At 44.6% G+C, this 288,358-nt stretch overlaps 4 protein-coding genes across 7 annotated transcripts; 2 read left to right on the top strand and 2 right to left on the bottom strand.

Moving 5' to 3' along the window:
• Positions 1–100,347: 100,347 nt before the first annotated feature.
• Positions 100,348–105,126, bottom strand: SLC25A5 (solute carrier family 25 member 5). Of its 2 annotated transcripts, none has more exons than XM_073599320.1 (4): positions 104,919–105,126; positions 101,288–101,774; positions 101,068–101,208; positions 100,348–100,857 (listed from the first exon to the last, which is right to left on the bottom strand). In XM_073599320.1, the coding sequence occupies exons 1-4, from the start codon at positions 105,027–105,029 to the stop codon at positions 100,700–100,702; spliced, it is 897 nt and encodes a 298-aa protein (XP_073455421.1). In that variant the 5' UTR covers positions 105,030–105,126; the 3' UTR covers positions 100,348–100,699. The 2 variants fall into 2 exon arrangements, with proteins under 2 accessions (XP_073455421.1, XP_073455420.1); XM_073599319.1 differs by lacking the exon at positions 104,919–105,126 and adding an exon at positions 104,215–104,394.
• On the top strand, positions 104,389–123,548 carry LOC141108085 (uncharacterized). The gene is made up of 3 exons (XM_073599318.1): positions 104,389–104,491; positions 118,165–118,280; positions 118,462–123,548. Exon 3 carries the CDS (start codon positions 118,476–118,478, stop codon positions 120,915–120,917), a length of 2,442 nt encoding a protein of 813 aa, XP_073455419.1. The 5' UTR covers positions 104,389–104,491; positions 118,165–118,280; positions 118,462–118,475; the 3' UTR covers positions 120,918–123,548.
• A 23,030-nt stretch (positions 123,549–146,578) lies between these two features.
• Positions 146,579–250,244, bottom strand: SLC25A43 (solute carrier family 25 member 43). Of its 2 annotated transcripts, XM_073599315.1 has the most exons (7): positions 250,086–250,244; positions 223,749–224,041; positions 215,768–216,009; positions 202,165–202,337; positions 192,668–192,754; positions 176,700–176,834; positions 146,579–158,973 (listed from the first exon to the last, which is right to left on the bottom strand). In XM_073599315.1, the coding sequence occupies exons 2-7, from the start codon at positions 224,018–224,020 to the stop codon at positions 158,767–158,769; spliced, it is 1,116 nt and encodes a 371-aa protein (XP_073455416.1). In that variant the 5' UTR covers positions 224,021–224,041; positions 250,086–250,244; the 3' UTR covers positions 146,579–158,766. The 2 variants fall into 2 exon arrangements, with proteins under 2 accessions (XP_073455416.1, XP_073455417.1); XM_073599316.1 differs by lacking the exon at positions 192,668–192,754 and having other exon boundaries at positions 250,086–250,243.
• Positions 250,245–259,448: 9,204 nt separating this feature from the next.
• Positions 259,449–286,169, top strand: PGRMC1 (progesterone receptor membrane component 1). Of its 2 annotated transcripts, none has more exons than XM_073599313.1 (4): positions 259,449–259,601; positions 259,837–260,171; positions 280,279–280,434; positions 285,621–286,169. In XM_073599313.1, exons 2-4 carry the CDS (start codon positions 259,901–259,903, stop codon positions 285,713–285,715), a joined length of 522 nt encoding a protein of 173 aa, XP_073455414.1. In that variant the 5' UTR covers positions 259,449–259,601; positions 259,837–259,900; the 3' UTR covers positions 285,716–286,169. The 2 variants fall into 2 exon arrangements, with proteins under 2 accessions (XP_073455414.1, XP_073455415.1); XM_073599314.1 differs by having other exon boundaries at positions 259,469–259,618.
• Positions 286,170–288,358: the final 2,189 nt, after the last annotated feature.

The following is a 288,358-nucleotide window of genomic DNA, read 5'->3' as shown; positions in this document are numbered from 1 at the left end:
GCTTCAAACGCTACCAAAAAACTGTTAGCGTTCACAGGGATCAGGCTTGACTCTGTGAATGCTGCAGTTATGTGTTTTTTGTTTTGTAAGTGACAGTGATCGATTGATACTGCACTTGGGTGGAGGGGCTAAATGCAGGTGCTAGCAGGTATTTGGGCTGATCCCACTAACGCTGCATTTTTGGGAACCCTAAACTACTGGGGATGCTAGTATAGATCTAATCAGATCAAAGATATTGATCCGTTCAGACACTATACTACTAAGGGAGGTGTATGGTGCGTGTGTGGGAGTTAGCACTACTGGCACTAATCTGACACTGCCTGGGGCGACGCGGACCCTAACTGAAGCTAAAACCTAACTGATGTCGCCTGCCGCGTGATCAGGGGGTTAAACCATTATTAGGTAATATACGTCGGGTGCCCTGACACTATAAAAAACAAACTAACTAACCAGCATCACCCGTAACATTAATACAGTGATCACTGGTGACAGGGGTGAAAGGGTTAACTAGGGGGTTATCAGGGGGTTAAACCTTTATTCAGCAATATATGGCGGGTACCGTGACACTATAAAAACCTAACGGTGACAGTCATTAACTGGCTAACTAATGTCACCCGTGACACTAAATACAGCGATCAGAAAAGAGATCTGTATACTATATTAGTGACACTAGTGACAGGGGGTGAAAGGCTTAACTGGGGGGTGATCAAGGGGTTAAACCTTTATTAGGGGAGTTTAGGGACCTATCTGGGGCTACTACTAAGTAACCTAACATTGATTATTGTCACAAATTACACCAGTACAGTGATCAAAGAAAAATATGAACACTGCACTGGGTGACACTGTGACAGGGAGTGAAGGGGTTAACTGGGGGGGCGAAAAGGAGGAGATCGGGGTGTGACAAGTGTACCTATGTGTACTGGGTTTTAGTTTTAGTGTTGGTGCAACTTACTTTGAGATGTCCTCTCTGTTTCTAGAACAGAAAAGTGTTCCACGAGGGCAGATGACATCACTTCCCCTGCCTGTATTTACACTTACAGGCAGGGGAAGGATTTCATTCACCAGAACCGATCACCAGGTCCAGGCCAGAAATCATTGGCCTGGGCCTGGAGACGAATCCGATCGTTGCGGCCGCCGTATAGCTACGACGCTTCGCCCAGCCGAGCCAACCTGCCCCAATATAACTGCAGTGGCTTGTCTGGAACTGGTTAAAGTCTATGGGACCCGAAGTTGTAAAAACAAAAGTGCCCATTTTGAAGGCTTACATGCAATTTATTAAAGGAAAAGGAAAGGGGAAGAAATTGCGCTCGGTGTTCTATTTAAAAGGTGAAGAAAAATGTAAAAAGACGTGAAGTGAGTCCTGCAGCTGAAACACAATAACCCCAATACAAGGGCACACGAACTAAACAATATATAAAACAGTGTAGCGCTGGACTAATGAGGATACGCATATAATAATATATGCGAAAGAGCCGAGACCCATATGTTTGTGAGTAAATGTGAAAAAAACATATACAACCTAATCTGATACAATTAAGTATCTATATGCGTGTATTGTGACACTAAAAATTAAATCAAGTGCACCTATATATATCTAAAACGAAAATTAATATGCAAATACAAATATAATGAACTTAAAATAAATCATGTAAATCAAACGTGACAATAAAAATTGGAATTACATCAACATGTGGTAAGGAACTTTGTTCACTTATATATTATTAGTTGGTCCTTTGTGCTTGGTGATCACAATGGAAGTAAAAAATTAAGGTGAATAATTAAAATAAAAGTCCCAATAAATAATGAGCAAAAAGTCCCAAATCGTGATAACACTCCAACACAGATTCTGGTTCAATATTCCACCGCAGCTGTTGCCCACCACCAAAGGAAGAATTGGAGACTTACCGGACAGCCTGCGACCACCCTTATTCAGGGGGGTCAAAACAGGCTCTGTAGGGATGTAGAAATCCAGATGGTGTCCTCGTCCATGCTTTTCAGATGTTCTCCAGGTGTTCCTATGGCAAGCCAAGGGGGGCTTCCAGACAGGGTGTAGCAAGGATTTGCCCACCGGATGCAATAGGGATTGAATCAAAAAGGTCCCAAAAAGAAAAAGAGAGAACTCCGATAGTGTAGGACAATCTGACTAATTTATTTAAAAAAGCATAGAAACAAATAAAACTTCTGACAGGGAGAAATGAAACAAAAAAACTCCACCGCCGTTTAAAATCCAATCGCGCATGCGCGATGCGTGCTCGCGTTGTGACCCTACAGCCGTTTCGTCACAACTGACGTCATCAGGGGTACGTGGCCACGCTCGCGCATGCACTTTAAATACACAAGCGCCGTAGTGCCATAACTCTTTCATTGGCTGAGGGGGAACGGGGGCGGATAGTGATACTTTATTGTTAGTCATTCCAACCCAATGAAAACCACCCATACACCCTTCCTTGATATAAACATGGGAAAATATGTATATAGAACAAAGCCATGCACCGTACACCGCCATCTAGTGGCTAAAAAAGGAAAGTGCAAGACACACTCCAGATTACTTTTAGTGTGTAGAAACATAAACCAGCTTCCACAGCAAGTGTGTATTGCACACTGCCATCTGGTGGCGGAATGGAGATAATTCACCAATAAAAGAGCACATAGTAAAGTGCATACAATTAGGGTGCAAAGAAACCAAAATAGATGTGGGTGGACTTAAGCTCCCCATCAGCCATATGTCCAATAAAAGATATATAGACATATTTCCAATATACTATAAACATCATAATGTGTGTATCAAAAAATGGACACTTAATAGTCCAAATATGTCTAAAATCGCAAGGTGGGTAAATGTATATTGATAAAAATACAAATAAAAATGCATGTCAGTAAAAAAGAAGAAGAAGGAGGGGATCATCTGTATGAAGTTTTAATTACTGTTAATCTAAAGAGGGGAGAATCATCAGCAAAGAAATTTCTTTCAACTATTATTGATGTAACAGTTGATATCCCACTCTATGTTCAACCCATTCGGGGCATGGGAGTTCAATCTGTAGATCCAGTTAGTTTCGGATCTAGAGATTGTTCTTTTTCCATTGCTACCCCACCAATGGGGAACATACTTCTCAATGCCGATGAACACAGTTCCCTTAGGGTTCCTATCGTGTACTGCATCATAGTGCCTAGAGACACTGTGTTTATCGAAGCCCTGTTTGATGTTGGTGATATGTTCCGCCAACCTCACATTCAGTTTCCTAATGGTACGGCCAACATACTCCAACCCACATGGACACCTCAGTAGATATACTACGCATTTGGTTGTACATGTGATAAGCGATTTGATGGAGTGTGTGGCACCAGTACCACTGGAGGTGAATTCTGTTATTCTCCTATCTCGTAATGTGTTGATGCTGCAAACATTACATCTCCTACAGGGGGAGAATCCTTTTAAGTCCCCAAAAAAAGTAGCGCGTTTGGGTGAGACAGGGATATTTGGTGCCAACAGATGTCTAAAGCTGGTGGCCCCCCTAAATAAAATTTGCGTTTTTTCAGACAAAAGGGGTCCCAAGATTCGGTCGTTTTTAATAACGGACCAATGTTTTCTAATGATTCTTTTGATGGCCCAATGTTGGCTTGAATAGGTTGTGATGAAGGCTAGCCCAAAATCCTCCCTATCTTGTACTTGGGGAGGTTTGTCACGCAGTAATTCATCACGCTCCCTGTTCCCTATCTCCACAATTAGAGAATCCAACACAGCAGCATCATAACCTTTAATCACAAACCTCGATTTCAAATCCAAGGCCTCCCTATGGAACTCATTGGCATCAGAACAATTACGTCTCAAACGCAGAAACTGGCCCTTAGGCACAGCGGATAGCCAAGACTTGTGATGACAGGAATCAAGTGGTATAAAACTATTCCTGTCAGTTGTTTTAAAGTGAGTTGAGGTGGTGATGACACCATTAACCACAGTGATGGTTAAATCCAAAAAGTGGATTTGAGTAGCACTGGCCTCATGGGTGAGTGATATGCCCCTATCGTTGTTGTTGAGTACAGACAGAAAGGTGGTTACAGAATTGATGTCACCATCCCAAATGAACAGAACATCATCAATGAATCTCCTCCACATGACCAACTGGGGAGGACTGTCCTTTAATACCACATCCTCCTCCCACTTGGCCATGAAGAGGTTGGCCATACTGGGAGCAAATTTAGCTCCCATGGCCACTCCCTTTGTTTGTAAATAGTGTGCGCCACCATACCAGAAATGGTTATGTTCCATCGAGAAGTCCAGTAGCTCCATCACAAAATTACATTGCGTGATGGAGATACTGGATTCTCGATAGAGGAAATGGCGCACAGCCTCGTGTCCTAGACTGTGGGATATAGAGGTGTAAAGTGATGCGACATCAGCTGTCACCAGCATATATGTAGCTTTCCACTCCACTTCTCTCAGTATATTGAGGACATGTTTAGTGTCCCTAAGATATGAGGGAGTGCCCACCACCAGTGGTTGTAGGAAGAAATCAATGTACTTTCCGACATGCGAGGTTACCGAATCAATACCACTGATGATGGGCCTCCCTGGTGGATTGGTCAAGGTCTTATGAATTTTCAGTAATATGTACATTACCGGTAGCCGAGGGGCTAAAGGGACCAAATATTCCCTCTCCTTTTTATCAAGGATCCCTAAGTCATAACCTTTCTCAATCAAAACCCTGAGTTCCCGCTTAAAACCAGAGGTTGGATCGGAAGGTAGAGAAGAATACGTATTCGTGTCCGAAAGGATTCTCAAAATTTCGTTGTTATAAGAGTCATGATCCATGATGACTATTGCTCCGCCTTTATCGGCGGGGCGTATCACAATATCCTTTCTATTCATCAAGGCCTCCAAACCAACTTTGATATTATGCTGCGTTTGTACTGATCTAACATTTAAGTTAGCCAGATCATTCAGCACCAAATCCCGAAAAACGGTAACATTCGGTGCTCCAGTGCCGGGAGGGTTAAAAAGTGATGCATTTCTTAGTCCTGAGTGTGTAACCACAGAAGCTTCTCTACTTAGCTGTCTAGCAGGGTTACTTAAAACATACCTTTTTATGTTTAGTTTCCGTGTGTATTTCTGCACATCAATGAATGTTTGGAATTTATTAAGATTCCGTGGTGGTACGAACTTCAGACCCTTACCAAGGGTCGAAAGTTCTTCCTTGGAGATTTCCTTGGTGCTTAGATTTATGATACCACTTATATCCTTCTCCTTTTTGGGGTGAAGCTTCCTCCCCCCTCTGCACCCTCTCTTGCATCTCCGTTTCTTTTGTTCCTTCCCCTCCCGGCCCACTGAAAATCCCGATGAGGACGGTTATCCCCAGTGTGTCGGTTGTGGGAGGAATCTAAGGGATTATAGTCCTTATTGGAATCAAATGCCTTATTGCATCCGGTGGGCAAATCCTTGCTACACCCTGTCTGGTAGCCCCCCTTGGCTTGCCATAGGAACACCTGGAGAACATCTGAAAAGCATGGGCGAGGACACCATCTGGATTTCTACATCCCTACAGAGCCTGTTTTGACCCCCCTGAATAAGGGTGGTCGCAGGCTGTCCGGTAAGCCTCCAATTCTTTCTTTGGTGGTGGGCAACAGCTGCGGTGGAATATTGAACCGGAATCTGTGTTGGAGTGTTATCACGATTTGGGACTTTTTGCTCATTATTTATTGGGACTTTTATTTTAATTATTCACCTTAATTTTTCACTTCCATTGTGATCACCAAGCACAAAGGACCAACTAATAATATATAAGTGAACAAAGTTCCTTACCACATGTTGATGTAATTCCAATTTTTATTGTCACGTTTGATTTACATGATTTATTTTAAGTTCATTATATTTGTATTTGCATATTAATTTTCGTTTTAGATATATATAGGTGCACTTGATTTAATTTTTAGTGTCACAATACACGCATATAGATACTTAATTGTATCAGATTAGGTTGTATATGTTTTTTTCACATTTACTCACAAACATATGGGTCTCGGCTCTTTCGCATATATTATTATATGCGTATCCTCATTAGTCCAGCGCTACACTGTTTTATATACATGCAATTTATTGGCTATAAAATCAGTATGGGTGCCCAGGTACTGTCCTGGGCCTGGAGACGAATCCGATTGTTGCGGCCGCCGTATAGCTACGACGCTTCGCCCAGCCGAGCCAACCTGCCCCAATATAACTGCAGTGGCTTGTCTGGAACTGGTTAAAGTCTATGGGACCCGAAGTTGTAAAAACAAAAGTGCCCATTTTGAAGGCTTACATGCAATTTATTGGCTATAAAATCAGTATGAGTGCTCAGGTACTGCCCTAGGGGACATGTATCAATGCATTTTTTTTAAAAAAGATCGTTTTTAAAGGAGCAGTGATTTTAATGATAGTTAGAGTGAAACAATAAAAATGTAACTTTAAATGTAGTGCCTGGGGGTCCCCTTAGTCTGCCTGTAAAGTGGCGCATGTGTACCGTGTATAGAACCTGCTGCAGCAAAACTGACATTTATAAAGAAAAACAAATGGCATTTAAATAGATTTTCCCTGCAAGCTTTCTTTATTTTGTAAACAATGGCTTGGAGAGCCAGTCTGTATGATGAGGCCACAATTTAGTACACTTGGAACAAGATTAGAGATTTTTTGTAAAAATTCTGATGTCTCTTCGGCAGACTTTGGATGGTAATAAAACATTTTTGTACCACAGTGAGCCAGCCTTATGTGAAGAAGCCAAATTATAGTACACTCAGGCCAAGATTAACAATTTTTTAAAATCTGGTGTCTCTTTCGCAGATTTTGGAGAGAAGTAACAGGTGCGGAAAAATTGGGCTTTGGCTGTTGGTGGTGCCTTCACACAGTAACCCTATAGAGGTACACTTGAAAAAAAATCTGTTTATTTTTCTTAAAAAAATATACAACAACAACAAGAATTGGCCTTTCTATAAAAAACTGAAATGATATGCAACCCTATGGAGGTACTCTTAATAAAAGCAAGAATTGGCCTTGCTGTAAAAAAATGTTAATTATATGCACCTGTCAAACAGGTGTGAAAAATTGGTCCTTGTTAATTGTGTTAATTGTGCCCATGAAACCTATATCAAAAAATTACGTCAATATAAAATCAACACCCACAAAGCTAGGTAGTCTAGACAGTCTTGCAGTGATTCCAGATCCCAAAAACATTTCTTCAGCGACATTAGCGTTAGGGGCTTGATAGCTGCTGCTAATCCAGGACTGATTCATTTTGACAAATGTCAGCCGGTTAAGGGAGTCTGTGGACAGACACTCTCTTTTATCTGTCACAAAACCTCTGGCAGTACTGAATGCCTGTTCAGAAAGCCACTGAAAGCAGGGCAGCCCAGCAGCTCAATTGCATACTGGGCAAGTTCTGGCCAGTGGTCTATTCTCATGACCCAGTAACCCAGTGGATCGTCTACTGGAAAGCTCTCCATATCTGTTTTTGCCCCTAGATAATCTTCCACCAAAAGATGCGGACGCTGTTGATGGGATGTGGAAGCTGACAGCCCTGGGCGCCAAGAACTAAAAGATTTTTTAAATGCATCACTTAGATGGCCACCTTCTCTACTACTCTTCCTTTGACCAACAGAAGCCTCAAAGCTACCTTTTCCATGAAACTGTAACCTACCAGAGTCTGGTAACAAGTTACATAAACTTGTCTTCAAGGTGTCCTCAAGATATTTCATCCTGTGCTCCTTCTGTGAGGGCAGGATAAGTCCCAAGACTTTCCCCTTGTAACGGTGGTAAAGGAGGGTTGTCAACCAATAATGATCTTTCTCCATGATGCCATGAATTCTGTAACTGGCCGGAGCCACGTGACGTCACTTCCACGCATGCCATCAGTCACGGCACTTGCAAGTGAAGAAACGGCACAGAGGGCCATTTCTTCACAACGTATACGCCGATGACATTGTCGGTGCAGAGTACAGCAAATATTTCCTATACGGCGCACGTTTAGGAGATATGTCTACTACCTATAGGTAGGCCTTATTCTAGGCTTACCTATAGGTAAAAGTCACAATCAGAGGTTTACAACCACTTAAGGAGGAAAGGAAGTCTTCCTCTTCTTCCCACTGCTCTGCCTTGAGTGCCCTGTCCATAATGCCACACAGAGTATGCTCCAGCAGGAACACAAGAGGGATAGTGTTACTAACGCATGCATTGTCACGGCTCACCATTCTTGTTACCTCCTCAAATGGTGACAGTACAGTGTATGCATCCTTTATCAGCAACCATTGGCATGGGGAAAAAAAGCCGAGCTCCCCTGAGCCTGTCCTTGTGCCATACTCACACAGTTACTCATTGATGGCCCTCTGCTGTATGTGCAATCGCTGCAGCATTGCCAAAGTTGAGTTCCACCTGGTGGGCATGTCACAAATCATGCAGTTTACTGGCAGGTGGAAGTCTGCTGAATTTCAGCCAACTGAACACTGGCTGTGTATGACCGCCTGAGATGGCTACAGACTCTTCTGGCCTGCCTTAGAAGATCTTGCAAACCTGGGTACCTGTTTAAGAAATGCTGCACCACCAAATTGAGGACATGTGCCAGGCATGGCACATGTGTCATCTTTCCCTGTCGAAGGGCGGACAGAAGGTTAGTGCCATTATCGCACACCACCATTCCTAATTCAAGCTTCCGTGGCATGAACCACCTCTGGGCCTGTCCCTGCAGAGCTGAAAGAATCTCTGCTCCAGTGTGGCTCTTGTCCCCTAGACAGACCAGCTGAAGCGCTGCATGGCATCTTTTAGACTGACTCGTTGTATAGCCCCTTGAACGCTTAGGAAGTACCGGGGGGTTCATAGGACAATTCAGTAGAGGAGGGCATGGAGGAAGAGGAGGGGGTGGAGCTGACAGATCTTGTATCACCACCAGCTGTAGATAGTGGTGGCAAAATAAGCTCCAGCTCTGTGCCCTGTCCTGCATCCTTCCTAGTTGCAAACAAAGTTACCCAGTGTGCTGTGAATGAAATATGTTGTCCCTGATCATGTTTGCTGGACCACATGTCAGCAGTAAGGTGGACCTTGCGGCTGACTGCCTTGCCCAACGATGCCAAAACATTCCCTTCCACATGATGGTAAAGAGCTGGAATGCCCTTACATGCAAAGAAATAGTGACTGGGAACCTGCCATTGTGGTACAGCACATTCTGCTAATTCAGGGGAGGGGGCAGAATCCACCAGATGAAAAGGCAGGAGTTGTGAAGCCAACAATTTGAACAAGCTGGATTTTGGATGCTGGGCATGTGGGTAGCAGGGAGTGTATTTTTTTTTTTTTTGGTGCAGCAGCTGGGGTAGAGACATTTGCCTGCTATACTCTACAGCTGGAGGTGTGCTGCTGGCAAAGACCTGTGACATCCTTTGCTATACCATCATCCCTGTCAGTGGAGGCTGCTGAGAGGTCATGAGATATAGCGGGGGGTAGACATGAAAGGTAAGGAGTTAGGAGGAGAAGAATTGTGTCCCTTTTGCGTTGCTTTCAGGTGCTCTTGCCAACAGGGTGGGAGGTTAAATGCCTTTGCAAGCATGTGGTACCCAAATGGCTGATGTTTTTGCTATGCTTGATCTGCTTGCAGCAGAGATTGCAAATTGCAACAGTGCAAACAGCTGCACATGTGCTAAAAAAGGCCCACACAGCTGAACTGTGGGAAGTTGGCCTGGAGATAACAGGGCCACAATATGATGGAATAGGGTGGCTGCCCTCTACTGTTCCATGCCTCTAGAGGACAACCTGCCTCCTTGGGGTTGTGCCTTCCCCCCAATTCGCATCAGTGACCTCATCATCATCCCCTCTATCCTCCTCATCACTGGAGCCAACTTTGGCAATACGCTGCGGCTGGGGGAACATGACTGTCAATTTATTGTTTATCAGTGTTCTCCTCTCTCTGTAGGCTCTATTACTCCTTTCCTCAACCTCGGAACCAACATCAGAATCAAGTAATGCCTGTGCATCGTCAAGAGGTAAGTGGCTAACACTGTGTTCAAATAATTTAGCTGACTCCTCCATGCATGATGCTGGAGCTATGGCAGGAGTAGCTGTGGACCAGGAGTCAGAATAAGCCGCTCTGGCAGCTGCGGTGGACTGCGCACTAGTCCCAGCTTGGGTCATAGAGGATGGGGAGGATGAGGATGGTTTAGTAACCCAGTGCACCACCTCCTCTGCATGCTGTGACTGGATAGCATGGGCAACATCACTAAACAGAGAAAAACGTGCCTAGCCTGAGGAAGGACCACGTCCACCTTTGCCTGTGGACACAAACGCTGCGTGCTGTGACTGGATAGCATGGGCAACATCACTAAACAGAGAAAAACGTGCCTAGCCTGAGGAAGGACCACGTCCACCTTTGCCTGTGGACACAAACGCTGCTGGCCCCCTCATAGTGGCATGGGATTGTCTGCTTCTCCTTGTTGGCCTCCCAGACATGATGGGGGGGGCTTATTACCCAAGTTTATTAGATACTGTGAAATGTGTAATTGGATGCACTTTATTTAATGAAAAGTAGTGTTTGGTGAACTTTAAATTGAGGACTGCTGCTGACAGAAAAAACTCAGCAACCAAAAAAAAAAGGGGCGGTATACAGCACTAAATGGTATGTAATGCTGTGTTAAACACTGGACTACACTAACACTACACTATACTGACACACTACACACTATACTCAGACTACACTGACACTCTACACTCAGAGTCACAATAACACACTAACTCGCTAGTAGCAAACTGAGCCCTGCTCCATCTATCTCCACTCCAACAACACACTGCAAAAGGTTACTGTGGGAAGGAACCTTTTATAATGTGGGGTGGGACTATGAGCACTGAGCCATGATTGGGCAAAGTCATCATGACTTTGCTCATTTATGGCTCTGACTATGCTCTGTGCCCTGATTGGGTTAAGCATTGCAGAGGTCAGGTGCATTGCTTCATCAAATTAGGGCCCTAGAATGCACTGTGCAGCGTTTGGTGTAAAGCGTCCCGCAAATTCGGGTGTTCATAGAACGGGCGCACAGGCCATGTTCGGGCTGAACTTTTGCTCAGCTCAAACTGTTCACCTAGCTCTAATTTTAACCTAGCAAAAATTGACCCCCAGATTTCCAGCATGTTCCCCGACCAGCTGACCTCTCCTGACCTATCACAAGTTCCCCCTCGAAGTTGATGCAATGGGGGACCTGAAACTTTCCACCGCCAAGATCCCATAAGAAAAGGGAGCCTTAAAACAGGCACACCCCTTCTTCTCCCCATTCCTGTACTCACGCTGTCCACTAATGTGATGTCAATAGGTTCGTAATATGAGAACTCCAAATTGTCAGGAACCATGAATCAGATGGAGACAGAAAATGCAGTAAAAATCACACCTTTTAATATAATGGTAAAATGGTACAAATAGTAAACGTAGTCAAAACATAGCCAGGGTTTGGTAACCAAAGCGGCTAGTCAGAACAAGCCAGTAAATCAGGAAGCCAGAGATCAGCGTCGGAAGCAGCAAATAGGATCAGGAACCAGAAGGGACGTCAGCCAAGCAAGTCTTCAACAGGAACACAGCAGAGAGTAACCAGATATGTATGACCAAGGCAAAGGAACAGAAGGACTGAACCCGACAGTTTAAATAGCCAGAAGGGACTGGCTGACGAGCAGGAAATGATCACTAGGTGAGCCACTGTGGAACGATGAGTGCTGGCAATTAACTGACAGCTGAGCAACCTGAGCACTGAGAAGGGAGGGCTGTGCCCAGCCCTGACACAAATGACTTGTTGTCATGAGGGCCACGTACCTGATGTGAGACCGAAGTAGTGGGGAGGCCTCCCTTGCACCTCGGGTTCTTAAAGCCTCTGGAGATGGAGACAGAGCCTTGGTGGGGACACCGAGTGGCAGGGGTGCCAAGGGTGCGGAGCACCGTGCAAGCCTTAGTCCGGAATCCGAACCGAGGTCAAGTCCAGTTGGGCAACGAAGCATAAAAGGGCTGATCAGAAGAAGAATGGTTGAGATCCAAGCCGGGGTCAGTTCCAGTCTGGCAGCTGAGTACAGAAAGGGCAAAGAAGTAGAATGGTTAAGGTACAAATCCGAGGTCAAAGGCAAGCAGCAATCAAGAGTAGTCAAACATGTTTTCAGGTCACAATAGGTTCAGACAGATCACACACTAGCACAGGAACAAGGGGGGACTGAAGATAATCCAGCAATTTGGCAGTGTCTGGGCTGGGCTTATATGGGGAGGTTTGAGGTCATTTCCTGTGCGCCTCCTGGGGATTTTCCCGCCTTTTTCCATTAGATTGATGTCACTTCCTGTGCGCCTCTTGGGTATTTTCCCACCTTTTTCCATCAAGTTGAGGTCTCTTCCTGTGCGCGTCCTGGGCATTTTCCTGTCCTTTTCCATCAAGTCTTCTGCGCAGATGCTAGTTTGCGCTCTGAGGCGTATTTGGTGCATGCTCAGTTGGCACGGATTTCCTCTTGCGGCAATGCGCCATTGGTGCATGCGTAGTAAGCCCTGGACTCTTACAGAGCCCCCCCGGATGGGCGGCCCGCAGACGCTCGTCCGGGGTAAAGCTCGTTGAAAGAATTGCCAGAGAAGATCTGGAGCATGGATATGCGACTCAGGTTCCCAAAAATTCTCTTCAGGGCCGTAACCCCTCCACTGTACCAGAAATTGGCATCCCTGGCCCCATCTATGGCAGTCCAGGATGGCCTCCACCTCATACTCCTCAATCCCTTTAATTATAGAGGGAGGCGGAGGATGGGCCCTACGCTCCCCAAAGGGGTTCGGAGCCACAGGCTTCAGGAGGGAGGCATGGAAGACAGGGTGGATCTGATAAGTTGAGGGCAGTTTGTAGACAACAGGGTTGAATCAAGACAGGACAGAGAAGGGCCCAATAAACTTAGGGCCCAATTTCTTGGAGGGACAGGCCAACTTTAAATGCCTGGTAGACAGCCAAACTTTGTCTCCCCGTTGAAGAACCAGGTCCCCCCTCCGCCTTCGATCTTAAATGGTCTTGTAATCCAGCTGTGCCTTGGCCATGGTATCCTTTAGGAGCTCTAAGTTGTTGTGTACAAACTCCACTCTGTTCCAGACAGCCGGGACCAAAGCGGAAGCGGGTAGGGCAGGAGAAAAAGAAGGGTGGTACCCCAGGTTGGCGTAGAGCGGTGATTGCTTAGTAGTAGAATGTATTGCGTTGTTGTACGCAAATTCTGCGCAAGAAAGTAGGGACGCCCAATTGTCTTGGACAAAGGTAGAGAAGCAACAAAGGTACTGTTCAAGAGTTTGGTTCATGCGTTCCGTTTGTCCATTGGTCTGAGGGTAGTAAGCCGAAGAGAAGTGGTTCTCGATGTCTAGAGCAAGACAGAGGTCTTTCCAGAATTTAGAGATTAATTGGACCCCACGATCTGATACAATATTGCTGGGGACCACATGGAGGCATATGATCTCCTTAATAAAAGCATGAGCTGTTTCTGGGGCAGAAGGAGTGCCAATCATATGAATGAAATGAGCCATTTTTATAAGGCGGTCCACAACAACAAATATGGATGTAAACCCATCAGAGGTGGTAGCTCCACTATGTAATCCATACTGATCTGTTCCCAGGGTCTGGAGGGAACAGGCAGGGGGCGTAGGAGACCCCATGATTTATTCTTTTCCGTTTTGCTGTGATTGCATACCGGGCAGGAATTGACGTAAGCGTGGCAGTCTGCCTTGAGGGTAGGCCACCAAAAGGTTTGCAAAAGCAGATGGGTGGTTTTGGTCACCCCGAAATGCCCTGCTAACTTGTTGTCATGGCAGAGTTTGAGCACAGGAACTCTCAGTTGAAGGGGCACAAACACAGCATGGTCGTGGAAGAAAAGTCTGTCCTTTTCTTGCAGATGTTCTCCTGAGAGCAATTGGTCTAGAGAGGAGGCCAGTTTTATCCTGGACAAGAGGTCATCCGTAAGTAAGAAATTATAGGCTGGGAGTTATCTGATGTGGGATACATGCGGGATAGAGCATCAGGTTTACAAATCTTGGATCCCGGACGGTACGTGATATGCATTTGAAATCAGGTGAAGAAGAGAGCCCGTCTGGCTTGTCTAGGTCTGAGACGTTTAGCTGTACGGAGGTATTCCAAATTCCTATGATCAGTGTAGACAAGTATAGGGTGCGAGGCTCCTTCCAATAGATATCGCCATTCTTACAGTGCCAGTTTAATAGCAAGGAGTTCCCGGTCCTCTACAGCATAGGTCCTTTCGGCTGGGGACAACTTCCCGGAAAAGAAGGTAACAGGATTCAAGATAACTGTGGTTTCGTGGTGCTGAGAAAGGACTGCCCCAACTGAAATCTCTGAAGTATTGACCTCCAAAACGTAAGGCAGGGCTGGGTCATGATGACGAAGGACCAGGGCAGAGGTGAATTGCTTCTTGAGTTTGTCGAAAGCTGTTTGTGCTGAGGGGGACCACAGAAAACTACAGTTTTGCTCGGTGAGTTGTGTGATAGGTGAAATTATTGAGGAGAAGCCTTTAACGAATCTTCTATAAAAATTGGCGAGCCCCACGAACCTCTGGGTGCTCTTACGGTCCGAAGGTATTGGCCATTCAAGAACTGCATTAACCTTCCATGGAGGGGGGGGGTCCATGGAGATGCCAGAAGTCGAAATAATGAGGCCAAGGAATTGTATGGTATCTTACTCAAACTCACATTTTTCAAGCTTGACGTTTTCAAGCTTGGCGTAGAGTTTATGGGCTCGGACGCAAAAAAGGACTTTTCGCATGTGGATGTGATGTGTCTCGAGGGAAGGTGAAAAAAATAAGGATGTCATCTAAGTACACTATCATAAAGAGGTTAAGAAAATCCCGAAAGATGTTGTTCACCAAGTGTTGGAAAGTTGCTGGGGAGTTACACATCCCAAATGGCATGACCAAATACTCAAAATGGCCAAATCAAGTACAAAAGGCTGTTTTCCATTCATCGCCCTCTCTTATCTGTATTAAATTGTAGGCCCCCCGTAGGTCCAATTTTGAGAAGACCTTGAGCTGTGCGGAACCTCTGAATGAGCTCAGGGACTAGAGGCAACGAGTATCAATTCTTGATTGAGATACTGTTTAATCCTCTGTAGTCGATACATGAGGGGCTCGGACAGGCCCAAGTAAAACTGATGGCGCAAGGCAGCATTGTTCCATGCAGTGTCTGCAGCCCACTTGCGGAATTCCGTTACGTAGTCCTCAACAGGGGGTTTCCCCTGTTGTAGAGAGGTCAACACTGTTTCAGCCGTGGTGGTTCGTTGTGGGTCATCATAGAGGATTGCCATGGCATCGAAGAAAGAAGACAATGAGTGCAGTATAGGACTCTCCCTTTCCAATAGCTGATGGGCCCATGCTTGAGGTTCTTCTGTAAGGCTACTACGAACCCAACCTGTGTACCCTCTGAAGAGAAGGTCCTAGGCTGTAAGGTAAAGTATAGCCGACAGGCGTTCCTGAAAGCCCAGGACTTGTGGCAAACCCCTGAAAAGCGTTCCGGCATAGGAACCCGTGGTTCAGGAGCTGGAGTAGAGATGGGCTGCTCCATAGCCATAACAGGTGGTTCCGCAGGGCTCAAACCTGAGGGATCGGCCATTGCAGTCAGCCGACTTTCCAGTTGAAAGTACCCCTCTTGTATGGACATCAGGGCCTGAGACACAGAGGCCACTTGTTGGCACAGGGCCTCGAAGGCGGAAGCACTCCCCTCAGTCTCAGACATGGCTGGATTATTCTGTCACGAGGGCCACATACCTGATGTGAGACCGAAGTAGTAGGGAGGCCTCCCTTGCACCTCGGGTCCTTAAAGCCTCTGGAGATGGAGACAGAGACTTGGTGGGGACACTGAGTGGCAGGGGTGCCGAGGTGTGCAGAGCACCGTGCAAGCCTTAGTCCGGGATTTGAGCCGAGGTCAAGTCTAGTTGGGCAACGAAGCATAAAAGGGTTAATCAGAAGAAGAATCCAGGGTCGGCTCCAATCTGGCAGCTGAGTACAAAAGGGTCAAAGAAGTAGAATGGTTAAGGTACAAATTCGAGGTCAAAGGCAAGCAGCAATCAAGAGTAATCAAACAGGTTTCCAGGTCACAACAGGTTCAGACAGATCACACACTAGTACAGGAACAAGGGGGGACTGAAGATAATCCAGCAATTTGGCAGTGTCTGGGCTGGGTTTATATAGGGAAGTTTGAGGTCACTTCCTGTGCGCCTCCTGGGTATTTTCCTGCCTTTTTCCATCAGGTTCAGGTCACTTCCTGTGCGCGTCCTGGGCATTTTCCTGCCCTTTTCCATCAAGTCTTCTGCGCAGGTGCAGGTTGGCGACCTGAGGTGTCTTTGGCACATGCTCAGTTGGCATGGATTTCCTCTTGCGGCAACGCGCCATTGGTGCATACGTAGTAAGCCCTGGACTCTTACACTTGTGTTGAGATATTGTATAAACAAATAAAGCCTTCTGTGCCTCCCTATACCATGAAGAGGACATCAATATAGCAACCATACCAAACCACATCTCTTCCACATGGGTTGGAATGGAAGAACAAGACAAGCTCCCCCCACCAACCCATGTAGAGGTTTTCAAGCAAAGGGGGAAAATCTAGCCCCCATAGACCCCCACAACACTGTAAATAAAAGAACATTTACCTGTCCAGGGATCCAGCGTTGTCCTCATCTGGGCCAGTTCTTTGCTATGTTTTCTAAGGGAAGCTGGCTGTGACTCCTTGCAGCTTCACAGCTATCTTTTCACTGTGCATGCATGAACAATGCTGCGCTTTGTGAATGGTCCTGCAGCCTTCTGGGATTTGTCCCAGAAGACTGCGGGCAAAGGGGCCAAACTAGGTGATCCATGCGATAGTGGGAGCGTGTATCAAAACTAGGTACCCACTCCCTCAAAAAAATGTGGTGGGGAGGCATAAAATGGAACTTCCCCTTTAGGGTGAGGTTCCACTTTAAGTTCCAACCTGGCAGAGTCTGTTCTGTTCCTGGGGTTGAGATCTGGATTCTGTTTGGTTAAAGTAGTTCTTTGCTGGGGGGCATGGCCTGCAGCGGAGTCAGATGGAAGCATAATTCTGGAGCTCCGGTAACCTTGTGGACACAGTGGCACAAAACGACACTAAAAGACTCCAATTTCCTGGCGATCTGACCCGGGCACCCCAGAGGACCAGGACCCACAAACGAAAAGGAGCATCTAAGCCACAATGGCTGACGGATTTTTTCACCTAACCGCGGCATCGAGGTAGGCAAAATGGCGCCGGATCCTCATCCACCCCGGCCTCTAAGCACCAGAATAAAACACACACCAAGGCCACATCGTCCCAGCATACTGAGTCTCCTGGCAGCCACTAATCCTTCCCTTCTTCCTCACCATCAGGGAACCCAGCCAAGGCTAAATTTAGGCTGGATGGAGCTGGATGCAGCCTAGCGATGAGCCCTGTTACAGACTCAGGGGATGACACAAGGGAACTCCCTGAATCAATCACCTCATTTCCCACTATGAATCAACCTGTAATGGATACAGTCCTCAAGGATATGCTAGTGTCACTGAGAAGCACATTACAAACAGACATAATGAACTGTATGCATAGATTCAGCAGGGAAATAAAAGCAGTGGAGTCCAAGGTGGAGCACATTGAAGGCAAGATGGGGGAATTTGCATCCACCATAAATGACCTGGTGAATGCTAATGAAGAACAAGAAGGAGAATCAGCATGAATAAAAAAACAAAATAGTGGATATTGAAGATCCAGAAGGAACAATTTAAAAATAAGGGGGATCCCTGAATCTGTCCAACAATCAGACCTACGGTCCTATGCGACCACTTTGTTCACACCCCTCTTACCTGACCTTTCTGACATGGAAGTTTCCATTGACAGAATACACCGCCTGTCAAAACCATTTTACCTTCCCGAAAAAGTCCCTAGAGACATGATTCTATGCCTCCACTTCTATCACGTTAAAGAACAACTAACGCTGATGATGCGCAAACAGGATCTCATCTCATGTCAATACCAAAATCTGCAATTTTATGCGGATCTTTATTAACATACTCTGCAAAAGAGGAAAAACTTGAACACAATCATTAACGTCCTCAGAAACCATAACATACCTTACAGATGGAGCTACCCTACCAAAATCACCATCACAAAAAATGACCAATCATATGTTGTGGACTCTCTGGAAAAAGGCATCTCCTTACTGACGGAATGGAAAATCCTCCCTGACCCCAGTAATGACAACAACGCCAACGCCTATAGGCATGTGCCTACTACTGAATGGAAAACAGTTAAGAAATGCCAAATCACACAAATAACTCCAACTACTAAACAGGAGTTAATATGTGTCCCTTACGAGGTGACCCAGAACAACCGTTAGGCTTGAACTCACCCCTCAATTCACTTGAGCAGCAGATAGCTGCACACGGGTATAACCCACTGATCCCACTTGGAGAAGTATCTCCCTATGGGACCTGTTATGGTTAACAAAAAGTTGAAAGGTTACCTAATGTTTTATGTTTTATATTTTTGGACTTTTTTTCTTTCTTCTTCTTATTTCTGCAATTACACAGACAAGTGTCAAACTTTACGTACCTGTTATGAAAGATTTTACAAAGCACGAAACCCTGGAGGAGCCGAGATCTGGAGGAAAGAGTGCCCATCAGACGTAGGTTCAGATTCACAGCGACCACAAGAGGGAGCCCTTGATATAAATATGTTTGTAATACACCTACTACTACAACACCTACAACTCTTACCACCATGGGTATCAATTTTTTGTCTATAAACACTAAGGGACTCAATCACCCTGTAAAAAGGAAATCCATGTGGAGAGAGGCCCTGTCCAATAGAAGCAATATCCTGTGTGCTCAGGAAACACACTTCTGCAATGTATCTCCTCCATCCTGTACACACAGGCGTTTTCCCTATACTTTTACCGCCAATGCAGATTCTAAAACTAGAGGAGTGCTAACTGCGATACGAGACACTGTGGCATTTGTCCTGCATACGGAAATCAAAGATCCTCAGGGCAGCTACCTGATCCTAGTATGTGATATTAACTTGGTTACGTACACAATTGTGAATGTATACACCCTGAATACGCACTGTGACAGACCTAGCCAGAACAGAGGCTGTTGGAGAGGACTGTATGCAAGCCTGTTGCCTTTTGATTATGGGCCCTGGATTTTCAATGGAACAATACTCTTTGTGAGGTGAATGAGAAATCCAGGCTGAACTGTACTAATCGGACTCAGTCGTGTATATATGTATATATTGTATGGGGACTCCTTACTGTAGATTTGTGCCCCTGAAGAGGGAGGGGGGATTCCTCCAGCAGCCCCCTGCTAAGACTGATTCATTCTGTTGGGACACATCCTGTGAGGAGATGCTGGTGTCATCAATTACAACTACCTGTGTTTATGTTAATTGAATGAGCTGATGACATTGTCCTCTATACAATGTAGGAGACAGGACGACTCCTATTGGAGCTGCTATTGTGTTGATATAACTGTGTGAAGCTCGGTGACCACAAGTCTGGGCAAAAGGTCATGTCTCAGTCACCTAGGCTGTATAAAGGATTAGATAATTAGCTCATGTTAATTAAGTTACAGTTGTATTGTTAGAGGAGGTTCCAACGGCATATAAAGTCTTGTAACTTTGATTCTAAATAAAGTGAGTTCTTGGTAGCAACAAGCAAGTGTCGCCTTGTTTTGTACTCAGAGAGGTTGGGATATCTGTATACAGACTGGGAGGAAGTGGTATATGACGGAAGCACTCAAGCGGAGTGTGGGACGTTCCGTGACACGCACCAAATTTGCTTCTTTCACAAACTTATGAAAAAAATAGGTGCTCACAGAAAGGGCCTTTTGGTGCTCTGTGGGGACTTTAATAGCCCACCAGACCCAACCATCGACACTAGAATGAATAATTCACCAAAGGTAGACCACGATGTTGCCACCATCCCTTATACAGAATTGTAAAGTAGGGGTCCCCCACAGTAGGGTTGGGATTTTAAAGGCAACTAGGTATAAATAGAAAAGGCAATAGATATAAAAAATAGACATATTTTATTGATGTATCAAGCTTAAAAGGGTTAGTGCATATGACTATTGCAACTAACTCATAAATAACAATAACATATATTAAAGTATTGATGTACAAACAGATATAGTCTCCTCTTTGTAGAGATGAGAGCCCGACGCGTTTCAGGAGCTTGTCCCTTCCTCAGGGGCTTGTCATATGTGGAGACGGGTGCACATCTATAAGAGAATGCATCCATAAGAGTTGAAACATATGAGGACAGGAGATAAGAGGAGCATCAATGAGGCGGGAAAGGCAAGTTAACCACAAAGAACCCAAAAAAAAAAAAAAAGGAAAGGGGGGGTTAAAAAACAACATAAACAGTAAAGAGATAAATCAAAATGGTAACCTGATACAAGAACTAGACGAATTTGCTGATAAATATTCGATGGGATAAAATGGACAGGAAGCAAGTCCAGCAAGGAAAATCGAGGTAATCCACTGTCATAAGGCAGTATAAAGCAGCACTTAGTTGATGTGTGTTTTATGCGGCCACAGCTGTGCGATGTAGCACTAAGCAGTGCCTTACCATAAGGGTTTCAAATTGGCATGTGGTATACCTGACTGATCAACAAAGCAGCAAAAGATTGTATAATTGACAGACTTGCTTTCAAGCAAAAAACGATTCATCTTAAATGGACAAGTATATTTGATCTGAATGTCAGAATGTATATTAAATTAATCAATTATGTGTAGATTATACGTTTCCAATCAAAGGAAAAATAATCAGTAAAGATTTAATATCTTTTCTAAAATTATACTTATGAAGCAGAAAATCTTTATATGAGAGTAAATTATTCCTTGAATATATTATAAATAAAAAGACCTTTAAGGTGTTTAAAACACCCAACCATCGACACTAGGTCGAAAGCAAGACGTTCAACTCCACAAGAAGCCCTTCACAAAGTGGATCTGTACGATGTGTAGTGGTGCTTTCATTCAGGAGAAAACGATTTCACGTTCTTCTCCGCTCTGCATCGTGTATACACCGGAATTGACTTGTTTCTGGTAGATCAACAGACTCTGGCTAGAGCTGTTTCTTCATCCATCACCAACATCACGTGGTATGACAATGCGTCAATAACCTTTTCTTTAGCCGACGCTACAACTGCCAATTTAATCCCATTGTGGCGGGCCAATCCATACCGTATGCAACAACCAGAACCCAAACAAATTATTGAAGATCACCTAAAAGAATTCTTCTCCATTAACGATTCATCTGTGCAAGACCAATTTGTTTTGTGGAACGCTCATAAAGCATATATAAGGGGAATTTTCATAAAACTGGGGGCCATGGCAAAGAGGCAGCGGCAAATACGATTGCGGGAACTTACAGATTACATTTTTAAATTAGAATCCAAAAATAAACAACAATCCTCTCCCTCATTATCCAACAGGCTAACTCAATTGAGATACGATCTTAGACTTCTCCTACTGGAGGCATTTGAGAGAACCACCAAAAAACTGAAAATGACCCATTATGCCCATGGAAATAGAGCAGGGAAACTGTAGGCGCAAAAGCTCAAAGGCCATAGGTATAAGACTAAAATTCCCTACATCCTACAACCCCTGAACAAAAACAAATTGCATCACCCACAGGATATAGCGGATGTCTTTAGCCATTACTATGGCACCCTCTATAACCTAAAAGACGATGTAGAAACGTGTCAATCCAATACTGAATTCATTAATAACTTCTTACAGCAAATATCCCTAACAACATTGTCCCCAGAACAAATAGAGTCATTGAACTTGCCATTTACTGTGGCAGAAATCCGTAAAACAATAGAAGCCCTCCCTACAAATAAATCTCCAGGCCCAGATGGCTTTATAGGGGAATATTATCAGACATATAAACTTATCACCCTACCTAGAAAAACTATCCAATGCTGCTGCGGCCTCTTCTTCCTTTCCCCCAGAAATGCTTAATACTCTAATAGTAACTCTACCCAAGCCAGGGAAAGAACCAAACACCCCTGCAAATTTTAGACCCATTTTGCTTCTAAATTCCGATCTAAAATTGTACACTAAACTCACAGCCAACCGCCTAATAGACATTCTACCCCTTTTGATATATTCTAGACCAGACTGAGTTTACCAGGAGGCTGACAAACATACATTTAGCCAGGGCCCAGCGAAGGCCTTCTCTGTTGTTAGCTTTGGACGCAGAGAAGGCCTTTGATCGTGTCCATTGGGGATACCTGGCCCTGGTCCTAGAGAGGTTTGGATTCTCTGGACCCATTCTTATGGCAATAATGGCCCTTTACTCGAAACCCTCTGCTCAGGTGTACACGTCAGAAGTGCTATCCAAACCATTCAACATTACGAATGGAACCCGCCAAGGTTGCCCTCTCTCCCCTTTAATTTTTAATTTATTAATGGAACCTCTGGTTAATTATATCAGATCCCACCAGAACATCAAAGGATTCCCAATACAAAAATCGCTCATACTATCAGCCTCTTTGCTGATGATATTATTCGAATGCTTACAGACACTGAGACATCCCTGGCTTCGGTACACGCAGCATTACAAATGTTTCAATAAAGTTTCCTATTATAAAGTGAACAAAAGCAAGTCATACATATTGGGACTGGGAATAACCACACAGCTAAGACAAAGACTCAGTTCACGGTTTCCATACAAATGGAGTGATGAAGGTATAAAATATCTGGGTATCACCCTAACAGCATCAACAGAAGCTCTAGTCACAGCTAATTACATACCATTTCTCAATTCCCTAAGCTCAAAACTTCATGACATAGCCAAGATGTAACTTTTGTGGTCAGGCCGCTTAGCAGCATTCAAGATGGTGATACTATCTCATTAATATATCTATTCAGAACACTTCCCATACCAATCCTTAACTCTTTTTTTTCCAGAGTTAAGTCCATGGTAAACTGATTTCTTTGGAAAGGGAAGAAGGCGAGATGGGCATTTAGGAAATCAATAACATCAAGGAAGGTGGGAGGAGTGAGACATGTACTGATTAAGGACTACTATGTTGCCTCGATTCTTGTGCAATTGAGCACATGGTTCCCTAATTCACCTAGGCCAAGATGGCAAGAAATAAAGGAATCTCAAATCTCAAACAATACCCTTTATGACCTTCTAATGCCAAGCAAAATTAATTCAAACACTACCCTGTCACCCCCGATGAAAGCATCACTCCAGGCATGGGTACGTAAACGGGTGGCCCCGCCCCCTCTGACGCCCCGGAAAGCCATAGGGATGTCCCAGTGCGTCAGAGGGGGCGGGGTCACCCAGGAATGTCACGGTGTGGCCCCACCCTCAGTTATAAAGGAACTGTCAAAGCAAAGACGCGTCATACGGCGGGTGCCTCCCATGGAGGCGGGTCGGTCACGTTTTTTTTTTCTTTTTCGGTCCATCGGCAGAGCAAGAGAAGAAGAAGACTTTGTGGGACATTTTAATTTTTTAATTTTTTAATAAAGGACTTGTCCCAAGCCGTGTCTTGTCATTTTTACCATTTTGACACTTTTTTTGTGAAATGGTAGAGTACATTTGTACCAGGGGGGCAGGATCTGAGGGTCCCCTTGTTAAAGGGGGCTTCCAGATTCCGATAAGCCCCTCACCCGCAGACCCCAAAAACCACCGGGCAAGGGTTGTGGGGATGAGGCCCTTGTCCCCATCAACATGGGGACAAGGTGTTTTAGGGGGCTACCCCAAAGCAACCTCCCCATGTTGAGGGCATGTGGCCTGGTACGATTCAGGAGGGGGGGCGCTCTCTTGACGCCCCTCTTTTCCTGCGGCCTGCCAGGTTGCGTGCTCAGAAAAGGGTCTGGTATGGATTTTTTGGGGGGAACCCCCACGCCACTTTAAAATTTTGGCGCGGGGTTCCCCTTAAAATTCATACCAGTTCAGGTCTGGTATGGATTTTGAGGGGGACCCCCACGCCATTTTTTTTTACATTTTGGCGCGGGGTTCCCCTTAATATCCATACCAGACCTGAAGGGCCTGGTATGGAATTTGGGGGGACCTCCATGCAATTTTTTTTTTTTACTTTTGGTTCGGGGTTACCCTTAATATTCATACCAGACCCAAAGGGACTGGTAATGGACTGGGGGGGGATCCCATGATGTTTTTTTCAATGACTTCTTTTATCTGCCGGGATCGACAATTCATTATAGCCGCGAGTAGTTTTAAATGACTTTTTTTCCTTTAGAAATATCATTTTGGGACAATTCTAAACACGGGAAACATGCGCCACTTTACAAGCATACTAAAGACATCCCCAGTTACGAAATTTAAAGGAATATTTCACTTTTATTGTTTCACTTTAAGCATTATTAAAATCAATGCTCCCGAAAAAAACGGCCATTTTTAAAACGTTTTTTGCATTGATACATGTCCCCTGGGGCAGGACCCAGGTCCCCAAAACACTTTTTATGACAATGCCAAGCATATAAACCTTTAAAATTAGCACTTTTGAATTCTCCCATAGACTTTTAAAGGGTGTTCCGCGGTTTTCGAATTTGCCGCGAACACCCCAAATTGTTCGTTATTCGGCAAACAGGCGAACACCCGATGTTCGAGTCGAACGTACGTTTGATTCGAACATCTGGCTCATCCATAGTTATTATTAACCATGTAGGGAGTGTACTGGTTTTATTCAGTCAGCCAGCTTATGGACTGTGCAAAGGTCAAAAGAACTATTTGTCTTAGATGGTTATATTATTTCTTACAGCTTAATGTGCCAGTAGAGAAAAGTGTATTTTTGCATTCTAAACGATCCTTTTGCAAAAATGTGAAGCAACGCAATAACCTATTTCATTGTCCTATACAAAGACATTCACTGTACATAGGCTATTCATGCCAAATGCAGGCCTTTCAGTTAGAATGCAGCGCTGGTCAATTGCATGTGTTCGAAAGCAAACAGCATTTGGCAAGAGAAGGCTGCATTTTACCTGCTTTCCTTCAGTCCAAAGATACCTCAATAGGACCCACTGCATCCAAAAATTAAACACAAAAGTGGAAAAACACAGCCTCTGAACTGTCATCTACAGTGCCTTGAAAATGTATTCACACCCCTTGAGTGAGGGTAGTGGGGGTGGGGATGAATTAGGTGTATTTTGTCAATTGATATGGTTTTGGGTGAGTTGCTCCAGGCATGGGATGGATCACTCACCCATGTGATAGTTGTCTAGGCTAGGTATAGTTGGTTTGTTTGGGTAGTAGCTATGGCTGAACATACATTGGATGCCAGAATGAGGTGGGATGGATCAATGTATGTTTTTGGGTGGTTAGGTGGGTATACTAGTGTATCGATGGGGGGATATATCGTTTAGGTTATGTGGCGATATGGCTATATTAGTGTTATATATAACAGGAGTAGGGATGAGCTTCGTGTTCGAATCGAACCCATGTTCGACTCGAACATCAGCTGTTCGATCGTTCGTCGAATTGCGAACGATATGGGCCGTTCGCGCCAAATTCGTGTGGCGCGTCATGGCCCATAATTCACTACGGCATCGCAGTGCATTGCTGGCTGATGATTGGCCAAGCATGCACTATGACCCGCATGCTTGGCCAATCACAGCGCCGCCTGAACAGAGAGCCGTAATTGGCCAAAGCCAAGGAGGCTTTGGCCAATTATGGCTCAGGGGATTTAGTACACGCCCCACACTATATAAGGCCGCCTGCACGGCGGCCCTGTGTAGTGTGTGTTCCGGCGTTCATTGAGAGAGAGAGAGACAGACAGTGACATTTGATTTGAGTTAGATAGATTAGGCAGAACAGTCAGTCAGTTAGCTGCACTTACAGTGTATTGTGTATATATATGCATCCCAGGTGTTGCATATATATATATACACTGTATTCAGTTTAGCTAGATCCGTTCTTGTTATCTTCCTACTGACAGGCAGGCTTGTCTTGTTACAGTATTTACAGTTACCTGAAGAAAATTACTGGTGTTCCTTTGATCCTATTAGTACCACAGTTAGGCAGCTAGACTATTTACAGTTAGTACAGTGCGTCCTGCTCACAGTGTTCAGCTAGATCCGTTCCTGTTATCTTCTTACTGACAGGCAGGCTTGTCTTGTTACAGTATATACAGCTACCTGAAGAAAATTACTGGTGTTCTTTTGATCCTATTAGTACCACAGTCAGGCAGCTAGACTATTTACAGTTAGTGCAGTGCGTCCTGCTCACAGTGTTCAGCTAAACCTACCAGTTAGTGTGGTGCGTCCACCTCACAGTGTTCAGCTAGATCCGTTCCTGTTATCTTCTTACTGACAGGCAGGCTTGTCTTGTTACAGTATATACAGCTACCTGAAGAAAATTACTGGTGTTCTTTTGATCCTATTAGTACCACAGTCAGGCAGCTAGACTATTTACAGTTAGTGCAGTGCGTCCTGCTCACAGTGTTCAGCTAAACCTACAAGTTAGTGGGGTGCGTCCTGCTCACAGTGTTCAGCTAAACCTACAAGTTAGTGTGGTGCGTCCTGCTCACAGTGTTCAGCTAAACCTACAAGTTAGTGGGGTGCGTCCTGCTCACAGTGTTCAGCTAAACCTACAAGTTAGTGTGGTGCATCCACCTCACAGTGTTCAGCTAAACCTACAAGTTAGTGCAGTGTGTCCTGCTCACAGTGTTCAGCTAGATCCGTTCCTGTTATCTTCCTACTGACAGGCAGGCTTGTCTTGTTACAGTATATACAGCTACCTGAAGAAAATTACTGGTGTTCTTTTGATCCTATTAGTACCACAGTCAGGCAGCTAGACTATTTACAGTTAGTGCAGTGCGTCCTGCTCACAGTGTTCAGCTAAACCTACAAGTTAGTGGGGTGCGTCCTGCTCACAGTGTTCAGCTAAACCTACAAGTTAGTGTGGTGCGTCCACCTCACAGTGTTCAGCTAAACCTACAAGTTAGTGCAGTGCGTCCTGCTCACAGTGTTCAGCTAGATCCGTTCCTGTTATCTTCTTACTGACAGGCAGGCTTGTCTTGTTACAGTATATACAGCTACCTGAAGAAAATTAATGGTGTTCTTTTGATCCTATTAGTACCACAGTCAGGCAGCTAGACTATTTACAGTTAGTGCAGTGCGTCCTGTTCACAGTGTTCAGCTAAACCTACAAGTTAGTGGGGTGCGTCCTGCTCACAGTGTTCAGCTAAACCTACAAGTTAGTGGGGTGCGTCCTGCTCACAGTGTTCAGCTAAACCTACAAGTTAGTGTGGTGCGTCCACCTCACAGTGTTCAGCTAAACCTACAAGTTAGTGTGGTGCGTCCACCTCACAGTGTTCAGCTAAACCTACAAGTTAGTGGGGTGCGTCCTGCTCACAGTGTTCAGCTAAACCTACAAGTTAGTGGGGTGTGTCCACCTCACAGTGTTCAGCTAAAGCTACCTGTAGAAGGTTGGTGGTGTTCTCATACTACAGGCAGGCAGTTGATTTTGCTAGCTGCAGTATCAGTACACATATATATATATATATATATATATATATATATATACATATCCCAGCTTAGTGCAGCTACAGGCCATTAGTATGTCTGGAAGGCCAAGAAGGAGAGGCAGACAGTCACAAGCCAATAAGAGAGGGCAAGCAGGCTCTGTGTCTAGTGCTGGTCATGGAGACGGTGCATCCTCATCAGCATGTGGCCGTGGGACACGCTTGGGCTTTTTTTCGGCAGCTGGCCGTGTTGAGCCACAACATGCGGAAGACTTGGTCGAGTGGATGACCAAGCCGTCCTCATCCTCCTCATCCTCTCTCACCCATGCCCAGGGTACTTTGTCTGGCAAAGCAGCGGCCTCTTCCCTCGGCTCAATGTCATCAGTGACTCCTTCCCTAGCCCCACCATGTCCTCCTGAGGAGTCCCTCGAACTGTTTGACCACAGTGTTGGGCACATGCTCCAGGAGGATGCCCAGCGTTTGGAAGGCTCTGATGATGATACTGAGCTCGATGAAGGTAGTAACATGAGCGCAGACAGAGGGGGTGCCCAAGAAGGACAGCAATCTGGCAGTCATGCTCCCCCTGCTGCAGCATACTGCCAGGTTTGCTCCAGTGATGAGGAGGGAGGGGATGATGAGGTCACTGACTCAACGTGGGTGCCTGATAGGAGAGAGGAGGAGGAGGCGGCACATCACCAACGAGGCAGGATGCCCTCCAGGGGCCAGCCTAAGGGCAGCACATTGACTGCATCACACCCCAAAGCTCCACATGTGCAAGGCGCTGCAGTCTCTGCGCGTTATTCAAAAAGTTCTTTGGTGTGGGCCTTTTTTGAGATGAGTGCATCAGATCGCACCGCTGCTATTTGCAACATATGTCTCAAGCGTATCTCGCGTGGCCAAAACATCTCCCGCTTGGGTACCACATGTTGACCTGCCATGCAGTTCGTTGGCAAGCGTATCTAAAAGACCCACACCAAAGAACAAAGAGGACCTCTCCTTGCTCCTCATCAGCTGAGATCTCCAACCCCACTATACCTTCAGTCCTCTCTGAGACCTGCACTGAGAGGAATGAAGGTGTAGAATTAGGTGTGTCACAGCCAAGTACTTGTGGGCAATCTGCTTTTGGTACACCGACGTCAGATTGTACCAGGCAAATTTCCCTGCCCCAGCTGCTGCACCGCCGAAAGAAGTTTGCTCCCAGCCATCCACATGCGCAGCGGTTGAATGCTAGCTTGGCAAAATTGCTAGCACTTCAACTGCTGCCTTTTCAGTTGGTAGACTCTGCCACCTTCCGTGAGTTTGTGGAATGTGCGGTTCCTCAGTGGCAGGTACCTAAACGCCACTTTTTCTCATGGAAGGCGATTCCGGCTCTCTACCGGCATGTGGAAGGCAATGTCCATGCCTCTCTGGACAGGGCGGTCAGCGGTAAGGTGCATATTACCGCTGACTCATGGTCCAGCAGGCATGGACAGGGACGTTACTTAAGTTTCATGGCGCATTGGGTGACTCTGCTGGCAGCTGGGAAGGATGCAGGACAAGGTGCAGTAGTGTTGGAGGTTGTTCCGCCACCACGCCTCCAAAATGCTAATGATTGTGACACACCTCTCTCCTCCACCCCCTCCTCTTCTTCTTCCTCCATGGCCTCTTCCTGTGCTTTGTCCTCGGAACCAGCGGTGCTCCGTAGCCATTCAAGGGGCTACGCAAGTACGCAGGCCAAAAGATGCCATGCGGTGCTTGAGCTGGTGTGCTTGGGGGACAGGAGCCACACTGGGGCAGAGGTTCTGTCAGCTCTGCAGGGGCAGGTTCAGAGGTGGTTGACGCCACGCCAACTTAAGGCAGGAATGGTGGTTTGCGACAATGGCACCAACCTCCTCTCTACCCTCCGACAGGGACAAATGACCCATGTGCCCTGTTTGGCTCACGTCCTTAACTTGGTGGTGCAGCGGTTCTTGGGCAGGTACCCAGGCTTACAGGATGTCCTGAGGCAGGCCAGGAAAGTCTGTGTGCATTTCCGCCGGTCATATAATGCCAGTGCTCGGCTGATGGACCTCCAAAAGGAGTTTAACCTGCCCAAGAACCGCCTAATCTGTGACATGCCCACCAGGTGGAACTCAACGTTGGCCATGCTGCAGCGGCTGCACACGCAGCAGAGGGCCATCAATGAGTACCTGTGCGACTATGGCACCAGGACAGGGTCAGGGGAGCTTGTTTTTTTTTCCCCACGCCAGTGGGCCATGATCAGGGATGCATGCACTGTCCTGTCACCATTTGAGGAGGCCACGAGGATGGTGAGCAGTGACAGTGCATGCATCAGTGACACTGTCCCCCTTGTCCACCTGTTGGAGCACACGCTGCGTGGAATAATGGACAGGGCACTTGAGGCAGAACAGAGGCAGGAAGAGGAGGACTTCCTTAGCTCTCAAGGCCCCCTTTATCCAGACAGTGTTTCTGCCTGCCCGCCGATCACACAGGAAGAGGACGAGGAGGAGGAGGAGGAAGATTGTGTCAGTATGGAGGTGGAGCCTGGCACTCAGTATCAGCAGCAGTCTTTAAGGGATCAGTCCCAAGAAACACATGGACTTGTACGTGGCTGGGAGGAGGTGGCTGCGGACCATGTCGTCCTTAGTGACCCAGAGGACTCCGGACCGAATGCCTCAGCAAACCTACGCTGCATGGCCTCCCTGATCCTGCAAAGCCTGCGTAAGGATCCTCGTATTCGTGGTATCAAGGAGAAGGACCAATACTGGCTGGCAACCCTCCTTGATCCACGTTACAAGGGTAAGGTTGCGGACCTTATCTTGCCATCGCAGAGGGAGCAGAGGATGAAACATCTTCGGGAGGCCTTGCAGAAAGGTCTGTGCAACGCGTTCCCAGAGACTGGGAGGTTACAAACTCCTGTTTCTGGACAACGTGTTGCTGAGGCTTCGGTCAGTCAAAGAAGGAGCGGTGGAGAAGGTGGCCGTCTGACCGATGCGTTCAGACAATTTTTTGGTCCGCAGCCCCAAGGTATGATCGGTTCCAGCAACCATCGCCAGCGTCTGTTTTACATGGTGCAGGAATACCTAGGGGCAAGATCAGACTTGAACACCTTTCCCACCGAAAATCCTCTGGGTTACTGGGTCTTGAGGATGGATCACTGGCAAGAGCTTGCACAGTATGCAATTGAGCTACTGGCCTGTCCTGCATCCAGCGTTCTTTCGGAACGCACATTCAGTGCTGCTGGAGGCTTTGTAACCGATCACAGGGTGCATCTGTCCACCGACTCGGTCGATCGACTGACCTTCATAAAAATGAATCAGTCTTGGATCACCACCAGCTACCAAGCACCTGATGCTGATGTAACCGAATAATTTTTTTTAAAATCTCAGATCCCTTCAAAGACTGCCTATGCTGATGCTGAGTGACTATCCCTGTGTAATTATCCTCTTCCTCCTCAATCATAACGCTGATAGCTTGAAAGAACATTTTTGGTTCTGGGCGCCACCACCAATGCCTAAGGCACAATTTTTCAGCCCCTGTTTAACAGGGGCGTGTGATTACAATTTTTGATGCAATACTTTGCAGCAGGGCTCGTTCCTGCGTTCCAACTAGAGTGTCTGTGAGGGGTTGCAGTGTTGTGGCACCAGCACCAGTGCCTAAGGCCCAATTTTTCTGCCCCTGTTTAACAGGGGCGTGTAATTACAATTTTTGATGCAATACTTTGCAGCAGGGCTCGTTCCTGCGTTCCAACTAGAGTGTCTGTGAGGGGTTGCAGTGTTGTAGCACCAGCACCAATGCCTAAGGCCCAATTTTTCTGCCCCTGTTTAACAGGGGCGTGTAATTACAATTTTTGATGCAATACTTTGCAGCAGGGCTCGTTCCTGCGTTCCAACTAGAGTGTCTGTGAGGGGTTGCAGTGTTGTAGCACCAGCACCAGTGCCTAAGGCCCAATTTTTCTGCCCCTGTTTAACAGGGGCGTGTAATTACAATTTTTGATGCAATACTTTGCAGCAGGGCTCGTTCCTGCGTTCCAACTAGAGTGTCTGTGAGGGGTTGCAGTGTTGTGGCACCAGCACCACCACCACCACCAAAGGCTCAATTTTTCTGCCCCTGTTCAACAGGGGCATGTAATTACAATTCTTGATCTAATATTTCACAGCAGGGCCCATTTCTGCACCCACCAAGAGCGAGTGAGGACTTACAGTGTTGTGGCACCAGCACCACCACCACCACCACCACCAAAGGCCCAGTTTTTCTGCCCCTGTTCAACAGGGGCATGTAATTACAATTCTTGATCTAATATTTCACAGCAGGGCCCTGTGAGGGCTTACGTTGTTGTTGCCACAACAACACCTAAGGGCCAAATTTATGCTGAGTATATAGGGCAGGCCCCTACTTTCAAACATCTAACTTACAAATGACTCCTACTTGCAAACGGAAGGAGACAACAGGAAGTGAGATGAAATCTACCCCTAGGAAGGGAAATTCTCTCCTGTAAGAGTTAATATGGGAAAAACATTTCTCCTTTCCACTGATGCTTTCCAATCCTTGTGCCACAAAAAAACCCAAATTTTCAAAAAACATTTGTCATTGGGACAAAAAGTGAGGTGAAATCTTCTAAAGAGGAAGAAAGACAGCAAAACAAATGTCACAGGGGTGATAACCCTTCCCTATGTTTTCCAAAAAGCTTAAAAAAGATTTTTTGGCTGGAGCTAAACACGTTAAAAATGTACCCGTTCAAAATGACAAACAGATTCTACTTAACAACAAACCTACAGTCCCTGTCTTGTTTGCACCGCCTGTATACTGCTGTTCAGAGTATATAGAGCCTTGTGGCCCCACACCTTTCCTTATTTTAATTTGGGTGCGGGGTTCCCCTTAATATCCATACAAGACCCAAAGGGCCTGGTAATGGACTGGGGGGTACCCATGCCGTTTGTCTCACTGATTTTCATCCATATTGCCAGGACCCGACATTATATTAAACCCGCAAGCAGTTTTAAATGAGAATTTTTCCTTTAAAAATGACATTTGGTGCAGGGACTGTTCTAAACACGGGAAACACGCGCCACTTTACAGGCATACTATAGACACCCCCCAGGTACGATATTTAAAGGAATATTTCACTTTTTTTTTTTTTACTTTAACCACTTGAGCCCCGGACCATTATGCTGCCTAAGGACCAGAGGTCTTTTTCCAATTTGGCACTGCGTCGCTTTAACTGCTAATTGCGCGGTCATGCAATGCTGTACCCAAACGAAATTTGCGTCCTTTTCTTCCCACAAATAGAGCTTTCTTTTGATGGTATTTGATCACCTCTGCGGTTTTTATTTTTTGCGCTATAAACGGAAAAAGACCGAAAATTTTGAAAAAAAATGATATTTTCTACTTTTTGTTATAAAAAAAATCCAATAAACTAAATTTTAGTCATACATTTAGGCCAAAATGTATTCGGCCACATGTCTTTGGTAAAAAAAATGTCAATAAGCGTATATTTATTGGTTTGCGCAAAAGTTATAGCGTCTACAAACCAGGGTACATTTTCTGGAATTTACACAGCTTTTAGTTTATGACTGCCTATGTCATTTCTTGAGGTGCTAAAATGGCAGGGCAGTACAAAACCCCCCCAAATGACCCCATTTTGGAAAGTAGACACCCCAAGGAAATTGCTGAGAGGCATGTTGAACCCATTGAATATTTATTTTTTTTGTCCCAAGTGATTGAAAAATGACAAAAAAAAAAAAAAATATTTACAAAAAGTCGTCACTAAATGATATATTGCTCACACAGGCCATGGGCCTATGTGGAATTGCACCCCAAAATACATTTAGCTGCTTCTCCTGAGTATGGGGATACCACATGTGTGGGACTTTTTGGGAGCCTAGCCGCGTACGGGGCCCCGAAAACCAATCACCGCCTTCAGGATTTCTAAGGGTGTAAATTTTTGCTTTCACTCTTCACTGCCTATCACAGTTTCGGAGGCCATGGAATGCCCAGGTGGCACAAAACCCCCCAAAATGACCCCATTTTGGAAAGTAGACACCCCAAGCTATTTGCTGAGAGGCATATTGAGTCCATGGAATATTTTATATTTTGACACAAGTTGCGGGAAAGTGACACTTTTTTTTTTTTTTTTTTTTTTTTTCATAAAGTTGTCACTAAATGATATATTGCTCACACAGGCCATGGGCATATGTGGAATTGCACCCCAAAATACATTTAGCTGCTTCTCCTGAGTATGGGGATACCACATGTGTGGGACTTTTTGGGAGCCTAGCTGCGTACTGGACCCCGAAAACCAATCACTGCCTTCAGGATTTCTAAGGGTGAAAATTTTTGATTTCACTCTTTACTGCCTATCACAGTTTCGGAGGCCATGGAATACCCAGGTGGCACAAAACCCCCCCAAATGACCCCATTTTGGAAAGTAGACACCCCAAGCTATTTGCTGAAAGGCATGGTGAGTATTTTGCAGCTCTCATTTGTTTTTGAAAATGAAGAAAGACAAGAAAAAACATTTTTTTTTTTCTTTTTTCAATTTTCAAAACTTTGTGACAAAAAGTGAGGTCTGCAAAATACTCACTATACCTCTCAGCAAATAGCTTGGGGTGTCTACTTTCCAAAATGGGGTCATTTGGGGGGGTTTTGTGCCACCTGGGCATTCCATGGCCTCCGAAACTGTGATAGGCAGTGAAGAGTGAAATCAAAAATTCACGCCCTTAGAAAGCCTGAAGGCGGTGCTTGGTTTTCGGGGTCCCGTACGCGGCTAGGCTCCCAAAAAGTCTCACACATGTGGTATCCCTGTACTCAGGAGAAGCAGCAGAATGTATTTTGGGGTGTAATTTCACATATTTCCATGGCATGTTTGAGCAATATATCATTTAGTGACAACTTTGTGCAAAAAAAAAAAAAAAAAAATTTGTCTCTTTCCCGCAACTTGTGTCGCAATATAAAATATTCCATGGACTCGACATGCCTCTCAGCAAATAGCTTGGGGTGTCTACTTTCCAAAATGGGGTCATTTGGGGGGGTTTTGAACTGTCCTGGCATTTTATGCACAACATTTAGAAGCTTATGTCACACATCACCCACTCTTCTAACCACTTGAAGACAAAGCCCTTTCTGACACTTATTGTTTACATGAAAAAGTTTTTTTTTTTTGCAAAAAAATTACTTTGAACCCCCAAACATTATATATTTTTTTAAAGCAAATGCCCTACAGATTAAAATGGTGGGTGTTTCATTTTTTTTTTTCACACAGTAATTGCGCAGCGATTTTTCAAACGCATTTTTTGGGGAAAAAACACACTTTTTTTAATTTTAATGCACTAAAACACGCTATATTGCCCAAATGTTTGATGAAATAAAAAAGATGATCTTAGGCCGAGTACATGGATACCAAACATGACATGTTTTAAAATTGCGCACAAACGTGCAGTGGCAACAAAATAAATACATGTTTAAAAGCCTTCAAAAGCCTTTACAGGTTACCACTTTAGATTTACAGAGGAGGTCTACTGGAAAAATTACTGCACTCGATCTGGCCTTCGCGGTGATACCTCACATGCATGGTGCAATTGCTGTTTATGTTTGACGACAGACCGCCGCTTGCGTTCGCCTTAGCGCGAGAGCAGGGGGCGACAGGGGTGTTTTTTTTTTTTTTTTCTTTATTATTTTTTTGCTTTTTTAATCTTACTTTTAAACTGTTCCTTTCATATTTTTTTTTTTAATCATTTTTATTGTTATCTCGGGGAATGTAAATATCCCCTATGATAGCAATAGGTAGTGACAGGTACTCTTTTTTGAAAAAATTGTGGTCTATTAGACCCTAGATCTCTCCTCTGCCCTCAAAGCATCTGACCACACCAAGATCGGTGTGATAAAATGCTTCCCCAATTTCCCAATGGCGCTATTTACATCCGGCGAAATCTAAGTCATGAAATACTCGTAGCTTCCGGTTTCTTAGGCCATAGAGATGTTTGGAGCCACTCTGGTCTCTGATCAGCTCTATGGTCAGCTGGCTGAATCACCGGCTGCATTCTCAGGTTCCCTGTTGAGACAGGAGAGCCAGAGAAAAACACGGAAGACGGTGGGGGGGGGGGGATTCCCTCCCACGGCTTGTAAAAGCAGTCTAGAGGCTAATTAGCCGCTAGGATTGCTTTTACATGAAAGCCGACCGCTGGCTGAAAAGAATGATACCAAGATGATACCTAAACCTGCAGGCATCATTCTGGTATAACCACTCAAAGTCGTGAATGGCGTACCTGAAGACAAAAAAATGGTTAACAATGGTTAACAATAAAGCACAGTAAAGTGTAAATAATTACACACCTGAAAAACAAACATGATAAAACATAATAACAATAACAATAACAATAAAACATTGCAGAATAGAATACAGTAAAAAAGAGCAGAACAATAGAGAGAGAGAATAGAGAGAGAGAGAACAATAAAACAACAACTATTTTTTTTTATTTCATATTTTTTTTTTTTTTTACACTTTTTTTGTAACTAACTTTTATAACGGTAACCGGTTCCAGGTTCGGGTCTCTCAAAATGCGATGGCATCTTGGGAGACCCTGTGAAAGTGTGCCTAGTCTGTGCAATGCTGTACCCTACGCTAATACTCAACTAGTGAATGGTAGCGTTCAAAACATTCACCAATGCAAGACCAGGATTGTCAGGACAGGAGGGACAATAATAGCGGGTGTCACGCCTATATCCGCGCTCTTACTGCAGACACAACATCTTTTTTGGGGGTTCGTTGGGTAGGGGTACTCGGGAGGACATAAAAATGCCTCTCATGCAGCTGACTGCATTTGGTTGGGGATGTGAATGGGGGAAGTACGGGCGCTGCAGAAGCGGTGGGTTCCCAATTAGGATTGGCGAATGCAGCAGGAAGGGCACTATGGGCACGATGGGCCTGTGTTTGTCTTTTTGGTGGCAGCGGGACACTACTTGTGCTTGCCACCTCACCAGCTTCAACTGCACTTATGGGACTCGCCACGTCACCACGTCACCACGTGTTACTGCAGTGCTGGTTTGACTACGACCGGGGTGTACTAGGCCGCTGGCGCTTGCCAGTTCACCAAAACGCTACCAAAAAACGTTAGCGATCGCAGGGATCAGGCCTGACTCTGCGAACGCTGCAGTTATGCGTTTAGTGTTTTGTAAGTGACAGTGATCGATCGATAATGCACTTGGGTGGGCTGGGCCGGGCCGGGCGGAGGGGCAAAACGCAGGTGCTAGCAGGTATCTGGGCTGATCCCGCTAACACTGCGTTTTTGGGAACCCTAAACTGCTGGTGACGCTAGTATAGATCTGATCGGATCAGATATTGATGCGATCAGATACTATACCACTAAGGGAGGTGTACGGTGCGTGCGTGGGTGTTAGCGGTACTGGCGCTAATCTGACGCTGCCTGGGGCTGGTGCTTGCCAGTTCACCAAAACGCTACAAAAAAAACTGTTAGCGATCGCAGGGATCAGGCCTGACTCTGCGAACGCTGCAGTTATGCGTTTAGTGTTTTGTGACAGTGATCGATCGATACTGCACTTGGGTGGGCTGGGCGGAGGCACAAAACGCAGGTGCTAGCAGGTATCTGGGCTGATCCCGCTAACACTGCGTTTTTGGGAACCCTAAACTGCTGGGGACGCTAGTATAGATCTGATCGGATCAGATATTGATCCGATCAGATACTATACCACTAAGGGAGGCGTATGCTGCATGCGTGGGTGTTAGCGGTACTGGCGCTAATCTGACGCTGCCTGGGGCGACGCATATCACCGCCGGGCGATCAGGGGGCTAAACCTTTATTCGGTAATAAACGGCGGGTGCCCTGACACTATAAAAAATAAACGAACTAACCAGCGTCATCCGTAACGGTTATACGGTGATCAGTGGTGAAAGGGTTAACTAGGGGGCAATCAAGGGGTTAAAACATTTATTCGGTAGTATATGGGGGTCCCTGACGCTATAAAACGCTGACGGCGAACCTAAATATTTACCTCACTAACTAGCGTCACCAGCGACACTAATACAGCGATCAGAAAAATGATCGCTTAGTGACACTGGTGACAGGGGGTGATCAAGGGGTTAAAACTTTATTAGGGGGGGTTAGGGGGGTACCCTAGACCTAAAGGGGGGTAATACTCACTGTCCCAACACTGTAACTGTCACAAACTGACACTATGCAGTAATCAGAAAAAAAAAAAAAACTGCTGGTGTCAGTTTGTGACGGGGGGGGGGGGTGATTGGGGGGGGATCGGGGGGCGATCGGGGGGGGGATCGGGGTGTTTTGTGTGCCTGGCATGTTCTACTGTGTGTGTGTGTGTTGGTGCACTCACATAGATGTCTTCTCTCCTCGGGCCGGAACGGAAAATACCGACCCGAGGGGAGATGACATCACTTCCTTTGCTGCTGTTTAGCATACAGCAGCAAAGGAGTGTTCTCATTGGCCGGCGGCGATCGCGAGGGGGGGGCCACGAACGGATGGTCTCCCCCTCATCACCGATCACCGCTGGACAAAAGACGACCGCCTCGGGCACCGGGGGGGGGGTCCGATCGGACCCCCCACCCGCGGAAGGCAAATCACGTACCCTGTACGTGATTTTGCCTGTCCGTGCCACTTTGCCGACGTACATCGGCGTGAGGCGGTCGTCAAGTGGTTAACCATCATTAAAATCACTGCTCCCGAAAAAACGGCCGTTTTTAAAAGTTTTTTTTGCATTGATACATGTCCCCTGGGGAAGGACCCGGGTCCCCAAATCCTTTTTAGGACAATACCATGCAAATTAGCCTTTAAAATGAGCACTTTTGATTTCGAACGTTCGAGTCCCATAGACGTCAATAGGGTTCTAACGTTCGTGCGAATTTTCGGTCCGTTCGCAGGTTCTGGTGCGAACCGAACCGGGGGGTGTTCGGCTCATCCCTAAACAGGAGTGTGGCTGGGTGATCTGTTTAGGTTTTGTGTGTCCCTGGTGCTATGGATGTCAGGTTAGTCACCTATGTGTGTCTGTCTGGGTGTTGGATATACGTGTGCTGTGGCTGCATGGGTCGGGTCATCCGCGCTAGCTGTACGCTGTTCACTTAGAATATCACGGCAGATATGGGTCGGGACGGGTCCTTTATGTCTTAGTATTTCAGACATGTGAGTTGTATCCGCCTAGGGTGCGATCCAGTGTCTGTCAGATGTGGTCCTCAGTTCTGACACTATGTACTATATGGTCAAATGTCGGCTTGATCTCCTTTCACACCAGAAACTATACATAGCCAAAATTTAAAGAATTTGGTGAGCACACTTTTTCTATTGTAATACTGGCTTTGTTTTTGTAATTGTAAATGATGAATTGATTCATATATTGATGTGATTATAATGATGTTCTTTTTTAAATTTAATGATAATATAGATGCATATAGAAGCAGAGATACAGCGCTTCGAAACGCGTTGGACTACTCTATGCACATGAACTCATCAATGCTTTTGCTGCAAACAAGTAGTATTGGCTTATATTAGCTGATATTTACACATCTATATGCTTGTATGATATATTTTTTAATGTTTTGCACAATAAAATAACTTTTAAACATAATCTGTTATCTGTGCTCACCCCAATCTCACACCCTATAAAGTCCTATCTGCCCTTTGGGAGGGAGTGGCATCTCTCATCTATTCCCATCTCTAATTGTTTGAAAACCATTCATCATTTTCCTTCCACCTACAATGCAACGTGAGACAAAACACTATTATACATTGTGATGTTCTGGCAAAAATAAGTTGCATATTACCAATGCACGGTTACATGGGTTACACATGTTGCTGCAATTAGCACACTTTCCATGCAGCCTAGCACTACCATGAGTTGCAGGGTGCTGCTGAAAATGTTGTATGCGCACTTTTGGCCCATCGTAGTGCATTAGGCAGCCCATTGAAATGAATAGGTTGCTATATACAACGTACATTAATGCTGTTGAGGACCCCTAAGGTTGGTCATCCTGCATCACCAAGAGCCCATGCTGTGGTTATTTCTTCTTCAGTGGGCTTGAAAAGTAACTGAAATAATCATTTTCTTTTCAGCCATCTGCATATGATCACACAACACCTGCAAATGAAGTCAGTAATGGAAGATTTTGATTTTACTGACCTGGGGAGCAAATTACCCCCTGCTCCTTACTTTCCTGCAGTGGACAACATCACACTAGCAACTTTGCATCTGAGATTTGATGCAGCTACAAATTTCTCTAATTTTCTCTGGCAATTTGTATCTAGCTACAGAGTTGCTACTTAACTTAATTTAACTGGCGACAATGCTTATTACTAATTACCATGATCATCAGCAGCTGCATTGAACCTTAGTAGTTATTTAGGCCTGGTTTACACCTATGCATTTTTTTGCATGTTTTCAGTTTTGCAGAAACACACTACAGTCCATTTAACATGGTTTCCTATGGGTGTAGTTCACATCTGTGCATTTTATGGAAAGGGCCAGGAACTTTTTTCAGTTTTTTTGGTTCCATAGACTTTAAGGCTCCATTCACACTAACATGTTTTTTGATGCATTTTGCAGAAATGCATGGGAATTTTTTAACATGGGTTCCTATGGAACATGTTCACATCAATGCATTTTTGTACCTCTGCGTTTTTGGAAAGGGTCAGGGACTTTTTTTCATGCAAAATGCAGCATTTTGCATGTAATAGAATTTAATGGACCAGCATCAAAAACGCAAGTACAGCGATTTTACAGCGTTTTTACAGCATTTTTGACGCGTTTTGCGTTTTTGGCGTTTTTTTTTTTTTTTGACTGTATACAGTCTAAAAAAAGAACTGTAAAAAAAAAAAAAAAAAAACACAAAACGCCGCAAAAACGCTGTAAAAACACTGCTCAAAAATATGGCAAGCACCACAAAAAACACTGCAGAAACGCTCAAAAGCAACATGCATAGGTGTGAATCGAGCCTAAGTAGGATATACAGGGTATTTTAACTAGGAGTCAGACATGAAGCTACATGAGGGTGGAGGGGGATATAAGCCTTGTATATTAACTGGTTCCCGACCAGCTGCCGCAGTTTTACTGCGGCAGAATGGCACGGGTGGCCGAAACAACATTACCTTACGTTGGTTCGCTTTTTGACCACTAGGAGGCACACGTTCATGCCCGCGACTCGCCGATGCGAGTGCCCAGCGGGTGCGATGACCGCCAGGCACCCGCGAACCCTTGTGATAGAGCGAGAACCGAGATCTGTGTGTCTGTAAACACACAGATCTCGGTTCTCTCAGGGGAGAGGAGATAGATCATGTGTTCCTACTAAGTATGAACACACCATCTCTCTCTCCTCCTAGTCAGTCCCATCCCCCCCCCACTGTTAGAACACACCTAGGGAACACAGTTAACCCCTTGATCGCCCCCTAGTGTTAACCCCTTCTCTGCCAGTGACATTTATACAGTAATCAGTGCATTTTTATAGCACTGATTGCTGTATAATTGTCAGTGGTTTCAAAAATGTGTCAAAAGTGTTCGATCTGTCCGCCGCAATATCGCAGTCCCGATAAAAATCACTGATCACCACCATTACTAGTAAAAAAAAAAATAATATTAAAAATTGCATAAATCTATCCCCTATTTTGTAGACACTATAACTTTTGCTCAAACCAATCAGTATACACTTATTGCGATTTTTTTTACCAATAATGTGTAGAAGAATACAGATCAGCCTAAACTGAGGAAAACTTTTTTTTATTTTGGGATATTTATTATAGCAAAAAGTAAAAGATATTGTGTTTTTTTTCAAAATTGTCACTCTTCTTTTGTTTATAGTGCAAAAAATAAAAAACGCAGAGGTGATCAAATACCACCAAAAGAAAGCTCTATTTATGAGGGAAAAAAGGACATAAATTTTGTTTGGGTAGAACGTCGCATGACCGCACAATTGTCAGTTAAAGCGACGCAGTGCCATATCGCAAGAAATGGCCTGGTCAGGAAGGGGACAAATCCTTCTAGGGCTGAAGTGGTTAAATGTTATTGTAATGCCCTATATTACCTCCAGTTTATCAGCCTCCAGCTTCTCTAGGTTCAGCTGCAGATCTTCCCTGCACAGAGCCCTTAAAGTGATTGTAAACGTTTTATTCTTTTAAACAACAAACATGTCATACTTACTTGCTCTGTGCAGTGGTTTTGCACAGAGCAGCCCCGATCCTTCTCTTTTGGGGTCTTGAATTGTTATCCTGGGAATCCTTTAAGCGTATGAAATCCTTAACAATAAAGTTCTCTTTATTGCTCCCATGTAGTCTGGGAAATACGCAATTGAAAGCATTTAGTCATATCTGTTTGACTAGTACAAAAAAAGCTGGTAGGTCTTGTTGGAAATTCAGAGCTGTCTCTTGTCCTGACCACACTTCCTGTGTTATCTCAAAGAGTCTGTTTAGCCCTCCAAGTTGTTGTCTTGGGCTACAGAAGTCACCTTTATGTTGTAGAGATGTGAGAATAGGAGTGGTTGAGTAGTTTAACAAAAGAAAGTGGGCAGGGCTGACACCACTTAGTACACAAAAACCTGTGTGATACCAGACCACAGTTAATTAAATGCTGATAGCATTTCTGGAAGATCAACTGGTATTTTTCTGTACTTGCAGCCAGAGTATTTAAAAAGACAGAACACATGGAAACGTGGGTGTGTTGCAGAGATGTATTTTTTTCTATTTTGCCATGACATATGCTTTAGGCTGGTTTCACACCTATGCGAATTGGATGTGGTGAAATCCGCATCCAATTTGCATGGTAGGAGATTGTGACCGGCTCTCTATGGAGCCGGGTTCACATATCTAAGCTGTGGCTCCGGTGAAAATTTGCACAGGAGCCCTGTGCGTCTTTTGGTCTGTTTCAGGTCTGAATTCAGCCCAAATTTCGGGCTGAAATTGGACCTGAAACAACGCACCGGACCCATGCTGTGAGCTGCATGCGGCAATAGTGTGAAACCTGCCTCAAGCATCAAACCTTGTCATAAAATGGGGAGAGAGATCTAAGCCTTATGTAAGAGCCAAGACTGATTTTGTATCAACAGCTATAAAATTGCTTTTCTTAGTGTTTTCGTTGCTAGGAGTAAATTGTAGTCAATAAAAGGACCAAATGATTTGTAGCCCACTCACAGAATCACTGGCTTCGGCCTGATTCACACTTGTGCAGGTGCATTTTGCATTTTTTCAATACACATCTTTAAACCATTGAAGTCTATGGAACCAAAAAACAGAAAAAATCCCTGGCCCTTTCCATAAAATGCACAGATGTGAACTACACCCATAGGAAACCATGTTAAATGGACTGTAGTGTGTTTCTGCAAAACTGAAAAAATGCATAGGTGTGAACCAGGCCTTATGGCTGTGTGTGTATATATGTATCATCATCATCCCCTGATGAAGTCACATGACCGTGATGTCACACGTAGGGACGGGATAGGCATCCAAGACTGATATATTCAAACGAGCTCGCCGCTCGTAGGAGATACGTTTTCTGTGTGTTTTTTCTTGTAAGTGAAGTGAGTACCCTCACCATTGTTTTAATAAAAACCAACCTCTGATTGAAATACTACACTATCTGGCCCCTTCTTTCCTTTAATCCCCCTCCTGCTCCACTGAGAGACAAAGACCCACTAACAGCTCCATCCAGCCCAGGAATCCAAGTGGGAGGCAGTTATGCCGCGTACACACGGTCGGACTTTTCGTCTACAAAAGTCCGACAGCCTGTCCGACAGACTTCCGGCGGACTTTCGGCGGACTTGCAGCAGACTTTCTAACGAACGGACTTGCCTACACACGACCACACAAAAGTCCGACGGATTCGTACGTGATGACGTACACCGGACTAAAATAAGGAAGTTCATAGCCAGTAGCCAATAGCTGCCCTAGCATGGGTTTTTGTCCGTCGGACTAGCACACAGACGAGCGGATTTCGGGTCCGTCGTAGTTACGATGTAAAGATTTGAAGCATGTTTCAAATCTAAAGTCCGTCGGATTTGAGGCTGAAAAAGTCTGCTGAAAGTCTGGAGAAGCCCACACACGAACGGATTACCAGCCAGCTTTAGTCCGTCGGCGTCCGTTGGACTTTTGTAGACGAAAAGTCCGACCGTGTGTACGCGGCATTAGGAGTACAAGGGAGAAGCAGCCATTACCAGCAACTTTATGTGGTTACCTCTTTACCACAAGGTAAGAGGCCACTTCACACCACTGTGTGTCCTGTGCATGAAGAGGAGATCACCCCCATGCTATCAGCACCTTATTGCACTTTTTTGCACATTTTCTGATTAGCCACATTAAAAGGATTTAAATCGCATTGGACTACATTCCCAGTCCCATTATATATTTTGCACATATTTGCCTTTGTTTGAATTTTCACAAGTTCTACAGTGGACTTATTTTGGTTATATGTTTATTATACACTGCATTTGCGGTTTTTGCACATATTTTTTGCATGTTGCACATTTACTTTATTAATTGCTGTTTTTTGCACAATTTTTTTGCCTACTTGCACGATGCATTGAGGTGTTTAGTGATTGTATATTGATTTTTTGGTTATATGTTTATTATACACTGCATTTGCGATTTTTGCACATACTGATCGCATGTTGCACATTTAATTTATTAATTGCTGTTTTTTGCACAATGTTTTTTGCCTACTTGCATGGTCCATTGAGGTTTTTAGTGATTGTATATTGATTTTAGTGTTTCCAGTAAGATACTTATCACATCTGGCCTTAAGTCTTTATTGAATGATTTTCTTGCACTTTGCACTTTGCTATTACCACCATTATTAATTATAATTAGAAGTGCTCTATATTGATTGTACTTATTCTTATATTGTTTCTGTTTTTTTATATATTTATATCATTTTACGTGTTCATTTACCTTTGTACTACTACCTCTAGCAGCATATGTTTTTTTTTTTTTTTTTTTATTTAAGAACAGCGCAGCACCAATTTTTACATACCTTATTTCTATTGCTGTATGGGCCGAGCTTGACCTATATTCGGTGCTTGCAGCAGTTCAACGTTCATTGCCCTTCGTTTACATGGTAGCGCAGGAATAACTATACATTTCAGAATGTATATATATAATTTCACTGTTTTACAGTGCAGTATAAACCCCTTATAGTAGTGATTATCTGCTGTTTTTGTACTAGGAAAGGCTATTTTTTTGTTTTTTTAAACCCATTATGACAGTTGATACAAAAAGTGTGATGCTGCTTCTACCAGATATCTAATGCCCTGTACACACGAGCAGACATTTCGACCGGACTGGTTCAACAGACCGAGTCCGGCAGACAATTAGACCATGTGTGGGCTTCATCGGACCTGCAGTGGACTTTTTTGGTCGAAAATCTGACGGACTTTAGATTTGGAACATGTTTCAAATCTTTACGTCGGAACTCTGCCGGACCCAGTTCCTATCGAAAAGTCCGCTTGTCTGTATGCTAGTCTGATGGACAGAAACCGACGCTAGGGCAGCTATTGGCTACTGGCTATCAACTTCCTTATTTTAGTCCGGTCGTACGTCATCACTTACGAATCCGTCGGACTTTGGTGTGATCGTGTGTAGGCAAGTCCATTCGTTGGGAAAGTCCGTTGGAAGTCCACCAAAAGTCCGTCGGATAGTCCGTCGGACCAGTCCGGTCGAAAAGTCCGCTAGTGTGTACGTGGCATAAGGCTACTTTCACACTGAGGCATTTTACAGGAGCTACAGCGCTAAAAATAGAGCCTGTATAGCGCCTGTAAAGTGCCTCTCCTGTGTGTCCAATGTGAAAGCCCGAGGGCTTTCACACTGGAACGGTGCACTTGCAGGACATTAAAAAAAAGTCCTGCAAGTCGCATCTTTGCAGCACTATAGGAGCGGTGTATTCACCGCTCCTAAAGCGCCCCTTCCCATTGAAAACAATGGGGCAGCACTGCAAACCCGCCGGCAAAGCACCACTGCAGCGGCACTTTGCGGGCAGTTTTAACCCATTTTCGGCCACTATCGGGGGTAAAAGCACCCCACTAGAGGCTGAATAGCGCCGCTAAAACGACGGTAAAGCGGCGCTAAATATAGTGCCGCTTTACCACCGACACCCACAACGCCCCAGTCTGAAAGTAGTCTTAGTGATAGCAGGAGCAGGTAGCTTATATCTAGCTACCTGCCTATGACAAGGGAGTCTGTCATACGTAATATTATATTACAGTCCTACCTGAAAATCTGCCAAACAGTCTATTAGTTGTTCTTTTGAAATTTTTAATTTAAATAAAAATTTTGATCTCCAAATCTGATGATATGTACCAGATTTAACCTGTAACAGTCTAATATATATGTATATATGTATATATATATATATATATATATAAAATATATATATATATATATATATATATATATATATATATATATATATATATATATATATTTTTTTTTTTTGTTATTCTCAGAGTGGATTAGATATTTTGTTCCCCAAACATATAGCTTGTTATTTATATATTTACCACTGTATATAGATATTTAAGAATAAATTGTTTACATAACAACTAAATTATACACCACACTTTTTTTGAGGTTTTTATCCGATTAATTGATTAATCTAAACAATAATCAGCCAACTAATTGATTATGAAAATAATCACTGGTTGCAGCCCTAGAAATCATATTATTGATATTATATAGCGCTAACAGCTTGTGCAGCGCTTTACAACAGACAGTACAGTCACAATACAATTCAATACAGGAGGAAGAGCTTACAATGTAGGATCTTTGCCTATGTATTTGGTCATGTGACCAGCAACCGCAAAATCCCAGCGCAATGTTTTCTTTACACTTTACATAGATTTTTGCTTCTTTTCTCTAAACGAAATGTACATTTTATTTAGTAGTGCTGTTGGCACTACAAGTTTGTGAGCCACCTAATGCCGTTTACAGAAGAGTTATCCCTAAGGCTTTGTAATCTCTCTGATGTCCACAAGAGGTCAGGCATCACACACTTGGGTGTCTTGTAGTGAGGTGGAAGGCACAGGAGGTGGGGAGACACCATTTCCTCACTACAGATCTGACCATAAATGGAAATGCAGCGTGAGACACTGGGGAGGGTGACCTGCTGTCATGTGATCAGTACAGTACAGAGCTTCCTAGTGACATTCACTACATTAAGGTCATTTCCACCATTCACGTAGTGTCAGGAATCAGGATCTTAGTGTATCGGCTGCATTACTGCCTACATGATTTTATTTATTTCTAAATAATTCACCTTGTATATAGCACTTTGTAAATCTTTATCAGATACTATGATATTGTTAACTTGCTGATTGCAGCTAATGTGCACAGCTAGTCTTGGATTCTACAACTAGCTTGTTGGTGTTTCTTTTCACTGAAAATATTTACGTTTGCATTTATTTTTCTACATTTAAAAAGTAGTCATATATTTTTTTTTATTTAAACACGTTGTAAAAATAATAGTATTAAGAAGTTTTTTTTAACCAGTTATGACTCTTTAGAAAAAGGGTTGAGGCCTTTTCCCCGCGTTTTCCACAAGTACATCAGACCGTTGAAATGAATGCGCAAACACATCGCACAGAGACGCAAATATGTGAAGCTAGCCTAAAGCTGACCATACACTATCCAAAAAATAGGCCGAAATTCAGTCATTTAGACAGTTCGTCCATTTTTCGGGCAGTTAATGGGCACAAAATCGATAATCGTTGGGACGTTTTTGAGACGAAAAAAGGAAGGACAAGTTTGGAAATTTGATTCATTTATGTCCACTAAACGATTTATCAGTCATTACATGATGGCACTATCGTTTACTCTCACGGCCGAATGGGTTCAGCCGATTTTTCGTATGGTGTATGACCAGCATTAGACCAGCTTGTATGATAGAACTCAGTGTTTTCCTGTGCTGACTAATATCAGTGTTGGCAGGGAGCCATGCAATGTGCATTTCACTGCTTACTTTTTTTTTTTTTTTTACTTCACTGCAGATAGTGTAAACAGGCCCTTACAACCTGAGTAGAAAAATCTGTCTCCTGCCTGTAGCTGTAGGGTGGAATTCTTGATCCCTGTAAGTGATCTGTTTGCAGAGATTCAACATGCCCCCTGCGAAATCAGCAGCAGGGCAGAAAAAAAGCTTTGCTGATCTTAGAGCCATAGGTCTGATTTGGTAGGTGGTGTGTTGGACCTCTGCAATTAGATTGCTGCTTTCCCACAGAGAGCAAGGGCCCCACTCTGCAGTAGTCTGGCAGGGGCAGGCTTTTTACACAGGCAGGAGCCTCCCCCCCACCCCAAAGCACCTTGTCCCCATGTTGATGGGGACAAGGGCTTCTTCCCGACAACCATGGCAGGTGGTTGTGTGGGTCTGCTGGCAGGGGGCTTATCAGAATCTGGAAGCCCACTTTAAGAAAGGGGCCCCCCTGATCCTGACCCCCCATGTGAATAAGTATGGGGTATATTGTACCCCTACCCATTCACCAAAAAAAAAGCAGTGTAGTATTACAAAAAACAAGAGACAGTTTTTGACAAGTTCTTTATTAAAATGAAGAATGTCTCCCAGTCATAGCTTCCGCTGTTCTGTCAGCTTCGGCGTGTGACAGCTCTTATATAGCTATGGGGTGTGGCCATGTGGTGACGTTACCCGGAGACCCCACCACTTGTGACGTCATGGACCCATCATGCCTGTGATGTCACAAGGGGGCGGGGTCTCAGGGTGATGTCATCACATGGCCCCGCCCCATTGCTATAAAAGAACTGTCAGACACTGGAGCTGACAGAACTATGGGAGTCAGTGCCAGAGGAGGAGCATTTTTTTTTATTTTGAGTGGGTTGGCAATGGAGGAAGAGAAAATCAACGGAGGAAGCGGAGAGAGAAGGCATCGGCGGAGGAAACAGAGAAAGAAGATACCGTAATTGACGTTGGACAGTCTTAATTTTTAATAAAGGACTTGTCAAAAACCATCTCTTGTATTTTGTAACACTACACTGTTTTTTTTTTGGTAATGTACTCCATACTCATTCACATAAGGGAGGGGGGGCAGAATCCGGGGGCACCCTTTCTTAAAGGGGGCTTCCAGATCCCCATAAGCCCCTTGCTCGCAGACCCCCACAACCACCCGCTAGGGTTGTCGGAAAGAGGCTCTTGTCCCCATCAACATGGGGACAACGTGCTTTGGAGAGCCCCCCCGCCCCAAAGCACCCCTCTAAGTGTCTGGTATGGATTGTGGGGGGGCCTCAGGCCATTTTTTTTTTAATTTCGGCATGGGGTTTACCCTCAAACTCCATACCAGCCTGAAGGGTCTGGTATGGTCTTGGGGGGGTACCCCACACCATTTTTTTTTATATGTAGGTGTGGGGTTCCCTCTCAAGATCCATACCAGACTCAAAGGGCCTGGCATGGATTTGGGGGGGGACCCCATGCCGTTTTTTAGGGGATTTTACATTGCTAACATTGCATACACTTGATCTCAGAGCACAAGTCGCATGCCACAAGTCGGATCAGGTAAGATGATGATCCAACTTGGACGCCACTTCCATTCAAATCAATTAGCTGAAATCATGCCCAAGTCGGAGCAAAGTAGTGCAGGAACCTTCTTCAAAGTTGGACCAACACAAGTCAGACCAGTTAAGATGACTCTCATAGGGAACCATAGATTTTGACATGTCATGCTGTCAGAAACCATGAATCAGACTGAGACAGAAGTACAGTTAAATCACACTTGTTTCATAATAATAAAAAAAAGGTAAACAGAGTAAACGTAGTCAAAACATAGCCAGAGTTCAGGAATCGGAACGGATAGTCAGACAAGCCAAAATGTCAGGGAGCCAGAGATGAGCGTAGTAGAACAGCAAGCAGGGTCTGGAGCCAGAAGGAATGTCAGCCAAGCAAGTCTTTAACAGGAACACAGGAGAGCGTTTCTAGAGATGTGACCAAGGCGAAGGCAGAGATCATCTGGGCTGGACGGCTTAAGTAGGCAGGACTGACGAGCAGGATATCATCAACAGGTGAGTCACTGTTGAGAGGTAGGAGCTGGCAATTAGCCGACAGCTGAGTGGCCAGCTTAGAGAAGCCCTGACACATGCGACTTGTGCTCTTGAAGTCAGAGCGAATGTCAGATCAGTGTGAACCGGCCCTGAAGTAAAAGTACAGCCAAAGCTCGTTTGGATTTACTTCTTCTTTGGATCACAGAAGTGCAGTTCGTTCTGCACTCCTATGACCTGGTTTCAGCAGACAGTGGGCTGAAGCCTGCTGTCGGCTGATATCACAGAGTCGATCCAAGCTCAGGCAAGATTGCGACAATAAAGTCGCGATCCGCCCACATGCCTGGACCAGCACCCGGTTCAGCTTCTCAGCGAGCCGCTGAGAGCCTGATCTGATCGCTCCCGCCCCCTCTAGTGAGCGCGAGGAGGGGGGGCAGGGCAGAGAGCCGATGACTGACAGTCACTAGCTCTCTGCTCAGAGATGAGCGGTCATTGATCACTCGGTTCTCAGCCTTAGAGCCAGCGGGGGGAAAGATGCAGTATCGGACCGATGCTGCATCCACCTAGGTAAGTATGATTTTCTATAAAAGAAACCCAACTTCTCCTTTAAAGTGGTTGTAAAGATGAAAGGTTTTTAATTCTCTGCATTAGGGTAAAAAACCTTTTAATAGTAGCACGTAAACCCCACCCCCCCCCCCAATACTCACCTGAGGCTGATCTTGATCCATCACTGTGCACGTCTGCAGCAGCTCTTCTTTCCTCTCCCCACTCTCACAGGCTTGGTTGAGAGCAGCGGGAGCCATTGGCCCCTATTGCTGTCTGTCAAAACTTGTGAGAAGAGAGCGGGGGTGGGGCCAAGCTGGGTTGTGTGTCTGAATAGATGCTAACAGCCCAGCGCAAGATTGAGCACACATGAGTGCCCCCACTGGAAGTGGCTTCCTATGGGGGGCACTCTGCAGGGGGAGGAGCGAGAAGTGCCAGCGGGGGACCTGAGAAGAGGAGGATCGGGGCTGCTCTGTGCAAAACCATTACAAAGAGCAGGTAGATATAACATGTTTATTATTTTAATAATAATTTTTTTTTAAAAAGCTTTACGATCAGTTTCAGAATTACTGCTAAATCATTTTATTCCATGGTTTATGATAACAAGATACTATAGAAACTCTGTGGATTATTTTTTACTACACCATCACAAATAGGCAAAATCTTTAGTGTAAAGAGGAAGTTAAATCCTAAAATCAGCAGTGTTTGCAATCACTGTTTCTTTCACATTGCTCCATTTTCATGTTTCTTTTTCATTTAAAACTAAACAGGCAAATCGAGAAACACACAGACAAAATAGATATATGGGAGCTGTATTACCTGCCAATAGGATTAGTATTTCTGTGAATCCATTTCTGAGATTTACACAGCTATGCCATAACCCTGTTTAGTTGGGAAGAAGACCTGAATATTTTCTTCTGCAGTTAGGTAACAAAGCGTATCTATGGTCAAAATATAAAATCATATATTCATTTCCACATTGTATTTCAATTATTTCTAGCCTACTCCTATTAATCTGAATGATCTAGACATTTCCAAAACTTGCTTTGTGATGGTCCCCACTAGGGATGAGCTGAATCCCCCATCCCATCCCCCCCAGTTCGATTTGCAGCAGAACATGCAAACAGGCAAAAAATTTGTTTGAACACACGAACACCGTTAAAGTCTATGGGACACGAACGTAAAAAATCAAAAGTGCTAATTTTAAAGGCTTTTATGCAAGTTATTGCCATAAAAAAGTGTTTGGGGACCCGGGTCCTGCCCCAGGGGACATGTATCAATGCAAAAAAAAAGTTTTAAAAACGGCCGTTGTTTCGGGAGCAGTGATTTTAATAATTCTTAAAGTGAAAGAATAAAAATGAAATATTCCTTTAAATATCGTGCCGGGAAGGGGGGGAGGGGTCCTTAGTATGTCTGTAAAGTAGCGCATCTTTCCCATGTTTATATGACATTTCTAAAGGAAAAAATGTCACTTAAAACTGCTTGCTGCTGTAATGTATTGTCGGATCCCAGCAATATAGATAAAAATAACAAAAATACCCCCAAAAAATGGTGTGGATGTCCACCCCAAAATCCATACCAGGCACTTCAGGTCTGGTATAGATATTAAGGGGAACCCCGCACCCAAATGTTAAAAAACTGGCGTGGGGGTCCCCCAGGCGTTATATACTCTGAACAGCAGTATATACTATACGGCGCAGGAACGGGCCCTGCTGTGAAATATTATATCAAGAATTGTATTTACATGCCCCTGTTAAAGCGGAGGTCCACCCACCGCTACAAAAATGAAAAGCCAGCAGCTGCACATACTGCAGCTGCTGACTTTTAATAATCGGACACTTACTTGTCCTTGAGTCCAGCAATGTCGGCACCACAGCTGATGTTTCCATCAGCTGTGGGGTGCATGCCACCTTCATTGTGAGTAAAGGAACCCAGCAGTGAAGCTTTACGTCTTCACGCTTGGAACCCTACTGTGCATGCGCGAGGCTCTGCTCCTCTCTCCTACTGGCCGGAGAAGGAGGAGGGAGGAGGAGGGAGCCCGGGCGGTGACGTCAATATCCGCGTCTGAGGCTCCCAGAAGTGGGAACAGGATACCTGTGAAAGACAGGTATCCTGCCCCCCCCAAAAGGTGTCAAATGTGGCGGAGGGGGAAGGAGTACAACGAGCGGAAGTTCCACTTTTGGGTGGAACTCCTCTTTAAACAGGGGTAGAAAAATTGGGCCTTGGGTGGTGGTGGTGCTACAACACTGTAACCCCTCACAGATACTCTGGTTGGGCTCAGGCATGGGCCCTGATGTGAAACATGACTGCCAATTTCTTGTCCTTCTTGGGCACCCCCTCTCTCTAGGCTCACATTACTCCCTTCCTCAACCTGGGAACCAACATCGGAGCCTTTAAATCGCTGCGCTCCTCCAGCAGCATATAACTGACACTCTGGTCGAATAATTTTGGGGACTCCTCCGTGCATGATGGTGGGGCTACGAAAGGAGTGACTGTGGACAAGGAGCTGGTGGAATAGTCCGCTTTGGCAGCTGCGTTGAAAGGAAAACTACTCTGAGCCTGGGTGACAGAGGATGAGGAGGATGAGGATGAGGACGGCTTTGTTATCCACTCCACCAACTCTTCTGCATGTTCTGGCTCAATAACACAGCCAGCAGTAGCAAAAAGTAGCAAAAAGTGACAAGCGTGCCCCACGGCCACCTGCAGAGGATGCACCATGTCCATGACCACCACTGTTGACTGTATACATAGAGGCTGCTTACGCTCTTTTAGTGGCCTGTGAGCGTCTGCCACTACACTGTATTAGATACTGTGTACACTGCCTGAAGTGTATTAGAAAGTGTACAATGGCTGCACTGTATTGTATACTGTGTACACCACCAGAAGTGTAGTAGAAACTGTACACACTGTATTAGATACTGTGTACACCGCCTGCACTGTATTAGCAACTGTACACCACGGAATGCACTGTAGATATAGACTACACTGAATGCAGAGTATATATATATATATATATATATATATATATATATATATATATATATATATAAAAATACACCGCCTAAAGTGTGTTAGAAACAGTACACCACGGAATGCGCTGTAGATATAGGAGGCTACACTGGATGCAGAGTAGATTAATATATATATATATATATATATTAGACTGTATATATATATAATAATACACTGCCTGCGCTGACTGAATATAAAGTAAACACTGAACATATAATTTATGCTAAATGCAGAGTATATGTATATAGAGAGATATATATATATATATATATATATATATATATATATATATATATATATATATATACTAGATATAGTATATGTATATACATATATACTAGACTGACATATATATATATATATATATATATATATATATATATATATATACAGGGGCGTTGCTAGAAGGCAAAAAGACCAGGGGCTTCAGCCCGAAGTCCAAGGCCGGCACGGGGGGGGGGCCTCTAGTGGTGCTGGGTTTTTTTGGTTGGGCGGAGGGGTTGTGTGGTTGTGTAGCGGGGGGTACGCTGACTTGCTGGTTGCTGCCTGGCTTACCAGTGCCCATCAATGCTGACCACTAAACCACCTACCTACCTGACATACACTGACCTACCTGACACATACACTGACCTACCTGACATACACACACTGACCTACCTACCTGACATACACTGACCTACATACACTTACCTACCTGACCCACACTGACCTACCTGACCCACATACACTGACCTATCTGACATGCACTGACCTACATACACTGACCTACCTGACCCACACTGACCGGGTTAGACACAGGCAGGGGTGGTGAGGGGGGTTAGACACAGGCAGGGGTGGTGAGGGGGGGTTAGACACAGGCATGGGTGGTGAGGGGGGGTTAGAAACAGGCAGGGGGGGTGAGGGGGGTGAGGGGGGTGAGGGGGGTTAGACACAGGCAGGGGTAGAGAAGGAGGGTTAGACATACACAGGCAGGGGTGGTGAGGGGGGGTTAGACACAGGCAGGGGTGGTGAGGGGTGGTGAGGGGGGGTTAGATACAAGCAGGGGTGGTGAGGGGGGTTAGACACAGGCAGGGGTAGAGGAGGAGGGTTAGACATACACAGGCTGGGGTGGTGAGGGGGGTAGACACAGGCAGGGGTGGTGAGGGGTGGTTAGACACAGGCAGGGGTGGTGAGGGGTGGTGAGGGGGGGTTAGACACAGGCTGGGGTGGTGAGGGGGGGTTAGACACAGGCAGGGGTAGAGGAGGAGGGTTAGACATACACAGGCAGGGGTGGTGAGGGGGTGTAGACACAGGCAGGGGTGGTGAGGGGGGGTAGACACAGGCAGGGGTGGTGAGGGGGGGTAGACACAGGCAGGGGTGGTGAGGGGGGGTAGACACAGGCAGGGGTGGTGAGGGCGTGTAGACACAGGCAGGGGTGGTGAGGGGGTGTAGACACAGGCAGGGGTGGTGAGGGGGGGTAGACACAGGCAGGGGTGGTGAGGGGGGGTAGACACAGGCAGGGGTGGTGAGGGGCAGTTAGACACAGGCAGGGGTGGTGAGGGGCAGTTAGACACAGGCAGGGGTGGTGAGGGGGGGTTAGACACAGGCAGGGCTGGTGAGGGGGGGGGTTAGACACAGGCAGGGGTGGTAGAGAGGGGGTTAGACACAGGCAGAGGTGGTGGAGATGAGATCAATGGCGCTGACACTTACTTTCTCTCATTGTCAGCCGCGCCTCCAGCGATCCCTCTTTCATCAGGGGGTCTCGGTGCACAGCAGGAAGCTCCTCCCCTTCACGCTGTTAGCTGTCAGCTGACTTTCTCTTGTCGTCCCGACATGTCAGCAGCAGTAGGGGGGAGCCGTGGAAAGGATAGGCGGCGGTCCGCTGTGCGGGTATAGCAGCGAGTGCTCTGCCATCACCTCTAAAAGCAGCGGCGCTGCCCAGGCCACCCCCACAGTGGAACAAGATGTGGAGCGATCGGCGGGAGTTCCGCCACCATCTTCTTAAGCATCAATGTGCCGCCCCTCAGAACCTGCCGCCCAGGACCCATGGTCCCACCAGGTCCCATGGTAGGGCCGGCCCTGCCCATGAGCACTAGCGCGGAGGAGGAGGAAGTGCAATCCTCCTCCGCTTTCAATGCTGGGAAGTGTGGGCACAGTGGGCAGTGACGTCACTGGTTGCTAGCCGCTAGGCGGCTATAGCAACCAGTGACTAAGAGTAGAGTCAGGCGGGGGTGGAGGCGGAGCTGGAGCCGGAGCCAGCGCAGTCCGCCCCTGTCCCCGGCATTCTAGGACCGGGACAAGAGACTCGGGGCTATTAGCCCCAGGCTCGGGGCTGTAGCCCCAATAGCCACCCCCTGACGTTTACTTCCTGGAATTCTGTGACAGGTATTTACCATGCCCTGTGGCAGAGCCTGCCTTCTGTACTATAGAGGTGCTGAGAGGAGGAGTTTCAGGAGGCTGAGTCAGTAAAGGAATCACAGCTTGCAAGCAGCAAGTTACCATGGGATATGTAGTCCTTCGAATTTGAACAGTAGAGGAGAAGCTGAAAACATTCAGGGAATTCAGGAAGTTGTGGAAAGAGATGGCAAGCAGACAGGCAGCAATTACAACATGGAAGAAGATTTTTTTTACCCAGTTTCCACCCACTCACAGTCTATTTACTACGGATAGCCAGCACGGCAGGCTGGATCATGTACATGTAGGTCACCAGCTGATGGGTGTTCAGTGCGCCCCTCCTGACTGCTGTGTCTACTTGATACAGTGGACTGCGGCTCCCGGTGGGGTATCACATGATTGCTATGTGATCACATGATCACAATGTAAACACTACTGTTATGAATTGGTTTCATTCATAACAGCAGTGCTTAGTATTGTGATGCTGTAATTGGCCCACAGTTATCACATGGTACCTGGGCCAATAACAGCACCCTGTACCATGTGATAGCTGTAGGCCAATCATAACACACAATAGTAATCACAGCTGTTATGAATGTAACCTAGTTAGTAGTACGGTACTGGTGACACTCTGATGTGACTCATGTATTTATGGACTTGAATCTCAATGCGACTCTGCTTTCGTTTTCTTTCACTTTATAAATTGACTAATATTTTCACTAGCGCTGCATCTATTTTGCATACTTTAGTTACAGAGATGTTACCACGCACAATCATTATTTTTTAACTGCTTATAAAGTTTAAGCTGGAGTTTGGCTTCAGTTTGTTAGTGTATTTAAATCTGCTAGTATATCTAACAATCCCCTCCCTCCAGACTGACATTACTGCTGTCCAAAGGTGCCCCATATACTCCTTCATCCACAGTGGGGGCTAATGGCTGCCGGTGCTCAATTTTCTTGGGGGGGGGATGACTACCCCCCCAGCCAACCAACCACCCCCCATCCCCAGCAGTGACTCGATCGCCACTTAGCTCGCCCGCCAGACCCACCACCAGCCCTGCACTTACCCCATCCAGGTCACGGCTTTGGCGGCTTCCCCCCTGCGTCTCCTCCAGAGTACTGGCGGTCATATCTCCTCCTGGCCAATCAGGACTTAAGACTCACGGCAATTCAGGTTTTAGGACTCACGGCCAATAAGGTCTCAGGACCCGCAGAACAAGGGACACATCCTAATGACTATAGGCTCCATTGACGCCTAGGCGGTTTAAATTGCGGGCGGAATCGCTGCGATTCTGCCTGTGATTCCAAATGTTGGCAAAACGCAGGACTCAATTGTGGCAAAATAGCAAAGTGTAAAGCTTGTCACTCAAAAAGGAGAAGGAGCTTCTTTTGGACAACAGCGTCACACGTTGAGATTTGCTGTGATTGCAGTGCGATTTATCGTGCAATAGTCACGCCATGGGGTGCCATTAAGAAGTAAATCGCCTAGGTGGGAATGGAGCCTTAGTAATGACTCTTGTGCTGATAATATTTTTTTATTTTCTGACTAAATTTAGGTTTTAAATTGGCCAACCAACATTCTTCTTCCATATTTGTTACCTAAAACTCCATATATCCTGTTATGTCAGAAGTGTGTGAGTACTTTACACTGAATTTACTACCGGCTCCCTTTTAGCTAGTGAAGCTGTATTAGAAGGTTACTAATCATCTGGCATTCAGAAAATAGCACATAATCTGTCTCTGACTGGATTATCTGCACCATGAGTTGTGCACCAAATACAGATCTGCTGCATATTCATTTGTATTCATTGTGATTTTATCCAGCAGTCAGTAGGCTGATGGTTATAGGTATTTGGGATCCTCCCCAGTGTTGCCAACCGTCAGTATTTTTACTGGCAGCCAGTAAAAAACAGGCAATTTTCTCCTGCCAGTAAATGCCAGTAAAAAGAAAAGGTTGCCAGTAAAAAATATGGCTGTGACGCTCGGCCCGGAGCCAGCTGAGACCATACAAGTGTCTGCTTCAGTGTGTTCAGGCAGCTCTGGTGGAGGCGGTGCCTGAGCATGTCCTGTGATGTCATGGTGCAAGGGAGCCAAGCAGAGCGGCCAGAGCCTTGTGTGTGGGTCTGTGGGATGGGAGCAAGGCAGGCCAGGAACAGGACCATCAGTGCTGTTTGGACTGGAGGGACCACCTGGCTTGAAGTGAGACTGTCCCTGTGACTCTGGAGGGGACGTGTTGTGTCGGTAATCTGTACTGCTGCACACTGCTGTCAGTACCACCGTGAGATTCAGTTCCATGTGTGTGGCCGCCCCTAAGCTACTTACTATATCGAAAATAAAATAAGAAATATTTTTTTCCCTTATTATCTACCTTAAATCACATTGCTAATTACATATTGTACTTGTTTGTAGCCTAAATAGTGAAATTTGTACTTAAAACTGTAATTTTGTAACTTTTGGAAATGCCAGTAAAAACGGCTGTGCCAGTAAATTTTGGGTGTAGTGTCAGTAAATTTCAATCTGTTAGGTTGGCAACACTGATCCTCCCTAAAATCAGTGTTGTTGGAATACTTCGTGTAACGTGCAAAATAAAATAGCAAAAATACTTAAATCTTTGAATTTCACAAGGCCTAATTTTGAAAGGTATACTTCTGTTAAATATGAAAAAGTTCTATTTAATAAATCACATGGAAAAACAATGATAATACTCTATCTCTAAAATAACTCTTTAGGCCTGGTTCACACCTATGCAGGTTGCAGTTTGCATATTTCAGGTACATTTTGTGTTTTTCAGTACACGTTTTTGATCCATTGAAGTCTATTGAACCAAAAACCAAAAAAAATTCCCTGGCCCTTTCAATAAACTGCATAGATGTGAACGTGACACATAGGAAACCATGTTAAATGGCCTGTAGTGTGTTTCTGCAAAACTGAAAACGCACTAAAAAATGCATAGGTGTGAACCAGGCCTTATGGTGCCCTGGGAACCCACTTAGGCTCGATTCACACCTATGCATGTTGCTTTTGAGCGTTTTTGGAGTTTTTTTTGTCATGCTTGCCACGTTTTTGAGCAGCGTTTTTGTAGCGTTTTTACAGCGTTTTTGCGGCGTTTTTGCTACGTTTTGCGTTTTTTTTTTTTTTACAGTTTAAAACATCAAAAACGCTGCAAAAACGCTGCAAAAACGCTGCAAAAACGGTGCACTTGCAATTTTGATGCTGGTCTATTGAATTCTATTACATGCAAAACGCTGCATTTTGCATGAAAAAAAGTCCCTGACCCTTTCCAAAAATGCAGAGGTACAAAAAGGCATTGATGTGAACATGTTCCATAGGAACCCATGTTAAAAAATTCCCATGCATTTCTGCAAAATGCAAAATGCATCAAAAAACGCGCTAGTGTGAATGGAGCCTTAAAGCTGAAGTATGGCAAAAAATGATTTTTGTCCATTTGCACAATAAAAATAAGTTAGCGCTAATGATTTCTCCCCATTTCTGGCTGCTACAGCATTTGTTGCATATTATACTTTAAATCAGGCAGCAGTCTCCTGTCGATGCTGAACCTCCGACAATGAGACTTCTAGTTCCGGCTGCAGTACACTGATCACTGTTGGTCACAGAGGTGGCCCATCCATTAAGGGCGCACGGGCACAGCCCCCCCCCATCCATCGCCGCTTCCCCTATCCATGCGCCCGACCCCTTTCAGGACACCGGTGCATGGATTCCAATGCGGAGGGGCTATTTTTTTGAAGTGCCGATTAGAGCCAGAGGCTCTAATAGGCTTCAATATAGGGTGGGCTCAGGTCGCAGAGAGTGCGCTCCGAGCCCACCCGGGTGTGTTACAACAGCGAATCAATATTCGCTGTTGTAACACTGATCCTCATCCCGGCCAATCAGGAAGCAAGTTTTGACACCGGTCACCTGATTGGCTGAAAGGACAGGCGATCCTATTGGATGCCTAGGAGGAGGAGGGGAGGAGCTGGAAATCGCCATGGAGGAGAGGACTCGGAGCCAAGCTGCTGCACCACACTGCCTGCCACCCGCCACGATGGGGTAAGTGCCGGGCCGACTGGCAAACAGCGGGGGAGTGGGATGGGTGGTTGTTTGCTGCCCTCCCCCCAAAAAAAATAAAACCACCATCCGCCACTGGTTGGTCGCTCACTCCTTACCTCCATTGTTCATAAAAGTTTTGCATTCTTTTCAGCAAATACAAGGAATTCTGTATTGGAGGAGGAGAGACCAGAAGAGCCATCTGCAACTTCCTCCAATCACAGAGTGTTTTCCATTTATTTAAATGATTGCAAGGTTTTTTCATGAATGTAGGGGGGGAGGGGGGCACATGGGAAACCCACAGTGAACAGTGTACTACAGCTGCAACTACAGGTTTTGGTGTGACAAATGCTGCAGCAACTATGGGGAACACTTTGTTAGAATTAACGTATTTTTATTGTTCAAATGGCCAAAAAAATGTTTTTGGCCATACATCCGCTTTAATCTGTATATAAATACCAAGCTTTTAGAAAGTTGGCTTTGTGTTAGTTGCCTAACTAGCATATTTGACATCTCGGGTGGATTGCTTTTTAACACTATTCTTCCTTATGCATCAAAAGTAACCCTAAGAATGCTTAGCAAAAATGGAGATAGCAAGACACTTTATTTGAATTTCCTATATATAATCATGCCAGTAAAGAAAAGTATTAAAATTTAAACATTCATTATCAGCACACTATGTAGTGGTTTGATATTGACAGGCCTGAAGGTAATTCATTTATGGTAATATGATCCTCCAGACAGCAGTGACTAGATAATATTTAGGCAAAAAAAATGGTAATTCTAACAAAACATTAGTTAGCAATGGGTGATCAGATACAACACACAGGAAACAAACAGTTAAACAGTTTGGTGCAACAAACAGGCAATTGTTGTAATACATGGGCAACAAATCAGCAATCTTTTAAACAATAATTCAGCAAGTGGGCAATTGTGACTATATGAGGAATGTGACAATTTGTGTAATATGTGGGCAATATTTACAATATGAAGACAGTGATGGCCAATTGTGAAAATATCTGAGCAACAAATAGAAAATTTGGACAAAACATTGATTAGGAATAAGCAATTGTGATAATGGGGTTGATTTACTAAAACTGGAGCATGCAAAATCTGGTGCAGCTCCGCACTGAAACTAGCTTTTATTACCATGCACAGCTGCATCAGATTCTGAGTACACCAGTTTTAGTAAATCTTCCCCACTGTGACAGTACTTGGAACCCAGGCAGTGGGGAAATCGCCATATGGTTAGTGAAATATTCCTTACATTGGTGGCTAAGAAAGTAATAAAGAGAAAAACATGTGGGAGAGACGCATGCGCTGCACACCCCAAAACAATAATGGTAAAAAATGGACAGTTTCCCCGGTGGGGCTTTAGACAGCAATATCTTGAAATCCAGAATAATAAAAAAAAAAAAATGTGTAACCAGTAAGTGCTTTTATTGAACCATGAACAATAGTAATGTTATAATTCAATTGGCATTACAACATAGAGCGCTGGCCAAGTAGTACAATACATATTCCACAATATAAAGTCGACACATCTTTACACAAAATTATATACAGTCATACATTTCCGGGCTGTTGACGGTATAAATCCCCGACGCGTTTCGACCTGTGTACGGTCATCATCAGGGGGATAGTTGGTTCTATAAAATACATTGAATATCTTCAAAATTTAAGAACATGTCATCATAAATCTCATTGTAAGGTTAAAAATGGTAGTATATTTACCGCTGAAAAGTAGAGGGAATAATCCTTTGGCCAGTAAAAGCCGTAAATGGATCTGGGGGGCCCCCATATTCGCCCTCGTCTCCCCAGAGCGCATGAGTCCAGCCCAAGGGGCTTGCAAGGAGCCACATAGACGCCCTCCAGGGGAAGGAGAAGTCAGCACCTGCGACAAATACCCAATAAGTCAAAATGATTCTCAGCACATTGGCAAGAGTATGAAGTGTATGGGCTAACTGCAATCCTAGTGATCAATATATATTGATCTGGTGTCCTACGGTTTCATGATTGTAATTAATTATATAGAAGGTGGCAAAACCATAAAAGAAATGGTTGTATAGTTATAGGGTTGTTTGAGTGGTGTGGTGTGTAAACACAGGTGAGTGGGAAGTGATATGTGGTACTAGGAATGTGAAAAACCCTTTGAGTGATAAAGTAAAATTGGATGGATGGCCAGCACAATGCTGACTACCGTGCCATGTCCAGGTGAATGAAATAATGTGTAGTGTCAGCCAACACATGGTGGGATAAAAGTGAAAAACAGGTCAAAAGGATTTTTTTTTTTTATTATTCTGGATTTCAAGATATTGCTGTCTAAAGCCCCACCGGGGAAACTGTCCATTTTTTACCATGGTGGCTAAGAAAGAATAATGCATTTTACATTGGTGCTCAGTGGAAGGGAAAATCCCCCTTACATTAATGGTTAATGGGAAAAATGCTGTATTGCTGCATTAACTGTCTGTTGCCTAATTGGCCTAAATGTCCTTAAATTAACCAGATTTTATATTTCCCATTCCCACTTGTATTTTCACAAAGACTTTAAGTATATTTTACAATATAATCATTATGGTGCTCTACAGTTTCCCGTACATTTTGCAGCAGTTTCTGTTTTTTGGGGGTATAATCCATGAGCGCTAGCTAATGACAGCTCTAACAACTTTACTCTTAAAACAGTACTTTCTCCACCAACATCTGAAAAGTAAAATGATGCTTGACCTAGTCAAAGCACAAGATTACCTACAAAAATGAAATACTGTATGCTTCCTCCTGGCTCTTTCTACCATTTGAGTCCCCATTTACATTTGGAGTATTTTTAAGTCGTTTCCTAGACTTGACTACGCCTGACTATGCTCAACATGCAAACTCATATTCTTTCTATTTGTCTCTGTTCATACTCGTACACTCAACCTGCCCTACGTTATTTGCCCTACGTTTAAATAAAAGTCTTTTTTTATAGTGTATTCAGGCATTTTTGCTCCCATAGACTTCAGTGGGTGCTCTTGAAAATGCACAACACATACGTTTGCGCCTATTTTTGTGCCTGAAAAATGACTCTCCTCAAGAATTGCTGTCCTCCCCTACCCAGCCCAGGAAACAAACGCCTGAAACACTGGAACAAAGCCTGTAAAACACTTCACTAGGAGTATGCTCTGCCTGCGCTCTGCTCAGGTGTAAATGCATGTTTTGAGCCAAAAGTATTCACTTTCTGACACAGGGACTGTTGCACGATGCCTGGCAATTCAACTACTGGGTTTCCATACAGACGCTAGCACTAAAGACCTTGTGTTGATTAAATTGTGTCTCCCTCATCAACCTATAGGGAGACAGGAATCAATTACAGCCTACGGAGCTGTGGGTACATGCACCAAGGTAAAAAGGAGGTCTCCAGTGCTTGTGTTTTAATGGAAACCCAATAGCTGAGCCTCCGTTCCCAGTCAATGCCTTGTATGGGGAAACGCGTCGTCTGGAGCACCTAGCCTTGACGTCACCACGTAGCAGCCAGCTGGCTAGAGCCGCGGCTGTTTTTAAATTTTTTACTCCTTATCGTCTTATTAGATGTAAGTGTTGCTATATTTTTCAATAAATATTTTGGAAATACTACACCATGAAGCAGTTTTCGTTCATCCTCTGTCAATGAGATGACTTGGGAATACCTGTGAAGGGATGTCTTGTCTCCATGGGGTCTCTCTCTAGTTGGATAACCCGCTGCACCAGAAAATGTTCTTTTTTCCCTTGAGAGGAATCCGAGGAGGAGAGTGTCTTTGCTGGCAGGCTTATGTTTCTGCGTGTTTGATCTCTATCATCTGAGATCCACAGTATCTGGTAAGCGGCGCTGATTTATTACCTCTAACACCAGAGTTTGGGATGAATACTTTGTTTCACGATGTTTCACTTTGGCATTTTTGGAATTTTTTATGGACTTTGTTTCCTATTTTCATATGAACTCACCTTGTCACTCAGACTGTATATTATTTATTGATTGTTGCTAATTTATTTATTTTTTCAGTGTGTTATCAATTCTATGCACCCTTGCCCCTAGGGCTTTATTTAATATTTAATAATTATTCACCATTGCATGCACGCTTCTTTCTTTTTATATATACCTGTGTAGCTCAGGCTATGTAAGCAGCAGCTCCTTTCATTGTATATTTTTGTCGGTTAGCGCATATATTTTTTTATATACAGTAGCTGCTAGCTGGTGTGCTGCAGCTTCTTTGTTGGAGGGTATTTTTGACTTTTAAATTTGATAGAGATGACCATAAGGAAGCATATTTATCACTCTAATTCATCAAACCTGCCATATTAATAAAATAGAAATAGTTGATGGAGCAATTAATGTGAAAGTGAACTCAAAAAGGGTAAGATTTGCTTTGTTATGGGGCAAATTTGGAATGTTTGTTCCTAAGCAATACCCTGAAATGTGTACCCTTTGTCCTGAATTCCTCCAAAAAATGCAGTGCACCCACTGGTATGTGTCCACAGCTTCCTAGCTGTATACTGTATCTGCAGTGTCAGATCTAAGGAACTACTGCATCTCACTCCAGATCTCTACTAGCAGTCAGATTTGGTGATATCACTAGCGTGCTGCTCATTGTTCTCCTTACAGGAAACTCTGACATGAGGAGGAAAACCCTGATTCCCACCAAGGGCATAGAACAGCATTTGCCCTCTGCCTGCCTTTTTGGGCACAGCTTCTAGAGTTTAGTTCTTCTTTAGGATGAAGCAGAGAATCATCATTACTATCATGACAGTGTTTAAAGCACAATGTCACTCTCTCAATTAACAAAATTGACTATTTTTAATCCTTATGCTGCGAGCATTAGTGAATAGATAGGAAAGTACAGTGCCTTGAAAAAGTATTCATACCCCTTGAAATTTCCCACATTTTGTCATGTTAAAACCAAAAACGTAAATGTATTTTATTCCAAATGATTTACAAATAAATATGTGAAAAGTGTGGCGTGCATTTGTATTCAACCCCCCAGAGTCAATAATTTGTAGAACCACCTTTCGCTGAAATTACAGCTGCAATCTTTTTGGGGATGTCTCTACCAGCATTGCACATCTAGAGAGTGACATTTTGCCCATTCTTCTTTGCAAAATAGCTCAAGCTCTGTCAGATTTATTTTTTTATCCAAAAAACAGTTTTTATTTTAGATTGAGTACATACAGTCCAAAGATCGACAATAGTCCTTAGTCACCATATATACATTCCAATAACCATTAGGATCATTGCATATTTATTGCAGCCACCATCATCATAGAACACACAGCTTAAATCCGCAGCCCATCTCACCATGCATCAGGAGTGTAAGTAACCTTGCCTCCTTCCCGTATTCCATCTGCTATATATCAAAGTGTCTGCATTATACCACATTCAATCCCAGAAGTCTGTCCATGATCAGATGCTCCAGGGCAAGCCCCGGTGTCTCCAACCACTAGCCCCATAGCTTCTCAAATTTTCTGGTGCACCCCCTATGCTGGTAAATAACTTTTTCCATTCTCATTGTATTTCCTACTGCAGTAATCCGTTCTTTGACCGTGGGAGGGATTCAGACTTCCAATATAGCATTATCAGAAAGAGGGTCCTTGTAAGGGCTTCTCTGATGTAATGTTCCCAGTCAAGCTCATCTAAATGGTTCAACAGACAGTGCTTGGGGTCTAGCGGGACAAACACCCGGAACACTGTGTTCAGGGTATCAATCACGCCCCTCCAGTACAGGTGTATTTTGGGGCAGTGCCACAGCATATGTATTAGGTCCCCATGATCCCGCTTGCATCTAGTGCATGTTGATGTGGGTAGCAGTGCTATGTTATGCAACCTATGAGGTGTATAATAGACTCTTAGGAGAGTGTAGTTGTGTCAATTGTTGAGTCACATTCAAGGAGCAGATGGTAAGCTCTGTCAGATTGGATGGAGAGCATCTGTGAACAGTAATTGTCTTGCCACAGATTCTCAATTGGATTTAGGTCTGGACTTTGACTGGGCCATTCTAACACATGAATATGCTTTGATCTAAACCATTCCATTGTAGCTCTGGCTGTATGTTTAAGGTCGTTGTCCTCCTGGAAGGTGAACCTCCACCCCAGTCTCAAGTCTTTTGCAGATTCTAACAGGTTTTCTTCTAAGATTGCTCTGTATTTGGCTCCATCCATCTTCCCATCAAATCTGACCAGCTTCCCTGTCCCTGCTGAAGAAAAGCATCGCCATAACATGATGCTGCCATCACCATGTTTCATGGTGGGAATTGTGTGTTCAGGGTGATGGGCAGTGTTAGCTTTACACCACACATAGCGTTTTGCTTTTAGGCCAAAAAGTTCAATTGTGGTCCCATCTGAGCACCTAGCACATTATGTTTAGCTTACCTTAAAACGAGCGCTGAGATGTCAGTGCTGCAGACTCTCTCATCTTCACCCGTCTTGCTTCTGGGTTCGCAGACTCTGACTCTGTGACTGGCCGGAGCCGCGATGACGTCACTCCCGCGTGCGGGAGACGCTGGTCACGGCACAGGGCTCTGAAGGAACGGCAAACGTGACTGTTCCTTCAGAGTGCATGCGCCAGTGATGTCACTGGCTTCATTTACAGTAAATATCTCCTAAACATGGTATGTTTAGGAGATATTTACACTACCAATAGGTAAGCCTTATTATAGGCTTACCTATAGGTAAAAGCAAATGATGGAAGTTTACTTCCACTTTAAATGGTGTTTTTGTTTTTGTAGTGCTCAGATGCAGTGTAGTTCCTTTAATCCAAAAGTAGATCCTGTCTGATACTCTCCTGTATAGCAGCCATGAGGGTATCCCTTTTCTACAGATTTCTGATTTTGGCAGGAATAAAGATTATAAGTGAACCATAGGCAAGACTATTTTCCCATGAGATTTTATCTAAATCTGAACAGACACAGTAACATTGATGGTTTCATGAAACAAAAAGGTATGATCAAATCAACCTCTCACACAAATCCTTGTGTACTGACTATTATTGTGCAGCATGTAAATATTGTACTATGAATAATGTGTGGAATAAACCTAATAGTGGCCATTAAACTGGTCATTGCCTTTTAGGGCATGTACAATATTTGCCTTCTGTGACAATACAGTGAATGATTAAAGGGTGGATTTCCTGATGTGCCAAGTTCTAGTGAAGCTGCAGCATGTTGTAATGATTGCTCATCTAATTGGTCTAAAGTCCTATGATGTATGTGCAGCACAGAGGCACAAGCTGACACAGAATGGTAATGCTTGGAAAAAGCTCGCCTGGCAGTCCAAGGGTTAGTACGGAGTGTGAATGGAACAACGTGTTTCAACTTTGTCTGCCAGTTCTGTGTGACCTTGTTAAATTGTCGTCAGTTCCAACTAGTATCTAAATCGTAGTCGTATCTAAATCGGAGGCGCAACCTGTAAATCTCTATAGCTATTGCTTGCATGTTTAAGCCTTATGGCCCCCCACATCTTCAAAAATGATGATATTACACCTTTTCATATATCTTCCCCCTGACAACCCAGAGGGGTCTCTGTACCGTACCTTTACCAATTAGCAGGTGAAGTAAATGGGTTGATTTACTAAAGCCAAAAAGGCTATGCACTTTGCAAGTTGCACTCTGCAAGTACAGTTGCTCCAGAGCTTAGTAAATGAGGTAAAGCTTTACTTTGCAAAGAATACCCAATCACGTGCAAGGAAAAAAACATAATTTTTGCTTGCGTGTGATTGGATGATGTAAGTCAGCAAAGCTTCTACTCATTTACTAAGGTCTGGAGCAACTGCTCTTTCGGTGACCATCTGCACTTTGCAAAGTGCACAGTCTATTTGCCTTTAGTAAATCAACCCCAAAGTGTTAAAGGAGAAGTACAGCCAAAGCTTGTTTGGCTGTACTTCTATGGATCACAGGAATGTAGTTTGTTCTGCACTCCTGTGAGACGTTTTCAGCAGAGAGTGGGTCTGCTGACATCACTGAGTCGGTTCAGGCTCTGCATCATCACGACCATTGAGTCAGGATCCGCCAGGTCCCTGGACTGACACCTGAGCTGTCCGCTTCCACCCCCTCCACAGCTGAGCGCTCCAGTGAGTGGGGGGGGGGGGGGGGGACAGAGCAGAGAGCTGCTGACTAATAGTCAGCAGCTCTCTGCTCGGGGAGCTGTGAGAACCAAGTGATCGGTGGTGTTCAATCGCTCGGTTCTCAGTGTTAGAGGTGCCAGGGGACAGATGCAGCATTGGGCAGATGCTGCATCCACCTAGGTAAGTATGAATCTGCAAAAGAAGCAAAAACCCATACTTCTCTTTTAAGGTGTTTCAACCATTGCAAGGTCCTCAATTGTGTGCAGTTAGTAACTGTTGTGTATGCTTACTTTCACTTTAGAACTATACTTGATTACTGTGATGGATTATGGGAGCCTGGGAAAGACCTTGGAACTTTAAATTGCACAAACTGGCTAGTTATACAATGTTTTCAGTGCAGTTGTTAAAAAACAGTGTCCCTTTTTGAAGCCACCCGAGAAAAATGTGTTTAAAAACAAATAAAACATTCTGTTTTCTGCTACTCAGTTATAAAGAGAGATCGATAAGGTTAATGTTCCCCAATCTGCAGTGAGTAAACCTTTATTATTACAATTTTTTAGGCCTAGTTCAAAGATTGCACGCTATAATCTCAACCACCCAGAGGTTTCATTCATTTTCAGGCCTTCTAACCTTTCCTGGCAGCCCTTGGTGTATAAATCCTTTTTTTTTTTAAGTACTGGTATTGATTTTCCATTATTGCTGCGCTGGTGCTGTGTAGATGTGAAGAGGAAAGACTAAAGTTAAATCGTCAGGAAAATGAAATCTTACAGGCATAGTCTGCCTTAAAAAAAAAAAAAATCCCTTATTAAGTAATAGGAAAATGTGCATTTATTATTTTTTTCGATTCGGAGCCCGCAAAGCACTGCAACCACAAACAGTAGATAGCAGGTGCAATGCTCTGGCTCTTGCAGAATATTCCTCTAGTCACAGATCTATAACTGAGTACAGACCTTCAGTTATGAATCAATTGGCTATGAGTTCAGTGATGCCACCAAACTGTAAGGGGGGGAGACTTTTTCTACCACTGTTCTCTCACAGCTTCTCCCTGCCAAAAGCCTTTGATTGGAGTGAAAAGAGAAGCAATAGACTGATGAGTTTGTAGGCAGGTAGAGTTTAGCGCTGCCCCAGCTGAGAAGGCTAGTGTTAATTATGTCCCCAGGTTTTTCTTGGTGGGTTTTCCTGTGTCCTGTATGGTATAAAAAGGGACAAGTACCCAGACCAAGGGGAGGACTCACACACACTGAGGGAGAGATGTGACGACTGGCATTCCACCCTGAAGATACCATCCTTGGCCTCTGCCAAGAATGGACTCTTTCCTTTGGAGGTATGCTGGGGCAGCCACACTGCACTACCACATAGGAATAAGTAGGGGACATCTACTAAGCTGCTCAAGGAAAAAAAAAAATTAAGAAAAAGGCTTTTCTTTTTTTTTTTCTTTATATGTAATGTTGGTAATATATTCAGGTAATAAGTGCAATGACATTATAGCCAACAGAGTTTACAGGTTTTTTTTGTTTTTTATATTTTAAAGTTCAACTTCTGTTTGTCAAAAAGACTCAAAAACGACTAAAACAAAAACATTTCAGGTGACTAAAATACAACCAAAACTAAAATGGCATTTTATTACTTTGCGGAGAACTCAGCGTCACCCTCTGCAGTATGAGACTCCTTTAAGTTATTCGCTCGCTCAACGTTAACTACAAGTATCAATAAAATGAAGGCAGACTCCGCCATTGCCCTTGATAAGACGATGGCGGATCTGTCCTCCTCTGAGAGAGACTTTGCCACCACCCTGACTCCCGCAAAGGTTAACATGCTTAAACTACAAACTAGAGTATTCACCCAACTCCAATTTCAAAAAGCAAGACAAAAACTATTCTTCTCTAAACCAAAAATGTTTGAAAAAGGGGAGAAAATGGGCAATTTATTGGCGTACTTGGTACACAGTGAAGATAGGCCCCCCGGTGGTTATCACATTGCATGGCCCCGGAGGACAACCAATTACAGACCCACCTATGGTAACTTCCATGTTTAGAGACTTCTTTGCTGACTTTTTTCAAAACGACAGCTCCCACTGAGATGGAATTCATGTCCCTCTTTCTTGAGGAGATCACTTTCCCGCAGCTGACAAAAGAACAAATAGACCTCCTGGAGGCACCCCTCACCACGGACGGAATCACGACAGTCATAGCTAGTTTTGCCAGGTCTAAATCCCCGGGATCAGACAGACTCCCAATTGAGTTCTATTCCCAATATAGCGAAATACTCACCCCTAAACTACTAGCTTTATAAAATCATCTCTTTGAGGTCCTGTGTATTACCCCCATCCATGACAGAGGCAACAATATTCCTCATCCCTAAACCAGGAAAAGACGTGGGATATCCAGAATCTTACCGCCCCATATCTCTGTTACAGGTTGACATCAAAATACTGGCCAGTTCTATCCATCAGGCTCAATCAGTCCATCTTATCACTAATGCTACGTACACACGACCGGACTTTACGGCATACTTGGTTCGGCGGACTTTACGACGGCCTTTCCGAATGAATGGACTTGCCTACACACGATCAACCAAAGTCCGACGGATTCGTACGTGATGACATACGACCGGACTAAAACAAGGAAGTTCATAGCCAGTAGCCAATAGCTGCCCTAGCATCGGTTTTGTCCGTTGGAATAGCATACAGACGAGCGGACTTTTCGACCAGACTCGAGTCCGTCGAAAAGATTTGAAACATGTTTCATTTCTAGGTCCGTCGAACTTTTGGGGGGAAAAGTCCGCTGGAGCCCACACACGATCAAATTGTCCGACGGACTCCGGTCCGCCAAACCAAGTATGCCATAAAGTCCGGTCGTGTGTACGTGGCATAATACACACTGATCAAGCAGGCTTCATGCCTGGTCGCAATACCTCATTTAATCTCAGGAAACTATACATAAATATACAAGCCACACATGAGGAGGTTGGGTCACAAGTCGTAGTGACACAGCAAAATGGCATTTTATTTGAAAGACTAAAATATGACTAAAACTAAAATGACATTTTAGTCAAAAGACTAAAACTAAATCAAAATTTGACATCAAAATTTGACCAACGAGGAGGGGAACATGACGGACGTGATGACCACCCCATCACATTACAACCTGCCCACAAGTCCATCTCTCTGTCACTCCGCTGTCTCCTCCTATTAGCATGTACCTTGTTAGGACCTGAGTGCTGTAGCCACGTCTAGCAGGGCAGGACAATAATCTTTTTTCTGCTGTTGCTCTTTCAGAGGTCCCTTCCCTGCCCCACAGCCTTTTTGAAAAGAGAAGCAACAGACAAATGAGTGCATATTTCTGGCACACTGCTCTCTCTTCCTATTAGCATGCTCCTTGTTAGCACGTGAGTTAAATTTTCCACATTTTATCATGTTACAACCAAAAACAATGTATTTCATTGGGATTTTATGTGATAGACCAACACAAAGTGGCACATAATTGTGAAGTGTAGGGAAAATGATAAATGGCTTTGAATTTTTTTTTACAAATAAAATATTTGAAAAGTGTGGTGTGCATTTGTATTCAGCCCCCCGAGTCAATACTTTGTAGAACCACCTTTTGCTGCAATTACAGTTTCAAGTCTTTTTGGGGATGTCTCTACCAGCTTTGCACATCTAGAGAGTGAATTTTTTGCCTATTCTTCTTTGTAAAATAGCTCAAGCTCTGTCCGATTGGATGGAGAGCGTCTGTGAACAGCAATTTTCAAGTCTTGCCACAGATTCTCAATTGGATTTAGGTCTGGACTTTGACTGGGCCATTCAAACACATGAATATGCTTTGATCTAAACCATTCCATTGTAGCTCTGGCTGTATGTTTAGGGTCTTTGTTTTGCTGGAAGATAAACCTCCGCCCCAGTCTCAAGTCTTTTGCAGACTCTTAAGCCGGGTACACACGATCAGATTATTGGACAAATTTTCTTCCGTTTTTTGTTGCATGCTAGTCTCATATCGAAAGTGAAGAGGTTGCTCACCATACGAAAATTCTTGTATGACAGAATTCAACTTCAAAAGTGATGTAATGTGTTGAATTGTTTGGTATGTTATTTAGTTTCTAAGCATGCGTAGTCTTGCTCTTACGATTTTTTTTTCGGACGAAAGCTGTACTAATTAAACAAAAATCGGATGTTGTGTTCACATCCGACAAAAATTTTAGAGCCTACACATCCAGTTTCTGTCGTCCGAAAATTTGGAATCAGCTGTCGAAAGCACCATACTAACGATCCGAAAATCGGCAGATCATTCATCGGATGAAATTTTACTTCCAATTTTCTGATTGTGTGTATGGGCCTTAACAAGTTTTCTTCTAAGATTGCCCGGTATTTGGCTCCATCCATCTTCCCATCAACTCTGACCAGCTTCCTTGCTGAAGAAAAGCATCCCCACAACATGATGCTGCCACCACCAATATTCACTGTGGAGATGGTGATGTGCAGTGTTAGTTTCCCCCCACCCTTCTTCCACATGTTTGCTGTGTCCCCCACATGGCTTCTCACAAATTGCAAACTCGACTTCTTATGGCTTTCTTTTAACAATGGCTTTCTTCTTGCCACTCTTTCATAAAGGCCAGATTTGTGGAGTACACGATTATTATATTCTCCCACCTGAGCTATGGATCTCTGTAGCTCCTCCAGAGTTACCATGGGCCTCTAGGCTGCTTCTGTGATTAATGCTCTACTTCCCCGTCTGTCAGTTTAGGTGGACGGCCATGTCTTCGTAAGTTTTCAGTTGTGCCATACTCTTTCAATTCTCCGACGATGGATTGAACAGTGCTCCATGAGATGTTCAAAGCTTGGGATATTTTTTTATAATCTAACCCTGCTTTAACCGCTTACAGACCGGAGCACACAGATGTACGTCGGCAGAATGGCACAGGCAGGCAAATGGGCGTACAGGTACGTCCCTTTAAATTTGCCGCCTTTCGGGCGGGAGCGAACCCGCGGGTCCCGGGAACTCGCTGTTCTCCGGCGGCCCGTGATTGCGGTGTGGAGAGGTAGAACGGGGAAGTGCCTATGTAAACAAGGCATTTCCCCATTCTGCCTTGTGTAATGACAGAAATCTACTGCTCCCTGTGATCGGGAGCAGTAATTGCTGTCATGTCTGAGGTAGCCCCTCCCCCCACAGTTAGAATCACTCCCTAGGACACCCTTAACCCCTTCATCGCCCCCTAGTGGTTAACCCCTTCCCTGCCAGTGTCATTTACATAGTAATCAGTGTATTTTTATAGCACTGATCGCTGTATAAATGACAAAGGTCCCAAAATAGTGTCCGATGGGTCTGTCATAACATCCCAGTCACGATAAAAATTGCAGATCGCTGCCATTACTAATAAAAAAAAAATTATAATAAAAATGCCATAAAACTAACCCCTATTTTGTAGACGCTATAACTTTTGCGCAAACCAATCAATATACGCTTATTGTGATTTTTTTTACCAAAAATATGTAGAAGAATACATATTGACCTAAACTGAGGAAAAAATTAGTTTTTTTATATATTTTTGGGGGATATTTATTATAACAAAAAGTAAAAAATATTGCTTTTTTTTTTCAAAATTGTCGCTCCTTTTTTGTTTATAGCGCAAAAAATAAAAACCCCAGAGGTGATCAAATACCACCAAAAGAAAGCTCTATTTGTGGGGAAAAAAGAACATCAATTTTATTTGGGTACAACGTTGCACAACTGCGCAATTGTCAATTAAAACGACGCAGTACCGAATCGAAAAAAATGGCCCGGTCATTCAGCAGCCAAATCTTCCGGGGCTGAAGTGGTTAAACTTCTCCACAACGTTATCCCTGACCTGTCCAGTGTGTTCCTTGGCCTTCATGATGCTGTTTGTCCACTAAGGTTCTCTAACAAACCTCTGAGGGCTTCACAGAACAGTTGTAATTATACTGAGATTAAATTACACACAGGTGTACTCTATTTACTAATTAGGTGCCTTCTGAAGGCAATTGGTTCCACTAGATTTTAGTTAGGGGTATCAGAGTAAAGGGGGCTGAATACAAATGAACACCACACTTTTCAGATATTTATTTGTAAAAAGAAATGAAAACCATTTATCATTTTCCTTCCACTTCACAATTATGTGCCACTTTGTGTTTGTCTATCACATAAAATCCCAATAAAATAAATTTGCGTTTTTGGTTGTAACATGACAAAATGTGGAAAATGTCAAGGGGTATAAATACTTTTTCAAGGCACTGTATGAGCTCATCCTTACTCCTTTGTAATGGATCTAATCAACTTTTTTCAGGGGGGCATCATTTTAAGGTCATGTATTGCAATTTGCAATACAAAAAGATGTAGACAGTGGTGTTGTGGCACAGGCACTGCTGTTACCTGTGGTTCTTCAGGGATAGGCCCAGGACAGGCACTGGCAGCCAGACAGTGTATTCTCTGTCTTCTCGGCCACTGCACGCCACGCACCTGTGACCTGTGGGAGGAGCCGGCGCCGCGCCGGCTGGATCGGCATAGGCACAACATACACAGGCAGAGGCAGCAGCCAATCACGGAACAGCCGAGTCACGGTGATGTTAAGCAGAGGCCCGAGCGGCAGAGCCAATCCGATGCTCGGGCCGGGGGTGAGGAGGGAGGGACGGATGTGTAGTTGGAAAAGACTGAGAGCAGCCCCAGCCCCCAGGACAGCAGCAGACTTTGCAAAAAAAAAGGAGGCGGCTGCGGCGGCCATTGCAACACAGGGGGCAAGTGTCTTCATTCTGACTTTAACACTCTTACGATTCCGGGGGGGGGGGGGGGCAATTGACCCCCCTTGCCCTATGGTGCGGACGCCCATGTCAATCACATTGATAGTAAACATCAGAAATTCAACCCATGTTAGTCAGCCTATGTGGGAATGCTTCCAGCTTTCATAATCAAGTTAAAATAACTTTAAAAGGCTTTATTTTGTTTGTTTTTATTTACACGTGAAATGGTTAAAGGCAGGCTAAATGTAATAATTTCATGAACAGAAACTCTAGTATCAGTGCACAAAGGTTGCAGTACTTCTGAGGTAGCCTACAGAGTTGTGATTGCTGATGTGTCAATAAAGCTGTGTCCTTGGAAGCAGGAGTTGCGTTTATAGGTAACCACATTCCTGCAAGAATGCTCTACCAATGTATTCGCAGAAAATTCCAAGGCAGACTTCCCCCACCTGGCTGCTAGTCAGCTGATGAATGCAAATGGCCATATGATGATAGCGTGCCAACATTTAACCTTAACACAGTGTACATACATGGATTTCTTTGTGTTACTTTTATGCAACATACTGTAGTGTAGACACCTCTTCTGAGTCCTTGCAAATTTTATGGCCAGCACAATAACTATTATCCTAGACACTGAAAAAATAACAGAGATAGTGTTTAATTGGCCTGCTACACATACAGTCAGGTCCATAAATATTGGGACATCAACACAATTCTAATCTTTTTTGCTCTATACACCACCACAATGGCTTTGAAATTAAACAAACAAGATGTGCTTTAACTGCAGACTTTTAGCTTTAATTTGAGGGTATTTACATCCAAATCAGGTGAACGGTGTTCATCCATTGTGGTGGTGTATAGAGCCAAAAAGATTAGAATTGTGTTCATGTCCCAATATTTACGGACCTGACTGTATATGCACTCTGAACGACTGTGCTATAGAGCTTCTAATGACTGTAGTGCTGTGCAAACATACTCAGACCAACTCAGTCTTGTCTCAATAGTCATAATGTCTTACATAAATATACAATGTATTGTTACTGCACTACTAATACCCTTTCTCCTCAGCTGCTTGCATTCAATGGGAATCACCACACTATAAACACAAACAATGTAAAAAAATGTGCAGCATTTAATATGTCCCCCAAACTGCTGGGGGGGGTGGGGGGGCATATTAAGTACTGCACAATTTTTTATATTGTAGGTATTTGTATTACTGACTTCTTTATCAAGTAAACCTATGCAAACATAGGAGAATGTTTAAAGTGTATGTAAGCTCTAACAATAAATGTATCTTATTTGTTTCCTTATGGTTTGTAAAAAAAAAATATAATTGAAAGCATTTTGTTATATCTGACAAGTGCAAAAGTAGCTGTCCATCCAGCCAGAAATCTTGTGAGCTAATAACTTCCTGTACTCTCTTCCTCTGGACTGTTATCAGTTAGCATTGTTCCCAGCTGTCTCCGTTGACTACAAAAGACCTATAAATTATGGAGAGGGGGAGGTGTTATACAGTCCTAACACATTCCCTTCCTATGGTAACAGTGCTGCACCTCTTGTATTCAGTACGGTTGTCACCCTAGAGCAGGAAGTGTGTTCCCAGCAGACTCACCAGATGAAAATAAAGAAGAAAAAAAAAACAGCCGCCATATCCAAGGAAAGATAACCTGCAATACATTACATTTTTTTGTTCTTGGGTTTAGATACACTTTAATGTCCATGCAGATAGTGTCCTAGGTGGGATTAAAATCCAGCATCCAGAGCTGCAAGGCAGCACACCACATGGCCAACTTCCTGCCCACTTTTCCCCTTAAAGCTAATTTTGAAGTGTCCATAAACCCAAAATCTAATTGTCATTATGTGTGGCATCATGTCCAACTGTGTACAATTTCCTTAAAGCGGATCTAAACTGTATCTGAACACCACAAAACAAAATCACTATTTAATACATTTTTAGTATTCAAAGCAAACTCCCCCATCCATCCATGTCTCCATGCTTTCTTTTGCTAAGAATTCACTTTGAAAAACACTCCCTAGGATATCTAGCCATGGCCATCTTGAGTAAGGGCAGATGATTCATGTAGCATTTACTTCCTGAAATCCATCTCCTCTTAGCTCAGGCATGCAGGCAGGAGGGTGTGCTTAGCCAAGAAAGCCCCTCCTCTCCTCCTGAAGACTCCTGGGATGTATTACATAATTTGCATGGGCATAAAAACCAGGAAGTAACTGAAGAAATGCACAAAAAAAGTTTAAAACAAGTAATATAATATACCTTCCTATCTATTTACGAATGCTAGCAGCATAAGGATTAAAAATAGCCAATGTTGATTAAGAGAGTGAGGTTCCACTTTAAGCAAAGCATTTTTTGTGAATCTTGCATGGTTCCTCACCTGAGATCCTGCCAGTAAAAGCACTTCCTGTTTCAGACTGATAGGGCTAAGCAATTATCAGTAGTGGTGGTAGCCTGTGTCACGTGTTTTTCTTTAGTTGGCTGTTGGACTTACTGTGCTGAAAAAAAACCCCAGCTCAACAGCAAACTGAGGGAGTGCACATAGCAGGCAGATAATGCTTCTGTTAATTGAGGGGCAGTGGCTCTGTCAGCTTAAGGTAGGCCCTCATATTACATAATAATAAGATTGCATGGTCAGATCACAATGTGCATGGTGATCCTAAAGCCGGGTACACATGGGTCGAATGTTGGGAGACAACGGGCGGTTAAAAAAAAAATGTCCAACATTTGTATCAGTCTGTCTGACAGAAGCAGGCCATTTGGCCAGCTTCTGTAGGACGAGCATGCTGGAAAACTACCATCCAATCGACTCCCGATCAGCGCTTTCAGCCAATGGCAGAGAGGGCTGATCAGAGTGTTCTGGCGGGGAGGCCGTCCCACTGTCAGAATACAACAGCTTAACGGGAGAGATCGCTGAACTAACCTTGCAGTACAGTACAGTGTAGACCTGGCTTAAGGGAGGATTTACTGTACTTGGATTTCCTCTTACTTTCTACTGTGTTAAAAAAAAAACAACAAAAAAACTGACAGGAATTATTCCCTTTTAAAGAGAGAGCAAACAATTTTGCCATCATGTAATGACTGAAATTTGATCGATAAATCATTCAACTGACATAAATGAATACATTTTTCGTTCATTTTGTCACATAAGCCCAGTGCAAACTGTTTGGGTGAGAAACACATTAACCTTTCAATTTACCATCCATTCGGCCAAAGTTTTCCAAAGTTTTCCTTCGGTTTTTCGGTTCAAAATCGTCACAACTAGACTCGTGTCCATTAACTAGACAATAAACAAATGAACTGTCCAAATGACAGATTTTTGAACAATTTTTTGTCTAGTGTATGGCCACCATTACTTTAAAGATGGGGGCTGCAGCTTGGAAAAGAGTTGCAAGGTTGAACAGTGCTATGCAATATTAGGAAGTTCATCTATTTACAACAGTTACATAATAACACTGTGAGAGTTTCATGGATCCATTGCTGCTCCTGTGTATTGCATCAGGCACACACATTGCATCACGAGTTAATATGCATTATGTTAAGGCAGCCTATTTATTTTGAATGAGCTACCAATGCCTAAGGACAGACAGAAAAACTTACATTCAGCATTTGTTTGAAAATACAGTGCCTTGAAAAAGTATTCATACCCCTTGAAATTTTAATTTTGTCATGTTACAACCAAAAATGTAAAAGTGGCACATAATTGTGAAATGGAAGGAAAATGATAAATGTTTCTCAATTTTTTTTTACAAATAAATATCTGAAAAATGTGGCGTGCATTTGTATTTAGCCCCCTTTACTCTAATACACCTGTAGCAGTACCCCTGCAGGGGCTGCGGAGAAATATGGTCTGTCTGTCACCCTGCCCAGCCCTGCATTCACTCTCAGGCACTCCGAGACACAAAGCAGTCAGTGAACTTTTTTTTTGTTTTATTGAGGGGTATAACTTGGATGGGGATGGGAGATGTGGGATGCCCAGCATGAATAAACAGCAATCGGTTTTTGGGACAACTATGTACATTCCCTGTACATACTCCTTCCGCTTCCTACTGCACAAACTTGCTTGAAGCTCATCACTCCTCACTCCACCAGCACATCACTTGCTGCAGACTGTTACTTCTAGTCACCTCCAGCACATCACTTGGTTCCCCAGAGAGAGCCAGCACTATTTGTTGGTTAGGCCTGACACTGACTCAGCCAGGCCTCAGCAAATGCCCTTTGCGGGCTGGGACCGCGGGCCCCACAGGTGTAGCAGAAAAGTCCTTGTGCTAGCCACCCTAACTATGGCTACTGATGCCAGTTAGCCCTCTTGGGGCCCTGCCAGTCCTCCTGGCTGCAGCTGCCTCTTTCCAATACCCCTTCCACCACAGTCCACACTTCTGGTTCTGCACCCATCTCAGACTGTAAGCGCCCAGTCTTCTCATGCAAGCCTCCCCAGTCCTCCTGACTGTGCCTCACTCACCAGCCCTCCTGGCTTCGACCAGTTGTCCTCCCTGGAGTCTCTTAGCAGTGCTCTCTCCCACTGTCCTTTCCTTGCGCTCTCTTGTGCCTCCGATCCAGGACCTCTTCATGTGTCCCTGAAGGTGGTCCCGACTGCACCCGAGCCCAGGCCAAAGGTCACCCCCTCAGACTGGGGAGCTACCTCAAAGGCCCTGACAGCCTCCACACGCTCTCACTCCAGCTCTTCAACCTGACAACTCCTCCCCAGCTGAGCTGACCCTGGGTATTTTAAGAGGCCTGCTCCCTGCCAATCCAGGTTGGGGATTGGTCAGAGCTCCCTAAAACACCCCGGGCAGCTCCACCTCTCTTTCCAGATCTTTCTAGCAAACTCTGGATGCTGCCTGTGAGTTGACAGCTGCTACACTGAGCCACTCCAAGCCCAGATCAGATCAAAACAAACAGGCCTGGCTGCCAGCCAGGCCTGCCTAAATGTACCTGTCCTCCAAAAATCCCAACTCTAGCACCTACCTACCTAGAGGGTGCTACACACCTAACTAAAATTTAGTGGAACCTTCAGAAGTCACCTAATTAGTAAATAGAGTCCACCTGTGTGTAATTTCATGGCAGTATAAATACAGCTGTTCTGTGAAGCCCTCAGAGGTTTGTTAGAGAACCTTAGTGAAAACAGCATCATGAAAGCCAAGGAACACACCAGACAGGTCAGCGATAAAGTTGTGGAGAATTTTAAAGCAGGGTTAGGTTATAAAAAAAATATCCAAGTATTGAACATCTCAATGCACTGTTCAACCCATCATCCGAAAATGGAAAGAGTATGGCACAACTGCAAACCTACCAAGACATGGCTGTCCACCTAAACTGACAGGCCGGGCAAGGAGAGCATTAATCAGAGAAGCAGCTAAGAGGCTCATGGTAAGTCTGGAGGAGCTGCAAAGATCCACAGCTCAGGTGGGAGAATCTGTCCACAGGACAACTATTAGTTGTGCGCTTCACAAATCTGGATTTTATGGAAGAGTGGCAAGAAGAAAGTCATTGTTGAAAGAAAGCTATAAGAAGTCCCATTTGCAGTTTGCAAGAAGCCAAGTGGGGGACACAGCAAATATGTGAAAGAAGGCTCTCTGGTCAGATGAGACCAAAATTGAACTTTTTGGCCTAAAAGCAAAATGCTATGTGTGGCGGAAAACGAACACTGCACATCACAGGGGATGTGGGAGGATGGTCAGAGTTGATGGGAAGATGGATGGAGCCAAATACAGGGCAATCTTAAAAGAATACCTGTTATGCCGTGTACACACGGTCGGACTTTTTGACGGTCTTTCCGACGGACTTTCGACGTGGTTACGACGGACTTTCGAACGAACGGACTTGCCTACACACGATCACACCAAAGTCCGACGGATTTGTACGTGATGACGCACGACCGGACTAAAATAAGGAAGGTGATAGCCAGTAGCCAATAGCTGCCCTAGCGTCGGTGTTTGTCCGTCGGACTAGCATGCAGACGAGCAGATTTTTCGACCGGACTCGAGTCCGTCGTAAAGATTTGAAGCATGTTCCAAATCTAAAGTCCATCAGATTTTCGACCGAAAAAGTCCGCCGTAGGTCCGATGAAGCCCACACATGGTCTAATTGTTCGCCGGACTCGGTCCGTTGGACCAGTCCGGTCGAAAAGTCTGCTCGTGTGTACGCGGCTTTAGAGTCTGCAAAAGACTTGAGGCGGGTGGAGGTTCACCACCCAGCAGGACAACGATGGAATGGTTTAGATCAATGCATATTCATGTGTTAGAATGGTCCAGTTAAAGTGTCAAAGTTCAGGCCTAAATCCAATTGAGAATCTGTGGCAAGACTTGAAAATTGCTGTTTATAGATGCTCTCCATCCAATCTGACAGAGCTTGAGCTATTTTGCAAAAAAGAATGGGCAAAAATGTCACTCTCTAGATGTGCAAAGATGGTAGAGACATACCCAAAAAGATTTGCAGCAGTAATTGCAGCAAAAGGTGGTTCTACAAAGTATTGACTCGGGGGGGGGGGGGCTAAATACAAATGCATGCCACACTTTTCAGATACTTATTTGTAAAACTTTTGGAAAACCATTTATCATTTTCCTTCCACTTCACAATTTAGTGCCACTTTGTGTTGGTCTATGACATAGAATCCCAATAAAATACATTTACGTTTTTGGTTGTAACATGAAAAAATATGGCAAATTTCAAGGGGTATGAATACTTTTTAAAAAAAGATTAGGACATCAGTATCTATTAGAACTTGGACGCCTATCAGGAGACATCGAGGACATCAGGAGACATCGAGGAACATCGAGAATCTGTCCCACCGAGACAGGGTACGTGCAGACGGCGGGCGGGGGGGCACACTGGCAGCTTTTGATATGGCACAGTGGGAGTATTTGATGGGGCAAAGTGGGAGCATTTGATGGGGCACAGTGGCAGCATTTGATGGCACAGTGGGAGCATTTGATATGGCACAGTGGCAGCATTTAATGGCACAGTGGGAGCATTTGATATGGCACCGTGGCTGCGTTTGAATGGCACAGTGACTGCGTTTGATGGGCACAGTGGCTGCGTTTGATGGCACAGTGGCGGCAATTGATGGGCACAGTGGCTGCATTTGATGGCACAGTGGCTGCGTTTGATGGTACAGTGGCTGCGTTTGATGGCACAGTGGTGGCAATTGATGTGCACAGTGGCGGCAATAGATAGGCACAGTGGCTGCGTTTGATGGCACAGTGGCTGTGTTTAATGGTACAATGGCGGCAATTGATGGGCACAGTGGCTGCGTTTGATGGCACAGTGGCAGCAATTGATGGGCACAGTGGCTGCATTTGATGGCACAGTGGCTGTGTTTGATGGTACAGTGGCGGCAATTGATAGGCACAGTGGCTGCGTTTCATGGTACAGTGGCTGCGTTTGATGGTACAGTGGCGGCAATTGATTGGCACAGTGTCTGCGATTGATGGTACAGTGAGGCTGCAATTGATGGGGTTTTTTTTCAGAATTTTTCAGTTTGTTTGCTCCCCCCGAAAAATTTTGAGCACCAGCGGCCACTGATCTGAGGCGCGCACCCAATGCAGAGGTGCACTGAGATGGACACACCGTTCTCAGTGCAACTTAGCTACCTCCTGCCACTGTAGTTGTCACACAGACATTGCAGAAGCTGGGTGGGAGGCACCCTAATGGGGATTCACAGACACTGGTTCCCTATCAGATCCACTTCCCTTGCGATTGACAGTAGGCAGATTCATAGCCAATAGACAGCCTGTCATTGGCTATAGAGTCCTCCCACTTCCTGCTGTCAATCACAAGGAAAGAGCAGACCTGATGAGAACTAGTGTTTCAGCTTAGCCATCAGGCTCCACCCACTGTCAGAGTCACCAGTTGCTAGGAGGCTGTTGGCTGTGAAACCAACAGTGTCCTTAACAACCAGGGACAAGTAGGGAGGGGAGGAGATAGCAGAGGCAAATATGCTGTCTGCTACACAGCATACAGAGACAGGAACTCTGCCTGTTTCTGTACTCCAACTTAGAGTTGGTCCTAATTACCTCCAGTTTCATTATTCACAACTAGCAGTAATTATTTTTCAATTTGGTGCAGTAATAGTACTACTATTAAGATTAAGATCTAACTAAATCCACTGAATGTGTCAGTAAAGCTACCAAAACAGGCAGCAGGGATTTTTAAAACTTGCACAGACCACATTAGGGCTATACTGCCAGAAAAGTGTTGCTGGGACTTTATTGAATTCCCCCCCAATATCTCTTAAGACACTTGATTCACACTATTACATTGTTATGGCTGCTTTGGTGCACTACTGTGAAATAAAAATGCTGCGTGCAAATTAAAGTGGTTCTAAACCTAAACCATTTTTTACCTTAAAGGGGTTGTAAAGTCTCAAGGTTTTTCACCTTAATGCATAGAATGCATTAAGGTGAAAAACCTTCTGTGCTACAGCGCTGACCCCAGAGCCCCCCCCCCCCCTTTTTCTAACCTGAACCGATCCGTTCCAGCGCTATGCGCAAGTTCAGCGACTACAGCTGCTGTCTCTGTTCTCATTGGATAGATTGATAGCAGCAGGAGCCATTGGCTCCTGCTGCTGTCAATCAAATCCAGTGACATGGGAGCGGGGAGGGTGGGGGCGAGTCCTGCTGTCTGTGTCAATGGACGCAGCAGCAGGACTTGGGAGCGCGCCCCTGGGGGACCCGATAAAGAGGAGGGGCCAGGAGTGCCTCCAGGGCACCCCAGAAGAGGAGGATTGGGGCTGTTCTGTGCAAAATAAAATGTTTGTTATTTAACCACTTCAGCCCCAGAAGGATGACCCCTTCCTGACCAAGCCCTTTTTTGCCATACGGCACTGCGTCGCTTTAACTGACAGTTGCGCGGTCGTGTGACGTCCTTTTTTCCCCACAAATAGAGCTTTCTTTTGGTGGTATTTAATCACCTCTGCGGTTTTTATTTTTTTGCGCTATAAACAAAAAAAGAGCGACAATTTTGAAAAAAAAGCAATATTTTTTTACTTTTTGCTATAATAAATATCTCCCAAAAAATATAAAAAAACAAATTTCTTCCTCAGTTTATGCCAATATATATTCTTCTACATATTTCTGGTAAAAAAAAATTGCAATAAGCGTATATTGATTGGTTTGCGCAAAAGTTATCACGTCTACAAAAAAGGGGATAGATTTATGGCATTTTATTATTCATTTTTTTATTAGTAATGGCGGCGATCTGCGATTTTTATCGTGACTGCGATATTGCAGTGGACAGTTCGGACAATTTTGACACTCTTTTGGGACCATTGGCCTTTATACAGCGATCAGTGCTAAACAAAAGCACTGATTACTGTTTAAATGTCACTGGCAGGGAGGGGGTTAAACACTAGGGGCGATCAAGGGGTTAAGTGTGTTCCCTCAGTGTGTTCTAACTGTAGGGGCGATGGGCTCACTAGAACATGACAGAGATCACTGCTCCTGATCACTGGAAGCAGTAGATCCCTTGTTTACATAGGCATCTCCCTCTTCTGCCTCTCCGTGCCACAATTGCGGGCCACCAGCGGACATCAAGTCTACGGGACTCGCGAGCACGCTCCTGCGGCGTGTGGCAGACGTGCGCACGTGGTGGACGTGCACGCGTGCTGCCGGCAGCGGGCGTGGGCCCGCTAGCCACCAATGACAGGGTGGCGTATATCGGCATGAGCCAGTCGGCAAGTGGATAAAAAAAACAAAAAACGAACCTTTATAATCACTTTAATGCATTCTCTGCATTAAGGTAAAGAACGCCCCCCTAACTGTCCTAGCTCCCCTGCCTGCCTGACTTAGAGAGTCCTCTATTGAACCAGCACTGTGCCTGGATGCAGCTCTTCTCTGCCCTCTTCCTGCTCTTACAGGCTACATTGAGATTAGTGGGAGCTACAGGTTCCTGCTGCTGCCAATCAAATCCTGTGAAGAGGGGGCGTTGTTTGCTCCCCCCCCCCAAAAAAAAAGAACTGCTTGGAAGAAAGGAGGAACGGACAGCACATCATTGCACAGAGTAGGTAAAAAAAAATTCCAGCTTTTGCTACCACTTTCATGCATTAACCCTCCACAAATATGTGAATCCAAATTCTACTGATAGCCTATGACCATTGATTTAGAACAAAACAGCTATGAGTGTACATTTTTCTTACAAAGTAAAACCTAACACATCTTTTTCTTATGTATTATTATGTGTGTACGGGTGAAGATATATTCTGATCTTTAAAAAAAAAAGTCTTACTGGTTTATTTAACCCAGATTGTGTCTTCCAGTGTCCTCAAAGCCTCTTTGAAGGGCAAGTGGCATCTACATACATATCTGGTTTAAACCTGCGTCTGGCTGGAGAGTGCTTGTTGAACAGGTCTCTACAATCCAGACTCAGCAAGAGAACAGCAATAAGCACCGACACACAACCCAACAGACTTCCATCCCTTGTATCAGGGACTGTCAGTGCCAGTGCTCAGTCTGACCTTACTGGTAAAAAAAAAACTGAAAGTCACACCTAGTTTGTCTTTCACTTGTCATCTAAAATCGTGGTCACACCCTTAAAGTGATTCATGCAAATACTCCTGAATTGCAAGGCAATGAACAGGGCAGTGCTTAGATATGTGTGGGATTAATATTCTGCCTACAGCTTACTACTCATTTTTTTTAGCTAAACACTCCCACATTATGACATTTTCCAAAGTGTATAATCGCAGTTTGTGACAGTGTGTTGGTTTGCTGCAGTAATGAATACATCCTTCAATGGAAACATTGATAAAAGCCGGAAGAGGGATCAGTGGACGTCATTGCCTATAGCAACCCGTCAGAATTCTGGTATTTTCCAGGCTAGAAAAATCAAGAGCAATCATCTGAACTATATACTCCATGAAATACGAGTGGACAAACAATCTCGTGGCCACATTTCACTCTGCTATTCTGCAGAACTCAATAGATATAAAGAGACTCTATCACTGTGTCCATTTAGGCTCCAGTCACACTTCACAATTTGGAATTGTGCACAAAGTCGCTGCCATTCCAAATTGCGTGCCGATCATTTTCACAACACACTACATGCATTTGTGTGCCATTATCCCTTAATAGCACCCCAAACGCGATGTGATTTTGCTACGATTGTCACACAAAAGGATCGCACGGCAATCACGCAAACTACGCCTTTAAAATTCGCGTGAAGCTTGTCGTCCAAAAAGGTGCAGGAGATTCTTTTCAGCCGACAAATGCACATAAGACATTCAAGTGAATGGGCTAGCCCTATGCGACAAGCATAGTTGTGTGCAAATCGCTGAAACGAAATCACGAGCAGTGACGCTTGATCCCACTATGCAAAAGTGTGAATGCAGCCTTAAGGCAGAGAGACGGGTTCTCTTGAAAGAGCAACTGCCCCACCCTTCAGATGCTCACCTTCATCACTTGGATGACCAGAATGATGGGCATGGCAGCAAAGGTGTCATCATGTGTTGTTCTTGAGGCTGGGTTCACACTTATGCGAATTGGATACGTCTTACAATGCATCCAATTCGCATAACATTTTAAAATCTATTAGTTTGAATGCATCTGGTTCACATATGTGCGTTGCATTCGGAACTCCGCATTGCCCAAAAAAAGTGTGCATTTCCTAGGCAGTGCGGTGCCCATATTCTTCTATGGGAACGCATCTGATTCGCAGATGCATTCTGTTGTGAACAGGCATTCTCTCCCCCTCCTCACTACACCCCCCCCCCTGCACAGCTGATCCGCAGATAGAATGGAGAGGCACCACTGAACAGCTGTTTTTTTCTCTTCGCAGAGAAAACAGAGCTGGAATTCGCACCAGACTGGTGTGAATCCAGCCTTAAAGAGAACCAGAATGGACAAAGCGACAGTCTCTAAGGTAATTGTGAAATACCACATCTAACCTCATTTAAAGAAGATGTAAATTCAAATAGAATGGCATTTAATTTGCTAAAGCACCATGTGTACAGTTAAATATTTTTTTTAATAACATTTTTTTTTGTTAATCTTTTGTTCCATATCTTTTGCCCTAAATATATGCATGCACTCCAGTGCTGGTTGCATGACAATTCTCAGAGTGGAGTTCCTGGCAGCAACATCAGTGGACCATGAGTGGGTAACCAAAATGGCTGAAGCCCCCTATCGGCTGATGTCACAGAGCCGGCCCAGGCTGGGGCAAGATGACGCCAATGAAGCCCCGGGATCCGCCCACATGGCTGGAGCAGGGAGAGGAGGGGTGGGGCACAGAGCAGACAGCAGTGACTGACAGCCAAGCAATCAGTGGTGTTTGATTGCTTAATTCTTGCAGCTGGCAGGGGACCGATTGCTGCATCCACCTAGGAAAGTATGATTCTGAAGGAAAAAAAAAAACCTCACTATTCTCTTTTATTTATTTTTTTCCTTTTTTTCCGTACATACTTCTCTTTTAAGTTAAACTTTTGAGTAGTGATCACTATAAGTGAGAACTGCATGTCAAAACAATCAGTAGATCTGGATACAGGCAGATGAAATCCTGAAAATCTTGTCCTCTCCTTTACGCCTGTCTGTAGGTCTTTAGATTGCTGGAAGGCATCACTGACCAGTATGAGAGGTGGAAGGTAGAGTTAAAGTTGACTACAGGGAGAAAAAAAATAAAAATAAAGTCCAGATCACCATGTAAATATACAGTGGGGATGGAAAGTATTCAGACCCCCTTAAATTTGTCACTCTTTGTTATATTGCAGCCATTTGCTTAAATCATTTAAGTTCATTTTTTTCCTCATTAATGTACACACAGCACCCCATATTGACAGAAAAACACACAATTGTTGACATTTTTGCAGATTTATTAAAAAAGAAAAGCTGACATATCACATGGTCCTAAGTATTCAGACCCTTTGCTGTGACACTCATATATTTAACTCAGGTGCTGTCCATTTCTTGTGATCATCCTTGAGATGGTTCTACACCTTCATTTGAGTCCAGCTGTGTTTGATTATACTGATTGGACTTGATTAGGAAAGCCACACACCTGTCTATATAAGACCTTACAGCTCACAGTGCATGTCAGAGCAAATGAGAATCATGAGGTCAAAGGAACTGCCTGAAGAGCTCAGAGACAGAATTGTGGCAAGGAACAGATCTGGCCAAGGTTACAAAAACATTTCTGCTGCACTTAAGGTTCCTAAGAGCACAGTGGCCTCCATAATCCTTAAATGGAAGATGTTTAGGATGACCAGAACCCTTCTTAGAGCTGGCCATTCGGCCAAACTGAGCTATCAGGGGAGAAGAGCCTTGGTGAGAGAGGTAAAGAAGAACCCAAAGATCACTGTGGCTGAGCTCCAGAGATGCAGTCGGGAGATAGGAGAAAGTTGTAGAAAGTCAACCATCACTGCAGCCCTCCAACAGTCGGGGCTTTATGGCAGGGTGGCCCGACGGAAGCCCCTCCACAGTGCAAGACACATGAAAGCCCGCATGGAGTTTGGTAAAAAAAACACCTGAAGGACTCCAAGCTGGTGAGAAATAAGATTCTCTGGTCTGATGAGACCAAGATAGAACTTTTTGGCCTTAATTCTAAGCGGTATGTGTGGAGAAAACCAGGCACTGCTCATCACCTGTCCAATACAGTCCCAACAGTGAAACATGGTGGTGGCAACATCATGCTGTGGTTGTGTTTTTCAGCTGCAGGGAGAGGACGACTGGTTGCAATATAGGGAAAGATGAATGCGGCCAAGTACAGGGATATCCTGGACGAAAACCTTCTCCAGAGTGCTCAGGACCTCAGACTGGGCCGAAGGTTTACCTTCCAACAAGACAATGACCCTAAGCACACAGCTAAAATAACGAAGGAGTGGCTTCACAACAACTCCGTGACTGTTCTTGAATGGCCCAGTCAGAACCCTGACTTAAACCCACTTGAGCATCCCTGGAGAGACCTAAAAATGGCTGTCCACCAACGTTTACCATCCAACCTGACAGAACTGGAGAGGATCTGCAAGGAGGAATGGCAGAGGATCCCCAAATCCAGGTGTGAAAAACTTGTTGCATGTTTCCCAAAAAGACTAATGGCTGTATTAGATCAAAAGGGTGCTTCTACTAAATACTGAGCAAAGGGTCTAAATACTTAGGACCATGTGATATTTCAGTTTTTCTTTTTTAATAAATTTGCAAAAATGTCAACAATTCTGTGTTTTTCTGTCAATATGGGGTGCTGTGTGTACATTAATGAGGAAAAAAATGAACTTAAATTATTTTAGCAAATGGCTGCAATATAACAAAGAGTGAAAAATTTAAGGGGGTCTGAATACTTTCCGTCCCCACTGTAGGTATATCTCTCTGTGCCTATTGATCATCTTAATATGTTTTTTAGTGAAGGACCTCTACATATGGCTTTTTTTCTCATATGCTCAGTTTGAATTGCAAAGGTTTATTTTCAGCAGTGTGTGGTCAAATCCTATCCCTATTTAAAAAAAAAAAAACTATAGGATCTCTGCTTACACAAATCATAACTAATAAAAGAAACCTGAGATAAATATATTTAAAGGAGTGATTTCTGGACGTTTAGCCTTGGTGCATGAGGCTCCAGCATTTAGCTGCAGGTCCTGCCCTGCCCCTACTGCTGGCAGGCCTGCACAATTCTATGAGAGGCTGACAGCTGCTGCGGCTTATGGTGCCCTGACTGCTACTAATGTGACTGCATTGCAGGCATTTGACTGTGAGTGCATACAGCCCTAAACATTAGTAGCACTTAGTGCACTGTCCAGCCCCATCATGCATTCAGCTGCAGCAGCTGTCAGGCTCTAATAGCTTTACAAGCTGCCAGCAGTAGGGGCAGGACAGTGCACTTGTGCCTTCCACCTGCACCTAAATGCCGGAGCCTCATGCACTAGAACTAAATGTCCAGTGTACACAAAGCCTAAAACAAACACAACTGATTATTCTGTCATCTAGTAATATCACCAGGGATGATTTTTAGCAATAAAGCACAGCTATGCTTACCTTTAATGAACCAAACTGCCAGGACATTATTAATGCAGGACACAGAGGTAGTTCCTAATATCTTCCATAGTGACGCAAACTGAGGTCACTTTATTAAGCAAATAGTGAATCCAGCCAGAAATCAGTGCTTTGGTTCATGCTGTCCTGCCAGTATGGCCACACTCTGCATGATAGACCAACAATCTGTTCTAAAGAAAAAATGAGAAGACTTTAAAGAAATGCAGCCCTTTACTAATCCTTGTAGTACATTGCTGCAAGGTTTGGTCTATTTGGATTGAGTCTTTTTGGCAATCGTCCTTTGTCTCCTGCCCTTTAACCAGTTCATTATCAATGCGCACACATGCTTCCTTATTCCATATACCCCTAACTTCTGCACCAGGATTTTATTAGGTATTGACAGCAGCAGGAGCCAATGGCTACCTCTGTGAGCAGAGAGAGAAAGCAGCTGCAAATGGGTACAGTGCTGGATCAAGAAACAACTCAGGTAAGTATAGTGGTGGGGTGAGGGGGCAATACAAACACTGGGGCATTTGTTATCTTAATGCATCCCCTGTATTAAGATAACAATGTCCAGGCTTTAGAGACACTTTAATAAACAGTATGTTGGTGCTTATTTTTTGAGGCTGAGATTCAGGGCTGTTGGTAAAATCAGGATACTGTCACACACAGGGGCTCAGCCAGGACCGTTAAAAATAATATAACAAATTGAAAGAAAACTGTACTAATAGAATATGCTATTTTTTTTTTTTATAGAATCTTGTCACTGATCCAGTGGCTTTAAAACTTTATAAGACACAAGCTTATAACAAGTGTGCAGATCAGGAGACTTTGCAATTTGCAGCCTTGTTCCAAGTTGATGACTAAAAAGTACTGAAGCCAAGCAACTTGTATTTTTAGATGTTCCCCTACATGTATTATAGAAGGCACCCTCATATTTTTCTTGACACATATTTCTATTGCAGCCACTCAGCAGGTTGGCCAAGTCAAGTTTAAAGTGTTACTAAACCCACAACAGTAAAATCAGTCTGTATATGCAATAAAGCATGCTTATTATACTCACTGTGGAACCTAAAGGGTTAATCCTGCACATGATGTAACAAGGCTGCTTGATCCTGTATGCACAGATCCTCCTCTTCTTCCACTGACTCCAGAACATGTCTGGATAAGACAGAGCCTTTGGAGTCAGGCTGCACATGCTCAGTTTGGTGTGTATTGCTAGAGTTTTTTTTTCTTTCTTTGGAGAGTGCATATGATCAGCACAGGGCCAATCAGGACTGCCCAGACAGAGGGTCAGGAGTCTTGGATCCTGATAGGACAGCTCAATGCAGTATGAAAACTACTCCTGCAAGCTTTACCAGGAACTGATAGAAGTCACAAGGCTGCTATATACTGCTGATGAGAAAAGGTATTTAGCAGTTTATATTTATTAAAATGATTGCATTTCCATGTTCTGTGTACTGTGGGAGACCAGATATAGTGAATGCAGGGTCCTGGGTTTAGTAACACTTTAAGGGCTTGTTCACACCATATCTACTGAGCTGCATAGGCACAGGGGCACATAGAGAATTATTGTTTTCTATGTGCCCTATTCACACCACAATGCTGCTATGAGGTGTGGTACAGTGCACAGTATAAAATGCCACGTCTGCATTTCTATGCTGTGGAATTCATTGCACTGCACCAAGACATGTTGCAGTGCATAGACTTGAATTAAAGTGTTACTAATCCCAGGACCCTGCATTCACTATATCGGGTCTCCCACAGCAAACAGAACATGGAAATGCAATTATTTTAGTAAATATAAACTGTTAAATACCTTTTTTCATCAGCAGTTAGAGCAATCTGGTGACTTCTATCAATGTCTGGTTAAAGCTTGTAGGTGTTTTCTGCCCTGATTGTCCTATGAGGCTGCAGGACCCCTAACCCTCTGTCTGGACAGTGCTGATTGGCCCTGTGCTGATAACTTGAACTGTCCCCAGAAAAAAAAACTCTCTAGCAATACACACCAAACTGAGCATGTGCATCTTTCCCCCAAGGCTCTGTTCTATCAGCAGATAAAATTGGGAACAGTGGAAGAAGTGGAGGATCAAAGAAGACAGGATCAAACAGCCTTTTTACAGAGTGCAGAGGATTAACCCCTTAGGTTCCACAGTGAGTATAACAAGTATGCTTTACTGCATATACAGACTGATTTTAATGTTGTGACTTTACTAACACTAAGGGGGAGATTTACTAAAACTGGAGCACTCAGAATCTGATGCAGATGTGGATGGTAGCCAATCAGCTTCTAACTTCCGCTTGTTCCATTAAGCTTTGACAATAAAATCTGGAAGCTGATTGGTTTCTATACAGAGCTGCACCAGATTTGGAACCTCCAGTTTTAGTAAATCAACACTTAAGTGTAATTTTGTAACAATGCAAACAGAGAAAAATGAACAGGGCACCAACATATACCAGGACACAACATATACCAGTGCACATGCATTTTATCTGGTACGTACAAGCCCTTAAAGTGGTCGTAAACCCTTTACAACCACTTTTTGCTACAGGTAAGCCTATAATAAGGCTTACCTGTAGCTACCCTGGATATCTCCTAAACCATGCAGTTTAGAAGATATCCCCTGTATCTGCATGTGCCGCCGTCATCGGCACATGCGCATTGAAGCAATGCCAGTATGTGCCGTTGCTTCAGTTAGACTGTGCCGTTACCGGCGGCTCCCGTGCGCGGGAGTGACGCCATCGCGGCTCCAACCAATCACAGCACCGGAGCCCGTGATACCCGGAAGAAACTGGGAGCGATGTCGCCGGCCGGAGCGGTGAACGAGGACCACTGCGGGGGCTTCGATCTCAGGTAAGTAGTACATAATGAGCTAGTATGTTTATGCCTTGCAGGTTTTTTTTTTTTTTTTTTGTTAGTTTTAGTTTTGGGTTTACAACCACTTTAATGAAAGGTATTCATGCATGATTCAAGTTCACCTTTTATTTATTTTATTTTGTGCCAATGTTCGGGTCCTGTCACACCATGCTGCACATAAATGCATGTACAGTAATGTGTCAGTTGCATGGATCTTTATCCGTGTTGCATTGCATTTATATATTCTAATGCAGATATATAGTGTGATCAAGCCCTGAGCGCTGTGGAAGCAGCTCTTGTACAAGCCATGATTTATACTTGTGTATGCGTCTTATCTATCCATGCTGTATTTTGCTTGTAAATATACAGTAATTGCGTAAAGATATACGCCTCTTCTCGCTTGGGAAGCTGTGTGTACACATGAAAAAAAATACATAAAACTGGCTGCATCATCATGGATTTGTTTCCTGCTGTTGTATCAGGTCAGAACTTCCATGCATCAGACATTTCCACTTGCTTTACTTTGGCACATGGAGAGTTAAGACGATACGTCTTACTTCCTGGGCAGTTACCTTCTCAGCCAATAAGAAGCAGATGTGATCTACATCACTGACAGGCAGCCTGCTAGAGGTCATTCCTCATTGTGTGCAAGGTGTAGGCCTCACAACGCTTCCACAATCGCAGACGTCAGCAAGTTTCAATTTACTGCTCTGCTGTAATAGATGTCCTACAAGCTGCATCCTACCTCCCTTTCATATATTGGAAATGAAAGATTTCAGACATTTTTGTTAAGGCTTGAAAACTTATACAGCAACTTTTAACCTTCAGTTCTCATCTCAACAGGAAAACAGCTATGTTTTGGGCAAATATCCCCATTTGGTTAATGCTCAATTCCAACAAAAACGATTTTTTATTGGTGTTGGATAGAATGATAGGGTTATAAGTGCTATCAGGTTTTTATTGATTATAAGCACGATCAGGTTTTTATTCATTTCAAGAAGTGAAGGTGCAATTTAAAACATGGGTGTTGTTCTAAACTTTTCCCATTCTAAAAAAAAAAAAAAAAAAAAAAAAAAAAAAAGTGACATCAGATTTTAGATTTCTGTATCTGTTTCTGATTCCACTTACTTCCTGTTTCGGTGACCACATAGGAAGTTTGGTTGGAGTTTTCATGAATTCTAGTGACAGTTGAATATAAGCTGCTGGCTACTGTTAATAACTGCAATCTACACATTGGTGCTTGTACTACTAAACCAAACCATGAGAATAGTCATGATGCTTAGCAGGCTGACGACCAGGCAGTTTCTGAAGCTTATTAAAAACCGTGCTGTGTACCGTTAGTCATTGACTAATGCATAAAGTTTGGAGTTTAAAGTGGTCTTGGCTAACGTAAAGTGGTTGTAAAGGCAGAAGGTTTTACCTTCATACATTCTATGCATGAAGGTAGAAAACCTGCATGCATCACCCCCACCCCTTATTCTTACATGCACCGGATCTAGGTGTGCACAAGAGCTGAGGCTCTCTCACTTCTCATTAACTTAGAGAGAGCAGCCAGTGACGAGAGAGCAGAGGACGGGGCCAGGCCCTGCTCGTGTGTCTATGGACACACAGAGTGGAGCTCGGGAGCAAGCATGCTATGGGGTCACTCATAGGGGCTGGCGTGGGACCCGATATGAAGGGGATTGGGGGCAGCTCTGTGCAAAACCATTGCATAGATCAGGTAAGTATAACAGGTTTGTTATTTTAAAGAACACACACACACACACAAGTTTAGTATCACTTTAACCACATGCCGACCAGTGTTGCCAACCACCAGTATTTTTACTGGCAGCCAATGAAAAATTGACTCTTTTCTCCTGCCAGTAAAAGGATAAGGTTGCCAGTAAAAACTATGGCTGTGACGCTCGGCTCGGAACTGTGCATGTGCAGTTCTGGTCCGGACCCAGCAAAGACCATCTGAGTGCCTGCTAGTGTGTTCAGTTGTCGGGTTTGGCAGAGGCGCTGCCTGAGCATGTCATGAGATGTCATGGTACAAGGGACAGGAGCAGGGCAAGCCTGGAGCCGGACTGCCAGTGCTGTTTGGACTGGAGTGGACTGAAGGGACCACTTGGCGTTGAGAGAGACTGTCACTGTGACTCAGGAGGGGAGGTGTCATGTCAGTGAGATATCATCTGTGCTGCTGCACACTGCTGTCATTGTCACTATGAGCATCAATTTCATGTGTGCCGCCCATTCTAATTTCTTGCCCTCCTGAGTCCTGTCCGAGTTACTTAATCAAAAATAAAATACAATATATACTTTTTGCCTGAATATCTATCTTAACTCACATTGATAATTGCATATTGTATTTGTAGCCGAAATACTGAATTTTGCACTAAAAAGTGTAATTTTGTAACGTGTGGAAATGCCAGTAAAAACTTGGCTGTGCCAGTAAATTTTGGGTGTCGTGTCAGCAAATTTAAATCTGATGCCGACCACGCTATAGCAAAATGACAGCTACAGCAAGGTCGGCCAGTTCTGGGAGGGCATCATATTATGTCCTCCTATGATTGCGCTTGCTACGGCATGCTCTGTGATCGGGGGAAAGAGCCAATCAGCGGCCCTCGTGATCAACTGTGTCAAATCGCAGCTGATCACAATGTAAACACACTTGCTGGTTGTCGGCACTCCTTTCCTCATGCTACCACAGCGTGAGGAGAGGAGAGCTGCTAACCGGCTAGTGTGAAAGGAGACATCTGCACTGATAAACAGTGCAGTCAATCTGTGCCCATCAGTGAAGCCTTATCAGCGCACATTACCTGAAAAATTTTTCTTTCAAAATTTACGTCTTTTTTAGTTTGTTTAGCAAAAAAATAAAAATCAGTGGTGATTAACCACTTCAGCCCTGGGAGGTTTTACCCCCTTCACGACCAGGCCATTTTTTGCAATACAGCACTGCATTACTTTTAATGACAATTGCGCAGTCATGTGGCATTGTACCCAAATAATATGTATGTCCTTTTTTTCCCCACAAATATAGCTTTTTTTTTTTTTTTACTAGTAATGGCGGTGATCAGCAACTTATAGCGGCGGACACTAGTGACATTAATAGTGATCAGTGCTAAAAAATATGCACGGTCATTGTATTAATAACACTGGCAGGGAAGGGGTTAACATCAGGGGCAGTTAAATATGTCCCATGGGGCTGTTTTCTAACTGTGTGGGGGCTGGTTGTACTGTATGAAAACAGAGATCCGTGTTCCTGCTTAGCAAAAAAAAAAATCTTTGTGTTCTCCTGTCACAGAACAGCGACCTGCCTCGTTTACATAGGCAGATCGCCTCGGAAATGTTCAGCAGGTCCACTGGACCTGCCGATTGGCTCCCGCTGTGACCAATCACAGCGGGAGCGGGTTGCCAGCGGTGCGCCCCAGACCCGGAAGAAAAAAAATTGCGTATAGGTACATGATTTCACGGTAAAGAGCCGCCCTGCTGCAGTATGTGGGTGGTCCTTAAATGGTTAAATACCACCAACAGAAAGCTCTATTTGTGTGAAAAAATGTAATTTGGGTACAGTCCTGCATGATTGTGCAATTGTCATCCAAAGTGCCTGGGCAGGAAGGGGGTAAAAGTTGCCCTCTGGGATAATAGTAACTCTGCTCTAACTGGATTAAAAAAAAAAAACTAAAATCTATTTTTACTTACCAAGAGCCATAGTCATGTGACAAATCATCACTTTTTCTAGAGGTCCTTCTTCATGTCCAGCAATGGATCCTCTCCAGGATGCAGAAGAGGACTGCCATAGGAGTGTGTAATCAGCAGATTTTCAGATCTGGATTAGCAGGCCCCAGCACACAGAAATGGCAAGGGCCCTGAACATAGGTGAATTTATCTTGCTTTACCAGGCAAGAAAAACAAACAGCCTACCAGGATGAGATCAGGGTCAGAAGGGATGTTCAGCGTTCTTTCATATTTGCCCAGAGTAAGTTGGGTCAATAGATGCAAGCTTATGGGATGACAAAAGGCAACTTCAATAACCTGTTTTACCTAAGCTCAACACTTTCTAGTACATAACTTTCAAATTGTTCAGAATATGCCATAGCAAAATTTTCACTTTAGAAAAAAAATTGACATACTTAAAAAAAAATAAAAAAGCAAAGCTCAGAAACTGCCTTTTTTTCCCCAGCTCATGTAAACGGTATAATGTTGACTCATTTCTGAAAGGGTTAACCAATCCACACAGGCCATCCACGTTTAGTCAGCAGTTCAGCTTGCTACAGGGCAAAAGATGTCATAGAAAATGAAGCTTCCAGTGTCAGACTTTTCTTTAAATCATTTTGTAGTATGGAATGGGTTAGAACCTCTTCCAGATTTATATTGCTGCCTGGATCTCCTTTTGGGCATGACAGTATAACATTTTCTTACATTGTTCTCTTTATATTGTTTTGCGGTTGTAAAAATGAATGATCTTTGATTAGTGGTCAACACTTGAGTTTTTCTAACCAGTTTCTCAAATCATAAGTGCAACAGTTCCATACTTTGACTGACATGCATGTCTGTAAGGGGAGGAGGGGGGAGTGTTAATAGCCTCACATGCTTGGCAATTATCACTGGCTCAGCTTTACTGCCTGACATGAGGGCCATGCACGGAATGCTTGTTAGAAATCAGAGATGGACAGACTGCTTGTTATCACCATCATAGGACATGAATAACATCCTGGAAGTGGATTTGACCCTTGAGATAACTTACATAATGTTTATCTGCACACTGGATAACTGCAATGTGTAATAGACTGCTGGCATACAACTGGGTGAAAAAAGTGTCAGAAACAACTTGTATATTCCAGGATTTGCACCTAGAGCCTATCCCCCCCACCCCCAATCTGTATTTTACAGCCCTTTACTATCACTTAAATGCAGCATCTGATTTGTCCTAATGTAATGGGGAAGAAGTGGTTTGCACCTTAAATTAAGGTGAATACAGTGTTTATATATTGTAAGAACATTATTGTTCTTCTGAGTTTTGCAGCAAAATGACTATCCATTACTATTAAAGCTTGCATACCATTTCTCAGCAAACTGCTCTAAAAGTAGCTGCCACTGTCCTTTTAACATTTTGAATACCACCAACTCTCAAACTGGTATGTACTGCTATAAGAAGCTATTTAATGACAACCTTTGCATGAAATAGCCTGTTTCACTCCCAGCAGCAATAAGGTAGGACAAATGGCTCCAGAAAGCAGTCCATACTTGTAAAATTTGCCATCAGAGGCCCAATGTATCATCAATTAACCCTTTCATGACTAAGCCTATTTTTGAAATTTGGTGTTTACAAGTTAAAATCCATATTTTTTGCTAGAAAATTACTTAGAACCCCCAAACATTATATATATTTTTTAGCAGAGAATCTAGGGAATAAAATGGCGATTGTTGCAATATTTTTTATCACACGGTATTTGTGCAGCTGTGTTTTAAACGCAAATTTTTGGAAAAGTGACACTTTCATGAATTTTAAAAAATCCAAACAGTAAAGTTACCCCAATTTTTTTGTATAATGTGAAAGATGATGTTACGCCGAGTAAATAGATACTAAACATGTCACCCTTTATAATTGCACGCACTCGTGGAATGGCGACAAACTACGGTACCTATGAATTTCCATAGGCGACGCTTTAAAAATTTTTTACGGTTACCAGGTTTGCGTTACAGAGGTCTAGGGCTAGAATTATTGCTCTCACTCTGACGATCGCGGCGATACCTCACATGTGTGGTTTGAACACCGTTTACATATGCGGACGCGACTTCCGTATGCGTTTTCTTCGCTGCGCGAGCTTGCGGGGACAGGGGCACTTTAAAAATTTTTTTTTTTTTTAATTTATTTTTGTACTTTATAAATTGTGTTTAAAAGAAATTTTTTTTTTTTTACTTTTATTGCTGTCACAAGCAATGTAAACATCCCTTGTGACAGTAATAGGTGGTGACAGGTACTCTTTATGGAGGGATGGGGTCTAAAAGACCCCCCATCCCTCCTTTACACTTCAAAGTATTCAGATCGCCGAAAACGGCAATTCTGAATACTGTGTACTTTTTTAAATTCGGCGCCATTGGCAGCCGAGTAAACGGGAAGTGACGTCATGACGTCGCTTCCACGTTTACATTGAGAAGGCTGGAACGAAGCCGCTCACAGCTTCGTTCCAGCCCGCCCCCAGAGGCAGCCGAATGGACACTGGGCCTCCCGATCGAACGGGAGGCCCGGTAACAGCGGCGGGAGGATGTCCCCTCCCGCTCCTCCAGTATAACAGCCGAGCGGCTTTTAGCCGCATTGGTTGTTATACACGGGTAGCCGATCGCCCGCTGTAAACAACGGTACCGGGATAATGCCTGCAGCTGCGGGCATCATCCCGGTATAACCCCGGAAAGCCGAGTACGCATATGTGCGTACGGTCGGCGGGAAGGGGTTAAAAGAGGACCTAAAGGAAAACCCTGGTCAAATCAATATATTTGAGTGGTTATAAGTTTGGCTTATAAAGATTTGATTCCATCTCTTAAAAATTGTTGCCACAAGGACAATTACGCCCATGGGTACAGCACCTTGGCCTACTGACAAACTGGCTCCCAATAGCAGAGCACTGAGACCCCTTTCACACTGGAGGCATTTTTTCAGGCTCTACAGCACTAAAAATAGTGCTTGAAAAAAGCCTCAGCGGCAAACCAAGTGTGAAAACCAGAGTGCTTTCACACTGAGGGGCTGCGCTAGCAGGGTGTCACAAAAAGTCCTGCCAGCAGTTTCTTTGGAGTGGTGAATACACCATTCCTGCCCATTTAAAAAAGAGGCAGCACCACCATACCACCCAGCATTTCACAGGTAGCTTTAATCCTTTTCTTTTTGGCTGCTAGCTGGGGGGGGTGTAAAACCACAACACTAAAAATAGCACCACTTTACCGCTGACGCATGGGGCAGCTCACTGTGAAAGGGGTCTTAATATAACATTCTGCCATCCCCCTGTCAGAACCTAACAGCTCAGTGCGGGAGATCACTGTACTATCAGATCATTTGTACAGCAGCTCTGACAAGACAGTTTTTTCCCCCCATTCAACTCACTGTGTTGAACAGAAACTAACTAAATAGTGTGTACCAGGCTTCAGACATTACACAAGTGAGGCATTTATCTGCATAAACACTGCTGGCTTCTAGGAGAGTTAACATCCAAACTTATGAATGGAAAAGGAGTTAGGGTTTATATTTTAGGCAGAATCCTTCCGACTGTAGGCACCAGGACAGGTTATGAAGGATTTTGTCTACAACTTAGGCTGGTGCAAAGTGTAGCGTCAGAAACACGCCAATTCCTGCTGTGGTTCTGAGGGGATGCTTACTGTGTTCACTGTCTGCACAGCCTTCTATTACTTGCTGTGATCACTGCTGGACACAAAGTACATTCAACAGCAATCTCTGAAGGTAACTGCTGACTTTACAGAGAACTGCAGCTGCTGGTAACCAGTCAGTGACTAGGGCTAACGGCTGCACATAACCACAGCAGGAATCAGAAAATTTCTGCCACTACAATTCACCAGTGTAAATGTAGCAGGTTCTAGTCTTTCCCACTTATTACAAAAATTTACATTTTGGCTGGCATCTATTCTCCAGCAACACCTTTTATCTAACCACATCCATTAAGAATTTCGATACTGACAGCATGCTTTTTCCCTATGGAACTCAAACCGTGTGGAAGCTAAACACTTACTGTTTCAAACTTAGAATCTGTGGCAAGATATTTAAAAAAAAAAAAAAAAAAAAAAAAAAAAAAGTAGGAAACCGGCCTTACCAAAGCATGCGATTCCCAAGGTGGTCATTCTAACCCTTCACTACTTAACGACTCAACATACCTGGTTCCCAAATACTGCTTATTATAAGACTGCAACCACAGATCAATTATAAAAAGGTTACTGCAAAGGCAGTTCTAAATTGTAGTCTTCTATATAGCTATATACCCCATACATCTGAGCAGGCATAGTAAAATACCAAAGCTGCAGAAGACTTCATTTTAGCACCAATCCACCTTTTGCCAACATCCCTAGTTGCAGCACTTATAGGGCAAGTTGTTTCCACCCCCCACCTCTAAACTGCTCATGTTCATCTCAGTTCCCAACTGCTCTAAAATTTACCCCAGCTGTACAAGTTTGAAAAGTCAGCCAAGTCTTGATAACAAATGTAGGCAAGCATCATGCAGTGGGGGCATTTTATCACCATGGCTAACCACCCTTTTAAAAACACACCTGCAAAGAACAGAACTCAGTTTGCATGCTCTGCTATTCGCAGCCAAAAAATAAAAAAACCACACAAAACAGATAGATCCATATTTTTTATTTCCTCCAACCTAGGTTATTTAAAAACATGACTGAAATAAAAAATAAAGGAACGTTGAATTGAGTCCCATCAGGTAAGCCCACCTATCAGATGTGCACTACAAATGCAGGCCCCACTGATAGTAAGTGGGTATAAGGGAATGATTTATGTTAATGTGGAAAGCTGGTGAAATGGAATAAACTTGTTTCCCCAAATATCAACCAGTAAAATTACCAGTTACATTTTATAAATAAAAGGTGTGCTTGACAAAAACAAAAAAGAGAAAGTCCAGAACATTCAGGGTATGTTACATAATACAGCATGCCAGGTCACAGACATCTGAACAAGGATAAACTTAGATGACTTTCTTGAGCTCATCGTACAAGACCAAGACAAAAGCACCACCCATTCCTCTGAGCACGTTGGACCAGGCACCCTTGAAGAAAGCCCTGCCACCCTCATCTCTTGCTATCTTCTTCCAGCAGTCAATTGTGCCACTGTACATGATCTCAGCTGCAAAAGAAAAAAAAAAAATTTGTTTAATCCAACAGGCAACAACTTTGCAAGGTACCAGACTAGCTATGTTTACTGAGCTTGTAAACCATGCAAGTTCCTTGCACCAGTGATGCATTGCTCAGAATGTTAGTTGGTTACTACATTGCAGGTCTACTATTCCACAGGATGACCATTATAGATGCTTTTTAGAAGCGAGTCATAGCTTACCTCCTTTTCTTCCAGACTGCATCATCATACGACGACGGACTGTGTCAAATGGGTAAGAGGCAAAGCCCGCAACTGCTGTTACTGTCTGAGCAATCATCCAGCTGATAAATATGTGTGTGTTCTTGGGATCTGGAAGCATACCTGTAAAAATATATGGTTATGTTACAAGCTCACATTTTTATACACACTTAGCAAAACAGTAATTTACAAGTTCACCCACCTTTAGCTGTGTCATAGATTCCAAAATAAGCAGCTCTGTAAATGATGATTCCCTGGACAGACACATTAAAACCTTGGTAGAGACCTTTAAGCCCATCGGATTTGAAAATCTTAGCAAGGCAATCACCAAGACCGTTGAATTCTCTGCCAGCGCCAGACTTTCCAACATCAGCAGCTAGACGGGTTCGAGCAAAGTCAAGTGGGTACACAAAGCACAATGAAGTGGCTCCAGCAGCTCCACCAGATGCCAGGTTTCCAGCAAAGTAACGCCAGAACTGGGTCCTCTTGTCAACATTATCAAGGAAGATCTTCTTGTACTTGTCTTTGAAGGCAAAGTTGAGGGCCTGGGTTGGGAAATACCTGATCACATTGGCAAGGTTACCACGCCAAAAAGACAAGAAACCTTGTTCTTTGGGGATACGGACAACACAGTCTATGATTCCTTTGTATTGCTTGTCAGCTGTGATTTGTTTGCTTGCATGTTGGACCTGGAAAAGATAAGGACACAAGTCAGTGACATACTCGGACTATAAGAAAAGCTCACATCCTAGACATACCCAAGAACTTTAAAGGGAAAAAAGTGACTAGCACCCCCAAAACACCTTCCCTGCACACGTGCTGCAAAAACACTGCATTAGGTAGCCCATACAAATAAAAGGGCTGCCTTAAAGTGGTTGTAAAGACTGTTTTACTTTCACGCATTTAGGTAAAAAACCCTTCTGTATGCAGGAGCCTACAACCCCCCCCAAACAATACTTACCTGAGCCCTATCTGAATCCAGTAATGTGCACAAGAGCAGCATCTCTCCCCCACTGGCTGAGACAGCAACAGGAGCCACTGGCTCCAACTACTGTCAATCACAGCCAATGAGCCAATAGAGGGCAGGGCCAAGCCACACTTTAAATAGACAGAGCAGCGGCTGCTTGCTGTGGGGGCACTCGAGAAGAGGATTGCAGCTGCTCTGTGCAAAAATCACTGCTCAGAATAGATAAGTAGGGCACAAAAACTGCCTTTAATATCACTTTATCCCAATGTAATGACAGACCAGGCTGTGCAAAGTGATGTCACAAATTTAACCTTCCTAGTGCTCAATCCAGATGTGGTCTCCTTGGTGCTCCCCAGCTGCTAATCATTCTTCTCCATCAGGCCTGAGCATGCATTCTACAATCTCTATTCAATCTCAGGCCCAATACAAGCTCTGCATAGGATTGTATGGAGAATGCAATGTGAATTAGAATCTGACCAGCAGCTGTACAGCACTAGAATCTCCCGGGACAGTCAAGAATGAACAAGACTTGAATGGCTAAAGTTGCATTAAACTGCCTGCCATTTGAAGGACTTGTTTACACTTTCAGAGGACAGTAAACAAGGCATTGAACAAATGAAAAACTTCTATTGTGGGATTTTTGAGGCAATGAAAAAAAGTTTAGAAAAAATGCATTATACAAGCAATAGAAAAAGCTCCATGGAAAATCCAAACATGCGACATGACTTTTTTTAAAACATTGTATATTGAAAATAGTAAAAGGTGATACTTAAGGAATAAAGTATCACCTTATACTATTAAATTTTCAATGTTTTAAAAAAGTCATATGTCACGTGTTTCAAATTTCTATTGAGCTTTTTTCTGTTTGTATAAAATAAATTTTTTCTAAAAAAATTTTTCATTGCCTCAAAAATCACACAAGAGGTTTTTCATTTGTTCAGATTACAAGTGATGATGGCAATTTCATGCCAAATCGCATGAGTCTTCCTTTGGATTGTAAACAAGGCATTTAGCCATATTTTTACAATTCCGCTTAAGCCACAAACACAGCTGGAAAGGGTTGTACAAACGCTGCAGTACTCTGCAGCCACTTCAATTATCTTATATTCAGTGGGCAGGAATGGGACCCAATAAATCAGCGGGACTGATCTGTACAATGCATAAGGTTGAGGCCTTTCCAGGGGATAAAACAGGCAGTGAGGAAGATCTTACTTCACCACCGCCTCTGAAAAAAAAAACTCTGCAGAGGGGGCAGCCAATGCTGCTGCTGAGGAAACTTATATGGGTTGTAAACCCTCATGTATCCTATGCATTAAGGTGAAAACACCTGGCAGTCACCAGCCCCCTATTTCACTTACCTGAGCCCCTTCTGCCCCTCTCCACGGGGTCCCGGCTCTTGATTGGATAGATTTATAGTACAGCTATTGGCTCCCGCTGCTACCAATCTATCCAATGACCTGAGATATTTGGAGCTGCTGGAACAATCGGGTTCAGGTAAGAAAAAGGTCTCGGAGGCAGCTGAAGCAGGTTTTTCACCTTAATGCATTAAGTTGAAAAACAGACTTTACAACTCATTAAGGCTCTTGCCTGTCCAGGAATCCAGCATCCCAGGTGTTTTCCATCAGCTCTCGGGTGCTGCCATTGCTTGTAAGTGAAACCTGCAGTGAAGCCTTGCCAAATAAGTGGGGGAGGAGGCAGATGAGCTTCCCCTTCTGGGTGGAGCTCCACTTTAAGTTGGGTATACACATCACAATGTGGCTGGTTCAGCAACTCAGCCCCATTTCCATCCATGTGCAATCATGTCCTAACAAAGCTGGTCATTAGATCAGCTCCTGCTGGAAAACCAACATTCGATCAGCCGCTGCTGAAGCGTTGTATTAGGATTGGGTGGATTTCTGCATCCATATCACTTGTGTAAGGGGAGCGCTTTCATTAAACAAAAAAAAAAATATACCCAGCTTTAGCCCAGGCTCATGTGTGCTGCATTGTTAGGTACGCTCTCATTGCTCTCCATTTTCATGAAATCACAGAGTCCTGCTTGCCGCATCTTTGATGCCCTTAATGAAAACAGCGGATCTAATAGAGGTCAATGGGAGCAAACCTAAATTGTGCCCAAACTGCAGCACCCAGGTGAAGGCTGCCCTGTACCACCATCTGCCCACCATGGTTATATGTGGACCCCAATCCAGAACAATGAAGGCGGCCATCATCTGAGGAGTGTCGCACACTCCCGCCCCCCGGGGAAGAAAGGCGGCAGCGATGACACAATAGAGGCGGTGGAAGGACACGAGTTTCCGGGTCAGGGCCCCGCCCAGCGCCCCATTCATTGTACCGGCAGAGGACACGTGGTGCAAGGAGGGGGCGGAGCGGCGGGTAGAATCCCGGGAAATCATTAAACCACCGGCCGGCCATCGGGAAGGACCCGGGATCTCCGCACAGGTATCCGATCACATGCCGCCTACACACAAAGGTGTCAGGACCGGGCGGTACAATCACATGTATAATCCCATCCAATCCCCTATGGGGCCTGCGATCCGGATGGGGACAGGGCCGTCTCCTTGCTGCGACCTTGGCCGGGATGAGGTGGAATCGGCCGATATCACGCTTTACAATAAATTATAGAATTAGAGATAAGCATGTGACTCCCCACCCCCCCAATGTGGGGCGGTGATCGGGACAAGGACACTGCGGATTACCGGGGCCTGCACCGGATTACACTGCAATCAATGGCCTCCCGCATTACACCCCTCCCCCCCCCCCCCTCCTTCACCGGCTCAATGATCGAACCGGCAATAACTCTAGTAGTCAGGCCCGGCCGGTAAGAAATGAATGTCCCCCCCACTTCCCCCCCCCCGCATTTACTTACTTGAAGCAAAAGCTTGACTCGTTCAATGGGCGCTACAGCGGTCTTGGATATAGCAGCGGCCACACCGCCGGCCAAGAAGTCCTTGGCGAAGGAGATTGCTGCGTCGGTCATGATGGCGGCCGGTGTTCTAGGAGAGTGGCTCTTACTGCAGCACTGAGCTTCCGCGGGCTGGGAAGTATGCCGCTGAAATGGCCGGTTTTATAGTGTGCAGGCGGTGGGGAGGGCGGGGCGAACTCTCTGATTGGCCGGGCCGGGGGGATGGAATGTGAGACTTGGAGCGGAATTTCTCATTTTGTGTTGCGCGCGCATACCGAGGAGGTAAGAAGGGGGAGGGGAAGGGTGAGGAAGGTTAGCGGTGACGTGGGGGGAAGGAGGGAGGGAGTTGCTAGGCGACGGAAGTCCGGAGAATCTCCAACCGGCGCCCTTCATATACGGTGACTGTGTGGGGTCAGTGTGGTCCGGGTGGGCCCCCCTGTATAATACACCCCCTACCTTTACTGTAGAGGAGTGTGATATGATAGAGTCCTCTCTGACCTGTACACCTCCCTCCATAATATGTAGGCCTCATTCACATATCACCATTGTCTGCATGGAATCCTGCCTATCATCTATTCTCAACTCCGCTTCTCAAGTACCCCCAACAGGTCATGTTTTCAGGGGCTGGTAATTACTAAGGCAATGAACTCATCAAATCACCTGTGCAAAATCATAGTGAGCCAGAAAACATGCCCTGTTGGGGGTACTTGAGGACGGGAGTTGTAAAACATTCATATGAATTACTCCTGTTTGGAGGGGTACAATTCTTCCATGCAAAGGAAGGTCTACACACCTATGTGCGTGTGCATTTCAGGCATGTTTCCGTACATGCATGCGGCCCCCCCCATCTGCTGTCCGGGCCCCCATGTGTGCCCCTCTCCCCAATGTTGGCCTTCCCTCCTCTCCTGCCAGCAGCTGTTGCGGGCACACGGGATGTTTCAAGATGGAGAGTGGGGAAGGGGCCAGTGAATGTGTGATTTACTGGCCCCTTCCTTTCTTGAATGAACACAATGGGGTTGATTTACTAAAGGCCAATAGACTGTGCACCTTGGAAAGTGCAATTGCACTCTGCAAGTGCAGTTTCTCCAGAACTTAGTAAATGAGGTAAAGCTTCACTTTGCAAAGAATACCCAATCACATGCAAGGAGATTTAAAAAAACAGCATTTTTTGCTTGCACATGATTGGTTGATGAAAGTCAGCAGAGCTTCTGCTCATTTACTAAACTCTGGAGCAACTGCTCTTGCCATGTGCAACTACAATTTCCAAAGTGCACAGTCTTTTTGCCTTTAGTAAATCAACCCCAGTGAGTCATTGTACTAATCTCTACTGTGTCCATCCATCACTGAGGCATAATAAACAGTTTACCATGCTTCCATTTGTGAATGAGCAGGAAGCCGTGGAACGCTTCCTATTAACTCATCTGTGCAACTGGGGATTGGATGGGGCCCCATGATTCCTAACAGCGGCCCTGCGTACATGCATAAAATCTGTAAATCTGTATGGCGCTGGCACACCGGTATCCAATGTTTTTTCAGTCACATGAAGCTCTCATTGATGACCATACACAGAATGATGCCCATCTAAATGCAGTGTGTTTTCTGTCCATAAGAATGAGCCCACAGGTCTGATCTGCTATTTGAACAGAATTCTGAAGGTCCAGCCCATATTCTGCCATGGCAGTCCAAACTGTCCACCTTAGAAGTCAGTGGGCCAAGCTGTCCGCCGTAGAAGTCAGTGGGCCAAGCTGTCCACTGTTTGCCGTAGAAGTCAGTGGGCCAAGCTGTTTGCCGTAGAAGTCAGTGGGCCAAGCTGTCCACTGTAGAAGTTTGGTGGGCCAAGCTGTCCGCCATAGAAGCGAACGTGCATTTGCTAAGCAGATAAACCATTGACCTTTCTTGTGGTTCTTGCAGGCCCAACCACTGCCGCCAGGACCTTTTTCCTCCCGCTGAGCAGCAAAGCAAGGGCCAGTATGTACATACTTCTCATCACTTACAGTACTGGATGTGTAATGGGTGTGCTATAAGCACCTTCTATCAAGCAGCTCATTTACTTGACCAGCACTTAAAGTGTCACTAAGTCAAATTAAAAAAAATATATATATATATATCATGTTCTATACATTATTCGGATCACATCTTAGTGTCTGCTAATAGTAGTGTTGACCAGCACATACCCAAATAGAAAATAGCTCATTAGCGTTGGAGACCGCACTGGACTGACTCAAACAGTCACTAGTTGTGGGTGATGAAAAAGGGTGAGACAGTTGACTTTACTTCCAATGATTTATGCCCAACTTGGAAGTAGGGGATGGGTGGCCCTTTGTGGGGCCTATTCTGCTACCTCTGGGTATGGCCTTATGGTGGTATCCATTTGTTGACTTGGAAGAGTAGGTAGAAAGGAGCACCTGGGGTCCAGTAAATGCAAGATGGAAGTGACTTTGAAAGCGTTTATTAGAAATTGCAACAAGTATGACAGGCCAATGCGTTTCGGGGAACAAAGACTCCCTCTTCTTCAGGTTTTTTGCTGCATGTTTATACATGTGGAAGAATCTCAAACAGATGTGACTGTCGCTCAAATTTCAGAGTGTTGGCTGTGCTTGCTGAGGCAGCGTTGAGTCTTTTCCAGATAGAAAATGTAAAACTTAGATTATGAGGGTGGCTATGTTTGGTCTACAATGGGTCACACTGTGGGAATGTAGCCACTCTACTCTGCACACTCCCAAAATGGACTACAATAATATGTTCTGTAGCCACTTAAAGCAGTAATAAAGTCTGAAGAAAAAAACTTTCTCCTGCAAGTTAAGGATATTATGTGCTAGTATGCATCACACATTATGAAAGACTTACCTTAAAACGAAGCCCTCCAGTGGTGCGTCATCATTGCTGACAGGGCTTCCATCTTCACCTGGTCTTTTTACCAGGTTTGTGGACTATGGCCATTTGAATGGCTGAGCCAAGATGACGTCACTCTGATGCACGTGCACAGGAGCCACAATTGTGGCACAGCATACTTGGTATGCCATCCCTTCAGAGCGCAGTGCTGCACCAGTGACGTCATCAGCTGCAGAAATAGTGAACATTTCCTAAACGGTGCACGTTTATGAGATATTCCTTGTACCTACAGGTAAGCTTTATTATAGGCTTACCTGTAGGTACAAGTCACCAGGCAGTGTTGATGTAGCACCCTGATGTTTAGTCAAGGTTGCTAGTAAATTTACAGTATCTCACAAAAGTGAGTACATCCCCCACATTTTTGTAAATATTTTATTATATCTTTTCATGTGACAACACTGAAGAAATTACACTTTACTACAATGTAAAGTAGTGAGTGTACAGCTTGTATAACAGTGTAAATTTTCTATCCCCTCAAAATAACGCAACACACAGCCATTAATGACTAAACCACTGGCAACAAAAGTGAGTATACCCCTAAGTGAAAATGTCCAAATTGGGCCCTATTAGCCATTTTCCCTCCCCGGTGTCATGTGACTTGTTAGTGTTACAAGGTCTCAGGTGTGAATGGGAAGCAGGTGTGTTAAATTTGGTGTTATCGCTCTCACTTTCTCATACTGATCACTGGAAGTTCAACATGGCTCCTCATGGCAAAGAACTCTCTGAGGATCTGAAAAAAATAATTGTTGCTCTACATAAAGCTGGCCTAGGCTATAAGAAGATTGCCAAGACCCTCAAACTGAGCTGCAGTACGGTGGCCAAGACCATAGAACGGTTTAATAGGATAGTTTACACTCAGAACAGGCCTCGCCATGGTCGACCAAAGAAGATGAGTGCATGTGCTCAGTGTCACATCCAGAGGTTGTCTTCGGGAAATAGGCATATGAGTGCTGCCAGCATTGCTGCAGAGGTTGAAGGGGTGTAGGGTCAGCCTGTCAGTGATCAGACCATATGCCGTACACTTCATCAAATTGGTCTGCATGGCTGTCATCCCAGAAGGAAGCCTCTTCTAAAGATGATGCACAAGAAAGCCTGCAAATAGTTTGCTGAAGACAAGCCGACTAAGGACATGGATTACTGGAACCATGTCCTGTGGTCTGATGAGACCAAGATGAACTTAATTTGGTTCAGATGGTGTCAAGCGTGTGTGGTGGCAACTAGGTGAGAGTACAAAAACAAGTGCGTCTTGCCTACAGTCAAGCATGGTGATGGGAGTGTCATGGTCTGGGGCTGCATGAGTGCTGCTGGTACTGGGGAGATACAGTTAATTGAGGGAACCATGAATTCCAACATGTACTGTGACATACTGAAGAAGAGCATGACCCCCTCCCTTCGGAGACTGGGCTGCAGGGCAGTATTCCAACATGATAGTGACCCCAAACACACCTCCAAGACGACCACTGCCTTGCTAAAGTAGCTGAGGGTAAAGGTGATGAACTGGCCAAGCGTGTCTTCAGACCTAAACCCTATTGAGCATCTGTGGGGCATCCTAAAATGGAAGGTGGAGGAGCACAAGGTCTCTAACATCCCCCAGAGCCGTGATGTCATCATGGAGGAGTGGAAGAGGACTCCAGTGGCAACCTGTGAAGCTCTGGTGAACTCCATGCCCAAGAGAGTTAAGGCAGTGCTGGAAAATAATAGTGGCCACACAAAATATTGACACTTTGGGCCCATTTTGGACATTTTCACTTAGGGGTGTATTCACTTTTGTTGCCAGCGGTTTAGACATTAATGGCTGTGTGTTGAGTTATTTTGAGGGGACAGCAAATTTACACTGTTATTCAAGCTGTACACCCACTACTTTACATTTTAGAAAAGTGTCATTTCTTCAGTGTTGTAAAAATGAAAATATATAATACAATATTTACAAAAATGTGAGGGTTGTACTCACGTTTGTGAGATACTGTATTTGCTAAATGATAGTTGCCTTGGCCAAATGATAGGAGGTCAATTGGTTTTACCCTAATTCTGGAATTGCTGCACTTCTCTCTTCTGTCACTAGATGGCCGGGTATCTGATGGCATTAGATAAGACAAAGGCATTGCAAGGACAGATTAGGAATGAATGGGGTGTCTCGGCCAATGGGCAAGGATATTCTTGGGTCCCTTGGCCTGCTAGGAGAGCCTGTTTATTTGGGTGGAGTCAGGTGATTGGAGTTCTGTGCCACCTGGACGCTGTCTGGGTGGACGTGTGTCGTGTTGCCCCGCGCTGCTAGGCCAGAGACCTGAGGCCTATCCCGGGGACATCTGGCTGCTAGGCTGTCTGAGGGCCTATCCAGAAGCAAGAGAGCAGTGCAGGGTTGGGATTGCAGCTTGCAGTCCAACCAGAATTAACGCTTCTGCCGGCCGGGGAACTTGTCATGCTCGGAGGTAGAAGGGAAGCTTTTGCCACTAAGTGACTACCTTGTTACCGGGGGACCACTGTGAGTAGCTGAAGCAAGTACCAGAGCAGTATTCTTACCAACCGGGGACAGGGAAGAATTGGGAAACCTCAGCAGATGTAAGGCCAGGGACCCAGCCAGCAGAGGTGACGCTTGCAGAGCATTATTGTGTGCCAAGCCAGGAACCGAGCAGGCCAGTGGGGTGACGCTTGAGGAGTATCTGTGAGTGCCAAGCTAGGGACCCAGCAGGGACGCGGGAGTGACGCTTGAGGAAGATACTGAGTAGGAAGATTGGAAGAGCTCAAGGGATCCAGTGGCAGTGAATCAGCAAGTCTAAGTGATAGACCTTGGAGCTCAGCTGAGTGAAGCTCTACCATAGGAGATTGTAGAAGAAGTGAAGGAGTTCATTACAACCTTTGTTAGAAACTGTTTCAAGATTGTTGCCATAAGAGACAGCAGTCCTACTCATGCAGATGTGGTGTCTAGTTGGATGCCTTTCCCTGCGTGGCTGTATGCCTATAGAAGTCTTGGAGTCTACCAATTAACATTGCATTAACTTAAGGGTGTCCTGGCCCCAACCCTCCCTCCCACAGTTCTGTTTAAGAGACAATAAATCTCTTTTCATTCAAGAAGGCGCCCATTTATCCACCTTGCATTAAACCCACCATGCCTTGTAACCCACTCTACACAGAAGGATGTCGGCTGTCCTTAACTCTGGAGGTCACCATTAGGCCTCAGGGGCCCCGGGACTTGGCTACATTTACTACTGCTTAAGTGGCTACTTTGTGCTGCGCTAGGAAAGAATTAAAAAAATCCATATATGCAGCAACCTGTGCATAAGGCTGAGGCTAGGAATGTTTGTAAGTCAGGTAAATGAGGATCAATTCATCATCCATGAGTGAAGGACATATATTGTGTTATGTAATCAAACGTGATCGGTGCATGTCCCCCTCCTCTATAACTAGTTTACTATAGAGGCACTAATGATGACTAGTGATGCTCACAGTAAGGTTATGTTCACATCTAGGCATTGCTATTTTATAAGCATTTTTCCGGCATTTTTGGGGCATTTTTGCAGAGTTTTGCAGCGTTTTTGCACAGGTTTTTTCAAGGTTAAAATGTCATCAATGTAAAAGCAGTAAAACGCCTGTAATCTGCCAAAAAAGAAGCTCCTGTACTTTTTTGAGCAACAGGCATTTTGCTTTGGGCGTCAGAACGCTCAGATGTGAACAGGGGCCATTGAAATTAATGGAATTTGTTTTGTTGGGCGTTTTTAGAGCTGAGGCTTACAGCAGAAAAATGCCCAAAAACGCTTGGTGTGAACGGAGCTTAAGTGAATAATGAATAGTTTGTCACAATAGTGACACCGGAATGTTTTAGCTTAAGGTACACATCCTGGTAATAAAACTTTGTAAACCAGCTAGAGGACCAACATGCAGATTCCTAGTGGTGCCTGCACATACCTTTTAGATGTCCTCTGGTGTGCCTCAGGAGCTCTAAATCCTAGGGTGCTCTCATATACAAACACTCTCCTGAAGCTTGCTATTAACCCATAACTATGATGAGCATTTTACTGGCCAACAAAAAGACAGGGAGCCAGGTATGAACTACTTGCAAGTGTCAGCATTTGAATATAGCAGCACCCTGCAATTTTGAGCTCCCAAGATGTTGTAGGAGATATGTGTATCATAGAAAGAAGGTGGGGGAAAACACTGCGCTAACTAAAATAGAGAAATGAGCAGCTACATATCGTGTGACAAAAACAATACAGAAAATAGTGAAAAAATGTAGCGCATGGTGAACATACATAAATATCGTATGATACTATAAAACAATGAAGTCCATATAACAACAAGTCCTCCAACCAAATGTGATAAACTACATGCCATATATACTCGAGTATAAGTCGAGATTTTGAGCCCTTTTTCCCTGCCGTCTGCCTACATGATCAGTGTGTCATGCAGGCAGACGGCGCCCAGCGTGTGCTACATACCATTCGGCAGCCTCTAACTGTTCAAAAGCCGTGCCTCCTCCTCGTCTGTGATAGGCAGAAAACTCCATTTCCCAGCAGCCTATCATGGACATTCTCTCATCCTCGTCCATGGTATAAGGATGAGAGAATGTCCGTGATAGGCTGACCGCTGACTGCTGGGAAATGGAGTTTTCTGCCTATCACGGACGAGGAGGAAGCGCGGCTTTTGAACAGTGAATGGCCGCCGAATAGTAATAGCACACGCTGATCGGTGGATGCAGAGCAGCACATGGAGGCATGCACAGGACACCGGTAGTATGCACACATATACACATACTCAGGACACATACACAGGACACATACACAGGACACATGCACACATACACAGGACACATGCACACATGCACACATACACAGGACACATGCACATATACACAGGACACATGCACAGGACACAGGGAGGTATACAGCTGCAGATGGGCATTGTTGACCCTCTTTTTCCACTTACAGTAGCTGCTGCATTTCTCACCCTTGTCTTATACTCGGGTCAATACGTTTTTCCCATTTTTTTGTGGTAAATTAGGGCCTCGACTTATACTCGGGTATATACGGTATGAGACATAAAATCTGAATGTCAAAGGCAAAAACGATAAGTGATGTGATGTCCCACTGTGTGTGAACACGGATAGCCCAACTCCGAGTGATGGGTTTCCTAGTGTTGACAATGGATATGTCGATCCATACGTAAGAATGACATCAGATGAAAGCAGCATCAATAGATAAGTAGTGAGTGCATGCTCTTACCGGATCAGGTGGACTCCACTGTCAGCGACATGGAGTCTTGAAGGCAGTGTGCCACACTGGGCAGGTATGGGGAAATCCAGGCAGTTGAAACCACTGAGGCAAACTCCAGGGGTCATACAGATTGACCGTCACTCCTGGAACTCACGACTGAAGTTTTGAAGGTGAGATATACCCGGTGTGACAAGGGCGGGGCACTCGCTCCCATCAGGATAGTATGTGGAGAAAAAAAATTATGCTTCCACATAGTGCAGATAAAAGAGGTATTTTTATTTCTCACAGTACAAAATCACAGTAAAAACAAGGGCAACATGAAAAATGGTTTAACAGCCCGGCGCGTTTCGACCTAAGGGTCTTCTACTGGGGCATAAATAACCTCCTCCACGTTGCCTATATTTATAAATAAAATAACCAATACAAGACCAATCAGAAAGGAAAGAAAATTACTTCATCCCATTGGAAAAGAACAGTCATCTAACTGTCAGATAAACAATGCAGTCAGATAGACCAATGGTGTACAACAATAGAAAGACAAGCAGGCCATGCAGCCAACCAGCAGACTAACCGGATGATCCAGTCTCCGTGGCTGCAGGTCCGCGTGTCAAACAAAGGGAAGTGACGTCACGGCTGAAAGACCGCCAGATGCAGATCCCGGATCCCGTGACAAGTAAGGGAAGCCCCACGTGACCACAGGGGAGAAAGCGTGATCAAACGAGAGCAGTCACTGTGGCCGCGCAGATCCCAAATCACGTGACAGGTGAGGGAGGCTCCACGTGACCATAGGGGAGAAAAATCTGCCGATCCAACGGAAACAATCACCATGATCACGCAGCGCATCCTGTCACATGCCAATATTTCACAAACATGACACGAATGATGGGTCATTGAGGGAAACATGTATGTGTGACAATCAAAGTGATCCCCCAAGAAAGAAAAATCACAATAAATGAAAACATCAAAATAAAAAAGGAAAGAAAACCATTCCCTAATCTAGGGACACACGCCAGGTGGGGGAATAGTAAAAGTCCACCAACTGAAATTAGCCCTAGAATAAGGAATAAAATGTTAAGATTAGTAAGTCACAAGACATATAATATGCACAAAATCTGGGCTACAACGAGAAATGGGTAATAGCCCAAATAATTAATGTGTGTAACCGCATATCTCTAGTGAACCCCTATGTGTATCATAGATGTCACGGCTACCATTGCTTTCTTCATTTTAAAGTGGCAGGCACGGTTGCAGTTGTAGAGTTGACTTTCTTGCAATGTCTTCACTTCGTAACCAATCACTGATCTGGACCAAGCATGCTGTTGGTGAATTCTGATAAATTTGAACATACTTGTTCCAGGCCAGTGGCTTTACTAGGTTGTAAAGCCAAGATCAAGATTTTTAAAACCCTTTTTTCTTCTATAAAAATAAATGATTTGGAATTGAGGGCCCATTCAAATGTATGCACTGTGGCAACGCACTATGGCTTTGCAACTATGGCAGCACACCTGCTATATGTGTCCTAAAGTGCATTGAGGTGTCACACTCATTGTGAATGGCACCCTAACAAATTGCACAGGAAAGCACAACGCACTACAGCACACATACCATGTGTTGTGGTGTGCTGCGTTGCCAGTAAAGGTTATGTACAGTACGTTTGTGGTGGGTTGGCAGCCCATTCATAATGAATGGGTCACCATAATGCATTTATTGCACTGCAACACAATAACTAATTGTGAATAGACCCCTAAACTTACCATGGCCATGTAGCTACTTTGAGTCTTGCTTTTCCTTTAGGTGGCTCCCAATTCCTGGTTTAATGCTGAGCATCATTCAGCCTCTTCTGTGAGCCAAGACAGTCATGGACACACCTCCCCTAGCATACCTCCGAGCTTTTTGAGATGGGAATGAGGGACACCTATCAGCAAAAGCATGCAGGCATAGGACACACTCTATGCCACGCCCCCTTAAAGGAGAATTGTACAAAAAAAAAAAACAAGATTGATTAAACCCACAAGTGCTTTTTTACCACTATTATTCCTTTATATTGGCTTTTGGAATTTACAAATGCAGCAATTTAGAAATCAGATGAAAGGTTTAGTGCTGGAAAACACTTTTTGATAGATAAAAAGTGCATTTTAACCACTTCCTGCCCGGCCCATAGCAGATGATGGCCGGGCGGTGGTTTCGTTATCCTGACTGGGCATCATATGACGTCCAGCAGGATAACATGCCTCCGCGTGCGCGCAGGGGCACGCATCGCGACGATCGATGGAGTGATGTGTCAGTCTGGTGTGTCAATCAGTCACTCCGGCGGAGGCTCTTTACCACGTGATCAGCTGTGTCCAATCACGGCTGGTCACGATGTCAATAGGAAGAGCCGTTGATTGGCTTTTCCTCACTCGCGTCTGACAGACGCGAGTAGAGGAGAGCTGATCGGCGGCTCTCCTGACAGGGGGGGGTCTGCGCTGATTGTTTATCAGCGCAGCCCCCTCTCAGATGACCACACTGGACCACCAGGGATCGCCACTAGGACCACCAGGGAAGGGGGCAACATGTGGATGGCCAGGTATGTACCCCATGGCCATCCACATGTGCCCAATGTGCCTAGTCAGTGCCTAATCTGTGCTAATCAGTGCCCACAAATGGACACTGATTGGCACCATTATATTGCAGTGATGCCCAGCAATGCCACCCTTAGGGGCATCAGTGCCACCAATCAGTGTCATCATTGTCACCCATCAGTGTCCATCGGTGCCACCTGTCAGTGCCCATCCATGCCCATCAGTGCCCATCCCTGCCACTCATCAGTGCCACCCATAAGTACCCATCAATGCCACCTATGAGTGCCCATCAGTACCGCCTATGAGTGCCCATCAGTGCCGCATACCAGTGACACCTATCAGTGCCTATCAGTGCCCATCATCAGTGTCCATCAGTGCCATCTCATTGGTGCCACCTCATTGGTTCCCGTCAGTGTAGCCATATCAGTGCCCGTCACTGAGGAAGAAAACGTACTTATTTACAAAAATTTTTAACAGAAACAAAGAAAAACTTAGTTTTTTTTTCAAAATTTTCGGTCTTTTTTTATTTGTTGCGCAAAAAAAAACCACAGAGGTGATCAAATACCACCAAAAGAAAGCTCTATTTGTGGGAACAAAATGATAAAAAAAATAGTTTGATTACAGTGTAGCATGACCGTGCAATTGCCATTCAGATTGCGACAGCGCTGAAAGCTGAAAATTGGCCTGGGCGGGAAGGTGTCTAAGTGCCTGGTATTGAAGTGGTTAAAAACATCTATATAGATCAGACCAAAATGAGGGACAAATGAGGAGGAATGAGGGACATTGCTCCAAATTAGGGACAGTCCCTCGAAATCAGGGACAGTTGGGAGCTATGCCTCTAGTCCTCCAGACCACAGATGTAATCATTTTACCAGGGTTCACTGTGGCTTTTCCTGCTTATGGTAAAGATATGAAAAAATACCCTACCCCCCACCAAACATGATCACCCAAACACTTCTGAGTGACACTGAGCCGGTTAAAAGTGCAGGCTCAGCCTCAGTGACTAGAGTTTTCCACCGAGTGCTGTGCCTGTCACACAGGCAGGCACAGTGGTCAGCAGTGCTGTGACACGGAACCTTCACATTTACCATGATCTACATACTGAAGAGGCTTGGCTGCAGTGCCTGCCTGTGTGACAGGTGCAGCAACAGGGCAGGGAGTTCAGTAATGCTCAGCTTGTGGTTTACCAGCTTCAGCATTACTGAGCTGGACTGAAGTTAGAGTGTCCACTATGAATACTTCGGTCTCTGTGCCTCCCACACCCTGCCTCCATAAGTACTGCCTGGGGAAGTCACCTCAGTTCACCTCATTGGTGGCACAGACCTACTTGGAGCCAAAGATGAGTAAGTGATCTTTTTGTGAGAAGGGAAGTTGTCAGTTAGTGGTCTGTCTGTGTGCCTTAATAATCCAGTGTGTGTTGAAGTCTGTGTGCTGTGACTGAGTATGCTGCCTACGTGTGGTCTGTGTTTGCTTTCTCACCATGTCCGTTGTCTAAGGCCTCATATTATAAAGAACCTTATGGCAATACAATGTATATGTATGTTGTATTGCCAAAAAATCGTGGAGAACCCGTATTTTTTCCATTTGCTGAGGGGCATTGATAGACCATTGTAAGCTAAATGGGCTTATTAGTGTGATGCACCTCAATGCACCAAAGCGTTTGTGTGGCATTGCACTGTGTTGTGTTGTAAATGGGCGCCAAGATTGTGTTTGTGTGTAAACCAACAGCAAACATAGTTTACAAGCTGCCTTTAGCACTTTGATGCTTAACCTGTGTCTGGAGGGATGTATGCATTTGGTATTCATTACAAAGTAATTTCTAATAATTACGACAGTCATTTTTTCAGCAGTCCTATTTAACATATCCATTGCATCTGTAGCATGTTTGCAGTCTTTGACCACGTATGTCTGCAGTCTCTGACAACCTACTGTAGCATTACATCTACCAAATATTATCTGTGCCCCTTGGTAATGTCAGGGGCAATAGCAGAGGTCACCAATATCTAGCAAGTTGGAAACCACTGTTCTAGAACATATGGCCGAAAAGTGAACAAGTATAGATGCAAATTCTTTCTTGTATTAAATAAAACAAGAGAAGGACTCCTATTAGCACTACTATGACAAGGGTTCAAAGTACCAAGTTTGATTTCTATTAATGAGTGTGTTCTGCTTTCCTAATAAGAATCTCTCACCTGATGTCCTTCTTTGTTGTCACTGTCTGTTACATAGACACTAAGTTGGATGACAAACCCCCTAATTGGTATGGCAATTGACAGTAAAACCTTCAATTGTTTTCTGTAGGAAGTCAATATTATATTTGTCAAGATATTTGGCTCAATGTTATTTTTGTTGGGAACACCTTTGTAAAATAATGCATTAACCTGTTACTATGCTTCATAGAAAACATGAATACAGAGACTTAATGGTGATAAACTGTAATGTGATTCCACAAATAATGCTTATTATGTGATACTACAACGGCAAGCAAATCATGGTTTAACCTTTCTTAGCCTTTGTAACCATCCATTCTCATTTGTCTGTCTTTTGCAGCTTTCACTCAAAATATCACATGTGTATTACCCAAGTGTATTGCTGACATTGAGAATAACCCTTGCCATCAGTGAGGATAACCCTAGCATTTAGTGAGGATCATCCTTTATGAACAGGTAATAATTCATCCCATTCCATGTTCAAGATTGTCACTTTTTTATGCCTGGTCTGTTTGGCCCTTTAAACAAATTAGTGAGGCTTTTTAAAAAAAAAAATTTCTTATTGTTTGTTGCCAATCTAGTCAAATAGGGAATAAAACGAGAAGAAATTAACATTTTTTGGTAATTTTTCTTGTAGGATCCAACACTAACATGCCATCCTGCTTTGTACGGGGATGCCAGTCTGGCAGCAAGAAAAAAGAGCAGGAACATACACTGCATTCATTTCCTCGAGACCAGGAAATGATCAGTCGTTGGCTATTTCGTATAGGTCATGAAGGAGATTCAGTGTATAGTCTTTCTGGAGTGATTTTGGCTAACAGAACCGGAGCTTATAGAATATGCTCTAAACATTTCACTCGCGATTCATATGAGCTGAGAGGATCAAGCTATTTTTTGAAAAAGGATGCCCTTCCCTCTCTGTTTTTGGATGCAGAAAGTGAATCAGAGCACACTTATGCAAAGAAAAGAAGACTAGAGGAGGATAGCCCAGAAATCGCCTCTACTTCCCAAACAACACCACCTTCTGCAGCTGCAGTGGCCAATGCTGTTTCAATACCCTCTGAACAGTTACAAGAACCTTGTACAGGGCCTGATCTATTTCTTCCATTAAGCTATGAGTATGTAAACTGCATTGAACTAATTGGGGTGCAAGCAGTAGAAGAAATCAAAACCTGGTCCACACCTGATGTGGACAGTTCAGCCTCATTTCCCCGCAAAAATGAAAAAGCAGAAAAACCACATAAAGCAAAATTAACTCGCAGCATACATACTTCCACTGAATATTTCCCTGGACAAACTCACAAGCACACACAGTTTGATAAAAGAATGGGCATGAAAGATAAAAATCTTCAAGTCGTCAGGAGACCCCCACATCGGTCCATTGGCATTCAATGCAATCTTGTAAGCTTACCTAGGTTATCAGAAGGCCCATCTTTTCACCAGCCTAACAACATTGATATGAATGAAACTGAAACAAGTTCTATGGGGCAGTTTTTTTTAAATCCTATTAAAAAAAGAGATTTTCCAGTTCCCTCTGACTATGAGCAGGAAGAAACTGAAAAGTCACAATCTGAATCTGATGAGATGTGTAGTCCAAAAAGAATTGTCGTTGATGAGAGCTACCAGCCAACTGCCAGAGAAGAGGAACAGGTCTTTCATGACATGCAGGGAAACAAGGAACTGTACATTGATCCTGATGATCTGGACAGCTCCTTCATTCTTTTAGCAAATGAATCTCTTCCCACCAATTTTTTAACTGAAAGGAAGCTGATTGTCTTTGAATCATGTTTAGACAAACTATTGAAGTGCTGCAGATGTCAAGCTGATCGATTCTGCCAGGGTAATATAACCGATATAATAAAATACCGCGTTGGATCAGCCATGTCTGTTACTGCCTATTGCTCTAACAGGCATCATTTTCAGCTGTGGCGGAGTCAGCCCATGATTGGACGCAAACCTGTTGGCAATCTGCTAATATCCGCAGGAATAGTTTGTAGTGGATCTAATTTTGTAAACTTTGAAAGATTTTTCAGTTTACTAAATATTTTTGGAATAAGCAAGTCAAGTCATTACAAAAATCAAGACTTATTTGTTTTCCCTACAATTAACCACCACTGGCAGCTAAATCAGAGGGATACCTTGGCTTCCTTAGGTCAGCAACCAGTAGCCATTGTTGGTGATGGACAGTTTGATTTACCTTGTCATTCTGTAAATTATTGCATGTACAGTATTATGGATGTCAACTCAAAAAAAATAATCGATTTCCAGATAGAACAAGTCGAGCCCAGTAGTAGTGCTGTTGCATTAGAGCACAAGGCTTTTAAGATTGCGCTTGATCGATTACTTAATGAAGGCATCAGTATCCAAATAGTATTTACAGATCGACACACATCAATCAGGAGATTATTGCAGGACCACTACAGTTTCCTCATACACCAATTTGACATATGGCATGTGGCCAAATCGATCGGGAATAAAATTGCTGCAGCAAGTCGGAAGGCTAGGTGTGCTCAATTGTCAAAATGGGTTACAGCAACTAAAAAGCACTTGCGGTGGGCAGCAAGTGCATGTGGACATAACCCTGCTTTGCTTGTGGAGCAGTGGTCCTCCATTGTTTATCACATTGCAAACCAACACTGTTGGCAAATGGGTGATTTATACAAGGAATGTCACCATGCAGGGATCATGGAGGAGGAAGACCGAGGGACAGATTGGCTAAAAGTAGGATCAACAGCACATGGAGTTTTCAAAGACATTGTTTTGAACAAAAAGCTAATTAAAGATCTTAAGCAACTTTCCTTTTGCCACACTGGTGAAATAGAGGTGTTCCACAACACCACAATGAAGTACCGGTCAAAACACAAACATTACTGCATGGGTGGGATGGTGGCACGCACTCAGCTAGCCGCACTTGACCACAATCACAATATTAACCGAGTCCAGGCAAAGGTCAAAGCAAAAGATGGCACACCACATCACCGTACCAGTCAGGAAACAAAATCTTGGATGGCAGAGAAACTTGATAAGCCCTCTAGTCAGGGTTTTTTGAAAACCATACTCTTGGATGTCTTGGCATTGGCTGCAAGAAACTGATCTGATCTAAATCTTAATATGTAGAAGTTCCAGGAGGACCTAACCACTTATCCACGAGGAGGGATATTGGGACTACTTGCTTCTTAATATTGAAGCCTAGTAATTACATGCACCTACAATATGCCCACCTTTTTGTAGGCAATTTGTCAAGTTTCTCTTTACCATATTTTGCTTTCCTTTTTTTTCCTTGCATTTGTGAATACTGCTTTCCTTACCATATATTCCCACTGTTCCTTAACTCAGGAAAGACTTAGAAATATGTGAACCTTTTGCAGTTTCATTATTGATAACTGTTCTTAACTGTGAAACATGTTTGAACTAATGTTGGATAAGTGGTTATGTTACCTGACCCATGTACTGTACATCATCGTTCTTGTGTTACTACCTTTTATATTCCTAAGTACAATATAATATAGCAATGCAACATTATGTGTTTCTAAAGCTCAACTCCAGGCAGATTTAAAAGAGGAACATTAATGTGCTCTGCAATCATTACTACTCTGATAAATTAGTTTGATTTGGTATCAGCCCCATCCAGTCCACTGTATAGCCTGTTCAGAAGATCTTAAAGAAGGGGAGGGAGAAGGAACACAAGTCAAGTCAATCAGGTGTGCTGTTGTTCAATACACATGCTCATCATTGTACTGCTTCTCTCTAGTAATAGGTGGGGGTTTGGTGGAGACCTGTAAGTTAAAGTGGAACTTTCATTCACCCAATCAACATTGATTATTTTTAAAGCTCATGCTGCTAGCATTAGTAAATAGATAGGAAAGTATATCATATTTACTAGTTTTCATTTTTTTCACATTTTTTCAGTTATTTCCCCGGTTTCTTGCTTAGGTAAATGATGTCATACATCCCAGGAGTCTTCAGGAGGGGAGGAGAGGAGGAATGGTTTTCTCAGCAAAGCACACTCTCCTGCACGCATGCTTGAGCTAAGGGCAGATGTATCCCAGGAAGTAAATTCTACATGAATCATTTGCCCTTACTCAAGATGGCCAGAAATGCTAGGGGATGTTTATCAAAGTAATTTCTCAACAAAATCAAGCATGGAGACAGGGATGAATGGGAATTTGCTTGCAATATTAAACATGAATTACATAGTGTTTTAGGTTTGTGGTGCTCAGGTGCAGATCCCCTTCCCTGCTACAAAGGTCTGTGCTGTGTAAATCTCAGGACTAGAAAGACAGAGATACAAATCCTTGGCAAGTAAAACAGCTCTCGTATGTGTATTTAGCTGTTTGCTTGGAGTTCAGCTTTAATGGCTCGTCCACACCATGCCTGATGATCTGCGTTGATCAACAATTATTTTCTATGTGCCCTATTTCCATAATTCTGCATGTGATACAAATTTAGTGCAACACTTGTAAACACATGCTTATATTTAAATGAATTATCATTTTGGGGTTTATTTACTAAAGCTAGAGAGGGCAAAATTAGTCACAATTCTGCATAGAAACCAATCAGCTTCCAGGTTTTATTGCTAAAGCTTAATTGAACAAGCTGATTGGTTTCTATGCGGAAATGTGACTAATTTTGCCCTCTTTAGCTTTGTGACATTTTAATAAGGAAACAGCGTGACGCTTTGTAACAGTGCATCACACTGCCTCTTAACAATGCACACAAGTGCACATGCATTATACAGAGCATATAATAAGATTGTATATTTTCTTTATTACAAAAGATCTTCATTAAATCTCCTTTTTTTTTTTTAGCACATTACTAAAACATTTTTATAAAAGGTTTCTTGTCTTGCAATGTAAAATATGTATATTAATTTATCTCTCAAACAATACTGAGTATTTTTTGTATTTTAATATTAAAAAACAACAGTTTCCCTTTCTGGCAAAACAATGCTCATGTACAATGTTTCCAAAATCAGAGATTCAAACTACATTATGTATTAACTAAAGCCACTTGTAAAAAAAAAAAAAAAACACAGCAGCATACATATACCCAAAGCCAGATATTGAATGAAAATTATAAACTGAATAGTGCTGCAGGAACTGAATAGTTCCTTTAAAGAGCCCAAAACAAATAATATACAATGTGAATTATATAACGATCAGTACAAACATTTCATAAAATAAAGTTACAGCAAAGAGTCCATAATAAATGTGCAATTTAACACTAAAGGAAAATGTGATAGTGTAAAGTTCATATTAAACATCCATAAATATTTATTAGAACAGAGATGTTTGCTTTCTGGGTATAGCAAGCCAAGTGTAGGAAACCACTGATGTCAATTTCTTCCACCACTTTAGGTAACACTCCTCTTACTAGGTATTAACCACTCAAGGGCCAGGCCATATTTCTCAAACTTGTGGTTTACAAATCTAAAATCAGTTTTTTTTGCTAGAAAATTACTTAGAACCCCCAAACATTATATGTTTTTTTCAGACACCCTAGAGAATAAAATGGCAGTCGTTGCAATACTTTATGTCACACTGTATTTGCGCAGCGGTCTTACAAGCGCAATTTTTTTTGAATAAAAAAATAAGAAAACAGTAAAGTTAGCCCAATTTTGTTCTATATTTTGAAAGATAATGTTACGCCGAGTAAATTGATATCCAACATATCATGCTTTAAAATTGCGCCCGCTCGTGGAATGGCGCCAAACTTTGACCCTTAAAAATCTCCATAGGCGACGGTTAAAAATTTCTACAGGTTACCAGTTTGGAGTCACAGTGGGGGGGCTCCTCTCCCGCGCCCCGTAAAAGTGATCTTGCAGCGAATCCGCCGCAGAGACCACATTTATCTGAAAGTGAACCACGCGCCGTTTAAAAAGATATCTGCTGTCATAACCCCAGTATTTAACGTCAAGCAGCCGATGTATAACAACGGCGGGTGGTCCATAAGTGGTTAAAGTGGATGTAAACCCGATTCATGAAATTTGAGCTGGGCACATATATCTGCAGTGTTTTCTTTTCTCTCTTCAAAGCGCTATGTCCCGTAGCTGTCTCTGGCTCCGTTCTCCTGTTTTCAGCCTGATAACTCCAAACAAGTTCTCCATCTCACATGATAAAAGCAGCCAGAGTTTTATGTTGGGGAGGATGTTATAAATAGATTAACAGAGCCCTGAACTATTCAATGAACAGATCTGAAAGACTCTACCTATGAGGAGAGGGGGTGTGTGCCTTTCCTCCAATCAGCTGTCTTGGCTGTATGCCCAGGCTACACTGCAGTGCTGAACAGGAAGAGAAAATCTCCCAACAGGATCTGAACTTTCTAAACAGTATATGAAGCTGAAGACTGCAGATATACATGTAAAATATGTAGGGAGATTTGTTTCATCCCTGTGTATCATCTGAGGCTGTTCACTTCACTAGGTATATGTGAGGGTTTACATCCACTTTAAGACCTCTAAGGGCTTGTTCACACATGTGTTGATTATGAAGAATGAAGCAATGCTCATTAACGCTCCTATGGCATTTAGGATGTGTTTATGATGGGTTTTCATTATGTTTATGAAGCGATGAAAACGCTTCAAGAACACTTGATAAATGGCCATGGAAGCATTGCTTTTCTATTGGGAAGTGCTTAAAGGGGAAGTGATGTAGAGGAAATGACCTAATTTGATATGTTAATTTAGGATATTTTACAATAATTATATAAAATGGAAAACAGCTGCCTTGTAATCACTATTTCTTTCCTGCTCCCTGGAGGGCATTTTTTCCCAGTCTAAGGCAGCCCAATGACAGTGCGAATTTCTTTCCTGCAATTCTGCATCAGATCTTCAGTTATTAGCCTCACAGCATCCAATCATAAATGGCACTATTGAAGGAAAGAAAAGCTCCACATGTAATACTGCAACAAATCATGAATTAAATAACCGCATATTCTCACAAAGAGAAACCATGAACAGACATCAATGAATATGTTCCAGTCCCCTGATGATGTAAAAATGTATCAGTGGAGCTATCGATGTGACATCATCGTGCAAACCAGACGAGCAGAACAATTTTATTCATTGATGTCTGTTCACTGTTTCTCTTTGTGAGTATATACAGTTATGCCATAAAACTATTTCTTAATCATACATCACATTACACAAGATATTGGTCTTGGACACTGGCAAAGCTGGGTGTGGGGTAAAAGATCTGGAAACAGCTAGGTCCATACCATCCATACTTGGCTGACAGGGAGGACTGCAAGCTGTTGCGGTAAATCAGGGCTTTAGCCCTATCTGGGAGCTTAATGTGTTGCAGCCCTTGCCCCTTAAGAGATCCTAACAGAGCCCCTGTAGCGACAGCAGTCTGCTCATCCCTTTTTTTAAAGACTTTGTGTATTACGATTTATGTGCAAGATAATACAAAAGAGACAGTACAGAAAATGCCAGGAATAACGTAGAGCAATCACAAATAGCATCAGGCAGGTAAACGGTAAGTTAACCATAGAGGATATAATGATGTTAAAGAATTAAAAAAAAAAAAAAGAATACAGCAAACATGTAGGAACCAGGATACATGAAGAGATACATTAGCAAGGCATTGCAGTCAGCTAGAGGCATCTTGAAAGTGTCTGTAATGCAAATTCTATCAGAATAAAAGAAGTGCATAATTTAACATTAGTTATTGCATTGGACAATGAGGAAGAGGGCACAGTAGAAGGGTAGGGGAAGTAAGGAGAGAGAAATTAAGCTGTTGTGTGGTAGTAAGAGAGAGGGGAGAGGGGATAGGAAGTCGTACTCGTCGTCCCATGTGCTGGCCTCCCAACATAGTTACATAGTTAGAGGCAGGGGCGTCGTTAATATTGATTGGACCCTAGGCAAACATTTTGGACCCCTCCCCCCTGCTCTGAGACATACAGTAATTAGCAGCTAGACTCAAAATTAGTTTACTTCAGGCAGCGATAGCAATTGGTTGCCAGAGGTTACAGCATATCATTACCACTCACTGACTGGTTACTAGAGGTTACAGCACATCATTACCGCTCAATAAATAGTTACTAGAGATTACAGCACATAATTTCTGCTTACTGATTGGTTGCTAGAGGTTACCGCACATCCTTACCACTCACTTATTGGTTTCTAGAGGTTACTGCACATCATTTTCACTCACTGATTGGTTGCTAGAGATTTCAGAACATCGTTACTGCTCACTAATTGGTTTCTAGAGACCACTACAAATCATTATTGCTCACTGATTGCTAGCGGTTACTGTACATCATTACCTCTGCATCAAATTGTAGGTGTGGCCAAACTGCACTAACATTGAGGGGTGCCCTATGTACAGAGAGCAGAGTTGAGGGGCACACTACATAAAGAGTGCATAGTTAAAAGGTGCACTACATACAGAGTGCAGGGTTAAGGGATGCACTATGTACAGTGCAGGGTTCAGGGGTATGCTATGTACAGAGTGAAGGGTTGAGGGTGCACTACATGCAGAGTGCAAGGTTGAAGGGTGCGCTACATGCAAGGTGGAGGGTTGCGCTACATGCAGAGTGCAAGGTTGAGGGGTGCACTATGTGCAGGGGTGCGCTAGGTGCAGAGTGCAGGGGTGCGCAATTCCAGTACACATTTTTCCTCCTGTCACAAATCATACTCAAAGCATGTCCATGCAGCCTGCAGGTTTCTTAAACAGTTTCCCCTGTGCAGATGTGTCTAATCTGCTTTCAATGTTTATGTGCAAAATGACTAATTTTTTTATTCTTGTTTGACTCCACAGTTTCCTTCCAACCCACAGGAATGGCAGACTGTGGCCTCCCACTTTGCCCAGCAGTGGGACTTTCCTAACTGTGGAGGGGCAATTGATGGGAAACACGTCCCACCCCCCAACTCCAGGTTATACTATTATAATTACAAGGGGTTCAATAGTATTGTGATGTTGGAAGTGGTGTCGGCTACTTACGAGTTCCTGTATGTGGACATAGGGAAGAATGGCCGGATGTCGGATGGTGGAGTCATCGCCCAGACCGAGTTCTACAGGCATCTCCAGAATGGCAGCTTGGGCTTGCCACCTCCAGAAGACAATGCGGAAGGACTCCCATTCGTCTTCGTTGCGGATGAAGCGTTTGTGCTGGGGGACCATCTTATGCGGCCATTCCCTATGAGAATTTGGGGAATCATGAAAATGGCGTGATTGTGTAAAATTAGAAAGCACTGTTGGGTGTTATTTACTAAAGGAAAATACACTTTGCACTACAAGTGCACTTGAGACTGGACTGAAAATCCACTAGTGCAAAGTGGATTTGCCTTTAGTAAATAACCCATATTGTAACCACTGAAACCAACAACTTTACTACAAAAAATGTTTTGGAGCATTGAAAGAAGAAGCCACACATTGTTGATTATCAATCTTTTTAATCAAAGCACAATCACATGTGCGTTTAGAAAAGGGTTTTTGAACAAACCAAAATGTTTGTTGTATAACATTTTTTTAGGTCACATTAAGTAGAAATTGCCTCTTAAGGTAAAACAGGCATGTTTAAACCCATAAAACAATACACAACTCTGGAACTTACAAAGTTCAGCTTTTATAAAGTGAAGCTAATATCAGACATGAGTATGTACAAACTGTGTTTGATATTGCGTTCAGCAGATGGGGGTGATGTCACCCCTGTAAAAGCCAAATTTAGAAGATGCACACAAATTGCCTAATGTCAACATGTGCTAGCTGCCATCATGGGGGATCAATGGACGTGTTTTGTGGGTGCAACCCCTTCCTCTCAGCTACTTTATTATTGAGTGTACCCACAAAACGCGTACATTGATCTCCCGTGATGGCAGATAGCACATGTTGACACACTGTGTGCATCTTCTAAATTTGGCTTTTAACAAACGTAAAAAAAATTTGTAACAAAAAACAGAAGAAATTTAGGGATTTCTGGGTGTTTTAGATTCTCCCTAAAACATCAGTGATGTTCTTCATTTTGTTTTGAACATCATTGATGTTTTGCTTTATGTTTTCTAAATCTAGATTACACCCCATTATCTCCCCAATGAGGATCTGGGCACTTTCACTGGTGAAATGACATTCCTCTTCCACAACATCCCGATCACCTACAAAAATAACAAAAAAACACACCATGTATTATAAATATGCAGGCATCTATCTCTTACCTGAAGCTGTGGTCTCAGACACTCACCTGTTGTGGTGACTATTTCTACAACGTCTCCCTCCTCCTCCTCTGGTTGGGTTTGGGGGATTTCCCCTTCTTTCTGAGGTGGGGGGTCCCTGGTCTCCTCTGATGAGTGGTGTCCTCTGAGTCTTTTCTTCCCTATGTGAACAAAAATAGGTATACTTTGCACACAGATATTTGATTGTAGAAATAGGAATATGAAACATTGCTTGGAAGTGGGGTACAATTGTCTGTTTTGGCAGAGTTCCAAGCTGAATTTTTTGGTCCTTTGTAAAGCTTGAATACTTACCTGTTTTGTGCAAGCTTCACAGATGGAGACACCCCTATAGTATTCACTGGAGCACCTGTGTGCACCCTAATAAAAAGGGTGTTCTTTTGTCCCACACTAGTGCTCCTGCGTCCAGATGTGTAAACAGCTGCTGAGTGTCCTCTCCTTACACAGAATCTAGTTAGCATTTCATTCTAGTTACAAACCCATCTAGACAACAGACTTTTATTAATAGAAGTAGGCCAGAAAAACCGTATGGAACTGCATCTGCCATAAACATCGTATTTTAGTGACCGAACGAACAATGTTTCCTACAAACGATTAATGTGCCCATGAACATGAAAGTTGCCATTTTAAAATGTACAACAGTAAAGAAAAGCACATGGAGCAGCACGAATGTCATAAAAAGAAAGAATAGGAACACAGGACGACTACTTACTTTTTTGCAGCACTCTCCTGATCCTTTTATACTGATCGTGCTCCCTTAATTTGAGGTCCGACCACCGTTTCCTCAGTTGATCCTTGGAGCGCCGTACCCCAAAATTCCTGTGCAGACTCTTTACAACTTTAGTCATGATCTTGGCCTTCTCACATTTGGGTTGGGGTAAGGGCCATACTTCCCGTCATAGTTGGCACTCTTCAATATGTCCACCATCTCAACAAAGGACATATTTGATGCCCTAAATCTTCTCCTCCGGGATCCAGACGTTTCTGGCTCCGGGCTTTCCTCCTCCTCCTTGTTGCTGATATTATCATGCACCTGTTGTCTCTCCTCCATGTGCTCTCCCCCACTGCGCCGAAAGAGAAGGGGTGGGGAATAGACTAGAAAGAACGTCAGGGGTGGGCGGAGTTTCGTGCATGCGCAGTGTATATAAAGCGTAACACGCGTGCGTCGTACGTACGATCTGTGAGCGGAGGAAGGCGTATCGGAAGCGCCGATCGTGATAACAAAGGTACAAGTTTAACTTGGGCCTATATTGCTTATAGATTAAGGCCTATATTGGGTCAAGATTAGGAGGGTTTCGCCTGACATTCGGGTTTGTCTTATGTTGTGTCTTGCAGAGAAAATGGATCTAGTCAATGATCATGACTTTATGCCAATATTCATTGATATGTTCAGGGAGCTGCCCTGTCTGTGGCAGGTAAACCACCCACATTATAATCATAAAACAAAAAGGAAGGCAGCGCTGGATCAATTGGTGGAATTTGTGAAGCCGGTGATCCCCACAGCAGACATCCCCTATTTGAAGGCCCTAATTGGTGGCCTGAGGAGCACTTATCTAAGGGAGCGCAAGAAGGTCCGGGATTTCCAGAGATCAGCAGCTGCAGCAGATGACATTTATGTCCCCAGGCTGTGGTACTATGACAGACTGCTTTTTCTAGCAGACCAGAGAGAACCCAGGCTAGCACTCTGCAGTCTTCCTTCCACACTTCCTTCCCCCCCAGCTGAGGCTTCAGACGCCCAACCTGGGCCTTCCAGGCAGCAACATGTGGAGGAGCCCAGCTTGAGCCAGGTATAGCATTCTTCTAAATATTTCTGGTTGTCAAATTAATGATGTTAAATATATGTTACTTTTGATAACTAATTTCTGATTTCACAAAGTGTTTTACATATTAATAGACAGTAGTGGCCACAAATGATTGGGACAAGAAAAAATGCTGGGCTCAGAATGATAGTCTTTTCTATTTATTAACATTCAATTTGCAACAGTCATGAGATGAAAATTGTGTGTGATTGATGAACCAAAAACTAAAACGATTTCCCTTTTTCATACACAGGAAAGTCTCAGCCAGGAGGTGGCAGGGGGTAAGTGGCAGCCAGGAGGTGGTCGGGCCCAGTAGCCTGCCCGAATCCCAGGTCCCTCCCCTTCACCTTCCACAAAAAAGTGGCAGGAAGAGGAGTAACGTGAAGGAGGCAGCAACTGGCCTATTTATCAAGGCTACTGTGGCCCACAGAAACCCCCACAGTGTTCAAGAGGACTTTGCCTATATTACAGCCTGCAAAATGCTGCAAATGGAGGAGGGCCAATGCCTAATATGTGAGTATCTCATCTTCCAAGCCCTAAATAAGAGGTTGAGGGGCCATCTCACAAGCCAAAGCCACGTTTGTGAGTTGAACTATGGTCCTCCTCCAGGTACTCCTCCTCCACCTCCTGCCACACCTCCAACACCAGAGCCACAGCCTGGAAGGAAGTGTCTAAGGAAGACCAGAGAGTGATGGCCCTGGGTTCACCCTGGTTTGGAGAGAAACACTTCCCGTTTATCTCTACAATTGCACCCAGGAGAGCGGAAACTGGAAGTATGAGAGGAATGAACCTCTCCACAGGAGACACCACTGGAGAGGACAACACACAGCAAGGTAAGTAACCGGGGGAGGGGGGTTTCATGGTGACACATGCTGCTGCAATTGGTGGTGACACATGCTGCTGCAATTTGGTGACACATGCTGCTGCAATTTGGTGGTGACACGTGCTGCTGCAATTTGGTGACACGTGCTGCTGCAGTTTGGTGGTGACACATGCTGCTGCAATTTGGTGGTGACACATGCTGCTGCAATTTGGTGGTGTCACATGCTGCTGCAATTTGGTGGTGACACATGCTGCTGCAACTGGTGGTGACACATGCTGCTGCAATTTGGTGACACATGCTGCTGCAATTTGGTGGTGACACAGGCTGCTGAATTTGGTGGTGACACATGCTGCTGCAATTGGTGGTGACACATGCTCCTGCAATTTGGTGGGGACACGTGCTGCTGCAGTTGGTGGTGACACGTGCTGCTGCATTTGGTGGTGACACAGGCTGCTGCATTTGGTGGTGACACAGGCTGCTGCATTTGGTGGGACACAGGCTGCATTTTATGTGACACAGGCTGCATATAAGGAGGGACTCTGCTGGGGACACCTTATAGCATCTGGTGGCAGGCAACGTGGCTAGTGACACGCTCAGGGCTCCCACTGATTCTGCATTATGGTGAGTTGAATGATTTAATTTTATATTACAATGTAATAATAGAAATAATGCGCTTCCATCATCCTGACACCATAACAACCATAGTGCCGGGATGATTGAAGCGCTAACACCAGGTGTTTGGAGTATCTTTATCTGCTGATTGTTAAACTTTCTAGAATACACATATTTCTATTGTTGTGTAGGATCTGGGCCTACTCTCCCTCCACCCCTCTCTCCATCCCTCGTTTATCTCAGACACTAACCACACCACCTTAGAGCCACGCCCACGATTTCGCTGAAACCACGCACATTTTCACAAAGTGGGAGGGGTCAAAAAGGAAGGGCAGGGTCTGGTGCCCCCCCATCCTAAAACTTCACTAGCCGCCACTGGGGGGAGACAGTAAACATGTGGTAGAAGGTGCTCTGGTCAGACAAGACCAAAACTTTTTGGCCTAAAAGCAAAATATTATGTGTGGTGGAAAACTAACACTGCACATTACCCTGAACACACCATCCCCACCATGTAATATGGTGGTGGCAGCATCATGTTGTGGGGATGATTTTCTTCAGCAGGGACAGGGAAGCTGGTCAGAGTTGATGGGAAGATGGATGGAGCCAAATACAGCGCAATCTTAAAAGAAAACCTGTTAGACTCTGCAAAAGACATGAGACTGGTGCGGATGTTCACCTTCCAGCAGGACAACGACCCTAAACATACAGCCAGAGCTACAATGGAATGGTTTACATCAGGGGTCTCCAAACCCCGGCCCATGGGCCACATCCGGCCCGCTTGTGTGTTTAAACCGGCCCGCCAGCTGCTGGCAGGTCCTGCAATACAAAGCAGCACACTCGCCCATGCTGCACGACGTGCTTATGATTGGCTGCTGGGACTGCCGATGTCCCAGCAACCAGTGATGTCATTGGCGCGGCACCTCCCCTCTTCCCGCCAGCTGTTTGTATTAATGATCCTTTCCCGTGTGAAGCAGCGGGCGGGAGTCGGGAGCTGAAGACGACTCGTACGGAGACAAGAGGTGTGTGTTGCTGATGGGTGGGGGGAGGGTCATTAACACTGTAAAATTGAAGAGATTTTGATTGAGCTCCAGAGGTTGAAGGGGACATATATGGGGTCGCTGCTGATGTGGTCTCTGATGGGGACACCGCTGATTGGGACATGGATGGGGTCACTGCTGATGTGGACACTGATGGGGACATGGATGGGGAAACCACTGATGGGGACACCAATAAAGGGGACACTGATGATGGGGACATGGATGGGGTCACTGCTGGTGGGGATATGGATGGGGACACTGCTGATTGGGACACCAGTGATGGGGACACCGCTGATGGGGACACTGATGATGGGGACATGGATGGGGACACTGCTGATGTGGACACTGCTAATGGGGACACTGATGATGAGGAGTCTCTGATGGTGGACACTGATGATGAGGAGTCTCTGATGAGGGACAGACATGTGGAAGGCTGATGAGGATACAGGTGCGTAAAAGGCTCTGATGGGGACATGGATGGGGTCACTGATGGGGACATGGATGGGGTCACTGCTGATGGGGACACCACTGATGGAGACATGGATGGGGTCACTGGTGATGTGGACACTGATGGGGACATGGATGGGGAAACCGCTGATGGGGACACCAATAAAGGGGACACTGATGATGGGGACATGGATGGGGTCACTGCTGGTGGGGATATGGATGGGGACACTGCTGATTGGGACACCAGTGATGGGGACACCGCTGATGGGGACATGGATGGGGACACTGCTGATGTGGACACTGCTAATGGGGACACTGATGATGAGGAGTCTCTAATGGAGGACACTGATGATGAGGAGTCTCTGATGAGGGACAGACATGTGGAAGGCTCTGATGAGGATACAGGTGCGTGAAAGGCTCTGATGGGGACATGGATGGGGTCACTGATGGGGACATGGATGGGGTCACTGCTGATGGGGACACCACTGATGGAGACATGGATGGGGTCACTGGTGATGTGGACACTGATGGGGACATGGATGGGGAAACCGCTGATGGGGACAACAATAAGGGGGACACTGATGATGGGGACATGGATGGGGTCACTGCTGGTGGGGATATGGATGGGGACACTGCTGATTGGGACACCAGTGATGGGGACACCGCTGATGGGGACACCGCTGATGGGGACATGGATGGGGACACTGCTGATGTGGACACTGCTAATGGGGACACTGATGATGAGAAGTCTCTGATGGAGGACACTGATGATGAGGAGTCTCTGATGAGGGACAGACATGTGGAAGGCTCTGATGAGGATACAGGTGCGTGAAAGGCTCTGATGGGGACATGGATGGGGTCACTGATGGGGACATGGATGGGGTCACTGCTGATAGGGAACACCACTGATGGGGACATGCATGCGGTCACTGCTGATGGGGACATGGATGGGGACACTGCTGATGGGGACAAGACTGATAGGGACACCACTGATGGGGACACTGCTGATGGGAAGACTGATGGGGACACCGCTGATGGAAACATGGATGGGGTCACTACTGATGGGGACACTGATTGGGGCACCGCTCATGGAGACATGGATGGGGTCACTGTTGATAGGGACAACGCTGATGGGGACAAGACTGATGGGCACACTGCTGATGGGGACATGGATGGGGTCACTGCTAATGGGGACACTGATGATGAGGAGTCTCTGATGGAGGACACTGATGATGTGGAGTCTCTGATGAGGGACAGACGTGTGGAAGGCTCTGATGAGGATACAGGTGCATGAAAGGCTCTGATGGGGACATGGATGGGGTCACTGATGGGGACATTGATGGGGTCACTGCTGATGGGGACACCACTGATGGAGACATGGATGGGGTCACTGCTGATGTGGACACTGATGGGGACATGCATGCGGTCACTGCTGATGGGGACACTGCTGATGGGGACAAGACTGATAGGGACACCACTGATGGGGACACTGCTGATGGGAAGACTGATGGGGACACCGCTGATGGAAACATGGATGGGGTCACTACTGATGGGGACACTGATGGGGACACCGCTGATGGAGACATGGATGGGGTCACTGCTGATGGGGACACCGCTGATGGGGACAAGACTGATGGGCACACTGCTGATGGGGACATGGATGGGGTCACTGCTGATGGGACACCATTGATGGGGACACTGATGATGGGGACACCGATGATGGGGACACCAATGAAGGGGACACCAATGAAGGGGATATGGATGGGACACTGCTGATTGGGACACCAGTGATGGGGATGCCGCTGATGGGGACACTGCTAAAGGGGACATGGATGGGGTCACTGCTGATGGGGTCACTGATGACGGGGACACCGCTGATGGGGACATGGATGGGGTCACTGCTGATGTGGACACTGCTAATGGGGACACTGATGATGAGGAGTCTCTGATGAGGGACACAGACGTGTGGAAGGCTTTGATGAGGATACAGGTGCGTGAAAGGCTCTGATGGGGACACAGGTGTGTGGAAGGGTCTGATGGGGACACAGGCACGTGGAAGGCTCTGATGAGGACACAGGCGTGTGGAAGGCTCTGATGGGGACACAGATGTGTGGAAGGCTCTGATGGGGACACAGACGTGTGGAAGGCTCTGATGGGGACACAGGCATGTGGAAGGCTCTGATGAGGACACAGGCAGGCACGTGGAAGGCTCTGCCGAGGACACAGGCAGGCACGTGGAAGGCTCTGATGAGGACACAGGTGCGTGGAAGGCTCTGATGGGGACATGGATGTGTGAAAGGCTCAGATGGGGACACAGACGCGTGGAAGGCTCTGATGTGGACACAGATGTGTGGAAAGCTCTGATGGGGACATAGACATGTGGAAGGCTCTGATGGGGACACGATGTACAAGGAGACTCTGATGGAGGGCACAGATGTACAGAAAGGCTCGGATGGGGACACAATGTGCAAGGATACTCTGATGGGGGACACCGATGTTTGGAAAGGCTCTGACGGGGACAAACATGCGGAAAAGCTCTGATTGGGACACGGACGTTCAGAAAGGCTCCGATGTGGACACAGGCGTGCAAGGAGTCTCTGGGGCACAGATGTGCAAGGAGACTCTGTTGGGGATAAAGATGTGTGGAAAGCTCTAATGGGGACACAGATGTGCAGAAAGACTCTGATGGGGACACAGATGTGATGGAGACTCTATTGGAGATGCAGTTGTATGGGATGACTCTGATGGGGAAACAGATGTGAGGGGAAATCTGAAATACAGATATAAAGGGGGATCTTGAGGACCACACAGACATAAGGGCGGACTATGATGAGGACTTGATGTAAGCGTAAACTCTCAAATCTTTTCCTTGCTCAGATATCTCCTTCCGTTATGGAAGGAAAAAAGAAAAGTGGACAGTGAGTGCCGCCTGTTTAATGAACAATGGAAAATAAAGTACTTTTTTGTACCAGCAGACGATAAAGCCCCGAGTCTCATATGCAACAAAACTGTTGCCGTTTTGAAGGAGTGCAATTTGCATCGGCACTATGAGACAAAACATGAACAAAGTTATTCCAAATTCACAGGAACACAGCGTTTGGAAAAATTTAAATCGCTGCAATGCAATTTGCTTTCCCAAAAAGCTCTATTTACGCAAAAGAAAAGTGAAAATGAAGCTTTAACTCGGGCCAGTTATAAAGTAGCTTATGCCTTGGCTAAAAGAGGAAAACCATTCGCTAACGGAGATCTTATCAAGGAGCGTATGATGGAAGCAGTGGAAGAGTTATGCCCAGAAAAAGCAAATTTGTTCAAAACTATAAGTCTTGCTTCAAATACTGTTGCTTGTAGAATTGATGATATAGGAAGCAATATAGGTAATCAAATTGCAGAAAAAGCAAAAAGTGTTCTGGTGTATTCTCTCGCACTTGATGAGTCAACTGATGTGTTTTAGTATTCATTCGTGGTGTTGGCAGCGAATTTGATGTCACACAAGAGTTAGCATCAGTGCATAGCATGCACAGCACAGTAACTGGAGAAGACATCTTCAAAGAATTGCAAAAAACTGTGACGGAATATAACCTAGAGTGGAATAAACTGCAATGCATGACAACTGATGGAGGGAAAAATATGTCTGGGGCGAAGAAAGGTTTAATTGGACAAATAACAAAAACTTGCGAGGTTGGTGGATTCTCAAAGCCCATGTTCCTGCATTGCATTATCCATCAGCAGCATTATGTGGAAAATATCTGGATATGTCTTGTGTTCTGAAACCTGTTGTTTCAGTAGTAAATTTTATTCGATCTCATGGGCTTAATCATCGCCAGTTTCGTGATTTTCTGAAAGAAATCGACTGAAAGTACGTTGACTTGACTTACTATACAGCAGTTCGATGGCTTAGTTGTGGAACAGTTCTATCACGCTTCTTTCAGCTCAGAGAAGAAATAAATTCATTTCTAACAGAAAAGGATCGACCCAACCAACTTTTGTCAAACACTGACTGGCTTTGGAAATTGGCATTTTTTGCAGATTTGACAGACCATATGAATCAACTGAATCTGAAATTGCAAGGTGAAACCAATTTGATTTGTGACCTATTTGTGCATGTCAAGTCATTCAGGGCAAAACTCATGCTTTTTGAAGGACAGGTGAAAGTCCATAATTTGGTTCATTTCCCATGTTGTGATAAATTTCATCAAGAAAGTAAAACAGAATTTCCTTCTTCATTTGCAACTGAAATCATTCAGGGCTTGCAAAAACAATTTCAGGAGCGATTCTCTGATCTTGATGGTAGAGCAGATGATATAAAACTGTTTCAAAATCCATTTGACTGCAATGTTGAAACACTCCCAAGTCAGTTTCAATTGGATATTATTGACTTACAATCAGATGACATGTTGAAAGACAAATTTAAAGAAGGAGATTTGATCCAATTTGAATAAATCTTTGGAGCCTGAGCAGTTTCAAAATTTAAAGCAATTTGCTCATTGACTTGTGTCAGTTTTTGGTACAACATACCTGTGTGAACAAACATTTTCAAAAATGAAGTATGTCAAGTCCAAATATTGAGCAAATTTATCAGATGATCATTTGAAGTACATTCTAATAATTGGCTCCTCAAGCTTGAAACCTCAGTACAGTGACATTTTAAAATTAAAAAATCAGCTCCATCATTCACATTACATTTGTAAAAATGTTTTTTGTTTTGTGAACATGAAGCACATAATTCTTTGCATTATGTTTTGCTGTTTACACAAAATTGCCAGATCTGTGTTGAAAGTTGCAGACTGATTTTATTTTTCTTCATATTCATATTAAAGGTCCAAGTTTATTTTAAATGTCTTTGCGTTGTTTTACTAAAATTTTTTCTCTTTAGTTCTCAGTCATATCATGCCGATTACAAAAATGATCCATGTAAAATATATACATTTATTTAAATGTTATTCATTCATTTTATACATAACTGAATTTTTTTTCGGCCCCGAATACTTGTAAAATCTACAATGTGTCCCTCGTGTTGAAAAGTTTGGAGACCCCTGGTTTAGATCAAAGCATATTCATGTGTTAGGCTCCATTCACACTAATGCGTTTTTTGGTGCATTTTGCAGAAATGCATGGGAATTTTTTAACATGGGTTCCTATGGAACATGTTCACATCAATGCATTTTTGTGCCTCTGCGTTTTTGGAAAGGGTCAGGGACTTTTTTTCATGCAAAATGCAGCGTTTTGCATGTAATAGAATTCAATGGACCAGCATCAAAAACGCAAGTACAGCGTTTTTACAGTGTTTTTGGTGCGTTATGTTTTTTTTTTTTTTTTTACACTGTATAAAAAAAAAGAAAAAAACGCAAAACGTGGCAAAAATGCTGTAAAAATGCTGCTCAAAAACGCGGCAAGCACCGCAAAAAACACTGCAGAAACGCTCAAAAGCAACATGCATAGGTGTGAATCGAGCCTTAGAATGGCCCAGTCAAAGTCCAGACCTAAATCCAATTGAGCATCTGTGGCAAGACTTGAAAACTGCTGTTCACAAATGCTCTCCATCCAATAATGATAGAGCTTGAGCTATTTTGCAAAAGAAGAATGAGCAGAAATGTCACTCTCTAGATGGGCAAAGCTGGTGGAGACATACCCAAAAAGACTTGCAGCTGTAATTGCAGTGAAAGGTGGTTCTACAAAGTATTGACTCGGGGGGGTTGAATATAAATGCATGCCACACTTTTTAGATATTTATTTGTAAAAATTTTGAAAGAACATATATTGATATCAATATCATTTTCATTCCACTTTACAATTATGTGCCACTTTGTGTTGGTCTATCACATAAAATAAATATGTTTTTGGTTGTAACATGACAAAATGTGGAAGGGCACTGTATTCTGTGCGCTGAATTGATATGGAGATGGAAGAGTGGCCTAGGGGGACAACCATGGCTCCCGATAGAGTCCAGAAAGAGAGAAAATGTGTGCCACCCCACTATTGTCAGCTGTGAAATGTTTAAATGATAGGATGACTCCTAATTCTATAAATTGTCCCACATGTATATGACTGTAATGCCTAAGTTATATGGGCAAGTTAAATTACTGAGAGATTTAAGTTGCTGGCAGTCACCTCATAAAAATTACAGCTACACAGGAGATTTTTTTGTAAGTAAAGCTTAAGCTTTTAGTTAAGGGGTAAAATCACCTTTTCATAAAAACATCCATAAATATGTCCAAATATTCTGGTCACCCTCCGGACCCCAAGCACTATACATTTCTGGGACACCTTACTGAAATAAGAAGCCTCAGATGTGCTTTTCATTGATCACAAATAGCAATTTATAGCGCTCAACTGAATATCATTGGCGCATTTGTACACTTATGCAAGATTGATGGTTACAGAAAATTCAAAAGTGTAGCGCTATAAGCTCCGTAAAAATATATGATAAATAAATATGTCAAAACAATATAAGGAATTAATAACCTCAGAAAAAATACTCAGTATGAGCCTTAGTGTACCAAGTGAGCAAATGTGACAGTGACTGATGAACAAAGCAGTAATACTTATATGCATTCAACACTTCAAATAATAAGTGAAAAACATCAAAAATTATATATAATAGTCCATATCAAAATATGTGAAATATTTGTGAAAAAAACCAAAAAAAGTCTATGGTAATAGTGCATAGGCGATGATGGACGAATGTCTCCCAAACGTGCAGGGGGATTATTAGACCCAATCTGGCAGGTAAGTGGACCGTGGAGAGACCAAAAGTGCACGGAAAATTGAGATCAGTGTCAGGACCATCACCAGATATTGTGGAGGCTTACCAGAGTTAGTGGCCTAAAATGGCATACGCCATACAGGTCAAAAAAGCTTAATGACCAACAGGTCTGGATAGTTTATCTGGTCAGATGTCATCACCACATGATAAGAAGCAATAGCAGCACGGCTGCGTGACGGAAACCCCGCCCAGTCTTTATTCCGTGGAATAAAGACTGGGCGGGGTTTCCGTCACGCAGCTGTGCTGCTATTCCTTCTTACCACTTCACAGGTTAAACAGCCATGTTGGTGGATTCCGATGCACTACTTATTTAACCACTTGCCGACCGCCTCACGACGATATACGTCGGCAGAATGGCACGGGCAGGCAGAATCACGTACCTGTACGCGATCTGCCTCCCGCGGCGGGGGGTCCAATCGGACCCCCCCGGTGCCTGAGGCGGTCGGCATTTGTCCCCCAGCGATCGGAGGTGAGGGGGAGGCCATCCATTCGTGGCCCCCCTCCCGATCGCTCCCAGCCAATGGGATCATTCCTCTGCTGCTGTATGGTAAACAGCAGCAGAGGAAGTGATGTCATCTCTCCTCGGCTCCGTATTTTCCGTTTCGGCGCCGAGGAGAGAAGACATCCGAGTGATGGTAAAACACACACACACAGTAGAACATGCCAGGCACACATTACACCCCCCTTTACCTCCCGATCACCCCCCCCCCCACACTGACACCAAGCAGTTTTTTTTCCCCGATTACTGCATTGGTGTCAGTTTGTGACAGTTAGTGTGGTAGGGCAGTTAGTGTTAGCCCCCTTTAGGTCTAGGGTACCCCCCTAATAAAGTTTTAACCCCTTGATCACCCCCCGTCGCCAGTGTCACTAAGCGATCTTTTTTCTGATCGCTGTATTAGTGTCACTGGTGACGTTAGTTAGGAAAGTAAATATTTAGGTTCGCCGTCAGCGTTTTATAGCGTCAGGGACCCCCATATACTACCTAGTACAGGTTTTAACCCCTTGATTGCCCCCTAGTTAACCCTTTCACCACTGATCACTGTATAACTGTTACGGGTGACGCTGGTTAGTTCGTTTATTTTTTTTTCCTTGTCAAAAGAAGTTTATTGAGTATACAATGTTATAAAGATACATAAAGTAAGTTTACAAGGATCTATAAAGTAAGCTCATTGTTTTACAGTAGGGTTTATATAGGTAAATATCATGAAATTTCAAATATTAAACATTGGGTTCACGTAAACCTAAATTAAAGATATATATCATTTCCTTAGTTACTTTTGTAGGTATTTAAATGATTTATACCTACTATACATATTGTTTACAAGTAGAGTGTATATAGGTCAAATAAATTCTGATAATGAGCTTTAATCATAAGGTGGAGAAAAGGAAAGAGAAAGAAGAAAAAAGGTTGAAAGGTAGAGGTATGGTCCACAAGGTTGTCCTGCTCGTCAGTTTATTATTCTTTTTAGTTCTCTTTGAAGCCTTAGAATGGGTGTCTCTGTAAGTCATTTAATCTGTTACCATGGCAACAGGACAGAGTCATTGAAGTTTGACAGGAACTGTTGTTTTATCCAAGGATGCCAAAGTTTTTCAAATTTTGGAATTTGATTTTGATCGATGGCTACCATCTTAGCATGGGACATTGTATTATTCATTCTGTGAATTGTTTCTGCTAGTACCAATGTAGGAGATTTCCATGCCTTGGCCACTGTTTGTTTTGCAGCCGTTATTAGTTGGATCATAAGTTTGAATTGAGAGAGTGTTAACCATTCCGGTTTTAGATTAAGTAAAGTTAAATATGGATCTGGTTGTATTATTTTTTTAAATATTTTAGATGCAATCACGAAGACTTCCTTCCAGAATGTTTGGATTACTGGGCACGTCCACCATATGTGTAAATATGTGCCTATTTCTGGGCATCCTCGAAAACAAAGAGCTGAGGTATTAGGTGAATATTTTGCCACTCTAGCGGGTACAAGGTACCAGCGAGTTAGGACTTTATAATTTGTCTCCAGTGCTAAGATGTTGGGTGAAGATGACTTAGATGTGAGCCATATGTTAGACCAGTCCGTGTCTTCTAAAGTTCGTCCCAGTTCCTCCTCCCACCTCTAATTCGTTTATTTTTTATAGTGTCAGGGCACCCGCCGTTTATTACCGAATAATGGTTTAGCCCCCTGATCGCCCGGCGGTGATATGCGTCGCCCCAGGCAGCGTCAGGTTAGTGCCAGTACCTCTAAAACCCACACACGCAGCATACGCCTCCCTTAGTGGTACAGTATCTGAACGGATCAATATCTGATCCGATCAGATCTATACTAGCGTCCCCAGCAGTTTAGGGTTCCCAAGAACGCAGTGTTAGCGGGATCAGCCCAGATACCTGCTAGCACCTGCGTTTTGCCCCTCTGCCCGGCCCAGCCCACCCAAGTGCAGTATCGATTGATCACTGTCACTTACAAAACACTAAACGCATAACTGCAGCGTTCGCAGACCCACGGCCTGATCCCTGCGATCGCTAACAGTTTTTTTGGTAGCATTTTGGTGAACTGGCAAGCACCAGCCCCAAGCAGCGTCAGGTTAGCGCCAGTACCGCTAACACCCACGCACGCACCGTAGACCTCCCTTAGTGGTATAGTATCTGAACGGATCAATATCTGATCCGATCAGATCTATACTAGCGTCCCCAGAAGTTTAGGGTTCCCAAGAACGCAGTGTTAGCGGGATCAGCCCAGATACCTGCTAGCACCTGCGTTTTGCCCCTCTGCCCGGCCCAGCCCAGCCCACCCAAGTGCAGTATCGATCGATCACTGTCACTTACTAAACGCATAACTGCAGCGTTCGCAGAGTCAGGCCTGATCCCTGCGATCGCTAACAGTTTTTTTGGTAGCGTTTTGGTGAACAGGCAAGCACCAGCGGTCTAGTACACCCCGGTCGTAGTCAAACCAGCACTGCAGTAACACTTGGTGACGTGGCGAGTCCCATAAGTGCAGTTCAAGCTGGTGAAGTGGCAAGCACAAGTAGTGTCCCGCTGCCACCAAGAAGAAGACAAACAGGCCCGTCATGCCCATAATGCCCTTCCTGCTGCATTCGCCAATCCTAATGGGAACCCACCACTTCTGCAGCACCCCTACTTCCCCCATTCACATCCCCAACCAAATGCAGTCGGCTGCATGAGAGGCATTTTCTTTATGTCCTCCCGAGTACCCCTACTCAACGAACCCCCCCAAAAAAGATGTCATGTCTGCAGCAAGCGCGGATATAGACGTGATACCTGCTATTATTGTCCCTCCTGTCCTGACAATCCTGGTCTTTGCATTGGTGAATGTTTTGAACGCTACCATACACTAGTTGAGTATTAGCGTAGGGTACAGCATTGCACAGACTAGGCACACTTTCACAGGGTCTCCCAAGATGCCATCGCATTTTGAGAGACCCGAACCTGGAACCGGTTACAGTTATAAAAGTAAGTTACAAAAAAAAGTGTAAAAAAACAAACAAAAAAAAAAAAATTAGTTGTCGTTACATTGTTCTCTCTCTATTGTTCTGCTCTTTTTTACTGTATTCTATTCTGCAATGTTTTATTGTTATTATGTTTTATCATGTTTGCTTTTCAGGTATGCAATTTTTTATACTTTACCGTTTACTGTGTTTTATTGTTAACCATTTTTTTGTCTTCAGGTACGCCATTCACGACTTTGAGTGGTTATACCAGAATGATGCCTGCAGGTTTAGGTTTAGGGAAATTGGGAAGGGTGGGAAAACATTTTATCACACCGATCTTGGTGTGGTCAGATGCTTTGAGGGCAGAGGAGAGATCTAGGGTCTAATAGACCCCAATTTTTTTTAAAAAAGAGTACCTGTCACTACCTATTGCTATCATAGGGGATATTTACATTCCCTGAGATAACAATAAAATTGATTAAAAAAAAAAAAAAAAAAGTTAAAGGAACAGTTTAAAAATAAGATAAAAAAAGCAAAAAAATAGTAAAGAAAAAAAAAAAAAAAAAAAGGGCTTTGTCTTCAAGTGGTTAGAAGAGTGGGTGATGTGTGACATAAGCTTCTAAATGTTGTGCATAAAATGCCAGGACAGTTAAACCCCCCCCAAATGACCCCATTTTGGAAAGTAGACACCCCAAGCTATTTGCTGAGAGGCATGTCGAGTCTATGGAATATTTTATATTTTATATTGTTACACAAGTTGCGGGAAAAAGACAAATTTTTGTTTTGTTTTTTTTGCACAAAGTTGTCACTAAATGATATATTGCTCAAACATGCTATAGGAATATGTGAAATTACACCCCAAAATACATTCTGTTGCTTCTCCTGAGTACGGGGATACCACATGTGTGAGACTTTTTGGGAGCCTAGCCGCATACGGGACCCCGAAAACCAAGCACCGCCTTCAGGCTTTCTAAGAGCGTAAATTTTTTATTTCACTTTTCACTGCCTATCACAGTTTTGGAGGCCATGGAATGCCCAGGTGGCACAAACCCCCCCCCCCAAATGACCCTATTTTGGAAAGTAGACACCCCAAGCTATTTGCTGAGAGGTATAGTGAGTATTTTGCAGACCTCACTTTTTGTCACAAAGTTTTGAAAATTGAAAAAAGAAAAAAAAAAAGTTTTTTCTTGTCTTTCTTCATTTTCAAAAACAAATGAGTGCTGCAAAATACTCACCATGCCTCTCAGCAAATATCTTGGGGTGTCTACTTTCCAAAATGTGGTCATTTGGGGGGGGGGGGGGGGGGGGGGTTGTGCCATCTGGGCATTTTATGGCCTTTAAAACTGTGATAGGTAGTGAGGAGTTTTTTTCAATTTTCAAAACTTTGTGACAAAAAGTGAGGTCTGCAAAATACTCACTATACCTCTCAGCAAATAGCTTGGGGTGTCTACTTTCCAAAATAGGGTCATTTGGGGGGGTTTTGTGCCACCTGGGCATTCCATGGCCTCCAAAACTGGGATAGGCAGTGAAGAGTGAAATCAAAAATTTACGCCGCCCTTAAAAATCCTGAAGGCGGTGCTTGGTTTTCGGGGCCCCGTACGCGGCTAGGCTCCCAAAAAGTCCCACACATGTGGTATCCCCGTACTCAGGAGAAGCAGCTGAATGTATTTTGGGGTGCAATTCCACATATGCCCATGGTCTGTGTGAGCAATATATCATTTAGTGACAGCTTTTTGTAATTTTTTTTTTTTTTGTCATTATTCAATCACTTGGGACAAAAAAAATTAATATTCAATGGGCTCAACATGCCTCTCAGCAATTTCCTTGGGGTGTCTACTTTCAAAAATGGGGTCATTTGGGGTTTTGTACTGCCCTGCCATCTTAGCACCTCAAGAAATGACATAGGCAGTCATAAACTAAAAGCTGTGTAAATTCCAGAAAATGTACCCTAGTTTGTAGACGCTATAACTTTTGCTCAAACCAATAAATATACGCTTATTGACATTTTTTTTACCAAAGACATGTGGCCAAATACATTTTGGCCTAAATGTATGACTAAAATGGAGTTTATTGGATTTTTTTATAACAAAAATGTCGAAAATATCATTTTTTTTCAAAATTTTCGGTCTTTTTCCGTTTATAGCGCAAAAAATAAAAACCGCAGAGGTGATCAAATACCATCAAAAGAAAGCTCTATTTGTGGGAAGAAAAGGATGCAAATTTCGTTTGGGTAGAGCATTGCATGACCGCGCAATTAGCAGTTAAAGTGACGCAGTGCCAAATTGTAAAAAGTGCTCTGGTCAGGAAGGGGGTAAATCCTTCCGGGGCTGAAGTGGTTAAAGTGGTTGTAAACCCTTACATATACCCAGTGAAGCGATTGGCCTCAGGTGATACACAGAGATTAAACAAATCCTCCTACATAAGTTGTACTTGTTTTATCTGCAGTCTTCTCTTCTCTATATCCCTTCAAAGTCTAGCAATTATAAAGCTTGTCTAAACTGTCAGAAAAAAGGGGTGGAGAGCTGAAATCACACTCTGCAGAGATCAGTGAGGAGAGCTTTGAGAGCTGATTGGAGGTCCCTCCCCCCCCTTCACACAGGAACAGAGCTGAGGCTGTCAATCAGCTGGAGATCCGTCCCCTGTCACCTTTTTTCTCTTGGTGTCAGGAAAACCCGTCAGAAGTGATTCATGATGATAGCAAAGGGAACAAAAGCAGCAGACACTTTGTACTTGTCTCCATTAAGAACACTCACTATAGAGGGATATACTTTGTTCATATTTAATTGCTTGAGTATACAACCAGTTTAAAGTGGGGTTCCACCCAAAAAAACAAACATACCTGAAAAATTAAAAAAACAAAAACAAAAAAACATTTGGATATTTTTTTTTTTTTTTTACTTACCTCTAAATGCCTGTTGCTAGGTGGTCCCTCGTAGTCCGCCTCTTCCTTTGCCTGGGCTGGTGACATCACTTCCGCCTCGGCACAGGAAGGGCTCCGCTCTGTTCCCTCCCTCCTGTCAATCATCTGGGACCCATTACAGGTCCCAGGTGATTGAGCGGCCAATCACGGTGCGCGGCGCCGCTCGCGCATGCACAGTGGGTGCCAGGCTGTGAAGCCACAGCCCAGCGCCCACAGTTGAAATGCCGGCGCCGATGAGCGGAGGGGGGGGACGAGCGGGGCTTCAATCCCCCGCATCGCTGGACCCAGGGACGGGTAAGTGTCCAATTAAAAGTCAGCAGCTGCAGTATTTGTATTTTAATTTTTTTTTTTTTTAATGGACCCCCTGGGTGGAACCCCACTTTAATGCCTGGCTGCCCGCTTTGTGATGGCACAGGACTAGTGTTCTGTCAAAAATGTTGAGGAACGTTCCTCTATGCTGTGTCAAGCGTGCCAGCTTTACCACTAAAGTTTCTACAGTGTTGTCTCTGAACTGCAGCGGAATTCCAGTGATGTAGCAGATGCTATGACCAGGAACCCAGAGAGCTGTGTTATAATGGTAAAAGCTTTGTTTGTTGGTGAATTGAGACACTACTGGTTCCCAGATAGATGTTTTGTAAAGTTAAACCTTGGATTGCGAGCATAATTTGTTCCAGAAACATGCTTGTATTCCAAAGCCCTTGTATATCAAAGCGAATTTCCCCATAAGAAATAATGGAAACTCATATGATTCATTGCACAACCATTTATTCATAGGTCCTTTAGTTTATAGTCCATATAAAAAGATTATAGCAATGTGACCAGGTTGTGTAACCATAAAATGTCCATCCACAAATGGAAGACTCCACCAAGGGGATTAGAAGTAAAATCCAGTAGGAGCTACAGAGTATAAAGAGAAGAGAGACGCCTCTAAGTGTAGCAAGATGTTGCTGAAGGTTGTACCTTCATTAAATGTAACCATATTGCTACACTTAGAGGCGCCTCTCTTCTCTTTTATACCCAGTTGTGACATGACGCTACTTGTATATCAAGTCAAAATTTATTAAAAAATGTTGCTAGTCTTGCAAAACGCTCTCAAACCAAGGTTTTACTGTATTCATTTATCCAAGGAGAGTCTCTTTTCTTAAAATACATGTAAAACATGTATTGCAATCTGTCTGTACAGTTCCATTCTCTATGGCAGATAACATTTTTCAATCTATAGCAAAAAAAATTATTAGCTGTATGAAAATGGGTGTGCATGGAGAAAAAAAAAAAAAAAAAAAAAACACCAGCTGGCTCTGTGCCATTGACTTCAATGCATGTTGTATGCAGTTTTACATATATTTTAAAAATACTTAAAAATTTTAATGAACAATGTGGTAGAATAACATTGAATTATGATAATCCTGTACAGACATTGCACACAGTTTGGAAACAGATGCCATTGCTTCCTTTCTCAACCGCAAAGTAATAAACATAATCCCAGCTCAGCAAGATACTCTGCCGTTAGGACACATTGAGATCTCAAATGCTATGCAGTTACTGACACAAGGAGAAAAAGGCAGAACATTGGATTAGGACAATAAAAGGTCTGACAAAACTTGTTATGAAAGCGAGCATTTTTTAAATCCATGCCATTCCCCTTCCATCCTTGTTTGGCAACCCCCCCCCATACACAGGTCAGTGCAGCTCAATCCAGTATTGTTTTGTGAGCCCAGGCTGAGGTGATAAAATAGGTTGAAATGGTTAAGAAGGCTAAATAAAAGAATACATAGAGATCCGTTTTTTACAAAGTGGATGTAAACCCTCACATATACCCCTCCACATAGCCAGAGGAACTTGCAGAGCTGTGCTGTGAATAGACAAGCGCTCTGCTTATCTATCTCTAAGGCTACTTTCACGCAAAAAAAAAGTGCCTGAAAAGCTCACAAAAACCTATTTCCATTAAAATCAATGAATGCTTTCACACTGGGGCAAGGCGGTGAAAAAACGCCCCTCTCCACTGAAATGAATGGAAAGCTCTTCAAAAGTGCCTGAAAAGCTCTTCAAAAGTGTTTTACTGGTAGTTTAGAAGCGCCTCAGTGTGAAAGGGGCCTTACTTACCTCCCCGACACAAATTTCCAGCTGCTTTTATCTCCTGTGTCGGAGAGCTTGTCAGAAATGATCATGCTGATAACAGAAGAATGGAGCAGCAGAAAGACACAAGACTTAGGACTTTGGAGGGCGATAAGTAAATACTGCAGATATACAGTGGGGACGGAAGGTATTCAGACCCCCTTAAATTTTTCACTCTTTGTTATATTGCAGCCATTTGCTAAATCATTTACATTCATTTTTTTTCCTCATTAATGTACACACAGCACCCCATATTAACAGAAAAACACAGAATTGTTGACATTTTTGCAGATTTATTAAAAAAGAAAAACTGAAATATTACATGGTCCTAAGTATTCAGACCCTTTGCTGTGACACTCATATTTAACTCAGGTGCTGTCCATTTCTTCTGATCATCCTTGAGATGGTTCTACACCTTCATTTGAGTCCAACTGTGTTTGATTATACTGATTGGACTTGATTAGGAAAGCCGCACACCTGTCTATATAAGACCTTACAGCTCACAGTGCATGTCAGAGCAAATGAGAATCATGAGGTCAAAGGAACTGCCTGAAGAGCTCAGAGACAGAATTGTGGCAAGGCACAGATCTGGCCAAGGTTACGAAAATTTTTTTGCTGCACTTAAGGTTCCTAAGAGCACAGTGGACTACATAATCCTTAAATGGAAGATGTTTAGGATGACCAGAACCCTTTCTAGAGCTGGCTGTCCAGCCAAGCTGAGCTATCGGGGGAGACGAACCTTGGTGAGAGAGGTAAAGAAGAACCCAAAGATCACTGTGGTTGGGCTCCAGAGATGCAGTCGGGAGATGGGAGAAAGTTGTAGAAAGTCAGCCATCACTGCAGCCCTCCACCAGTCGGGGCTTTATGGCAGAGTGGCCCGACGGAAGCCTCTCCTCAGTGCAAGACACATGAAAGCCTGCATGGAGTTTGCTAAAAAAACACCCGAAGGACTCCAAGATGGTGAGAAATAAGATTCTCTGGTCTGATGAGAACCAAGATAGAACTTTTTGGCCTTAATTCTAAGCGGTATGTGTGGAGAAAACCAGGCACTGCTCATCACCTGTCCAATACAGACCCAACAGTGAAGCATGGTGGTGGCAGCATCATGCTGTGGAGGTGTTTTTCAGCTGCAGGGACAGGATGACTGGTTGCAATCAAGGGAAAGATGAATGCAGCCAAGTACAGGGATATCCTGGACGAAAACCTTCTCCAGAGTGCTCAGGACCTCAGACTGGGCCGAAGGTTTACCTTCCAACAAGACAATGACCCTAAGCACACAGCTAAAATAACGAAGGAGTGGCTTCATAACAACTCCGTGACTGTTCTTGAATGGCCCAGCCAGAGCCCTGACTTAAACCCAATTGAGCATCTGTGGAGAGACCTAAAAATGGATGTCCACCAACATTTACCATCCAACCTGACAGAACTGGAGAGGATCTGCAAGGAGGAATGGCAGAGGATCCCCAAATCCAGGTGTGAAGATCAAAAGGGTGCTTCTACTAAATACTGAGCAAAGGGTCTGAATACTTAGGACCATGTGATATTTCAGTTTTTCTTTTTTAATAAATCTGCAAAAATTTAAGGGGGTCTGAATACGTTCCGTCCCCACTGTATGTGTCCAGATAAAATTTCAGAAATCGGGTTTACATCCACTTTAAGTTGACCTATAAAGGGTATCACTTAAACTCCAAACTATATGCATTGCTTGCGCTGAATGATGATAGTCATAATATGGCACTCAGATACAGCCAACAGAGCTATTCATTGGCCAATAAAACACATGCATTCTTATTTAGGTGACTAAATAGAGCAAAGTAATAGTTCACAAAACTGAGTATGTTTCAAGCATTCAATCGATAGGACAAAAAAAATACAAAACAGAAATTTCCCTTCAACCATGTTTAAATTTAAATAGCAGCCAAGAAGTGCAATACACAGGTAATGTGGAAGTGAAATCTGTTTGTTAAAAAATGCTGACAGGCAGACTTTTTAATGACAGAGAAAAAAAAATGTATATGTCTCTTCTCTCAGAGATACTTCAACATGCCCGTTGGTATTTTTTATATAAGTGTGAACAGATTTGAGCATGCGCAGCTCAATGTACAGTTTTGGCACTATTCTGTGGCGAAACAAAGTAACTCCCATGTGCGGGAATTACATCATCCCGGCCTGGTAAATCAAAATGAACGAAGACTCTAAACCCAGAAGAAGACCAGGTGAACACAGGAGCACTGGCCATGGAGGGGAGCACAGGCATTGTAGTGCTAGAAGACATTTTTCTGGATAAGTGTGCCATAATGTGCAAACTAATATGCTGAGCATACTTGCACACTATGGCAAAAGATTCCAAAGGGAATGGGTGGGGCAAAGTTTCTTCTTGTGGTTTAGTTTTGCTTTAAAAACACACAAAAATAAGATTTTTTTTTTTTTTTTTTTAATCCCGCCAAAGAATTTTGAATTATGTGCAGCCACGCTTGTAATCCCTTCCAGACAGTACTGACACACTCTTAGACCCCTTTCACACTGGGGCGCTTAGCAGGCGCTACAGCGCTAAAAATAGCATCTGCAAAGCGCCCTGAAAGTGCCGCTGCTTTGTCTCCAATGTGAAAGCCCCGAGGGCTTTCACAATGGAGTGGTGCGCTAGCAGGACGGGAAAAAAAGTCCTGCTAGCAGCATCTTTGAAGCGGTGAAGGAGCGGTGTGTATACCGCTCCTTCACATTGAAATCAATGGGGCACCGCGGCTATACTGCTGGCAAAGCGCCTCTGCAGAGGTTTTTAACCCTTTCTCGGCCACTAGCGGGGGGTAAACCCCCCCCCACTAGCGGCCAAATAATGCCGCTAAAGCGGCACTAAAGATAGCGATGCTTTACCAACGTGCCTCCTGCCCCAGTGTGAAAGGGGCCTAAAACTCCATTGTAGCTCAAAACTTGGTCAAGGACACACCCCCAGCCTGTTCACTGGACAATGCATTAGTAGCACATTGAAGAGGTCATCCCTTTGCTCAGTCTTTCCGTCATCTTGCTCATTGTCCGTGCATGTGATCACATCAAGTGTTATTCAAGTAATTACATTGCACTTAAAAATACATGCAATATTTTTGTTCTAAATAATGTACAACAGCCTTATGTGTCATTTCTTTAGATTTTTCCAGAGCTCTACTCTAAAGTGAACACATTTGGCTGACTGGTGAACTTTTGAAAAACCTTAGAAAATAACTTGGTATCTCGAAAAGGACAACACAGCAATAAATTAACATACCACTTACCCACAGTAGTCCTGGGACTACCAAAGGATTTTCCTTTCAAACTATATGTAAACCCCCCATAGAAATGAAATGCAAACATGTGTGTATATTTTTTTATATATACACACACACACACACACACACATATATATATATATACACACACACACACACACACACACACATACAATAAATACCTTTTTTCCATTTTTATAAGTGACTGTGGGGGGGGGGGGGGGTGTCAGCACAAGTCTGATCATTGGAGCAGAGCAGGCCGAGTTCCCAGCATAGCCAGAGAACTGACCACACTGTGCTCTCATGCCTAGTGTGGTCAGTTTTTGATAGGGAAACGGGGACTGGCAGGAACACCAGGAATTTCACACAAAGTAAGCAATACAAAGAGAACAGAATTGTTTTTCATACAAGTACATGGTACAGCAAGCACATATCAGCAATATGAACTGTTGGGTTTACATATTCTTTAATTATAAAAGTATAACACTTCCTATTTTTGGCAATGGGTTTACAAGGTGCACAGTATTGCATTCTACCAATTCTGGATTAGAATGTCATTTTATACATCTTCCGAAGCTTTAGCAGCACTACCCATTTCAAATCCCACACTAGCATTGCAGAAAAAAATCTGTAGTGATGTCATTAGTAAACTGATAGACTTCATGGATAAAATATTAATTAGGTCACAAAATGAGTTTACTCTCTCCTTTTATACAGTTGTCTTTTATTGGTATTTTCCTAAGTCATAAGAAGTCTCTGAGCAGCAAATGTGCAGTAAGTGCTACTGCAAAAAATGATTGAGAGATTGTTTAGAGATCAGAATTATGAGAGGAGTCTTGTGGGAGTATACTTAGGTTCACGAGAAAATCTCATAAATAACTGAGTTAAGCTGGCCATACACTCATCAAAATGTGTCCAGTCAAGCAGGGACCAGCCGAATACTTTCAGCCAAGTACTCGCCGATACCGAGCACCGATACCTTTGCGGTGGGATTTGAGCCCATACAAAATAAACGGGCTCAAATTACACTGCAAAGAATCACATGCGATTTGAACAGAAATGTGGTGCGATTCCTGTCAGAATCACATGCGGTTTCCCGTACTGTTCCCGTGTGAACCCAGGGTGAAATTACTATGACAAGCCTAGGTTCACACAGGAGCGGTGGGGGTACGGAATGGGATTCGGACAAGAATCACCCCACATTTCTGTTCAAATCGCATGCGATTCTTTGCAGTGCGATTTGAGCCTATTCATTTTGTATGGTCTTAGAATGCACCGCAAAGGTAACAGTTTCAGGTATTGGAGCATTGGCCCAACCCTACCTTTTAGCCTTACTTTGTAGTCCTAGCCTCACTTTTTTACATGGTACATATATAGTGGTGTTCTGGTGGTATATATGGTGTTCTTGTTTCTTTTGGTGTACAAACCCTAAAAATAAAAAATACATTATTAACCACTTCAGCACCGGGCCATAGACATATGACATCCACAGATGGGATCTCCCATCCTGGGTGGACGTCATATGATGGCCTGGGATTCCCGGCCGTCTAGGGGGCGCGCGCGCGCCCGCCGCGTTGCTCGGGACCCAGTGTGTGTGCCCGGCAGCCGCGATGTCCACCGGGCACCCGCGATTGCCCGTTAACTGGGGCCTGTCAGTTGTGAGGAAAGCGATCTGTGTTCCCAGTACAGCGGAACACTGATCGGTCTCCGTCCCCGCCCCCTACAGTTAGAATCATTCCCTAGGAAACATACTTAACCCCTTGTGTCCCCCTAGTGGTTAACCCCTTCACTGCCTGTCACATTTACACAGTAATCAATGCAATTTTATAGCATTGATCGCTGTATAAATGTGAATGGTCCCAAAAATGTGTCAAAAGTGTCCGACATAATGTCGCAGTCACGAAAAAAAAAAAATTGCGATCGCCGCCATTACTAGTAAAAAAAAATAAATAATTTTTTTAAAAAAATGCCATAAATCTATCCCGTATTTTGTAGACGCTATAACTTTTGCGCTAACCAATCAATATACGCTTATTGCGATTTGTTTAACCAAAAATATGTAGAAGAATACGTATCGGCCGAAACTGAGGAAAAAATTTGTGTTTTTTTTTTTTAAATTGGGGTATTTACTATAGCAAAAAGTAAAAAATATTGTGTTTTTTTCAAAATTGTCACTCTTCTTTTGTTTATAGCGCAAAAAAAAAAAAAAAAAAAACGCAGAGGTGATCAAATACCACCAAAAGAAAGCTCTATTTGTGGGGAAAAAAGGACGTCAATTTTTTTTGGGTACAATGTCGCACGACCGCGCAATTGTCATTTAAAGTGCGACAGCGCTGAAAACTAAAAATTGGCCTGGGAAGGAAGGGGGTGAAAATGCCCGGTATTGTACCGGTTAACGTTGAAAAGGCTGAACAACTACTAGCAACAGTATATTTTACCATATTACATTTTTACAATAAACATTACATTTTGAAAAATAAAAAGAACATTTAATATAGAATATTGGTTAACTAATTTGTGCAAATGTTCTAGCAGCCTTTCACCTATTTAATAGGTTATGTACCATACAGGGGAATTTAAAACAAAGAATTGTGCTTAACCATCTCTGATTTAGGCCCAGTCTTTAGCGGTGTGTGACCACCCTTGATTTTAGCCCCAGTAACCTGCTCAGCCTCAGTCAGTACTTTAATACACAGTAGTAAAATAAATCTCTAGTATGTACAGGCGGTCCCCGGGTTACAAACAAGATCGGGACTGTAGGTTTGTTCTTAAGTTGAATCTGTAAGTCAGAACAGGTACATTTTTTAAGTGCAGCTCCAGCCAAAAAAAAGCTTTTTGGATAGCATAGGGAAGGGTTAACACCCCTGTAATGTTTGTTTTGCTGTCTGTGCCCCCGTACAGAAGATTTCCCCTCACTTTCTGTCCCTATGACAATTGGATTTTGAAAATTTTGGGTTGTTGTGGAAACAAGGATTGGTGATAAAGAATCAGTGGAGATATCTTTTTCCCATAATAACTCATACAGGAGAGAATTTCCCTTTCTGGGGGTAGATTTCCTCTCACTTCCTGTTGTCGCCCTGCGTTTGTAAGTAGGAGTCGTTTGTAAGTCTGTTTGTAACTAGGGGACCACCTGTAGTTATTTTGCAATTGAAGTGATGGTTTGCACTAATAAAAAGCTGCATTAAAAATCTGGGGCTCTCCGATATGTAAATACTGACTTTGGGATGCAGAGTCAGGAACTGTCCCATCCCCCCGCCACACATTTAGGGGACACCTTTTCAGCACCTCCAAGAACTGGCACACTCATAGCCAAAGATAGTAACAACTGCATTTTGGGGTGCTCAAGACGACACTGCAAGGTATGTGAAGGAACCAGAGGATGTTGCAGATGATCGCCATTGCGATCCAGCCAGAGGGGAGTGGGTACCTGTCAAAATCAGGTACCCGCTCCCCTCTCCCCCCCAAAACACTGCCAAATGTAAAGGAGGAAGGGGTGAAGTTCCACTATATATTTTTTTTTCCATTTGAATTTTGTTTCACTGCAAAAAATTGACCAAACATGATCAGGACTTTAATATGACAACAGATGCTGTAACAACAAATACACAGCAACTATGACTGTGTACACAACTCAGTGTTTCAAGGTTCACACACTGTGCATATCCATACGTACCTTAAGGCTGCATTCACACCTGAGCGTTTCAAAATTGCATGTTTTTACCACGATTTTGCTGTGATTTTTACTGCGATGTTGTACAGGTCACCTATGTAAAAAGCAGAAAAACGCCTGTAATCTGCCCCAAAGAAGCTCATGTTCTTTTTTGAGCTTAAGGCATTTTTCAGGCGTTTCGCTTCAGGTGACAAAATGCTCAGATAAGAACAGGTGCCATTGAAATGAATAGGATTTTGCTTGTTGGGCATTTTTCAGGTGTTTTACAAGCTGTGAATGCAGCCTTAACAGTTACAAATAGGCAGCACAGTTCTACCCTCTGGTATGGGCATGAACAGCAAATGATGGTTCTACACCGGCTGGTCTCAGTCGCAGAGAGACCTGTTCCACCGCTAAAAACACAGATGTATTTTATCATGTAGCCAACATAGCAGAACGTTCCTGCAACAATATGAGATTTTCAAACATGTTGAAAAATTTCCATGACCCCAAGAGCTCTGGTGCTAATTTTTATAAATACATGTGGTTTGCTGTGTTCCCTTTTCTATAAAGAAATGATTTATCATTGGCCACACATATTAAAGTAGTATTTAACCCCAAACCAAAAATGTAATATATTGCAGCTTACCAATCATTAGATGTGGGGACTGCATTTGTTTTATTTTTTAATCTTCTCCCCCTTAATTTTCACCTGATCTGGCTAGTAACACACCTCCTGTATTAGAGTGCCTCCACTCAGGGTGAAGGAGAACAGGGGGCACCTTTGGACAGCAGTATTGTTATTCTGGAAGGAGGGGAGTGTTTGATGTACTAGCAGATTTAAATTCACTAACAAATTGAAGGCAAACTTCAGCTACTGTATAAGAAGTTACAGCAAACTTTTTTTCCCTTTGGAATAAAGGTTTTACATAAATAAATAAATGCTGATCGATCATTGTAGGCATCCCTGTTAAATGGTGGTGTTAAATGGTTTTACCCGTTGGTAAATGGTTTGTCTCAACCCTGTAACTGCTACATTAGCAGGAGAGCTTGTTCTGTTGAAAAAAAAAAAAAACAACAGACTTACTAGCTAGATCCTCAAATGAAAAAAAAGGAAAGAAAGCCTAAAAGAGAAAACTAATGTAGCCATCACATCTAAGAATTGGTAAACTGCAATATAGTAAAATGTTTGATTTTGGGTCTAATGCGAATTTAACCACTTGCCGCCCTCCATATAGCAGAATGACGGCGGCAAAAGTGGTTTCAATAACCTGACTGGGCGTCATATGACATCTGCAGGATATTGAGCCGCTGCGCGCACCTGGGGGCGCGCATCGCGGCGATCGTTGTTGCGGTGTGTCAGTCTGACACCCCGCAACACCAATATAGGTAAAGAGTCTCTGACGGAGACTCTTTACCACGTGATCAGCCGTGTCCAATCACGGCTGATCACGATGTAAATAGGAAGAGCCGGTGACCGGCTTTTCCTCACTCGCGTCTGACAGACGCGAGTAGAGGAGAGCCGACAGTGGGGGTCTGTGCTGATTGTTTATCAGCACAGCCCCCCCTTGGATCACACCCAGGACCACCAGGGAAGCCGCCCAGGACCACCAGGGAAGCAATTCACACTGGACCACCGGGTATGCCCCCTAGACCCCCAGGGAAATACTAATCACTGCCCAGGCAGCTGCCAATCAGTGCCCACTCACAATGCCTACCACTGCCAGTGCCACCAGGGATGCCTATCAGTGCCCAGCAGTGCCACCCATAAGAACCCATCTTTGCAGCCTTTCAGTGCCCATCAGTGTCGCCTATCAGTGCCCACCAGTGCCACCCATGAGTGCCCATTAGTGCCGCCTATCAATGCCCATCAGTGCTGCATATCAGTGCCACCCATCAGTGCCGCCTACCAGTGCCCATCAGTGCCCATCGTCAGTGCCCCCTCATTGGTGCCACCTCATTGGTGCCCCCTTATCAGTGACTGTTAGTGCTGACTTATCAGTGCCCATCAGTGAAAGAGAAAACTTACTTATTTACAAAATTTTTTTAACAGAAACAAAAAACTTATTTTTTTCAAAATTTTCAGACTTTTTTTATTTGTTTCGCAAAAAATAAAAACCGCAGAGGTGATCAAATACCACCAAAAGAAAGCTCTATTTGTGGGAACAAAATGATAAAAATGTAGTTTGGGTACAGTGTAGCATGACCACGCAATTGTCATTCAAACTGCGACAGCACTGAAAGCTGAAAATTGGTCTGGGCAGGTAGGTGTATAAGTGTCCTGTATTGAAGTGGTTAAGCATATATTACACAAAGTGTTGAAAAATCATTGTCAGCAACAAAGAACACGTTATTGCTCATACATTACCCACATTGGTATGTCTTTAACCGATACACTACTGACACCTCTCAAATAAAACAGTAATGTTTGAAATCACCAAATTCAAACCACCCCTGGGATAATTAAAGTAGAATATAAAAGTTTGGAATTGATCGATCACTTGAGATAATGGCAGTTCAAAGTACTGACATGAGGTTCACCACAATACAGATATGTCACACTTGAGCTAATAGTTACCATACACAGTACAATCTGACCATACAATCAACTTTGGAGTTACCTTATGATTTAATACGAGCACCTACCTAATCTAACCAAATTGTATCCACTCAGGCAGGTCCTTGAACTACAGTTTTCATAGATATAAATCAGATTGTAATGTGTGTGGTGACCTTAAAATGGTTGTAAAGGCAGACTTTTTTTTTTTACCTTAATGCATTCTATGCATTAAGATAAAAAACCTTCTGTGTGCAGCAGCCGCCCCTAATACTTACCTGAGCCCATCTACCTGGTACTCTCCCTCCTCACTGGCTAAGAATGACAGCAGCGGGAGCCAATGGCAAAGTCAGTGAGCCAAAGAGAAGAGGGGGCTGCGGCTCCAGTGCGCCATAGCAAGCTGCTTGCTGTGGGGGCACTCAGCTGGGGGTGTGCCAGGAGAGCCAAAGAGGGACCCCAGAAGAGGAGGATTGGGGCTGTTCTAGGTAAGTATACTATATTTGTTATTTTTAACAACATAAAAAAATATAGCCTTTAGTATCACTTTAAGGGCTTTCAGCAGGAGGCTGCACCCCTAAGCCCCATACACACCTTCTGAAAATCGTACGAAAAATGCCACATTCAAATCGATCGTACGATAATCGGATCGTTAGTATAGAGCTTTCGAGAGCCGATCAGGACAGTTTATCCGATATTATTCTATCGGACATGCACGGAAATGTTATCGTACGATGCCAGATCGTACAATTTTCATTTAAGCAGTACAGCTGTCGTTTGAAAATGCAATACAAATGCATTACAACACATGACATCACTTCTGAATTTTTATTCTGTCGTACGGGAATTTACGTGACTTTAGTAAACGCATCAGATTCGACATGAGATTAGCATGCAAAAAAAAAACAGGCGATCATTTGTCCGATAATCGGATCATGTGTACGGGGCAGTACTCTGAATATAGCGGTATATAATATTGCAGAGTTACTAGTATTAGTATAATTCTTTAGTTCCTCTGACTGGATCAGCCATTCACTCAATGCCCCCCAGGTAAAAACAGCAGCATATATGTATACAAAACTGTAGTAAGAAACTAGTAAAGCAGGAAAAGGATCTTCAGTTAAGTGTCTCCTAGAATCAGATGACATCAAATACTTAGATTGAGGTTTTCATATTGGTGGAGGTGTTCTTTGAACACGTGGCAAAGCAAAAACCATGATTAAATCACAATTAGTCAGTCATAGACCAGTCTACTAGCTGCTGCTCCAAAAAATAAATACTATAATCTCCCAGTACACCTATATGTAAGGTATACAAGTACAAATTTAACATTACAGTATTCTCCTGTCCTCCGAGTTTAGCTTTTTAAAGAAGGGTTTCTGTTTTCAATGTTCTTTTGCCGGAGAAACTTGCGCAGTTCTTGCAGTTCCCAGGGCCCCAGACTCTGATCCACTCCCGGCATCAGCTGGTTGCTGAGTGGGGATACAAGGTAACCATTTTGGTACAGGAAGTACCGTTTGCAACATTCAAAAGTGCTGAACATTAAACCGTAATAAGGAAAAATCTGAAAAACAAAAAAAGAAAAAAAACATTAGTGGATCATAATTTGGTCTGTACTGAAAGTTTGTTTCATCATCAATATTTGTGATTGCAATTACAATATGTCCAAAAGGTAAAGATCCAGGAAAACTATACAGAATGGGCTAGGAGAACCTTTCCATGGCATGCATATATAAAGTTGGAATCACAACCAACATTAAAATCATTTAAGTTCATTTTATTTTTCCTCATTAATGTACACACAGCACCCCATATAGACAGAAAAATGCTGAGGAAGAAGGAAATATGTGCTATGTTTTTATGCAGCTTTTAATTCAATTTATATCCCATGTTCATATACAGTGGGGATGGAAAGTATTCAGGCCCCCTTAAATTTTGCAAATTTTGTTATATTGCAGCCATTTGCTAAAATCAAAAGTGAATTTTATTTTTCCTCATTAATGTACACACAGCACCCCATATTGACAGAAAAACACAGAATCGTTGACATTTTTGCAGATTTATCAAAAAAGAAAAACTGAAATATCACATGGTCCTAAGTATTCAGACCCTTTGCTCAGTATTTAGTAGAAGCACCCTTTTGATCTAATGCAGCCATGAGTCTTTTTAGGAAAGATGCAACAAGTTTTTCACACCTGGATTTGGGGATCCTCTGCCATTCCTCTTTGCAGATCCTCTCCAGTTCTGTCAGGTTAGATGGTAAACGTTGGTGGACAGCCACTTTTAGGTCTCTCTAGAGATGTTCAATTGGGTTTAAGTCAGGGCTCTGGCTGGGCCATTCAAGAACAGTCATGGAGTTGTTGTGAAGCCACTCCTTCCTTATTTTAGCTGTGTGCTTAGGGTCATTGTATTGTTGGAAGGTAAACCTTCGGCCCAGTCTGAGGTCCTGAGCACTCTGGAGAAGGTTTTCGTCCAGGATATCCCTGTACTTGGCCGCATTCATCTTTCCCTCGATTGCAACCAGTCGTCCTGTCCCTGCAGCTGAAAAACACCCCCACAGCATGATGCTGCCACCACCATGCTTCACTGTTGGGACTGTATTGGACAGGGGATGAGCAGTGCCTGTTTTTCTCCACACATACCGCTTAGAATTAAGGGCAAAAAGTTCTATCTTGGGCTCATGAGACCAGAGAATATTATTTCGCACCATCTTGGAATCCTTCAGGTGTTTTTTATCAAACTCCATGCGGGCTTTCATGTGTCTTGCACTGAGGAGAGGCTTCCGTTGGGCCACTCTGCCATAAAGCCCCGACTGGTGGAGGGCTACAGTGATGGTTGACTTTCTACAACTTTCTCCCATCTCCCGACTGCATCTCTGGAGCTCAGCCACAGTGATCTTATGGTTCTTCTTTACCTCTCTCACCAAGGCTCTTCTCCCCCGATAGCTCAGTTTTGCCGGATGGCCAACTCTAGGAAGGGTACTGGTCATCCCAAACGTCTTCCATTTAAGGATTATGGAGGCCACTGTGCTCTTAGGAACCTTAAGTGCAGCATAAATTTGTTTGTAACCTTGGCCAGATCTGTGCCTTGCCACAATTCTGTCTCTGAGCTCTTCAGGCAGTTCCTTTGACCTCATGATTCTCATTTGCTCTGACATGCACTGTGAGCTGTAAGGTCTTATACAGACAGGTGTGTGGCTTTCCTAATCAAGTCCAATCAGTATAATCAAACACAGCTGGACACAAATGAAGGTGTAGAACCATCTCAAGGATGATCAGAAGAAATGGACAAATATATGAGTGTCACAGCAAAGGGTCTGAATACTTAGGACCAAGTGATATTTCAGTTTTTCTTTTTTAATAAATCTGCAAAAAATGTCAACAATTCTGTGTTTTTCTGTCAATATGGGGTGCTGTGTGTATATTAATGAGGTAAAAAAATGAACTTAAATGATTTTAGCAAATGGCTGCAATATAACAAAGAGTGAAAAATTTAAGGGGGTCTGAATACTTTCTGTCCCCACTGTATATTTAAATGCTTTGTTAGCATAAAGGCTGGTACACTCGTAAAGTTCTTTGTCATTCGACCCAGTGGAAGAGATCGCCATACTAACACATTCAACAATTTTCCTTTAGATTTACCAAAGCCATAAAGTATGAGGTCAAACGCTTTCAAATTGTATGCAGACAGGACCTTGCACTAGATATTTGAAGGTAAATCTAAAGGAAACTGCATAAGAACATTGTATAATGTTTGACCAGCTTAAAGTGATTATAAAAGGAAAATGTTTATAACATGTTATATTGACCTGCTCTGTGCAGTGGTTTTGCACTGAGAAGCTCCGACCCTCTTCTTCTCAGGTTTCCTGCTGGTGCTCTGGGCCCCTCCCCCTTGCCAAGTGCCCCCATAGCAAGCCACCTTCTGTGGGGGCACTCATGGGTGCTTGCTCCCGAGCTGGCTCTCCGTGTCCATAAGACACAGAGAGCACGGCTCTGCCCCACCCACCCTCAGCTGAAGCCAATGGCTCCTGCTGCTGCATCTCAGCCAGTCAGGAGGGAGAGACCCGTGAGAGCCTCGGGTCTCCTGCAAATCGTTGGATTGAGATCAGGCTTAAGTATTGTTGGGGCTGAGGGGGAGCTGCACACCAAAGGTTTTTTTTTTACCTTCAGCCTTAACCACTTTAAGGCGTACAGTCTCTTGAGAGTGTGATTATTCATGAAGGCAGAGTGCCGGTCTTACAAGTTCACAGTGGTGGCTGGTGAAGTTTTAGGATGGGGGAGGGAGCGCCAGACCTCGCCCCTCCTTTTTGACCCCTCCCACTTCTCATAAGCCCCATCTCTTATATAATCCACCTACTCTGTCCTCTGGAATCTAGATGAATACGCCCACAGTATCAGGAGTATTTAGCGAAAGAAAAGATCAATGCAGTGAAAAATTAAGAAATGTCTACATTGCTTTAAACAGCTTTAGAATACCATGATCTAACATCATATGTGACAGAATCAAAGACTGCAAATAAAAATGTCACTATAAAACAGTGGTTCTCAACCTTTCTAGTGCCGTGACCCCTTGAAAAATTTCCCAAGTTGTGGGGACCCCTAACAGAAAAATTATTTTTGTAGCATGGGTTGTCAGCACCCAAGGCAAGCCAAGTAATTTGCGCCCCTAACCCACAGACATTAAGCGCTCCATGAGTCCCTTCCACCCAGAGTATTAAAACCACTCATGGTACATTTTAGGATGTACCACTCTTTCTCTTTGTTCTCCTTTCTTTCCCTTTTATCTCTCTCTCTATCCAAATTTCTTTTTTTTCCCCCATCCCTCTCTCTAGCCGTCTTTCTCTCCCTTTTTCTTTGTTCCTCCCCCTCTTTTCCTCTCCCTTCCATGTATTCTCTACTTTTATTCCTTCTCTTACTCCTTGGTGGTGGGATGAGTGGCAGTGCTGGCGGGGAGTTGGGATCAGAGGCAGTGCTGGCGGGGAGTTGGGATGAGTGGCAGTGCTGGGGGAAGTTCTGCCAACTTAGGTGCTCTTGATCAAGGTCATCTGCTGATCTGAGAACTGTAGTGGGGACTTTTAATGGCAACTCTAATCACAGGTAGTGTTACTCACTGTGTCTCCAACTTTGTGGTGTCTCGTATAGGGTGGCCACGTGTCCCAGATTGCCCGGGATTGTCCCTTATTTGAGTTTTTTGTCCCGTGTACCTTCATTCCGGGACAATACAGTGTCCCGGAATAAAAAAAAAAAACACACCGCCGGCTTGCACCAGTCCGACTGCCACCCTTATCATTTTACAGTACAGTATACTTCCTTAAACACACACAGATATGCACAGCTAACTGGTTGCTAGGCTAGGGCCGCCCGCCCCGCGTCTAGCAACCAGTGACGTCAGCTGGTACCGTCAGTCACGTGGGAGAGTCAGTGCAGTGGGCACCCGCACGGCGCACTCTAGACTCTACACGCTACGGCTGAGCAGCGCGCCTCTGAGAGAGAGAGAGCAGCCGCCAGCCTGCCAGCAGAGCCAGTCCAGTCCACGCTTACTAGCCTGCCCAGTGCCCAGTGCCCAGCCCCAGTCAGTGGTGGTGCCTGCCAGTCCCGGACCCGGAGCCGCCGCCCAGCCGACTACAGCAGCCGCACATTGCCAGCGGCCAGCCAGCAGTGCAACCCGGGCCGACTCCGAGCTGCCCGCCTGCCCGTGACTGAGTCCTGACTGAGCCGCCTCCTCGTCTGAGTCCTCCCTCCGGCTCCCTCCCGCCCACGAGGTCCGCCCGCCAGAGTACGTCCTGAAAGGTTAATGTAACTTCCACAATCAGTGGGCAATGCATGCACACAGTACACTCCCTCTCTCAAATCTGCTGCTGTCCCCAGAGACCCCCACCACCCCCCTCAGTTCTGCTGCTGTCCCCAGACCCCCACCCCCCTCAGTTCTGCTGCTGTGTCCCCCACACAGCCACACTCCCTCTCAGTTCTGCTGCTGTCCCCCACCCCCATCAGTTCTGCTGCTGTCCCCCCCACTCCCCCTCAGTTCTGCTGCTCTCCCCCTCCATCTTTCCTCCATGTCCCCCTCCATTCTGCTGCTGTCCCCCTCCGTTCTTCCTCCGTGTCCCCTTCCGTTCTGCTGCTGTCCCCCTCTGTTCTTTCTCCGTGTCCCCCTCCGTTCTTCCTCCGTGTCCCCCTCCGTTCTTCCTCCGTGTCCCCCTCCGTTCTTTCTCCGTGTCCCCCTCTGTTCTTTCTCCGTGTCCCCCTCTGTTCTTCCTCCGTGTCCCCCTCCGTTCTTCCTCCGTGTCCCCCTCCGTTCTTCCTCCGTGTCCCCCTCCGTTCTTCCTCCGTGTCCCCCTCCGTTCTTCCTCCGTGTCCCCCTCCGTTCTTCCTCCGTGTCCCCCTCCGTTCTTCCTCCGTGTCCCCCTCCGTTCTTCCTCCGTGTCCCCCTCCGTTCTTCCTCCGTGTCCCCCTCCGTTCTTCCTCCGTGTCCCCCTCCGTTCTTCCTCCGTGTCCCCCTCCGTTCTTCCTCCGTGTCCCCCTCCGTTCTTCCTCCGTGTCCCCCTCCGTTCTTCCTCCGTGTCCCAAAAACCATCCTTTTTGGGTGGCGCGGGGGGGGGGGGGGGTTGTCCCTGAATGGCAGTTTGGAAATGTGTCACCCTAGTCTCGTAGCAGTGACACCTATGCCAAAATCAGGAGATAGGGTCTCCTCCAGCCCCTCCCACTTCACATTCCTCACCAGTCAGCTGACCTCTAGTCTCTGCCCCCCAGTCATGCCGTGAACTGAATGAGCAGATGCAAAGAGGCTAAGTGGGCAGCTGCGGGCTCCAGCAACAGCCCTGCTGGGCGGCCACAAAAAGGCTGGGAGAGTGGTGCTGGCTTCAGGAACAGCCCAGGATTTAGTGACCCCTGGCAAATCATCATTTGACCCCCGAGGTAGTCCCTACCCCCAGGTTGAGAACCACTGCTATAAAAACATATCATTTTTGGGTGGTACATATAGTAGAGGGGTGCGGAGTGTATGGCGGTGGGTGGTACATGTAGGAGAGGAGTGCGGTGTGTATGACGCGGGTGGTACATGTAGGAGAGGAGTGCAGAGTGTATTGCGGTGGGTAGTATGTGTAGGAGAGGAGTGCGGAGTGTCCAGCAATGGGTAGTACGTGTAGGAGAGGGGTGCAGAGTGTATGGAGGTGGGTAGTACGTGTAGGAGAGAGGTGCGGAGTGTATGGAGGTGGGTAGTATGTGCAGGAGTGGAGTGCATTACCACCTTCTGAGCCACTGTTATACCACCTTGGTGGATCACTTTTCAGAGGGAGCATGGGAGGGAGTACAGCAGGTCTGGAAAAGCTCTAAAAGAAAAAAAAAAAAATCAAGCTCACGCCTTACCTAAATCGACAGGGGGTCTACATAGGGCAGTGTACAGGAGGTCAGCAGGGCACATTATATAGGACACAAGATAAAAGGCAACTGCTGAACAGTGTAGAAGTAAATTATGCATTCCATTGGAATGTAGCTGAGCAGCTGTGCCTGTGTTGGAGGAGAGAACAGATATAGGTTGGGAAGTTGGAGCACTGGGATTAGCAGAGAGACAGGATGGTTTGATAAGAGGGGGAGTACAGGAGCGAAGGACTGCAGGGAATGGGAGACTAACCCAGTAAAATCAGTGGGACTGAGAAGAGAGGAAGATCGGAGCAGCTTTGCAGAGACAGATGGGAGATATATGAGAGGGAGAGCGAGTGGAGAAGAATCTGGAGGAATGGGGGGGGGAGACTCCGCACTGTCAGCTCTGGGCCCATCCGCTGCATCAGTGATCCGCTCCCCGCCAGACACAGGGTCCTGGTGTCTCTAGACTCCACAACACTGGAAGTGACGCCGCTGTGCCGAAAAAGCACTGCCCAGTTATCCTCTGGTCCCGGCCAATAAAAATAAAGGACAAGATCCAGAGACAAATGACAGTAGAGTGGGAGTGTTTGCGGGCGCATGGCTTGCGCCCCCAACACGGGCAAATCAGCTTCCCAGCTTGCAATCAGCTGATTGCAAGCTGGGAAGCTTCCCATAGACCGCTTGGACACTCTTAGGCTTGGTTCACACCTAAACCGACCGCGGATCGCACAGCAACGATGTCCATCCCTGTTCTCTGTTTCAGGGATAATTTAGGGCAGAATCTTTGCCTGAATTTGGCCCTGAAATGGAGGCAAAGAATGTGCAGTGCACTCCGCAACTGCTCTGAGACATGTGAACCGGCTCCATAGAGAGCAGGTCACATTTTCCTGCTATGCGAATTGGATGCGAGGATGCAGCACCTGCGCACCCCCTATGGACAGGCTGCCACTGCAAGTTCAACTGAATGGGGAGTGGAAGGGCAGGGAGCAGAAAGCATGAGGCTGGCAGTGAATGGGAAAGGGTTTGCAATCAGTCTGATAGCTAGTGTCCCATGTACAGGAAAGTCAGACATAAGATCTGCGTGCAGGCACCCACAGCTCAACTTGATATCTTTAAAATCATAAGTATGAGTACTGTACTTTTATTGTTGTGTAAATGAGGCCTTATTTAAAGTGATTGTTATTAAAAAAAACAAAAAAACAAAAAAAACAAACCTTTACAAACATGTCATAGTTACCTGCTCTTTGCAAGGGTTTTGCACAGAGCGGCCCCGATCCTCCTTTTCTGCGGTCCCCGGGAGCGCTCCTGGCCCCTCTTTACCGAGTGCCCCCACAGAGAGCCACATTCCATAGGGGCACTCGTGTGGGTGCTCCCCCCGAGTCCTGCTGCTTTGTCCATCGACACAGACAGCAGGACTCGGCCCAGCCCCCCGTGTCACTGGATTTGATTGACAGCAGTGGGAACCAATGGCTCCTGCTGCTATCAATCTGTCCAATGAGGACAGAGACAGCGGCTGGAGCTGCTGGGCTCATTCTCGTCGATGGAACGATCGGTTCAGGTAAGAAAAATAGGATAGGAGTACATCATGGGACACAGAGTTAGGCTAATATTCATTACCTGCTGGGTTATACTTCATCTCTTGGTGAATGGATACTGGTAGACCAAAGGTCTTTAGACAGGAAGTGATCCCCTATATAACCTCTCCCATACAGGAAGTCACTTCAGTTTTGTAGCAAGCACCGAATCTTCAAAAAGAGGGGAGGAACTTGTGTCCCATGATGTACTCAAAGAAAAGGATTTTACAGGTAAGTATGATGAAAAAAATCCTATTTTCTTTTTCATACATTATAGGACACAGAGTTAGGCTTGTATTTATTACCTGCTGGGATGTCCCAGAGCAATAGCCTTGAGGGGAGGGGGTCACCCTGCCAAACAATAGCCATCAGACCTTATACGGCAGCCCACAGTACACTGCGGCCGAAAGCCGAATCCTCGGCTGCACGAATATCCACTTGATAAAATTTTGTGAATGTATGCACAGAAGACCAGGTAGCAGCCTTACAAATCTGAGCCACATATACCTGATGGCGAAAAGCCTAGGAGGTTCCTACACCCCTGGTAGAATGAGCTCTCACCCTAAAGGGAGGAGCTTTATGTTTCAGTCCATAGGCCTGAATGACCAACTGACGGCCCCAATTGGCAATAGAAGCTTTGGCAGCTGTCTGCCCTTTCTTGGGTCCTTTTGGTAAAACAAAAAAAGGAGTCTGATCTTCGGATGTCCGCAGATCTAGACAAATAAACCTGGACTGCCCGGACAACGTCCATAGAATGCAGTCTCTCTTCCGCCGAACTAGGTTGAGAGAAAAAAGGAAGACAAAATAATGTCCTGATTTAAGTGAAAGGCTGACACCACTTTTGGCAAAAGGATGGAACAGATCGTAACACGACCCTGTCGTGGTGAAGGATCAAGTATGGTTCCCTGCTCGAAAGGGCCACCAACTCCGACACCCTTCTAGCCGAGGTGATGACCATCAGGAAGGCTAGCTTGCGTGACAGCAAGTCTAATGGAATTGGCTTGATATACTGAAATGGTTGTTTCTGTAACACAGACAGCATCAAGTTCAAGTCCCAAGGACACATAGGTGACTTAATGGGAGGAAGCAAGTTGCCCCCTGCATATAGGTTCAGACCAGTGAATGGGAGGCTAAAGGCCTTTGGAAGAATACTGATAGGGTCGAAACTTGACCTCTGATTGTACTCAAAGCCAATTTGATTTCCAAAGCTGGACTGTAGAAAAGAGAATTCTCCCAATTACGTATTACCGAGGATGCCATTTGGCGTCACACCAAGCAATATAAGTCTTCCAAACCTTATGACAGATCTTCCTAGTGACAGCTTTTCTAGCATTCACTAGTCACGAGATGCCACTGTCCTTTAACACCCTTGCTTCAATAGCCATGCCGTCAAATTTAAAGACTGTAAATTGGGGTGGACTATAGGACCTTGAGACAGTAGATCGGGGTGACGTGAAAGCGTCCATGGCCTGTCTATTGTCATTCTCACAATCTGGTGGCACCAGGGCCTTCTGGGCCAGGCTGGTGCCACCAGAATGACTGGAACCCCCTCTCTCCGAATCCTGTGCAACAAATCGGCACATGTCCCTTTGCCCAGGCTAGTATGTGGTTCACCTCCTACAGAGCTGAACGACTCCTGGTACCGCCTTGGTGGTTTATATAGGCCACTACAGTGGCATTGTTGGACTGCACCCCGATAGGCTCCATCGTCCAGGACCGTAGGGCCAGTCGTACTGCCCGTAATTCCAGGACGTTGATGGGCAGGAACCGTTCTGTCCTTGACCACTTCCCCTGAGCTGCGAGCCCTTCTAGGGTCGCTCCCAGCCTGAGACACTGACATCTGTAGTCAGTACTCTCCAAGTTATCGGGAGGAAGGATCTTCCCTTTTGCAGGTTCTGATCGTTCAAATACCGCACTGTGCATGTTATGCTCTGTTCTAGAGCCTGTAGTGAGTGATCTCTGAGCAGGAGGTCGCCCAGATACCCGAGCACCAAGATCCCTTGAGCCCTTAAAAGACCCAGTACTGGTGCTAGGAACTTTGTGAACACCAGGGAGCTGTAGCAAGCCGAAGGGTAGAGCCACAAACTGAAATTCTGCAAATTGCAGGAACCTCTGATGAGGCTGAACGATAGGTACGTGTGAATGCGCGTCCTTTATATTGATGGAGGCTAGAAAGTCTCCTATCTGGAGCAAGGCTACTACTGAGCGGACAGACTCCATCTGAAAAGGACTGGATCAGTAGATACTGGTTCAGGGATCTTAGGTCCAAAATGGGCCTTGTGTCCCAGTTTGGTTTTTGAACCGTAAATAGGTTCGAGTAAAACCCAGTGCCTTTTTTGTGATACAGGAACCTCTACAATCACTCCTCGTTGCACTAAATGATGTAGTGCCTGAAGCATTAAGTCTCTTTTTGGAGGATCAGAGGGAATGCTGGATCTTACAAACTCCCCGCAACTTCAGCTTGTAACCACGGGATATAGTTGAGGTGACCCACTCATCCCGAATTATTGTTCTCCAAATGTCCGCAAAGTGCAGCAGCCTTCCCCCCACCCGATAGAGTGGGGGCGTCCCCTCAAAAGGAGGGCTTGGTGCTGTGTTTAGAAGAATTTTGGACCCAGGGCTTTTTCTGGACCTGGCCTTGCGGCTTGCCCCTGGCCCTAGTGCCCTGTTGGTGGCAGAACTGCCTTGACGCTGAGACATTTGAGGAAGCAGTCCCTGAGGTTTTAAACAAGGGACGCCTCGAGCTTTTTTTTTTTTTTTTTTTTTTTTTCACAGGAAGTAGAGAACTCCTCCCTCTGGAAATCTTTTGGATATATTTGTCCAAATGACCACCAAATAAATGTTCTCCATGAAAGAGGAAACCTGCCAATAACTTTTTACAAGGAAGCTTGGCTGACCAGCTCTTAAGCCACAAAAGTCTGCAGAAATGTACAGACAAGAGAGCCAAACGAGAAACCTGCTGTATTGAATCCTTTAACGCGTCAACAGCAAAACAGTGCTCGAGGAATATCTGCCTTATTTTCAGGCAGATCATCCTCCTGGTTAGGCCTGTCAGGCCGTCTGATCTGATCCTTTATGAACTGGCAGATACCAATTACTGCAACAGCTGGCTGAATAGCTGAACTAGCCAAAGAAAAGGAAGCCTTTAATAGTAACTTCAATTTCTTGTCAACAGGGTCTTTCAAGCCCTGTGCGTTATCTACTGGACAAGTTAAGTTCTTGTTTAAGGAAGAGACTGCTGCATCTACGGCTGGCAAACTTTTCATCCATGGTATATAAAAGGGAAAACCTCTTAGGGGGAACAAAAATCCTGTCAGGACGTTCCCAATCAGCATACACTGCCTATTCCAACTTTTCATCCATGGTATATAAAAGGGAAAACCTCTTAGGGGGAACAAAAATCCTGTCAGGACGTTCCCAATCAGCATACACCGCCTATTCCAATAGAGGGTGTAAGGGGAAAGCCTGTGTGGCCTGATGAGGCCTCAGGGATCCCAAAGAGGACCAGGGAGGCTCTGTAACCTCTGCAAGAAGCAACTTAAACGCAGAACGAACCATTTCGGTAAGAGTCAGGATCAAAAGCCTCTGTGATTGAGAGGCAGACACCAACTGGATATCTTCTTGTCCAGATTGCTCGGAAGCAGACTCATCCCCCAGGCCATCCACAGAATCCTGAGCTTTAAGCTCTTCCCCATCCTCAACCTATTCCTGCTCCAGACTAGGAGGCTCCGGGGAGGGGGATCTGTCACGCTTCTTGCCACCCTGCGGGATGGAGGCAATCATGCCAGCAATCTTGTGCTCTAACCCAGCTAGGGCTGAGAACAGTTCATCCTTAGTGATAAAGGGTGAAGCAGCAGCATTGACTGTAGGCACAATCCCAGATAGGCACAGCAGCTTAGATTGCCCAGAAGCCACTGGTCCTTCAGGGGGATACAACTAGGTGCATCAGGAACTACTGATGACATAGGTGTGCCCTTCCCTGTAGTGTTAGTCCCGCTCCTCTTTTACGAAGACATTTACTAGCCACAAAAAGGGAGTACCTGGGTGTAGTATTAACACACCTCAGAAGAGAGACCCTTTAAATTGGGCTTACCAAGCCCCTATGCAACAATCCTGCTAAGCACCTTTAGCCTGCCAAGCAACACCTGGTGAATCACGTGACCCGAGTAAGGAGAAATGAACCGCTGCAAATGCTTGGTTCAGAGCCTGCTCTGTCTCCCACAGCTGCCTTCTGGAAGCCCCGCATGCTTGGCATATACAGCTTAAATAAGCTGGCTGTGCGCTAGAACGTTCTGTGTGTGTGCACGCCGGTGCGTGGTCCCGGGGAACAGGCGTGACTGTATCTGCATATGACGCAAATCTTTGTGTGCCCAGATAAAGGCTATATATATGTGGTGAAGCCGCATGCTCCATGGCCGCCAAACAAACTGTTGAGCCCAGCGGTGCTCTTGCGAACACATGTGCGCCATGGCAAAATGGCGCACCATTGTGCGCCATCATACAGGTAAAAAAGAGCCAGACAGAAGCAAAAAAGGTACACTTTGCAAACACCCACAGCTAGCCAAAACTCCCCCGTATGGTCACTGCACACAGGCGTCCAGCCTCTAGCTAGCTTGACTGATTGTTACAATCACTGGGACACCCCACAATAATTAACCATCTCAATACAGTGTACTTACACCCCCTTCCTACCCAGACCAATTTTCAGCTTTCAGCGCTCTCACAGTATGAATGACAATTACTTAGTCATGCAACACTGTACCCATATGAAACTTGCGTCCTTTTTTTCACACAAATAGAGCTTGATTTTGGTGGTATTTAAGCACTAGTGGGTTTTTTATTTTTTGTGCTATAAATAAAAAAAAGACCGTAAATTTTGTGGAAAAAAAGACTCTTTGTTTCTGTCATAAAATTCTGCTAATTAGTAATTTTTCTTCATAAATTTTGGCCAAAATTTATACTGCTACATATCTTTGGCAAAGATAACCCAAATTAGTGTATATTATTTGGTCTTTGTGAAAGTTATAGAGTCTACAAACCATGGTGCCAATCACTGAAAATTGATCACATCTGATCAGGCCTTCAGTACATCAGGTGAATCTCATTTCTTGAGACACTAACAAGTCAGGAAAGTACAAATACCCCCCAAAAGACCCCTTTTTAGAAAGTAGACATTCCAAGGTATTAAGTAGCATGGTGATTTTTTTTTAAAGTTGTAATTTTTTCCCACAATTCTTTGCAAAATGAAATTTTTTTTCTTTTTTACAAAATTGTCAAATTATCGGGTTATTTCTCACACACAGCATAAGCATACCCCAAATTACATCCCAAAATACGTTCTGCTACTCTTCCCGAGTATGGCGATACCATGTGTGAGACTTTTACGCAGCCTGGTCACATACAAAGGACCAACATTGAAGTAGCACCTTCAGGCGTTCTACGAGCATAAATGACACATCTCATTTCTCAACCACCTATTACACTTTTGAAGGCCCTGGAGCACCAGGACAATGGAATTGCCCACAAAATGACCCCATTTTGGAAAGCAAACACCCCAACGTATAATCTATGAGACATAGTGAGTCTTTTGAACGGTTCATTTTTTTCCAGAAGTTTTTGGAAAATGTGGAAAAAAAAAAAAATGAAAACACTTTTTTTTTTTCACAAAGTTGTCAATTTATAAGATATTTCTAACACATAGCATGTACATAGCAAAAATTACACCCCAAAATACATTCTGCTACTCTTCCCGAGTATGGTGATACCACGTGTGAGACTTTTACACAGCCTGGCCACATACAGAGGCTCAACATTGAAGTAGTACCTTCAGGCGTTCTAGGAGCATAAATTACACATCTCATTTCATTCCTACCTATCACACTTTTGAAGGACCTGGAGCACCAGGACAATGGCATTACCCACAAAATGACCCCATTTTGGAAAGCATACACCCCAACGTATATTTTATGAGGCATGGGCTGCAAATAGGTACTCGGGTACTCTGATGAGCTGCAGACTCTGATAGTACTCTGATGGGCTGATGACTGGTATTCAGGTACTCTGAAGGGCTGTGACAGGTACTCAGGTACTCTGATGGCCTGGCGACAGGTACTCGGGTACTCTGATGGCCTGGCGACAGGTACTCGGGTACTCTGAAGGGCTGTGACAGGTACTCGGGTACACGGATGGCCTAGTGACAGGTACTCGGGTACTCGGATGGGCTGATGACTGGAATTCGGGTACTCTGAAGGGCTGTGACAGGTACTCGGGTACTCTGATGGACTACGACAGGTACTCTGATGGACTGCGACAGGTACTCGGGTACTCTGATGGACTACGACAGGTACTCTGATGGACTGCGACAGGTACTCGGGTACTCTGATGGACTGTGATAGGTACTCGGGTACTCTGATGAACTGACAGGTACTCATATGAACTGTGACAGGTACTCATATGGACTGTGACAGGTACTTTGATGGGTGGTGACAGGTCCTCTTTATTGGGGGTGGGCAATCAGTGTGATTGGTGTACACTGTAAGCGGTAACGAGATGTTACCGCAATCTCTCACACACGATCGGTGTGCGAGGAGGAGAACCCGGTAACATCTCGTTACCGCGGTTTGTTGACATTTAGTGATTGGCTGTGAAAGGATCACAGCCGATCAGGTGGTAAACAGCCGCCAGCCAATGGCCGTTTACCAGCGTCAGTGACGAGCAGTGTTCCTAGGAAAACGCCGCCACTGACATGATCGCGCGCATACGGCGTGCAAAGTGGGGCGGTACCACCTGTGATTCGCCGTGACTCCATCACGGCCGATCACGTGGTAAACAGCCATGCCCAATGGCTGTTCACCCCCCTCGGTGGCGAGCGCCGTCTCCGTGACACACCGCCACAGAAGGAACAGGGATGCATGCACACTATCGAGCACATTCCCTGTTTAAATAGAGGGCCGTCATAGGATGCCCTCCCAGAATGAGAGCCGTGCCGCCTAGCCATTATATGATGGCTGGGGGGGCGGCAATCAGTTAAAGGGGTTTCACTTACCCATCTAGGCACAGGGCAGCTTAGAAACTAAGAGCCCAATCTTCACCCTTCATGGCGGGTTCCTGTCACTTGAGGACCTTCAAGGACTGGGTACCCTTTTCATGTTATGGTTCCACTCCCTTGGACCTGTACAGCACCCTACAGGAATGCCTTAGCGCTGTGGTGTCCAGGATTCCACTTCACTGGGTCCAGCGCACGGAGGCCGCATTATAGGCAAAACCTCGCAGGATCTTGAGTCTTCTTTGCAAAGCTTGGGTTTATCTAAGCATATAGAGCCTGGGGCAAATGGATCCGGTCAATCCCTTGATTCATTTAAGAACCGTTTGTGGGACTAGAGACCTGGAGCTCAGAGAGCTCAAACAACCCTGCCATCCACCTTGCAGACACTGGTAAAAAAAACTGAAGTACTTCCTGTATGTGAGGGGTTATATAGGGGATCACTTCCTGTCTAAAGATCTTTGGTCTACCAGTGTCCATTCACCTGGAGATGAAGTATAACCCAGCAGGTAATGAATATTAGCCTAACTCTGTGTCCCATGATGCAGGGCTGTGTCTTGGCCTAGGCTGGCACTTTGCCGGGCTGTGGTTGGGCGGGGGGGGGGCGGTACCGGCTCAGCTCACTTCGGCTATGGTCGGGCGGGAGCCACCACCAGTAATCATAAGGAGGCTTACCAGATGTTGTTGACTTGGAGAGGCTTATGCCACCCAAGTTAAAAAGACTTATAACCAGCTGGCTGGGAAGATGCACCTGCTTGAACAGCCACGCAGACTTGATGCAGACGTTCTTGAACAGCAGCTCATAGGAAATACTCCAATAGGGAGCTCCAAACCAATATTCACAAACCATGCAAAGATAAATGAAATACTCACATAGCGTGATACCATATGTATAAAAAATGTATTATGTAAAAAAGGGATAAACTCACATGGTAACGATCATCAAAGGCATATATAGGAACAAGAGCGGTATGTAAGTAGGTCCACCCAATGCGTTTCTGCTAATAATCCGTCATCTGGAATGACGGCTTATTATGATTACTGGTGGTGGTTTACCTATTTTTCCAACTTCCTTCCAAGTGATGTCTGTCAAACATGTCTCTGGATTTGTGGGATTATCCTTTCTAATCTTTGGACTTCATTTTCATATTTGCTGACATCCTTTTGGACTTTTGTATGTTTTGACCATTTGTGTTCTTCAGTGTGATACACTTTTATATTTTATATGATTTTTATTTAATTATTTTATTTCAATATTTTTTACGTATGTGTTCACTTTTTGTGGTTTAAAATATTTGAGTCACTCGTGTACTTGTGTATTGACATTCGGTCACCGCTCAGCTCACTTCGGCTGTGCTCGGGCGGGCGGTCTTGACTCACGTCGGCTTGGCTGGGCTCAGCGGAGGGGACGGTCACAGTGATGTATCATGTAAGTAATGATGAGCGGTAAATGTAGTAGAAGAAGAATGCCGACCATGTCCGCAGCCTTGCAGTCCCTGACCATGTCCGCAACCCTTGACCACGTCCACAGCCCCTGACCACGTCCACAGCCCCTGACCACGTCCACAGCCCCTGACCACGTCCACAGCCCCTGACCACGTCCACAGCCCCTGACCGTCTCCTGTATCATGTCCGCAGTCTCTGACCGTCTCCTGTATCATGTCCGCAGTCTCTGACCGTCTCCTGTATCATGTCCGCAGTCTCTGACCGTCTCCTGTATCATGTCCGCAGTCTCTGACCGTCTCCTGTATCATGTCCGCAGTCTCTGACCGTCTCCTGTATCATGTTCGCAGTCTCTGACCAGCTCCTATAGTATGTCTGCAGTCTCTGACCAAATCCTGAGGTGGAGCTCTAACAGGAAGAGGTAAAGCATTAATGGGAAGAGGTGGAGTTTACAGATGAAGGGGTGGGTCTTAAATAGGAAGGGGTGTGACAAAATCAGATGGGGGCGCCCAATTTTAGTCTTTCCTAGGGCAGCACAAAACCAAAATACACCACTGCCATTTTGTATGAAAAAGAAAAGGGGGGCTCTGGGGGCTGCTGCATCACTGAAGGTTTTTTCAAAAACGTTGACTTTACAACTCCTTTAAGGTGCCCATAGATTTCAGTGGGCGGTCAGACAACACACATTCAAATCACTTTCAAACTTGGCCCAAAACACAACATGGTTACCTGTACAGCTCTTTAAAAAGAAAAACGCAGGTTTGGCTGCCATATTCACCCGATTCCTGACACTGTCCCTCAAACATACCCAGTTTCTAATTCAGTGTCATTCCTCTTCTGAGCTGAATGGCACCCAGTGTCATTTAGCCTACTTCCTGTGAGCCCAGGCCTTAAAAAAGCCTTGTAGAAATACACTCAGCTCCTAATTCCCTATTGTGAACCAACAACATTTTGGAATTGATACGCTAAAACTGATGAGTGAAAAATCTGGTGCAGCTGTGCATGGTAGCCAATCAGATACTAACTTGTTCACTTAAGCTTTGACAAAAAAAAAAAAAAAAAAAAAGAAAAAAAACTGAAAGCGCATTGATTTCTATGCAGAGCTGCACCAGATTTTGCACTTTCCAGTTTTAGCAAATCAACCCTATTGTTTGTTTTTTTTTGTTGCCAAAATGTAAGGAATTGTGTCAGCCCTGCCCAGTTATCTTTTTCTGAAACATAGGTATGCTCCACCTCTCCACAGCAAACAAGGAGGTTGTAGTTTTAGGGTGTATTTACACTTGTAAAAGCACCTGCCTGGCAATCAGATGCAAGAACCCCAGTAGGGGTTCCCATGATCAGCTGCGAGAGGCAGCTCCATTGAAAGCATTGGAAGGCTGTTGGCTCCCACAGCTAATTGTACCCACTCACAAATATTCACTCATGCAGTGATAAGTTCTAGACACAGGCAGTCTGGGACTAGGCCTGATTACTTGCATGCAATTACTGCATGAACAGTGGGAGCGATTAGCTGCAGAAGCCGGCAGACTCCCATTGCTTTTAATAGGGCTACCTTTTGCAGCTATTCACGGGAACCCCCCGCAGGAGTTTTCGCATCTAATTGCTGAATGGATGTGTTCCCAAGTGTGAATGCAGCCAAAAGAAGCGAGTTAAGTAGGACTGATTAGATTACTTGAGATAACCCAGGAACAGGACTGCTCTGAATTTCTGACGAGATCAACAGGTTTGTTTTTTTTTTTTACATTTGTTGGGCAGAATAACAAAATGCATTCAATGGGATATTTAACAGACCAAATGAGAGTAAATAAGATGTACACGGTTAGCGTTTACATACACTTAAAAAAAAAACAAAAAAAACAAAACAAGTCACCTTCAGTAAATTAGCAGTCAATCCATTCCAAAGGCTCAGAATACCTTTTATCTTCACAATTTGTCTAAAACAATCAACTACTCCATTAAAATGGACATCAACGCCCCCACAATGAGGAAGGATGTGGCTTTGTGCCTGCAAAAAAGATAAGACATTTACATTCAATGTATACAGATAGATGCAAGCATTTATCATAAGCCTATATACCCACCACAAATATAACCACAAAAGCTTCTAAAGGCAGCCATGCATGGATTGAAATTTGGCTGGTTCAGGAGGGACCGGCCAAATCTCAATCCATGTCTGGGGACAGTGGTGGTACAGAAGTTGATCTACTGATTGATTTTTGTAGAACCAGCCTTTCAGATAAATGCCACTTGACCAGAGCAACTGGCAGCGCTGAACATTGTATTCTGGAAGTGGGGATGTTTCCCACTGTCAAAACACAATAGCTCAGTGGGAATGAATCCCCCATCCACACATTTGAGGCGTGGCCTGTTTTTGATTGTTCAACCTGCTGGTTAGTTAACAAATCAATCCTTGGCCAAGTGCCATTTCAGACTTCCTGCAAGAAAACAGCAATAATACAGAATACAATGCATATAAACAAGTACACTTACCTACAGTATATCACAAAAGTGAGTACACCCCTTACATTTTTGTAATTATTTTATTATAGCTTTTCATTTGACAACACTGAAGAAATTACACTTTGCTACAATGTAAAGTAGTAAGGTGTACAGCTTGTATAACAGTGTAAATTTGTTGTCCCCTCAAAATAACTCAACGCACAGCCATTAATGTCTAAACCGTTGGCAACAAAAGTGAGTACACCCCTAAGTGAAAATGTCCAAATTGGGCCCAAAGTGTCAATATCATGTGGCCTCCATTACTTTCATTATTTTGATTATAAGAAGATTGCTGAAACTGAGCTGCAGAACAGTGGTCAAGAGCATACAGCGGTTTAACAGGACCAGTTCCACTCAGCACAGGCCTCGCCATGGTTAACCAAAGAAGAAAGAAGTTGAGTGCACATGCTCAGCGTCATATCTAGAGGTTGTCTTTGGGAAATAGATGTACGAGTGCTGCCAGCATTGCTGCAGAGGTTAAAGGGGTGGGGAGTCACCCTGTCAGTGCTCAGACCATACGCTGCACACTGCCTCAAATTGGTCTGCATGGCTGTCATCCCCGAAAGAAGCCACATCTAAAGATGATGCCCAAGAAAGCCTGCAAACAGTTTGCTGAAGACAAGCAGACTAAGGACACGAATTACTGGAACCATGTCCTGTGGTCTGAGGAGACCACTATAAACTTATTTGGTTCAGATGGTGTCAAGCATGTGTGGCGGCAACCAGGTGAGGAGTACAAAGACAAGTTTGTCTTGCCTACAGTCAAGCATGGTGGTGGGAGTGTCGTGCTCTGGGGCTGCATGAGTGCTGCTGGCACTGGGGAGCTACATTAAGGGAACCATGAATGCCAACATGTACTGTGACATACTGAAGCAGAGCATGATCCCCCTCCCTTCGGAGACTGGGCCGCAGGGCAGTATTCCAACATGATAACGACCCCAAACACACCTTTAAGATGACCACTGCCTTGCTAAAGAAGCTGGGGGTAAAGGTGATGGACTGGCCAAGCATGTCTCCAGACCTAAACCCTATTGAGCATCTGTGGGGCAACCTCAGACGGAAGGTGGATGAGCGCAAGGTCTCTAACATCCACCAGCTCCGTGTTGTCGTCATGGAGGAGTGGAAGAGGACTCCAGTGGCAACCTGTGAAGCTCTGGTGAACTCCATGCCCAAGAGGGTTAAGGCAGTACTGGAAAATAATGGTGGCCACACAAAATATTGACACTTTGGGCCCAATTAGGACATTAACGGCTGTGTGTTGAGTTATTTTGCGGGGTCAGTAAATTTACACTGTTATACAAGCTGTACACTTACTACTTTACGTTATAGCAAAGTGTCATTTCTTCAGTGTTGTCACATGAAAATATATATTAAAATATTTACAAAAATGTGATGCATGTACCTTTCCCTCTTGTGGATCTCTTTTTAGGCTTCCTTGCAGCTTCCTTTGCAGCTGGTGTCCCTGCTCCCATGACGCCATTTTGAAAAGTATTTTGTCCTGCAGATGTGCAAGATGGAATGTATGATGTCATGTGCCTCGTCTGGCACATGTGCTGTATGACTTTACATTTATCGGTTTTTAATTTAGTTTTTTGTTTTTTTTTTAATAATGCCTTCCTCCACATGAGCAAGTTAAAATGGATGATGTTTCATCCTGCGCATTCACAGGATGAAATACTTTTTTAAAAAAAAGGCAGTGTGGGAGCAGGGACACTGGCTGCACAGAGGAAACCTATAAAGGGATCCACAAGAAGGAAAGGCAGCGTGGACATAGGCAAGTGTACTCGATTATGTGCAATGTATTATATATTATTGCCGTTTGCAAAATATCAGGAAGATTTTATTTTTTAACAGAAAATCAGTTTAATGCTGTATGCAGCATGAGAGACTCATATGCTTCATCTTGCGCATATGCAGTATGCAGATTTCGCAGGTTAAGGATCTCCCAGGAGGCACCTGCATGGATAGGGCTATGTGACTAGTGCCTTCAGGGGAACCACAAAGTGGACGCAAAAAAAATGTAAGGTTGAGAAAGCCTCACTCTCTGTTCGGATGTAGTGTGATTTATGTAGCTTCAAAGTAAATCACTCACCAATTCTTTGTTATACGATTTTGTATTTAAAATGATTTGAAATTATTTCTGTTTATGTCTGTACTTCTTCCTTTTGAAAATTTAATAAAAATGTATTGAATTAAAAAAAAAAGTAAAGTTGAAGGCTAGTAAAAGGTCTGCTTATTGACAGCCTTAAAGCTGGCAATACAATAATAGAATTTAATTTATATAGTCAGGTTGAAAAAAAAAAAAAAGACACAAGTCCATCCAGTTCAACCAATAAATTTAAATAAAACCATTTGAAAATTTTCATTTGATTTGCTAATTAGCAAGGTCAAACTGACGTTCAACTGTTTGGATATTTGTATATAACGTTGGTTTAAAAATCTACATATTTATTAATCGTTTGAAAATAGTATATAAGCAGCTTTAGAAAATCTGTCCCAGTCGCTATTGTTCGTCCTCAAGATAAGGAGCACTGGCAGAGTTTACTTGTGCCATTTAAGCCCCTGCGCAAAAATTACTAATGTTGGCACTAGAAGTTTTATTTATTTTTTGTTTTTTGTTTAACCCAGCAGGCTGAATGATAAAAAGTACAGTGATCTCCCCCGCTGAGGTATTGTGTTCTAAAGGGGGGACTACCCCCCCTACACCCCCCTTCCCTCTTCCCACCAGAACACACTTGATCAGGCTGCTGATCGGATGCTTGGTTTTTCAGCATGCTTGCCCAACAGAAGCTGGTTGTAAGACCGGCTTCTGTCGGACAAGCAGCTGTACACACAAGCCGAAAGTCGGTCGGTTTCTGCCAAACCAACCGTTTTCAGCTGATTTTCGACCTGTGTATACCCAGCATAAGTCTAGTATCAGCCAAAGTGCAGATGAGTACTGTATAAAGACACAGTTGGGGAGTGGATAACAATACCAGTGCACTTAAAGTAGGTTTCTGGTATTTAAAGAAATATGGACTATTAAAAATTATTATTGGCTTTTTCAATAAGTGAGTGCTAACAGTAATGAAATGTGTAAAGTATAGTCACTCCTTGCAAACAGACTACACTACACTCAAACCAGCAAAACATTTTTTCTGATTGGTTGTTACAGGTTATTGTGGTTTACATTTTTATATCAATGTACAAGCTGTATAATGTATTTTGCAATGGACAGCCATCTTTAGCCAATAAGCGATATTGAACTACATCAGCTGATCAGCTGAAGAGAGTACACAATGTACAGTAATGTAGTATAATGTGTGTGCAGTACTATGTCCTCCTTAGCTGCAAATAGCTGAATGCTACGCCCAGAACAGGTATTACCAGTTTAAAACCGGCAGGACTCACAGGCTGAGTTTATAGCCCAGAGTAAATTATCAGAAACTTTTATTCCAAGCAAGGTGACTTATCAACAGCAAACAGATTATTTCCAGGAAGATGAAGCTACCTTTTTATAGCAGTGTCTGGGTTATCAATAATGTCCATGCTACACACAATTACAAAGAGTAATGGCCGTTTATTAACATTGCCATACAGCAAACACAAAACTTTTTTTAGGAGACAGATTTACTAAATTTACTTACTACAGCTACTTATACAGCACCATCAACTTACACAGCGCTTACACACACACACAAAATATATATTTTATTATACACACACACAAGTTTACACATCCTGGCAGAATTCATGATTTCTTGGTCATTTTTTAGAGAATATGAATGATAACACAAAAACATTTCTTTTACTTATGCTTATGGTTAGTGTTTGGCTGAAGCCATTTATTATCAATCAACTGTGTTTACTCTTTTTAAAGCAGAATGGCAACAGAAACTACCCAAATGACCCTGATCAAAAGTTTACACACCCTGGTGATTTTGGCCTGATAACATGCACAGCAGTTAACAAAAAGGGGTTTGAATGGCTTTTAAAAAAGGTAACCATCCTCACCTGTGATCTGTTTGCTTGTAATTAGTTTGTGTATAAAAGGTCAGTGAGTTTCTGGACTCCTGACAGACCCTTATATCTTTCATCCAGTGCTGCACTGACATTTCTGGATTCTGAGTCATGGGGAAAGCAAAAGAATTGTCAAAGGATCTGAGGGAAAAGGTAGTTGAACTGTATAAAACAGGAAAGGGATATAAAAAGATACCCAAGTTATTGAGAATGCCAATCAGCAGTGTTCAAACTCTAATCAAGAAGTGGAAAATAAGGGGTTCTGTTGAAACCAAACCACGGTCTGGTAAACCAACTAACATTTCGGCCACAACTGCCAGGAAAATTGTTCAGGATGCACAGAAAAACCCACAAATAACTTCAGGTGAAATACAGGACTCTCTGAAAACATGTGGTGTGGCTGTTTCAAGATGCACAATAAGGAGGCACTTGAAGAAAGATCCACTACATGGTCGAGTCGCGTGAAGAAAGCCATTACTACGCAAATGCCACAAAGTATCCCACTTACAATATGCCAAACAGCACAGAAAGGAGTCAACAAGGCCTATGATGAGAGGTACAGAGGTGGATCGCTGATGTTTTATGGACGTGTGAGCTACAAAAGGCACAGGAAATTTGGTCAAAATCGATGGCAAGATGAATGCAGTATGTTATCAAAAAATACTGGAGGAACGTTTGCATTCATCAGCCAGGAAGCTGCGCATGGGATGTATTTGGACATTCCAACATGACAATGATCCAAAACAAAAGGCCAAGTCGACCTGTCATTGGCTACAGCAGAATAAAAAGAAGGTTCTGGGGTGGCCATCTCAGTCTCCTGACCTCAATATCATTGAGCCACTCCGGAGAGATCTCAAACATGCAGTTCATGCAAGACAGCCCAAGAATTTAAGGAACTGGAGGCTTTTTGCCAAGAGGAATGGGCAGCTTTACCATCTGAGAAGACAGTAGAGCTGCATGATCAATCATTAAGAATCAAAATCGCAATCTTTTTCCCTTCCCGATCTTCAAAACAGCATGTCAGATTCTAACAAGTGCAGAGAGTTCTCCCACTGGAAAAAAAAAATCCAGGCAGCCTGCCAAGTTTTATCACAACATGGCAAACATTCTTTTATCAAAGGAAAGAACTCTGATGTGTAAATGAGGGAAGTTTAACCATTTAAAGACCAAACCTTTTCTGACATTTGTTGCTTACAAGTAAAAAGCATTTTCTGCTAGAAAATTACTTGGAACACCCAAACGTGATATTTTTTTTTTTTTTTAGCAGAGACCCTAAAGAATTAGTAAAGTTTGCCCAATTTATTTTGTATAATGTGAAAGAAGATGTTACACTACGAGAATCGTGATCTTTATTCCAAGCAAAAAAAAAAAAAAAATCGTGATTCTCATTTTGGCCAGAATCGTGCAGCTCTAATAAAGAGCCTCATCCACAAATACCACAAAAGACTTCAAGCTGTCATTGATTTTAAAGGGGGGCAATGTAGTGCATTAAGAAACTGAAGTACCGGAGGTAGTGCCGTGGGTGGGATTCAAACCAATGACCCTAGTGCTGCTAGACAGAAGTGTTAACCACTTAGCCACTGTGCTGCCCTATATTGATTAATAAATTGCTCCCACTGCTGCTCAGAAGTAGCATTGTTCCAATATTAAATCTGCTCCTGGCCACTTCTTACAGGAAAAATCGAAAGCAAAGTTTGCAAAACTGTCACAGTTACCTGTTTGCGATTGAAAGTACAGAGGCTGAAAACACATCAGACAGCATTGTGAACAGATAGATCTACAGCAAAAGGAAATATTACATAAATGTGATAAAAAAAAATATCTTACTGGAATAAAACAAGTAAGGGAATGTACAGTGTTTTAGTAAAGGTTCTCTTTAAATTTGTCAAATAAATTTAAAGCTCCATTCCAATTCACACAGTGGGAACACGGGTTCTTGCTCGCTGTTTTTTGCACATTTTCGCAGGTGCATGGAAAACACGCCACAGAAGCTCCAGAACCTTTGCAGGTGTGCAGTGTTGTGCGTTTCTCAAATGCGCGTTTTGTCATGATTTTCTCCCATTTTGTCACAAGAAAATTGTACTCTGTTTGGAATGCCATTAAGAAATAATGCCTTTCTGATAACACGAGCAGAAACATTAAATTCTGCCCTAGTTTTCAGAGCAGCCAAGTGTGAATGGGGCCTTAAATAATGCCAATTTAGATTTTAGATTTTCAGAGAAACACTGAGGAGTGATAGCAGTTCAAAGTGGTCCATCAAGTTTGCCCCATCCGCTTATTCTTTTTGTTTTAGTATACAGTAGATCAATGTTCATCCCAAGCAAGTTTGAAACTTCTTGCTGTTGGCTGGCTCACTACCTCTGCTGGAAGTCTATTGCAAGCCTCAATTTCTTTCAGTAAAATAGTTACTTACCGAGATTAGTTTTGAAGTTTCCTCTGGCTGGTTTGAGGTCATGTCCTTGTATGCTTGATCTCAGCTTCATACTGAAAGTACTGCCCTCCTGAACATTATTAACACCCTTAAAAGTAGAAGTCCACCCTAACACTAAAATCTCTAAATCTACAGGCATCCACGATCTAAGATTATCTCATCTATCCCTGTAAAGAAGAAATTAAGCCACTCCGGTCCCACGCTGAACTGTCAGCTGCGGCTTTGCAGTGAAGGTGGGTGCAGAGGAGGCAGCTTATAACAGAAGCCCCATAGTAAGGTCTATGGGTGATGTCACTTCCCATTAATTTCCCAGCCGTTGTCGGCTGTCTCCTCTGAACAGCTTCTGCTGCTGGAGACCGGACCAGAGTAGCTTCAAAAAAGGTATCTATAACGATTTCTTAAATTGTGGATGCCTGTAGATTTAGAGATTTTAGTGTTAGGGTGGACTTCCACTTTAATGTATTTAAATGTTTCAATCATATTTTCCAATTTGCTATCCTCAATCCTTATTAGGTTCCTGAAAGCTCTCCTGATGTTTTATCCCCAGACCCCTCTCTATTTTTCTTGCCCGTCTGTGAACTTGATCTTAAGATCTTTTTGGAAGTGAGGTCTCCAGAACTGGACACCAGTATTCTAAATGAAGTCTAACTAAAGCCCCACACACAATCAGAATACTGTACAAAAATACTGCTTTCAAAGCGATCGTACGATAATCTGATCGTTAGTACACAGCTTTTGTCCAAAACGTTCCAAAGAGGGACAAACACAAAAATGTTCCTCCTATGATACCAGATCGTACAATATTTGTTTAATCAGAACAGTTTTCGTCCAAAAATACAATACAATACATCACTTCCAAATTTTTATTCCGTCATACGAGAACTTTCATACTCTCGATATGAAGACTATCATGCAAAAAAAAAAAAACACAGACTCATTCGTCCGATAATCTCATTGTATGTACTAGGCTGAAAGATCTACTGTATGTAAAGGAATCAGGACCTCCCTCCACCTGCTGGTGATCCGTCCAGTAATATCTAAAGATCTACACAGAGGAATCAAGACCTTCCTCCTGCCGGTTACCCCTCTAGTGATACACCTAACAGTTCTAATCACTATTCCCATTGCATGACCACGCCGCTTGAGCTCCAGGCTGATACAAACTGCTTTTCTGAGAAATGTTGAAGCTCATTTAGATACACAACTGAATTAAACCAATTCCTTCCTTTTCCCTGCTTCCTTCCCTACTGGCTGCTAAATATGATGGGAGGCAAAAGAGAAGGAAGAAAGAGAGCAGACAAATGGGATTACCATTTTTTGTCATTTCCATATCTGGAGTCTGGCTTTGGAAGTTTTTATTTTCACTCTTTAATATAATCCTGTACGACCCAATCCTAACAAAAAAGTCCTGAATTTGGAGCATCATCTGCCAGGGGGTCCAACGGTGTGTTCACCATAAACCAGTCCACTGAGTAATAATGCAACAAGCTGTCATTCTGGCATGATTATGGATTAAAAAAAACAAAAACAAAAAAAAAAGAACGAAGAAATTAAAAAAAAAAAAAAAAAAAACACAACACAATAACCACTTTATTGAAATTGAGATTTGATATGTTCATAATACCAGAAACTTATGAAAGGTCAGAAATTAGGTTTCTCATTGGATGTTTGAAGGCAACAGGCGCACTCTAAGTGACATACCCTCTCTGCATTCCACTAGTACCTCCATATACCTTAGCAGTATAGTGTTTGGGTTATCAGGTTCATGCTGATACAGTCTGATCAAAGATCAAAAGAACTGTCCTTTTCCAGTGCAGATAACCACCCACAGTCTCCACAGAGACAAAATTAAATACTTGTATCAGTAAAGGACAATGATCACACAACTGGTCAAGCAGGTACTAACCACAATTAGCAAAAACCGTTTACTTGGGAGTTCACACTATTGTACTTTTGCAATACAAACTTCTAGGAACAAAGTGCAGTAACCCATAGCAGCTCAGATTCAATTTGCTGGAGTCAGACCAGTACAAGATCAATTCTGGTTGGTTGTTATGGGCACTAAGTTTATTACATTTTCACTAAATGTATTTTTAGATTAAAGTAGTCTATGAACCTGATTATGATTTGATATCTGCCTCTGAGTAGTTGAACACAGATTGTGAGACAGAGGAGTAGCACTGGGAGTCAATTAAACTCTGTTGCATGGATATGTACTAATAAGAGGGGTATTCAGTGGATATCAATTTTGTTACGCTATTGTTATACGCTACAATATGTTCACCTGGGGGCCCTTTGGCCATGAGTGATGTTTTATGCTGCTGTTTGTTGCACATGAACCAGAGTTTGTATTTTACAATAAACTTATCACAAATTTGAATCATTTTGAATATTTGATCTACTTTATCTTCAATTATTAGTCAATACTTTGCTGCTTTAAAAAACCCCCTGAGGAAATTCTCGATATTTTTTTGTATCCTACTTTTGGGTTGTGCAGCTCCGGGTACTCCCGCATATGTGTTTTCCTAGCTTTTATGTACTAATAAGAGAACACAAAAGAGCTGCTGCTCCTTCACTGTCCCATCACAGGCAGGGAGTTGGGAGGTGACCGGGCTTTATTGCTTAACCACCTGCTGTCTACCTGGGCCATTTTTTCTGCACACATTCAATTCTGCATTTTTTTGCTAGAAATCAATTTAAACACACCAAAAATTATATATTTTCTAAAAGCAGAGACCCTGGACAATAAATGGTAGTTGCATTGTTATGTTGCACAATATTTGCGCAAGTATTTATCAAATACATATTTTTTTTTAGGAAACAATACACTTAGGCCGGCCATACACTATTCCAATCTTGGCCAGTGCCTGGTGAACTGGCAGAGCTTAGAACCGTAAATGGGCAGGCTGAATGTACCAAGCTGATCAATAGATCAACTTGGGTAGAACCAGCCTGCTGGATTATTTTACGACAATCACTGTCTTCTCCCAGCGGGGACAGCTTACCCCACCTGCCCCTGCCCGTGGTTGCAGAAAATAAATTGTATGGCCTGCCTAAGGTAAATTGTAGAGCAAACAAACACATTATACCTAATTTTTAAGTAAACTATAAAAGATGGGGTTGCATCAGATAAACAGATACCAAACATATCAAGTCTCAAAACTCCCATGGAATCACAAAAACTGTAGTACAAAAAATTCTCTACAGGTAACGCTTTAAAAGCGTCATCAGTTACTATGGCCATAGAATTACTGTTCTCACTAGGACTTTTGCAACGATATGTCACATGTGTGGTAGGAACTGGTGTTTACATAAACATGCTTGCCCTATGCTTTGCTTTTTATAATGGGGTGTGTGTGGGGGTGCTCTAATTTTTTTAAATTATTTTTATTCTTTTTTACACTTTTTTTTTACTTTATTACTAATAAGCCCACTATGTGATGACATGGCCAGGTGACAAAAAGATAGTAGCTAATTGAGTACCGACATTCATTTGTCCTCAGACCAGGCGACCTACTGCACAGACTAATTCCAACACTTAAGTCCCTTGGAGTCCCTGGGATAGACCCCCTTTCCTACTGATTTTTTTACCCATGCATTTACCTAAATGGATAACGAACAGATCACAATTGTGTGATGCCCATATGTATGGCAAAAAATTGCAGGTGGTGTAACACTATATGTACGCTACTTTATACGATTTTCTGTTACTCTTGGTGACTGTGCAATGAAACCAAATCTACTGTTTACTGACATTGCATGGATATCCTAGTTCTAGCATACACACTTACACCTTGCTCATGGTGAAGTACCCACCCCAGTGATTCACGGGTTGAGCTCTGGTCTTGACACCTTTCAGTGACACTCGGAGGACAAAATGCAACCAATATTTTAATCCAGTTTCTTTATTTTAAGGTGTACTCACAGCTTCCAAATAAAGTAATCTCCTTTCTTTATGTCTATGCACCCCTGAAGAAGAATAACTATTTTGAAACACATCGGGTGTTCATCTTCATTTTCTGTTCTGGAGATTCCAACTTGAGTACATTGTAAAGAATTCCATCTAACCATTTTAACATGTATTGTTAATTTTTTTTTTAAATGACCCAGTACCGTTAAAGTCCCACTTTGGCCATGTGACAGGTCCTCCTAATAGAAACACTGGGTTTCTATTAGACCTCCAATATCTACCCTGCCCTCTGATGCAACTATTCAAAACACAGATTCTGTTTAAATAGCTGCATCCTCAGCTACACCAGCCGAGGAATGAGAGTTGTGACCCTGGAAGTGACGTAATACACGTCACTTTTGAAATCATTTTTGGCAGGAGGGATCGGGAAACATCCGAGTTCCTCCTGCTTTCACCAGGGAAGCAGTTTTCTGGGATAGTTAATACAGTGTAGGAAATCTGCTAGATACACCTTTGAAACGCGTGTGTGAACAGTTGTACCTGCCAAAAATGTGTAACTGCGTTTAACCAGTTTTCTAATCCAGACATCCCTGCCACACACTATACCAAGATTCCCAACTATTTACTTTTTCCAAAAGCAACACATCTTGGTCAAGGCTGTGACTGAATTGTGAATGAACAGCAGCACATTGACGAGGTCATCTCTGTGATCTCTCCTCCAATCAGTATGCTTCATTTTTGTTATGTTCACAGAACTTTGCAATGCAGTAAACTGATTGCCCTCCAGAGCTGCCTTTTCCTCAGACAGTTGAAGTATTTTATGATTACATTACTGGATTAAATTTGGGGGTCTTTTTATATATGCCCATACTTTAAGGTTCGATCATAAACACAAGTGGCATTTTCCAAGAGTTTGACTGTAGGGGGCTTTTTAAAGGTTAGTGTCATGTTGGGAAAACTGCCATCATTCCTGGCCAAAGTCTAAAATGATTAACATTCCCAGGAGACTTGTGCTCAGCACTCGTGAAATCTCAGCCCTCCTTAATAGAAGTATGTTTACTAACAGGCACATTGTATACTTTATCTAACGGGACATTTGTGGCAGGCCACAAAACAGATGTTGCCCTGTATGTGATAGGTTTCGGCATCTTGTATTTAGATAACCTTTGTTTAGTTCAGAGTTCAGGAGCAAGCCTTTTAGGCGCCTTTCACACAGCTTTCCCCCTCCTGAACCGTACCAGGCTGCATGCCCTCAACATTGGGGGGGGGGGGGGTTTGGTGCTTTGGGGCAAGGGGGGCGCCCTGCAGGACCCCCACCCCAAAGCACCTTGTTCCCATGTTGATGAGGACAAGGGCCTCTTCCCGACAACCCTGGCCATTGGTTGTTGGGGTCTGCGGGCGGGGGGCTTATCGGAATCCGGGAGCCCCCTTTAATAAGGGGGCCCCAGAACCCGGCCCCCCACCCTATGTGAATGAGTATGGGGCACATCGTACTCCTACCCATTCACGGGGGAGTGGGGTTGGGGGAAGTGTCAATAATAAAAAAACACAGTAGACAGGTTTTTAAAGTGATTTATTAGGCAGCTCCGGGGGGGTCTTCTTCCGACTTCGGTGGTCTTCTTCCGACTTCGGGGGTCTATCAGGCCTCTTCTCCCTCTCTCCGGTGTCGTCTCCGCGCTCTCTGGTTCTTCTCCGATGCCTTCTTCCTTCTGCCGGGCTCTGCTATCTTCTGCTCTTTTGCCGCTCTTTTGCTAGCGGAGGTGCCCGGTCTTCTGAGACGTCTTCTTCCCTCTTCTCTTCCTGAGATGTTGACAGGAAGAGACCGTCATGCCCCGGGACTGTGACGTGATAAGGGGGCGGGGTCACCGGGTGACATCACCCGGTGGCCACGCCCCATGCCTATATATTTGGTTGCAGACCTCGCTCATGGCATTACAGCGAGAGGGAGCGTCGTGTCAACATCTCAGGAAGAGAAGAGGGAAGAAGACATCTCAGAAGACCGGGCTCCTCCGCTAGCAAAAGAGCAGAAGATAGCCGAGGAGCCCGGCAGAAGGAAGAAGGCACCGGAGAAGAACCATAGAGCACGGAGACGTCACCGGAGAGAGGGAGAAGAGGCCTGAGAGACCCCCGAAGTCGGAAAGACGACCACCGGAGCTGCCTAATAAATCACTTTAAAAACCTGTCTACTGTGTTTTTTTTTTTATTGACACTTTTTCCCCCCGGGAATGGGTAGGTGTACGGATTCCGATAAGCCCCCCGCCCGCAATCCCCGACAACCAACGGCCAGGGTTGTCGGGAAGAGGCCCTTTGTCCTCATCAACATGGGGATAAGGTGCTTAGGGTGGGGGGCCCGCAGGGCTCCCCCTTGCTCCAAAGCACCAGGCCCCCCCCCCCCATGTAGAGGGCATGTGGCCTGGTACGGTTTGGGGGGGGGGGCGCTCGCTCGTCCCCACCCCCTTTCCTGACTGACCGGGCTGCATGCTCGGATAAGGGTCTGGTATGGATTCTGAGGGGGACCCCCACGCCATTTTTCGGCTTAGGGGTTCCCCTTAAAATCCATACCAGACCGAAGGGCCTGGTATGCTCTTGGAGGGGAACCCATGCCAGTTTATTTAAAATTTGGCGTGGAGTTCCCCCATCAAGATTCATACCGAACAGTGCCTGGCATTGGCAGGGATCCGAGTCGGATCCCCGTGCTTGTCATGCACTGCGATTACCTGCGGTTATGTGCGGATAGCTACGCTAAATCACTCCTGGACGCAGTCAATTCTATTTTTTCTATCCGCACCAAACCGCATGTAATGAAAACGCAGCTAAAAGCAGTGTGTGAATGGGGCTATAGGAAAGCATTGTGTGCGTTTAGCTGCAGTAGAAAATGCAGCTAAAAGCACAATCCTATCCGTCCGTCCGTGTGAAAGGGGCCTTAAGCTGAGCTATGGACTAAACTTGAGACTTGAGATTTGGTGTATTTGTTTGCAGATCTGTGCAGTAATCCGACATGAAACAACTCTGGTTTATTGCCTTTGTGCAGCACTTATCTGTAGTACAGACCAGTCACTGCCGCTCTCTTTCCCTGTGCAAGGTGACTGGTCTCGTCTCCCCCCAAACGCTGCAGACAGATGACCTTTCTTGGTCCCACCCACAGCGCTGCTCCCTGCACAGTTTTAAGTACAGCACAGTTATGACGTTCCCGCTACTTTTAAAAAGGTAATGCCTGGATTTGCAAAAGCATTTGGAGCACAAAAAGTGGAATTAAAGCGGAGTTCCACACAAAAATGGAACTTCCGCTTTTCGGAACCCTCCCCCCCTCCGGTGTCACATTTGGCACCTTTCAGGGGGGAGGGGGGTGCAGATACCTGTCTAAGACAGGTATTTGCACCCACTTCCGGCATACACTCCCATGGAAGTCTATGCCTCTTCCCGTCCCGAGCGCGCTGTCTGCTGGGAACACACAGCTCCCAGGAGAGAGCGGGGACCACTAGGGACGCGCAGCGCGATTCGCGCATGCGCAGTAGGGAACCGGGAAGTGAAGCCGCAACTCTTCACTTCCTGATTCCCTCACCTAGGATGGCGGCGGCAGCTGCCGAGAACCGAGTGGGTTCTCGGCGTCCCCTGCCGACATCGCTGGACCCTGGGACAGGTAAGTGGCCATGTATTAAAAGTCAGCAGCTGCAGTATTTGTAGCTGCTGGCTTTTAATATTTTTTTTTTTTGGCGGTGTGGGTGAACCCCCGCTTTAAATCATTTGTGCTATTGAGGAACATGTACCTGTAAATTCAAAGAATTTTTTAAGTGCTCTGAGTTCAGCTGTTTTAGAGATGTTTCCAAAGATATTACAGAATCACATTCAAAGTGTTACTAAACCCAGGACCCTGCATTCACTATATCTGGTCTCCCACAGTACACAGAACATGGAAATGCAATTATTTTAGTAATTATAAACTGCTAAATACCTCTTCTATATATATATAGAAGTATATAGAAGTCTTGTGACTTCCATAAGTGTCTGACCGAGCACTGGTTAAAGCTTGTAGGCGTTTTCCTCCAACAAAAAAAATAAAAAATAAATAAAAAAATTGGACTGATGGCAGTCTTAGCCTCTCAGCAAGACTCTAAGACGGATGCCTCTCCACAGTTCAGAGCTCCAGTGAGTGTGGAGGAGCAGAGTAGGAGAGCTGCTGATTGACCGTCAGCAGCTCTCCTCTCGGGGATCTGTGGTAACCGAGTCATCGGCGGTGTTTGGTGGCTCGGTTCTCAGTAAGGAGGCGCTGGGGGACAGATGCAGCATCGCACCAATGCTGCACCCACCTAGGCAAGTATGAATCTGCAAAAAACAGGATTCCCATACTTCTTTAATGACTTAAAAGATTATATTCTCAGTTTTAAAACAAGTGTTTCAGCTTCATAGTATATCAGGATGGAAAGAAAAGAGCACATTCTCACCAAATTATTGACTATAGTCCTGTACATAAATTATAATAGCCCCATCAAACATTTACAGAAACAGGTACAAACCAGCAGGCTGGATTTTTTTACATGAAATTATTGCCAGCGGCTATAGCCGCTAGAAGTAATCCCTGTGTTCTCCCGGCATAGACAGCTACCCGCGCCCCCCTTCCCGCCAGAACACAAAAGCTCTGCAGGAGGGGTTCCCCCATAAACACTGCCCGTGTTGAGGGAGTTGAGAAATGTTCTTCTTTAGTCAATTTGGTAAAAAAAAAAAAAAAAAAAAAAAAATGGAAGAAGGAGGACACATTCATCCAGTTCAATCAATTAAAACACTAATGGAAAAACTCCATATACACAATCCTATACCCCACATACACAGCTGAAGCTTACAGGGATTGATTACCCTTTTCCTCAAGCACCCTAAGGGGATGTCTTCAAAAAGTAACTTATGGTGAAAAAAATACAAGTTGCTCTCATTCTCCCACTGCCGACTCCCTCCACCCCCTGAAATTGTTAGTTGCCCGGTTGCCATACTCATTAACCAACTTTACCACTTGCTGAGGAATTGACCTGGAAGTAGTATGAAGATCAGCAGTAGCTCTCTCATATTCACTTGCTCTGGGTGGGCGCTCAGGGTTCTGAAACCAGAGACAACCAGAAATTTCAAAATGAGGTGGGAATGGCAGCTTACACACTTTTTTCGGCTCTATTCAAAAGAGGAAAGAAAATATAAGAGCTTGAAATGTTTTTGAATAGCCCAGAATTACTTGCTTTTCTTTAAAGTGAATCTGTGGATAATTTAAAAAAAGTGAACAATGAACATCAGTAGACAGTAGCTAACAAACAGTCAGTTGCTGAATTAGTACAGCACTGCCCACCGCCCTCTGAAATACTGTACATAGGTCTGTGAAAGTATTTATAATTTTGAAGACATTCCACAGTTTATCCAAGCAGCTTCTTCAGAACTTGAAAAGCTGCCCCATTAAGCTGTTAAATGTCTTCAGAATTACAGGACAAGTCCATTTGAATTTGAATAATCACTCTTCTGCAATTATACATATGCAAATATGCTTTCCCAAAGTAGCTATATGCATAAGAATAGAATAGGCCCCATAAGAATAGGCATTACCCCCTGCTCCTCACATTACAATACCCAACTGTGCTGATATGTCAGTCTGGCACCAGGTATTGCATTGGTATATGAATGGAGGGTGTACCCAACTCCATTAAACAAACAGCAGGGACCACAGGTGGGATGGAGTGCACTGATGCTGCATCAAACTTGGAGCCAACTGGGAGTTCATTTTTTTACCGCAAAGCTGGTCAGAGATAGATTGAAATTTGACCAGTTCTGTGGGGACCAGACAAATTTTGATCCATCTACGGCCGGTCCCGCTAGAGTGAAGTCGATCTAACAATCCGCTTCTCTCTCAGAATGTTAAAATATTTTAATTCGATCAGCGCATATCAAAGTATTTTGACAGCGGAGAGTCCCCACCATACAATGCTTTGGCACAGGGAATGCGATGTGGATGCAGGAATCTGGCAGTTATTTTTTTTGCTTTGGTGCGCCCGCTGGCTAAAAACAAAAAAGAAAAAAAACTGACACAGTGTGTATCCCAAAAAAAAACAAAAAAAAAAGCAGTGTTTTTACAATACTAATTGTCAGGTGATCACTGATAAATGGCACCAGTGACCAGCTAGGAATCAATATTTTCAGCTCTGCCTTCAGTACGAACATGGCCATCAAGGAAAGCAAACATGTGAATGTGCACACTTCAGCATAAGGCCATCCATCTGTGCACTTGTGGGTACACTTGTATGCCTACAACTATATGTGCATTTTAAATATCTAAAAACGGGCAACAAAGATTGAAATCTGTGTGGAAAAATGCACCGAATGTAGGGTGCAGATCTAGGTCAACAAAGAGTTAAGCGCGGAGCACCCTTTTCTAAAACCACAATTTAAACAAGTGTATTGTTTTCCAGGGAGATCTGCATCTATAAAAGACACATTTCCTGCTCAGGTAGCTAGTCAAATACAGATTCTAAAGAGAATTAATTGAACCCGGGGTTTATTTAGCAGATTTGTAAAATATGAGAACTTTTGGCCTTCCCGTGGGACATATGCAACTAAGAACAACACAGGAAGTAACAGGGCAGTAAAATGGATCTACTACTTGAAATTATTTCTGAATAAATTATAACAGCTTGCCAAGGTAATGACTGTATACACAACATAACAGCTTAAAGACAAAAAATATAATGAAAAAGGTCAAGAGGTTATAGAGAAACATACAATGCACAAAGTATAAGGTAGCTTTAGCAGCTGTCAAGGACATTGTTAATGACATACGATTTTCTGTCCCTGGAGCCCCACCTAGTGGTCATCAAATTCCAAGCACATGATAAGGCAAGTCTTCAAGTCACTTCCAGGCAGCCTAAATTTATAGTCCAATTATTGAGCCAAGGTCTATAATTTTCAGTGCAGCGACATCTGGTGTCACACACACAAAGTGAATACACCCCTCACATCTGTGACAACACTTAAGAAATGAAACTTTGCTACAATGTAAAGTAGTGAGTGTACAGCTTGTATAAGTGTAAATTTACTGTCCCCTCAAAATAAATCAACACACAGCAATTAATGTCTAAACTGCTGGCAACAAAAGTGAGTACACCCCTAAGTGAAAATGTCCAAATTAGGCCCAGTCGTTAGTGTTACAAGGTCTCAGGTGAATGGGGAGCAGGTGTATTAAATTTGGTGTTATCGCTCTCACTCTCTCATACTGGTCACTGGAGGTTCAACATGGCACCTTATGGCAAAGAACTCTGAAAATATTAAAAAAAAAAAAAAAAAGAATTTTTGCTCTACATAAAGATGGCCTAGGCTATAAAAAGAGTAATTATATATATTTATATTATATATATATATATATATATATATATATATATATATATATATATATATATATATATATATATATATATAGACACACACACACACACACACACACACACACATATACACATATATATACATATATATACACACACGGCTCAATATTTAAAGTCCTGAGCTACTAGCCAAGCTTTAGGGCACTTTCACACTGAGGCGTTTTTGCGCTAAAAATAGCACCTGTAAACTGCCTCTTCTGCAGCCCCAGTGTGAATCGGTGCACTTGCAGGATATCTTTGGGGCGGTGCAGGAGCAGTGTATACACCACTCCCAAAACGCCCCTGCCATTGAAATCAACGGCCAGCGCTTGCAAAGCGCGACCAAAACCGTCAACGCAGCCAGCGCCTCAGTGTGAAAGTGGCCTATGGGTTACTCGCCACCAGTTTCCCCACCCAACACCTACCCTGCCCCTAATTCAGCACCTGTGCCCATGAATGCAGACTCACCTATGCCCATCAATGCAGCCTCACCTGTGCCCAAGAATGCAGCCTCACCTGTGCCCAAGAATGCAGCCTCACCTGTGCCCAAGAATGCAGCCTCACCTGTGCCCAAGAATGCAGCCTCACCTGTGCCCAAGAATGCAGCCTCACCTGTGCCCAAGAATGCAGCCTCACCTGTGCCCAAGAATGCAGCCTCACCTGTGCCCAACAATTCAGCCTCCCCTGTGCCCATCAATGCTAATTCACCTGTGCAGGAGAGGAGAGGAAGAGGATTGTTGGCTGGATCATCAGAGAGCAGATAAATGATGAAGAAACTCCTGCGCTGTCAGAAATACCTATGCTAAGGGGCACTGCTGAAACACCTAAATGGCTGATCCAAACAGACAAAAGTGGTATGAATAAAGTGAGTGGTGATTGCGCTGTGATAAAAAAGGGGGAAGGGGGGAAGGGGAAGGGGCTAGCTCAAATGTATAGAGAGGTGAGTGAAAAAATAAAAAAAAAAATATTTAAAAAAGTATAATAAACATGAGGGCTAGTATCATACTAGCACATGAAAAATATTGTAAATACTGAAACAAAAGAAAAGAAAAATCTCAGTGCAAAAGGGCTAGTATCATACTAGTACATATGTGGTAACTCAGCAAATACTTATTGGTGACTCCAAGTAAATAGATAAATGGTGAACAATCCCACAACCTAGTAGTACAAAGTGCTCAAACAATGAGTCATCAGTTCCAAAAAGGCAAAATGAAAAAATTATACAAAATATAACAGTATAATGAAATGTAATAAAGTGCGGTCTCATGGGCACTAAATCCGAGGAAATTGAGGAAACAAAATTGCCTAAAACGTATATATATATATATATATATATATATATATATATATATATATATATATATATATATATATATATATATATATATATATATATATATATATCCAAATAAAAATATATAAATCAAAAAAAGTCCATGTGCATGAGGGCTAGTATCAAATATTGTAAATACTGAAACGAAAAAAAAAAATCTCAGTGCAAAAGGGCTAGTATCATACTAGCACATATGTGGTAACTCAGCAAATTCTTATTAGTGACTCCAAGTAAATAAATAAATGGTGAACAGTCCCACCACCTTGTAGTACAAAGTGCTCAAACAATGAGTCATCAGTTCCAAAAAGGCAAGTCCACAAGCCACAGGAAAGGGAAAAAGTTTTCAGTGGGGACACCTCTGTGCTCGCAAGCAGCTCACCTTACTGCTGCAAGACAACAGCTTGTAATCCAATAACAAATCACCAGCAGGCAAGGGTCCCATCCAGTAGTTCAGGCGATTCGGGTGGTGGGTGTGCAGGATGGTATATAAAAAAACATAAGCAGACAGTATATAGTATAACTCGGTGGAGGCCAGAGTGGAAAAAGGGGACAGGACACAGAAGGGGGATGCACTCACTTTTGTAAGATGAGTGTGGGCATCAATCCAACGAACGCCGAGTTCGTATACCTCAAAAGGGTGTCTTCAAACCGTCCCCATTTCCTCAATGCTCGTCACAATGGGATGAATATATGTGGAGTGTTGGAAGAGAGTGCACATAGCGTGATCCCGTATATAAATCAGTTTATCAGTTTATTAGGTTAAAAACAACATGGTACACTTACATTTAGCAGAAGGCTATAGTAAAAAACATCCACGAGCACCGAACTCGTATCCTATCGTCAGTCTGTGACAGTTCCCGTGCTCCAATCCTGACGCATATTGTCACGTCACGTGACTTCATCAGAGGAGCAGCTTTCATTTGAATTGCCGAGTGTTCCCCCGCGCTCGCTGTCACATACAGCCCCGCCTCCTGGTCCAGGTACTTTGCTATACATCACACGTCCCGGCATTGGACAGGTGTTCTGTCTATCAAAGTACCCGGGCCAGGAGGCGGGGCTGTATGCGCTTGCAAGTGCGGGGAACACTCAGCAAAATGAAAGCTGCTATAGCCCCTTGAAATGTTCTGCATTTGCTGCAAGTCTTTTTTGGGTATGTCTTTACCAGCTTTCCACATCTAGAGGAATTTTTGCTCATTTTTCTTTGCAAAATAGCTCAAGCTCTGTCAGATTGGATAGAGAGCATCTGAACAGCAATTTTTGAGTCTTGCTACAGATTCTCAATTGGATTTAGGGTCTGGACTTTGATTGGTCCATTCGAACACGTACAGTTGTGCTCATAAGTTTACACACCCTGGCAGAATTTATGATTTCTTGGCCATTTTTTTGAGAATATGAATGATAACACAAAAACATTTTTTCACTCATGGTTAGTGTTTGGCTGAAGCCATTTATTAGCAATCAACTGTGTTTACTCTTTATAAATCATAACGACAACAGAAACTACCCAAATGACCCTGATCAAAAGTTTACATACCCCAGTTTTTAATACCGTGTATTGCCCCCTTTAACATCAATGGAGGCTTGAAATCTTTTGTGGTATTTGTGGATGAGGCTCTTTACGTTCTCAGATGGTAAAGCTGCCCATTCCTCTTGGCAAAAAGCATCCAGTTCCTCTAAAGCAGTGGTTCTCAACTCAGGTCCTCAGGACCCACTAACAGGCCAGAATTTAAGTATTACCTTGGGGAGATGCAGACTAGAATACTGCATTCACTGAGCAGCAAATGATATCACTTGTGATGTATTCAGTTATCCTGCAAACCTGGCCTGTTAGTGGGTCCCGAGGACAGGAGTTGAGAACCACTGCTCTAAATTCTTGGGCTGTCTTGCATGAACTGCAGGTTTGAGATCTCCCCAATTAGTTCCACTACATTTTAGTTAGGGGTATCAGAGTAAAGGGAGTGAATACAAATGCACGTCACACTTTTCAGATATTTGTAAAGAAAAAAAATATACATACATACATACAGTATCTCATAAAAGTGAGTACACCCCTTACATTTTTGTAAATATTTTATTATATCTTTTCATGTGACAACACAGAAGAAATGAAACTTTGTTACAATGTATAGTAGTGAGTGTACAGCTTCTAAAACAGTGTAAATTTGCTGTCCCCTCAAAAAACCTCAGCACACAGCCATTAATGTCAAACCCGCTGGTTACAAAAGTGAGTACACCCCTAAGTGAAAATGTCCACATTGGGCCCAGTTAGCCATTTTCCCTCCTAGGTGTCATGTGACTCGTTAGTGTTACAAGGTTGCAGGTGTGAATGGGGAGCAGGTGTGTTAAATTTGGTGTTATTGCTCTTACACTGGTCACTGGAAGTTCAACATGGCACCTCATGGCAAAGAACTCTGAGGATCTGAAAAAAAGAATTGTTGCTCTACATAAAGATGGCCTAAGCAATAAGAAGTTTACCAAGACCCTGAAACTGAGCTGCAGAACAGTGGCCAAGACCATATAGCAGTTTAACAGGACCGGTTCCACTCAGCACAGGCCTCGCCATGGTTAACCAAAGAAGAAAGAAGTTGAGTGCACATGCTCAGTGTCATATCCAGAGGTTGTCTTTGGGAAACAGATGTACGAGTGCTGCCAGCATTGCTGCAGAGGTTGAAGGGGTGGGGGGTCAGCCTGTCAGTGTTCAAACCATACTCCACACACTGCATCAAATTGGTCTGCATGGCTGTCGTCCCAGAAGGAAGCCTCTTCTAAAGATGATGCACAAGAAAGCCCACAAACACTTTGCTGAAGACAAGCAGACAAAGGACAAGGATTACTGGAACCATGTCCTGTAACTTATTTGGTTCAGATGTTGTCAAGCGTGTGTGGCGGCAACCAGGTGAGGAGTACAAAGACAAGTGTGTCTTGCCTACAGTTAAGCATGGTGGTGGGAGTGTCATGGTCTGGGGCTGCATGAGTGCTGCCGCCACTGGGGAGCGACAGTTCATTGAGGGAACCATAAATGCCAACATGTACTGTGAAATACTGAAGCAGAGCATGATCCCCCTCCCTTTGGAGACTGGGTCGCAGGGCAGTATTCCAACATAACCCCAAACACACCTCCAAGACGACCACTGCCTTGCTAAAGAAGCTGAGGGTAAAGGTTATGCACTGGCTAAGCATATCTCCAGACCTAAACCCTATTGAGCATCTGTGGGGCATTCTCAAAACGGAAGGTGGAGGAGCGCAAGGTCTCTAACATCCACCAGCTCTGTGATGTCGTCATGGAGGAGAGAAAGAGGACTCGTGGCAACCTGTGAAGCTCTGGTGAACTCCATGCCCAAGAGGGTTAAGGCAGTGCTGAAAAATAATGGTGGTCACACAAAATAGACACTTTGGACACAATTGAGACATTTTCACTTGAGGGGTGTAATCACTTTTGTTGTCAGCGGTTTAGACATTAATGGCTGTGTGTTGAGTTATTTTGAGGGGTCAGCAAATTTACACTGTTATAAAGCTGTACACTCACCTCTATACATTGTAGCAAAGTGTCATTTCTTCAGTGTTGTCACATGAAAAGATAATAAAATATTTACAAAAATGTGAGGGGTGTACTCACTTTTGTGAGATACTGTATATACATACATACATACATACATATCTCTCATCTACATCAGTCCCTGTTTACGTGGAGCTTACAAGCCAAGCTCCCCAACGCATAAATACGCATGTTTCTGGAGTTTGTACAAACTTTATGCTACTGTAAGGGCTGGTCACACCAAATGCCTTCTAGTGCATTTTTAGGGTTGGTTCCCCTGATGCATTCTAGTGTATTTTTATTTTGCATTAAAAATGCATGGGCCATGTTTAACATGGATTCCAATGGGCCTAGTTCACACCAATGCAGTGTGTTCCAGTGCAGTCAACAAAAGTAGAACATGTTGCATTCTTCCTGTATGGAACACATCTGGAACATGGCAAAACCACTCATCTTCATTGAGTTCCAGAGCTTTCAACAAAAATACAACGTGCTGCTTTTTTTTTGTCCAAAATTCATCAAAACGTGTGGGGCTGCACCAGAATGCACATTGTCCTAATCAAAATAAGAATTTTTCAAATAAAAAAAAAAAAAACACCCATAAAAAACACACACACACACACACACACACACACACACACACACACACACACACACACTAGACTGCATATAAGTGTGTCAAAAACACATAAAAAAAATGCGCCTACATGCGTATGCAAAAACAAAGAGATAAATATGGTGGCTGGCATTGCTGACCTGCTTCTGAAAATGCTGGTCATCTGGCTGTGATACGTACCTACTGAAGCATGCAGCACAGAAACATCAGATATCCTTATTGGTATACTTGTTCCTTGCCAGTGATTCAAAGAATTGAACCCAGTGGTCAGGATGACAGCCAGGCCATAGAATTTTCAAAAGGAGTGTCAGCAATGACAGGCTCTCTGTTTCTCTCATTAAAGGCTTTTAAACACAAAAGGCAGTAAAGTGTTACACCAGTTATGTTTTTTTATTACAAGTGCTATAAAGATGGCTATAAATGAAGGCTTAAAACAGCACTGACAATGACAAGTGTTGATATCTCCAGGCTACCAACAAGGCTGGAAGCCCCAGTCAGGGCCTTGTGGGCTCTTGGTTCTCATCTATTGCTATTGTTGCATGATGGTGCCCAGTCATTGTTTATTTAAAACCTAGCTTCAAACATGTTTTTTTGCTTTGGAAAGAGCATGAAAGAGTTACAATTTGTCCAGCACCCCCCCCCCCCCCCCTTTCGGTTACCTTGTTGTGGAGATATGCCCTCCCTTTCTGTTCCTGAGATCAGGACAAGAAGTGGGGGTTCACCAGGTAAGTAAAAACAAAACAAAAAAATTTCCAGGCATTCAAACCTACCCAGTAAGGGGAAGAAGGTGTAATCATTCCCCACTCTATACAAGTCTAAATAAAACATAGCTGGTGTTGGGCTTCTAGCTTCTCTAACATTATATCATTTTTTCCAAGACTGGAATTGCCCTAATTTATATATAAATATGTGTAACCAATAAGCAGTTTTAGGATTAGTGTCAGAAGGTTAAAATGCCTTCCATAGCCATAAGCAACTTTGGAGAGCACAGATCTTTTAATACTTTTCAATTCCTGCTGTAGCAAACCAACAACAGTAAGGGCTCATGCACACTGGACGTTAAAATAACGTTATAAAAAACGTTATAAAAAAGAAAAGTAGCTTTGCAGCGAGTTTCTCAACTTTTTTCAACGTTTTTGCAATAGAGTTTTTTCGCGTTAGCGGTTTTTTTTTTTTTAAGACATTTTTTATTTTTCAATGGATCAAAAACGTTAAAAACCGCTAGTGAGCAACGTTTTTGAGCATTTATCGACGTTTATCAGCGTTAGAGTGTTTTTACACCTGAAAAACATCTCTCAGAACCCATTAGTTTGGGGGGTTTTTTACTGCTCAAACACCCCACTGCCCAAAACGGCTGATAACAGCCTATGTGTGCATGGACACATAGGATAACATGATGGAGAGTTTAATGACTGTAGAAAAAAACGTCTACAGCCAAATACAGCTGCTGTAAAAATGTCAAAAAACGTCCAGTGTGCATGAGGCCTTATACATATATGTGGCTAACGAGCAGGCTGTTCAACATTTGAGCATACAGTATAAATTATACCGTATGTATAGATTTATATAAAACTATACTTTACCAAGAAAGGCAACAGTCAAAAAGCAAAATGGTCAAAAGCTGTACCTGCATTTTCTTCTTGACAGTTTCAAAGGGAAAAGACAATGTCTGGGCTACAGCAGCAGCCAAGCAGCCATTTACAAAGTTCTGTAGAGGTGTTAAACGGGCCCCAGACACCTGCCAGACCCTGTCCAGACTTACATCCATAAAGAATAAACCAGCAGAAAATGGAACTGCTCCTGGAAAAAAAAAAAAAAAATGGGTATTATTTTTCCATCAATAAGTAGTCGAGGTACATTTTCACAATGATAGTGGCTCCAACTACAGAGGATTGTGCAGATAAAAATGTTATTGCAAGGCCAGGAATGCTTGGGACAGAAATCTTTGTCTGGGGTGACTGTCGATCATGTAGCCAAAGGTTTATCGGGGATATCATTTGAGCCAGGGCATTCAGCAGCATGTATGGGAGTGTGCAGAAGGGCTGTAGAGAGTAGACAGATTGCACATTAGCAGGCCCATCAGCGCTGGACATCGAGCTGCTGCAGCCAGTGACAATGGACAGAATTAAACAGGGCTATGAGCTGCTGGAACATTTAGAACACAGATCCCGTTTCTCGCTGTGTCACGAGTGATCGCGGTAGCCCGGCGGTCATCGCGTGCCCCTTGTGGCCACAAGGCGAAGCGACGTAACATAGCGTCGTTTTGCCCAGCCGTGCCATTCTGCCGCAGTAAAACTGTGGCGGCTGGTTGGCAAGTGGTTAACATGACCTCAAAGCGGTTCTAAAGCCTAAACATTTCTCTTACCTTAATGCATTCCTTGCATTAAGATAAAAAATGTTTGGGCATCAGCATCGATTTTGGCCCCTCACCCCCCCCCCTTTACTTACCTGAGCCCTCATTCAATCCGGCGCCATGCACGTCTGCAGCTCTTCTCTCCCCTCACATCCATGTCTCATTGGCTTCGCTGGGGCACCAGGAACGATTAGCTCCCAGCGCTGTCAATCAAAGCCAGTGGCGAGGAAGCAGGGCCGAGTCCAGCTGTCTGTGTCAATGGACGTAGCAGGGGGGCTCGGGAGCAAGCACACACAGGTGCTCCCATGGGAAGCGGCTTTCCATGGGGGCAATGGATGGAGAGGAGGGGCTAGGAGTACCGGCGCGGGACCCAAGAAGAGGAGGTTCACAGCCGCCCCGTGCAATTCAATTGCAGGTCATTGCAGAGCAGGTAACTACAGACATGCTTGTTATTTTAACTTTACAATCGCTCTAATTGAGCTGAATTACAAGGTCCTATTACGGTGGTAAAAAGAAAAGAGGTGCAGCGCTAAAAATAAAAGTTCTTAGACCCTTCAGTCTTCAGATATCAATAGTAACCAAACACTTCATGGGATATATTTGAAGAGTGAGAGAAAGAAGATGACCACCACCAGCACCCAAATACACTGCCTCTTACCCTCCTCTTTGGACCCTTATTACAGGGGTCAAATGAGCATATAGATGGAATAAAACACTCCAGTTCACGATCGTCCACACTCGATCAGGCACGGCAGATAAAGCAGGATGGACACAGGTATCCCAATCTCCATGCTCCGTTCCCAGTGGTCACACCATTAGATTCACATAAAACATCATCTCATAAAAAATAAAGGAAGAATCCTCATGGTGTAGTAATTCTAATATAGGTTTAATGTTTAAAACAAGAGAATATTGCACTCACATTTCCATATAAAGGATAATCGCTTTGCTGATTGATAAAAACATGCAGCTCCTGGTTAATACTGCCGACAAGATAGCCGCAACGTCCCAGCATACAGTTGCGTCACGTCTCAAGCTCTTACCTACGCGTTTCAGCACACATTGACATCAGGGGTGTGGCTTGATGTGCGTGAAACTGTATTATATAGAAGGGGACGTCTAACTGTGGAATTTACATGCGCTCCAACCAGCGGAAGCAAACCAAGGATGCTGACCAATGGCCGGAACACTGCTAATCCACTGTAATCAAACCGTAAATAGCGGGCAAAGGAAATTATCATTGTTGAAACACTAGCCACAATTATATATGTATGTGAAAGTCAGCCAACTTACATTTGATTGTTACAAACTGATCATGTACTATATTTTAAAAATGCAGTATGCCAGTAGACGGCGCCATCTAGTGGAGTATACAAATATCAGTAAGAATGTGAGAAATATTACAAATATAAAAATATACAAACATACAAATAAAAAGTAACTAAGTGTTACATACATCTAAAATCAAATGTACACAGTGTACGAGGTAGCATAAGAGGGCTGGCCAAACCATAATGAAAAACTAAGAATTGCTAATGAATGCATTCACATCCCACTCAATGTTTAGGCCAAATGGATTATAAGTCTTAGCCTTATAAATAGACTTCGTTTCAAGCTTGGACACCCCCCTGGTCATATTACTCCCTCTCCAATTACCCATATATTTGTCGATACCCAAAATACGGTACCCTTAGGGTTCTGATTGTGATGGGTGTCATAATATTTGGAGAGGCTGTGATTGGGGTAGCCATTCTTGATTTTGGTGGTGTGCTCCTTTAGTCTAACCTGGAGCATACGGACAGTACGGCCAATGTATTCCAGCCCACAAGGGCACCGTATAAGGTAGACTACATGCTTGGTAGGTTTAATATGATGGTGTTGCTGAGTCGAATTGGATTGAAAAGTGTCTGTCCTCCCCTGCACGTTAAAAATACAAAAAGAACACTTCCTACAATAAAAGAAGCCCCCTACATTGTGGAAGAAAGAAATTCTATTGGGGGGTCTATAACATTAGGCGCTATTTGGAGCCTCAAAAGGGGGGCCCCTCTGTAAACCACCAATGAACGATCCAGGAGAAGAGGTCCTAGAATTTTATCATTTCGCAAAACATTTCCGGTGTTTATATATAAATAAAAAAATTAAAAGCATACTGCTGAGTAGAATAGGCGGTAAAAAGGCATGTTTAAAAGCTTCATTAGGTTCTCTCTGCCTGGGGACCAAAAGCTCACCTCTTTCCCTCTCAATGGCACGTATAAGTGCCTGATCTAATTCGTGAGAATGGTAGCCTTTTTCCAAAAACCTATTGCTGAGGGTAGAGGCTTCTCTCAAAAAAAATCAGCATGATTAGAGCAATTTTGCTTCAACTGTAGGAATTGACTGATGGGAATGGATCTCAGCTAGACCAGATGATGGCAGCTACTAGTGCTGATAAATCCATTCCGATCAGACTCCTTAAAGTAGGTGGAGGTAACAATCGCCCCCTCCACCACCCTGATCTTTAAATCTAGGAAATGGACCTCACTTACACTAGATTCATGTTGGAGCTTGATGCCCCTATCATTGGCATTCAAACAGGTCATGAATTCATCCAGTGAGCACTGATCGCCATTCCATATGGGGAAGGAGGTCATCTATGTACCTTTTCCAGAGAACCAACTCTGGTCTGGACCTACCATAGATGACGTCCTCCTCCCATTTGGCCATAAAAATGTTGGTCATGCTGGGCGCAAATTTAGCGCCCATGGCCACACCTCTATCCTGTAAACAGTAGGAGCCCCCAAACCAAAAATAATTATGGCCCATGGGGAAATCGACCAGTGATAAAATAAACTCACTTTGGATGTCTGTCAACACATCCAAACTTAAATAATGCCTGACCGCCTCTCAACCAGGCAAATGTGAGATTATACTGTACAGAGATGACACATCTGTGGTTGCAAAAATGTAAGTGGCTAAATTTGCGCCCAGCATGACCAACCTTTTTATGGCCAAAAGGGAGGAGGGGTCATCTATGGTAGGCCCAGACCAGAGTTGGTTCTCTGGAAAAGGTACATAGATGATGTCATCCTCATATGGAATGGAGATTAGTGCTCACTGGATGAATGCATGCCAATGATAGAGGTGTCAAGCTCCAACATGAATCTAGTGCAAGCGAGATCCATTTCCTAGATTTAAAGATCAGGGTGGTGGAAGGGGCGATGGTTACCTCCACCTACTTTAAAAGGAGCCTGATCGGAATGGATCAGAAATAGTAGCTGCTATCATCCGACCTGGCTGAGATCCTTTCCCGTCAGTCAATGCCTGCTGTTGAAACAAAATTGCTCTAATCATGATGATTTTTTGAGTGAAGCCTCTACCCCCAGCAATAGGTTTTTGGAAAAAGGCTACCATCCTCCTGAATTAGATCAGGCACTTATACGTGCCATTGAGAGGGACAGAGGTGAGCTGTTGGTCCCCAGGCAGAGAGAACCCAATGAAGCTTTTAAACATGCCTTTTTTACCACCTATTCTACTCAGCAGTATGCTTTTAAATTTTTTTTTACATAAACCCTGGAATGTTTTAAGAAATGATAAAAATTCTAGGACCTCTTCTCCAGGAGCGTCCATTGGTGGTTTACAGAGGGGCCCCACCTTTGAGGCTCCAAATAGCGCCTAATGTTATAGGTCCCCCAATAGAGTTTCTTTCTTCCACAATGTAGGGGGCTTCTTTCATTGTAGGAAGTGTTCTGTTTGTAACATTAACGTGCAGGGGAGAAGGAGGACAGACACTTTTCAATCCAAATCGATTCAGCAACACCATCATATTAAACCTTTTATTACATGCACCAAGCATGTAGTCTACCTTATACGGTGCCCTTGTGGGCTGGAATATATTGGCCGTACTGTCCGTATGCTCCAGGTTAGACTAAAGGAGCACATCACCAATATCAAGAATGGCTACCCCAAGCACAGCCTCTCCAAACATTACAACACCCATCACAATCGGAGCCCTAAGGGTGCCGTATTTTTGGGTATCGACAAATATATGGGTAACTGGAGAGGGAGTAATATGACCGGGGGGTGTCCAAGCTTGAAACTGAGTGGATTTATAAGGATAAGACTTATAATCTCTTTTGGCCTAAATGTTGAGTGGGATGTGAATTGTGGAGTGTGGAGGTTTAGCCAGCCCTCTTATGCTACCTCGTACACTGTGTACATTTGATTTTAGATGTATGTAACACTTAGTAAGTTACTTTTTATTTGTATGTTTGTATATTTTTATATTTGTAATATTTCTCACATTCTTACTGATATTTGTATACTCCACTAGATGGTTCAGTCTTCTGGCATACTGCATTTTCAAAATATAAATTTGAACATAGTACATGATCAATTTGTAACAATCAAATGTAAGTTGGCTGACTTTCACATACATATGATTGTGGCTAGTGTTTCAACGATGATAATTTCCTTTGCCCGCTATTTACGGTTTGATTACTGTGGATTATCGGTGTTCCGGCCATTGGTTAGCATCCTTGGTTTGCTTCCGCTGGTTGGAGCACATGTAAATTCCGCAGTTAGACGTCCCCTCTATATAATACAGTTTCATGCACGTCAATCCACGCCCCTGACGTCAACGTGTGACGAAATGCATAGGGACATGGCGGCCATCTTGTCGGCAGTATTACCAGAGCTGCATGTTTGTATCAATCAGCAAAGCGATTATCCTTTATATGGAAATGTGAGTGCAATATTCTCTCGTTTTAAACATTACACCTATATTAGAATTACTACACCATGAGGATTATTCCTTTATATTTTATGGGATGATATTTTATGTGACTCTAATGGTGTGACCATTGGGAACAGAGCGTGGAGATTGGGATACCTGTGTCCATCCTGCTTTATCTGCAGTGTATTTGGGTGTCGGTGGTGGTCGTCTTCCCTCTCTCACTCTTCAAATATATCCCATCAAGTGTTCAGTTACTATTGATATCTGAAGATTTTATTTTGAGCACTGCATCTCTATTTTTTTTTTTATGCTTGTGTGCTTTCTGTTCATCAACATTGTGCCGGCTGCTCAATAGACTTTTATATTTGTTGATTTATTTTAAAGTTGATAAGCGCAGCAAACATTTATTATTGTTACTTATTACGGTGGTATTTAGTCCCCTCCAGGATTGCCAAAATCTATCTTGAAGCATCCTCCCTTTGGATATCTCAATGTACTTAAAAATGCCAAAACAGTACTTTTGAATGAACCAATCCCCAGACATATGCAGACCCTAATTTTTTTTTTTTTTATCAACGAAAAAATTTGGATTTCTAGAGCATGGATTTCTTAGCCAGTATCCTTGGGGACAAGTAATCCAGATTTGAAAAAGTCTGGAATCTTGGGTAAGCCATCTGCAATCACTTGTATAAAATAGGTAGGGGGCAGGTCACTGGGATCCGACATAAAATGAGCAAGATCTTGATTTTTTCATACTGCATACTTTCACATTATTCTTAACCCCCCCTTTTTTTTCGTACTATTGTAGATGTTACCTTTTTATGCAATTTGGATGACAGATTATTATTTTCTTTGGTTGTTGGTACTTGCTTATATTCACGGAGGATGTCCATTAGTGCACTTGCCCATTTCAAGCTTCAGAGGTGTTTGGATCATGCCTAATCCTGCCAGGCTGTTTGTAGTTTGGGGTACAGGGTTTCAGTCCCTTATATCATGTTGATCTTCCTCTCCTATGTCTATAGCTGTCATACTATTTACACTTTATGCAACCTGTTATCTATAATGCTTTGCCCTGACTTCTGATTTGAACAAATGTATGCAAATTCTTTACAGTGCCTTGAAAAAGTATTCATACCCATTGAAATTTTGCACATTTTGTCATGTTACAGACAAAAACAAATGTATTTTATTGGAATTTTATGTGATAGACCAACACAAAGTGGCACATAATTGTGAAGTGAAGGGGAAATGATAAATGGTTTTCAAAATTATTTACCAATAAAATATATGAAAAGTGTGGTGTGCATTTGTATCCACGCCCCTTCACTCTGCTACCCCTAACTAAAATCTAGTGGAATCATTGCCTTCAGAAGTCACCTAATTAGTAAATAGAGTCCACCTGTATGCAATTTAATCTCAGTATAAAAATATAGCTGTTCTGTGAAGCCCTCAGAGGTTTGTTAGATAACCTTAGTGAACAAACAGTATCATGAAGGCCAAGGAACACACCAGACAGGTCAGGGATAAAAGTTATGGATAGGTTTAAAGCAGGGTTAGGTTATAAAAAAAAAATACCCCAAGCTTTGAACATCTCACAAAGCACTATTCAATCCATCATCTGAAAATGGAGAGAGTATGGCACAACTGCAAACCTACCAAGACATGGCTGTCCACCTAAACTGACAGGCCAGCCAAGGAGGGCATCAGAGAAGCAGCCAAGAGGCCCATGGTAACTCTGAAGGAGCTGCAGAGATTCATTGCTCAGGTGGGTGAATTTGTCCACAGGACAACTATTAGTCGTGCGCTCCACAAATCTGGCATCTATGGAAGAGTGGCAAGAAGAAAGCAATAAGAAGTCCCATTTGGAGTTTACGAGAAGCCATGTGGGGGACACAAACATGTGGAAGAAGGTGCTCTGCTCAGATGAGACCAAAATTGAACTTTTTGGCCTAAAAGCAAAATGCTATATGTGGCGGAAAACTAACTGCACTTGACCCTAAACACACCATCTCCATTGTTAAACAGTGGTGGCAACATCATGTTGTTGGGATGCTTTTCTTCAGCAGGGTCAGGGAAGCCTGTCATAGTTGATGGGAAGATAGATGGAGCCAAATACCGGGCTATCTTAGAAGAAAACTTGTTAGAGTCTGCAAAAAACTTGAGACTGGGGCGGAGGTTCACCTTCCACCAGGACAACAACCCTAAACATACAGCCAGAGCTACAATGGAATAATTTCGATCAAAGCATATTCATATGTTAGAATGGCCCAGTCAAAGTCCAGTCCTAAATCCAATTGAGAATATGTGGCAAGACTTGAAAAGTTGCTGTTCATAGACGCTCTCCATCCAATCTGACAGAGCTTGAGCTATTTTGTAAAGAAAAATGGGCAAAAATGTCACTCTAGATGTGCAAACCTGGAAGTGACATACCCAAAAAGACTTGCAGCTGTAATTGCAGCGAAAGGTGGTTCTACAAAGTATTGACCCGGGGGGCTGAATACAAATGCACGCCACACTTTTCACATATTGATTTGTAAAACATTTTGAAAACCATTTATCATTTTCCTTCCATTTCACAATTATGTATCACTTTTTGTTGGTCTATCACATAAAATCCCAATAAAATACATTTACATTTTTGCCTTTAATCACCTCAATACAGGGTACTTTAACCCCCTTCCTGCCCAAGCCATTTTTCAGTTTTCAGCGCTGTCGCACTTTGAATGACAATTTCGCGGTCATGTTACACTGCACCCTAATGAAATTTTTATCATTTTTTCCCCACAAATAGAGCTTTCTTTTGGTGGTATTTGATCACCTCTGTGGTTTTTATTTATTGCGCTATAAACAAAAGAAGAGGGACAATTTTGAAAAAAAAAAAAACACAATATTTTTTACTTTTTGCTATAATAAATATCCAATTTTTTTTTTTTAATAAATTTTTTCCTCAGTTTAGGCCGATATGTATTCTTCTACATATTTTTGGTAAAAAAAAAAAAAAATCGCGATAAGCGTATATTGATTGGTTTGCGCAAAAGTTATAGCATCTACAAAATAGGGGATAGATTTATAGCAATTTTATTTATTTTTTACTAGTAATGGCGGCGAGCTGCGATTTTTATTGTGACTGCGATATTGCAGCGGACATATCGGACACTTTTGACACATTTTTGGGACAATTCACATTTATACAGCGATCCGTGCTATAAAAATGCATTGATTACTGTGTAAATGTGACTGGCAGGGAAGGGGTTAACACTAGGGGCGATCGAGGGGTTAATGTATGATCTAGGGAGGTGATTCTAACTGTGGGGGGAGGGGACTCACTAGGGGAGGAGACCGATCGGTGTCCCTATGTACAAGGGACACACCATCGGTCTCCTCTCCTCTGACAGGACGTGGATCTGTGTGTTTACACACACAGATCCACGGTCCTGCTCTGTTACCCGGCAATCGCGGGTGCCCGACGGACATCGAGGCTGCCGGGCACGCGCACCGTGTCCCAAGCGACGCCACAGCTAGTGGCTCAGGAGGGCGATCATGTCATATGACGTCCGCCCAGAACAAGAGATGCCTCGTCCCGCCGTCATATGACGGTGGGCGGTGGCTTAGTGGTTAACATAACATGTTAAAAATTTTAAGGGGTATGAATACTTTTTCCAAGGCACTGTATTTTGATAAAATAATAAACATACTGTAAAAGTAAGTTTCACTCCAGATCTCCAGAGACTAGCAGTCATAACCAGCAGTACCTTACATCTCACACTGCAGATATACAGCTATGAGGCTGTAGGAAAAGGAGTGCCCAGCCATTCTCACATACTATGCAGTAGAAAGTGCATTGCTATTTTCACGTGAAATTTAAGGTAAAAGTAAGGATTTTCCAGGGTACTCTCGAGGCCCAATCAACACATCTAAATGGTCAACTTACAAGGGTTAGTTCAGGTTTCTTTTGTTTCCATGGGCCGAATGAAAGAAAAAAAAAAAAGAACATTGCACGTACTGTATATCCATCATTAGAAGGGAGTAGATGCAGGGCGGTATATTCTAATGGTGGGCATACCACACACTTTTTCTGGCAGAGATTTCTTCATCCACATCGACACACAGGCTGCATGAAAAAAAAAAAAAAAAAAAAAAAAAAAAAGAGAACAGTACAATATATGCCCAACAAGGACCAGCAACATACTGGTATGTTGCTGGACTTTTAGTGGTTATACCGGGATGATGCCTGTAGGTTTAGGCATCATATTGGTATTGTTTTTTTCAGCTGGCAGTCGGCTTTTATGTAAAAGCAATCCTAGTGACCAATTATTCGCTAGACTGCTTTTACAAGCAGTGGGAGGGGACATCTCCCTGCCGCCTTCAGCGGTTTTCTCTGGCTCTCCTGTCCCATTGGGGAACCCGAGAATGCAGCTGGTGGTTCCGCCAGCTGACCATAGAGCGGATCGAAGACTGGAATGGCTCCAATCACCTCTATGGCCTAAGAAACTGGAAGCTACAAACATTTCATCACTTCGGTTTCGCCGGATATAAACAGCGCCATTGATAACTTGGGAAAGCATCTCATCAAACTGATCTTGGTGTGGTCAGATGCTTTAAGGGCAGAGGAGAGATCTAGAGTCTAATAGTACCTGTCACTACCTTTTGCTACCATAGGGGATATTTGCATTCCATGTGATAACAATAAAAGTAATTAAAAAAGAAAAAAAAAAAAAAAAAAAAAAAAAAAAAAAGAAGAAGTGACAGTCTAACTTTTTTTTTTTTTTTTTTTAAAGCACCCGTCCCCCCATGCGCAAAGGCAAACACAAGCATCAGTCTCATGTCATATGTAAACAGCCAATGCATTATGCATGTGAGGTATACTGCAAACGTCACAATAATTTTAGCAGTAGACCTCCTCTGTAAATCTAAAGTGGTAACCTGTCAAATTATTAAAAATAAATGTAGTTTGTCGCCGCTGAATGGGCATGCGTCATTTTAAAGCATGTCGTGTTGGGTATCCATGTACTCGGCGTAAGATCATCTTTTAGATTCTACCAAACAATTGGGCAATATATTATGTTTTTGTGCATTTTAATAAAAAAAAAAAAAAAAAAAAAAAAAAAGTATTTTTTTCCCCAAAAAATTACGTCTGGAAAAATTGCTGTGCAAATACTGTGTGACGAAAAAAAAACATTGCAACACTCACCATTTTCTTCTTATGCTTTAAAATATATAATGTTTGGGGGTTCAAAGTAATTTTCTAGCAAAAATGTTTTTCTCAGAAACTTGTGACAAAAAAAAAAAAAATGAGATATTCAATGGCCTCAACATGCCTCTCAGCAAATAGCTTGGTGTGTCTACTTTCCAAAAAGGGGTCATTTGGGGGGCATTTCAGGGCCTCCGAAACTGCGATAGGTAGTGAGGAAGTGAAATGAGCAATTTACGCCCTTTTAAATTCTGAAGCTCCCAAAAAGTCCCACACATGTGGTATCCCTATACTCAGGAAACGCTGCAGAATGTATTTTGGGGTGTAATCTGTGGCATGTGTGAGCAATATATCAATTAAGTGATAAAAAATTTTGTGTAATTTTTCAAACACTTGTGACAAAAAAAAAAAAATAATGGGCTCAACATGCCTCTCAGCAAATTCCATGGGGTGTCCATTTTCCAAAAATGGGTAAATGGAGGGGGGGGGGTGTACTAATAATTACTTATTACAATTTAATGAGTGATATAAGTATTTGACCCATTAGCAACACATGACTTAGTACTTGGTGGCAAAAACCTTGTTGGCAATCATAGGAGATCAGACTTTTCTTGTAGTTGGCCACCATGTTTGCACACATCTCAGGAGGGATTTTGTCCCCCATCCTCTTTGCAGATCCTCTCCAAGTCATTAAGGTTTTGAAAAAAAACAGGTAAAGAAAGGTATAGGTAAAGAAAGAAGGGTACATCTGTGGGTGAATGCTCTGAGGGGCATCCATCACACTGGTCAGTAGAAGGTATGCTGTCTCAGCCGCTCTGTGGGCTCTCCTAGCCAGCAGGAAGATGGTATGATAGTGGAGAACACTTCCTGGATCGCAGTGCTAAAGGGGATGGCCTCACAGGCTTGATCGCGACATGTTTATGGGCTGGTGCACCCTGGTGGTGGGGGGAATGTGCGCTCCTTTTTCAAGCTCCTTGGTCTTGGCCATGGTGGAGAAATTGAAATCTGATTGATTTCTTCTGTGGACAGGTGTGTTTTTTTTTTACAGGTAAGAAGAAGAGATTAGGAGCACTCCTTTTAAGAGAGTGCTCCTAATCTCAGCTCGTTATCTGTACAGAAGACACCTGAGAGCCATTAATCTTGCCGATTGATAGGGGGATCAAATATCTATTTCACTCATTAACCACTTGCTGCCTCGCCTCGTTCGTGCGGCTCTCGTTCTGGATGGACGTCATATGACAGCCTCGCGTGCCCCCGGGGACACTACGCGGCCCCGATCTGTGTAAAGAGCCGCGGCCCTTTTACCATGTGATTGGCTGTGTCCAATCACAGCCGGTCACATGTAAACACGGAGATGCAGGTAATCGGCGCTGCTCGCCTCACACTGACAGAGTGTGAGGAGAGGAGAGTCGATCAGTGGTATCTCCTCACAGAGAATATCTAGGCATGTAATCAGGGCACTGATCATCAGTGGCCACAAATGCCAGCAATCAGTGGCCATCAGTGATGCCAGTCAGTGCTGGCTATCATTGCTGCCCATCAATGCCCACCAATGCCGCATATCTGTGCCCACCAGTGCCGCCTATCTGTGCCCACCAGTGCCACATATTAGTGCCACCTATCAGTGCCCATAAGTGCAGCATATTCGTGCCTCCTCATAGGTGCCCACAAAAGCTGCCTCATCAGTGAAGGAGAAAAAATTACTTATTACTTATTTACAAAATTTACTGGCAGAAACTAAGAAAAAAGTTTTATTTTTCAATTCTTTTTTTTAACGAAAAAATAAAATAAAAAAAACAGGAGTGATTAAATACCACCAAAAGAAAGCTCTATTTGTGTGAAGAAAACGATAAAAATTTCACATGGTTACAGTGTACTATGACCGCGAAATCATCATTCAAAGTGTGACAGCGCTGAAAGCTGAAATATGGCTTGGGCAAGAAGGGGGTGCAAATGCCCTTTATTGAGGTGATTTAAATGCAAATCAATTTAACTTTTTTGGAATGCGTTTTTCTGGATATTTTTGTTGTTATTCTGTCTCTCATTGTTAAAATAAACCTACCATTAAAATTATAGACTGATCACTTCTTTGTCAGTTGGCAAACGTACAAAATCAGCAGGGGATCAAAAACTTTTTTCCCCTCACTTTTACTTTTGCGCTAAACCAATCAATATACGCTTATTGAGATTCTTTTTTACCAAAGACATGTAGCCGAATACATTTTGGCCTAAATGTATGACAAAATTTGAGTTTATTGGATATTTTTTATAACAAAGTAGAAAATACTGGGTTTTTTTTTTTTTTTTCTTTCAAAATTTGCGGTCTTTGTTTATATCGCAAAAAAAAAAAATCCCAGGTGGTGGTCAAATACCACCAAAAGAAAGCTCTATTTGTGGGGGAAAAAAAAAAAAAAAAGGACACAAATTTAGTTTGGGTACAGTGTTGCATGACTGCACAATTACCAGTTAAAGTAAAGTTAAAGTAGAGCAGTGCCAAACTGCAAAAAATGTCTCCTGATCAGAAAGGGGGTAAAAGCTTACAGAGGTCAAGTGGTTGACGTGTGCACTTGTAGGCATTAAAGTGTAACTAAAGGCAAAATCTTTTATTATTTATTTTCAATAGGGTTAAGATAGGGATTAAAACACTTGTCAGGTTTTTATTGCTGTGTGTGCTCCGGCTAGAGAGATTTGTTCTGTGTCCATTATTACCAAGAGTGAACGTAAAATAAAACTCCCAAATTCTGGGTTGTCACCAAATCCTCCAATTGAGACACTGGTTCTGATGGATCTGGTAACAACCACAGATTTTTTTAAGTTTGGAGGGATTTCCTCTCACTTCCTGTTTTGATTATGGAAGTGAGGGGAAATCTCCCCAATGTTATTCAGATAGCAAAAAAAAAAAAAAAAAAAAAAAAAAACAAACTTTCCTTTACACTGTGAATGAATGCAATGTAATATTGATAAAAATAACATACCAAGAATTGAAAGCGAAACCCCTCGATATAATGGTCGGAATCCTTCCTGATAGTACACAGTGTATAGTGCATGAATGATGCCTCTGTATGTGGGTTCCAAGCTGTTCTGTACAATAAGTCGGGTCTTGATGACATCAGTAGGATAGATGACTATAGCTGCCAGCATTCCTGCCACGCTTCCAGCTAGAATGGCTTTACTTGGTGAGATTTGTCCTAAATCATCCATAAACAGCACTGATAGCCTATGGCGAAAACACAAATCAGTACAGAGGTAAACAGGTGATATTTGTAGCATTCACATATTAAATAATTAATAGAAAAAGAAATTTAAGTCTAATAAAAAAAAAAGAGAAAAATAGCCAGTCTAGTATGCTGATCCATGGCATCAATAATTTTAAGTCACTTACCTGGAACAAGCATACAACTAGGGAAGTTGGTATGTTGTCAGGTATCTGTAAACAATATCTTATTCATACAAAGCCCACATTTTTCCTGGTATCGGTCTCACTTTCTGGGGGATTTCCCTACACTTCCTGTCTATTTGATGGGTGTCTGAAGAAAATGGAAGTGATGAGAAATCTCCCCAATGACAAAGGCAGCAATAACAGCCATTTCTTTCTAGTAAACAGAGAAGGGGTTGATTAGCCGATATCATGTGACCAGAGGACACTTTTTCAGTTCAGCATTTTCAATGCCAAGTGTAAATAACTTGGTGGGGACATACTTTTTATTCCACAGCTTTAAAAGTCAGAATAATTTGTATCAATCTTGTGAAAGTTCACCCCGGTACATACACACACACACACACACACACACACACAATTTACCATGTTCCTGTGCCATTTTGTTGCACACTCAGTGCTGCCAAGTATGGGGGGGGGGGGAAATCATATTTTCTCCCAAGTTGCACTGCTCGCTAGATCCAAAAACTGTCACATGATGAGGTGAGGGCATTGAGAACCTTCCTTCGTCATCCCACATGGAGCTTACATGGGGTCTGGACTCTATTGGACAAATAGAGTGTCAGGGGGGCAGGAGGAAGGCAAGTTTGTGTGGGTTGGGGTGGGTTTTTAAAGTGACAGAGCAGTTTAAACTTAAATGTGCTCCACTTCTAGAATGGGTCCAGTTGTGACTTATCTCTCTTTTTTGGGGGGGCGGGGGGCATCAGTATAGTGCCCTAGCACACCGTTATCCTTTTAAAGTAGTAATCTCATAGTCTATACGGAAATCCCATTTTACTAGGGACAGCTTCTCAAATACCTAGGCTCCTTGAATAGATGGGAAGCACATTGAAGTATATAAGCAATAAAGCAAATGCTGCCTGACTTTACTGCAGACATTCAACAATGCCTACCAGAATCCATGTACAAAGCTTACTGTCTCTCATAAACAGTGTCAGTACTAAAGCTGGCTATACATGGTTTGTAATTTGGCTCATTCCTGATGAGCTTAAGGAAATCCCCCCCAGTGGGTGCCCCTGCTGGCCCCTTCCTGCCAAACATCCTTTGACCGAAAAATCCAATCAGATGCAGCCACTGTCTGGGTATTTTAAAAGCCGCTGGTGCCAAGTGTCTGGACACAGTAGCCTTGCTAAAGATTCACCATCTGCACTGTATTGTATGGATGGAGGAATTTGTCTTGCGGGCTGAATAAAAAAAATCCAATAGTGTATGGCCATCTGTTAGGTTACATTGATCAGCAGCTGCAGCCTCTAAAATCGACAAAAGTTCTCCCAACATTACCACTAGACAGAAGTCAACCTAAAGATTAAATTCTGATTCAATTCTGGAGGAACAGAGATGGTCACACATGGATCGAAATCCATCTGGTTCCTGCTGAACTGGTCCAATTTCAGTCCATCTATGACCACCTTAAGGTGGATTTGATAGTTTTAGCACAACCACTTTTTCATGCATTTTCAGCTCATTACCTGGGTTTTACATGTTACATGGATTGCTCTGTAAAAATAAGGGCTAACTTTGTACATAGCATGTACAGAATATCTGCCCAAGCAACAAGAATTAAACTGTGCTAAGAGATTTCTGAAATGTCGGAATATCACATGACTGAATTCTGCTTAATATTACAGGATGTGATGATACATAGTCCTGTGACAAACACAACATAACCACTTGCTTGTGGCTTTTTTTTTTTTTTTTTTTAGTAAAAAAGTGTCTGTTCAGAACAAGATTTTTTCCATAACCAGAATGATCACATATTTATTAGAGGGATTTTTAGAGTACCGGAAATGTATGCAGTACTTTACATATTGTACATTCACATCAGCCCCTGCTCTCAAGGAGCTTACAATCTATGGTCCTTATCCCACATGCATACATATAGGCACATACTCCATTTAAATGTGGTTATTTTAGGCAGCAAACAGGTTGGTAAATCTGTATGTAACATAGCCACTGATACTGGGACAAATGTGTGCACAGATATCTTTAACAGACCTTACACTGGCCATACATAGAGAAAGCAATGGCAGATCCTATATCAACCTACAGATCTGCCCACAAGATGCAGCCAATGAGGCCAGTTAAAGGATACACCCATTTCTATAAGGTCATTGACTGTTAAGGCCATTTGCGCACAAAGAGGCTGATTTATTAAAATAAATAAGATAAGGATGAACTAGGAGGCTGCAATAGAATCACATGTCTACATATGTGGGTTGATGTGTGCGAACATTTGCCTGTTATTTCGATCCATACAAAAAAACTTAGCTAGACATTTAATGTGTACCATGCATGCGGAAAATTCAAGTAAGGTTACTTTTTTGCTTCACTAAGGTGCATCTCTGAATGGTAAAACATTGCAGCAAAATAGGCATGAAAAATAAAAAAAATAAAAAAAAAGGAAGAATGAAGAGCGTAATGCCAGCTTTACAGACCTGGGAAAAAAAAAAAAAACAACATCTTTATCTTAGGCACACCAGGGCTTCGTTTGTTTGGGTTCAGATACTATAGTGAACTTTCTATAGCAAAACAGCCTTGTTAAAGACATTCTGCCCATATATGAGGATATAGCACATCCATGTGTCACTGATGTGTGATCATATTGTCATATACTATAGTACATCAGCCGCACAGTATTCTCCAAGGTCCATGTATTCTGTCTGCACAGTGAAATGCAGTAAATGACATAACAGCTGGAGTACATGAGCGCTTTTGATTTTTATTGTATTCATTGCATGGCAGGTATAGTACTCACAATGTAACATGTGAATCAATAAGCCCTCAGCAGAATGTTTGACTACTTAGAAAAGGACAGATCCACATGATATCCACATGATCAATGACAGAAAGCAGATTCATATCATGTCTAGTGCTTGGTGTCACATTGTGTGTATATGCCTCACATGACCAGCTCACATCGTCATTGGCTGGCAAGGAGGTGTTGTGAGTGCTGAGCCCTCCCTTGTTGGAAAGGCATCTAACCTGCAGTAACTCACTGTCATGGAGGATATAAACAGAACCAATGCCAACCATGCAACCAGAGAGAAACCAGTTTAGAGGGCAGACTAATGGCTGGTACACACAATGAGATTATCGGCCAAATGATCATTCAGGTTTTTTTGCATGCTAATCTCATTGGAAAATGAAGAGTTTACCAAAGTGACGAAAATTCTTCTATGATGGAATAAAAATTCGGAAGTGATGTAATGTGTTATATTTTTGAACGACAACTGTACTGATTAAAAACGAAAATCGTGCGAACTGGTATCACACAAGAAAAATGTTCATGCTTGTCCCATCGGATGAACTGTCGTGATCAGCCATCAAGCTGTGTACTAACGATCAGATTATCGTACGATCATTTTGAAAACTGCATTTTTTTGTACGATTTTCTGATCATGTATACAGGCCATTAAAGCTGATCTCTGCTCTTAGACATTAATCCTCACATATAAATTTTAGCTAAACTAAAAAAAAAAAAAAAATAATAATATCAAATTTCTGTACCAGGGTCCATCTCGGTGCAGTTGCTTCAGTAGATGTAACCAGTTCTAGGCACATGATTTGTGATCATTCTGTTACCTGCAGGAGAGGATTCAGTCTAGTGATCACTTAACTATATTTTTCTCCATATGCAGATCAGACTGTCCAGCAAAACTGACAGTGACAGAGGTTGAGGCAGCACTGCCAGTTATCCCTTAGTCTGGATTCCCACTTCTCTATTCCTGCAGAAACACAAGGCAACACGGCTCCAATGCACAAGCAACGCAGTGCACCACAATGCATGTTAACACATTACCCCGCATTCTTGGATAACTTGGTGTATTGCCAGCCCATTAGTCTGAAAGCACTATCTTTCACTCTTTGCTGAGCAGGTAGGTTGGCATACAAATGCTGAGAAAAATATAAAAAGGTAATTGAAATAAAGATTCATATGCAGAAGACCATTAACAAAATGAATTTAATATATGCAATATTAGAATTCAGTGTCTTTCCCAAGCAGTGCCCCTGCTGGGGAAGCTGCTTGCAGAAGGTTTTTTACCTTAAAAAGGAGTACAGCCAAAAGTTTTTTAGGCTGCAGTTTTATGGGTCACAGAAGTGCAGTTCATTCCGCACTCATGTGACCAGTTTTCAGCCTACAAGCCTGGACCGCCACCTGAGTCAGCCTCTCAGCAATCTTTGCTGGTCAGCGGTGTCTGATCTTCAGTTCTCAGTCTGAAGCTGGCGGGGGGACTAATGATGCATCCACCTAAGGGAGTTTTTTTTTTTTTTTTCACAAATCCCATACAGTAAAACCTTAGATTGTGAGCATAATTAATTCCGGAAACATGCTTGTAATCCAAAGCACTTGTATATCAAAGCGAATTTCCCCATAAGAAATAATGGAAACTCAGATGATTCGTTCCACAACCATTTATTCATTATACAAGTCCTTCAGTTTATAGTTCATATAAAAAGATTATAGCAATGTGATAGGTTGTGTAACCATAAAATGTCCATTCACAAATGGAAGCCTCCACAAGGGGATTAGAAGTAAAATCCAGCAGGAGCTACAGAGTATAAAGAGAAGAGAGGTGCCTCTAAGTGTAGCAATATGGTTACATTTAATGAAGGTACAACATTTAGCAACTCGCACGAGTTGATGATTAAAACAGGCACATCTAAGTGTGCAGGCATCCGGGGTAAAACTGTCCACATAGACCATCCTCCTCACCGTCAGCACTCTCCGCTGTCAATCTACAATCGTGACCAGGAAGACTACCCTGCAGTAGAATGATTTGAAAGCGAGGCGCGCAGCGTGGAAGGGATGATGTCGATAGTGGTGCGGGGGATGGTCTATGTGGACAGCTTTACCCCGGATGCCTGCATACTTAGATGTGCCTGTTTTAATCATCAACCATGTGAGTTGCTAAATGTTGTACCTTTATTAAATGTAACCATATTGCTACACTTAGAGGCGCCTCTGTTCTGTTTTATACTCAGTTGTGACATGACACTACTTGTATATCAAGACATCGCTTGCATATCAAGTCAAAATTTTGTTAAAAATGTTGCTTGTCTTGCAAAACTCTCTCAAACCAAGTAACTCTCAAACCAAGGTTTTACTGTACTTCTCTTCTAATGCATAGAATGCATTAAGGTTAAAAAAAAAAAAAAAAAAAAAAAAAACACACACACCTTCTGCCTTTAGGCTCAATTTACACTTGTACAACTCCAAAGTTGCACTGACTCCAACTTTGATACAACTTTGGATGGGTACGACCTGGATAAGACTTTGACCAGTGATAATGGACAACTGTTGCATTGTATAGCATTCAGGTACGACTTTCATGCAACTTTTGAGGGTGAACATTGAAGTCTATGGCCCTTAAGTTGCATGAAAGTCAGACCAAAGTGCATCAACTACTCTGAAGTTGCTGCAACTTTAAGTCGCACATATATGAATGGTTATCATTGGAAAACATGGGGAACAACTTGTCATGTAACGTTAATGTCCAAAGTTAAATGACAAGTCGCACAAGTGTGAATGGAGCCTTAGAACAACTTTGATTCCTACGATTGTCGGCTACATCTTGTGGGTATGACACAGTATGATTTCTGAATGAGAAAATATTTGGCCTCTAGATGGAGCTGAAGATCATAGAAATTAATCTATTACAAAGAATATTGGGAAAATGTGTCCAGCCTGTAGGAATGTGTGTGGCAGCCATCCAACTAATATTTTATAAATAGCCCTCACAGTATGCATTATACCATTCAAAAATCATTACATGCATTTACAAATGTACTACAAACACATACAGTATAAATGCATACAATTGAATGTATGTCATGGCCTGTGTAAATGAGGCCCAAGTATGAATATCCAACTGTATTATATTATTATTATTATTATACAGGATTTATTTATCATCAACAGATTGCGCATTGTTTACAGCATAAAAGGAGCACAATTACAAATCAAATGCATGACAAGAATGTTAGCAGGACCCCTGCTTGTGAGAGCCTACTATCCAAGAGCCCTTCACACTCATCAGTTTTGCAGTAAAAAATTAAAATAAAAGGAAGAAGAAGAAAATGCAGCCCTATGGACCTCTTCACACCAGTCAGTTGTGTTTTTAAAAGACCTGCCTGTTGCATTTTTCATTCACTTTTAAAAACTGGGTAAAATCGCAGCTCCCCTATTGAAGAAAATAGAAAAGGTGTCAAAAATCCACTGTGGTTGCATTTTTTCAGTCACTTTTCCATGTTTCATGGGTGTATGGGAGTCATCGTCAAGCTAAAAAGGCACTGGAAACGCATGTGTTTTTGATGCATTTTTTCAGGGGGCGTGGTTTGCAGAGGAGTGCAGGCTGGGGCTGTTCCTAAAGCTGGATACACACTATACAATTTTCTAAAGATTTTTTCCTTCAGATTTACCAAAACCCTATAATAAACCTTAAGAGTTTCAATTTGTATGCAATCAGGCAGGCCCTTGCACTACATGGTTTTGGTAAATCTAAAGGAAATCAGACAACAAAAGTTGTATAGTGTGTGTGTTTGTGTGTATGGGGTCTTACTCTCATCTTATACCTGCTGGCCGAGAGCAGAAATTATGGATGGTTTTGCATCAATCAGCAGCGCTGAAATGCTTAGTTCACAAATATAATCATATTGTGATCAACCAAATTATGAGATTGAGAAAAAAAAAAGATATGACAATTTACAATCATATCTTCCAATTATTGGTCAAACCCACATCCTGGTGTGTGGCAGATTGATTGTTTTTTATTCCTTTCATGAAAGGTATTTGGAAAATAAATCAATAATTTATTGAAGTGTGTATGGCCATCATTAGGTGTATACTTGATAAAAAAACAAAACAAAAAAAAAAACTCTGTAAACCTGCAAGGCAAAGGCGTAATGTGCTAGTATGCATCGCATACTAGCACATTATTTGAGACTTACCTCAAAACTAAGCCTTCTAGCGATGCAATGTCATCGCTGGAGATGGCATCCATCTTCACCCGTTCTTCCTTTCCGGGTTTGTGGACTCCGGATCTGTGACTGGCCAAAGCAGCAATGACATCAATCCCGTGCATGCGCGTGGGAGCCGCTGGTCATGGCACAAGGCTCTGAAGAAAGGGTTCCTTCAGAGCGCATGCGCCAGGGATTTCACTTGCTGCATGTACAGTAAATATCTCCTAAAAGGCGCACGTTTAGGAGATATTTACACTACCTATAGGAAAGTCTTATTATAGGCTTACCTATTAGGGTAAAAGTTAAAGCTGGAAGTTTACTTCCTCTTTAACATCAACATGCATCATGTTAACAAAAGAAATTCCCCAATTAGAAAATCACATTGCTACAAATAATGCTAAAAAGGATTGGTATTATTGAACTAGTGTGGGCTAGCTGAGGCACACCATTTAGGTGTCAGGGCTGGCAGGCATGATTTAGAAGGAATAGGAGAAACCACAGATGACAGTCCACCCCTCCAGGGAAACCCAGCCCCACTGAGCTCATCATGTTGCACTTACCTGTGATAGGCTGACAGCTGAACCGCACTGTACGGGAACAGGCGCACACATGCAGTCAGGTTTCCCTTCCAGAACGCTTGGAGCCCCTCTGCTTTGTACACCAGTTGGAATGTATTGAGGAAGCCTTGCTTGGAGTGGAAGGTGCCTACTTGTGTAAGAATCTTCACCACATCCAGGGGGGCGGTGGCTGTGCGGCTCAGTACTCCAGCTACCCCTCCGCATAGTGTGCTCTGCCAGGAAGTCAGCCTCGGATCCCTCTTTAAGATGGCCATGTACAGTGTATACACTGCGTCCTATGTATATGAGGACATGTCAGCACAGCAGCCACTCTCCTGTACACAGGACACACACACAGCCACTCTCCTGTACACAGGACACACACACAGCCACTCTCCTGTACACAGGGGACACACACACACACACACACACACACACACACACACACACACACACACACTCTCCTGTACACAGGGGACACACACACACACAGCCACTCTCCTGTACACAGGGGACACACACACACAGCCACTCTCCTGTACACAGGGGACACACACACAGCCACTCTCCTGTACACAGGGGACACACACACACAGCCACTCTCCTGTACACAGGGGACACACACACACAGCCACTCTCCTGTACACAGGGGACACACACACACACAGCCACTCTCCTGTACACAGGGGACACACACACACACAGCCACTCTCCTGTACACAGGGGACACACACACACACAGCCACTCTCCTGTACACAGGGGACACACACACACACAGCCACTCTCCTGTACACAGGGGACACACACACACACAGCCACTCTCCTGTACACAGGGGACACACACACACACACAGCCACTCTCCTGTACACAGGGGACACACACACACACACAGCCACTCTCCTGTACACAGGGGACACACACACACACACAGCCACTCTCCTGTACACAGGGGACACACACACACAGCCACTCTCCTGTACACAGGGGACACACACACAGCCACTCTCCTGTACACAGGGGACACACACACACAGCCACTCTCCTGTACACAGGGGACACACACACACACAGCCACTCTCCTGTACACAGGGGACACACACACACACAGCCACTCTCCTGTACACAGGGGACACACACAGCCACTCTCCTGTACACAGGGGGGACACACACACACACACAGCCACTCTCCTGTACACAGGGGGGACACACACACAGCCACTCTCCTGTACACAGGGGACACACACACACACACACAGCCACTCTCCTGTACACAGGGGACACACACACACACAGCCACTCTCCTGTACACAGGGGACACACACACACAGCCACTCTCCTGTACACAGGGGACACACACACAGCCACTCTCCTGTACACAGGGGACACACACACAGCCACTCTCCTGTACACAGGGGACACACACACAGCCACTCTCCTGTACACAGGGGACACACACAGCCACTCTCCTGTACACAGGGGACACACACACACAGCCACTCTCCTGTACACAGGGGACACACACACACAGCCACTCTCCTGTACACAGGGGACACACACACACAGCCACTCTCCTGTACACAGGGGACACACACACACAGCCACTCTCCTGTACACAGGGGACACACACACACAGCCACTCTCCTGTACACAGGGGACACACACACACAGCCACTCTCCTGTACACAGGGGACACACACACACACAGCCACTCTCCTGTACACAGGGGACACACACACACAGCCACTCTCCTGTACACAGGGGACACACACACACAGCCACTCTCCTGTACACAGGGGACACACACACACAGCCACTCTCCTGTACACAGGGGACACACACAGCCACTCTCCTGTACACAGGGGACACACACACAGCCACTCTCCTGTACACAGGACACACACACAGCCTCTCTCCTGTACACAGGGGACACACACACACAGCCACTCTCCTGTACACAGGGGACACACACAGCCACTCTCCTGTACACAGGGGACACACACACAGCCACTCTCCTGTACACAGGGGACACACACACACCCACTCTCCTGTACACAGGAGACACACACACAGCCACTCTCCTGTACACAGGGGACACACACACAGCCACTCTCCTGTACACAGGGGACACACACACACAGCCACTCTCCTGTACACAGGGGACACACACACAGCCACTCTCCTGTACACAGGGGACACACACACAGCCACTCTCCTGTACACAGGGGACACACACACAGCCACTCTCCTGTACACAGGACACACACACACAGCCACTCTCCTGTACACAGGACACACACACAGCCACTCTCCTGTACACAGGACACACACACAGCCACTCTCCTGTACACAGGACACACACACAGCCACTCTCCTGTACACAGGACACACACACAGCCACTCTCCTGTACACAGGACACACACACACACACAGCCACTCTCCTGTACACAGGGGACACACACACAGCCACTCTCCTGTACACAGGACACACACACAGCCTCTCTCCTGTACACAGGGGACACACACACACAGCCACTCTCCTGTACACAGGGGACACACACACAGCCACTCTCCTGTACACAGGGGACACACACACACAGCCACTCTCCTGTACACAGGGGACACACACACAGCCACTCTCCTGTACACAGGGGACACACACACAGCCACTCTCCTGTACACAGGGGACACACACACAGCCACTCTCCTGTACACAGGGGACACACACACAGCCACTCTCCTGTACACAGGGGACACACACACAGCCACTCTCCTGTACACAGGGGACACACACACAGCCACTCTCCTGTACACAGGGGACACACACACAGCCACTCTCCTGTACACAGGGGACACACACACAGCCACTCTCCTGTACACAGGGGACACACACACAGCCACTCTCCTGTACACAGGGGACACACACACACACAGCCACTCTCCTGTACACAGGGGACACACACACACACAGCCACTCTCCTGTACACAGGGGACACACACACACACAGCCACTCTCCTGTACACAGGGGACACACACACACACAGCCACTCTCCTGTACACAGGGGACACACACACACACAGCCACTCTCCTGTACACAGGGGACACACACACACACAGCCACTCTCCTGTACACAGGGGACACACACACAGCCACTCTCCTGTACACAGGGGACACACACACACACAGCCACTCTCCTGTACACAGGGGACACACACACACACACACAGCCACTCTCCTGTACACAGGGAACACACACACAGCCACTCTCCTGTACACAGGGGAGACTAGGGGTGCAACGGATCAAAAAACTCACGGATCGATCCTCGGATCAGAGTCACGGATCGGATCAGCAAAAAAACCTAAAATTTGTTAAACGCACCGGAGTTTTAGATTTAACAGTTATTTTCAACACAAAACAGAGCTTATATGCATAAATACAGTATTTGTAGATCGGATGGACTGTTTAGATGTTAAATTTTAAAAGCAACAGCAAACCTGCTGACCGTGCATGGTTGCTTATGTGACAGAACACCTCTGATTTTCACATTTGTCACATTAGCAACCATGTAAGGTCAGCAGGTTTGCTGCTGCTTTTAAAATTTAACATATAAACAGTCCATCCGATCTACAAATACTGTATTTATGCATATAAGCTCCATTTTGTGTTGAAAATAGCTGTTAAATCAAAAACTCCGGTGGGTGTAACAAGATGTCCGCTTGCCCCCTTCTCACTCTCTCATTACAGTACTGTGCAGGAGTGTGGGGTGTAGCAAGATGGCGGCGACGAAACGTCACTTCCTGCCCAGACAGCGGCCGCCGCGTGTTCCAAGATGGCCGCTGCTCCGGAGCTAGGCCAAAGCCGCGGCCTTTCCTATGGCCGAGGCCGCAGAGCGCTCCGCGGATGTGCCGATCTGCGGAGGTTGACCCGCATGGATCACGGATCGATGATGATCCGTTGCACCCCTAGGGGAGACACACACACACAAACAGCCACTCTCCTGTACACAGGAGACACACACACACAAACAGCCACTCTCCTGTACACAGGAGACACACACACACAAACAGCCACTCTCCTGTACACAGGAGACACACACACACACAAACAGCCACTCTCCTGTACACAGGAGACACACACACACACAAACAGCCACTCTCCTGTACACAGGGGACACACACACACACACAAACAGCCACTCTCCTGTACACAGGGGACACACACAAACAGCCACTCTCCTGTACACAGGGGACACACACACACAACCACTCTCCTGTACACAGGACACACACACACAGCCACTCTCCTGTACACAGGACACACACACACAAACAGCCACTCTCCTGTACACAGGAGACACACACACAAACAGCCACTCTCCTGTACACAGGGGACACACACACACACAAACAGCCACTCTCCTGTACACAGGGGACACACACACACAAACAGCCACTCTCCTGTACACAGGGGACACACACAAACAGCCACTCTCCTGTACACAGGGGACACACACACACACACACACACAACCACTCTCCTGTACACAGGACACACACACACAGCCACTCTCCTGTACACAGGACACACACACACAGCCACTCTCCTGTACACAGGACACACACACACACAAACAGCCACTCTCCTGTACACAGGGGAGACACACAGCCACTGTCCTGTACACAGGGGGGGCACACACACACAGCCACTGTCCTGTACACGGGGGGGGGGAAACACAGCCACTGTCCTGTACACGGGGGGGGGGGGGACACAGCCACTGTCCTGTACACAGGGGGGGGGGACACAGCCACTGTCCTGTACACAGGGGGGGGGGGACGACACAGCCACTGTCCTGTACACAGGGGGGGGGGACAAACAGCCACTGTCCTGTACACAGGGGGGGGGGGACAAACAGCCACTGTCCTGTACACAGGGGGGGGGGGACAAACAGCCACTGTCCTGTACACGGGGGGGGGGGACAAACAGCCACTGTCCTGTACACGGGGGGGGGGGACAAACAGCCACTGTCCTGTACACAGGGGGGGACGACTAACAGCCACTCTCCTGTACACAGAGGGGACACACAGCCACTCTCCTGTACACGGGGGGACACACAGCCACTCTCCTGTACACAGGGGGGGGGGGGGACACAGCCACTCTTCTGTACACGGGGGGGGGGGGGGGGGGGGGGGGGGGACGACACACAGTCACTCTCCTGTACACAGGGGGGGGGGGGACACAGCCACTCTCCTGTACACGGGGGGGGGGGGACTAACAGCCACTCTCCTGTACACGGAGGGGACACACAGCCACTCTCCTGTACACAGGGGGGATACACAGCCACTCTTCTGTACACGGGGGGGGGGGGGAAGAGACACAGCCACTCTCCTGTACACAGGTGGGGGGGGGGGGGGGGGGACACACAGCCACAGCAACTCTCCTGTACACAGGACACACACAGCCACTCTCCTGTACACAGGACACACACACACAGTATTCTAACCTGTAAGTAACATCTTAAACTTCCTAGAAGTAATTATATTGTAACTGGGAAATGAGTGCTAGTGGGGTTGAAGGTTTTGCTCAACGCACAGTGTGCCACATGTATGCAAAATTGGTGCAACAGCTCCAGGATGGATACCGCTGTGACAGATGTGAGCGGGTTGCCCTTCTGGAAACTCGCATTAGAGATCTGGAGGAGCAAGTTGCAACAATGGGCAGAAAGGACAACCTTGAAAGGGGTCCTCTGCTCGCTGAGCAGGTGGTCAGTAGGATTGATGTGGAGGGTGGAGGGGCAAGTCAGGATTATCAGATAGGAAGATGGGTTAATATAGTTACAGGGAGTGGAAGAGGCTCACAGAAAAGGAAGACCAGTCCTGTATTTGTGCATCAAAAAAAAAATTTGCCAAGTTGGGTGAAGTTGTGGAGGTGGCAGCCCTAGATTTCACTGCTACCCCTAACAGCCAGGAAAGCAGCCCATCTAGTAGAGGTGATAAGGGGAGTGCAGGTAGGTCTAGACAGTTGGTGGTAATAGGGGAATTCTATAATCAGAAGGACTGCTAGAATAATTTGTCGCCAGGATCGCCTCAACTGAATGTTTTGCTGTCTCCCTGGTGCTAGGGTTCATCATGTGGTGGACTGGGTTGATAAATTACTGGGAGAGGCTGGGCATGACCCAGCTGTCTTGGTTCACATTGGAACTAATGACAGAATACATGGAAGGTGGAGGCTCCTTATGAATCAATTTAATGAACTTGGCTGCAAGTTGAAGGGAAGGACCTCCGTGGTGATATTCTCTGAAATATTGCCTGTGCCATGCACAACACAGGAAATGCAGGGGGAGATTAGAGAGCATAATGCATGGGTAAAGACCTGGTGTAGGGAGGGGGGATTTGGGTTTCTAGAGCACTGGGCTGACTTTTCATTGGGGTGCAACCTATATGCTAAAGATAGTTTGCACCTGAATGGAAGGGGGTGTGCTGTGCTGAGGGAGAAGTTTATGGGAAGGCTGGAGGAGTATTGAAACTAGGATTAAGGGGGAGGGTGAACTAGAATTCCCTCGGGCAGACATGTCAGTTAAGGGTCAGACATTAATGGAGGGTGGAATGGGGATAGATGGGGGAGGGTTATGGCAGGTGTCAAGAAAGTTCCCACGTTGCAAACAACCATTAGAAATTATAGTGCCATTTGTACTACTAAACAAGATATGAAAAACACCAGAGAAAAATGTAATAATGCATTAAAGTGTTTGTTCACCAATGCCAGAAGTCTGCCAAGCAAAATAGGTAAGTTGGAAGCTCTGTGTTTTTTTTTTTTTTTTAAAAAAGCCCGTGGCGTGTGAAAGACACCCAAAAACTCCACCCAGTGCCAAAAAGAAGTGCACACACATGAAGCGTGAACACAAAAACAGGTGCTACACGGTCCTCCCTAGGAAGGACCTTAACTCACCCTGATCCCCCGGGACGTTAGGCTCCAGACGGGGACTGAGGTAGTTCACTTGGGTCCATCTGGCCGAAACCAGACGGACCCCCTTTCTCTGGAAGGCATACCGAAATATACCCACCCAAGTACTCGTTGGGACTCCCCCGAAGGGATACCCCATGAAAGAGGGCGAACCAAGCCAAAAGGGCTATGTCCACCCCCTCCCAAGACTTTCAGGGCACGCCCGAGAACCCGCATCCTACTTATCACACAGTGAAAAAACGTGTACACACCAAACAAAATGATACAAAAAAGTGACAAACAAGGGGTTAAAATAAATAGGAAAGTGGGGAGAAGGAAGTAGGAAAAGTGAAAGAGTAACCATTGTGCAATACAATGGCCAGGAATAAAAATTTCCCCTGGTCCTAGCCAAAAGGCTTGGCCCTACAGGTTGGTGTGAAAAAGGTGTGTTAATGAAGAGACCATGGTGCCATAAATCAATGTGACCCTCACTCACAGTGATTGTCCAGCACCCCTGAACTGCCACTTCAGGGGCACATTCACCATAGGCTTTTCATCACAACCCTGACCAACAGTCCAAGCCAGCATTGCCCCCACCCCAGCCAGGAAGGCCTGAAGTTCTGGAAGCTTGGGGAGAGCCCCTACCCAAAAAGGCTCAACCTTTGCTCCCATCACTCCTACCCAATTACATTACTAACCACTCCCCCTGGTGCTACAGGGGAGCAAGTGTTCTTTCCCGAAAAACTGACCAGAGCTAGAACCACACCAATCTAGGCCAGAAGGCCAGGGACTTGACCCTCTGGCCAGACCCAATGCAGCACCCATCCTCACCAGGAGCACCCTTCCAGACGGCTCAGACACAATCAGTGGTCGGCCCCCAGTAATCTGTCGGGCAGCTCGACATAATCCCTGCTGAAACTGCCCTTCCAGGCACAATTACGCCATTGGATTTGCCAGCCCTCCCCTATGGGAGCAGCACAGCGCCTCCTCTGGCAACTGATAGGAACAGATGCTACACTTGATCTTAGCCAAAAGGCTGAGTTGGAAGCTCTGGTTCACGAGGAGAGTTATGATGTAATCAGTATTGCTGAAACTTGGCTTCATTTCTCACATGACTGGGCTATTAATATTCCTGGCTATGCACTCTTTCGGAGAGACAGGGTAAAAAGGTGGCGGGGTCTGTCTCTATGTGAGAAGTGATCTCAAAGCGAGTGTGAAAGAGGACCTGGTTGATGGAGAGTGTGATGAGTCTGAAGCATTATAGGTGGAACTGCATATAGATGTGCGTAGTTCAAAGTTAATCATTGGAGTTTGTTATAGACCACCCAATTTTAACGAAGAGGTGAAGACTCAGCTCCTTGCACAGATGGAAAGGGCTGCAAGGGCTGGGACAGTGATAATAATGGGGGATTTTAACTACCCAGAAATTGACTGCAGTAATGGAACTGCTGGGAAAGTTAAAAGGGCAAAAATGTATAAACCCAATACTGGACAATTTTATGGTCCAGTTTATTGAGGCCCCAACTAGGAATGATGCTCTGTTGAACCTGGTAATCTCAAACCATGCAGAGCTTATTACTAATGTTCATATAAAGGAACATCTTGGTAGCAGTGACCATAACATGATTTCATTTGATGTTAGCTGTAAGGAAAAAAAGTACATACGGGAAAGATAAAAACACTTAACTTCAAGAGAGCAAATTTTTCAAGGATGAGGGCTGCTCCACTGGATTGGCGTAGGGCCAACGTGGTGCCTATATTTAAAAAGGGATCAAAGTCTTTACCAACTAACTATAGACCTGTTAGTTTAACTTCTATAGTTAGGAAGATACTGGAGAGTTTAATAAAAGACCACATAGATGAGTTCTTGCTGGAAAAAAATATTTTAAGCAACAGCCAGCATGGATTCATGAAAGACAGAAGTTCTCAAACAAACCTGATTTCTTTTTATGAGGAGGCAAGTAAAACCTTGGACAGAGGGGTGGCTGTGGACGTGGTATACTTGGATTTTGACACATCTCATGTATAAGGTAAAGTCTACAGGCTTGGAAATATCAGTTTGTAAATGGATAGAAAACTGGCTAAAAGACAGAATACAGAGTAGTGATTAATAATTCTTACTCTGAATGGTCTAAGGTTATCGGTGATGTACCCCAAGGTTCAGTGCTGGGACCCTTACTTTTTAATATCTTTATAAATGATATTGGGTCTGGGTTTAAAAGTAACATTTCTGTCTTTGCAGATGACACTAAGCTATACAGTGGAATAACGTCCTTACAGGATGTCTCTAATTTACAAGCTGACCTCAATGCACTGTCTAATTGGGCAACTATATGGCAGATGAGGTTTAATGTTGATAAATGTAAAGTTATGCACTTGGGGGCTAACAATATGCATTCATCATACATACTAGGAGGGTACAACTGGGGGAATCAATGGTGGAGAAGGATCTGGGGGTTTTGGTAGATCATAATCTCAATAATAGCATGCAAAGCCAAGCTGCGGTTTCCAAAGCAAGCAAAGTCGATCGAGAGAGAGAGAGAGAGAGAGAGAGAGAGAGAGAGAGAGAGAGAGAGAGAGAGAGAGAGAGAGAGAGAGAGAGAGAGAGAGAGAGAGAGAAATCATTTTGCCCCTGTAACAATCATTAGTAAGTCCTCATCTGGAATATGCAGTTCAGTTTTGGGCACCAATTCTCAAAAAGAATATCTGGGAATTGGAGAAAGTGCAGAGAAGCTGATAAGAGGCATGGAGGAGCTTAGCTACGAGGAAAGATTAGAGGAACTGAATTTGTTCTCTCTTGAGAAGTGGAGATTAAGGGGGCATATGATCACCATGTATAAATATATAAGTGGTCCATATAGTGAACTTGGAGTTGAGTTATTCACTGTCAACACTGGAGGACAAGGGGGCACTCTTTACGCCTAGAAGAAAAGATTTCTTCACAGTAAGAGCTGTGAAAATGTGGAAAGACTCCCTCCAGAGGTGGTTCTGGTGAGCTCAGTAGATTGCTTTAATTAAGAAAGGCCTGGATTCTTTCCAAAAAGTACATATTATAACTGGGTACTGACATAGGTAAAGTCGATCCAGGGAAAATCTGATTGCCTCTCTGGGATAAGGAATGAATTTTTTTCCCCTGCTGTAGCAAATTGGAGCATGCTTTTCTGGGGGGGGGGGGGGGGGGGGGGGTTGCCTCCCTCTGGTTCAACTGTGGATATAGGATTGTGTATATGGGATTGTATGATATTTTTTATTTTATTTATTTTTTAAGTTTGAACTAGATGGACTTGTGTCTTTTTTCAACCCGACTATGTAACACACAGTCACTGTACACAGAGGACACACACACACACAGCCACTCTCCTGTACACAGGGGACACACACACAGCCACTCTCCTGTACACAGGGGATTGTATATTTTTTATGGTTGAACTAAATGGACTAGTGTCTTTTTTCAACCTATGTAACAAACAGGCCACTCTCCTGTACACAGGGTACACACAGACAGCCACTCGCGTCTACACAGGGTACACACACACAGCCACTCTCCTGTACACAGGGGACACACACACACGCAGCCACTCTCCTGTACACAGGGGACACACACACACAGCCACTCTCCTGTACACAGGGGACACACACACACACACACACACACACACAGCCACTCTCCTGTACACAGGGGACACACACACACACAGCCACTCTCCTGTACACAGGGGACACACACACACACACAGCCACTCTCCTGTACACAGGGGACACACACACACACACACACAGTCACTCTCCTGTACACAGGGGACACACACACACACACACACAGCCACTCTCCTGTACACAGGGGACACACACACACACACAGCCACTCTCCTGTACACAGGGGACACACACACACACACAGCCACTCTCCTGTACACAGGGGACACACACACACACACAGCCACTCTCCTGTACACAGGGGACACACACACACACACAGCCACTCTCCTGTACACAGGGGACACACACACACACACAGCCACTCTCCTGTACACAGGGGACACACACACACACAGCCACTCTCCTGCACACAGGGGACACAGCCACTCTCCTGCACACAGGGGACAGACACACACACACACACTCACTCTCCTGTACACAGGGGACACACACACAGCCAGCCACTCTCCTGTACACAGGGGGGACACACACACACACAGCCACTCTCCTGTACACAGGGGACACACACACACACACACACACACACACACACAGCCACTCTCCTGTACACAGGGGACACACACACACACACAGCCACTCTCCTGTACACAGGGGACACACACACAGCCACTCTCCTGTACACAGGGGACACACACACACACACACACACACACAGCCACTCTCCTGTACACAGGGGACACACACACACGGCCACTCTCCTGTACACAGGGGACACACACACACACGGCCACTCTCCTGTACACAGGGGACACACACACACACACACACACACACGGCCACTCTCCTGTACACAGGGGACACACACACGGCCACTCTCCTGTACACAGGGGACACACACACACACACACAGCCACTCTCCTGTACACAGGGGACACACACACACACACAGCCACTCTCCTGTACACAGGGGACACACACACACACACAGCCACTCTCCTGTACACAGGGGACACACACACACAGCCACTCTCCTGTACACAGGGGACACACACACACACAGCCACTCTCCTGTACACAGGGGACACACACACAGCCACTCTCCTGCACACAGGGGACACACACACAGCCACTCTCCTGCACACAGGGGACAGACACACACACACTCACTCTCCTGTACACAGGGGACACACACACAGCCAGCCACTCTCCTGTACACAGGGGACACACACACACACAGCCACTCTCCTGTACACAGGGGACACACACACACACAGCCACTCTCCTGTACACAGGGGACACACACACAGCCACTCTCCTGTACACAGGGGACACACACACACACACAAAGCCACTCTCCTGTACACAGGGGACACACACACAGCCACTCTCCTGTACACAGGGGACACACACACACAGCCACTCTCCTGTACACAGGGGACACACACACACACACACACGGCCATTCTCCTGTACACAGGGGACACACACACACACACAGCCACTCTCCTGTACACAGGGGACACACACACACACGGCCACTCTCCTGTACACAGGGGACACACACACGGCCACTCTCCTGTACACAGGGGACACACACGGCCACTCTCCTGTACACAGGGGACACACACACGGCCACTCTCCTGTACACAGGGGACACACAGCCACTCTTCTGTACACAGGACACACACACACACACACACACACACACACACAGCCACTCTCCTGTACACGGGGGGGGGGGGGGTGGGGGGAACACACACACACAGCCACTCTCCTGTACACAGGGGACACACACACAGCCACTCTCCTGTACACAGGGGAGACACACACACACACACACACACACACACACACACACTCTCCTGTACACAGGGGAAACACACACACACACACACACACACACACACACAGCCACTCTCCTGTACACAGGGGACACACACACACACACACACACACACACACACACACAGCCACTCTCCTGTACACGGGGAGACACACACAGCCACTCTCCTGGACACAGGGGACACACACACAGCCACTCTCCTGGACACAGGGGACACAGCCACTCTCCTGTACACAGGGGAGACACACAGCCACTCTCCTGCACACAGGGGACACACACACCCACTCTCCTGCACACAGGGGACACACACACCCACTCTCCTGTACACAGGGGACACACACACACACGGCTACTCTCCTGTACACAGGGGACACACACACACACGGCCACTCTCCTGTACACAGGGGACACACACGCGGCCACTCTCCTGTACACAGGGGACACACACGGCCACTCTCCTGTACACAGGGGACACACACGGCCACTCTCCTGTACACAGGGGACACACACACACACACACAGCCACTCTCCTGTACACAGGGGGGACACACAGCCACTCTCCTGTACACAGGGGACACACACACACGGCCACTCTCCTGTACACAGGGGACACACACACACGGCCACTCTCCTGTACACAGGGGACACACACACACGGCCACTCTCCTGTACACAGGGGACACACACACACACACGGCCACTCTCCTGTACACAGGGGACACACACACACACACGGCCACTCTCCTGTACACAGGGGACACACACACACACACACGGCCACTCTCCTGTACACAGGGGACACACAAACACACACGGCCACTCTCCTGTACACAGGGGACACACAAACACACACGGCCACTCTCCCGTACACAGGGGACACACACACACAGCCACTCTCCCGTACACAGGGGACACACACACAGCCACTCTCCCGTACACAGGGGACACACACACACGGCCACTCTCCTGTACACAGGGGACACACACAGCCACTCTTCTGTACACAGGGGACACACACACACGGCCACTCTCCTGTACACAGGGGGGACACACACACACGGCCACTCTCCTGTACACAGGGGGGACACACACACACAGCCACTCTCCTGTACACAGGGGACACACACACACACAGCCACTCTCCTGTACACAGGGGACACACACACACACAGCCACTCTCCTGTACACAGGGGACACACACACACACACACACACACACAGCCACTCTCCTGTACACAGGGGGGACACACACACACGGCCACTCTCCTGTACACAGGGGGGACACACACACACAGCCACTCTCCTGTACACAGGGGACACACACACACACAGCCACTCTCCTGTACACAGGGGACACACACACACACAGCCACTCTCCTGTACACAGGGGACACACACACACACACAGCCACTCTCCTGTACACAGGGGACACACACACACACAGCCACTCTCCTGCACACAGGGGACACAGCCACTCTCCTGCACACAGGGGACAGACACACACACACACACACTCACTCTCCTGTACACAGGGGACACACACACAGCCAGCCACTCTCCTGTACACAGGGGACACACACACACACAGCCACTCTCCTGTACACAGGGGACACACACACACACAGCCACTCTCCTGTACACAGGGGACACACACACAGCCACTCTCCTGCACACAGGGGACACACACACACACACAAAGCCACTCTCCTGTACACAGGGGACACACACACAGCCACTCTCCTGTACACAGGGGACACACACACACAGCCACTCTCCTGTACACAGGGGACACACACACACAGCCACTCTCCTGTACACAGGGGACACACACACACACACACACAGCCACTCTCCTGTACACAGGGGACACACACACACACAGCCACTCTCCTGTACACAGGGGACACACACACAGCCACTCTCCCGTACACAGGGGACACACACACAGCCACTCTCCTGTACACAGGGGACACACACAGCCACTCTCCCGTACACAGGGGACACACACACACAGCCACTCTCCCGTACACAGGGGACACACACACACACAGCCACTCTCCCGTACACAGGGGACACACACACAGCCACTCTCCCGTACACAGGGGACACACACACAGCCACTCTCCCGTACACAGGGGACACACAGCCACTCTTCTGTACACAGGGGACACACACACAGCCACTCTTCTGTGCACAGGGGACACACACAGCCACTCTTCTGTACACAGGGGACACACACAGCCACTCTTCTGTACACAGGGGACACACACACACAGCCACTCTTCTGTACACCAGACACACACACACAGCCACTCTTCTGTACACCAGACACACACACACAGCCACTCTTCTGTACACCAGACACACACACACAGCCACTCTCCTGTACACGGGGGGGGGGGGGGGGACACACACACACACACACACACACACAGCCACTCTCCTGTACACAGGGGACACACACACAGCCACTCTCCTGTACACAGGGGACACACACAGCCACTCTCCCGTACACAGGGGACACACACACACACAGCCACTCTCCCGTACACAGGGGACACACACAGCCACTCTCCCGTACACAGGGGACGCACACACAGCCACTCTCCCGTACATAGGGGACACACGGCCACTCTTCTGTACACAGGGGACACACACACAGCCACTCTCCTGTACACCGGACACACACACACACACACACACAGCTACACTCCTGTACACGGGAGGGGGGGGGGGGGGGGGAACACACACACAGCCACTCTCCTGTACACAGGGGAGACACACACACACAGCCACTCTCCTGTACACAGGGGAGACACACACACACAGCCACTCTCCTGTACACAGGGGAGACACACACACACACACACACACACACACACACACACACACACACTGCCACTCTCCTGTACACGGGGGAGACACACACAGCCACTCTCCTGGACACAGCCACTCTCCTGTACACAGGGGACACACACACACACAGCCACTCTCCTGTACACAGGGGACACACACACACACACAGCCACTCTCCTGTACACAGGGGACACACACACACACAGCCACTCTCCTGTACACAGGGGACACACACACACACACACAGCCACTCTCCTGTACACAGGGGACACACACACACACAGCCACTCTCCTGTACACAGGGGACACACACACACACACACAGCCACTCTCCTGTACACAGGGGACACACACACACACAGCCACTCTCCTGTACACAGGGGACACACACACACACAGCCACTCTCCTGTACACAGGGGACACACACACACACAGCCACTCTCCTGTACACAGGGGACACACACACACACAGCCACTCTCCTGTACACAGGGGACACACACACACACTCTCCTGTACACAGGGGACACACACACACACTCTCCTGTACACAGGGGACACACACACACACTCTCCTGTACACAGGGGACACACACACACACACACACACACAGCCACTCTCCTGTACACAGGGGACACACACACACAGCCACTCTCCTGTACACAGGGGACACACACGGCCGCTCTCCTGTACACAGGGGACACACACACGGCCACTCTCCTGTACACAGGGGACACACACACACACAGCCACTCTTCTGTGCACAGGGGACACACACACACACAGCCACTCTTCTGTGCACAGGGGACACACACACGGCCACTCTCCTGTACACAGGGGACACACACACACACGGCCACTCTCCAGTACACAGGACACACACACACGGCCACTCTCCAGTACACAGGGGACACACACACACACACGGCCACTCTCCTGTACACAGGGGAAACACACACACACGGCCACTCTCCTGTACACAGGGGACACACACACGGCCACTCTCCTGTACACAGGGGACACACACACGGTCACTCTCCTGTACACAGGGGACACACACGGCCACTCTCCTGTACACAGGGGACACACACGGCCACTCTCCTGTACACAGGGGACACACACGGCCACTCTCCTGTACACAGGGGACACACAGCCACTCTTCTGTACACAGGGGACACACACACACAGCCACTCTCCCGTACACAGGGGACACACACAGCCACTCTTCTGTACACAGGGTACACACACACAGCCACTCCTCTGTACACAGGGGACACACACACGCACAGCCACTCTTCTGTACACAGGGGACACACACACGCACAGCCACTCTTCTGTACACAGGGGACACACACACGCACAGCCACTCTTCTGTACACAGGGGACACACACACGCACAGCCACTCTTCTGTACACAGGGGACACACACACGCACAGCCACTCTTCTGTACACAGGGGACACACACACGCACAGCCACTCTTCTGTACACAGGGGACACACACACGCACAGCCACTCTTCTGTACACAGGGGACACACACACGCACAGCCACTCTTCTGTACACAGGGGACACACACACGCACAGCCACTCTTCTGTACACAGGGGACACACACACGCACAGCCACTCTCCTGTACACAGGGGACACACGGGGACACACACAGACACACACAGCCACTCTCCTGTACACAGGGGACACACACACACACACAGCCACTCTCCTGTACACAGGGGACACACACACACACAGCCACTCTCCTGTACACAGGGGACACACACACACACACACAGCCACTCTCCTGTACACAGGGGACACACACACACACACACACACACACACACACACACACACACACAGCCACTCTCCTGTACACAGGGGACACACACACACACAGCCACTCTCCTGTACACAGGGGACACACACACACACAGCCACTCTCCTGTACACAGGGGGCACACACACACAGCCACTCTCCTGTACACAGGGGGCACACACACACAGCCACTCTCCTGTACACCGGGACACACACAGCCACTCTCCTGTACACAGGGGGCACACACACACAGCCACTCTCCTGTACACAGGGGGCACACACACACAGCCACTCTCCTGTACACAGGGGGCACACACACACAGCCACTCTCCTGTACACAGGGGGCACACACACACAGCCACTCTCCTGTACACAGGGGGCACACACACACAGCCACTCTCCTGTACACAGGGGGCACACACACACAGCCACTCTCCTGTACACAGGGGGCACACACACAGCCACTCTCCCGTACACAGGGGACACACACACACACAGCCACTCTCCCGTACACAGGGGACACACACACACAGCCACTCTCCTGTACACCGGGACACACACACACAGCCACTCTCCTGTACACAGGGGGCACACACACACAGCCACTCTCCTGTACACAGGGGGCACACACACACAGCCACTCTCCTGTACACAGGGGGCACACACACACAGCCACTCTCCTGTACACCGGACACACACACACACAGCCACTCTCCTGTACACAGGGGACACACACACAGCCACTCTTCTGTGCACAGGGGAAACACACACAGCCACTCTTCTGTGCACAGGGGAAACACACACACCCACTCTTCTGTGCACAGGGGACACACAGCCACTCTTCTGTGCACAGGGGACACACAGCCACTCTTCTGTGCACAGGGGACACACAGCCACTCTTCTGTGCACAGGGGACACACAGCCACTCTTCTGTGCACAGGGGACACACAGCCACTCTTCTGTGCACAGGGGACACACAGCCACTCTTCTGTGCACAGGGGACACACAGCCACTCTTCTGTGCACAGGGGACACACAGCCACTCTTCTGTGCACAGGGGACACACACACAGCCACTCTTCTGTACACAGGGGACACACACACAGCCACTCTTCTGTACACAGGGGACACACACACAGCCACTCTTCTGTGCACAGGGGACACACACACACGCACAGCCACTCTCCTGTACACCGGGGACACACACACACAGCCACTCTCCTGTACACCGGGGACACACACACACAGCCACTCTCCTGTACACAGGGGGCACACACAGCCACTCTCCTGTACACCGGGGACACACACACACACACACAGCCACTCTCCTGTACACCGGGGACACACACACACACACAGCCACTCTCCTGTACACGGGGGGCACACACACACAGCCACTCTCCTGTACACAGGGGGCACACACAGCCATTCTCCTGTGCACAGGGGACACACACAGCCACTCTCCTGTGCACAGGGGACACACACACACACAGCCACTCTCCTGTACACAGGGGACACACACGGCCACTCTCCTGTACACAGGGGACACACACGGCCACTCTCCTGTACACAGGGGACACACACGGCCACTCTCCTGTACACAGGGGACACACACGGCCACTCTCCTGTACACGGGGGGGGGGGACACACACACACAGCCACTCTCCTGTACACAGGGGACACACATACACAGCCACTCTCCTGTACACCGGGGACACACACACACACACAGCCACTCTCCTGTACACCGGGGACACACACACACACACACACACAGCCACTCTCCTGTACACCGGGGACACACACACACACAGTCACTCTCCTGCACACCGGGGACACACAGCCACTCTCCTGCACACCGGGGACACACACACACACACACACACACACACGGCCACTCTCCTGTACACAGGGGACACACACACGGCCACTCTCCTGTACACAGGGGACACACACACGGCCACTCTCCTGTACACAGGGGACACACACGGCCACTCTCCTGTACACAGGGGACACACACACGGCCACTCTCCTGTACACAGGGGACACACACACGGCCACTCTCCTGTACACAGGGGACACACACACGGCCACTCTCCTGTACACAGGGGACACACACACGGCCACTCTCCTGTGCACAGGGGACACACACACGGCCACTCTCCTGTGCACAGGGTACACACACACGGCCACTCTTCTGTACACAGGGGACACACACACGCACAGCCACTCTTCTGTACACAGGGGACACACACACGCACAGCCACTCTTCTGTACACAGGGGACACACACACGCACAGCCACTCTTCTGTACACAGGGGACACACACACGCACAGCCACTCTTCTGTACACAGGGGACACACACACGCACAGCCACTCTTCTGTACACAGGGGACACACACACGCACAGCCACTCTTCTGTACACAGGGGACACACACACGCACAGCCACTCTTCTGTACACAGGGGACACACACACGCACAGCCACTCTTCTGTACACAGGGGACACACACACGCACAGCCACTCTTCTGTACACAGGGGACACACACACGCACAGCCACTCTTCTGTACACAGGGGACACACACACGCACAGCCACTCTTCTGTACACAGGGGACACACACACGCACAGCCACTCTTCTGTACACAGGGGACACACACACGCACAGCCACTCTTCTGTACACAGGGGACACACACACGCACAGCCACTCTTCTGTACACAGGGGACACACACACGCACAGCCACTCTTCTGTACACAGGGGACACACACACGCACAGCCACTCTTCTGTACACAGGGGACACACACACGCACAGCCACTCTTCTGTACACAGGGGACACACACACGCACAGCCACTCTTCTGTACACAGGGGACACACACACGCACAGCCACTCTCCTGTACACAGGGGACACACACAGACACAGCCACTCTCCTGTACACAGGGGACATACACACACACACACACACACACACACAGCCACTCTCCTGTACACAGGGGACACACACACACACAGCCACTCTCCTGTACACAGGGGACACACACACACAGCCACTCTCCTGTACACAGGGGACACACACACACACACACACACACACACACACAGCCACTCTCCTGTACACAGGGGACACACACAGCCACTCTCCTGTACACAGGGGGCACACACACACAGCCACTCTCCTGTACACAGGGGGCACACACACACAGCCACTCTCCTGTACACAGGGGGCACACACACACAGCCACTCTCCTGTACACAGGGGGCACACACACACAGCCACTCTCCTGTACACAGGGGGCACACACACACAGCCACTCTCCTGTACACAGGGGGCACACACACACAGCCACTCTCCTGTACACAGGGGGCACACACACACAGCCACTCTCCTGTACACAGGGGGCACACACACACACAGCCACTCTCCTGTACACAGGGGGCACACACACACACAGCCACTCTCCTGTACACAGGGGGCACACACACACAGCCACTCTCCTGTACACAGGGGGCACACACACACAGCCACTCTCCTGTACACAGGGGGCACACACACACAGCCACTCTCCTGTACACAGGGGGCACACACACACACACAGCCACTCTCCTGTACACAGGGGGCACACACACACACACAGCCACTCTCCTGTACACAGGGGGCACACACACACACACAGCCACTCTCCTGTACACAGGGGGCACACACACACAGCCACTCTCCTGTACACAGGGGGCACACACTGCCACTCTCCTGTACACCGGACACACACACACAGCCACTCTCCTGTACACAGGGGACACACACACACACAGCCACTCTCCTGTACACAGGGGACACACACACACACAGCCACTCTCCTGTACACAGGGGACACACACAGACACAGCCACTCTCCTGTACACAGGGGACACACACAGACACAGCCACTCTCCTGTACACAGGGGACACACACACACAGTCACTCTCCTGTACACAGGGGACACACACACACAGTCACTCTCCTGTACACAGGGGACACACACACACACAGCCACTCTCCTGTACACAGGGGACACACACACACACTCTCCTGTACACAGGGGACACACACACACACACACACACACAGCCACTCTCCTGTACACAGGGGACACACACACACAGCCACTCTCCTGTACACAGGGGACACACACACACACACACACAGCCACTCTCCAGTACACAGGGGACACACACACACACACACACACACACACACAGCCACTCTCCTGTACACAGGGGACACACACACACAGACACTCTCCTGTACACAGGGGACACACACAGCCACTCTCCTGTACACCGGGACACACACACACACAGCCACTCTCCTGTACACCGGGACACACACACACAGCCACTCTCCTGTACACCGGGGACACACACACACACAGCCACTCTCCTGTACACGGGGGACACACACGGCCACTCTCCTGTACACGGGGGACACACACGGCCACTCTCCTGTACACGGGGGACACACACGGCCACTCTCCTGTACACGGGGGACACACACGGCCACTCTCCTGTACACGGGGGACACACACGGCCACTCTCCTGTACACGGGGGGGGACACACACACACACACACACACACACACACACACAGCCACTCTCCTGTACACAGGGGACACACATACACAGCCACTCTCCTGTACAGCGGGGACACACACACACACAGCCACTCTCCTGTACACCGGGGACACACACACACACACACACACAGCCACTCTCCTGTACACGGGGGACACACACGGCCACTCTCCTGTACACGGGGGGGGGGGACACACACACACACACACACACACACACACACACACACACACAGCCACTCTCCTGTACACAGGGGACACACATACACAGCCACTCTCCTGTACACCGGGGACACACACACACACAGCCACTCTCCTGTACACCGGGGACACACACACACACACACAGCCACTCTCCTGTACACCGGGGACACACACAGCCACTCTCCTGCACACCGGGGACACACAGCCACTCTCCTGCACACCGGGGACACACAGCCACTCTCCTGCACACCGGGGACACACAGCCACTCTCCTGCACACCGGGGACACACACACACACACACACACAGCCACTCTCCTGCACACAGGGGACACACACACAGCCACACTCCTGCACACAGGGGACACACACACAGCCACACTCCTGCACACAGGGGACACACACACAGCCACACTCCTGCACACAGGGGACACACACACAGCCACTCTCCTGCACACAGGGGACACACACACAGCCACTCTCCTGTACACAGGGGACACACACACAGCCACTCTCCTGTACACAGGGGACACACACACAGCCACTCTCCTGTACACAGGGGACACACACACAGCCACTCTCCTGTACACAGGGGACACACACAGCCACTCTCCTGTACACAGGGGACACACACACACACAGCCACTCTCCTGTACACAGGGGACACACACACACACAGCCACTCTCCTGTACACAGGGGACACACACACACAGCCACTCTCCTGTACACAGGGGACACACACACACACACACAGCCACTCTCCTGTACACAGGGGGGACACACAGCCACTCTCCTGTACACAGGGGAGACACACACAGCCACTCTCCTGCACACAGAGACACACACACACAGCCACAGCCACTCTTCTGTACACAGGGGACACACACACAGCCACTCTTCTGTACACAGGGGACACACACACAGCCACTCTCCTGTACACAGGGGACACACACACACACACAGCCACTCTCCTGTACACAGGGGACACACACAGCCACTCTCCTGTACACTGGGACACACACACACACACACAGCCACTCTCCTGTACACTGGGACACACACACACAGCCACTCTCCTGTACATTGGGACACACACACACACACACACAGCCACTCTCCTGTACACAGGGGACGGACACACACACAGCCACTCTCCTGTACACTGGGACACACACAGCCACTCTCCTGTACACTGGGACACACACACACACACACAGCCACTCTCCTGTACATTGGGACACACACACACACACAGCCACTCTCCTGTACACAGGGGACGGACACACACACAGCCACTCTCCTGTACACAGGGGACGGACACACACACAGCCACTCTCCTGTACACAGGGGACGGACACACACACAGCCACTCTCCTGTACACAGGGGACGGACACACACACAGCCACTCTCCTGTACACAGGGGACGGACACACACACAGCCACTCTCCTGTACACAGGGGACGGACACACACACAGCCACTCTCCTGTACACAGGGGACGGACACACACACAGCCACTCTCCTGTACACAGGGGACGGACACACACACAGCCACTCTCCTGTACACAGGGGACGGACACACACACAGCCACTCTCCTGTACACAGGGGACGGACACACACACAGCCACTCTCCTGTACACAGGGGACGGACACACACACAGCCACTCTCCTGTACACAGGGGACGGACACACACACAGCCACTCTCCTGTACACAGGGGACGGACACACACACAGCCACTCTCCTGTACACAGGGGACGGACACACACACAGCCACTCTCCTGTACACAGGGGACGGACACACACACAGCCACTCTCCTGTACACAGGGGACGGACACACACACAGCCACTCTCCTGTACACAGGGGACGGACACACACACAGCCACTCTCCTGTACACAGGGGACGGACACACACACAGCCACTCTCCTGTACACAGGGGACGGACACACACACAGCCACTCTCCTGTACACAGGGGACGGACACACACACAGCCACTCTCCTGTACACAGGGGACGGACACACACACAGCCACTCTCCTGTACACAGGGGACGGACACACACACAGCCACTCTCCTGTACACAGGGGACGGACACACACACAGCCACTCTCCTGTACACAGGGGACGGACACACACACAGCCACTCTCCTGTACACAGGGGACGGACACACACACAGCCACTCTCCTGTACACAGGGGACGGACACACACACAGCCACTCTCCTGTACACAGGGGACACACACACACACAGCCACTCTCCTGTACACAGGGGACACACACACACACAGCCACTCTCCTGTACACAGGGGACACACACAGCCACTCTCCTGTACACAGGGGACACACACACACAGCCACTCTCCTGTACACAGGGGACACACACACACAGCCACTCTCCTGTACACAGGGGACACACACACACAGCCACTCTCCTGTACACAGGGGACACACACACACAGCCACTCTCCTGTACACAGGGGACACACACACACAGCCACTCTCCTGTACACAGGGGACACACACACACAGCCACTCTCCTGTACACAGGGGGGACACACAGCCACTCTCCTGTACACAGGGGACGGACACACACACAGCCACTCTCCTGTACACAGGGGACGGACACACACACAGCCACTCTCCTGTACACAGGGGACGGACACACACACAGCCACTCTCCTGTACACAGGGGACGGACACACACACAGCCACTCTCCTGTACACAGGGGACGGACACACACACAGCCACTCTCCTGTACACAGGGGACGGACACACACACAGCCACTCTCCTGTACACAGGGGACGGACACACACACACAGCCACTCTCCTGTACACAGGGGACGGACACACACACACAGCCACTCTCCTGTACACAGGGGACGGACACACACACACAGCCACTCTCCTGTACACAGGGGACGGACACACACACACAGCCACTCTCCTGTACACAGGGGACGGACACACACACAGCCACTCTCCTGTACACAGGGGACACACACACACAGCCACTCTCCTGTACACAGGGGACACACACACACAGCCACTCTCCTGTACACAGGGGACACACACACACAGCCACTCTCCTGTACACAGGGGACGGACACACACACAGCCACTCTCCTGTACACAGGGGGGACACACAGCCACTCTCCTGTACACAGGGGACGGACACACACACAGCCACTCTCCTGTACACAGGGGACGGACACACACACAGCCACTCTCCTGTACACAGGGGACGGACACACACACAGCCACTCTCCTGTACACAGGGGGCACACACACACACAGCCACTCTCCTGTACACAGGGGGCACACACACACACAGCCACTCTCCTGTACACAGGGGGCACACACACACAGCCACTCTCCTGTACACAGGGGACACACACACACAGCCACTCTCCTGTACACAGGGGACACACACACACAGCCACTCTCCTGTACACAGGGGACACACACACACAGCCACTCTCCTGTACACAGGGGACACACACACACAGCCACTCTCCTGTACACAGGGGACACACACACACAGCCACTCTCCTGTACACAGGGGACACACACACACAGCCACTCTCCTGTACACAGGGGACACACACACACAGCCACTCTCCTGCACACAGGGGAGACACACACAGCCACTGTCCTGCACACAGGGGAGACACACACAGCCACTGTCCTGCACACAGGGGAGACACACACAGCCACTCTCCTGTACACAGGGGACACACACACACAGCCACTCTCCTGTACACAGGGGACACACACACACAGCCACTCTCCTGTACACAGGGGACACACACACACAGCCACTCTCCTGTACACAGGGGACACACACACACAGCCACTCTCCTGTACACAGGGGACACACACACACAGCCACTCTCCTGTACACAGGGGACACACACACACACACACAGCCACTCTCCTGTACACAGGGGGGACACACAGCCACTCTCCTGTACACAGGGGACACACACACACACACACACAGCCACTCTCCTGTACACAGGGGACACACACACACACAGCCACTCTTCTGTACACAGGGGACACACAGCCACTCTCCTGTACACAGGGGACACACACACACACACACACACACACACAGCCACTCTCCTGTACACAGGGGGGACACACAGCCACTCTCCTGTACACAGGGGACACACACACACACACAGCCACTCTCCTGTACACAGGGGACACACACACACACAGCCACTCTCCTGTACACAGGGGACACACACACACACAGCCACTCTTCTGTACACAGGGGACACACAGCCACTCTCCTGTACACAGGGGACACACACACACACAGCCACTCTCCTGTACACAGGGGACACACACACACAGCCACTCTTCTGTACACAGGGGACACACACACAGCCACTTACCGACACAAAAGCTCACCCCCGGTCACACACTTCTATATTAAATCTCACTGAGGCATCCTGATTGGTATTTGGCAGCTCAGCGTTTCCCTTCTCATCATTGGACGGTATGCTGGCAGGCCCCGCCCCCCATGTTGTATAACAGCGGACACATGGCGGACGAATAGGAAGGATACATGGTGTGGGGGCGGCAACTACTCTACTATTGGACATTGGTTTTGCAGACATTGCCCGCTATTGGTTATTAACAGGTGTCATTGAAGTGGAGGGAGTGACGTGTGGTCACATGACCGGGCTGTCCTACAATGGAGAAGCGATATTGCTGAGGGTGTGTGGTGGGTGTTGCGGGTCATGGAATGGCTACAACAAATCAAGGGTCATGGAATGATAGAGAGCGGTGTGATTGTACAGTCCGCCCCCCATCCTCTGTGTGTGAGGGGATTGCCTGTTTAGGAATACTTCCCACGGGGTACTTAATAGGCGAGTTGGATGCGGTGTGCTGATGATTGGAAATAATCATGGAATGAGATTATGAGGAGTGATATTTTTTCACTTTTTGCAGACAGATTATGGGAACGTCCATTATTTATCTGTGTCACATTCACATATTATCAGTACAAGTGTTGTTTACCTTTTTTACTTGCTTAAACATCCTACCTAGATTTCCTTTCTATGTAATGTTAGGGGAAGTAGAGCTAAAGGCACAACTCTTTCATTTGGATAGAGTAATGGAGGGCTATAACCCTTCACTTTTGTTTATTTATTTTTCTTGCAATCTGTGTCCCATTGGGGAGATTTCCCTTCACTTCCTGTTCTGCAAATTAAGGGAATCCCTTGGGGCCCCCCAGGTCACCAAAACTAGTGTCCCCATTGGAAGATTTCCCCTCTATTACCATAGTTGCCAACATTGAAAAAAAATTTTTAGGGACACTTTTTTGGCTGTAGGCGGGGGTCTTGTTTTAATTAGGGGGCGGGGCATGCATTTGTGGGCGTGACAAAGGGCCAGAGTAAAAATGCAGCGCGCTGTGGCGAAAAATGGGCATGGTTTACGGTAAATAGTGGGCGTGTCTTAAATTGGCGTGGCTCAAAGGGGGTGTGGTTAGAGTCTGAGATGAATGAGGAATGGAGAGGGAAAGGGGGGGAGAGAGATGGAGGGACAGCAGCCCCAGATCCTACACAACAATGGAAATATGTGTATTCTAGAAAGTTTAACAATCAGCAGATAAAGATACTCCAAACACCTGGTGTTAGCACTTCCATCATCCCGGCACCAAGGTTGTTATGGTGTCAGGATGATTAAAGTGCATTATTTCTATTATTACATTGATTTCATTTTATATTACATTCAACTCACCATAATGCAGAATCAGTGGGATCCCTGAGCGTGTCACCTGCCACCAGCCGTCCATCCTTGCATCAGGTGCTCCCAGCAGAATCCGTCCTTGCATCAGGTGCCCCCAGCGGAGCCCCCCTTACATCAGATGTCCCCAGCGGAACCCCCCCTCACACCAGGTGTCCCCAGCGGAGCCCCCCCTCACACCAGGAGTCCCCAGCAGAGCCCCCCTCACATCAGGTGTCCCCAGTGTAGCCCCCCCTCACATCAGGTGTCCCCAGTGTAGCCCCCCCTCACATCAGGTGTCCCCAGTGCAGCCCCCATCACATCAGGTGTCCCCAGTGCAGCCCCCCTCACATCAGGTGTCCCCAGTGCAGCCCCCCCTCACATCAGGTGGAGCCCCCCTTACATCAGATTCCCCCAGCGGTGCGCCCCCCCCCCCACCTCAGGTGTCCTAGTAGTGTAGTAGACAGTGTATACTGTCTCCCTCCGCCGGCCGCATGGCTAGAACCCCGCCCCTTTCCATAACAGACTGGCAGCGGGGCGGGGGGTAGGCGAGGCGGAGGGTGGACGGCGACGCAGGAGCTCCGTCTAGCCCCCCCAGCCGTCTTCCTGGTCTTCTGAAAAATGGCGGCTGGCAGAGACAATGTCTCTGCCGGCCGCGGACCTCTAGCGGCAGGCGGCAGCGAAAATCCGTGAAGAACCGGATTTCTCTGGACGTTTACTGGGAAACAACAAAATCGGGAATGGAGTCTAAATCCCGGGAATGTCTCGGGAAATCCGGGACAGTTGGCAACTATGTATTACTTTTCTCCAATTCTGGATTTTCTTTTACCTTCAATGATCATGGTAAACAGGAGAGGATAGAGAGAGATGGGGACGGAGACAGCAGCGCCGTAACTAGGGTTGGTGTCACCTGGTGCAGTAAAACATGGCGTCACCAACCCCCACATCCCGGGTCACTGAGCAGGCCCCCAAGCCCGCCACAGTGCTCTGTCCTGCCACTGCAGAGTGATAGCAGAAGCGGGACAGAGCAGTAAACACCGGGCAGCCTAGTGCATCGGGCTCTCTCCTGTCTAGCCTGCCAGTGCTCTACTGTGCAGACTAGCTTCTGGTCAGCAGTGCGTGGTCATGATGCACACCCCAAACCAGCTCCTGTAAATGATGCGGTTGGTGCCGGCGTGTCATTCCCTCTCACAAATGGGGATGACACCATTGCAGTCGGATATCACTTCCTATGTAATGGTGTCACCCAGGCCTGGACAGGGACAAAAAATAGGGGGGCTGGGCAGTTTAGACTGAGCAGCCCAGTGTAATCTACCAAGTCTAAATCCACCGCACTGTAATTCCCCCCCCCCCCCCAGTGTACTTTCTCAGTTTTTAATCCCATGTAGTGTAACCCCACCATTGTATTCCCCCACAGTGTAAATCCTCTCAGTCTAATGCCCTGTACACATGGCCGGATTTTACGATGGAAAATGTGTGATTTGTTGTCGGAAATTCCGACCATGTGTAGGCTCCATCACACATTTTCCATAGGAATTTCCGACACACAAAGTTTGAGATCTTGCTATAAAATTTTCTGACAACAAAATCCGTTGTGGGAAATTCCGATCGTGTGTACACAAATCCGACACACAAAGTGCCACGCATGCTCAGAATAAATTAAGAGACGAAAGCTATTGGCTACTGCCCCATTCATAGTCCCGACGTACGTTTTTTACGTCATATCGTTCAGAACGATCAGATTTTCCGACAACTTTGTTTGACCGTGTGTATGCAAGACAAGTTTGAGCCAACATCCGTCGGAAAAAATCCATGGATTTTGTTGTCGGAATGTCCGATCAATGTCCGATCGTGTGTACGGGGCATAACAGTGTAATTCCCCCCCCCCCCCCCAGTGTACTCTCTCAAGTGAATCCCCTGTAGTGTAACCCCACCATTGTACCCTTCCCTCCCCAGTGTACATCCTCCCAGTGTAAATCCCTCCTCGTGTAATCCTCCCAGTTTAACAGTGTAAATCCCTCCCCAGTGTAAATCCCCCCCCGTGCAATCCTCCCAGTCTAAATCTGCCCAGTTTAGCAGTATACCCCCCCCCCCCCCCCCGTGTACATCCTCCCAGTGTAAATTGCTCCTGATGTAATCCAGTTTTACAGTGTAATCCCCCCCCCCCCCGTGTACTCTCATAGTGTTACCCCACCATTGTACCCCCTCCAAGTGTAAATCCTCCCATTTTTAACAGTTAAAATCCCCCCCCCCCCCCCGAGTACTCTCCGAGTTGAATCCCATGTATTCCCCCCCCAGTGTAAACCTCCCCCATGTAATCCTCCCAGTTTGACAGTGTACTCTCCCAGTTTAACCCCCTGTAGTGTAACCCTACCATTGTACCCCCTCCCCAGTGTACATCCTCCCAGTGTAAATCCTCCTAGTTTACCAGTTAAATCCACTCCCTTCAGTGTACTCTCCCAGCTTAATCCCCCATAGTGTAACCCCACCATGCTACTCTCCTGTGTAATCCCCCTCAGTGTAAACTCCCCCAGCATAATCCCCCCCTTGTACCCCCCCAGTGTAAATTCCTGCAGTGTAATCCCCGAAGTGTAAATTCCAACTTCACAGTGTAACCTGCCCAGTGTGACTATGCTCAGTTTAAATCTCCCCTTCCTACATTTACAGACCTCAGATCAGCATGGCTCTGTGCACACAGATGTCCCCCCTCCTCCTCCTGTTGTGGATGTACTGTCAGTGTGGAGGAGGAGCTTAGGCTCTGTCGGCTCTGAGGTGTGTTAATTGTGATAGGCAGCTGGCACCTCTGTCCCAAATGTGGTGCTGGTTCCCGTAGAACATGCGGGCACTGGGCTCCAGGACTCCAAAGCTGTCTGCCTCACAATTCTATCTCCCCCCCACACACATCGCGGGCAGCTAAGGAGATACAGCAAAATAAAAGTTTTACCTTTGGTTATACTTTAAAGCTGAATTTTAGCCATAAAAAAATCTATATCTGTAGTGATCTATCTGAGGGGTCTCCAAACTTTCTAAACAAAGGGCCGGTATACCAGGGCCAATTGGAGTAGAAAATGTCCCAGTATCAGCGGGATTAAACAAAGTCCCATCTTTGGTATTAGGGGAACTACTGGTGCCCTATTGTTGGTGTCAGTGGGAAAAATAGTGCCCCATCATTGGTGTCAGTGGGAGGAATAGTGCCCCATCATTGGTGTCAGTGGGAGGAATAGTGCCCCATCATTGGTGTCAGTGGGAGGAATAGTGCCCCATCATTGGTGTCAGTGGGAGGAATAGTGCCCCATCATTGGTGTCAGTGGGAGGAATAGTGCTCCATCATTGGTGTCAGTCGGACTTCACCTCTGTCAGAATACACTGATCAGCACACCGATTGGCTGCATGTGCTGATCAAACTCAAATTTTCCAACAGTCCTGTTCAAGAGAAGACCACTAGGTCAGCTCCTCTTAAATGGGAACAGCCATAGATGGACCGAAATTCAGCTGGCCCCTGCTGAACCGACCAAATTTCGATCCATCAGGCTGGGTTTATACCTATGCGAATTGGATGCGGAGAAAATTCGCATAGCAGGAGATTATGACCGGCTCTCTATGGCGCTGGTTCACATGTCTTCAGGGTGGCTGCGGAGCGCACTGCATAGAAATGCTGTGTGTCTTTGCCTCCATTTCAGGGCTGAATTCAGGCAAAGGTTCTGCCCTGATTCGTCCCTGAAACAGAGAGCAGGGACGGACAGCATTGCTGTGCGATCCACGGCCGGTTTAGGTGTGAACCGAGCCTAATGGCCAGTTTTAGTGTGAACAAATTCTAACTCTCAGTGCCAGACACTGTGCTGACTGCATTGTACTGGAGTGAGTGCCAGTCAGGCCTCATGCACACTGGGTGTTTTTGAAGCTACTTCTAGGGGCACTAGGTGTTTTCTTTTTTTTTCCTGCCTCTAAACTCCCCTGCATGTTATACTATGGGGGTTATTTACTAAAGGCAAATCCACTTTGCTCTACAAGTGCACTAAAAGTGTAGATCCGAGGGGGACATGCAAGGAAAATAAAAAACAGCATTTTAGCTTGCGCATGATTGGATGATAAAATCAGCAGAGCTTCCCCTCATTTCAGATCTACCCCTCAGATTTACAGTGACTGCACTTTCAAGTGCGCTTGTAGTACAAAGTGGATTTGCCTTTTGTAAATAACCCTCTATGTGTCCATGCACAATGGGAGGTTGATTTACTAAAGGCAAATATATTGTGCACTGCAAGTGCACATGCTCTAGATCTGAGGGGAAGCTCCGCTGATTTCTGTCATCCAATCATGTGCAAGCAAAAATGCTGTTTTTATCTTCCTTCATTGTGACTGAGTATTCTTTTGCAAAGTGAAGCTTTACTTCAATAACTAAGCTCTGGAGTAACTGTACTTGTGGTGCACATTATATTTGCCTTTAGTAAATAAACCCTATAGGTTTCTGGCAGCGTTTTTTCAGGCAGGAGAGTTTAGTCGCAGGAAAAAAAGAAAATCCCACTGCCAGTGCATCTTGTAGCAGCAGTGTTTTGGCAGAAAAAACGATTGAAGCTGCTAAACACTAGGCACTCTTAGCGCTTGAGCGTTAATTTAATTCAATAATTTATTCTGGCCAATGAATTTAAGTAATGACCAAACACCTGATGTGAGTAAACGTAGTATACACTATCACAAGTGTCAAGCGATTTGTAATTTTTTTTTTGGCCAAAACCCTGCTGCCAGGCGGAGGTTTCTAGGGAAATTAAAGTGGTATAAAATCTTGTGTGTTTTTTTTTTAATCACAAACAAGCACTCTCCATTGGTTTGAATCTTACCTATCTCAGTGGACCTTCAGTGTCACTAATGCCGCGTACACACGGGCAGACTTTTCGACAGGCTAGGTCTAGTGGACTTTTCGACTGACTTTCCGAACGAACGGACTTGCCTATACACGATCAACCAAAGTCCGACGGATTCGTACGCGATGATGTACGACCGGACTAAAACAAGGAAGTTCATAGCCAGTAGCCAATAGCTGCCCTAGCGTCGGTTTTGTCCGTCGGACTAGCATACAGACGAGCAGACTTTTCGACCGGACTCGAGTCCGTCGGAAAGATTTGAAACATGTTTCATTTCTAGGTCCATCAAACTTTTGGGAAAAAAAGTCTGCTGGAGCCCACACACGATCGAATTATCCGACAGACTCCGGTCCACCTGACCATAGTCTGCCGTAAAGTCCGGTCGTGTGTACGCGGTTCTGTCCTTGGACCTCTACCATTCTCTATCTACACGTCCTCCATGGGTCAGCTGATAGCCTCCCATGGCTTTCACTACCATTTATATGCTGATGACACCCAAATCTATCTCTCTGGCCCTCAGCTCACCCCATCAGTCTTCTCACACATCACTGATCTACTAACAGACATATCAGCCTGGATGTCAAACCACTTCTTCAAACTGAATCTATCTAAAACTGAGCTCTTAATATTTCCTCCCCCACGTGCCCCTTCTCCTGACTTCTCTGTTAAGATCAATGGCACATCTATCAGTCTGTCCCCATGTGCCAGGGTGCTAGGGGTAACCTTAGACTCTGAACTGTCCTTTCAGGCCCACATACAATCCCTGTCCAAATCATGCCATCATAGCCTCCGCAACATTTCCAGAATATGTCCCTTTTTAACTAATGACACCACCAAGCTTCTAATTCACTCCCCGGTCATCTCTCGCCTCGATTACTGCAACTCCCTCCTCATTGTATTACCTTTACATAGACTATCCCCCTTCAGTCCATAATGAATGCCACTGCAAGATTCATCCACCTTACCAACCATTCAGTGTCCTCCACTGGCTTCCACTCACCCAACGAATAAAATTCAAAGTACTAACAATAATTTACAAAGCCATCCATAATTCTGCTGCCAGCTACATCACTATCCTATTCCCAAAATACCAACCAAGCCGCTCTCTACGGGCATCCCAAGACCTCCTGCTCTCTAGCTCCCTCCCATGCTCGCCTCCAGGATTTCTCCAAAGCTTCTTCCATCCTTTGGAACTCCCTACCCCAATCTGTCCGACTGTCCCCTAATCTATCCATCTTTAGGGGATCCCTGAAAACCCTTCTCTTCAAAGAAGCCTATCCTGCTTCTAACTAACAGTTTTACTTCCTCCATCAGCTCATCCCCCACAGCTATTACCCTTTGTATCAATTGACCCTTCCTTTTTAGATTGTAAGCTCTAAGGAGTAGGGCCCTCTGATTCCTCTTGTACCAAATTGTAATGTAACTGTAATGTCTGCCCTCATGTTGTAAAGCGCTGCGCAGACTGTTGACACTATATAAAACCTGTATAATAATAATAGTAATAAAAAATGTTATACTTACCTGCTCTGTGCAATGGTTTTGCACAGAGCAGCTCCAATCTGCTTCTTTTTTCGGGTCCCTTGCTGCCACTCCTGGCTCCTCCCCCTCAAGCAGTACCCACAGAGAAAGCTGTTTGCCCTGGGGGCATCGCTGCATGATCACTCTCGAGCTGCTCCTCTATGTGTTCATAAGACACAGGGAGCTGTGGCTTGGCCCCGCCATACCAACCCCCCCCCCCCCCTCCGCTCTCTCCTCATGGGCTCCTGCTGCTGTCTTAGCCAATGAGGGAGGAGAGTCCCAGGACAGCCAGGGCTATTGTGAACGTCGCTGGATTGGAGGGAGCTTTTAAAAGAGAAAATGTCAGTGTACATGAGGCCTCAGAGTTGTACAGAATGCTGCAACCAAGACACAAGGTAGTCTAGATTTACACACATGTAGGTCCTGGAAAGCTTGTCAATCACAAACATTCCGCAACCACGGGCAAAATGTGCTGCTCTTGAGCAGATGCACAGGGGGGCTATTCATTTTTAATCCTTAATCGCAACCCCAAACATCTGAAAATGCAGCATGTTTTCAAGTGCATGGAACTGCATGTTGCCATAGTACCATGAGGTTCTGTGCGGTTGCCCTGCAGGTGTGTTTTAGAAAAAAGGTTGGGGACTTTTTTTCCTGTGTTTTCTGCAGGGAAAATGATTGGGCTTCACATATTTTGGGCAAAATATATGAACCTAGGCTTAAGCCTCATACACCTAAGAATATCAGAAGAATGGTCGACTTTTTTTTTTTAATTTTTGTTTTGTTTTTTGCATGCTAGTTTTATATCGAAAATCAATAGGTTACTAAAGTTCTGAAAATTCTCATATGACAGAATACAGCTTCAGAAGAGATGTAATGTATTGTATTTGTAATGAAATGTATTCTTTTATTTCCCAGCATGCGTGGTCTTGGTTTTCCGATTATATTTTTTATTTCATTTTACGGTCAAAAATCCTGTACTGATTATTTGAAAATCGTATGTTCTGTTATTGTACGAGAAAAAAATGTTGTGCTTGTCTCTTCGGATGTTTTCGCAGCTGTTTACTAACAAATAGATTATCAGACGATTGCTCCGAAAGCAGTATTTTTCGCCCGATTTTCTCATCGTGTGTTTATTTTTACTGTGTCAGAAAAAGGTTTTGGCCAAAGTTCAGTTTTTTGACTATTTTTGACCTGTTGTGTCAAAAACTCTTCTTCAGTATCCTCATTGTTACATTTTTTTCACAAAAAGAAAACAAACAAAACAAAAGTAAAATAAAAATTTGAAAGCCACAATTAATTATCAAAAGCACAAAACAAAAAAAGCTAAATTATATAAAATAAACTACTTTAAAAACACCAGAAAAAACAAATGCTTTGAAAAAATAAATATAAATATACGCGCCTAAACATGCCATAAGTGAAATTGGGAATTGACAAATTCAATTTTGACAATCACTCTGCTCATCCCTACAGACATCTACTAATACTGAGCAGAGATCTGCCTTTCTTTTATAGCCACGCTTTATTTAATCATGCTAGAAGGGCTGGAGCTCAGAAGCAGGATTAGTAACAAGACACTAGTTTGAGGAGTTCGAGTCGTCCATGTGAAACATGACAAGTTGGGAGATGTAGAGAAATTTCTATTGTGACATCTGACCTGGAACAAATCGAAATGGAAGAAAACTCCTCTTCCTGCACATAAAGAATGCAGTATTAGCCAATGGTGCTGGTGAGCAGCCAAGGCTTGTGCAGAGCTGGGAGTGACACAGTGGAGGAAGACACACACACTACACGGCACTCGCAGTGAGTAGCAGTTCAGGGTAATGTATGCCTTTCAAGGGGAAATCTTCTAGTCTACACCTAAGTGTAGAATCTGTAACCTTTCTGTTAGTTTTCATACAGCTTTCATAGACCATGCACAATGTATTGTGCTGCTTGCATTCCTACTCACATGGCGCACGCTACTGTGGTTACAGAATAGTGCATGATATTGTTTTCTACATCAATTATTCAGCATGACGTTTGTTTTGTTCTGCAGGTAAGAAGGATTTAACCTCTGTGGAATTGAATGCTCTGGCTCGGAGAACTTGCAAGTAATTAACATGGCTGAGGAGGGCATCCTGGTGGAGATCTTCACTTCTCCTTTAAATATATGTCTGCTGTTACTCTGCCTGTATCTGCTGTACAAGATACTGAGGGGGGATAAACCCAGCCAATCAGAAGAGCGTGAAGAGCAACTACCTAAGATGAAGAAGAGAGACTTCACGCTGGCTCAGCTTAAAGAATTTGACGGTCTACAAAATCCCAGGATTCTGATGGCCATTAATGGCAAAGTGTTTGATGTCACAAGAGGGAAGAAGTTTTATGGACCAGGTGAGAGCAAGTCTCATTTAATCCATGGAAGTGTTAAAAGTAGATTGATTTATTACAGTTATTTATTTAGAATTTTACATATATCTTGTACATTCACCTCAGTCTCTACCATCAAGGAGCTTACAGTCTCTAAGGTCTCTAACTTTCTTTCATACATACACAAACTAGGACCATTATAGACCAGAGCCAATCAACCTACCAAAAAGTCTTTTGATTTATTTTAAGTTTTGCAACTTTTAAAACAATATTACATGAGCTAAATTCAGCTCTCAGAAGCTGCAAGATAGTTAAAGTGTTCGCTAACCCACTTATTATTGTTGCAACCATCCCCCCTTTTTAAAATAAATGCTGCACCCCACTGTATGTGTTTTCTAAAAAATACGGCCATGAATGCCTTATTTTATAGCGCTGATCGGGGGTCACATGACCGGCCGTCTCTCTCCTCCCCAGATCTAACAGCAAAGCGGGCGGAGCCGAGAAACCCCCGCTGAAGTCAGTCAGGAGGAAGAGAGGAGAGAGACGGCCGGTCAATTGACCGCCGATCGGTGCTATAAAATAAGGTATTTATGGGTGGATTTTGTAGAAAACCCATACAGTGGGGCACAGCATTTATTATAACACAGGGGATGGTAGCAACAACAATGTCTTATGATACCAGCGGGGGGGGGGTCAGGCACTGGTACGAGCTGACAGGCAGGGAGGGGGGAGGAGGACACAGGAGGGCTGCGGATGAGGGAGGCACGTAAACCAAGCACGGTGTCAGGGCTCAGCAGCCATGATTTTACTATTAATGGAAATTCAGACTCCAGATTCACCTGCACTGTCACTTGCTGGTGAATTGGGGCTCATCTCTACACATATAATGGTGTTCTAGGTACGGTGTTTTATGTGAATAGACAGATGTAAGACTACCTACAGACACTTAACAAGTGGCCAGGTATGCTCAATCCAGCAGCCAAATTATATTTCTAAGGCAAGCTTGCTTTTAAAATGTGCATCTTGGCATTTAATGATTATGTACATTTGTGACATCTGTCACATACAGATTAGCCACGATCGGCTTTCTCGGGCAGCACATGTCTGGCATGCACATAGAGTGCTGTAAATCCATGGCTTGGGCAAAAATTCTCTGACGTTGGTCGGCTTCTGTATGACCTATTCATGGAAGCACTTTTTGGCTGGTGTGCTTCTTCCCCTGGGATACACGCTACTGTGAAAAGCCACTATTATTCATGTAAAACCACTAATGCATACCAACATACGACCCTAGATGCACACAGCCGACATCTAGGGGCATGCAGCTTTACCTATGTTTGGGTTTACACATGTAGCAGCATAAACCTGCCTACAGACATTTATCTCTATGCTCAGCTAAAATATGCTTGCAATTTATATTGTATACACAATGGGGTTGATTTACTAAAGGCAAACCGACTTTGCACTACAAGTGCACTTGGAAGTGCAGTCGCTTTAGATCTGAGGGGAAGATCTGAAATGAGGGGAAGCTCTGCTGACTTTATCATACAATTATGAACAAACAAAAAATATTTGTTTTTTTACATTTTTCTTGCATGTCCCCCTCAGTTCTACAATGACTGCACTTCCAAGTGCACTTTTAGTGCAAAGTGAACTTGCCTTTAGTAAATAAACCCCAATGTGTCTATGTGCACGAGGCATTACTGTGTCAGGAATTGTAAACCGTCACAGGACAAGGGTCATGGTATTGCTTCCAATGGGCTTTGATACTTCCTTGCTACTATATGGTGAGGCAAATTCATTGTTATATTTTGTGGAAAAGCTTTTTAAAAACAGAAAACGTAGTAACACCAGAATCATAGAGAGCAATAAGGGTCAATGCATTCAGCATTAACAATTTTTTGGTTGTGAAATTTGCACTTGCCTGACTTGACAGTACTTAAAGGGAAAGTGACTTTAAAGGGTAATTATAGACTATTATAGATGTGAAAGAGATCAATTTTGCAGAAGCAATAGCACCAAAGTGTATATTTAAAAAAAAAAAAAAACAAACCTGCTCTGTTGTATAGTTTTATGTACATGTCGGCAGCCTTTTTAGTTGTCTTATTTCACTGCTAAATAAAAAAAATAGACTTTTCAGTAATGTTTGTGAGCCACAGACTTTGTGATCTAAGTTGCTTTTGTTTATCGCACGAAAGGTATTTTTTTGCCTAAAATCAGGTGATTTCATAATGCTGAGCAATGTACTGATATGTGACATATGAATTTCAATGATAGGCTCATTTCAATGGTAGTAACATGATGCATCATGTGTGGTGGTGTGCATTATACATTTAGTAACCAATCAGACGTTAGTGCTAAAAAATAGTAATTTGTGTGTATGTAACATATTTAGCACCCATTTTTACATTTGGATGGGAATCCCATCCAAATGTAAAATGAGTGCTGAATATGTTAATTACACACAAATTTCTATGTGATCGTATTGCTATACAGGATGTGTATGGAGGCCGCATCCATCTTTGCCCGTCTTCCGGCTGTGTGACTGGTCGAAGCCACGTGATCCGCCAGTAACGGCACAGGCTTTTGAAGAAGCGACACGGGTGGCCGTTCCTTCAGAGTGCATGTGCCGATGACGTCATCAGCGCAGTATACAAAAAATATCTCCTAAACCGTGCAAGTTTAGGAGATATTTACAGTACCTATAGGTAAGCCTTATTATAGGCTTACCTATAGGTACAAAGAATAGGGGAAAGTTTCCTTTCTCTTTAATGAGCTGTTCATTTTTATCTTGTTGTTTTTGACTGGAGTTATAATTTAGCGCTCATCTCCAAAATATTAGTGAACACCTTCCCACCCCTAACTAACCACTTGTATGAAACCCCCCCCCCCCACAAATATCCATTTTACTTAAGTGAAGTCAGTCATGTGACACCCCCAGCCGAATCCTTCTCTCTTGTGTTTATTTCCATGGGTCTACTCACTGCCTCCATGATGTGGACCCCTTCTATTGGTGAAGGCAACACTTGGTATTTTAACCACTTCCATACAGGGCATTTTCACCCTCTTCCTGCCCAGGCCAATTTTCAGCTTTCAGCGCTGTCGCACTTTGAATAACAATTGCGCGGTCATACTACACTGTACCCAAATGACATTTTTATCATTTTTTCCCCACTAATAGAGCTTTCTTTTGGTGGTATTTGATCACCTCTGCGTTTTTTATTTCTTGTGCTATAAACAAAACAAGAGCGACAAGTTTGAAAAAATACAATATTTTTTACTTTTTGCTATAATAAGTATCCAAATTTTTTTTTTTTTTAAACAAATTTTTTTCTCAGTTTAGGCCGATACGTATTCTTCTACATATTTTTGGTATAAAATATTGCAATAAGCGTATATTTATTGGTTTGCGCAAAAGTTATAGCGTCTACAAAATAAGGGGATAGATTTATAGCATTTTTATTATTATTTTTTTTTTTTTACTAGTAATGGCGGCGATCTGCGATTTTTAACGTGACTGCGATATTGCGGTGGACACATCGGACAATTTTGACATATTTTTGGGACCATTCACATTTATACAGCGATCCGTGCTATAAAAATGCATTGATTACTGTATAAATGTGACTGGCAATGAAGGGGTTAACCAGGAGGGGGCGCTGTAGGGGTTAATGTGTTGCTAGGGAGTGATTCTAACTGTGGGGGGAGGGGATTCACAAGGGGAGGAGACCGATCGATCGGTGTTCCTCTGTACAAGGAACATACCATCGGTCTCCTCCCATCTGACAGGACGTGGATCTGTGTGTTTACACACACAGATCCACGGTCCTGCTCGGTTACCGGGCAATCGCGGGTGCCCGGCGGACATCGCGGCCGCCGGGCACGCGCACCGGGACCCGAGCGATGCGGCGGGCGCGCGCGCGCGCCCCCTGGGCTGCCTGTTATATGACGGCGGCCCAGGATAACAGCTGCACCGTCCCGCCATCATATGACGGCGGGCGGGCAGCAAGTGGTTAAAGAAGAAGTAAATACATCAGTTTAAAAAAACGTTACGTTTCCAGCATGTGAATGTAACTGTCACATTGGTTGTGCTCTCAACCAAACTGTCAAACCATCCAATGGCTGGTGTCTTAACTGATCACATGTGCAGCACCATGGCAGTTAAAGAATTAATAGAGGCCAAGATGGCAGCTTCCTTGGCTGAAAATGATAGGAGGGTTTACTTCCACTTTAAAACAACTAAAACCATACAGATTATTGAAACCAAAAACAACTGTATGTATCAAATTATAGACACATATATATCCTTAAAGGATAGGTTCACCTTTCATAACATGTTACACCCGTATTTAGGGTGGAACATGTTACTAAATCAGCAGCCCCCGCACCCACTGAGGCCTGATTGTGACAGTGGCCAGGGGATCTTCTCCCTGCACCCACTATCAAAATTTTAAATGAGCGAGGGCTCCACCCACCTGGTGCCGACGTTCATTCATTCAGAGTTCTGTGAATAAATGAACTACAGCTACCATCAACCATTGCAGCTGAGGGCTTGTAGTTCTCAATGAACTACAAGGGCTCTACCATTCAGTAACTGCCTGCTCGTACAAAGTACAGGCAGGCAGCTACACTGACAGTCTGCAGGACCCTGACATTGCAATGCTTCACAGGCTTGTAATAAATTTAAAAACAAAATGATAAATGCACATTAATTTTTTTTTAAAGGGTGAACTTGGCCTTTAAAAAAAGATGTTTTTTTTTTGTTTTTTTGGGGGTTTTTTTAGGTAGGCAAATTAGTTATCCAGTAAAATTTATCCTGGGCATCTAGGTATTGACCCCTGTTCACAGAAGGATAAAGCAGCAATTGCAGACAGTGGTATTGTCGCTTGCCGTACACCTGCAAAAGCTGATATATGCATATACATTTCTTTTGTGGTGTGAATCCATAGAAATACCCTTGTATTTCTTAAGATTGTCACAGACAGTAAACAGTCTTTTATCAGAAACCTGAGTTCAGAAATCCTTCAGGCTAGTGTCAGATTTCATAGGTTTGTTGGCATAACTGGTTCATCCAGTTTAGAAGTTAGCAAATCAATGTGGTGTTTGCTCAGTTTTAAATAATAAGAAAAGTGTGTTTGGGCAGTATGCCTTGTGCGTTTATTGCTTATACATAATATATGAATGTGTGCACATTTTATCCTTCTACTTTATATATGGAACATAGTTATACTGGGTCATATGTAATTGTAGACTCTTGGAATTTTTAAGGATGTTATGGATATTAACCACTTTCCACACAAGATATGTCATATGATGTCCTGGACTTTGAGTGGGGATATCTTAATGATGCCTGCAACTACAAGCATCATCCAGATATCATCTTTTTCGGCTGGCGTTTTACCTGCACCGTAAGAACAATCATAGCTGCAGTTCAGCCACTTGATCGTTTGTTCTTACAGGCAGCGGGAGGGGACGTTCTTCCCATTTCCAAACCCCCCCTCTGGTGCTTCTACTGGCTCGCCTGCGAGATTGGTAGCTGGAGAAGGAATCTACCAGCTCCGGAAGTTGGTTCGATGGTCCCTGGCAATCTCTATGACCATCAGAAGAGGCCTGGACGCAGCGCTATGATGTCACGTCCAGCCCTGCTGAAGTAAACATTGAAGGGGACTCGGCTGGAAAGGCCAAGATTGTTTATTTTTTTTCTTTTGATCTTGGTCTTTCCTGCCTGGAGGAGAGATGTGGGGTCTTATAGAGAACCTGTTACGCACTATTCCTATAAAAGGGATTTTACATTCCTTGTAATAAGAATAAAAGTGTTACTTTTTTTTTAAGGGAAAGTGTAAAAAAAAAAAAAAAAAATTAGGGGTGCATCAAACAGAAATTTTGGTGCCGAAAACAGATACAGAAAATTACAGCTTTAAAAAAAAATATTTTATATTTTTATATATAATTGTATTTGATTCAACTTTTTAATTAATATCATCAATTTAAATTAATATGAATTCATTGTTGGCCATTATTGGCATCTTTAGTGCAAGAAAGGTCAAGAAAAATACAGTCCTCAGTCTATAACCATCTCTTGTATCATGTCTGCAATCTCTTACTTAAACTTAAACACATTGCTAATAGTATTAGCAAAATTTCCATTTGGTGCACCTCTAGCAGATATGATATAGGAGATGGTCAGAGACTGCAGACCTAGTACAGGAGATGGTCAGAGACTGCAGACATGATACAAGAGATCAATGCAGCATCACCAGTGTCCATCAGATGCAGCCTGCCTGTGCCCAGCAGCCTCACCTGTGCCCAGCAGCCTCACCAGTCCATGTCATATGCAGCCTTACCAGTGCTTGCCATATGCAGCCTGCCTGTGCCCATCATATGCAGTCTACCAGTGCCCAGCAGCCTCACCAGTGCCTGTCATATGCAGCCTCACCAGTGCCCCGTCATATGCAGCCTACCAGTGCCCAGCAGCCTCACCAGTGCCCATCATATGCAGCCTGCCTGTGCCCAGCAGCCTCACCAGTGCCCGTCATATGCAGCCTGCCTGTGCCCAGCAGCCTCACCAGTGCCCGTCATATGCCGTCTCACCAGTGCCCTGCAGCCTAACCTGTGCCCATCATATGCAGCCTGCCTCTGCCCAGCAGCCTAACCTGTGCCTGTCATATGCAGCCTACCAGTGCCCAGCAGCCTCACCAGACACACTAAGATCGTGGGGAGGAGGAGGGAGTACTGGGCACGCCAGGGTGACACTCCCGCAATGGGCGGCACCTGGGGCGGACCCCGCCCCCTTTCGGTATCGGCTTTATTTTTTCTTTCGGCCGAATGAAAAAACAGTTTTCGGCCAATAATTTTCATCAGCCAAAATTTCGGTGCACCTCTAAAGAAAAAAAATTCAAATAAAATAAACAATAAAAAAGAAAAAAAAAATTTTAAGCGCCCCCTTCCCCGCATGCTCACACACAGTAGCTAACGCATATGTACGTCGCTCCCACATATGTAAACAGCAGTCAAACCACACATGTGAGGTATCACCGTGAACATTAGAGCGGGATTAACAATTCTAGCCCAAGTCCTCCTCTAACTCTCAACAGGTAACCTGTAAAAAATGTTTAAAGTGTCGCCTATGGAGATTTTTAAGTACCAAAGTTTGGTGCCATTCCACAAGTGTGCGTAATTTTAAAGTGTGACATGTTGGGTATCTATTTATTTACTCGGCGTAACATCCTTCACATTATACAAAAAAATGGGCTAACTTTACTGTGGTGTGGTGTGTGTTTTTGTTTCCCCCCCCCCAAAAAAAAGCGTTTGTAAAAATCGCTGCGCAAATAACGTGTAACATAAAAAGTTGCAACGGCCACCATTTTTTTCCTAGGGCAGTGATAGCGAACCCATGGCACACACAGCTGGCATGCAGAGCTCTGTCTGTGGGCACACAAACAGGGCCGACATCTTTTCTCTTTTTCGTAACAGAAGTGCCCGACTGCCTGTTAAAAATATGTATGTCTATGTATCTATGTATCTCGCCTTTTGGCTTCCCCGAGACGTCCAGGTCCCGTGCAAGGATGCAATTGGCCAGCGCAGGTGTCAGTCATGGGAGCCAGGTCGATGCGTGCGTCCGCTGCTTTGGCCAATGGAGTGGTGGGTGGGCTGGGCAGGGGAAAATTTAACAAAGCTGGCCAGCCAATAGGGTGGCGGGGAGAGTGTCCCAGGTGTTCACTATCAGGCCAGGGCAGAAGTTTCCCAGAGTTCTGGCTGGAGCCCAGTAAGGCTGCTTGGAATGTGGGGGGAAAAGAGCTGACTGGTTGCCCATAGCAACTTAATACAAGCCTTTTATTTTTCAGTTGTGCACTGCAGTAGAGGAAGGAGCTGATGAGGACTCCTGGTTGAATGCAGCCAGGGGCCAATGAGGAGCCAGGACAAGTGCACCATGGGACATGTAGTACATGTAGAGGGACAGCCTGGAGCCGTGGGAAAGAAAGGGCTGAGGGAAAAGAGAGAGCAAGGGTGAGAGGAGTGTGGAGACGAGAGAGGAGGCAGAGGTAGTTTGGAAAAGAGAGCCCAAGCCCCAACAACCCCTGGAGTTGAACCAGCCAGAGAGGACTGAGAGGATGATGCTGAGGGGTACTGAGAGGTAGACATGTGCACTGCCAAAAAAAGTTTTAATTTTGGGTTTATTTTTATTTTTTTCGTTTTTCAGGTCATTCATTATGGTGTAAATTCGAAAGAATGAAAACTTGAAAATTCAAAATAACTACCGTAACTATTAATAACTATTAAATTTATAGGTATTGGAATTTCCTTTCCAATTTGTCCGTTAGTCAACGTAAGGAATACAAATTTATCCAAGGTTACGAATTATCCGAAATAACGAATGCTGCATCTAAACAAATGGAACGGAATGAATTAATAATAAAATATTATTATTATTATTTATTTGTTACGTTCCATTCGTTTAGACACGGCATTAGTTATTTTTGATAATCCGTAACTTCGGATAAATTTGTATTTGTTACGTTCACTAACAGCCAAATTTGAAAGGAATTTCCAATACCTATAATTTAATAGTTAACTAATAACTTAACTTATTACTATTTCAGATTTATAAATTTACAAATTTTATGAATTTTCGAATTTATGAATACTTGGAAAAATTTGTTAAATGGGCTTTCGTTAATTCTGATATTTCCGAATGAACGAATTTGTCGAAATTTGTTTAAACTAATTCATAACGAAACTAATTGCACATGTCTGAGAGGACACAATCGAGAGTGAGGAGGGCAATCACAGGCACCAGCAAAAGAAGAAGCTGCTACCAGGCACACCATCACTGGACGCAGAAGCCGAGTGATTGTTGAACTGACTGCAAACCCTCTTGGGGTGGGCGATCATCACCAGTGTTGGCACTTTGAAATAAGTTGGTGTTGTGTCACAGTCTGGGCACTCGGGCTCAGCAAGGTTTGCCGTCACTGCCCTAAGGTCTCTGCTAAAAAAAAAAAAAAAAAAAAACATATATAATGTTTAGGGGTTCTGAGTAATTTTCTAGAAAAAAAATTATGATTTTTACATGTAGGAGCGAAGTGCCAGAACTGGCTCAGATGGGAAGTGGTTAATTAGCGTTTTGCCTAAGTGTTACTGTTGGTGCCAGGGTTTAACAGATCCTCTGAGCCATATAACCAGCAGGCCTAAGAGCTGCCATTAACTTTTTGTTGACAGTGGACTCTCATACCTTCCTCCACCTTGGTAATTTGCATTTGCTTCCAGGCTCCTAAACAGAACTCCTATAATGCATGAATTTTTTTTTTACCACTAACATTTCAGACTAGAATGACACTACATTCCAGTCAAATTTACCAAACTGGAATACAAGTGTTTTTTTTTTTTTTTTTTTTTTGCATTTTATTTACTTTTTTTACATCTGGAATAGCTAATTCACCAGGGCAGAGTTTGATTGTCAGAAATATTACAACCGTTTATACGTTGATATATCTTCATAAAGTATTTTGTCAAATTAATAAAAATGTAAAAAAATGATATTAATGATAATATTACTATAGCATGTGCAGTTTGAATTTTGACTGCAGTTTTGACTGCAGCCTGATCACCTCAAAAGTAAAGAATTCTAAAGTCCGCTTGTGTGTACTAAGCCCAGTTACCTGTCTGTGACCATGAAAAGAATCCAAGTTTCACAACACTTAGTTGAACATTGAAATGATTTGCGAAACCGTGAATGACTTGCACAGTTTAGACTGCACTTTGAATTTGATTATACTCAGAAAGGAGCCATTATGTGTAAGCTCGTATCTGAATAGTGTAGGTGTTTTTTAGTATGCAGTGAATAATCTTGAATTTTATACAGAAGAGACTTAAAGTGGTTCTACAGCCTTAAGGTTTTTCATTCATACACGACTTGCAGGGGCCAGCCAAATTTCAATCCATGTATGTTCAGGCTGGTTGCACACAAGTCGATCAATCATCTGGAAAGTTTTCCCCATCCACATCAAATGTGTGGATGGGGGAAATCAGCTCCTTTTTGTTCAACCTGCTGGATGAGTGGGAAAAAAATGAATCATGTATGCCCAGCTTTCGTGTGCGTGTATGTATATGTATGTATATATATATATATATATATATATATAATTTTTTTTTTTTTTTTAACCAGACGAAAGCTGGGCATACAGGATTCATTTTTTTTTCATTCCCAAAAAATATGTATCTCCAGCACAGAGGGCGTCATGCTCTGTGTAAAGTGCAACATATAGGGGTATTTTTATGAAATTGAGGTAATTTACCTCAACTCATTTCTTGGCAGTTCTCAGAGGAAAACCATCTCCTCTGACAGCCTGTTTATGAAGCTGAGTACTTTTTTTCTCAGAAGAGAGGAGACAGGTTTTTCCTGAGATTTGATTAGAAGCCCAGATAGCAAGGATAACTTGCCACAAATTTGTGGCAGTGTTTAAGTGTAAAGTCTTGTTAACTTGCTGAACATTTTCACTGGCCAGTTGTACACTTGCAGAGCACTTGAAGCACAAGTTCTAGTTGACACTTTTCCAATTTGTAGCAAATTTGCATGGCAAGTCTCTATCAAGAGCAAAGTTGCAGTGGTGAGTCTACAGCAAGAGCTCTGCCAGTCATAGTGACCCCTGTGGTGGGATGACTATTGCACAACATAACTGAACCAGAACTTGCAGCAGACTTGCAGAATGTTTGCAAAGAAAGTTGATCTTGAGTCATGCAATGCGGACTTGCTGCAATTGTGCAACAAACTTGTGAAGCCTGGCAAGTCTAGAAAAAGCTTAGCACATAATTTTAAACTTTCAACTCAATTGCTTGCTATCTGGGAGGGGGAGGGCTGCCTGTCATCTTGTGAGATATTGTAAAGGTTACAGTGCAGCCTAGTTTAAAAAGCCAGATCAAAGTTAAAAGAAAAACGCATAATTATGTAGCACCCTCCTAGTTAGGTTGCTAGTAGGAATAATGCAAGTTTAGTTTTTTGCTTCTTTGTAGCCAGTGGAACAAAGTTTGATTGCTTTTGGCTGTTCTGGGTTCTGCTGGTTGCAGGCTCAACTGCTTCCCCCTGGTTTCTAGTGAGTTCTACAATTTAGTGGGTTGAAAGAGGGGGACCCGGGACTTGCATATTCATACAGCCTCAGCAGGGGCGTATCTAGAGCATTTGGCAGATCCTATATCTGGCACCCCCCTACTTTTAAAATGTAAAAAAATATCTCTGTCTACCCCCTCTCCACAACTGCACCCCTTTACATTACACAGCCCCCACACCTCTGGACCATTTTACATTACACAGCCTCCCGCAGCTCTGGACCCCTTTACATTACACAGCCCTGCATCTCTGGCCCCCTTTAAATTACACAGCCCCCTGCACCTCTGGACCCCTTTACGTTATACAGCCTCTGGACCCCTGCACATTACACAGCCCCCCACACTAAATCTGGACCCCTGCACATTACACATTTCCCCTTCCTACCTTACTGGGGCATGTATGCAGAGCTGGAGTCACAGCAGCGCTGGACAGAGGGCGGGAAGTGCTGGAGTTAATTTCTCATATTAAGCTAATAATTGGTTGCTAGGAGCAACCACTGCCAATGTGCCTCAGCCAATACCAGGGAGGAAGAATGACCAGTAGGGGACTGAGGGGTGCATAAATAGGCTGTCGTCTGGAACAGCAGGATCCTTGTCCTGGCGGAGGAGACCCAGCCTGGAGGGCTGTGGCCTTCTGGGTCAATTAGCTGAAGTTGCAGGAAGCCATCGGGGGGTCCCAGCTCAGGGAGAGCTAAGGGACATAATTCTAAAATTGCTGTAAACAGTTTGGAGGATGTCCACTCAGGATCTGTCCTGAAGGCTCACAGTATAGAATCTGGCTGGTGCCTGCAGAAGGCACTCAAGGACAGGTTCCACTCAGAACAGGCCTTGCCACGGTTGACCAAAGAAGTTGTCGTGTGCACGTGCTCAGCGTCATATCCATAGATTGTCTTTGGGAAAGAGACGTATTAGTGCTGCCAGCATTGCTGCAGAGGTTGAAGGGGTGGGGGGGTCAGCCTGTCAGTGCTCAGACCATACGCCGCATACTGCATCAAATTGGTCTGCATAGCTGTCGTCCCAGAAGGAAGCCTCTTTTAAAGATGATGCACAAGAAAGCCTGCAGTTTGCTGAAGACAAGCAGATTAGGGACATGGGTTACTGGAACCATGTCCTGTGGTCTGATGAGACCAAGATAAACTTATTTAGTTCAGATGGTGTCAAGCATGTGTGGTGGCAACCAGGTGAGGAGTACAAAGACAAGTTTGTCTTGCCTACAATCAAGCATGGTGGTGGGAGTGTCATGGTCTGGGGCTGCATGAGTGCTGCCGGCACTGGGGAGCTACAGTTCATTGAGGGAACCATGAATGCCAACATGTACTGTGACATACTGAAGCAGAGCACAATCCTCTTCCATCGAGACTGGGCCGCTGGGCAGTATTCCAACATAACGACCCCAAACACACTTCCAAGATGACCACTGCCTTGCTAAAGAAGCTGAGGGTAAGAGTGAGGGACTGGCCAAATAGGTCTTCAGACCTAAACCTTATTGATCATCTTTGGGGCATCCACAAATGGAAATTGGAGGAGTGCAAGGTCTCTAACGTCCACTAGCTACGTGATGTCGTCATGGAGGAGTGGAAGAGGAATCCAGTGACAACCTGTGAAGCTCTGAACTCCATGCCCAAGAGGGTTAAGGCAGTGCTGGAAAATAATTATGGCCACACAATAGTGACACTCTGGGCCCAATTTGGACATTTTTACTTAGGGGTGTATTCACTTTTGTTGACAGCGGTTTAGACAATGATGGCTGTGTGTTGAGTTATTTTGAGGGGAGATCAAATTTAAACTGTTATACAAGCTGTACACTCACTACTTTACATTGCAAAGTGTCATTTCTTCAGTATTGTTACATGAAAAGATATAATAAAATATTTACAAAAATGTGAGGGGTGTACTCCCTTATGTGAGATACTGTACCAAAGATATATGAAACTTCAAAGTGCAAATAATTTAAAAATGCAGTGTAAACCTATATAAAAGATGTCCAAATGGAAGGACACTTCCAATATTCAGTACCAAGTGCAAGTTATATATAAAGTGCTAAAAAATAAGTGTTGAATAATAAAGTTCAAATGGTGTGAAGAAAATCGACTCTGCAAGTCCCAGTGATATACATCAAAATTGCTATGGATAGCTACCGGAAGTGTCTATATGCTCACATTCAATGCATTTCACCAGGGTGTAAAGATCTATCACCAAAGGGGGGGGGGGGGGTAAACACACCAGGGAACGTGGACTCAAATACCAAAGGCACTGAATCATACGAGCTGATGTAAACATGCATCTCAAGGGAAATAATCCATCTGTATCTTAATGTAGAACAGCGCCAAAATTTTCACACAATATCAATATGGAAGGGACACTCCTCTTAGCTGCATCACACGATTGGTGAATCCATGTAAAAATATATAAAGCATCCCCACATAGTGTAAAACCACACAATAAAATGTTATTCATAAGAGTACAAAGCACTTACAAAGATGAGAAGACCACAGCACTATTCAATTCTTCCAGCATAGCTATAGTCAGGGGATAATCATATGGTACGCAATGGTCTGGATGGGACTCGAACCGGCACGTTTTGTCTACATAGACATCATCTGTTAGCACTTTTGCACTTTATATATATAACTTGCACTTTGGTACTGAATATTAGAAATGCTCTCATTTGGACATCTTACATATAGGTTTATACTGCATTTTTAAATCATTATTTGCACTTTGAAGTTTCACAGTGAGTAAAGGTCTGATTAAGAGAGATCCTAGTGACTGTCCTTGTTAACCCTTGGAGAGACTGTTCCAGTAATTATTTATTTTATTTAATTTACATCTTGGAGAACTAACCACAGATCGACTGTGGATGTAGGTTGTCTCAAATGTTTCTGTCTCTTCACGTATTCCCAGACAGACTTGATATTGAGATCAGGGCTCAGTGGGGGCCAAACCATCACTTCCAGGACTCCCTGTTCTTCTTTACACTGAGGATGGTTCTTAATGACATTAGCCTTATGTTTGGGGTTATTGTCCTATTGCAGAATACATTTCGGGTCCAATAACACACCTCACTGATGGTGTGGCATAATGAATAAGTATCTGTCTGTATTTATCAGCAATGAGGACTAGGGATGAGCTTCGAGTTCGAGTCGAACCCATGTTCCACTCGAACATCACCTGTTCGATTGTTCGTCGAATTGCGAACGTTATGGGCCATTCACGCCAACTTCGAGTGGCGCGTCACAGCCCGTAATTCATTGCGTTATCGCAGTGCATTGCTGGCTGATGATGATGTTCTGATCCTATTAATACCATCTAATATTTCTAATATTTCACAGCAGGGCCCATTCCTGCGCCCACCAAGAGTAACTGTGAGGGCTTACAGTGTTGCGGCAACGCCACCACCACCACCAGAGGCCCAATTTTTCTGCCCCTGTTCAACAGCTGCATGTAATTACAATTCTTGACATAATATTTCACAGCAGGGCCCGTTCCAGCACCCATCAAGAGTAACTGTGAGGACTTACAGTTTTGTGGCACCAGCACCACCACCAAAGGTCCAATTTTTCTCCACTGTTCAACAATGGCATGTAATTACAATTCTTGATCTAATATTTCACAGCAGGGCCCGTTCCTGCGCCCACCAAGAGTAACTGTGAGGGTTTACAGTGTTGTGGCAACACCAACACCTAAGGCCCCAATTTCTGCAGAGTATATAGGGCATGCCCCTACTTTCAAACATCCAACTTACAAACGACTCCTACTTGCAAACAGAAGGAGACAAAAGGAAGTGAGATGAAATCTACCCCTAGGAAGGGAAATTCTCTCCTGTAAGAGTTAATATGGGAAAAATATGTCTCCTCTCCACTGATGCTTTATCACCAATCCTTGTTTCACTAAAAACCCCAAATTTTCAAAAAAACATTTGTCATTGAGACAGAAAGTGAGGTGAAATCTTCTGAAGAAGAGCACAGACAGCAAAACAAATGTTACAGGGATGATAACCCTTCCCTATGTTTTACAAAAAGCTTAAAAATAGATTTTTTGGCTGAAGCTACACTTTAAAAATGTACCAGTTCAAAATTACAAATAGATTCTACTTAACAACATACCTACAGTCCCTGTCTTGTTTGCACCGCCTGTATACTGCTGTTCAGAGTATATAGGGCCGGGGGCCCCACACTTTTCCTTTTTTTAATTTGGATGTGGGGTTCCCCTTAATATCCATACAAGACCCAAAGGGCCTGGTAATGGACTGGGGGGGGAGGGGGGTGTTACCCATGCCGTTTGTCTCACTCCTTTTCATCCATATTGCCGGGACCGGACATTAAATTAAAGCCGCAAGCAGTTTTAAATGACTTTTATTCCTTTACAAATGTCATTTTGTGCAGGGACTGTTCTAAGCACAGGAAACATGCGCCACTTTACAGGCATACCATAGACACCCCCCAGGTACGATATTTAAAGGAATATTTCACTTTTTTTTTTTTTTCCACTGTAAGCATCATTAAAATCACTGCTCCCGAAAAAACTGACGTTTTTAAAAAACTTTTTTTTGCATTGATACATGTCTCCTGGGGCAGGACCCGGGTCCACAAACCCTTTTTAGGACAATAACTTGCATATTAGCCTTTAAAATTAGCACTTTTGATTTCGAACATTCGAGTCCCATAGACTTTAATGGGGTTCTAAGGTTCGCGCAAACTTTTTGTCCGTTCGCAGGTTCTGGTGCAAACCGAACAGGGGGGTGTTCGGCTCATCCCTACTGAGGACACCATTGCTCCTGACCAAGTCCATTTGCAGAAATGCAGCCCCAAACTTGTAAAGATCCTCCACAATGCCTCACGTTTGCCTTCAGACACTCATTATTGCACCAGCCCTTCTCGAACAAACTGCCTCCTGCTACAGCTTAAAATTTTTTACATTTTGACCCATCAGTCCAGAGCACCTGCTGCCATTTTTCTTCACCCCAGTTCCTATGTTTGTATGTTTTGGTGCATAGGACATGGAAGCATGGCTAAGCGACTCCTCTACTATGCCCAAAACATGGGAACTGGAATCTATGTTCAAGAGAGACAATGTTTGAAAATTAGCACAGTGAGGTGTCTGTCCCTTCTTTTGAAATAACTGATATGTGAGCATGTCCATGTAAAATGGAGTTGTGAATTGTATTAGGCCTCAAAGCAGAAATGGTCTGAAAGAAGAGCGGTATTTGTGGGTTTAGCAACCAATCTGTCATCTTGTCATTGTCTAATATGTTGTACAACAAAACAAAGTTGTTTAGGTATTTTTGGCCAAACCAGAATGTTCCCTTTTCTGTCATTTTAAATAATGATGCCCACTGGACACAAACAAACTGGCTCTGCGAACTTTAAACAGGAGAAATTCTAGTTCTACTTTTCACTAAAATATATTTTGTATACATAAAGTAAGGACTTTCTTCCTGCTTTTCATGTGTCTCTTTTGTGCTTTCTCTGTCCTTCTGTAAGTGGTACTATCAGAGCCCGGTAGCTTTGTGTTTATCAGACACTTGACTCATTTTTAATGGGAGCCATCAATAGAATGGAGCATCTTTAGTCTTTTTACACAAGTAAAGACACGCATAACCATTAGAATTCAAACATCACTGAAAGTATGTGAATTCAACAAAGACAGTAAGGAAAGGAGTGGAGAGGAAGCTTGGAATGGATAGTACCTGCACAAAGGGAAACTGCAAACAGTTAAGGTTTTCTAAACTACCTGACTGCCCTTGACCAGTAGCATCTGCTCAATCCTCAGTCATACTGTATGTCTGTTGCCAGATCTGGGCAAAAGTGACCAGACAGTGGGAGGTACTTATCATGTCTGTGGAAACCATTTAGGCTGCATTCACACCTGATCGGTTTCAGCTCGTAAAATTCATTTCAATGGCATCTGTTCACATCTGAGTGTTTTGTCATCTGAAGCTCAAAGTACATGAGCTCCTTTTTGGGCAGAATACAGGCGTTTTTCTGCTTTTTACATTGGTGACCTTCTGACCTGTACAAGATCGTGGCAAAATACGAGGTACACGTGCGACTTTCTGTCTGAACACAAAACACTCAGGTGTGAATACAGCCTTAGGCCCCTTTCACACTACCACGACTTCACCACGATTTTGCCGCGATTTCAGGGAATGCCTGTGTAAACTTGAGGTGTATGGACCTCAACTCGCATCAAAGTTGGCCCAAAGTAGTACAGGGACTACTTTGAACTCACACAAATATGAATGATACTCATGGGGTACGACTTGTCATTCGACATTGCAGTGACAAGTTGCACAAGTGTGAAAGGGGCCTTAAGGTTTGCAGAAATTACCTGGTAAACAATTTCATTGGGCTGCATTTACACCCGAGCGTTTCGTTTTCAGGCAGAAAGTCGTGCTTTTTGGCCGCGTTTTTGCACAGGTCAAAAGGTCACCAATGTAAAAAGCAGAAAAATGCCTGTAATCTGCCCAAAAAGAAGCTCCTGCACTTTTTTGAGCTTCAGGTGTTTTGCTACAAAACGCTCAGATGTGAACAGGGGCCATTTAAATGAATGGGATTTTGCTTGTTGGGCATTTTTAGAGCTGAGGCTTTTTTTCTGGTGTTTTACGAGCTGAAAAAGTTCTGGTGGGAATGCAGCCTAAAACAGGCTTTGAAGAACATAAATCTAAATCTACAGTCTACAGTGCCTCTAAACTAGGTGGTCAAGAACTTTTAGAATAAATGAAATAGTTAAAATAGTACTTGTGTCACATTATTCAAAGAGCCTGACTACTGAGCACTGAGAATTCCAAACTGATAAGGAAGCTCAAATATCCTGGTGTGTTGGTCATGTGACCTTTGATTTTCTATCCTGCTCTAGCTGCATACAGAGTTCAATGTGCGACTACTAACCGAGGCATGTGATTTTAATGTCCTAGTGCAAAGACTTTAGACTGTCTATATGCATTAGTCAGTAAATATTAAGTTATAAACTTGTTTATATAAAGGAGCTAGGTCCTAATTGTAAAACCCTATTTGTGATACCAAACAGTTGCATATACCTGACCTTGAGCCAGAGTAAGCAGGATACCTAGGAGTGCGTTGTATTTTCTTTCTAGAAAGGAAACAAATACAGTATATAATACATTCCAGAACTAGTGTACATCCTGCCATATGTCTATTGCTACTTCCTAATATTAAAGTGTTACTAAACCCAATAATATGATAATATGAAAATAGTTAATCTGCCCCCCCCCCCCCCCCCCCCACAGTGCTCACAGCTTATAAATCTTCTTTTTACATAAAAATACTGCCTCTATATACCCTTTTGGATGATCTGTATACCACAGTTACATGATAAACTGCACAGTTTCTCCAGTGCTGAGAGTTCAGGAAGGAGGGGACTTCCACTTCAGCCTGTATACACGCCCACATGTGTGATGTCAATATCATGTGGCCTGGCTAGCTCTGAGAATAAATAACTGTTCTTTCCAGCATAAAAGACACAACTGAACATGTGCAGGTCGGTACCCTGCCTGTCTGTTTTTACTGTTGTGGGTTTAGTGACACTTTAATGTGGTTCTAAAGGCTGTGTGTGTGTGTGGTTTTTTTTTTCTGTGATGCACTAGGGTAAAAAAACACCCCATTAAATATTTCCCTCCCCCTCTCTAACCTGAACCTCTCAGAGATCTAGCGCTGTCCCAGCTCTAGTCTCCTCTCCCCTGTATTCCTCTTCTCAAAGGGACTTGGCGGCAGCAGCAGAGGTCATTGGCTCCTGCTGTTGTCAATCAAATATTGTGTGGAGGGAACACAGGAGTGAGACTGCAGGTATGCCACCATAGCAAGCGGATTGCTATGCGGGCACACAGAGGAGGAGCCTGGAGCGCCGGCAAGGGCCCCCGGAAGAGGAGGATGCTCTGTGCAAAATTATTGCAAAGAGCAGGTAAGTATAACCGGTTTAAAAAAAAAAATATATATATATATATATATATATATATATATATATATATATATATATATATATATATAGGCTTTACAATAACTTTGAAGTGACACAAAATTCTTGCTTTAAAAATATAAATATCTCCAATTTGCTGTTTTTGTTTTGTAAATTTTTTTTTCATGTGTGTTTTTTTTTTTTTTACTGCTATGATATGACTTCCTGTTAGAGGGTGGCTGAGTTTTTTCTTCATGGTCCTACTGTGTATATAGGAACATAACCACCCTCTCCTGCTCACTCCCGAGATGGAATGTGGGATTTGTAATGTACATAGAGCAGTACACATGATTGCAACAAAGGTGTAATGCTCACTCCAAACGAGGGGGGGAAGAGAGGTTCAGGAGTACACAAAGGACGTTACAATGAATGTGTATGTATTATTTGAGTAATAAGGGGTAACCAACCTTCTTTTAATGCTGACCTTGTCTCTTGGCAGAGGTAATAGTAAAACTCTTTGGCTAGCTAATAATAATAATATTAATAATAATATTATTCATTTAGAAATGTTATATTAGGCTGGATTATTTTTTATGTCTAGAAGAATGTGTCTCTTCTCTTTCCTCCATGTTTTTCTTATCTCTGTTTGGCTGCCCATAGATATACAATGATGGTTTGGCCAATCCTACCAGTTATGTGTTCATGGAATTGTTTAATGTCTATGGACATACTGCAGTTTCTAGCTGACTGATGTGGGCAGGCACCCTACAAAGTCCCAATTCCAAACTCTTTTTTCTTTCAGTTATTTTACAACATTAGTCCCCAGATTACAGATACTGTTATGTATTTGTTTTCTGTTGTGTTCACCAAAGACCTTGAGGTTCCCATGTAATCTGTCTACAATCAGCAGCCTCTTGCTGGTTATACAATACAAAGTATACATTTTGATATACATATGTACATGTACATAATTGCACAGATTTTGTGTATACTTATGAGCAGTAATACTTTCATTCAAATGAGGCGGTTACTAGGGTTTCTTAGGGTTCTAAAACTGATTTCTTCATAAAGTGGATGCCATGTTTTGTGTTCTAAAACTTTATTGTCTTGGTTGCAGAGGGGCCTTATGGTGTGTTCGCCGGACGTGATGCTTCTCGTGGTCTTGCCACTTTCTGCCTTGATAAAGAAGCCTTAAGTGATACATACGATGACCTCTCCGATTTAACAGGTTCACAGCGGGAGACATTAAGTGACTGGGAACAACAATTTACCTGTAAGTTGTATTATAGGAGAAGATGTTCATTCTTTTTATAAACTACTAGAGCTTCTAGATCAGCACTTAAACTTGTGTATCAGCATATGGCTTGGAGTGGAAGTTGTAGTGTGAAGGTTTTGTTTAAAGTGGTTCTAAAGGCAGAAGGTTTTTCTTTACCTTCATGCATTCAATCCTTACCTGAGCTTCCTCCGATCCAGCGGTGTTCACTATAGCCTTGGCTGTCCAGGGACTTCTCATTGGCTGAAACAGCAGCGGGAGCCCATCTGCTTCCACTGCTGTCAATCACAGCCAGTGAGCCAATGAGGAGAGAGGGGAGGGTAAGCTGCAGCTCTGTCTTATGTACGCATAGAGCAGCGGCTCGTGAGCGAGCACGCAGTAGTGCCCCAGGGCAAGCTGTTTTCTCTGGGGGCACTGCTTGAGGGCGAGAAGCCAGGAGCGCTGGCAGGGGACCCAAAGCAAAAAGTATTGGAGCTGCTCTGTGCAAAACCACTGCACAGAGCAGGTAAGTATAAGTCCCCTTTCCCACTGCCGCGACTTTACGGCTGCAATTTGGACCCAATTTCAGGGACCACTGCCTGTGTAAACATGAGGTCTATGGACCTCAACTCGCGTCAAAGTCGGACCAAAGTAGTACTACTTTGAAGTCATACAGATATGAATGGTTATCATTGGAAATCATGGGGTACAACTTGTCATGCAACTCTGATGTCCAAAGTCGCAGGAAAAGTCACACAAGTGTGTAAGGGGCCTAACATGTTTGTTATTTAAAAAAACAAAACAAAGCTTTACTATCACTTTTAAGAGACATTTCTGTCTGGCATGGGAGCTTTGCTATAACTTTAATAGAATTTAGACACATTGAAAATGTACATTTGTTCAATTGTATGCAAGGACTGCTTTTCACAGTTAGAATTAAGTATAGTTTGGAAAAAAAGCCAAAACCTTGACTGGTTTCCTATATGAAGCTGCCCTATTTTAATAATGTTTTCATGAACTGACCAGTGAATTTCAACACCCTTTTAACTCCCTCTTATAACATTGGGCAACCAGTGTTAATTTTGATCTCAAATTTCGATTTTGTTTTAGTTATGGTCTTTTGACTAAAATGCCATTTTAGTTTTATTCGTATTTTAGTCATCTAAATTGTTTTAGTTTTAGTCTTATTTTAGTTGACTAAAATCTAATGGGTTTAGTTAAAAATGTAATGCATTATTTAAGCATTTCTTTAGAATTGCCAAACTCATTATATACTCCTGGAGTAAAAATCTAATAACATGTTATTATTTATGGTATTAAGGTTTGAACATGCACTACATGCACAGATTTAGCTGTTGTGATATATAATGTCTTTATAAATAAAATCAAGTGTCATAAACAAACAAAAATATTTACTTTTTGACAAGCAAAAGTAAAACTTGAAAATATAATAAAAAAAAAAACAAAACTGTAAACATGTTTTTTAGCAAATGCCCCCTACATATTCTTACAGGGTAGTGCAGTGTTAATTTTGATGTCCAATTTAAATGTAGTTTTAGTCAGTCTTTTAACTAAAATGCCATTTTAGTTTTAGTCATATATTAGTCCTCAATCGTTTTAGTCGTATTTTAGTTGACTAAATTAAAACTGCGATCAGCCCACACTTTCTAGTTGAAAGAATGACAATCCAGACTTCCTTTCTTTTTTTGGGGGACCAAAGCTTTTCCCAGGACATCCCAGCTCAGCCATGAGGCTGCCTAAGAGCTGGACTTCCCTAGAACAGCTCTACTGTCATTCTATGGATGAGTGACCATATAGGTTTTCCAAACCACTGGCTCTACTTTGTTAATGTTGTAAGGGTGGTATGTACAATTTTGTTTTCATCTACAACATTTTAATTTATATTTTCACCAGTCAAGATGAGTCCTCTCAGATCAAACTCGGAAAGCATTTAAAGCGGAGTTCCACACAAAAATGGAACTTCCGCTTTTCGGAACCCTCCCCCCCTCCGGTGTCACATTTGGCACCTTTCAGGGGGGAGGGGGGTGCAGATACCTGTCTAAGACAGGTATTTGCACCCACTTCCGGCATAGACTCCCATGGGAGTCTATGCCTCTTCCCGTCCCCACCGCGCTGTCTGCTGGGAACACACAGCTCCCAGCAGAGAGCGGGGACCACTTGGGACGCGCAGCACGACTCGCGCATGCGCAGTAGGGAACCGGGAAGTGAAGCCGCAACGCTTCACTTCCTGATTACCTCACCTAGGATGGCGGCGGCGGCAGCTGCCGAGAACCGAGCGAGTTCTCGGCGTCCCCTGCCGACATGACATCGCTGGACCCCGGGACAGGTAAGTGGCCATGTATTAAAAGTCAGCAGCTGCAGTATTTGTAGCTGCTGGCTTTTAATATTTTTTTTTTGGCGGTGTGGGTGAACCCCCGCTTTAAATGCTTTACAGGATCCGGCACAAACTGTCAGATGTTCAAAAACATTGACTGAAGGAGACTCTTGGAAACACTGGTGGAATCATATAAAAATAAAATCCTTAGTGTAGTTAAAGTGGAACTTTATCCTAACTATTCTAGTTTTTGGAGAAAGATTAAAATGTGTTTTGTATATATATATGATCACGCAGTTGCTCATTGAAAACAATTAAACAAATATATTTGAATAAAAATCACAAACATTGAGCCTGCCCATGTATAGTTCGAATCTCAGCTGGTCCCTGCTAAATCGGCCAAGATTCAAACCGTCTATGGCCAGCTTTAGGTAATGCTAATTGCCACATTTTAGCACATCAGAGAGTGCATTGGAAAACTGCTAATACTGCAAGGCCTGTCAAGATTATCTCAGGCTAATGGGGGATTTTTTTTCGGTGCTGATGGTGGGGGATACTGTTCTGGTAGCTTACTAACACATGGACATGACTGGATGAGATGTCATCATGGATATGTGAAATAAGAAGCAGAAAGAAACAAGGTGCACATTTTGTGTGCATTAGATTAAAGCCTGAAAACAGGTCATCTGTCAAAGTTCTGGTACCCCCACTTAATGGAAATTTTCACTTGTTTCATAAAATGCCCTGATGGATTTATTCTGAGACTGGTGCTGGGAGCTGCATTATGGATGTGATGTTGACTGCCCTACCAGACTCCGAGTTGTCACTGAAGTGACACTAAAGCAGGGGTGTCCAACTCTTTGACCTTCCTGAGCCACGTTGGAAGAAAGGGAATTTGTTTGGGACACACATAAAATACACTAAAAATGTATAGCTGATGAGCAGAAAAAGGAACGTTCACTGATATAGATAATATCCCTGAGTAATAAAACTTAACTTTAAAAAAAATATTTTTTAATATAAATGTAAAAGAGGGCAATAGAAAATGAGCGAGATATTTGACACTGTGTTTCATAAAATAACGCATCAATTTGCTGGCTCGATGGATCTAGTAGTAGCTCTCAATGAATTCTCAAGGTGCTTATCAGATATTTTACCCTTTATGTGTGCTTCATTCTTGAAAATAGTTGCTCACAAATATAGGTGCTGCTGAAAACCGATGACATGAATAAGGTGGGATTGTGACAAGTGGGATTTTTTTTTCTTTCAGATCATAAAACTCATTAAAGTCCAGTAAAGAGACACTGTCAATTTTTTCTTCGGCCACATGTGTTCGCTAAGTGTAAATGCATTTTAACAAAACAATTTAAAAAAGAATCAAACTTTTTTTTATTCTTTTTTAAGTACGTTTTAACGATTTTGTGTTGGGCCGCAGCTTGGACACCCTTGCACTACAGTATTCTCCTTCATTTTATGTAGCCACATCGAGTGGCTACATAAAGTTGTGTAGGAAGGTGAGGGACGGAGCAGCCTGTCCAGCAAGGAGAACAATTAGACACTTGTAGACTAGGAGAGGATTATGGAATGCAAGGAAGGGAGTGGGCTGTGTAAGGGGATTGACTCCCGAACTAGTCAAATTTCCTGCACGTTAAAAGGCACGTTGCAATTAAAATTAATTTATGGAAGAAAAAAATGTTGCATGCAAAGTATGCATTAAAAATCCTGAGTCCCCCCTCCCCCCCCCCACTGTGATTAGCTGCATTTTGTAAGTGGTTTAAAGTCTTTCTTTAATGCTTGTTTGTGCATAGGTAACCACGTAACAGATACACTGTAAACCGTGGAGGTCTATTTACTAAAATTGGAGAGTGTAAAATCTGGTGCAGCTCTGCACCGAAACCAATCAGCTTCCGGGGTTTATTATTTATTTTTTTTAAAAGCTTAAATTGGTTTTAAAGGCAGCTTTTTTACCTTAAGAAAAAGTGTGTAGCGCCAAAAGTAAATGAACAGCGATGAGATGAGAATACTATTTTATAAATGGACAGCACATTAAAATAAAGTCCAAAAAAAGTGTTAAAAGTGAAAAAATGCTAAAGTGAAAAAAATAAATATATATATTAGAACCTTTAACACATTCTATGTATTAAAGTGGTTGCAAACTTCGGGTTTTTAAAAATAAGAAACGTGCGTATACTTACCTGCTGGGTGCAAAAGTTTTGCACAGAGCAGCCCTGATCCTCTTCTGGGGTTCCCCACCGGCGTTTCAAGCTCCTCCTCTTCATTGGGTGCCCCCAGAGAAAAACACTTTCCCTGGGGGGGCCCCCGTGCGGGTTCGCTCCTGAGTCCCACTGCTGCATTGATGCTGTGCCCCCCACTCCCATGTCACAAGATTTGATTGACAGCAGTGAAAGCCAATGGCTTCTGCTGCTATCAATCTGTCCAATGAGGAGAGAGACAGTGGCTGTTGCCACTGCGCACGTGCACATTGCTGGACTGGATCAGGCTCCAGTTAAAAAAAAAAAGAGGAGGGGGTCTGGGGAGGGGGGAAGCTGCAGCACAGAAGGTTTTTTTAAGGTGAAAAAACGTAAGACTTTAACCTTCTGGGTGCAGCTCCCCCCTCATACTTACCTGAGCCCCATCTCGATCCAGCGATGTGCATGAAAGCAGTCTCTCTCTCTCTCTCTCTCTCTCTCTCTTATTATAACATGTTTGTTTTGTTTTTTTTAAACCAATCACAACCTTTAGAATCATTTTAATTGAAGCTACAATACACAGCTGCACCAGATTTTGCTCTCTCCGGTTTTAACGAATCAACTCCCATGTGTATTTATTTAATTGTTTTTATAAACTTGGCTATTTATGTATTTTATTTCAGTTAAGTATCACCATGTGGGAAAACTTCTGAAAGATGGAGAGGAACCAACAGAATACACAGATGAAGAAGATACTGACCAGAAGAAGAAAAACTAAAGAAATACATTATGCTTTGAATATGAGTTCCTACATTCCAGATGATGCATTGTTTAGTCTTGCAGTATATACTACAGCATTGCGTGAAATGAAGCCCATGTGGTTGTCTTCCACAAAATTATTGTTGCTTCTTGTACACAAACTTTCTACGCAATGTCTATGAAGAAGCTTTGTATTTCAAGGCTTTCTTTGAGCTGAAATTACAATTCAGGGTCGTGTTTCCTAAACTTTTCCTTAGGTACCACTAACACTGAACATGTTTCAGTTATCTTTTTTTTTTTTTCTTGTCTGTACTCCTATGGGCATCTGTAATGCCTAAATTGTTAGTGATATTTCAAGAAAGGAAAAGGAAACATTAGTTTATGGTTCTGCAATTGAAAGCATTCCATTAAAAACACTAATTAATCTAACAATGTGACTTCTAAAGCGAGTAAAGCAATGGTTTGCAAAAAAAGTCTTACATTTTGGTGGTGTTTTTGTATTTTCCAATTTAGCAGCCTCTTCAGCGACATATGGGCAGTTTTAATAACCTTTAACTTGCAAAAATGAGCTTGAAAAGAATCTGGGTCAGCAAGCATTTCAAGACATTTAAAAAGGGAAGGGCTGCTTTTTTTTTTGGAGACCTTTTTGATACTTTTTTGCTCCACCTGGACACATTGCACAAAGATCTGCACAAGAGCATGTTGGAAGGGGCATTAATTTCTTCACTCTCACCCTTTAATGAAAAATGCAATAAAAAAATCAGCTAAAGCACTCAAAGTTGGACAGCTTTCTATTTAAAAAAAAAAAATTTAAAATGTGCACCGTGCTAAAGGAATAATCATGATTGCTGAGTAATTGGCAAATTCACACCAATACAGCTGTACAGCTCAAAATGAACACAAATCTAATATTACACATATAATCGATAATATGAGTATATCAGTATATCTATCCATGATCCGACAATTAGCATGCCTGTGTAGCTGTCAGCATGATCAGTCTAGTCTGTTGAGCTGCAGGAGTTACCTTGCTCTGTATTGACTAATGCTTCAAGCTATTTTTATTAGGGGTGCACCGAATGGGTTTTTTTGGTGCCAAAACCGAAAAGGAAAAATACACTAGGCCGAAAACCGATACTGAAAATGACTGTTTTTAAAAAATATTTTTTAAAAGGAGATGGTCAGAGACTGGGGACATGGTACAGGAGATGGTCAGAGACTGCAGACACATTACAGGTGATGGTCAGAGACTGCAGACGTGGTACAGGAGATGGTCAGAGACTGCAGACATGGTACAGGAGATGGTCAGAGACTGCGGACGTGGTACAGGAGATCAATGCAGCCTCCCCAGGTTCCTTTAAATGCAGCCTGCCAGTGCTCAGCAGCCTACCAGTGCCCTTCATGCAGCCTGCCTTAGTATGTCAGACAGGATCAGGACAGGACAGTGTTAGCAAGGCAAAGCCAAGAACAGTGCTCTATGGAGGAAAGCTGTCAGCACACCGCGTTAAGGAGCAGCTTGTCGGTATGATCAGCAGGAGGAGCATTATCAGTGTGCAGCGCTGCGGGGGTTAAGAGTGCAGGACTTGTTTGACATGCTATTAGAAACAGTGAGCCCGCTCACTGAGCGGGCTCACTGTTTCCAACAGCATGTCAAACAACAAGTCCTGCACTCTTAACCCCCGCAGCGCTGCACACTGATAATGCTCCTCCCGCTGATCATACCGACAAGCTGCTCCTTAACGCAATGTGCTGACAACTTTCCTCCATAGATAGAGCACTGTTTTGCTTTCAGCCTCCTCGTCGAGGAGGGAGGGAGGGAGGGAGGGGAGGAGAGGACTGGACTGGGGCTGGATGGGGATGCTCCAGAACGACACCCCCGTACTGGGCGGCACCAGGGGCGGAGCCCCGCCCCATTTTCGGCGCTGTTAGCGTGATTTTTCTTTCTGCAAATTTGCGAAAAGGCCATTTTTGGCCGATATGTTTCGGCGGCCGAAATTTTGGTGCATCCCTAGTTATTATACTGTGAATGTGGTTTTGATACATAAAGATTTTATTGATTGTGGGAAACCAAGAGCAGTATTATCGGTCCTTTATATTTTTTAAGGCTGCAACTAAATATACTTTCCTTGAGCAGACTCATAGGAATTGAAGATGTTTAGATCCTCCATTACAGCCGATCCCAGCTTTCCGAAAGGGAGCCTGCCTGATTATAACTTTTTGATAATTTAAAGGTCCATCTTTGGAGGTGAGAGTCTGCCCTGATTTTCTATGGTGGTGAAGATCCTTTATTTCCTAGCACTGTTGAGAAGTGTGGAAAGTTTTATATATATATATATATATATATTTTTTTTTTTTAATGGACTTTCACAAATTAATTTGAAAACGCCATGCACTGTTTGTTATATATTATACTTTTTTTTTTTTTTTTTATATATATATATATATATATATATATATATATATATATATATATATATATATATTCACTTGGGAAATGTTATTGATATACTTACAATAGCTATTATGAGTATGTAATCTTGTTTAATTCCTTTAGCATGGTGCGTGTTTTTTTAGGTTTCTAAACAATAACATTTGTTAAATTCCTCTCAAACAGGATGCCCTTGACTTAGGGGGCAAGATGAGTAAAAAAGCCCATGTGCAC

The sequence above is a fragment of the Aquarana catesbeiana genome, linkage group LG09 (genome assembly GCF_042186555.1).
Source record: "Aquarana catesbeiana isolate 2022-GZ linkage group LG09, ASM4218655v1, whole genome shotgun sequence".
In the NCBI taxonomy this organism is placed as follows: Eukaryota; Metazoa; Chordata; class Amphibia; order Anura; family Ranidae; genus Aquarana; species Aquarana catesbeiana.
The sequence above is the reverse complement of the archived record's forward strand: the minus strand, read 5'-3'. Positions and strand labels throughout refer to the sequence as shown.

Bases quoted from the DNA above. Each gene is read 5' to 3' on its own strand.
- SLC25A43 (XM_073599315.1), bottom strand. From the start codon at position 224,020: ATGGCCATCTTAAAGAGGGATCCGAGGCTGACTTCCTGGCAGAGCACA. The intron at 216,010-223,748 runs GTAAGTGCAACA...TTTTCGCCATAG, and splicing joins CAGCTGTCAGCCTATCACAG to GCTATCAGTGCTGTTTATGG. The intron at 192,755-202,164 runs GTACAGCTTTTG...CTCTGGTTTCAG, and splicing joins CTGTCAAGAAGAAAATGCAG to AACCCTGAGCGCCCACCCAG.
- SLC25A5 (XM_073599319.1), bottom strand. From the start codon at position 104,379: ATGAATGGGGCGCTGGGCGGGGCCCTGACCCGGAAACTCGTGTCCTTC. The intron at 101,209-101,287 runs GTGGGTGAACTT...ATATTTTTACAG, and splicing joins AATCTATGACACAGCTAAAG to GTATGCTTCCAGATCCCAAG. The intron at 100,858-101,067 runs GTAAGCTATGAC...TTTCTTTTGCAG, and splicing joins GCAGTCTGGAAGAAAAGGAG to CTGAGATCATGTACAGTGGC.
- LOC141108085 (XM_073599318.1), top strand. From the start codon at position 118,476: ATGCCATCCTGCTTTGTACGGGGATGCCAGTCTGGCAGCAAGAAAAAA.
- PGRMC1 (XM_073599313.1), top strand. From the start codon at position 259,901: ATGGCTGAGGAGGGCATCCTGGTGGAGATCTTCACTTCTCCTTTAAAT. The intron at 260,172-280,278 runs GTGAGAGCAAGT...TCTTGGTTGCAG, and splicing joins GAAGAAGTTTTATGGACCAG to AGGGGCCTTATGGTGTGTTC. The intron at 280,435-285,620 runs GTAAGTTGTATT...ATTTTATTTCAG, and splicing joins CTGGGAACAACAATTTACCT to TTAAGTATCACCATGTGGGA.